This window comes from Scedosporium apiospermum (assembly GCF_000732125.1).
Source record: "Scedosporium apiospermum strain IHEM 14462 chromosome Unknown SEQ_SAPIO_0143, whole genome shotgun sequence".
Lineage (NCBI taxonomy): Eukaryota > Fungi > Ascomycota > Sordariomycetes > Microascales > Microascaceae > Scedosporium > Scedosporium apiospermum.
The window spans coordinates 55,870-286,024 of record NW_015971844.1 but is presented as its reverse complement, the minus strand read 5'-3'; the positions used below and the strand labels follow the sequence as shown (position 1 = coordinate 286,024).

Genomic DNA, 230,155 nt, shown 5'->3' with positions numbered 1-230,155 from the left:
AACTATAAATATTTTACTATATTATATTATTCCTCCTAAAGAAAATTTTCTTCCTATATATATCCTCTTCTTTTATTCTATAATAATAACTATTTCCCTTTTAAGATATTATATATTCCTATCTCTAATCCTTTAATAATATCCTCCTATTAAAATTAACTAACTTATTATAAAATATCTATAGTCCTATTTTTAATTAAGATTATTTCTTAGCTTTACCTTATTAAGAATAACTTACCTATTACCTATAACTCTAAAATCAAGTAGCTTATAAGCTTTAAAGTAAAGCCCTATTTTTACTATATTATTAATTACTATTAATTCCCCTAGAGCCTTTATTTCCTTATAGATACTAGTTAAATCTACTTACTTTACTTTACTAATAAGAAAGTATATTATAAGGTTTAAATCTCTATTTTTTTACTAACTAAGCTATACTAACCCTCTATTTCTTAGATTTCTAAAAAGCTCCTTAAAGCTTATTAGTAAATTTTAATATTTTAATTAAATATTATAGCTTAATAGGCTACTAGAAATTATTATAAGCTTAAAGTAAAGGTACTTACTAATTAAAACCTTTTAAAGTAAATCTATTCCTTCTTATAAAATTTTATAAATAATATTATTTAAACTATATTTTTAAAAAAACCTAATTAATAAATAAGTATATTTTTTACTACCTAATTATAGCTTTATTTTAATATTATTACTACTATATAAAATCTAATATATATCTTACTCCTTTTTACTTTTTCCCTTTACTTTTATTCTTTAATCTAACTTTACTTTACTTCTTAAATTTAAAATAATAATCCCTATAAAATCTAGTATTATCTTACTATCTTTAAATATATTAATTTTAAAAAAGTTTATTATAAAACCTCTAAAAAAATTTAGAAAACTATTACTTTTATTAATATTAATACTTATCCCCTTAATATTTATAACCTCCTTAACTTTCTCTAAGTCCCTATTTTATATATTTAAAACTTTATTACTTTTACTAATTAACTAAATAAATTATTTTATATTTATAATTTCTTCCCTAAAATTAATTATAGTAAATCTAATTCTACTAAAAATAAATTATAAACTAAATAGTACTATATCTAGTAAATAGACTTTAATATCATTTCCTTAAATTATAATTACTTTTCTACTAATAAAGCTAAAGTTATATATAATATCTTTTATATCTTTAGTTTACTTTCTACTTAAAATATAAACCCTTACTATTACTATTATATCCTCTATAAGCTTACTCCTATTTAATTAGCTAATTAATACTAAATTTACACTACCTACCTTTATATTAATACTTAGATCTAGCTCTATAAAAGTATTAATAAAAATAAAAAAGATAATATTAATATTAATAATATTAATAAAAATAATAAAGGTAATAATAGTAATAATAATAATAATAGTAATAGTAGTCCTAATATTCCTACTCTTTATATTCTTATTCTAAAGTATTATAAAGCTAGTAATAATAATTTTATATATAAATATCCTACCCTTTATAAATATTTTATTAATTATATTACTAATTTTAATAGTAAACTTAAAAGTTAAAATAAAGGAGAAGGTAATAGTACTACTATATCTTAAATATTATTATAATCTAGTTACTTCCTATAAATTATTAATAGTAGTTTTTATATTAGTTTCTTAAGTTATATTAATAGCTATCTATATCTATTTCTTTTTATATTTACTTTTTAGTTTATTATTTATTCTTAAATATTTAGATTACTTAGTTTAAGTTTTATTTTTAATAAGTTAGCGCCTTATTATCTTCTTTTATTATATAAATTTAATCTTTTATTTCTATTAGTCGTCCTACTTATAGTAAGACTTTAATTTCTTCTTCTAATATCTTTATACAGCCTCCTATATATTTTCTAAATACTCTTCTAGCTCCTATATATTATATTTTATAAACTAGTTTTCCTACTTTATAAGATATTACTTCTTATCTTTAACTTATTAATATATAATTACTTCTTTTAGAGCTTATTCCTCTAATTCCTCTAGATTAGGAAGTATATCTTCTCTATATTCTTTCTCTACCCTATTATACTAAAGCTTTAATAAAGATATATAAAAGATATTATATACTTAGCTATATTATTTTAGTAATTTTACCTAATATACCTATATCTTTATCTTTTTAACTATAATTACTTAAAAGTAAATTAATATAATTTTCTTTTTACTTATTTTAAAATAGAAATTTTCTATTAATATTTTTATAACCTAATTAATATTAAAGCTTATTAAAGTATATTTTTAATTATATATATATATATATTTAATATTTACTTTTTATTAATAAAATTTTACTATTTTCTTTATTACTATTAAGTAAATTAGATATTTTTTAACTTCTTAGACCTTTTTTAATTAGTTTATAATATATTTAATATAATATAAATAATAACTATATAAAGTTTTAAATAAAGATATTCTTAAAGTTATATTTACTATATTATTTATAATAAATTCTATTTTTTTAGTCTTCCTTAACTAATAATAAAGAAGTTAATTAGTATATATCTTTAGATATTTTATAATTATAAAATAAAAATATTTATTAACTTTATCTATTTAGAAATACTAAACTATTAAAAGTTACTTTTTTATATTTAAAGCTAAATAAAGCTTTAACTAGAAAGTATTTATAAATAAGCTATCCTAATTACTAATAATACCTTTAAAGATATTAAAATAATATTTAACTTCTTAATATAATAATATTATTAACTTTATAATTATTATCATTTTCTTTATAGAAATTAAAATTATTATCTAAGTAAATTAATATAATATTATAAATATTAAATTATATAATTTTCTATTTTAATAGATATTATTTAAAAATCTTATAATAAAATTAAAATTAATTTTTTAAAAAAAATATTTAGGAATTAATAAAGATTAAAGAATATTATATTTTTTATAATATAATTTATTTATATTTTAATATTAATTTAAATATATATATAATCTTAAATATCTAGATATATATTAGCTTAATAGAATTTATATTTTAGTAAATCTAATATCTAATTTATATTTATATAACTTATTTATAAATTATTATAATATTTATATAATAACTTTACTTTTAAAAAGCTCTTTTTAAAAATTACTAAATAACTTTTATAAAATAAAATCCTATTTAAAATTAAATAATATCTACTTTTTATTCTAATATCTTATAAACTATTAATAAGTTCCTTATAATTAAAGTCTAACTATTATAATTAATATATAATCTTCTAAAACTTAATATTAATTATTAAAAAAATACTATTTTATTTTTTATAATCTCTTTTATAATTAAATATAAGATCTATTAATTATAAGCTAATATTTTAATTTTAATTAATAATTTTAAACTATTACTATCTAATTAATAAATAATTTTTATAGCTTTTCTTAACTATCCCCTTAAACTAAAAGTTTTAACTTATTTTTTTATAATTACTATTATCTACTAGCTAGCTTCTATTCTTAATTAATATATATTATATTTATATTTTCCTATATAGCTTATTAATACTACTTAATCTTTAAAAATAATTATTTATATTAAATAATTAAAATTTCTATTAGCTATAAGATCTTAAATAATATTTATATATTTCCTATATTTTCTTTTAATATAAATTTTTTTTATTTTTACTTTTAATAAAACTTTATATATTTAATATTTTAAAGTATTTAATAACTTCCTTATAAAGTAAACTTTCTAATTTATAATTAAGATAAAGTTTATTAGATATATTCCTAACCTTCCTTTTATTTTAAAGCCTTTTTCTAGCTTAAACTTAATTATAAATTCTTTAATAACTTTTTAATATTTAAGCTCCCCTAATATATAATTAGATTACTTTAATAATAAATCTATAAGATTTATTTTCCTAAATCTATATTTAATCTTAAAGTTAAATATTAATAATTAATAAATTTATTAAACTAGTTATTTTCTTAAATTATATATTAATATTTATATAATACCTTTTAATATTTAGTAATTAATAAAAACTTTAAATAAATTCTCTTCTTCTAAAAATTATCTTTAATATTTAAAACTTTCTATAATAGCTAATAGTTTTTAATATTTTATAGTTTATTAATATTTAATATTAATTAACTTTTTTAATTAGAAAACTATTAAATATTATTTCCTATTTACTAATTAAAATAAAATATTTAAAATAATATATATTAATATATCTATTTCTATATATATAAGCCTTCTCTAATCTTAATAATTTAAAATAAAAACTTTATTAAAAATATCTTTTAAAATAATAAAAATATTTTATACCTTTTATAGCTATTTAAAAAAGCCTTTCTTAATACTTTTTTTATTTTCTTTTAATAATATAATTATTAATATAATTATTTTTAAATATTTTATAATAAACTTATAATAGAAGTTTATAAACTTAAAAAATATTTATATATTTTTAAAGTTTATAAGCTCTAACTATTTTTATATAATTTATATTTACTTAAAGTTTATAAAGATCTTATTTTAATTAATTTAAAACTTTAAAAATTTTACTTTATCTTAATAAAATTAGTATTTAGATATTTTAAAGTAAAGCTAGGCTATTTTTAATTATTTTATAATAACTAAGAGGTTATATATATATTCTTTTCTAATCTTTAAAAAAATAAGAATATTATCTAAATAGACTATATAATAGATATCTACTAGTCCTATTAAAGCTTTATAGATATAGGTTTAGAAAGTAGCTAGGGTATTTATAAGCTTAAATAATATTACTATATATTAGAAATATTTATATTTAATATAAAATACTATTTTCTACTAATTAAAATCTTTAATTTTAATTTTATAATAGGTATCTTATATATTTAACTTTAAAAACTATTTTCTACTAGATAATTATAAAAGTAGTTTTTTAATTAAAAGTAAAAAGTATTAATTTTTAATTATAATATAGTTTAACTTTTAATAGTTAATATATAAATATAGTTTCCTATCCTTTTTTAATATAAATAAAATAAATATTCTTATTAAGTTTATAAAGTAAGTAATTTAACTACTTTCTAGCTTTTTTTAAATATATTATTTAAGCTTTTTACTTTATTTTAAAATAAAGAAATAAATTAGTTTATATAATAGCTCCTTTCTATTAATAATATTAATTATATATTTTATATTTATAAATATAAATAATTTTTTTACTATTTATTTTAAAAAAATAATTTTAAATTTATTTAATTTTAATAAGAAGTTAACTTTAAAATCTTTTTTAGTTAGCTTTCTATTACTATTTAGTTATTTATCTTTTCTTTTTAAAATAATAATTATATATATAATATAAAGTTTATTTTCTTTTTAAAAAAATATCTTTATAAACTAGATAGCATTTTTATTTATTATAATATTAAACTACTAACTATAAAAGTTCTATAAAGTAGTACTACTTAATAGAAGCCTATATATAAGAAGGTTTTAATAAAAAGAAAAAGAAAAAAGGAATCTAATTAGAAAGGGGTTAAAATAGATATTCCTATTAGTACTATTACTATAATTATATTATTTAGGGTGCTAGCTGGCCTATACCTCTAAACTGTCTCTATAATACTAATATAATAGTATCTTAGCTTAAGCTTATATTAAAGCTATATATATAATATAGCTTATTATATTATCTCCCTCCTCCCCCCTTTATATAGGTCCTTCTCTATAGTAGCTAGTTAAAGCTTAGTAGCTTATAATATTTTTTATAATAGTTTAATACTACTATATTTATTACTTCTTTTAATAGTTTTTAAATAAAATTAATATATCTAGCTTATTTAACTTTTACTTACTATTACCTATATTACTTATATACCTCTAATATCTCTTCTATATACTATTCTTCTTCCCTATTAATAATTATTAAAAGTATTATATTATCCTAATACTGGCTTGGAAATAGGTTAAAAGTAGCTTACTATATAAAGCTAATATAAAATACTAAATTCTTTACTTTTAGGGATATATTTAGCTTTATAGTATATATACTAATAACTTTAATAATAGTATATTTTCTATTTATTTAATTAAATTTCTTTATTAGCTATTCTATTATAAAGTTTTTTATATATAACTAGACTTTATTTTTTATTTAGAACTAGTTTATAGGCTATCTCTATACATTTATATAGTATTTTTATTTTTCTTAGGCTATAGCTATAATAGCTTAAATAACCTCCTAGGTATATTTCTAATAAGTAACTAGAGCTTCTCCTTATATTCTTATAAATAGTCTATTTTATCTTATTATATCTTTAAAATAGATATTAATTAATAATATATTATAACTATAGATTATAAAAAAGGGGCTTATCTTAATTAATATTATAGGTTAGTTATTAACTACTAATATAGCTATAGGGAAGAGGCTACTTTAATTATCCTAGAAGTAAGTAGTATATATTTAAAAATAGTTTTCTAATACTTAGTTTATCTATTTTATAATATTATTAATTTCTAGGTAGTATATTATTAATAGATATTAGATAATATATAAAAGTTAGTAAGCTTATTTTTATATTTTATTATAAACTAGGTTTTTTAATTTAATACTATTATATATAGGGGGCTATAATAGTAGATAAAGTACTATATTAGTATTTTTATAGTTATTTCTATAATTATCTTATATATTAATTTAAAGATAATATTCTTACTTAGCTAATTAATAATTACTAAGATCCTTATTACTCTATATAGTCTACTTAAAAATAGGTTTATAATAAAGTTTATTAATATTTTAGTTTAAAGGTAATTAGATATTAGGAAGGGCTTAAAAACTCTTTTCTATATATTTTACTATACTACTCTCTATTTATAGGACTTATAATTTCTTATAAACTACTATATAGTATTACTAAGGCCCAGCTATATATAGTTCTTTACTAGTATTATCTATATTACTTTTTAGTTTAAGTAGCTTATAATTAAAAAGTTATAGAAGTCCTATATTAGTTTAGTTTATAAAAGCTTATAATTAGAAATCTAAACTTACTTTCTTTATTTTAACTTATCTACTTTATCTACTAAGTATTCTAATATTAAAAGTAATACTTTAAAATTAATAAAAAAATATTTAAGACTTTATATTATATACTTTCTAATTAGTTAATACTAGTTATTTTCTTATAAAACTATTTCTTATAAGATTATAAGTTTATTATTATAAAAGGAGGAGGTAGGTAGGCTAGTTTTAGCTACTACTATATCTTTTATATAGTTTATATTATATCTTAACTCTTAGATTACCTATATATCTATAAAAGAAGTCCCTTTAGAACCTTTTTAGAGGCCCTATATAATAATAAAAAGAAAGGAGACTTAGATAACCTTTTTATCTTTCTATAATATCTATATAGTTTACTTTTATAGTTAGTTATTATTAGTATTTTTAGGTATATCTTATCTTCTATATAATAGGGTATCTAGTACTAAAGAGGCCTTCTCTGGCCTATATACTATTTTAAAGTTATACTAGCTTATTATCTCTTATTATTATATTTATCTTTTAGAGAGCTACTAGTAAGTAGTAAAGTATATAAGGTTCTTATAGTTAATTAAAATAGTAAAGTGCTTTATAGATCTTAGTTTACTTTACTACTACTCTAAGTACTATATTATTATTAATAGCTCTTTATTATAGATAAAGTAATTTACTTTAGTAAAAAGTATTTTCTTTAATATATAAATAACTAATTAAAGCTTATTCTTCTTATTTTTTTATATTAGGGTTTTTCTTATAATATATTTTAAGGAGTCTATTTTTATTACTATCTCTTTATTAGAATTAAAATATACTAAGATAGGAGCTCTAATAAGTTTTAATTTTAATTTATTAAATACCTACTAGTAAGCTAAAGACTATATAAATATCTAGTCCTTTTTTATTAAGTTATTTAATAGTTAAATAATTATAAAGAAGTTAAAAATAAATTCTTTATAGTAGTTTATAAACCCTAAAAAGTTTCTAATTCCTTAGACTATAATTAGTATTTCCTATTAAGTAACTATAGCTATCTTTTCTAGATCTATATAGATACCTTTCCTAGCTTCTATAATAAACCCTAAGTACTTAACTTCCTTAATCTTAAACTTATATTTATTAATATTAATATATAACCCTACTTTTTATAACTTAGTAAAGACCTTCTATACCTTTTCCTTATAATCTATAAGTATCCCTCTAAAGTAGATTAAAATATTATTAATAAAAATATATATAAAGTTATCTAGAAACTTTCTTAATATTAAATTAATATATTACTAAAATATTACTAGGGCTCTAGTAAAACTAAAGAGTATAATAAGCTATTTATAAAATCTATAGTATATTTAAAATACTATTTTTTATTTATTACTCTTCTTAATTCTTATCTTATAGAAAATAGCTAAAATATTAAGTTTAATAAACTACTTAATATTAGAAAGCTATTAGAAAGTTTTTATAATTAAAAAAAGTAAGTAGTAGTCCTTTTTAGAAATAGTATTTAAGCTCTAGTAATTAATATAAAATTATAATTTACTATCTAGTTTCTATAAGATAATTATAAGGAAGTAACAATTAGCACAATAGACCAAAAGATCCACTAGTTCCAACACCACATATTAGAACTGCTCCCTTACATCTACTTAAGAACCCTCTCAATCATAGCACAACTAGCTACTTCTAGGTATTCTATTACAATTCTTCCTCCTCTAAGTAGGCTTATCCCAAGCCTCAAATAGAGCTAGCTAAGATATAATTAGTAGATATAAACCCCCAAGAACACACCTTATAAGCCCAACAAAGGATTAATGCAGCTATATACCTAGGTATACCTCTCGCAACACCTGCTACATCATACCCTACAATAGTTATATAGGAAACTTCTAGGCCTCTTATATAGAAAAACCTCTATACTGCACAGGAAAAATACCTCTATACTAACTAGGTTTTAAACTAGCGATTACACATACCTAGCCTAAATTACCTAATCTAGTAGACCTATATAGTATTAAAATAATTATAAGATAATTGCAAGGGAGTAATAATTAGTATAATAGACTAAAAGATCTACTAGTTCTAATACTATATATTAAAACTACTCCCTTACATCTACTTAAAAACCCTCTTAATTATAGCATAACTAGCTACTTCTAAGTATTCTATTATAATTTCTATATAAATAATACTAGTATAGTAGCTAGTAAGTTACTTATATATATAAAGTTCTTTTTAAATAGTTTATTAAAGTTCTTCTATAAAATTAAAAATTCCTTTTAAGATATACTATATAGAGGGCCTTATAAAATAATTTTCTCTTTTCCTTTTAAGTCCCTTTTAATTTTAATAGTATAATCTATTTCTAGCTAATAAAGTAATAGCTAGTTAGTATTAGACTTCTAAAATAATTTTAAGAAATTATAATATTATAGTAAAAACTTAGTTTTTAGATTAGTAACTACTTTATAAGTAAGTACTTTTTTAATATTAGCTATTAAAATAGAAAATATATAAGCCCTAATCTTAGGTTTTCTAGTTAATACTCCTTTTCTTCTCTAATACCTTTCTTCTTTCTATAGATAGTATATTTAAATAGTAAATATAGTAACTAATATCTAAAAAGATCTTTATTTTTAGTTTTCTTTATTTTTATTTTAAATCTTTATTTAAAACTATTAATCTAAGATTAGCTTATTTTCTTCTATATTAATAACTACTCTCTATAACTTTATTTATTATAGTTTTAAAATAATATTATCTACTTAACTAAAAACTATATAGAAGAAAACTTATTTCTACTTATATCTATCTATATTAAAGCTACTATATATAATCTAGTTTATAATAATATTACCTATAGTAACTTTTTAAAAAAGTTAGGGAAAAATATTAATATATTTTATCTCTACTTAGTTTATAAAGGCTTTACTAATAGTATTATAAATTAAATATTTTATATTAATAAAAGCTTATATATAATATAAATTATTTATTTTAAAATTAATATAAAATAATTCTATATTAAACTCTAGTTTTAGTTCCTTTAGCTCTTCTTATAAAAACTTCTACTTTTATTAGTAACTATTAATAAAAGCTATTTTTTTCTTAATACCTTTAAATTACTATTCTAGTTACTTTATAAGTTCTTATTTTTTTTAATATTAGCTTAATAAACTTTAGCCTACTTAGCTTTATTTATATATACTTAGTTTAGATTTTTAATAAGCTTTAGAAAATAGATTTTAATTTAGTATTATTATCTCCTATATCTATAATAGTAGTTTTTCTATTATTAATATTTATATTTTTCTAAGCTTATCTATTTTACTCTCTTCTCTCTAAATATATTATCTTCTTTTTTTAAATACTATTACTAGGGCTACCTTCTTAATAGCTTATTAATAGGTAATTAATAATAAGATATAGTAATAATAATAAATATAGATTCCTATTCTATTTTATTAGTTACTAGCTTTAATAGTTATAAAAAATATTATTAATATTTTTATTTTATATAAAAGCCTTCTAACTAAAAACTAAGCTTTTAAAGAGCTCTAATATAATTATTATATCTATTTAATATTATAATCTAGTTAATAATTACTTTTTATAATTAATTATTAAAAGCTAGTTTTAAGTCTACCTTTTTTACCTAATTAATCTATATTACCTTTCCTATATTAACTAATACTATCTTAAACTTTAAATAAAAGTAAATAAAAAATTAATTATTCTCTTACTTAAACTTTTTAAACTTATTTAGAACTTTCTTTTTTTTATCTAAATTTTTATAATATATATAGAAATATATTAGAAAGTTAATTAGAAACTTACCTAAGCTATTAAACTTAATATAAGTAATATATATCTACTAGAAGACTATATCTAAATAAAAATATATATAGCTAAATTAAATACTTTTATTACTAATAATATTAATATTAATAAAAAACTTATTTTTTATTTTTAATATTTATATATAGAATTAGTTTCTTTATTTATTAAATTTAAAAAAATTAGATAAAGTAGGCTATAGTCTCTATATACTCTATAGTAAAATAGTACTCTTAGTATTAAAGATATTACTATTATTATTATTATTATATTTAAAGTTAGATATATAAATTATAAAAGTAGTAATTTAAAAAATTAATTAAGCTATATTTTTTTATAATATTTTAATCTATACTTTATATATTTCCTTTTACTTTACTTATTTTTTAGTAATCTATTAAAGTTAGTTTATAATTATTATAAGGGGGTCTATCTTTTAAAATATATTCCCTATTATAACTATATTAGCTTCTATTATTATTATTAGTTATTTAATAATATTATATTATTAGTTACTTAGTAATATCTTCTTCTATAGTTTTTAAAGTAAAACTTTAATTTATTATTATTATTATTATTTAGTAAAATCTTTATTATTATTAGTTAATTAATAATATTCTTCTTTCTAAATTATTTAAAGAATAGGGCTCTATTTATAATATTAGAGATTAAAACCTAATATAAGGGTTCTATAAAGTAATACTACTTAATAGAAGCTTATATATAAGAAGGTTTTAATAGGAAAAAAAAGAAAAAAGAAATCTAATTAAAAAGAAGTTAAAATAGATATTCTTATTAATACTATTACTATAATTATATTATTTAGGGCGCTAGCTAGCCTGTGTCTCCGAACTATTTCTATAGTACTAGTATAGCAGCATCTTAGCTTAAGCTTATACTAAAGCTATATATATAGTATAGCCTATTATATTAGTAATCTATTACTATTATTACTATAATTTTTAAATCTTATATACTTAAGTAGTTAATTAGAATATTAAAAGTATTTACTTTTTTTTTTAATCTAAAATAAAAGACTATAATATCTTTTAATTCTCCTTTATAATTAGTTAATTCTATTTAAATTTTATATACCCTTTAAATTCTAAACTATCTCCTATTAATATTTAATAGCTTTAGATTATTAAATTTTTATATATATTTAAATATATATTATTATATAAAATCTATTAATATAATATTTTATAAAAATATATTATATATAACTTAAAAAAAGGCTAGTATTACTTAAAATCATATTTAACTAAAAATCAATTAAATATATAAACTTTAACTTACTTCCTAGATTCCTTATATACTATATAAGCCCCCTTTTCTCCAACTACACTCTAACTAAGCTCTACAGCTAAGTCATCCTAATAGCAAGTCTTATAATATAGTATATTCTTACTTATACCTTACAATTATCCCCCTAAAACTATTTATTAGTCTCTATAGATAGGCCTTAATTTTAGTTCTAATAGTACTATACTCTTTATCCCTCTAGTTATTTCCTTATATATTAGGGTATTATAATAGTAGTATTATTCTACTTTATTAATATATAATTATATTAACTTTTATTAGCTATTATTAAGATAATTATTATATTAAAAATTTTTATCTCTTTATTTACTATTCTATCCTTTTATAACCTCTAATTAGTTTCTAATTAAATAATATATATATTCTCTATTATTTAGATTAGCTCTTTATTATAGAGCTTAATTAAATTACCTATTAACTATAAATATTTTACTATATTATATTATTCCTCCTAAAGAAAATTTTCTCCCTATATATATCCTCTTCTTTTATTTTATAATAATAACTATTTCCTTTCTAAGATATTATATATTCCTATTTTTAATCCTTTAATAATATCCTCCTATTAAAACTAACTAACTTATTATAAGATATCTATAATCCTATTTTTAGCTAAGATTACCTTTTAGTTTTACTTTATTAAAAATAACTTACCTATTACTTATAATTTTAAGATTAAGTAGCCTATAAGCTTTAAAATAAAGTTTTATTTTTATTATATTATTAATTACTATTAATTTCCCTAAAGTCTTTATCTTTTTATAGATATTAGTTAAGTTTATTTACTTTACTTTACTAATAGGAAAATATATTATAAAATTTAAATCTTATTCCTTTACTAACTAAACTATACTAATTTTCTACTTATTAGATTTTTAAAGAGCTCCTTAGAGCTTACTAGTAAGTTTTAATATTTTAATTAGATATTATAGCTTAATAAACTACTAGAGATTATTATAAGTTTAAAATAAAAATACTTACTAATTAAAACTTTCTAAAGTAAATCTATTCCCTCTTATAAAATTTTATAGATAATATTATTTAAACTATACCTTTAAAAAAACCTAATTAATAAGTAAATATATTCTTTACTACCTAATTATAGCTTTATTTTAATACTATTACTATTATATAAAATCTAGTATATATTTTACTTTCTCTTACTTATTACCCCTATTCTTATTTTTTAATCTAATTCTATTTTACTTTTTAAATTTAAAATAATAATCTTTATAAAATCTAATATTATCTTATTATCTTTAGATATATTAGTTTTAAAAAAGTTTATTATAAAACCTTTAAAGAAATTTAGAAAGCTATTACCTTTATTAATACTAATACTTATTTTCTTAATATTTATAACCTCCTTAACTTCCTCTAGATCCCTACTTTATATATTTAGAGTTTTACTATTTTTACTAATTAACTAAATAAATTATTCTATACTTATAGTTTCTTCTCTAAAGTTAATTATAATAAATCTAATTCTACTAAAAATAAGTTATAGACTAGATAATACTATATCTAGTAAATAGATTCTAATATTATTTCCTTAAATTATAGTTACTTTTCTACTAATAAAGCTAGAGCTATATATAATATCCTTTATATCTTCAGTTTACTTTCTACTTAGGATATAAACCCTTACTATTACTATTACATCCTCTATAAGCTTATTTCTACTTAGTTAGCTAATTAATACTAAATTTATATTACCTATCTTTATATTAGTACTTAGATCTAGCTTTATAAAAATATTAATAAAGATAAAGAAGATAATATTAATATTAGTAATATTAATAAAAATAATAAAGATAATAATAATAATAATAGTAATAGTAATAATAGTAGTCTTAGTACTCCTACTTCCTATACTCCTACTCCAAAATATTATAAAGCTAGTAATAGTAATTTTATATATAAATATCCTACCCCTTATAAGTATTTTACTAATTATATTACTAATTTTAATAGTAAGCTTAAAAGTTAAAATAAAAGAGAAAGTAATAGTACTACTATATCTTAGATATTACTATAATCTAATTACTTCCTATAAGCTATTAATAGTAATTATTATATTAGTTTTTTAAATTATATTAGTAGCTATCTATATCTATTTCTTTCTATATTTACTTTTAGTTTATTATTTACCTATAAGTATTTAAATTACTTAGTTTTAGTTTTATTTCTAATAAGTTAGTATCTTATTACCTTCTTTTATTATATAAATTTAGTTTTTTTTTTTATTTCTATTAGTTATCTTATTTATAATAGGACTTTAGTTTCTTCTTCTAGTATCTTTATATAGCTTCCTATATATTCTCTAAATACTCTTCTAGCTCCTATATATTATACTTTATAAGCCAGCCTTCCTACTTTATAAGATACTACTTCTTATCTCTAACTTATTAATATATAATTATTTTTTTTAAAACCTATTCCTCTAGTTCCTCTAAATTAGGGAATATATCTTCTCTATATCCTTCCTCTACCCTATTATACTAAAACTCTAGTAAAGATATATAAAAGACATTATATACTTAGCTATATTATTCTAATAGTTCTACTTAATATACCTATATCCCTATCTTCTTAACTATAATCACTTAGAAGTAAATTAATATAATTTTCTTCTTACCTACTTTAAAATAGAAATTTTCTATTAATAGTTTTATAACCTAGCTAATATTAAAGCTTATTAGAATATACTTTTAATTATATATATATACATATTTAATACTTACTCTCTACTAATAACACTTTACTACTTTCTTTATTACTACTAAGCAAGTTAGACATTCCTTAACTCCTTAGACCTTCTCTAATTAGTCTACAATATATTTAACATAATATAAATAATAACTATATAGAGCTTTAAATAGAAATATTTTTAATATCACATTTACTATATTATTTATAGTAAATTTTATCTCCCTAGTCTTCTTTAACTAGTAATAAAGAAGTTAATTAATATATATCTTTAAATACTTTATAATTATAAAATAGAAGTATTTATTAGCTCTATCTATTTAAAGATACTAAGCTATTAAAAATTACCTCTTTATACTTAAAACTAAATAGAGCTCTAATTAGAAAGTATTTATAAATAGACTATCTTAATTACTAGTAATACCTTTAAGGGTACTAAAGTAGTACTTAACTTCCTAGTATAATAATATTATTAGTTTTATAACTATTATCATTTTCTTTATAGAGATTAAAATTATTATCTAAGTAAATTAATATAATATTATAAATATTAAATTATATAGTTCTCTATCCTAATAAATACTATCTAAAAGTCCTATAATAAAATCAAAACTAATTTCTTAAAAAAAGTACTTAGAAATTAATAGAAATTAGAAAATACTATACTTCTTATAATACAGTCTACTTATACTCTAATACTAGTTACAAATATATATATAGTCCTAAACATCTAAATATATATTAGCCTAGTAAAATTTACATTTTAGTAAGTCTAGTATCTAGTTTATACCTATATAACCTATCTATAAATTATTATAATATTTATATAACAGCTCTACCCTTAAGAAGCCCTCTTTAGAGATTACTAGATAATTCTTATAAAATAAAGTCCTATCTAAAGCTAAATAATATCTATTCTTTATTTAAATATCCTATAAACTATTAATAAATTCCTTATAATTAAAGTCTAGCTATTATAATTAGTATATAGTCTTCTAGAACTTAATACTAGTTATTAAGGAAAGTACTATTTTATTCTTTACAATCTCCCTTATAATTAAATATAAAATCTATTAATTATAAACTAATATCCTAACTCCAACTAATAGCTCTAGACTATTACTATCTAATTAGTAAATAGTTTTTATAGCTTTTCTTAGCCATCTCCCTAAGCTAGAAGTCTTAGCTTACCCCCTTATAATTATTACTATCTACTAACTAGCTTCTACTCTTAGCTAGTATATATTATATTTACACTCTCCTATATAGCTTATTAATACTACCTAACCCTTAAAGATAGCTACTTATACTAAATAGCTAGGGTTTCTATTAGTTATAAAATCCTAAATAGTACTTATATACCTCCTATACTCTCTCCTAATATAAGTCTCTCTTACCTTTACTTTTAATAAAGCTTTATATACCTAGCATTTTAAAACACTCAGCAGCTCCCCTATAAAGTAGACTTTCTAGTTTACAATTAAGATAAAGTCTATTAAATATACCCCTAACCCTCCTTCTACTCTAAGGCCCTTCCCTAGCTTAAGCTTAATTACAAGCTTTTTAGTAACCCCTTAGTATTTAAGCTCCCCTAATATATAATCAGGTTACCTTAATAATAAGTCCACAGGATTTATTTTCCTAGGTCTATATTTAATCTTAAAGTCAAACACTAATAGTTAGTAGACCTATCAAGCTAACTATCCTCTTAGATCATACACTAATACCTATACAATACCTCTTAGTACCTAATAGTTAGTAAGGACCTTAAATAAGTCCCCTCCTTCTAGAAATTATCTCTAATATTTAAAGCTTTCTATAATAGCTAATAGCTCCTAATACTTTATAGCTTATTAGTATTTAATATTAGTTAGCTTTCTTAACTAAAAAGCTATTAAATACTATTTCCTATTTACTAATTAAAATAAAATACCTAAAATAGTATATATTAATACATCTATCTCTATACATATAAGCCTTCCCCAGTCCTAGTAGCTTAAGATAAGAGCTCTACTAAAAATATCTTTTAAAATAATAAAGGCATTTTATACTTCCTACAACTATTTAAAAAAGCCTTTTTTAATACCCTTCTTACTTCCCTTTAATAGTATAGTTATCAATATAATTATTCCTAAATATTTTATAATAAACTTATAATAAAAGTTTACAAACCTAAGGAATATTTATATATCCTTAAAGCTTATAAGCTCTAGCTATTCTTATATAGCCTATACCTACTCAGAGTCTATAGAGATCCTATTCTAATTAATCTAAAACCTTAGAAATTCTACCTTATCCTAATAGAATTAGCATTTAAATACTTTAAAATAAAGCTAGGCTACTTTTAGTTATTCTATAATAACTAGGAAGTTATATATATATTCCTCTCTAATCTTTAAAAAAATAAAAATATCATCTAAATAAACTATATAATAAATATCTACTAATCCTACTAGAACCTTATAGATATAAGCCTAAAAAATAACTAAAATATTTATAAACCTAAATAATATTATTATATACTAGAAATACCTATACTTAATATAAAATACTATCTTCTACTAATTAAAGTCCTTAATCTTAATCTTATAGTAGATATCTTATATATCTAACTTTAAAAACTATTTTCTACTAGATAGCTATAAAAATAGTTCTCTAATTAGAGGTAGAAAATACTAATTCTTAACTATAATATAATTCAACCCTTAGTAATCAATATATAAATATAATCCCCTATCCTTCTTCAATATAAACAAGATAAATATTCCTACTAAGCTTATAAAGTAAGCAATCTAACTACTCTCTAACCCTTCTTAAATATATTACCTAAACTTTTTACTCTATTCTAAAATAAAAAGGTAGATTAGCTTATATAATAACTCCTTTCTATTAATAATATTAATTATATATTCTATATTTATAAATATAAGTAATTCCTTTACTATTTATTCTAAAAAAACAATTTTAAATTTGTCTAGTTCTAGTAAGAAGTCAACTTCAAAGTCTTCCTCAATCAGCTCCCTATCACTATTTAGTTATTTATCTTTTCTTCCTAAGATAATAATTATATATATAATATAAAGTTTACCCTCTTCCTAGAAAAATATCTTCATAAACTAAGCAGCATTTTCATTTATTATAGCATTAAACTACTAATAATCTATTACTACTACTACTATAATTCCTAAATCCCATATACCTAAGTAGCCAATCAAGATATCAGAAGCATTCACCCCTCTCTCTAATCCAAAACAGAAAACTACAACATCTCTCAATTCCCCTCTACAATTAATTAATTCTACCCAGATCCTATACACCCCTTAAACTCTAAGCTATCTCCTATTAATACTTAACAGCTCTAGATTATTAAATTTTTATATATACTTAAATATATATTACTATACAAAATCTATTAATATAATATTTATTATAGCCCTAATATCTAAATCTACTTTAATTTTAACCTATTTCTTCTTACCTTTCCCTTAGAGTCTTATTTTAGTTAATATAACTATATAAAGGGACTTCCTAAATAGGTTTAATTAGGGTAGTTTTTCTACTATAATAAACTAAGTTAGGTATCCTACTATATAGATTTATTTCCTAACTTATTTATACTAAAGTCCTATAAGTATTCTAACTAGTTATTAAAGTTAAATATACCTATTATACCTTTTATAGCTAGTTCTTTATAATTATATTTATAATAGCTCTTTTTATTATAATTAAAATAGGTAATATAGTTAGCATTTAGTCTCCTTATACTTTATATATATCATCCCCTAATACCTCTATTTTAAAAGTCTTATAACTTCCCTCTACTAATTTAGCTTAAGGCCTCTTCTTAATCTCTTACTTATTTATAAAATAGCTAGCCAGAGTCTAATTACTCTTAGTAAGGGTGTTAAAGGTTACTATAAGTTAAGTTAGCTCTATCTTACTTTACACTCCTCTTCTATTTTTCTACCCATTTAATATAATATTACTCTACCCTTAGCTACTATATACAAGCTTCTAATAGGACTTCCTTATAGTTAGCAACTATCTTAAGGAAGATCTTAATTACATTACCTAAGGGTTTATTAAAGTATTTCCATAAGTCAAATACATCCATATTATCTCCTTTCTTCAAAAGTTCTCTAACTATACTACAAAGCCTCTACTATTCAATAGCAAATTTAATTAGATATCTACTTAACTATTATAGTTCTTCTAGCTTAAGTTAAACTTTAAATATATACTATTTAAAATCATAGTATAACCCTTCTATAAAGGTAAACAGGTCTTCTAGAATAACTTTCTCTACACCTAACTAATCAGCATAAGTTCTCTATTCTAAACAGAGGTTATTACTAACCTTTTATAAAGCCTATTAGATATAAGTTTACTAATTAACCTTCTTCTTAATAATTTAATTACTTTCTTAGATAGTAAGTTTCTAGTCCTAAACCTTTATAGTAGTAAATTTCTATATAAATAGTTTTATAATATATACTAGGCCCCTTAGGGCTATATACAACATTTTATTTAAGTTAAGCTTAGATTTAACTAATTTTTGAAGGAGGTCTTCTCTACCTTATATTTATTCAATTTCCCTTTACAGCTCCTAGTTTTTAGCTTATAATTTATCCTTTATAAGTAAGTATATATATTCTATCCCTTCTATAGAGAATGCTTGCTATATAGTTAGTAATTAGTTGCTATGTTTATTTAGATTATCTATTTTCTATACTTCTAAGAGTTTAGAACTTTTAGATAGAGTCTATTCTTTAGGAATAGCTTTTTAGGCTAGGATATATCTAGTAATTCTTAGTAATATAGTCTTAGTTTAAGCTTAGTATAGCTATAGAAGTTAAAGAATTATAAGGATATACTATATATAGCTTAAGGAAAGGCTAGTATTACTTAGAATTATATTTAACTAAAAGTCAATTAAATATATAAACTTTAACTTACTTCCTGGATTCCTTGTGTGCTATATAAGCCCCCTTTTCTCTAACCATGCTCTGACTAAGCTCCGCAGCTGAGTCATCCTAGCAGCAAGTCCTATAATACAGTGTACTCTCGCTTATACCTTACATATTTATTATAGTTTTAATATCTAAATCTATTTTAATTTTAATTTATTTCTTTTTACTTTTCTTTTAAAGTTTTATTTTAGCTAATATAACTATATAAAGAAATTTCCTAAATAAGCTTAACTAAAATAATTTTTCTATTATAATAAACTAAATTAAATATCTTATTATATAAATTTATTTTTTAATTTATCTATATTAAAATCTTATAAATATTTTAACTAGTTATTAAAGTTAAATATATTTACTATATTTTTTATAATTAGTTTTTTATAATTATATTTATAATAATTCTTTTTATTATAATTAAAGTAAATAATATAATTAATATTTAATCTTTTTATACTTTATATATATTATCTTCTAATACCTTTATTTTAAAAATCTTATAACTTCCCTCTATTAGTTTAACTTAAAGCTTTATTTTAATCTTTTACTTATTTATAAAATAGCTAGCTAAAATCTAATTACTTTTAATAAAAATATTAAAAATTACTATAAGTTAAATTAACTTTATTTTACTTTATATTCCTCTTCTATTTTTCTATTTATTTAATATAATATTACTTTATTCTTAGCTATTATATATAAACTTCTAATAAAATTTTTTTATAGTTAGTAATTATTTTAAAGAAGGTTTTAATTATATTATCTAAAAGTTTATTAAAGTATTTTTATAAATTAAATATATTTATATTATTTTTTTTAAAGGTTTTCTAATTATATTATAAAGTTTCTACTATTTAATAGTAAATTTAATTAAATATCTATTTAACTATTATAATTTTTTTAATTTAAATTAAACTTTAAATATATATTATTTAAAGTTATAATATAACCTTTTTATAAAAGTAAATAAGTCTTTTAAAGTAATCTTTTTTATATTTAATTAGTTAATATAAGTTTTCTATTCTAAATAGAAATTATTATTAATTTTTTATAGAGCTTATTAAATATAGATTTACTAATTAATTTTCTTCTTAATAATTTAATTACTTTCCTAAATAATAAGCTTTTAATTTTAAACTTTTATAATAATAAGTTTCTATATAAGTAGTTTTATAGTATATATTAAATCTTTTAAAGCTATATATAATATTTTATTTAAGTTAAATTTAGATTTAATTAATTTTTAAAGGAAGTCTTTTTTATTTTATATTTATTTAATTTCCTTTTAAAGTTTTTAGTTTTTAGTTTATAATTTATTTTTTATAAGTAAATATATATATTCTATTTCTTCTATAGAAAGTACTTACTATATAGTTAGTAATTAATTATTATATTTATTTAGATTATTTATTTTCTATATCTTTAAAAGTTTAGAGTTTTTAGATAGTATCTATTTTTTAAAAGTAATTTCTTAAGCTAGGATATATTTAATAATTTTTAGTAGTATAGTCTTAGTTTAAGCTTAGTATAATTATAGAAGTTAAAGAATTATAAGGATATATTATATATAGCTTAAGGAAAGGCTAGTATTACTAAGAATTATATTTTTAAAAATCAATTAATAATATAAACTTTAACTTGCTTTTTAGATTTCCTTGTGTGCTGTAAGAACTTCTTTTTTCTCTAATTATGGTCTGACTAGGCTCTACAGCTAAGTTATCCTAGTAGTAAGTCCTATACTATAGTGTCCTCTTACTTATACTTTATATCTAAAATATAAACTCTATATATTTTTTAAATTATAAGTAAATTATAATTACTTTATATTACTTTATAGATATTTACTATATATAGTAATTATTTTTTTAAATAAAAAGGAGAACTAATATTTTATTAATCTAAATAATATATTTTTAATCTTTAAAAATTTAGTTTTTCTATTTTAGATATTATTTTAACTATATTTTCTTTATTACTAGTATTAATTTAAGCTTTATTATTAGTTTTACTTTATAAAACCTTATAAATTTAAAAATTATATAAATTATTAATATAAAAATATTATATTCTAATTTTCTAAAGAAGCTAGAGAAGTTAATATAAAAAAGAATATAATTATTTTTAGAAGATTATATTTTTTAAAGTAGTTAATTAATAACTTTATCTATTTTTTTTAAGTAGTTAGAATATAGGGTATTTATAAGATATTTATTTTTAATAACTAAAAGTTTTTAGTTTAGATTAAATCTATATTTAATAGCTTGTATATAGATATTATTTATTGTTTATATTAAAATTCCTAGTTAGGATGTAATTTAGGTAGTAGTTTTACTTCTAAAGGGGGTTTTTAATATGATAATAAGGGCTTGTATAGCTAGATCTGTATTTAAGCTGTGTGGTAGTATCTTTGAAAAAGTGAAAATAGTTAATATTATTTTTTTTAAAAAAGTTAAAAAAAAGTATATATATATATTTTAATTTTTATAATAGGAATAAATTTAAAAATATATTATTTAATTATATAGAATTGTATATATAATTATAAAGAAATATATATTTATAGGGGGAGGGGTTTTTGGTAATGACTTTTTGTAGTGACCTTTGTATTTCGTGATATATAATACAGAGTTTGTGATCTTGTGTAACCATGCAACCATGCTCATCCTCATCATGCCTAGACCCATCCCGGTCATCTAAAGCGGGTATAATCGGTCTACTGTAGTGTACATTGCTCCTGTAAGTCCTGTCATCCCTCCCCTTGGCCCATGTTCCATGTTCCAAATGCCAAATCCAGCAATTTAGCATTTGTAATGGTTCGGCTCCCCGAAATTGGTACGCTCCGTTCGACGCTCTTGCGTCACTTCTGGCTCCGTCAGCATCATGTCGCCATTTTCTCCTGTGTTCTGGCCTGTTCTTCCCGCTTCTCAATCTCCGCGAGGGCCTCTTCCTCCCGGATCAGTTGAACCATTGCTTTCGCCTTGGCGAGATTGTCGATCTTGATCTTATTCAGCTTGGATATAAGCTCACCCCGCACTTCTCTCAAGTTCTGGACGTACGTGGCCCTGCCGTCCCCGAGCAAGAGGTCCATCTCGGGGCCGGACAGTTTCCTCCGTTTGCTCTCCTCCCGAGCCAAGGCACCCATCATCCTCTCCCACCTATCCTCGGTGTATACGTCCGGTATCAGGACATTTGGGATCTTTGATATCAGTTCCGCATAGAGCTGTATTTTTTTATTGAAACTTTGTATTTTGCCGGACAACCTCGGCGGTTGCTTTCCCTTAGTTATGCGGAGAAACGGCACGCCAAAAGACGAAGCGGCAAGATAGGGGATCTTTCGGTCCCCCTTGAGAGCCGACTTTGGAAGCGGCCGTACCGTAGCCTTGTATACTGGTCGCTCCCTGGGATTATTCGTCACGGGTGGCAGGCGGGTAAGGAGAGGAATGGATGGCCGTTTTGGAGGTTCGACCCGCGGCGGTCGACTGTTGTAAGCGTGCACTCGGTCTTTGACCTCATTAAGAATAGATTCGTATTCAGGCGACGTGGTAACCTTTGCCTTGCCAAAGAGCGCGAGAAACTAGTCGGCGGGGGTAACATGAAGTCAGTCTTCTTTGAAAGATTCCGTGGTCTTGTCACAAGATTCCCTCCCGATTTTTTTTTTCCTACCTTGTACCCTGCGCTCAGTCCCGCGTACACTAAGCGCGGACTAGTATCTGCTCTGTTCTTGCGGAACTGCCTCCTAAGGGCGGCCCGGATCGGGTGCTTGCCGTTGAAGGTGAGCTCCGGGGGGAGAGGGATCTCTCGGGCGGAGCGCAAGAGCGCCCGGTAGAGGGCGAGGCAAGCGAAGCGGTGCTGCGAGTTTTTGGCGGGAATAAGGATCGGCATAGTCGTTGGGTTTCCTCGCAGGATCAGGCGCTTCCGGTAAATGGGAGCGAGTAAGAGCACCGGTCGCTTGCTGCCTGAGGGAGGGCCTCATTAAGTGTTTTATTCTCCCAACATCGCCGGGACGAGAATGCGTGAAGCTGGTGAATCCACACGCACGCGATGGTTGGATTTTCGATGGGGGTGTAGGGTGACTAAGCATGCGACTCAATTTCGACGACACTGAACCCTTCTAACTTCCCCAGAATTTATTTTTCTTTCATCTTTTTACTGATAAATTAACCTCTTGAAGCTTCAAAAGAAATCGGGGAAATTTTTGAAATAAGAGCTAATCGTCTCTACGTCGATAAGAGCCTGAGTTCCGAAGATTAGGACGAGCGGAAAGGAATTGAAGAAAGAGGAAAGGCTCGCTCGTTTTGCTCCCCCGATGAAATCGATTCATCCCCACAAGCCCCCCCCCCCCTCCCCCGCCCGAAACTCTATCCCAACATCTCCACCCAAGCTGGGGTCGTAAATTTGGTCGTCTTTTTCGCAGAGAAGCTCTCTGACAGTGGACTTCCCTCGGTTTAGTCAAGATCACAGGACTGACGGGGAGACTGAATTTATCTAGCTTCTTTGCCGAGTCGCATATCCCCGACCACTTGCATGCCACGCCACAGTTTAAAAATGGACCTGTCTCACTCGATTCGCCCAGCTCCCCCAACAAATGTCTCAGGCCCCGAGAGGGAGGGGACCAATAGCCACCTGTGGCTGGTTGGTCTTGTTCAGGTATGTTGGACGACAACTCAGGCGGTCACCTAGGATGGTTTTCAACCCAATCAGCTCGTGGTGGTGACATGCCTCGACGAGATGTAATCAAATTCGACCCTCTTTTCTGTCAAGGCGGCGTCTTGGCGAGTCTTCATACCAAAGTGCTGTCATGAGCACTCACGGAACCTGGCCTGATTTTGCAACTGACAAAAAATGCTGCTGATGGGGAAATATACTTGCCGGGAATCAAAAAAATTACATGGAGAAGAGGAACTGGAAACCGTCCCACTGGGGGGTTGCGAATAGTGTCCTAAAGAGGCAAGGCATCACGACCCCTCCGAGACTACTTCGGAGATCAGATGATTGAATCTTCGTCTTCATTTTCATCTTCATCCGGGACCGAGGGCGCAACCCACCTCTACGGGCATGCCCCGAAATCTTGGGTCATAAATTTACTCTAGCCCATCTGCATCAAGAGTAATGTCCTGCAAATGAACGGCAAGATGTCCTACATCAGGGCACCCTTATTTCAGCCCTACTGACCTGGCAGGCGACCGCGCCACCATAAACACTTGCACCGCCTACTTCGTAGTTGCCCCAAACACCTGAAAAAGTCATGTTCTCTCCGTCTCATTGGGCAGGCCTCGACTCTTCTCCGGCTCTGTGACTCTATAACGCGTAGACTAGGCTAAAGCCATTGCTGCATCCCCATCGTGTAGTGTCTGGGCATGTCACTACCTTGGCTTCCTGCCCAGGCAGTCAAAATGGCTGGGATCCCTGCCACAATCCCCTCGAAGCATGTCCATCGTCTTGATTTTCTTCTCTTTTCCTTTCCCGCTTCATATTAGTATCTGAAACGAGTTTGTAGTATTAGCGTCGACCTTTTTTTCTTTTCTTCTTTCTATTGTTACAACTCATGCATTCATAACCAATAATACTTCCTACCCAATATGTGGCGACCGTCATCGACGAAGCCCCGGGGCATCTCGGCGTACGAGTACAACACTCGGTATAACCTCCAGCCCACGGAAGATCAAGAAGAAGCCAGAGATGTCGCGGAGCGCAAGGGGTACTCAACGGCGTTCAAGAAGAGGCCCGACTACAAGCCGACGGCTCTACGATGGTACTTTATAGTTCTCCAGATCATCCTGCTCTGTGTGATGATTGCCATCGTTGCATATTGCCGCGCTAAGATGCCAGACTCGGACAATACTGCCACAATAGAGGAGAGGTCCCTAAATCTCGACTGGGAGGCTAAAGGAGGTCTGGGTATGGGGGTGTTCAAGCGTCATGAGGAACCGGCGCAAATGACAGGTGTGGACGGTCTTGTCATTCCACCGCATGGAGTAAGAGCTTTTGCTGGGCCAACTCCCGTCCTAGCAGCAAGGGAAACCTCACCGACAGTTGCACCGACGGCTGCACCCTCTGCTACGCCCTCCTACAGCCCTAGTTTCTTCATTGCCGACATCATCACCATCATGAAACCGTCGTACATTCAATCTCTCATCGAAGATTCTAGCACACTTGTGTCGCAAGCCGAGCAAGAAAAGAATGGCATCGAAATCGACACCGAGATCCCCCTGGTTCCCTGTGGCACATCGACCGTCTGTACCACGACCATCACAAGAAAAGTTATCACCACTCTCATCATCCCAGCAACGACCGAGGTCTTCACAATCACGATGGGAGCGACAACCATCTATCACATAACAGAGGTGGAGGAAACCGTTACCCAGCCAGACGTCGTCTTCACTACGGATGTTGTTACCGAAATCGAAGATGTGAGCGAGGTCGTGGAGACTACCGTTTTCACACTAGGAAAGCCACCGCTTCCGGGAGATGGATCGTTCCCGGGCAACTCCACTCGGCCTCCGGCCCCACCGCAGCTGACTACGCAGACAAGGACGAGTTCCCAAACGATCACACAGACAGTTACGACGCCCTCTGTTGGAACATCCGCTGGCACCACCGGCGTCATCACTAAGACCCTCACCGAGACGGAGGTGATCCCCAAAGAGGCTCTAGCCACAAGAACCGGGGAAGAGCAAACGTACTTCCAGCTTGGAGAGACGACTATCGAAGTTACATACACACCTCCACCCCAGGAGAGAGTTGCTGGCGTTGCGGAGCCCCCAGTTACACAGATAATTACCACGGTAGACCCTGGAAAGACGGTGGTAGACGTGGTTCAGGACCAGCCGTTCCAGGTCGTAGTTAACGACAACAATGAAGTGAAGACGGTCGTGGTTGGCGCGCAAGTTGATCAGGTGGTCCAGCAGGTAGGGGGCGACGTGACCAATATGGTGGTTGTCGTCACACCGGTACCGGTTGGGGTTGGTCGTGCTGGTTCTAACGGCAAGAGTGGGTCCAATAATCCGGGGCAGGCCGGTCAGTTTGGCAATCCTGGAGACGGATCTGGGAATGTCCAGAATTTCGGAGATCCGGATCGAGGAGGCTCCAACTCTGGGCAAGGCAATTCCAATTCTGGACAAGGAAATTCCAATTCTGGACAAGGAAATTCCAATTCTGGGCAGGGAAATTCAAACTCCGAGCAGGGACATTCAAACTCTGGGCAAGGAAATTCCAATTCTGGCCAAGGAAACTCTAACTCTGGGCAAGGAGGGTCACGGCCGGGTCTATCAGGTTCGGTCGCAGGTCAAGGAGGATCTGATAATTCCGGGCAGGACGGTTCCAGACTCGGCCAGGGAGGTTCAGATAATCTAGGACAGGGAGGCTCTAGACCTGGACAAAGCGGTTCTGGCAATTCTGGCCAAGGAGGCTCTAGTGCTGGACAGGGAGGATCGGATAACCTAGGTCAGGGTAACTCAGGTCAGGGTAACTCGGGTCAGGGTAACTCGGGTCAGGGAGGCTCTAGACCCGGACAAGGAGGGGCAAGGCCCGGACAAGACGGATCTGGATCTGACCAGCAAGACTTTGGTGACGACTCTGGCTTTGATGGAGGATTCGCCCCTATATCCTTGACAGTGGTATCCCATGTCGGTGGGCAACTTACAGTTTTCACGACCCAAGACTCACCACAGACTATCGTGACAACGAACCCGGACGGGTCTCCAACGACGATCATCACGACGCCGCCGCCGAGAGTCGCCACGTCGACGATAGGCGGATCTCTTACGACGTTCGAAATTGTGACAACACCAACAGCTTCGGATTTGCTCTCCTTTACTGTTGTCAGTACCATTGGTGGCACCCTAAGCACGATACTCACGACCAAAGAGCCGACTACTTATGTCACTACCCTCTCTGGGACCCCGACGACCATTACTTCCACGCCGTCCGCCCGCACAGTGACCTCAACTATGAAGGCGACCACCAGGACGATAGTATCGGTAACTACGCCGACCCCGACGGATGAGCCGCCACAAACAGAAACAAAAGTGTACAATGTCGATGCAGCCAAATACTTCCTGGGAAAGTTCCTCCCTGCGCTTCTCGCCATCATCCTGGCTATTCCGTTGAGAATCATCGATTTAAACGCCAAATTATATCAGCCATTCTACACTTTGAACCAGGAGCGTGGTGCACTGGGACCGGATTCGATGACGCTTCATTTTAACGGTTTCAAGGCTTTGACCAAGCCGTTTGAGATGCTCTTCCAAGGCCACCCTATGACATTCCTCACCTCTATTATATTATGGGGATCTTCCCTCATGGTGCCCCTTGCAACCGAAGCCATAGGACTTAAGATCCATGGCAAATGCACGATCAACAGCATTGTAGGATGTGGCCTCGAACTCGGAGTATCCCCCGGCCCAACCCACGCGCTTCTGGCCCTGTTGGCCCTAATAGTCACCTTCCTCCTCGTTCTCCTCTTTATCACCCGGAATTACGAAAGCGGGCTTTTCGCGAACCCGTGGAATCTGGCAGGCATCGCATCTTTGGCAAGATGCCGCGATGTCCGAATCCATAGCTCGAAGAAGGAAACTATTAGAAAGGAAATTACCGAAAGACGCTATGGGTTCGGATTCTTCCGAAACGGCGAAAACAGAGACGAGTACGGCATCGTGCTGCTCGATGATTCGGGCCAAAACCTTAGACAGGATAGGGACAATGACGCGACCATTGATAACCATTCCGATTCTGAGGAAGACGACCACGTGTACGATGCTCCTGCTGGTCCCGCGAGACGTCGGAGCAGCTCGCTCTCGACGGAGAATCAGCGGACCTCGGTCCCTTTTCTGGCGTTGACCTACCCCTGGAGGATTATTTTCATCTTGTTTCTATTGGGACTTTTTATCGTCATTTTGTATTACCACGTCAAGGTCATGGACCAATCGGACCCCGGGCTCCGGAGCTTCATGAACAGTCGCAAGTTTGGCGCTCGGTTCCTCTTTGCCGGCTTCGGTGTCATCATAACCTTGGCGTGGTTTGCCTTCTTCGTCAGTAAGTGTGCAATCTACCCCTCCCCTTCCACTCGGAGGTCTCGGAAGGGATTTTTTTTAAATTATTTCAATGGAAAGTTGGAAACTAACCCTGTTGGCTCCATCAGGTGTCGCCATCATAACGCCATATCAGCTAATGGCAGAAAGTCCCCAGCCCCCCGAACGCAGCATCCTGCTATCGAGACCGTCGCATGGGATTTACGGGATCTACGCCGCGATCAAAGAGACCAATATATTCCTCGTATTGGTGTCCTTTATAGCTATTCTCGTCGAGTTCCTTCCGCTGCTCCTGGCAAACGTTCCTTTCAACTTGACGCAGACGAAGCTCACGCATGACATATGCGCGCGGCTCTCGCTTGTAATATTAGCAATTATGATAGGGACGCTGGTGGCTTCTTTCTTCATCAAGTGGCCCAAGATGCCGGTTGACCCCAGGAGCCTGGCTGGGGCGATGTACTACGTCTCGGGCTCGGATATCCTGTTGAGTAGGGTTGAAGGGGGGGCGAAGATGGATGGGGAAGAGAGGGAACGAAGAGTTAAGGAGTACGGAGGGCGGTATTATTATGGAAATATCGGTGCGAAGGGTAGGGTTGGAGTCGAGGCAGACGAAGGGGCAGGGATCGGGGATGACGTTGAGACAGCTTACCATGGACATCGCATTTAGATGTTGGGTTTCGGTGTTGGAGATCTGGGATCTCACATCTTTGATTTCATCAAGGCTCATTGCATTTCTTGGGTTTAGATTGGGTATTTAAGGTATTTAACTGCTGTATTTTTGATTCTGTGTTTTTCGAGATAGAAGCGGGCATGGAGGGTTTCTTTGTTTGGTTGGAACGCTGTTTACGATCCCGAGGCATGATGACGACGATACCACTCTTCAGACAGCAAGCTGAAATAGATATAGGGTCTTTCATTTCATAATCGGTCATGGAAATTCATGTGTTATTTGGAAGTCTTCCCAAAAAATTTTAAACAAAAATAAGAATAATAAAAAAAAAGATAGACAGACATACAACACTGGGGATTCGCTAGTCGTCACCGACCTAGCTACTAATCCAGCCCTCTCCGGCTTATTTTCTCGAGAGCAGACGGGATCGGATGTTTCCCGGAGGGTATGATCGTATGTAATAGTTCTCGTTTCGAATAAGTCTTTTGAATGATTTCATAGGGTCTTTTCTGGTTGAAGATGTTCGTATATCCCGATACTAAGACCACCAGTCACGACTCCATCGCGACACTCAAGATTTTGTTCAGCCTCCCACAATGCCCATTCGAACCTTCTGTTAAAGTCAAAGACCTGACGTAGTATGACTCAATATCCGCATGTGAACAAGGCCCCAATAGCAGGAGCCTCCAAGGACAACGTTGACATTGGAGCGGGTGGCTGCTTCCTTCCTGTCGAGTCATCCGCCAAGGCACAATGGGAAGTCATCTTTGCACCTCCTTTCTTGGAAACTGGCCACTTGAGAGTGAGATGGGTACATGTAGTTTGTTTCAGAGAGACAGAACATCAAGGAAGAAATCCGGTGTCGTCCAGAGGTTTAGGATGTGACGTTTTCACCGTCAAGACCTGGGTTCGAACCCCAGCACCGGAGTGATCTCACCTTTTTTTTCTTCCTCCTCTAGTACCATTTTTTTTGTCCCGATTCTCTCTTCATTCCATATTTCTTATACCGATTCTCCTAATAGGTATTTGGGGATTTAAACTCGGTCCTTTCGCTATGATTTGCGCCGTATCAAGCCGCTCGGGATGAATCCTTTTCATTAGGTTTATGAAGGCCTTATAGATCTTTTTTTTCCCTTCTTCTTCTTTGCATTGATCAGAAGTTGAATCACTCTATCACTGGAAGGTCTTCGCAAAGTGTGCAAAGAAATTTCAGGCTTTCTTCGCGATTCTTGTCTCCGGTGCTTTGGGCCAGATCCTCATTAACGCCATCGCCAGCTCTCCAAACATGTGGGATACTGGTCACAGATGACGGAATAATCCCTTCTGAAGCGGTTTTCTTGACCTCAGCGCCAGTCCTACTTCGACTAAACCGCCAAGGCTCGATGCTGGGTGGATAGATGTTGATTGAGACTTGAGAAAGGAAGAAAGCAACCGTCAGAGTAGACGTAGGCATTTACTCATATTACTGTCGCTCCAAGGACAACAATTGTTTTAATACCCCGTGTTAGTATACTCTCGACACGCAGTTTACTTCGGGCAGCCCTGGATTTTAATATCATGTTCTTTCATTTCGTGGGTATCATACAGATTGAGCTTATTCCCAAGTCCGGATTAATTTTCAACACACTCTCGGTAGGCAAGAGAGGTCGCTGTCCGCAGGGGAAACCTCCTAGCATTTAGACTAGGGAAGCAACCTCTTTGATCTTCCTTTGCGGCTTCCGCAGCTGCTCGTGCCTCGCCCATCAAGGTGACATACTCCAAGAGGGCCAAAAGCTTTGAACCGAGCAGCTAAAGTATTGCAGAGTGAGCGGAGATTGACATCTCTGGACTGCTCAATGGTTCTATTGGAAAACCCGCGGTTTTTCGTGGCATCGGGAAACGATGTTGGACGCCTGGAATGAGCCTTTTTCACCAATTTCCATTGTCAACCATCAATTATCATCATTGGCACGCATCGATTCCAGCTTAATCGATCGACGTGATCGCCCGGATCTCGCAGTCGTGGGTTCTCTCGGCTCTTCTTTGACACTGCCTCCGCCGGCTTCCTCCATCCTAGAATCCTCATCCTCATCCTCATCCTCGTCCAACTCTGGACCCCGGCGCTCCCTTTGCGCCCTGCGAATTCGCGCAAACATGGCCTGATCAGGGATGAGGTCGGCTCGAGAAAACGACTGTAAGGCCAAAAAAGACCACCGTTAGCATCGGCATCGAGATCCCAACGGGGCGGGGGGGGGGGATAGGGGCTTGAAAATAACGAGAGCAGAAAATCAACACTTACCGCGCTGCACCCTGCTTGTGGACATTGTACCCTTCGCGCATCACCAAAGAACTCCAGAATTGCAGACCTCTCAAAAGTGTGCTTGCACACAGTGTTCGTATAAGGCTCTTTCATCTCCTGCAGCGACAGCGGACACCTCGTGCTGACCTTCTCCCTCTCAATGACGAGTTCTTCATCTTCGACCGCCATCTCCTCGTCTTCCTCGCCCCCACCGTTCCTGGGAGCATGATCTCCGCTGTGACCGTAGTTGAACACCGGTTGGCCCTCCCGGCTGAACCACCGCTTGGCATCGGGAACAACGGCATCAGCGCCATATAGACCCATGTGCCACTGCCTCTTGAACTCAATGTAGTCGTTGTTCACGCTGTACCGTTGATACATGGACATGTTCTCGTACTCGTCCGATTTCTGCTCTCTCAGCTCCTTGATCAATTGTGTTGAGGCGTCGAACTGGGGTTCAACCAAGGCATCCCTAACATCCTCTACCGGCTCCCCGAGTTCCATTTGCCTTTGCTCCCTTAACCTCCTCTCCTGCTGACGGGTCCTAGCAATATGCGACGTAGCGTCGTGCGTCGCTTTGATGGATTCGCGCTCGTCAGCCACGTTCGCCTTGATATCAATCAGCATTCTCACGGATCTATCCGCCTCCACCGTGAGTTCCTCTGCTAAACCCTCGAGCTTCGTAACTTTCTTTTTCATCCTCGCCCTCTCCTCTTCTTTCCCTTCGCCTAAACTCTCGAGATTGGCCCGTGCGCTCTGAAGCGTCTCATTCAAGTCGAAAGTCGCCCGGCCAATGAGCCCAAGGGACTCACGGACATGTTCGTCGAGCTTCTCGGTCTTGAGGTTCTGGCTTAGGAGAAAGAGCGACTGTACGGCTTCGTCGTCGAGAGCGCATGCTTGCTCTTTGTATGGAGGCAGTTCAGCTGGTGCGACGGTCGATGGGGCTGCGGTGCGTGGGGTTGCGGTGCGTGAGGCTGCGGTGGAGGGTGGGCCGCCGCTGCGACGGCCTTGCTGGAGACGGCGTCTTCCAGGGAGCATGGTTGGTAGGGAATACCAGCTGAGGTTGTGGTTATTGAAAATGAGAATAATGAGTGAGCTGGTTGATTGATTGAATTTGGGAGAACGCGTTCGTTGTCGCGTTGAATTATTGGAGGGGCAAACGCTAAATTGGCACCTGGAATCCGGAAATGACAAGTGCCAGCAGCTGGAATATCAACGTGTGACAACTCCAGCACTGTCTCAACGACATGCACTTGTCTACAGTACCCTTCACATCGCCGACATCCCCTACAATGACTCTCCAGATACTCTCAGATCTCCATCTGGAGTTCCCCAAGGCCTACGACATTTTTGAGATCGTACCAAGAGCGCCGTACTTAGCACTCCTTGGCGATATTGGTAACACATCACACAAGGATGATTTCCTTGGCTTTCTCACTCGACAACTCAAGCAGTTCCGCGCTGTGCTCTTGGTGCCCGGGAATCATGAACCGTTTCCGTCCAGTTGGACGGAATCGCTCGGCATACTCCGAGCATTCGAACAGGATATCCGGAAGGACCCATCATTAGGAGAATTCGTCCTGCTCGACCGCGCGGCCTTTCGTCTACTAGATACCAACATCACTATCCTCGGGTGCAGCCTTTTTTCTGACGTTCCCCCCGAGAGTGAAATGGCTGTCAGTTTCGGCCTCAATGACTTTTTCCAAATCCGCGACTGGGATGTCGGTGCGCACAACGGGGCGCACAAACGGGACCTTGCCTGGCTTAATGCGCAGGTCGCGGACCTCAAGCAATCTGATGATATTATCATCTTTTCACATTGGAGTCCGTCGAGAGATGCTCGTGCGGTCGATCCAAGACATGCGAACAGTCCGATTACCAGCGCTTTCTCGACTGTCCTCTCTGGAGAGGAATGCTTTAGGAGTGACAAGGTAAAGCTTTGGGCGTTTGGCCATACCCATTATAACTGCGACTTCATCGTTAAGCGAGACGGGGCTTCGCCTTTGAGACTACTTGCAAATCAGAGAGGCTACTACTTCGCCCAAGCTGAGGGATACGATGGGGAGAAGACGGTTTACTTGTAAAAACAGTCGTGGGCTTGGCTCCTCGAGCTGCCCAAGCTCTTGGAGCTATATTAGCTGTGACTGCGATATTCTAAGTGCTTCTAACGCCCACTGGCGAACTGGCTTCTTTCCCTCCCTTAACTCTCTATAAAACCTCCTAAGTACGTCGCTGTCGAAGTCCTCCTCGATACATGAGACCCGAGAGCGACAAAATTGATCGCCGTGGCGTAGGTCCCCTAAAGGATATAGGGAAGTTGGGCCGATTTGAGGCAGAGCGTGTACGGGACAAATGATTCGACAATGTTTTCCTAGCTGGCTTCTATTTTGGGTCTGAATATATTTCCAGGTAGATGGCAGTGGTGTTCGTCGTTTGCCAGAGATAATATTGATATATACCTCAGAGAGTCATGTAATGCGCTCTGTCAAGTAAATATTTCCGTTTAAGGGAAACTACCACTCTGCAATCCTTGTTAGCGAGGGAGGTCTTAATGAGGTAGCAGAGTGGCTGGCCGCTTCCATCCGATCCCTTGATCCTTTCATCCCAACCCACAATCACAATCTTGTTGACGAGGCAAGACAGCCGTTCAAACGAATCTCAAAATGACAACCTTTACTTGCTTCGGCGTACTGCCTCTAGAACTACGAGTCCAGATTTGGAAGGAAGCCCTCTCCACGCCGGCTGTCCTAGCTGTGACTCTCACTCGAACCTTAGAATACGTCACCTCCACTTACACGTCTAAACTCTCTTTCAACATGGCCTACATTGGACCGAAGCCGTATTTAGCAGGCCTCTCCTGCAAGGAAGCCCGGCGCATGCTGGAACAATCCTGCGGCAGCCCCATTCGCGGACTTCGCGGACCGGAGGCCAACCCCAAGAGCACTCCTGGCCTTTGCTGGGTCGATTTCGACTCGACGGTCATCTACCTAGGCCCCGACAAGGACGCAGAGGTACTACTTGAGAAATTCGAATCGTTTTGTTGGAGGAGGATTTTGGTGATCTCGTGCCCTGCTCTTCGCACCATTATTCTTCGAGCGCCTTGGAGCGCCGGTCCCATTCCGGAACCAATGGACCCGGGGGCGACAGCCCTTTACATTTCTATTGCTGAGTCGGGTTTAGACCTAAGGGATGGGATGGGTTCGTCAATCCGTACTTCCCAAAGCTTCTCCGGGAGCATTATGGTGATTCACCGCCCATAATTTGCGAAGTGAACTATGTCAGAATCAGAATGGGGTGCTAATCGACGTGGCTTCACGATGGGACTGTTCTTTTCTTATTCGAGTACCGCCGCGATCAACTTCGACCCTGTTCAAATTCAGATCTCAAGATTATTCGGCATTGGGCCAGAACTCGTTGAAATCTACCCCACGTGACATTTAACACACGCCTCTAGGCAACCCATGTGCAAACAAGAAACATCAACCGACTCATCCAGCCATGCGTTCTGCCAAATTCGAATCAAGACGTCCAACTACTCTGTAACTAGCCCCTCCAGTCATGGAATCAATCGCTTCTGCACTGAGTCCTCTCCCAGCCATTGCCTGGGGCGAGATCGCTTTGGGATACCTTGGGGTTGGGACCGTCATAAATGTTCGTCCACGCTCACATCTCATCCCCCGCAAATTAGCTCTGGACTAACACACAACATTTGCAAGACCTACATGCTTGTTATTGGCGACGGTGATTTTGATGCCGCGGTTGAATCATTGCGCAATGCAGGCTTTCGGGATGCTCCTTGGTCATATTATTCTGTAGTGGACCCTCAATCTTTGGAGGACGAGGAGATGAAAGGAATGCACCAGGATGGTGGCCTCCAGTACCGCAATCTCGACGAAAACTCTATGCGTTTCCAGTTTCCTTTGGAAAGTAAGGTCAAGATAAGAGCTGTTCTACTGAGATCGTCGTATACCCACCTTAGTCTTCTTGATACGCCGGATCACAGGTTTGCCAAGACTGGGAACATATATTATCCTGACAAGGACCTCCTTGTTGAGAGCTTTGCTAAGACAGCAGTAAGGGAGCCTTCGATGAATATGTGGACGGGCGACCTTGAGGCGTGGGCGATATCATACGCCTACGGCTGGCTTGAGATCAACGACACGGCGCTGGATTCGATCTCTGACGAGGCGGCTAAAGCGTGGTTTAACGAACGAATCTTAAGGGATAAAGGGGGGCTCGACAGAACTACAGTCACGAAGAGGGTCGGAAAGAAATACAATACATCCGGAGAGGTAAATATGTCCTGAAATCGCCTTCCACGGCCGGTTTCTCCGTTCCCATTCCCAGGGGAAGTGCTCTTGACATCATCAAGTGTCCGCTTCCACTCCTCCCCCCCGATCTGTCAGACCCTCGAAGATACTTCCTTCTCAAGTCACTTCGGGCCATTAGGCCGCTTATCAGGGTCGACTCTTGCCGAGAAAAGGGTTCTTTCCTCTGATCCCGTCTGTGGAAAGGAGTGGCTTATCATGTGACTGCTGCCTGGCTCTGATCAGGGATTCCTTCTCGGCCCCTGCTGTCTGTCACACTGCATTTTAGGCAGGAAGGAAACAACCACGGACAACGATACCTCAGGAGGCGAGTCACAGCTTTCGGGAAGGAACGGCTCGTGTCTGATTCTCATTCACCGACGAAAGGCCCAACTCTCTGAATTGGATGCAGACCTGCCCAATAGCCTCACTTAACATTACCAGAGAAGGTCCTCCCGCACATGTCGAGGGCCAACAGGGGGCACATGGGCCTCAATATAAGAAGGGGGGATAAACCCTTCCACGAGAAAGTGGTGGAGCACACCGATGCCCCTTCTGCATCACATTAGTCCCAATTCCGCACCTTTTCATAGTATACACTTCAAGTTCCACGCCGTCTTCGACTCTGCCCAGTTGCAGTCCATTCCCTATGGCTCCAAGACTCAGCCCCGACGAACTCGCCAAGGCTGCAGTAATCCTTACACGCCATCTCGAGCATTGTGGGACGGACTTCAGCATCAATGGCGGAACCGCTGTTTCCCTACTTCGATTCAAGTATCAGGTTGTTGCACGTGTCACGGATGATATCGACTTGGTAATCCAGCCCAAAGAGGAAATCGACGCCGAGTCTGTCTCAAAATGGATGTGCGATACGTACCCTGAAGTCTTCGGCGAAAAGAAAATTTACGGTTTCACGATCCCGGTGGTCAAGTTTACCCGAAACAACGGTTCTAAGATCGAAATCGAACTCGAGCTATTTGACGTTCGCGCCTGGCCTCAAAGGCCACAGTACGACCTGACCAGCCCTGAAAATGAGAGAATCACAGTTTCCGTTGACGGAGTTGATATCCCCATCTTTGGCCCACGCTGGCTACTGCGGGAGAAGATTGTAACCGCATACGATCGTCGGGGCAGCCAAAAGGAGATCACTGACCTCGCCGACATCACCCAGCTCCTTATGATCCCCGGCCTTAGTCCGGTAGATCTCAGCCACCACCCCGAATCGGTCAGCCATGTGCTGTCCCAGCGTCCCGGCTTAGAGCCATTCCTGAAGCGGGGAGTATACTGCCCTACTGTATTGGGCAACTGAGTGAGGTATTAGCTTTGGAAGGCACTGGGATGAGCTTTCATATGAACTTCCGCTTTGGAGGAGATGGGACACGGAAGTTTGGCGAGGGCGCTTGCTTCATGGATCGTACCGAGCATCCGATGAATGATTCCTAGTATATTGAGGGAAGGGTATCTGTCGCGGCACCTTCCTTCACCCTTGGAAGGAAGTGCCTACCCTTGTCAAAACCCTCGTCAAAACGGCAGGAGGTTTTCATGGATTCGAATCCGAATCGGATTCAGATCGAAAACGACATCGGATTATAAACGGCAAGGGCGGCTATACATTTAATATATGGTATATGAGGGCAATATATTGACCGTGCCTGATCTTATTGACAAGCGCCTGGATAGAAGCATGTGAATGAATGCCACGAGAGATACTCGGTGAGATTGTGTGGGCGTGTGAGGTGGCACGGGAAATGAAGCGAGAAGTCCGCCTTCCTGATTTCTTTCTTGATCCTCCAATTAACCTAGTTAATGAGGACAGGTCGATGCCCTGGGTACTGTGAATACCGCTACTATACCAATGCCTCAGTATCTGGTGCAGAGCTAACATCGGCCCCTAAATCTTCCTTCGGGCAAGAACTGGCTCACTGTTAAGCATCAATTCAGTTTTGTCAAACTTGTTTATTCTCAATGCATAGACGAAAGGTTATGATGTCCTAGAAACCGACGAGGAACCGCGAAAAACGGTATTGCCCATGTGGTGTTTCACTGGGGAGGTTGAATCAATGATCGATATTCCTGGAGTAATGGATCCTGTCGTAGTAATTTCGATCTAGCAAGCGCGTCACAGGGCCTAAGCGTCATCACACCAGCCCTGGCAGACATCGTTGGGCCATCATTGAACAGCCGTCTACCTTCGTCTCGTGATGCTTCTTTTCGAGAAAGCCTAAAGATTCCATCCTCAATGTTTTCTGTAAGGCGTATCCCCTCTGTCTCGCTGACACGGGTTTTCACTCAAAATTCCAATGCCATCCAAAGGCGCTCGTTTGCCGCGTCATCTAGATGTCCTCGCCCATCATCTTTTACCAATGCCGTAGTCTTCCATCCAAGGTCAGAGCGGCGACATGCCGTAGCCTCCAAGACTACTCGACGAAGCATATCATCAACGTTCACGCCCCCGCCATCTGCGCAGTCTGTTCTTCGGGAGGTACTTCATGCCGACCGCCACGATAAATGGGGATGGGTCATCTACCGCTGTACCTACGACGACGACGAAGCCTGGTCCCGGTTCAAGCAGATCGTCACCGATAGGTCTCGAGAAGAGCTCATGAAATCAGATGCACCGGAACTACTTGATTCGCTCGAGTGGACTTTCGTCGAGGATCGTGAGACCCTCGAGGGCGCTACCAAAGCTGAGCTTCGCCCGCGCTTCCTCGCATGGGCCAAAGATGCCTACAAGCTCGAACAACCACGCGCTCACGACACTGGTAATTGCTTATTAGATTTTCCTCGGTACAACTATTTCATCCACATGGACGAGCCTGCTTTGCGAAGCGTGGTTTATGGGCATCCCGATGATTATTGGGAAGAGGGATGGGTTAACCTTGTCAGGGCTTGTTGGAAGCCCCAGGGCCCGCCGGTATATACTGAGGAGGAAATCGCTGCCCTCGAGGCCCCGGGCGGGGTTCATGACGAAGACGATGTGCATGATCCCATTGAGGGCTGCACGGAGGAGGATGTTGGATGGATGAGGATGGTATCAGGGATGATGCATAGCGAGTTCTACGAGGCGATATACGGCTTTGATAGCTGGTATCCTTTTTATCAGCGTCCGCCGGAAATAGTGAGCTGGTAATAGTCAAATTCCCATCGCGGACTACTTCGTAGACTTAAAAACATTGGTCTTTGCATCTTGAGATTACAAGGACTGCAGGATGGATCAATTAATCCATGACCGCCTGCAAGCTGAAAGCACTAGCCAGGGGGTTGAGCCCATCTTCGCCGGTACGTACCGTCGATGTTAAACCACTAATAAAACCCTGCACTGCCTTATGAGGCTCTCTTCCTGCGCCTGTCACGATCCAGACCCTTTTCTTTCTTTCAAACTCAGGCGAGCAAAGTCGAGGAGGCATTGCGCCTTCAAATACAATTTTTCCAGGTGGTGCCCACTCCCCCAAGACCGCCGCCGCTGCCGCCACCACCACCATGGACCGCGACAATGACCCACACGCCACGGCCTCCGACATCATCACCTACATCGGTGTGCCCCTCGCCGTGCTCGGTGTGCTCCCCATCCTCTACAACACCGTCGTGACGCTCGCCGCACTCTCCAAAATCAAGCGCATGCTCCGCCACAGCGAACTCAAGGCCCTCACGCGTAGCGACGTAGTCAACCGCGTCATCGAGGTCGAGCTCCCCCGCTACGCAGTCACGCCCCTCGATAGGTTAGAGCAGCGCGACGAGTACTGGACGCTGAGCCGACACCCGAGCAACATCCCCGGCGGCTCGTGGACGACTTTTAACTGGAGGACGAACGCCATCGGAATTAAGACGCAGAGGGTCGAATATGCTGATCAGTTGCGGCAGCCGCAGGTTGATGTTGATTTTGGCGAGTTGGTTTCGTACTTGCTGGATTTGGGCGCCGTTCCGGATCCGTATGGTTGGAGGCTTTTGAAGACGACGGGGTTGTGGACGCCTGTTGGGTGTGCGCTTATGATGTCGCCGGATGGGAATCATAAGGCGTTGACGGTTGCGCCGTTGGATGATTCGGATGGGAACCTTTCTTTGGCGGTCCATTGGTCTAGTTACTGGACGACGAGGAGTCATAGTTCTTTACCTCCTTACTGGGTTAGGATTCCCGCCCCACAGATTGTGGCTCCTGAGCCTTCGGAAGGCGGCCAAGGATCGTCGTCTGCGACGCTCTTGGAGCAGGAACAGGAACCCGCATCCCCTTCCAAATCGGTGAAAACCGGTGCTAAATCCGTCAACGGCTCACTATCCGACTCCCTCCAACAGGAAGCTGACGCCAACACACGCCGGGCCATCTCCTGCCACATCTCCACCCATGGCCTCATCACCGCCCTGCCCACCGACGAATCGGGCAGCATCATCTCTGACGGTCTCTACATCGACCACCTCCGCATCACGCAGCTTTCGACCAATGGCGTCTGGTTCGCCAGTGCCGTGACGGCCTTTGGCACCTCGGGACAGACGATCCTCTGGAACTACAAGATCCCTGACGAGATCCTTTCCTTTTCACGCAAGGATAGTGTTCCCTGCGGGGTCATGGAGATGCTTGGTGTGGTTACTGATGATGACACGCCGGAGTGGGCTACTAAGTATGATGACTCGAGTGTAAGGCTCGAGATGCAATGGAGGAAGGCCCAGGAGCGAATGAGGCAGATTACGGCGGAGAATGCTATGCCCCCCGCGCAACGGGCGCAAGCGATGAGGGAAAGGGTACAAAAGGAGGGTATGGACCAGCTGAACGAGAGTAAGTCTTACGATCTGAGCTGTTCAACGCCGAAAGGCCGGGCTCGATGCGAAAAGAAACTAACACGACGACTAGTGCGTGACCGGATGCGGCTAGAAAAGCAACGACAAGAAACCCGCATGGCCGAAGCATTCCAGTCCCCCAAGTGGAACGCGACGCTAGTAGCTGAGCACAACCTCCGCTGGCTCAAGTCCAAGGGACACGTCAACGAGTTCCTCAGCATCAAGGAGGCGGCCGGCACGATACTCCACCGGATGATACTCGACGGGCAGTTCGCCAACTCGATATGCCGCATCCTCGACATGTGGAAGACGTGGACGGATAACGCCGGCATGCGGAATTCAGATTTCGAGGCGCTCAAGGAGGAGCAGGTGGTGTTTGCTCAGGCGACTTTGCTGGTTTCGGTGATTAGGGAGACGGGTAAGGGGGAGACGCAGGTGTCGGTGGCGCTGGACTTGCAAGAGTGTTTGAGGTTATGGAAGAAGGTGAGGTTGGGTTAGAGTGACGGGGATGTGTGGATAGTCTATTCCATTGTAGTTGTGTCTTAGTGTACAATACCCGGTCTCTGATGACCCCGTTGATCTACGTAAATTATACTAGTACATCCAATGCGATATTTGAACAGCGCCGTCGATAGTGGGACATTGGGTATCAAGGACCATCTCGCCGTATAGCAAAGAAGTAGTTGCCAACCTTCTCGCTCCCCTGAACCTCCTTCCACCCAAGCCCAGGAACATACACAACACCCGTACACCTTGGGTTATTCCAACCACCCATGTTGTGGAAATACGCCCTCAGCTCCTCCTCGTTGATATACTTGTCCCAATTATGCGTTCCCTTGGGCACAATCTTAAGAATATCCTCGGCCACCAAGTTTGTCGTAAACCAGCTCACCCATGTCCTTGCAATCGTGCTCAAGACAAGCCAACCGCCCGGCTTCACGAACGGCTTACACCTCTCGAGGAACTTTCCCGGCGCATCAACGTGCTCGACGACCTCGAACACGGACACCACGTCGTACTGCTCCTCAACCTTCGTCGGCACCTCAAGCTCCTCGATGGATCCCCATTTGTACGTAAGTTTGTTCCTCAGCCCCGGATCTCGGCGCGCATGCGCTTTTGCAATGGCGAGCACTTCCTCGGACGCGTCCACGGCCGTGACGTGACTAGTCGTGGGGAGCCGGGCGGCGCTTTCGGCGAAGATGCCGCCGCCGCACCCGATGTCGAGGTAGCGCAGGGAAGACGGGGTGTTCGGGAGAGGATCGGGCTGGGAGGCGTGGCAGGCGCGGATGAAGTCGTGGCGGGCGGGGTTCATGAGGTGGAGGAGGCGAGAGGGGCCGTGGGCGTCCCACCAGGAGGAGGCGAGGGCGTTGAAGTGGGATATCTCGGATGGGTCGACGGAGGAGTAGTTGGGAGATGAGGGCGAGGACGAGGATTGTTGGCGCGATTGGAGGAGTACTGGTGAGATGCGGGTCGCGACTGGCCTCGCTGACCGCCGGAGGGAGGCGGCCAGATGCCGCGACGCTCGATTGACGAGCATTGTGCACTGGAGGTAGGAGGTAGGTGGTAGGAGTTAGCTGGTGCTGGGTGTTCCTCGCCAACTGCTTCAGGCACAAAATCGATGCTCGAAGCTGCTTGTGACGGAGCTAACCCGACTTGACTGGGAAGTACATGGGTACCCACCCGAGGGATTACCTAATCCGGACCGCGAAGTGCAATTGTACCGATAGTACGAAGTACGTACCTTTGTACACAGGTACTGGGATCTTCAATCGACCGGGTCAATCACCCCACAGTCGCAGTTTTAGGATCGGGAATCCGCCTGGTTCTGGTTGCAGCAGGAAAGAGCCGGTTATCGCCGCCCTATCCAAGTTGCCAGAATACTAATCACATGCCTCTGTAATACTGGCTCTTGCGGCTGCAATCCTCCGCCTTCACGACTCGCACCATCAGGTCTTTTCTTGGCTTATTTTCAATATCCCGCAGACATTTCACCTATCTCCGCGCAGGGTACGGGTACCCCATTTTCAGGAAATCCCCTGCAGCTGTCGGCAGGTGAGGTAGTGTGCCGGTCTTCATGCACCAACATGACGCCATCAGATCGAATCCGAGATTCGGAAGGACCCTGATGAAAGAACGACAGGTGATGGGGAGGGAATACATACACAGGTATTAGTGATGAATCTGCGACTCCAGTGCGGTCTGCTTGGTCGCAGGATCAGGACTACTTCGTACTGAAAAGGCTTGGATTACTACCATGCCCGTTCCTGCTGACAATTATTGTGTGCCACCATCACTAAGCCGAGGAGAATAAAACGGGGCGGAAGCAGGCTTCGGACGGGGATAGCGTAACTTTTACAAATGACCGCCCATTGTTCTATCCCTCTCCCCACTTCGGCTTTTCCTTGAGCAATGAACGGTTGTGGACGAAGTGTAGCCACTGCTGTGTCGTGTGGTATATTAGACTGTAGTGTACTTCGTAGAGAGGACATAAAAGTACAAGAGTACTTTCTTGACTCGACTTGGACTTTGCCTTCTATTTTGATCAATTGATTTTTTTTTTCCTTCTTTGCTGTTAGACTAAAAATCGTCAGTTTTACTTTGTACTTCGGGCACTAGTTCTGACCTTCTGTACGAGTCAATTGACCGCCGTGCTGTTTCCAATTGCCTTCTCCATTCCCGCTAAAAAAACGGCCACTCCGCCCTCGGCTTCAGGTATCGCCGCCTGTTTCTCTCCACCCCCCTTTCTTCGATTTCCCATTCTTTTTTATCCACTCGCTGGTTAAATCGTGTCTTTATCTCCGTTCTTCTATTCCCAAGTTAACATCGTTTTAAGCGCTTTGCACGTCTAGATCGACAAAGAAACCCGTTTGGATACCCCTTTCACCGAAGAACGGACGACGAACAACACCCCACCATAAAATTTCCCCGGTGCTTGTGCCCCTCAATTCTTATACCGCGGTTCCGCATTTGGCGCATGACGCATATGCGACGGTAGAAGAACAATTCATTCTCTCGAATTGAAACCTCCAATTCCCAACGACACTTCTCTCTTTCCACAAACCTTCCATTCGCAAGACTCAAGAACCTTTCCCCGAAACCAAGGCCAACCCCCCAATCCCAATTCGCAACCATGCCTTCCGCCATGCTCGACAAGTCCCTTTTCGACACCATTCCGGATTCCATAGCCGCTTTCAGTATGTACCCTCGAGAAGGAAGGCGAAGGAAAGAAGAAGAGAAACAGAAGATGATACTAACGTAGTGCCCCCAGGGAATGGTGAATTCCTCCTCGTCCTAGACGACCCCGGCCGCGAAAACGAAGCCGATCTCATCCTCCCCGCCCAAGACGCCACAACCGAAAAGCTCGCCTTCATGATCCGCTACTCCTCCGGCCTCGTGTGCGCCCCCATCCTCCCCTCCCGCACCGAAGCCCTCGAACTCCCCCAGATGGTCTCGCAAAGCCAAGACCCCCGCGGCACCGCCTACACCCTCACCGTCGACGCCAACCACCCCACCATCACCACCGGCATCTCCGCCTACGACCGCGCCCTCACGTGCCGCACCCTCGCCGACCCCGCAGCCACCCCGGATTCTCTGCGTCGTCCCGGTCACGTCCTGCCCCTCAAGGCTAGGGAGGGCGGTGTTCGCGAGCGGCCCGGGCATACCGAGGCTGCTGTGGACTTTTGCAAGCTCGCGGGTAAGTTCCCGGCTGCTGTGATTTGCGAGGTCGTCGATGATGGTGCGGAGGTCGAGGGGCAGGCTTTGAGGTTGGAGCCGGGCATGTTGAGGGGGGAGAAGTGTGTTGAGTTTGCCAGGAGGTGGGGGATTAAGGTCTGCACTATTGCGGATTTGGTCGCTTATCTTGAGAAGACTGAGGGGAAGCTTGCTGCCGTCAATGGTACGTCTTGAGGGAGGAAGGGGCCGTTTGCCGTCGGGGGCGAAAGGGTTGGCTTGGGTTTTGTTTGGTTCTTTGCTTGCATCAGTGAGGGCCGGCGGGTGTGAGGAGAGGGGGTCTCGGTGGGTGCTGTTGCCCGTGATATATACGCATCTTCCCATCTTACCTTGTATGTTTTTGCTTGGTTTATTTTTGGATTTCATTTTGTCCTCTTTTTTTTTCGGCTTTTAGAGGGACGAAGGCTCGGTTGTTCTATTGTTTGATAGACCGTCTACTGTTACCAAAGAGAAGCGTCAATGTCTAGAGACTCGACGGGGCATATATACATCTCCATTCTATCTTTGCTTCTAGGCATCATCGGTACCTGCCACCTTACAGGAGCGATCGTAGAAACTTCACGGACTTCGCGGAGGAGGCGAGTGTGTTAACGAAATTCCGGCTTTCAATCAAACTGTCCTACCTCCGAAATCAACTTTATTCATCAATACGTCGCCATCATAACCTGTCTCTAATGACTTGGTATAGGAACCACCGTCCTGTCTACAGTTCCCATTCCCTCCCAAGTATCCATCCGTCTAAGAACCATAATCTCATGAGAAATTAGGAACAAAAATAAAAGGAAGTAAAGAGGAATGAAGAATGTATGAAGAAACGAAAGCGGCAGTAGCCGAGCCGTTTTCTTGCCGTGAACCCATCTAACCACCGCGCTCGTAGCGGTAGTAGTAGTTCTTTTGCTTGTTGAGTTTCGTGCTATACGCCATATCCCTCTTGGCACCCTGAACCTGCTCGATCTTCCGGCTTTGGTGGATGTCCCGCGCAAGTTGTCCCTTCGCCTGGTCCGTAACGCCCATGATTCCTTGCTGAGTTCTAGGGATGACAGCGCGGTTGCGGTTCGCCTCGTTAGGACCGCCTTCGCCATCTGGCTGCTCATCACCGTTCGCCTCGCCGTTCTCGATGGCGAGCCTCTCGCGTTCGGCCCTCTCCTCCGCAGTAGGATAGTTGTGGAGGTTCTGGCGGTAGTAGCGGTTGAGCGAGCGATGGCCGACCGATTTGCCCGATGGCAGATGAAGCTCGTAGTCGTCGTGGAAGACGGAGCGGGCATTATGCTTGTGAGCATGTGAGTGCCATCCGTCCGCGAGGTGATGTTGCCTAGGATCTTCGTGAGAATGATGATGACTCTTGTTGAGGCGTTCATACTGGTTTTGGCGGTCGTCTGCAGGGACGGCCGTAAGTTCCTCCGAGTCAAAGGAAGATGCCGAGCTATCCGTCTCCCAGCCATCTTCCTCGACAGATATCTTCTCTCCATTCTCGTCGGTAGCACTCTCAGATCGCTTCGCTCCAAGCTTAGTGCCATCGATCTTCAAAGGCTCATAGCCGGATTCTTCCTCCTCTCCCTCGTCCTCCTCGTCGTCCGAGTAGGTGCTCCGGAAGTCATAGAAGTCTCCAATCTCTAGTTGCTCCTCTTCCGTCGTGTAAGGAATGGTGCAGTGGCCGACATCCCGCATGTGAGTCTGCGCGGCGAAAGCGTTGGATTTCGCCTTGCCGCAGGTGAGGCACTCGAAATCTTCGTAGATCTTGGAAGCTAGGTATTTAATCAACCCATCGAGATCGACCAAATATTCTTTCTCGGGAATAACCATGCCGTGGAAACGTTCCATGTGGTGGGCATTGAGGTTGACCGTAGGAGACATATATCGGCAGAAGAGGCACTGCTGCAGCAGAGTGGAAGGATCCGGCTGTGAAGGTGTGGGTGTTGCAGACCCCGAGTCTCTCCCGTTGCTCTCTCTTGATTCCGAATCTTTCCGCGCGGTGGTAGCCTGGGGATTTGAAGGCCTCTTGACGGGCGACGGCCGGGTGTCGGAGACAGTTGTCTTCTGTAGTCCCTCGACAACTTTGTTGAACTCGGCTTCTGCGGAAGCGGACTCTAGCTCGTCCTCCTCATCATCGTCGTCGTCATCGTGGTGTCCCTTTACTGGTTCTCCCAACGAGAACGTCGAGCTCATAACCGAACTGGTCTCATCGGGGATGGCAGCCGAAGGCCGAATGCCTCTCGCCTCCCTAGCGCGGTGCTTTTGGCTGGACAGATGATTCTGGAACGAGTTCTCGCTATAATATGTCTTTTCGCAGACCTGACATGTCTTCTCGAAGAAAGCCTTGTCGGCCTCGGCGGTGGTCTGGGCACGAGCTTGAAGGACCTTCTCGGTAAAGGCCTCGGCGGATATGGGGGGCAAGGAGGCGACTCTTCGCTTGAGGTTGTAGCGGCTGTGGTGGGAGAGGATGGTTAGCGACTGCAGACTCGAAAACAACTGAGCCAAGATCAAGATCAAGACAAAGAGACAAGAGCAGGTAGTCGCTTAAGGAGGATGGATATACTTACTGCCAGTCACTCTTCATGTGGCCCTTTTGCAACTCCGCATTGCGATAGGCAACCTGGCATGTGTTGCATGTGAAGGGGTGGGAGGCAGTAGCCCCAGTGGCTTGTAGAGTCGACATCACGACCAGGTCGCAGGAGGAAGAGAGCAAGGTCGATCAAAATGGGATTTGATATTGTAATTCCTCCCCAATGCGGCCGAAATGCAAAGATAAAATAGACCGACTGTCTAGTTTTGAGTATTAATGTGAAGAGTGTGCTTTGTGTGTTTGTGTGCGGATGCAGGTGCGTCTGTGTGTGACGGCAACTTTGAGTTGGTTGGAGGAGGGGCAATCCCAAAAAGCAGAGAATTATTTTTATCAAACTATTTTTTTGAGGCTTATCAGGGCGGGGTTGCGACTTGCTGGGGCCTGGTTGAGACTTGGACTTTCTGGGAAAAGAGCGCCAATCTGAATTTTTTTTTTTTTTTTTTTTTTTTTTTTTTTTTCTCTCTTCTTTCGCTTTTTCTTCTTCCCACCTTACAAAGCAGGTCCCGGGTCCCACTGTTGTTCGAACAATAAGCGACAAAGAGTACACGAAGGTATTTCCCTTGATTAATAATGGGAGACTGGAATGGAACATCTTCATTATGGTGCCTCAACACCGATCTCAAGTTACTGAGAATGGCAATGGCATCAACTCGGCAATCTTGGTCTCTAAGAAGAGTACCCAAGTGCACATGAGCTTGGTACGTGGTGGGAAAAGACTCATGGCGGTTGAGGCGAATTATTGCAGCCTGGCATCAAAGATGAAGATCGATGGACTTGGGTTTAAGGGCCTTCCACGGCCTTCTGTAGAAGCATGGCTAAATTGGGTCATCACTGGCCAGTGTACGTACGTACTTCGTACAGCGTTGTATAGTTTGGGGGGCAAAAAGAGTCGGTCAGAACTGAACACTCACTCACCAAACGCCACAATACTCTGGATCTCTGAGGCAAGACGGAAGTTCCCGTCTTAGCAACAACCCGACCCGAGACCGACGTGGAGGGGACGATGGGTTGTAAAATATGGGTTTCAGGAATCAAAGAAATATAAAATCAGGAACACAATTTGTAGCTACGCATGTCTCGAACTTCGTCGGTATTTCTCATCCTCTCGAGGCCTTGCGAAAAATTCTCTTGGTGACGCCATCAGTGTCGAGTGCAGACTCGAAATTGAGTCTCAAAGGTTAGACGCCACTAGTTTTCCTAGGCTGGTCAGTGCGCCGTGATCGCAGCTTTCCCCGCTGAAATTGTGCCGGTTACCTCAGCCCACTGCAACTCAGCAAGTCAGCACCCACACGCAGCCCAGCCTTGCCTTCCATTTGATTGATGTCCCCGTGCTACCCTGTTGGTTGGTTAAGCAGGTGCCCCCAATCCCCAATCCCCGATCCCCAGTCTCACGCCTCAAATCTGGAATCCCTAACTACAATCCAACCTACACTGCTCATGGCGACCAACTCTTGACAACCGAAACCACATGCACTCCTGCATCTAGCTGCGCTTTAGGATACCGCGATATTTTAGTTCTATCGTCTATCTCGAACATTCCAACCACGAGCACCCACCTAACCATATCCGGCGTCTTAGGCACTGACTGGAACAGCGGTCCCAACTCCACTCCTTCGCACCTCCAGAACAAGCAGCGTCTGTTGAGGCAGCTCGAATACCAATCTCGTTACCTCAACTATCCTCAGCCGTCTCTTTCTTCATCAATTTCGAAGCTCATCTCCCCCAGAAATCGATACGCCGAATGTCATGACGAGGGAATCGACTCGCCCTTCCCCTGGCGGGCGCATAGATGCCGACATTGATCTGCTGGCACTCCTATGGGAAGAGGCTCCTTTCCCAAAACTCCCTCGCGACGCACCGCCCGAGCTCAAAGAGTTCGTCCAGACCATCGAGAATCCTCGTCATGTCTATACTATCCACTGTGCGGCCCGTCGCCACAACTTCCAGACCTTAGTTGAAAAGTGCGTCAACATATATATCCCATCACTCTAGGCTCGGCCGCCTTACTCATTTGTCGTCTCTGCTACTCTATGTGCTAATGCCCAAATCTAGATTCATCGTTCAGCTTCGATATGGTTGCGATAATTCTTCCTGCGCCACCCCGTCATGCCTCTCTTGCCGGAAACGCGTCGCCGGAAAGACTCCCATCCGGCGTTACAACCCGACGAGTGCGAGAACCCTAGCCGTCTACATGGCTAGCCAAGACAATCCCGAACGAACACTCTGCCCCTATATCCGAATCGCGAAAGACACTCCCGTGTCAGGATTGAATTCTCTCGTCATCTCCCCTGTTCATTCCTCACAGCATCATGGCGATTCCCCTAGGAAGGGGAGACGGTCATCAGACACCTCCAGGGACCATGTCAACAGTCGAGATGCGAACCACGGCCCTAAGTCCCCCGAACGTGATGTTAAGGAAAGAAATCGGAGCCTGAGTCCCGGCAGTAACTCTTACGACCGCCTGCCTAGGCGACAACGAAGCGCAACTTTCGAGCTGTCCGAGCAGCCTACCAGATATGATCACCGCTCCTTTGCTGCAAACATGTTTGGGACGGTAGCATTCAAGATGTTGGAGTGGCTGACACCTCATGGGCTTGATAATTTGACGAAGAAAGTACAAGCGTTGTCTACAACAGCAGACGGAGAGCAATCATCCGACCCGGGGCAACCGGCACCGTCCCGTTCACCTTCGGGCGGCGCCAACGGTTCTGTGTCTACCGACTCATCACATCAGAAGGATAAGCTCCATGCCAAGACGGACGATCGCCCCTCGGAAAACCCCTCAGAGAAAGCAGGAACTAGGTCATCCTCATCTTCGAAACTCAACGGTACCAGGCGGAATTCCAACGCGAAGGTCCGAGCCACATCGACGAAACCGATACGGAGGTTGTCGACGGACCCTTTCGTTCCGACGGCACAGCCAGAGGATGCGCCCACACTAGTGTCCCCGCGTATCACAGGAATGCATCCCGAGAAGCTACCACGACCGCCCAAAACTCCTCAAGCAGCAACGCGAGAGATCCCAATCGCCCCTCCTTCCCCAGGGGGGTCTTCGGACGACGCCAGAAGCGAAGAGCCTGCCCAGGATGACCAGGATCAAGCCGATGATAATATAACATCGCCGGAAGATTCTGCGGAGGAGGACGTTGACGATACCCTCGAAGGCGAAGAGGAGCCCGAAGGCGACAAGCTGCGGAAGCACGCAGAGCTGGTCAAGAGCTCCAAGGACGAATCGTCTATAATAGAAGACCCTGATAGCGAAGGCCTAGAAGATGATGCGGAGTCTTCCATTATACATGCTGCCCTGCTTCCCCAGTCTCTCAACAAACTCAACTTTGAGATCGTCGAATTTCTATTCAGTGTCCTGCGCGAGGACAGCACTTTTGAATCGCCAATGACCCTTCCGCGAGGTAGCTCGTGGCAAGTACAGACGGGAAGGCTAAAGCGACTGCCGGCGACGCCTCGCCCCTACCCGATACCGATGAAGATCGAATGGAAGCGCTTCGTTGAGCAGAGCGTTTTCTATGTCATGAGCGACCCGCACGCCCTCGTTCGGTCATTCACTAGGAATGGCAAACTCATTGACTCGCGCAATCTCTGGCGATGCATGGTACGCCTAACTGATGCGGTGCCTAGCCTCGTTTTCCACAGCCTTTGGCTCGCGTCGTCGAGTTTATTCACCCTACCTAAGCCCTTCCAATCCACAGGTGTGAAGTCATTCCCACGATCACACAAGTCACTTTCCAACGCAGAGGCCGCCTATCTCGTGTCTATATGTCTTCACGCCCTGGCCGCTGCAGCCCCCGAGGTATCCAGTCGCACTGCGCTCCTTGATATGTCTCGGTTGCGATCGGGTGGTGTTGCATTGTCTGGAAATGGTGGTCCTAGGCTTCCAGCCAGCTTGTGCCTGCAGTACGACGACGCTTTTTCCAACGACCTTACTTTGCGGCTAGCGAAGCGGCTGTTCACCGCTCTAGTTGCGAGAAAACACTTTGCGACACTGGCCGAGTTGGACGATGACGACCAGGACAAGACCGAAAATCTCAACGTCTTGGCGCCTCTCCTAAGCCAGATGGACTTCCTCAATTCAGATGCAGAGATTGGCCAAGGCTCATCTCCGATGCCGCAAGCGTTGCCCATTCTCCTCCTTGATTGGGCTCGGGCGGTGGTTATGCAGGAATGGGACGGCCAGCCCATCTTCAACCCCGACAGCGCCTTTGGGGGCGCGATGCTGTTCATCGAAACAATGTGTAAGAGCCCCTACTTCTATGTCCCGTCTCACCATCTCTCGCGGCGCAATATACTAACACAATCGCTAGATGAACGAAGGCAGGAACTTCTCTTGGCCGATGTCAACTTTAGGCTTGACTACGTGGCTGACCGCCTCGACTCTGCCTGTGTGCCAGTGGACTGGCTCTCTTTTAAATCGTCTCCCAAACGACAGCATCTGCTTGACCGCCCATTCATATTCAACCCATCACACCTTGTATCATACTTCCGCGCGATCAATTTAGCACGGATGAGTCGAAGCTATGAGGAGCCTAGCTCCGTGTACGAGAGAGTGCGACGACTTGTTAGTGATGGTCTTGTTACACACACTCACCGCAAGCTACTCCAAGACATGCTGAGGAGAACAACGTCGAAGTATCTCATCCTGAATGTTAGTCGCAAGACGCCCGTTCGAGATGCCTTTGACCAGTTGTGGCAGCGCGAAGAGCGGGAATTGTTGCGGCCGCTAAAGGTTCATCTTGGAGAGGATAACGGAGAGGAAGGATTTGACCTTGGCGGCGTCCAACAGGAATTCTTCAAACTGGCATTTGCCGAAATTTTCGACCCCAGATACGGAGCCTTCCAGGTGGACGATCGCACTAGGATGGCGTGGTTCGCGCCCGGTTCTCTTGTTGAGCCATGGAAGTTTGAACTCATCGGCGTGCTCTTCTCCCTCGCCATCTACAACGGTCTTACTCTCCCCGTCACCCTTCCCAAGGCTCTCTATCGAAAGCTTCTCGGCGAGCCCGTCAACGAGCTCCACCACATTGAAGATGGTTGGCCTGATCTCGCCAATGGTTTAACCACTCTGCTTGAATGGGACGAGAAGGATGGATCTGTCGAGGACGTCTTTGCGCGCACGTACGAGTTCTCGGTTCAAGTGTTCGATATGCCGATCTCGCGGAACATGCAAGGCCCGCCCATGTCGTGGCCTCGTGCCGCTGTCCCCGCAGAATCCGATACGCCCGCTGCTTTCGAAGAGAACCCTGAAGATGCCCCCATGGTTACGTATGATAACCGCAATGCCTATGTCAGCGATTACATCGAGTATCTGACCCACGTATCCGTCCTCCCGCAATACACCGCCTTTGAGCGCGGTTTCAAGGCCTGCCTCAACCCCGACTCCCTCAATATCTTGAACCCCACAATCCTGCAGTCCATTGTCGAGGGCACCCAGGAGATCGACCTCGCGGAGCTTAGACGTTACACACGCTATAACGGATGGGACGCCTCGCATCAGACTATTCGCGACTTCTGGAGCATAGTTAAGCGCTACGATGAGCCCATGAAGCGTCGCCTCCTCGAATTCGTCACGGCATCTGATCGGGTCCCCGTCGGTGGTATGCAGAATATTCAGTTCGTCATCCAGCGCAATGGTGAGGAGGGGCCTCTCGGTCGTTTGCCCACGGCGTATACCTGCTACGGCACGCTGCTGCTCCCTGAGTATCAGGATAAGGAGGTTCTCAGGGAGCGTCTCGGCATGGCTTTAGAGAACGCGCAGGGCTTCGGCTTTGGTTGAGCTAACGATGTTTTCTTCCAACCCCGGCGAGCCTTGTTTTGTTGTGTTTTTATTATAACTTGTTCGGCTGTTCTGGCGGGAGTTATTTTGGGCCTTTCTTTCCCTTGCTTGTTTTTGTTTCTTGTTTTTGGGGTCTGTTTTCCCCCCTCCGACGCTGTCACTATTCTCTTGTCTGATATTCCTCCCATGATTGATAAGTCGTCCCCGTTTTGTGTTTCTCATTATGCCTTGAGCAAAGGAGGGAAAGCAAGACATGAGAGGGTAGAGATATACATGTATGCGTTGCAATCGCAAACTGTTTTGTAATAGATGTTGTTATTATATTGGGCGTCCCAAGCAGGAACCAAACGAAGTGGAAGCCATGGCTATGGTCTTCAGGATCTGTGACTTTTTTAGCATTTGCATCAATATATACAGTCGCAAGTGATCATCCACTCTTCCTACTCAACAATCTAGCAGCCTTTACTTTTTTGGATTCCCCCTTCCAGCCTTGTCTCAATGCCACGGTCCCATGTTCAGGGGATGGTGAGGATGTAAGTAGCGCTTCATATGATATCGCTCTAACTCGTTAACTGGTTTCTTGCTCCGATAGTCGGATAGTCTGAGGGTATGCCAGAAACGTAAAATTTCGACAAGTTCGGCGATACATTGCTTTCTATCTAACTCAGAGTTCTACGTACATTTTTGTTCACGGCCGGACACACAGACACGAATACTCGAACAGAGAACGCCGCTCATAGGGTTGAAGAAGGGAAGAAGGGTTGAGAAGATGAAGAGAGAGAAAGAAAAGCATCCAAGGAAAAAAGGGGGGAAGAGAAGAGAAGAGAAAAGGAAGAAAATAAAATGGAGAGATGACATGTCCTAACAATATGACGTGACTCTCAGCACCCACGCACATATCACATAGCTAGTTCCTGTACCCTTTGACAGACGCCCCGGCATTCTATCAATCAAGAAGCATCAGTTCAAGAGAGAGAGAAAGAGACGGAGAAGGAAGAAGAGAGGAGAAACACACAACACGAGACAGCGATAAACGTCGGAAAAACGTGTTTTTAGACGGGAAACATCTGCCATATCTCTTTCTTGTTCACATCAAAACATTATGCCAACTCCTCTGCTGAATTATGCTAGCTGGCCGTGCCTTTCCAACACAAAACGAGGTTCCTTTCCACCAACGGGGACCCCGATCCAAGCCTCAGATGCTTGCCAAAAAGCCACCCGGCTGGCTGGTATCATCTGCTTCTCACCGCTGCCTGCAATGCTGTATACGAACAGGGAAATCTCAAAATTGTACAAGTCGAATAATGAGAGACATAAAAGAAAACAACAGAAATAAAAAGATAAAATGGAGGTACTGGGAGCATCGGAGGCGTAACAAAAAAAGAGAAAGAAAAAAAAAAAAAAAAAAAAAAAAAAAAAAGAAATAAAAAATTAAACCAAAAATTAACAAAAAAACGTATACATAAAAATTTCTCAATCCATATCCATGTCTTGATTGCTCGCTCCACACAAGTGCTGGGTGGTATATATATATTCCGCTCGAGCGCTGAACGGTTCTCACGCGAGGAATGCGTATCGCGGCTGGACTGTTCTTCAGCGTAGCCCGAATCGGGCTTCATTCGTTCCCAAAATCGAGCTTGGAGCGCTTGTAATATCGAGGCTCATGAGTCGGTGGTGGTTCAGTCGTAGGCGGGTATCTAACCCAACGGAACTGCCTCCGCTTCTGGTCGAAATTGGCGGGATGCCTGGCATTCTTGACCGAATTTCTCAGTTCAATGGATCCACGCCATAGTGCCTCGTTCTTGATCGTTCTGATACGAAAAGTAGGTGTGCCAATGGATTCCGTCTTCCAGCAGCATCTAACCGATTACGACACGCGCACCCTCTTTGCCCAATACGCCTCGTTCCTTCGGCTTCGGGCTGTTGGATCTTCCCTTCTTCCTGCTGAGGAAACCGAACACTCCTCCGTTAGTTTCTTGCTTCATGTTATCGACGCAGTTGGCATCCGTGGGTAATGTCGCATCTTGCCTCGCAAGATCAGACCAGCTGCCCTTGCCGTCTAGAGTAACCTGGACACCGCCGGTTGGGCTGGTTACACGCTTGATATGGGCCGACGAGGGCTGGAGATCTTTCATGGGCCCTGCGAGCGGCGGTGGGCGGAGAGGCAGGCCGGGAGGTGGGGACATCCTCTGGTGATGATCTCCGTTCGGCTTCACTACCGTCACGGAAGTGGCCTTGTCTGTGGTAAGTGCCATAGGTTCGCCTTGGTTAACAAGAACGGCTGCATCCTCATTCGTCTGTTCGTCTGGAGATTGCGACGTCATCCTGTAAGAGTATAAGTGTCAGCAAGAAACGAGCGAGAAAACCAAGGAGCGAGGAATAGGGGCACGTACTTCTTATACGCCGCTACTGTGTAATCAAAGTTTTTGAAGTCTGTCTCGATCATGCGATAAAGCTCGTCCTCGCGAATCTCCTTGTCAGTCGCATCCTCCTTTAGACGCTCACGGGGCTTCTGGCGGCGGGCTCTCGCTTCCAGAGGCGCCTCTTCCAACAGTAACTCCTCCAGGTCGTATGTAGCGTCGAAGTTGGTTTTCTCGGATGACGGAACAAATACTGGCTCCACCTTCTTATTTTCTAGATCCTCGAAGTCTATGAGCCTGAAGAATTCATGTTCGGTGAAGCTTTCCCATGTCGCGCCAAGCCGCTTATCTCGATCGTGTTCCAGGGCGGCGGTCATAGCAAACAGACAGGGAACGGAGACTGGCGGTTGTGTAACTGGGAATTTCGGCTTTCCGGCGAGGATTTGTGCACTGAGAGTCGATTCAGAATTGCCATCGAACGGACGCTAGGAGATGGAACCGAGTCAGCAAAATTAAAACAGCAAACGTAGTCGCAATCCGGGTGGGCTTAAAAGGGTAGAGAAAGTAGGCCTACCTTGTTATATATGCATTCGTAGAACAAAACTCCCAAGGACCACCAGTCTGCCCGAATATCATAGCCCTTCCCGGCATAGACTTCCGGCGCGAGGTATGCGAGGGTGCCGGACTTGCTAGTCAAGGTCCGTCCTGGAACAACGTCGGAGGCAACGTTCTAAGCAGAGCGTTAGTGCTGGTTACACCGGGGTGCCGGAGCAAGTAGATGTGACTTACAAAGTCTGTCAGATGTACATGGCCATCGGCGTCTAGGAGAACATTGTCGGGCTTCACATCTCGGTGGATAATGCCTTGGCCATGGACATATCGTAGGGCACATCCTAATTCTGCGATCCAGAACCTTACGGCTTCCTCTGTGAATGTCTTGCGTGATATGTGGAACCGTAGATCTCCACCGCTCATTAAGTCGACCACCAGATACCTAAGGGGCACCGGGAGGAAGTATTAGGACAGGTCCCTAGCCATGAAAATGGGTGGGGAGGGGGCAAGAGGGGTCCCATGGGAAGCCGCTTACATGTACTCTATATCCTGAAAACTATATCGCAAGTTGCAAATGAAGGGATGGTTTACATGCTCGAGCATGCGTCGCTCACGAATGATATTGCGCACACTTTCGGAACGTACGACTATGAAAGAAACACAAGGCAGGTTAGTCAAGAACTTGTCAAGCAGGTATTCGGTCGGAGAAGTTCCGAGGGCCGACTTGAGTAACTATGTGTCGCAGTCGTTCAACAACCTACCGTCATCTTTGCGAATGTATTTTAGAGCAAACGACAACCCCGTGTCTTTCCGTTCGACAATCCGTACTTTGCCAAAGGCACCACGACCGACTACCCTAAGCAGCCGGAAATGATTCAGGTTTACTATGGTCCGGAGTTAATAAGCTTCAGGCCCTTGCATGAAGGTCAAGGGGCGAGCGGTCACGCTTCGAACTGCGGGCGGCACCGTACCTTCGCCATCGAGGTCGATGGGTTTCCCCTGGCTGTTTCCCATCTGGAAAAGGAGCGATGCTTAATACTCGCCACGGAGGGGTAGTTTGTTTCCAAATAGCCTGGTCAACCGCTATATCATCCTCTTCTACGAACCCTAAGAACACCTCGGCGGAGATGGTATTAGTAGAGTGGGCGATGCTTCGTTACACGGAAAGCAAGGAGGGTCAACGGCGAGTGAGTCGGTGTGTGGGTGGGATCAGGCTGGTAGAGACTTCGGAGGGGAATTCGACGTTCAAGATCTTGTTATTCTTCTCGAGCCGAGTCGACGCTACAGCTAAGTCTCGAATCGGGAGCGAATGATTACGGGTCGATCAAGTCGATCTCGACCGGGGGTTATGAAAGGATGCGCAGGATGAACGTTCGGACGGCCGACGTGGATTGTGAGTACGGGAGTGGTCCTAAGTCGGTTCGAAGGCGTCTTAAGATTGGTTGTCGAGCTCAGAGGAAGCGAGGAGATATCGGTGTCTGGTAAAAGGAGGCAAGGAAACGTGAGCGTGAGCAGATGAATGATGAAGAGCGGAAGAATATGGTGCTTGGGAGGTCACAGAACGCGGTCGGTTGGCACCGGGGGAGGAGGGGATGCGACGACAGGGTATCTATCTTACACACAAGATCGACTTCAGGACGAGCAAGGGGAGAGGGTACGAAACAACTGCGCAAGGAGAGAGAAGGTTACAAGAGGACTGAGGTAAAGCACGATTGATCTGGTTGGCAAAAGATTGAGAATCTAAGCTGCTGCCCGCACTGTAAGAATCGAGTGCTGTGCGGCGAAAGAGTACATGAAAGTGGTCTTGGTGTATTGTCGGCTTTGGGTGGGGATCAGGCTGACTTTTTACCTTTTCCTCGTTGAAATACTTCGGGTTTCCGCAATATGCTCGCTCGGTTGATGTATCCATTCAACCCCTTCAATGTTCTCGTAGAAGTGGGGATCCTCGAAGCTGAGAGCATTGAAGCAAGCCCATGACGGGAACGGAATTGGTGGAGGTGGTATTAGTGGATTGAAGTGTCGTAAGCACCACTGAAGGAGAATTATACAGCATATGAGGTACTTGATAGTTGGGGTTGCCAGCCTGGCGGCGGTGGTCAATGTACGTGTAGCCTACTAATTTCTGCTCTACATTTATGAAGTACAAGTACTTGTACGAGGACATAAAAAGACCAGGGTAGGGTAAGAGGTAGATGTACTAACCCCCCAATGAGCCAATGTACAGCAACTTACGCTACTTGTACAAATTGCGCCTTGAAGACCAGGGTTGACAGAGCATAAGTACGGAGTACACTACTCGGTCCTCGCCAGAAGGAGGGTTACTGCCTGTGCCATGCAGGAAGGGTGCGTGCGGATGGACATGGACTGGAAGGGATATCAGAATTAATACCTTCATCAAGCAGAGCAAGGAGTGGGTCTCTTCCTAGTCGGAAATGATTAGCTTGGTCAAGCACCATTGCTCCTTAGTGGATGCGAATAGTGAGAAATAGTGTGGATTGCCCCAATTGAGCGTCTTGTCGGGGCTTCCCTGATTTGTTTTAGGACATCCCGAAAAGTGTGGTCTAGAAGACGTTACCGCGAATTTCCTCCACACTCCAGGCGAATATAGAGCCCACACAAGAGTATTGAAGAAAGAGGAAGGAAGGGCTTAATTGAAGGGACCGGACTAATATGCAACGGAGGCTTCTTGGTCATGTGCGTGGCTTTTCTACTTCGTAGTGGTGTGCATTTCTGTGTGCATTTTTGCTTTTCCGCTTCTTCTCTGCTCCTTCTCTCAAGCTTCTCCCGCCTCGAAAAGGGGCTTCGTGTCTAGCTTCCTCGTCGAATATAGTGGGTGTCGCGGCAGGGGGCACACGTGATCGCACATGGCGAGATTCTTGCCATGTGCGCCGGCGGCCGGGGGATGCAGCTTCCACGAGAGCTGGATGCAGGTATCATGTATGTTCGGGAAGGATGTCGCTGCACACCGTACCAGGTACCACAATTATTTTGACAGGCTCCAATGTTCCTTCTGTTACAGGTCTCAGACTTGAATTGATGTTCGCTCCGTAAAATGTCACGCCGGGAGGATCGATCAATGTACTTGCGGCGGGCTTAAGTCCGGGTCACTTCAAATACTACGATGTAATATCAATGGCTTTGCACTCTTTCTGAAGTTCATCTCAACTCGGGTTTAGTATGAGGCGCTATCACAAGCCCACGAAGAGCAATCATACTTCGTAATGTAATCATGTACCATAGGGTAAGCCAACAGTGCATCGCCTCGTATCGTACGAACTACGAAGAAAAGGGAAAGAATGAGTTCAACTGGAAACTTCCTTTTCCAAAATAGCGCCCTGAAGAGAGTCGGTCCAGGCTTCCTCGGCTCCAGGATTCTGGAGATCCATCCAATTAGCCAGTGTTCGTTAGCGCAGCAAGCACTTGGCATCTGAATATTGACTGGCCCAGGCAGGAGTGTCTTGCACTTGGATTGAGTAGTGCATTTAGAATTGACAGGGATCCATGATGGCTATTTCCTTTCTCCTAGTTGGACTGGTCAGCAGCCCAGTCCTGTTTTGGACTTGCTTGATAGTGAAACTGCGACAGAGGTACTTCGTGATGTACTTGCTTCTCGACACGGAGAAACGAAGATACATAATTGATGTATCAAGAGAAGGTACCAAGACAGCTTGGCTGCTGGACGGGAAGGCCGAACCAATCTGGTGAAGTGACGTCCACCACACTGGAGACTGGCAAATTGCGCCTTCCATAATTCCACGTCCTCGAGATATCGAAAGATCGCTCCGTACCTTTTGGTCAGTTTGGATCAGGGGCGAGCAAGAAGATTGCTATCAATTAAAGTTGTTGCCAGATAAAACCAGTTTCAGGGGCCTGTCAGCGAAGAATATCAATCCCAACACCGATCCGGGCCTATCGCCGATCTCTATTAATTCTGGTGCTATATCAATCTCTTCTTTCGTGCTGCCATCTCCAAAGCCACATCCTTGACCAATCTGCTCTGACGCTGAAGGTCAGTATTATGTACTTCGTCCTATAAGTCGGCGGTCAATGTGTGCCAAGGTCCAGACCATTCATTGTCACAGTTCACGGTGCCAGATCAGTCATCCTTGCAGAGGGAGGGTTACAGTACGATGTGGAGGATGACCTCACCTGCCATTTTGTTCAGTCACAAACTGATGTTTAAGGCGGTGTGTCAATGCTCGAAGGCTGGGGATTGAAGCGGCGTTGAAGCTTCAATTCAAGTACCGACCGATGCTGCCTCAACGTCCTGCTGCTCCTGCTGCAACCTCTCCATCCCTTCGCTACTGAGCTCTCACCAGCGGCAACAAGGGATAACAAATTCCCCGCTTGAGAACCTGAGATATTGACTGCCTGGCAATAGTCAAGCCTATTGATCCCTGCGGCCCACGTGCCTGGTTGCGGTGGGTCTCGTTTCGTCTTTCTCCTGCACCTCGACTTTTCCAGGCGTAGCATTCTTGAGCTCTGAAGATGAAAAGATGAAGTGGAATTGATGGGTCAAACAGGATCGTGGAGGTGAGTATCGTTGTTGTATTACACTATTATCACATTGCCATGGAATGTTACCATATCGAACTTCACAGCCTGTATAATTCTAATATTGAGAGAGAGAGAGAGAGAGAGAGAGAGAGAGAGGAGGAATGCGGGATCCCCGGGATTCCCTCGCTCCTTTTACCAAGTCGTATACTAGCCAGTCGCTGGGGTTCAAGCCGTGTAGTGCACTGTTCAGCATTGATGCCTCAAGCGTGCTCTCCACTCTCCAAGGCCATCATCACCAATAGTGAAGCGTTTCGCACAAAGGTGTGCGCGTGGGGGCCAAGAGGAGGGTTTCTCCTCAAATTGCGGCTAGTCGGTTTGGACCACGGCGCCATGGTGATCCCTTACTCAATCCGACCATTTCTCCGGCCCTCATCAAGCCCGCTTTTTTCATCCAGGAAGCGCTACCATCCTCTTTCGGGCCAGGTCCTTCGCTGGAATGCGGCGCATTGACGACAAGATCTAGAAGTTTGCGTGACGAGTGACTGCTGCACGGTTACCGCCCAGGCTTGAAGGGTGACCAGGGGTCGCATTACACAGGGCGCAAGATTTCGAGCCACTTGAAGTTTGTCCAATGCCCAATCACAATCGCCAGAGGCCAAAAGCCTCGATAAAGTATTATTTGATCTACACTGCTGTGCTTGTCGGGGTTCCCCCCTGTGAAGGCGTTCGTCCCAGTATTAGAAGACCTGCGTTAACTCTATCTCACATAGTATACAGTCTTGTCCAAGTGAGCAAGTTATCTTCGCGTTCGCTGTATCGTCGACGCAACCAGTTGACGGGTGGCATTGTAAGTGTGGCGAGCAGAGGGCAGGCTATTGGCGCCACCACATGTCGATAATCTCCTCCGCAGATAATCAGCGATTGCGCATTCAAAGCAAGCACTTTTGTCCTTTTTCTTGTGCATAGTGTGGTGAGGCGTCCGTATCTAACCAATCCTGACGAACAACAGGGTCTCGGATCCCTCACTCCACCGCCCTTTCGCATCACAAAGGAAATATTCTAGAATGTTTCCAGTTGCGGCTCTTCATTCGCTCACGTTTTCTCGACGATAGGCTCCATTCCTGTAGCGAAGGGCAGCTGGTTTGGCTTAGCCGGGTCTGGCCTGGCCATAGTCTGTCTGCGTTCGGTGGCTGTTGAACATTCACCGAGAGGAAACTGAACCCTGAGATCCGGCGCTGTGGTTCAGCCCAGCAAGATCATAGGCTCCTATCCTCGAGTACAAGTACATTGCATCACGTTCACTCGCCGGTCTGAACTCACAACCTCCAGCTTTTTTCTCCGTGGTTTCATCCCCTTTGCCTCGTACATAAGACCCACTTGGAAAGCGACCTGCTACAAGGAAACCGATAAGGCCAAATGCCGAGAGTTCCTAGTGTTGTTGATGTTACTGGTAATAGACCAAATGTCGTCAGGATCTCCACTGTGGCGCACGAAGGATGGGCTCAGAGAGAATAATGGCCGAGGCATCTCCCTGCGCGGTGGAATGCCCCCAGCATGTGGAAGAAACGAGCTCTTGATCCATGGAAGACGTCATGCTGGTGATGGTTTGTTGGGCAATTCAGGAAGCAAAAGGAGACAGCTTCCAACTACTTGACGCATCTATTGCATCTGTTGCATGCAATCTACCTGTAATGTCCCAGAATTTGGCAGCATCTGGTTCTCTTCTTGGGCACCCTCCGGGTTGCTTCGTACACTTGGCGACCATAATTTTTCTTCTCTCTTTTCTTTCTCTTGGGAGCAGCAAACACCAGGCCATGCCAAATAGGATTAAGAGGGCGGCAACGAAAACACCCCTATATCGCTAATCCATCCACGGTCTCGCGATGATGAAGGGGGTGTCCTTGCATCTTTGAAGTTTGCTTCAAGTTCGAAGTATCCATGCACTGTGGCTACATCGCTACGGAGTACACTAATTCCGCCTCCAAAGATTCTCGATAAACTAGCATCGAGAGGCTATTTCACCAAGTGGCAATGCCTTTCGGTGTTTGCTACTCCAGGCCCTGTTAATAACCGCTCCCAAGGTCTTGGGTCGTGGTCCCCGTTCCAGGGTGTTGGAGTCGGGTTTCCTCGCAGTACAGATCTTTGGGTCCGCCCCCAGCCCCAACCTCAACCCCAACCTCCTCGACCATCAAAGCTACATCAAAGCTACATTGAATCATACCACAACCATGAAATAGCTGTCAATTGACGCTGTCAAACAGGCAGGAGAAAGGGGAGGGCGTGTTTCACGGCCGCGACCTCCAGGGCTGAACTGCACTCCGGTCTGCCCGCCAGTCGGAAGGAGAACGAACCAATAAAAGTTGTGACCCAACTGCTGTACCTGCGCATCTAAGGGTTGTGACGCAGGGGATGGTGGCAGCGCGTGTGCTCTTCCTCACACGAATCCCGCCTCGCCTGGCAGTTCGCCACCACCAACCGCGAAATATGAGCTCTCACGCGAACGTTGGAACTAACGCCGCTGGAGTGGTGTCGTGGAGGGGATCTACGTGCGTACGATGGGTCTAACTTCCTACCATGCGACAGCCCTCGTGGCGTGCAAGCCACCAACATGGGGCCAAGTTACGGCGAGCTTACGATGTGCGCACAGTCTATGTATGGTTATGAGGTTCTGTTGATAACAGAACTGTCCAGCCCCTCTTCAGCTTGATCCCTTTCGAAGAGAGTTTTGGTGCTTGCGCCAGAGACCATCCTTGGTTAGCCAGCCCTCCCCCACCCCCTCCGGCGGGACTCTGGGCACCGCCAGGATAAGGCGAAGGTTCAGAAAAGATGCAGGAGTGGTTCAGAACGATCCAAAAGCTGCGGCTGGGCTGGACTTCTATTAAGCGAGCCGCCTTCAATATCAGGATGTGAAAGGAGGGTCTAGACACATCGTTGATGGTCAGCAAACATTTATTGGTGGTGGTGATGGGCGAGGTACTGTGGACATCGAGGGTGGTTGATACAGATGTCACGGTACGAAGGATTCAGACAAGAGCGCTTGTGCATCGTTTGGTTTCTTTCTTGGGGCTGTTGGCGTCAATATGCTGCTTCATTGACACGACTCAATAGGAGCAGGGGGCAACATCAATTGAGCTTCAACCGCGGCTCGCAGCACTCACGCAGCCAGACAGTCAGACCATTGTCCAAAAAAAAAAAAAAATTAAGCTTGGACGAACCCCCCAGATCAAAAAAAAAAAAAAAAAAAAAAAAAAAAAAAAATGACAAGTTGCACAATCGACATTACGTCTAATTTTAGAGTTTTTGCTGTTAATCTCGAGACGCCCTCATCCCCAATCGCCAGGAATGCAGGGAGGAACAGGGAGAATATTCGACAAGGGATGCCCAACTTTAGAGATATTCGAGATTTTCCAGGATCAACATCAGCCGATCAGCCTCCAAATGGAGGGTAGAAGTCGGGAACGCCATTGTCAGCCGAGAGAGATGGAACAATCCAGGATCTCGTCGTGCATGAGCGCAGACGAAGATTTCTGCTTCCGGCGAAGTGCGTCCGAAATGGCCAGGCTCTCGAACCCGTTTGTTGGGGGCGCTGGTTTGCGCTTTTAATATTCCTGCGAGTCGCCTTTGCAGTTATTAGCTGTCAGCCGTCTTTCTTCCCTCAGTCTCAATTGATCAATTGATGTTTGCTGCTTAAATTGATCTTATATTGCGGATCGCTCCGATGCCTGCTTTGGCCGGCTCATTCCGCGTGGTCCAAAGTCCCAGGAACCAAAACCCCTGGGATTCTGGTTTTTGTGTTTCGGATCATTCTGGACATGCTTGATTCTTAAATGGCGTCTTATAGCTCGCCGTGGACCGGAGAAGAGTCTCCTTTTTTTTTTTCGACGATCCTTCTCATTGCCGTCACCTGGCCTCCTCATTTTTCAGTAGCCGATGGGGTCTCTCCACTTGGCTGCGCCATTTGATCTTGGCGGACGCTGCACCGCTGCACCGCTGCACGACTTGCACTACGAAGCACGTATGCGGACGAAGACGAGGTGCGTGTAGGTTCGAGCGAGAGCGAGGGAGCCCGTCAATCAGGGACGGCGATAGCTGTTAATAACACGCCATTAAGATCCCCAGAGCGGCACTAGGTCGCCGAACCCCAGATTCACACGGAAGCACGTACGATCGATTTGTGTGGAGGGAAATTGCCCCGTCGACTGAGCCAAGACATTTCCCCAGGATTTTCGTATCTTCCGCATTCGGGATCTCGGTGGGGAATTTCGTGCTAGTTTCCATCGCGCGAGCTTTGCCAAATTGCGGTTCCGGTTGCCAGTCCTGTCGTAGTCCGTAATTTGTAATTTGTACTTTGAGAGCTTCCCCGCAGTTTCGCTCTGGCGGAGTCGGATCTGAAAGCCGGGCTTGGAGCCTCGGATCGGTAATGCTTTTGAGGGGGGAAGGCGGGGTGACGTGAGCCGTGAGCCGTGAGTGGTGATTGACGATGCGCCTGGCAACAAGAGCCGCTCCTACCCCTTTCGGCCTCACGAGCTCAACGGATTTGATCGTTCTCATCTTCACACACTGAGAAGACATCGTGGACAAGAATTGTACAAGTTGTTGTTAGCGAAAATACCAATTCGCTGTCTCATCCATCACTATCTTATACAACAAAGTCTAAACCTAAGACGTCACAGCTTTCGGACACCGCAAAACCTTGAATTGGCGGTGTTGACGCAGGGCAATTGAGAGCACACTTGTGGACACGGAAACGCAGCAAGCATCTGCCGAAACAGGACGAAGCAACTCGTCGTGCTGTGATTGAAGGAAGAGAAAACAATGGCTCCTCTCACTCCTCTCACCAGAGTTCTGCCTAGTGTACGTGTGTCCAGATCATGGCAATTCAATTTGCTATCGATTCCCCCATTCCTAGAGAGTTCTCTCATCTCACTCATCCCCATCATCTAGGCGGCATCGCGGGCCACCAGCCTCCTCCGAACTATCCAGTTCACTCATCCTCCAAGCTGTCCCTGCCACTCCAATCCCAACTATCACAAGACTCCGACGAGTCTTACGCAGCGGAACTATGAGAAGAACAGGCAGTATGCCACTCCTGTAGACGGTGCGTTGGCCAAGGAGTATGCCTTTGAGATGGCGGCTTCTTCCATCCGGTTCGGACCCGGCGTCACGCAGGAGGTCGGCATGGACCTGAAGCACCTCGGCACCAAGAAGGTCTGTGTCGTCACGGATCCTACAATTGACAAGCTGTTCCCGATGCAGCAGGTTAGGGAGAGTCTGGCCAGGGAGGGAGTCAACTATGTTGTGTATAACAACGTCTCCATTGAGCCTAAAGACACCTCGTACGTATTCAATTTCGCGCCTCAAAGGAGAAAGGAAATACATAATCATGCTAACTAAGAGCCTCAAAGTGTAAAGGAGGCAATTGCATGGGCCAAAGCCCAAAACGTCGACTCCTTCCTCGCAGTCGGCGGCGGTTCCGTCATTGACACTGCCAAGCTCATGAACCTCTACACCACCTACGCCGACGCGCCCTTCCTCGACTTCGTCAATGCACCTCTCGGCAACGGCCGCCCCGTGGACCGACCTCTCAAGCCGCTCATCGCCGTGCCCACCACCGCCGGAACGGGTTCCGAAACCACCGGCACCGCCATCTTCGACCTCACCACCCACCACGCCAAGACCGGCGTCGCCCACCGCAACCTCAAGCCGCTCCTCGGCATCTGCGACCCCCTCAACATGCGCACCATGCCCAGCGCCGTCAAGGCCAGTTCCGGTCTAGACGTCCTCTGCCACGCGCTCGAGTCCTGGACTGCCATTCCTTACACGGAGAGGAAGCCGAGGCCGGCGCATCCGCTTCAGAGGCCAGCGTATCAGGGTGCGAACCCCATTAGTGATGTGTTTTCGCTGCATGCGTTGAAGAGGACGGTGAAGTATTTGCCAAGGGCGGTGCATAATCCGGATGATTTGGAGGCGCAGAGCGAGATGTTGCTTGCTGCTACGTTGGCGGGTATTGGGTTTGGTAACGCCGGTGTCCATCTCTGCCACGGTATGGCTATCCCTCTTTTCCCTTCTTTCTTCTTGCCGGTCTTTTCTTTCGTCTTCGCTTGGCTGGAGTTATTTTGCTTCGTCACTAACAAACACATTGCAGGCATGTCCTACCCCATCTCCGGAAGAAACCCAGGCTACCACCACAAGGGCTACGAGGTCAACAAGCCTCTAATCCCCCACGGTGTCTCCGTCGCCGTCACAGCCCCCTCCGTCTTCCGCTTCACCGCGCCTTCCAACCCCGAGCGCCACCTTGCCGCGGCCGAGGCGTTCGGTGTCGACATCACCAACGCTAAGCGCGAGGATGCCGGCGAGATCCTCTCGGACGCCATTTCGCGCTTCCTCGAGGAGCTAGGCGACCAGCCTAAGGGCCTCAAGCCTCTGGGCTTCACCTCGAGCGATATCGATGCGTTGGTGGAGGGAACGCTTCCTCAGCGTAGGGTAATCGTTTTGGCGCCTGGTATTGAGGGTGGAGAGAATGATAGGGAGGTTCTAACTCGGTTGTTTGAGCATGCATTGGAGAGGAAGTAGGAGGTATATAGCAGGACGGGTATATAATCTTGCTGTAGTAGGTTCCTCGCTGTAGTAGGTTCCTCGCTGTTTAGTCACATCCAATTCTCTCTGTGGAAGCTATTACAATCCTGCGCCCGTTGTAGCGTTTATGTGCTAGGACGCGAACCGTGACTCTTCTACGGTGATTCCCAGCTTTCCTTATAGAGATGGATGAAGTCTACGCTCGTCATGTTCTCCTTCATGGGAAGGGTTCTTCCTATGAGAGAAACAGATGGGGAACGGTGGAACACCGAACCCGAGACAAGAAGGAATTTTGCAGGGCTACTGCTAAAGTTCTCACGTTAACTTGATCTTCTTTGCTATAATTTGTGACCATCATCTCACCTCGTCGTCAGCACTGCCGATGACAACACTTCCAGCCATGAGACCGCATATTATCTATTGCCCTTCTTTTGCGTAATCGTAATGAAAGACGCCACTGGAAACAATCCAGCTTGCTTCTCCTCCGACTCGTTGGCGTATAAATGTTGTGTTTTGGTCGGCGGGCACCTAATTTAGTGGATCTGGGCGCTGTGGTAGAAGCTAAAGACCGCCCTGCCTGGCTCCCTGTTTGGGTGCCGTTGGAGTCGCCTTGATCATGGTGCTTCGTTCACGAGAATAATTGATTGGACATAGATATATACGCCCTCGCCAGAACCTCGAAAAGAGGGCAAGAAATTTTGCAAGAAATTTTCCTAAAACTGTTACTGGAGAGAGTGGTATTTGACCTGCAAAGGGATGATCGGGAACAGCCTCTGTTGTGCGGCGGGAAAAGAGATCGGAAGACGAACTTGGGCTTAGCCCGAACCGGAGGCGGTTCTCCAAGTCAGCTCACATCCCATACCCGCCAGTCGCAGCGCTGACCTCCAAGTTGGAGACATGGCTGCGGGGTGTCAGATTCCCGAGGGATATTTTGAAGTGTATTTGATCGGCGAACATTTCTCAGCGATATTAGAAGATGTAGGTTAATTATTCCAACAGCAACAACATCAGACATAGTCTTTACAATGGCATCTAATCCGCCGGGAGCGTGCTGTACCACCGGCTTCAAACACGAGTAAGCAGTCTCCGACGTTTCTCTCACTCTCCCTCCTATGCTCCACCTTCATAATTCTCGCACCCCTCTGTCGTCTGTGTCACTGAGCATAGCCATGCCTGTTGCTCCTCATACTAACTCACGCTCTCCCTGCCTGTTCCCAGAGGTAATCCTCGAGGGACGGCCATCAAGATCGCCGGGAAATGGGACGCCTACGTCACTAAGCCGCAGGATGGCAAGCCTAGCCGCAAGGACGTTGCGGTTCTGATCATCCCCGACGCGATAGGTCTCGGTTGGGATAACGTGAGACTCCTGGCCGACATCGTCGCTGAAAGTGGCTACACCACTCTCGTTCCCGACATCTTCAACGGAGATCCCATCAAGCCCAACGAAATGAACACGGTGGATATACCTAAGTGGATCACCGAGGGTTCGGACGGGCGCAATCCGCACACGCCGGATGCCATCGATCCTATCGTCGAGGCAGCCATCGACACGCTGAAGAAGGACTACGGAGCGCAGAGGATCGGCGCCATGGGTTACTGTCTCGGTGCCAAGGTAAGTTACGGATCTCCCTCTGTTTGATGTTTCTTAGAGTAGAGGCAATTCTGAACAACTCCGTGCATTAGTACGTCGTCAGGCATTTCAAATCCGGCGTCAACGTCGGGTTCCTCGCCCATCCGACCATGGTTACCGATGACGAACTCGCGGCCATCACTGGCCCGCTCTCCATCGCCGCTGCTGAGACCGACCCGATCTTCCCGGCTGAGAACAGGCACCGATCAGAGGGCATCTTGCAGAAGACCGGGCAGCCCTACCACATCTCTCTCTTCTCGGGTGTGGCGCATGGGTTCGGGCTGCGGGCTGACCTGTCTAAGAAGGACCAGCGGTTCGCACAGAAGCAAGCGATCTCGCAGGCGCTCGCTTGGTTTAGTCAGTACCTCTGAGGATGAAGGAGGGATTCGAAGTAGTATACATGGGAGTGAGCGGGGAGTGGTGAGGTCCAGTTTGAGTGGGTGCCGTTGGGACGCATCCTACATTTTACAAGCTTAGAAACATTTTTGGGATATAGGAAGATAGAGATAAATCTGACGAGTCTGGCGATCTTTGATCTCCATTTTGGATGGGCAACTGAATATCGCAACTCCTGCATATGAATTTGTGATCTTGCCTATTCTCGTGTGGAAACTAAAGGCAAATAAAATGAGGGCATGAAGGCAAAAGAGGCCACGGGCGATTCTGATGTCCACCCGCCAAATGGGCCTGCAGATTAATGCAGCCCGTTACAATGTGGCTGATAGCCTGGCTAAATGGGCTAGGCGCAGAGAACTACTAGCTCAGAAACTCAACTATCGCAACTGACTAGAGGTTCTTAAGGTCATCGCCTGACCCTGGTTCATCTTCATGACCCTTGACATTTGTCAAGTCAAGGACATATTTACTCACTCATTATCTCTCTCAAGCTTAGCCGACGGCGAATTAAAAAATAATCAGAATAAAGACTATAGGAATTAATATGTCAAATTGCCCTCTCTCTTCCAAACTCTTCACCTACCCTCCTAGCCTATCCTTGTCACTCGGCGACAATCTTAGAGGAGCCATACATTCTCGTTCCATCCATTCAATCAAACCCGTCGAATATTGTAATCAAACATCGCATTCGAGGGCGCCGAGTTCCTGTCTCGGAGCTTCTTCGCCGTATCAATCCCCGCCACGGGGACGCGGTACTCCACCGACCCTCCCGCGCTGGCGCCCTCCTTTCCAGCTTCTGACGATATCGGGTAAGGGAAGGGGAGATACTCGGGCATCAGGCCGAGCTGCCGCAGGACCGTGCCTTGATCCCACGTAATATGTTCATGGTAGAGCCGGTCCCCGCGGATGTTCACCACGGCGGTGAAAGGGATTTCAGCCTTGAGGTTGGTGGCAGGTACGCCGGGGATGCTGGGACGTTTATGTGTTAAGGACAGGGCACACGACGGTTTGGTCATGATGAGAGTTTGCTTACAGCCAGTCAATCACGCGGTCGTGCGTAAACTTGAAAATAAACTCGTCAATGATGCGGTCGATGGCGATTGACCGGCTGACGAGCTCCAGCTCCGTGTCGGCCGAGTTAAGGAAGATGAAGTTGTCTCGGTAGAACTGCGTGAGCGATGCACGGCCGACGCCACCCGTCATCTACAATGAATGATAACATCAGACTTGAACTTGCTCATCTCTTCGTACAAATAAACACTTACTGTCGGCACATGGTTCACGTATGGCTCCTGGACCATGGTGCTCATGGTGTGCTCGACGGAGCGATCGGCAAACTCGTAATAAGTGTGCTCATCCCAAATGGTCTCCAGATCAAAGTACGGCCCACCCATGATGGGCTTGAGGTGCTGTAGGCTCCTCGTGTGGGACCGCGCCTCAGTCGTGTAGTGGAAAGAGGGCTGGAAGGGCGTGGAGAATTTGTACGTCTTCATATCAGGGTAGTAGTAAGCCAGAGCCGTCCCGTTCTCCCGCTTATACCGACCTTCCTCACCCGCGACCTGCGACTTGCCAGCGAGGTGGTGGACCACGGGGACCGGGCTGGCAGCGAGGTTGGCCTCATCGGAGGCATCGGCGTAGTTGATGGCCGCTACGATAGATGAGTCCTTCAAGGCCGGAGCAATCTTGTTCCATAGGCTGGGGCCGTACGCTGTGTTTGGGAGAATTTAGAAGAGTTATTAGACTTCATCTTCCCCGTTTAATAAACGCACGACCTGGGAGAACCTACAGACCAGTCCCACCTTTCCCTTGGGCTCGCACTTGTCGCATTGGGATAACGCCTCGGTGGCCTGCTTGAGAGCAGCTTCACCAAGTGCGCGCTCCTCGACCTGCACGACGGCATAACCCTCCTCGGCCCATTTTATCAGGGGCGACGGGACACCCTCGGCGATGTTCAAGTGCTCCGTCGTGTCGGGCACAAGCAGCACGAGGCCGGGCCCATGACCGCGGCGTGATAGCGGGAGTAGCAATCCCACGCCGGGTGAGAGCTCCGTAAATTGGATGCTGGGAAGCGGCGGCGGGGGCTTTGAGATGTCGTTGTACATGGTGGGCAAGATGAGATGAGGGAGATGTTGATCAATCCAATTGATTTGCTTATTCTTTTCTCTGGGCTCTCTAGAGGCTTTCTCTGTATCAATTGATGTCTTCTTCCACAGAGATGTTAATTCTTGTTCACAGGATGGAATGGATGGAATAGAATAGCTGAATTAATGCGCTAAGGTTTGCTTGTCAATTGAGGTGATCGGATTGCATGATTATAGTTCACCGTCCAACCTTCCCGCTCCTCCATTACAACATCGAACATTAGCACACGCTCCCTTATCGTCTAGCTCGTCTAGTGTAAGATTGATCCAAGGGCATGACGCCCTGTGCCGATGCAGGATGCAGGTTGTCGGAAGTGTTCTATGTTCTGGACCATCCCACTAACACCTCCGCCTTTGCCTTTTTACCGCGGCACGCACCCCAGATTAGATTCTCCTCACTCCTCACGCCCCATTCCTGTTGCCCCTCATCCTCAACCCCTCCTCCCCTCATCCCCCTGAGCAACATCTCCGGTGACGCATCAACGCCTCTCCCCCGCATCTAGCTCCGTTAGAGCCCTGTCTTATCGGGAACTTCTGTACCTCGTGATAGCTTCGGCTGCAGTGCTAGTGTAGATAGATTGGGTGCTGCAGCCGCCGCTAACGTCGCGCCAGAAGCTCGGCTCGATTACAAGGTCGTAGGCACTAGGGTTGTTAGTTCATGTTAGCTGGCCATCCACCCTTCAATCGTAAGAAGCAGAAGTCGGGGCTCTCTCGGACAGGGTTTCTTAGGAATCACCGCTTCTTGTTCTTCTGGATAGCTTTCTTATCACGCCAGGCGAGCTTGCCAGTTTTCTATCCTCAAGCTCTTGATCCCTGTTAGCGATCCAAAATTAAACATTGATCTTTTCATTTCATTTTATTTTATTTCTAAAAGGTGAAGAAGAAAAAAATGGCCGACAAGCTCGACGACGTCCGCCCCATGTTCGAGCTGCGCAACCGCAACTTCATCGTGACCGGAGGCGCCCAGGGCATCGGTTTCGCCGCAACTCGCGCCATCTGCGAGATGGGCGGCAATGTTGCCGTTCTCGACATCCAGGACAAGCCAGTCGAAGAGTTCAACACCCTCGCAGAAAAATTCGGCAGCAAGACAGTATACATCAAGACCGATGTGACGGTGGAAGCTAGCCTGAACGAGGCCTTCGCCAAAGCTCTCGCCGAGCTCGGTACCATCGATGGGCTTGTGCCGGCGGCGGGCATTGCGATTGACAAGCCTTTTGTCGACCAGACCTGGGACGAGTTTACGCGCATTCAGGAAATCAATGTGAGATTGCTTTACATACCTTATATCCTCCCTTTTTATTTTATTTTATTTTTTTTTTTAAACCCTCTAGTCAATTGTCATACATGAGATGATGGGAGAAAGATCCGAGGGCTGACGTTTATAATTTCCTTGTGCAATAGGTCCGCGGAACCTTCTTCATCGCCCAGCTAGTGACCAAGCAAATCATCAAGCAAGGCACCGGCGGCAGCATGGTCCTCATCGCCTCTCAATCGGCCCACATCGCCCTCCCCGGCTACCGCATGGCCGCTTACAACGCCTCTAAGGGCGGAATCCTGATGCTCGCCAGGGCACTGGCCGTCGAGCTGGCGCCTCACGGCATCCGCGTCAACACCATCTCGCCGGGCTACGTGGACTCGGAGATGACGCGCTCGGTGCGTGCCATCAAGAGCAAGCGCGAGGGTGACCAGATGTGGCTGTCGCCGCCGTTGAAGCGCCTGAGCACTCAGAATGACCTCACGGGTGCTATTATCTACCTCTTGAGCGATGCTGCTCGGCATACTACGGCGACGGATATTCAGATCACTGGAGGTTTGCATGCGGGAACGATCGATGGTGTTATTACCTGGGAGTAAGAGAAGGACGGAGGACCTGGATATTGGGGTTAAAATATATATAGATCAATGAAAAAGTGGATGAACTTGCCCTACGATTTCTCTGCAATTTTATATCCGTAAGGCTGCTGTTATCGTGAGAGGCGAAAGCCCACTGCTGTACGTGCTCTACTCGCGACTAACACAGTAATGACGAGGGACTTGGAGAGTTGGTGCTAAGCAGAGAACATAAGATCACTGGAACTTACATCAATATCAATTGATCAATTTTTCGCGTGTCATTGGGAGCCTCCCCCTGTCGATTAAGATTAGTTTTGTGTTCTTGGGGCACATTGACTTTCGAGATGGGCAGGACACTTTAAAGTCTAGCAATAAATCGTGTTGTTATTGGACATTAAATTCACTAGAATCATCAACTCACGCCAAAACATATTCAAAGAAAACATATTTTCCGCGGCAGACTTCCCCCGACATACAATCTTAAAATCAAGCTAGGATTCAGTTAAAAGGAAACAAAGGGAAACAAGATGAATAAATAGAGAAAACGGAGATACGTCAAAGAAGCTAGCGGATGGGGTATTCTCCTTTGCATACGCCCTTTCCATCATTTCTTAGCCTGCAAAGCGAGCCACTCCTGTGTAATGCCCTTGTAGTCCCGGGGCTTGTATGGTTCCAGCAATTCGTTAATCTGGGTGTCCTTGCGACGACACGGGAGCCCGAGGTCGTTCATGAGCAAGTCTACGTAGGGCAGCGAGTCGAAGGCAAAGTCGGGAAGGTTCGCGCCATATCCACAAGGATACCGCCACTTGCCGAACTGAGTGTGAAGCATGACCTCGTCGAGCACCTCGGCGTCGTTCTTGGGGGCCCGCGTCAGCTTCCCGTCGAGGAAAGCCGAGATCCAGAGGCCCTGGATGCTGGCGAACATGGCGGTGCACACCGTCGACACCATGCCCGCGTAGGCGATGTTGCGGTCAAACACGGCACCCGACGGCACGATGAAGCGGTAGTTCCGCATCGGCTCGGACGCGCCGTTCCCGTTCTTGGCGTTGGTGCCGTTGGCGACCCCGTTGGTTTCAGCGGTTGCCGACGACGACGACACGGGGGCCTTGGAGATAACGGGCTGGTCCTTGAGGGTGGGGAAGAGGTCGCGCACACGTTTGTCTGCCTCTTGCGCGAGGCGCTGGCACTCTTCAGGAGACTTCTGGAGCCCCACGTCGAAGTTCTGGAGCTTGATGCCCGATTCCTTCTTCCATCCCGTCGCGCAGATGATCACATCCGAATCCACAACTTGGCCGTCGCTGAGGTACACCTTGTTGTCGGCGTCGAGCCGCTCGATCTCGGCGAGATGCGGGCGGACCTTGCCCTCGCGCACGAGGTCGAAAAAGTTGGTAGGGTAGTTGTGGATGCTCACGCCACTACCAGTCCACTGCGGACTATGCCAAGGCTTCATCTTAAACACCTCCGGGTGCTCGTTGTAGCCGTGCGCCTGAACCACATCGGCCTTGATAAAGTTCCAGAAGTTGCCGACGAGGATCTGGCCCAGCGCCGAGTTGTGAAGGAAGCTCCGCACGATGCCGAAGCCGTCCTCGCCGCCCCAGGGGCACGGGCTGAACCACGTCAGGGCGCGCGTGCTCAGCAGTTCCTCCAACATGCGCTTTAGCGGCGTGACCCAAGGCGGGCTGATCCAGACGGGGCCAGCGCCAGTGGGACGCATGACGAGGTCGACGGTGGCGCCGGCTTCGGCAGCGAATACGTAGGCGCAGTCGAGCGCCGATTTGCCGGCGCCGACGACGACGACCTTCTTGCAGTCTTTGACGGCGTCCCTTTGTCGATGGAAGTCCTTGGCGTGGAAGAACGGTGCCGTGTACTTCTCTTGACCAGGGTAGGTGGGAAGGTTGGGGTTTGTTGTTAGGCCGGTGGCGACGATGAGCTTCTGGGTGTGTAACACCTCAATCTCCGCATCCTTCTGCTGGCCCTTACTTGGTCGAACGTGCACCTTCCAGCTATTATCGCCGGGCACGGCCTCGATTGCATCTACGGCCGTATCGAAGCGCGTGCGCTCGAAGACGCCAAAGTGTTTGGCGAAATCGGTGAGGTACCGGTGCATCGTGGCAGCGGGAACGTGCTCGCCATACTTGACGCCATAGACCTCCTCGACCATGGGGAAGTCAGGGTGCTCGTATGAGCCCCAGAGGTTGTTGGACTTGAGGCCCGGGTAAAGCCGGTCCCGGGACCAGGTACCACCGCATGTGCTCTCAGCCTCGATGACGAGGATCTTTTCATCTGGGTGAAGCTCGATGTACGACTTTGCAGCCGAGAGGCCGTACCACCCTATAAGCTCGTCAGGACCCGTGCCACGATATCGTGTAAAAGCAGGCAAAAAGAGGGACAAAACAGAGAAGCAAAGGAAAATGGCTCAAGCAGGGGAGTGGACAAAGCAAGGAGAAAGACAACGTGAGGTTTCGGTGAGAGTGCGAGTAACAACGCAAAGGAAACAACTTACCGGCGCCGATGACGATTACGTTGTAAGTTGGGGCCATTATTCACTGCTTTTTTCCTAAGTTTTCTTTTTTATCTATCTTGTCCTTTTCTCTGCGGCTCTCTCCACACAATCGAGAGTCCAACAACGAACGGGTGATATAGGAATTATCTCTGTCTCGCAACCCCATGCTGCCCCCATGCTTCCATGTATATTTAGTTCCATTTACGACTCTAGCATACGAAGTACTTAGCGGATGTGACACCGCACTCCAAAGATGTACGAAGTAGGGAATGAACAGGGATCGGGTGCGGGTGCCTGGAGAGGAAACAAAAGCCGCAAAGAAGAAGAAAAAGAAGAAAAAAGAAGAATAGGAAGCGCTCCTGCAAGCATAGTATGAAAACCGGCGGATTCTAGGGCCTACCGGGAAATGCTCGAGAAAGATAAGGTGTACCATATCCGAAATGATGATGGGTGATTGTTGGGTGCCATCGGGCGAACCTTGAGAAGCCTCGTAACCCCAAAAGAGACGGAACTAGCAACAACTACAGGGCCACCAACACACCGATGGTCTGGGCCTAACCGAAGAGCTTATCACTCGAGAATGCGGGGGAATTGTGGGGAGAATGCACCATCACCAATCCCCCGCCGTAGGATTCCCTCGTCTTTGCTCGTTTTGGCATCCAATTTCGACTTAGCTTATGAATTTCCATGCTCCGCCAAGCCCGCCCTGACCTTCTATCTCACATCCCACAGATACGCCGCCTCGAAGTCCACCCTCCAGAAGGTCCTCTCCCCAACCTCCCTGGATACTCCTCTATCGGGTGGGGGCAGTCTGGGATGATCTTGCCGCCTCCGACTCCTGAAACGGTCGGAGGCATCCAGCTAGTGTTGGCTGGTTCCATCCACGCGGCCGACCTTCTCCGATTCGTTGTCCTGCGGTTTGGCGGCGTTGGTCAACATGCTCTAGAGGCCCTATCTCTCATCCTTGATATTGTTGGAGAGAGCCATCTTGCCATTGAGCTTGCAGACCCGCTTAAAGATGGGGACTCGGAGCAGTAATCGGCGCAATGGAGGTGTTCACATGTAGGCGGGGAAAACAAACGAGAGCGACGATGCTGCGAGATGTAGGTTGTCAGAAGCTGCACTGCCAAGAGCGGTATAAGTGGCGCCAGCAGCGTAGGTTTCTTCCACTCTTGGAGGCTCCTCGAACAATATGCGAGCAGCCCAAACAGGGTCTTCCGGATGACCGACGATATAGAGCCAAGCCACCGTCAACCTGTGGGGAAGCGGAATGCGAACACAGTGATGCCAATTCGCGACATGAAGGCGGGCGGCTTTGACTAAGTTGATGGTGATGGCAGCTGGTTAGACCATGGATATCCCCTGATTGTACTTCGTAATACTTCGTATGTGTTTTCTGATTCCCCTCGGTTGTACGAAGTATTGCGCGGGATATTAATAGAACATCCACAGAAGAGAATGGGCAAAGGTGTCAAATCCTAATTCCTATTTATTATAAAAAGGAAAAAAAAATTAATAAAATAAAATAAAACGACTAACGACTGAAAACGAGAGGCTGAATACTAGAAGACTGACTGAACTGATTCACTTCACTTGTGAACCAGCAAGTAAAGAAGAGGGACAACAGGAGAAGAAAACTGCCACCTCAAACCAGGAACAATGTATTCCCGTTCCATGGCTTTCTGTTCTGTTTCGCAACCGCCGACATTCGCCAGGTCCACGACGCGACGGGCACGACCAACCCATCATACTAGGTTTAGATATGGGAATATGCTACTATTAATATCTAGAGCGGAGAGAGAGCACCTACTGAGAAAGAGGATTGCTCTTAAGGGCAGATCAGATAATGTTTAGGTTTGCTCGACCCTGTCTCCGAGAGAGATTTCAATTTGCAAGGAGCGTAAGGCAACTAACGAGCCTTGCCGCCGCCAAAACGGACCCTTGCCAACCCTTCGAAGAGGAGCGACTCCCCTGGTACGACCCGGATCAATTCTATCCGGTTCGAATTGGAGAAATTCTCGACTCCGAATACAAAGTCCTGGGAAAGCTTGGGTACGGCTCATATTCAACAACCTGGCTCTGTCGAAATATCAGGTACTCTTCGTGTTACATCAAGTTGTTCTTGCTCAGAGGCTAACGCAATCATAGAGACGCCGGGTTTGTCGCCGTAAAGGTCTGCACTCGAGATAGTGGCCAATCTGACCGTACTCGCCGGGAGCTGCAGTTCTATGAGCACGCCAGTTCACTCAACTCGCAGCACCATGGCCAATCCTTCATTCGCGATCTATACGGAACATTTGAAATCGCCGGCCCTGTCGGACAGCACCTGTGCTTGGTTCATCCCCCGATGCACATGACTATCCAAGAGCTCCAGTACAAGAATCCATCACACCGACTGAATGAAACCCTTTTGAAGTGGACGTTGTCCAACCTACTTAACGCGCTTTCCTTTCTACACGATGAGGCCAATACGGTACATACTGGCAAGGGCTTAGAGGTCTGTAATAACGTTCTTAGCTAATAAATAAATTAGACATTAGTCCTTCGAATATCATGTTAACCCTCGAGGATGAATCTATACTTCATGATTTTGAAAAAGCCGAAGCGGACGAACCGTCGCCGACAAAAGCCATCGACGATACCCGCATCATTTATGGCTCGCGTGAGTTTAGGCTTCCCAAGGGTTCTCTGTGGGGTCAACCAGTCCTCTGTGACTTTGGAGAAGCTCGAATTGGAAGCTCGCACAGAGGTTTCATTCAGCCCGAACTATACCGTGCCCCGGAGGTGTTGTTCGGCATGGAGTGGAATTTCGCCGCTGATATTTGGAACGCTGCCGTTCTGGTGAGTATATATATATCCACGACCAAACACTCGCTTGTTACTGAAATTATTGATGTGATAGATCTGGGATCTGTTTGAGAATCGACCTTTGTTCAGAGCGATGGATGAGAATATGGAATCCTCAGAAACAGCCTACGTTGCTGAAATGGTTGCATATCTTGGGTTACCTCCTCTCGAGTACATCCAAAGAAGCGAGATGACGAGGAAAGTTTTTGACGACCAAGGTTCGCAAAGAGACTTCAACCTCATCACGTTAAGCAACTAACTCGAGATTTTCAGGATGCTGGAAGGGGGCTGGAGGTATAGCGATCCCGCGACTTTCACTTGGGGATTCAGTCTCGGCCCTCGATGGTGAAGCGAAAGCAGAGTTTCTCAATTTCATAAAATCAATGTTAAAATGGTTTCCGGAGGAGAGAAAGCGAGCATCCGAACTCCTTGAAGATCCGTGGATGGCCGAAGCGAAAACATATTAGAAGAAATCGGGCGCATGGTTTAGTGGTATAATTCCTCTTTAGCATAGAGGCGGTCCCCGGTTCGATTCCGGGTGCGTCCAAGGACTTTTCCTTTTGGCCTTTTTGGCCCCTTTTTTACTTACCTTTTTCATAATGCAATTTTTCAAGAGAAGAGAAACCGAAATCCGATATTCATATAAAATCTAAGAGAGCTTCTTCCCTCGTTACTTCATAATATCGGGGTAGAGGTGATACGCCCATCTCAAATTAAGTGCGGCCACTGGATATGTCTAACATGAAATTTTTCGCACAGAATATCCACGCAAAGACGCAGTGGATTTTAGTCCATCGCATTGATGAGTCTATGTAGGGCATTCCGTATAGGCCGCAGTCAAGCAGAGCCATCTATTGATTATTACTTCGTAGTTCTAAATCACCTTAGCCTCGCTATCCTTGTACTGTCCAAGCTTAAACAGCGCCTTCGCATTCTCCCTGCCAATCTTAGCCCGGTCCCTCGTGCTCATCTCGGCGTTGTCGAACCAGTCGCACGCGTCGTTGAAGTGCTCAAACGGATAATCCACCGAGAAGAGGATCCGATCGGAGCTCACTTCGTTGATGCAAAAGTTCAGCGTCGTCGACGAGAAGTGGCCCGACGTTGTGATCCAGATGTTCTCGTTAAAGTACTCCCGGATCGTCTTCTTGCAATCAAGACCCAACAGCTTCTTGCGGTCCTCGAACCAGTGGTTGATGCGCCACAGGTCGAAGGGGATGTGCTCGCCGAGGTGGCCCAGGATGACTTGGAGCTTGGGGTTGCGGTCGAACACGCCGTTGGTTACCATGCCTAGCACGTGCAGGCTCACGCCCTGGGCGAAGGATAGGGGAGGGCCGATGAGCCATTGGCGGTCCTTCCAGAGCTTCTCGAACACAATGCCCGTGGGGTTACGGGGGTGGAGGTAGAAGGGGACGTCGAGCTCGACACACGTCTGCCAGAAGACGTCCCACTCGGGAGAGTCGTAGAAGATGAGCGTTTCGCCGTCCGCGCCAGCGCGCTGTGTGTCGTTGACAAGGGCGCCCTTGAAACCGTACTGGGTCACGGTACGGCGTAGTTCCGCCGCAGCCTCAGCCGGGTCGTGCATAGAGAGTGTTCTGTTGGGATCAAATTTAGTGGACGATTAAAAATGTTTTGGTGGAACTAGTCTACTCACGCAAATGCACCCAACCGGTCGGGAAACCCCTTGATCTGCTCCGCCACATAGTCGTTGATCTCGACGGCCAAGGCTTGCGCCTCCTTTGGGTCGAAAATGTCCTGCACGCCAGGCGCCGTGTATGACAGGATGGTGTATCCAACACCGTGTTTGTCTGCATGCTTGAGCCGTATGTCTGTGAGGTCCTGGATTTCCTTCACGTGGGTCTCGGGTTCGGTACTGAAGAGGCCAGCCCACCAGCGTGTCTTCTCCTCTAGCCTGGGGAGCGCGAAGGCTTCCTCGAGGATCACCTTTCCAAGCATTCTGAAGGTCTATGAGATATGTATGAGGTACCTGGAGGGAAACGTATTTTCCTTTTTGGGAATAATGAAGATAAGACGATTAACAGAGATAGAGATAGAGAATACAGAATAGATGTCCAATGGCTTTATCTGCTACACCGGTTGCAGGTTTGAAGATATCATGTACCATAGTAGCTTTCACGGACAGACGTTTTATAGAGCACCAACATTTGCTAACCCCTCTCCCCCCGCGAATACATGGATGCATAAGCACCGACCTCTACACTCCACGGATCAACGAGTCGGTTGGCGAAAGTGACGACATTGGAGGAGTTCGGTAGTTGCGTGGGACATTGGCGAAGCTTCTCCCGCTCTCCCCGCTGTGCAAATCAAGGGCGGCGGAAGCAATACCAGCTTCCATCTCTTGGCATCCGAGCCGGGGTGCGGCCCGACACCCTCGATCCGCCAGAGCGGATGGTGGAAGGAGACTTTAATGCCCGTAGTAGATACGGGACATTATCTTCCATATTCCGTATGCTGCACGGTTCCTGACTGGACTAGGGCGCCGCTGACCTTTGGAACCTGTAATTCATGATTAATCTACGAAGGGTGACGCTCGAAATTCGGGAATGCTTATCTGGGCCCACTAGCGCCTTCCTAAATTTAGAGATCGTCATCGTCAGCACAATCGCATCTTCACACAACATCGTACTTCTATTGGATGAATCGTCTTAAGAGATAAAACTTCAATGGTTTTTCCCGATGCTCCTTTTGGATAGGAATAGACTGACTAGTTATCTGGAAGGAAAATTGGGGAAGATCGAATGGCACGAATGTTACACATCCCAGCCGCAGACATCACTTCGCATCGAAGAGATCTGGGGGATGCTAGGGATTCTTTCCCCTTTTCTGTTTACGTTCTTTTCTTTTTATCTAGTTTCTTATATCTTTTTAATTCATACCTTTTATATATATGTGTGTACATGATTTTGCTTCTTCTTGATATGTTATTTTTCTAAATGTTATTTTCTCGATATGGGCTTTCTCGAAATGCTGTTTTCTCTCTTTCCTCTCTTTCTTCCTTTCTTCCGTCTTCGTCTCTCGGGAACTCGAGAATCTACCCTACTGGATGTAGTTTGCTAGTTTGGTCTCTCGGAGAATCTTAGCATAATATATGATTTTGTTTATTTTTCTATTCGGATATATGAGTCATTCTCCCCCGTGTCAGGGACCAAAAAGAATACGAAGAAAAAGATAGAAAAAAAAAAAGACGAAGAAAACAAGCGCCATCCTTTCTTCACGCGCTGACCGTGGTCCCATTCGAAAGCTTCAGTCCGATCGGCAAGCCACAGATGAACTTGTCAGTAAACGGCACATTCTTCTTCTCGGCCAGCTTTTCCTCGATATCCTTGTACATGTCATATCTATCAGGAATTAGTATAATGACTACCAAGTGTGATGCTAAAGAGGGCAGTAGAGCTGCAGTGGCCGGAATAATGGAAGGAAGGTCTTACCCGTTCATTTCCTCGATGGTCAGCTTGATCTTCTCGTCCTCGACCTTGTAGTTCGGGATGTTGGTGTTGCTCGAGAAGCCTATTTTTCTCCAGGTCAGCACCGAGTCCTGTGGGCCATAGTAGGGGATTTGTTGATTTGCTTACCGATGCGCTCATTGATGTTATAAGCGGCCTTCGCGGACGCACCCTGAACCTTGGTGGCGCGAGGCAGGCGAACCTCCTGGTAGACTTGGAGGGTATCGGCGACGTCACCGCCGAAGTAAGCTGGGCTGAAGAGGATTCCCAAAGCTGCAGCATCTTCGATGGCCATGCAAGCGCCTTGGCTTTGATGGGGCATCATCTAACGTCATGTTCAGTAAATTTATGCTTCCTCTGGAGGGCGAAGCTTGGTGAGACTTACGGGATGGCCAGCATCTCCCAATAGACAAACACGGCCCTTGACAATGTAGGGGTAGGGTTGGCTACAGTAAGAGAAGAGGAAGAAGGTTTAGCATGCCGAATTTCCAGAGAATCGGGAGAAGAAAATACGTACTGCACCCACAAACGCCACGGGCGGATCTCGATACCGATAGCCAGATGCGCCTTCACCTGCGCGTCCAACTCCGGGTACGGCGCCAACAACTCCTCCACGGGCCTGTCTTCGCCGCCCCATGAGTGATTGACATAGTCTCCCTTTTCGCGCGGGAAGAAGCAATAGTACGACAACAGCTTGCCACCGTTGCAAGGAGACAGCACGATCTTGTCCCACTTGCCTTCCTGACCGCCCCAATACTCGAGGGCGCTGTGCTTGGAGTAGTCGACGAGGCCGAGCTTCACGGCGTCCTCGGTGTTCACGTTGGCGTGCAGGCAGCTGGAGTCAGCGGGCCGCTTCTCCGGTCGCAGACCGATGATGCCGCGGACGGCGGAGCCGATGCCGTCAGAGCCGACGATGAGGTCGTGTTGGGCAGTTACGCCGTTGTCGAATGTGATGACACCAGTGTCAAGGTTGATGTCTTTGCACTGAAGGCGGAAAGAGGTGAAGAGAAGAAGTATTAGAGATTAATAGGCCTTGAAAGAGGGAAACAGTAGGAGGTGATAACTTCTCTGCCGACAATACTTGTCTAGATAGAAGAGAATCAAAAAGGAGGGGGGGGATTATGCGGGACAGTAGAGAAGGGGGGGAGAGGGGAGAAGATAGAAGATAGAAGATTGAAGAGAGATAAGAGAGACAGGTCAAAGTACTCACCGCATGGTTGACGAGCAGCTTCACCGGAGTGCCAGCGCCTTCCTCCTGAAGGGCACAGTCCTTGAGCATGCGGTGCATGTATTGGCGGTGGAACATGTTGTATACATAGCCCCAACGCTCCTCATAGTCGCCAAGCTCATACACACTCACAGGTTCGCCGGTCTTCCAGTCACGGTTGATGAGTGATCGGAGGATGACCGGGTCACCCTTCTCGATGTCGACTCCCCATTCGTGTAGCCACCGAGTGCCGTTGGCGGCACACGACACCGAAGCACCGACCTCTCCGGCGAAGTCATTGCGCTCGTAGATAGTTACGTCGTGTCCGGCGCGCCGGAGTGAGATGGCCACGGACATACCACCGATACCGCCACCCACAACGCCGACGCTAAGACGCCTCCACGCGGATTCGGCGTTGGAACCCATTATCAAAGGAGTACGAGACGAAAGGTTTTGGTTCCGGGGAGAACCAGAAGTAAAGCCTTGCAGGATTGGGGGTCCGTGGGCAATGCAGTGAACCGGGCAGTCTAGTAGTGGGGGGATGTTTAGAAGGCTTCCTTCTCGAGATGTATGAGATGTAAGAGATATGAGAGATATGAAAGATATGGGAGATGTGAGAGATGTGAGAGACCAGTAGAAATATCAACTGTCCAATATAGTACTTGGGTTCAACCTTGCGATTCAAGTTCTTGGTGGCAGCCTTGTTTATGCAGAAGAAGATATCTTGACAACATCCACTTACAAGCGCCTTCCAAAATCGCGACTATAAACCCATCCCAGGCTCCTCCTTCCTGCTGCCCAAAAGAGCACCGGAAAGAAAAAAAAAACTCTCCGTTACCTTCAAGCCTCATTTCCCGCTTCAACCTCCGCTATCCGCGCATTCTCATGATGTTTGTCGGATCAATTGAGGTGTATCTCGTCGATATCTTGTCTCTTATCCGACGCTCCTTCTCCCTTATCCGCTCATCCGCCGCTTGTTATCACGAAGTACCATTGTACTTCGTCGCGGAGGACCCGGATCAACTGGGACCCACTCCATCAGCAGGGGTTATCCATGTTACCCCAGATTATGACTAACCCTCTTCGGACCCGGATTCCGAATGCCGACCCCACTTCCTTATCGCCCGTTACCCGATGACGGGCCCCTTCGCCGTCTATAAGACACCCCAAGGGACGGAATCCGCCCTTCCCCCCACGCCCCCCTTCAAGATGGCTCTACGCGGATATTCCCCTGCCTCAACTCTCACTCTATCCCATTTCCGCCAGCGGTCCAGCTCTCGTCCCGCAAGGCTTCACTGTTCCCTTAGACTCTTGCAGCTTACATTCGCCTAGCTATCGATTGGCGAATACAGCCTCCTCCGCTCAGGCTACCTACCCACTTTGCACCACTCACCCCCTAAGCCCCACAAGCGTTCCCCTTCTCTCTGGGTCGTCTCCCATACACCCAGGCTCCCCAGACTTCTCCCGATATGCCCCGTCCCAAGGTGAAGCCGCAGGACCGAGTTCGGTCAGTCCGGGCCTGCGATGCCTGCAAAATCTCCAAGAAGCGCTGCGATGGGGCTCTTCCCTGCATTCTTTGTTCGAGGAAAGGCCTTGCCCGAACCTGCGCCTACACTGCACCGCGGCGGCGACGTCTGCTGTCTCCCCAGAGCGTACCCGAAAGGGAGGCCATGTCGGTGGAGGTGAACCTCTCACCGATACTCACCACTAGCAGCGGCGGCAATTGCCCGTCAATTGATGTGCTAATGGCGCTAGATGAGACACCCGGACAACCGCAGCCGTCACTCCAGACCGACCTGCGTCACTCGGAGAGCATGACCACGGCGGTTGCGGACGGTCCCGGCCAACACCCGGTCATGCACTCCAACCCCCGCTCCCAGGCTCCCTCAACACCAGCCCAGAAGCCCGTCATGCTCTCATGTTCCACCGGTGAGAAAGGTATGTTTATTCAATTCTCATTTTCTCTCCCTTTTCGCGTGTAATGAAAAATGGACTTGGGAAGTTTGTCCTTCTTTCCGACGCGGTCCCCAAAAGAAAGCCCATACCACATGCTGAACATAGGCACTGTACGTTTGCGGAACCAGTAATCATCGGCACTCCGGCTGCCATCTCGTTCCTGCGGTTCCTACAGACGACGTTGAAGGATTGTGTTGGCCCATCGGGCTTTACCGACGACCCAGTTAGCCGCAGACTATTCGAGGTTGCCACGCCCGATGACGTTGATACAGCCAGCTTTGATGATGATATACCCGACGAAGAGAGAGGGGCGTTAATACAATGCTTCCTAGATGTGGTGAGTTTACTTTTTTCCCTTGAAAACAAAGTCCATCAGAATATCTGGACAATAAATCTCTCTCTGTTTTTATATTTGATTTTATTTGATTCTCTTTTATTTTTACAAATATACTGCATATCTTGGAATAATATACATAATATAAGAGGCGCTTGTTTTCTTCGAATCCTCCTTCCAAGCATCAACGAGCCTTCCTTGCCGCTTAGACATCCTGCTTTAGCTGCCCCTTGTTCTTGTCTTCAGTATTGAGTCTTTTAAATTCACCCCTGACTCCCCAATATAATTTTATATTTCGAATTTCACTCGAAGTTTTTTTTCCCTCTCTGGCCCAATTCCTCTATGCCTTCTTTTCCCTCTCGCTTCATGACAAAAACTCATCCCTTCACCAGTCTAGTGGGTTCCTGGATCTCTTCACGCCAGAAGAAATCGCTCGAATCGTAGAACGACCCCGAGCACACGGATCCCAAACTCCAGGGCGCAGAATCCCTCCTCGGGGGATCGAGAGAACGGACCTCGCATCGCTATATCTCATGATCGCCATCGGTGCTCAATGCCGCGGCGAGCTTGGATCGGGCGCCGACGGGATTACCGATTCCACGCGTGTCAGGGCCGGGAGGTACTTCTCTGTGGCGCGCAAAATTGTCTTTGAGGGGATGCTCGAGGATCCGACCGTCCACTTAGTCCGCATTTTCTTGCTTATGGCCTTTTACATGCTCGGAGCGTGTCGACGAAATTCGGCCTTTATGTATATTGGCGTGGCATCTAAGTCGGCAGATATTCTCGGACTGCATGCGGCGGCAAATGTCAGACACTTGCCGCTAGTTGAGCGGGAGACAAGGTAAGTCAGTCTACTGTGGCATTGATTCACGGCTTCTCTCCCCCCCATCCCCTTGCCCTTGCCGTTCTATCTGGCGGATCTCCCTTGATTTCTTTCTCTCCATCTTAGTATTGTTCTTGCACTACCTAAACAATACTAACTAGGTTGGGAAACCGGAAAAGACTGCGAGTAGCTAAGAGTCTCCGGGTCTTCGATATTATCTGCAGCTCCATTCTCGGCCGCCAGAGTAGCTCTTTAACCCTCCGCTCCGATGGGCTACAACTGCCACCTGGCGGACCGTTATCGTCAAATGGAAGTAACAGCTATTCCTCCCTAGCCGTGTCTGCGGCCTACGAGCTATCTTTGATCTTGGACGACATCGTCCGCTTCTGCACTCTCGCCGATGACGGCCGATTGGATGACCGTACTGCTGAGACCTTCTTTCGGACTCTCCGAGCATGGAGCCAGGCCCTCCCAGCTGAGCTCCGGCAGCGGCCGCGGAATTCACGCAGCAAAGATGCCTCCGTTGACTCCGATCCTAATCATCGACAAGTAATGATTGGGAACGTTCATCTAGCTGGGATGTACTACTTTAGTGTTATTCTCGTAACGCGCCCGTCCCTGGTTCAACACGTCATACCGTACTTGCGGGGTGAGCAGCTGCCGCCCCGGCCGGGGACAATGGGATTCCAATCTGATCAAGGAGAGAGCTCGAAGGCCACAGAGCTCTCGCAGGCGTGCATTGAGGCCGCCACCTATATGATACAGATGTGCCGTGATGCCATGGAGGCCCGAATATTGTGGGGAAATATGTGCATCTTGAAGTATGGTAGTCTCTTATTTGTCTTGCTTCTGCTGTCACAGTCTTTCAATCATGAGGCTAACAATCTTCTCTGACAGGGCCTGGATTTTTGCTGCTGGTCTCGTTCTCGGCTTTCCACTCCTCGTCGATTCCGGCGCCACCATCGAGACCATCGACGCATTCCACACCTCGCGCCACCTCCTACGCGATCTCGGCCGCCTCAGTCCACAGGCAGCGCAGTACCAGCAGATCCTCGGCGCGTTCTCAGATGCCATTACCTCGTACCGAGATCACACGAAGCGCGAGCGGCGCAAGTCACGGTCTCTTTTTGTGGAGCCCGTCTTGTCATTTGAAGGCTTGTCGGGGGAGGAGAGCGGTGGCGGCGGCGGCGGCGGCGGTCGAAGTGGGACAGCGACCAATGCCGGAGGGACACAATTGCCGACGCCCGAGTTTACAGCGTGCGACGATGAGCCCGGGGAGGAAGAGGACGTCGGACATCAGCGTGGAGATGATCCGTTAGCGTATCTATCCGACTTCTTGGGAGTGCAAGGAAATCAGGGCCCGGGAATGGCTCCGGCCGATGATGACTTGTTGCTCCGGCTTTTTTGGGATGGGTTTACTGTGGACTTCATGGATCCAATCCCACAGGGCGATCAGGGTGAGGATGGTCTGGGTTGAGGATCTTATAGATCCTGCGAGCGAAGCTTTACGAGTGAGTAATGAATAATGGCAATGGAGAAGTGTCGGTATGGACGAGAGGTCACTTAAAAGTAGCAGTTGAAGAAACTGATCAACTTTACTTTCCAGATTGCCGATGGGTTGCGTCCTGGGGAACAGATCAAGATCGAGAACGATATAAATCGTGCTTCGTTCTGAGTATCCCAAGGAGAGCCACTGTCCCCCCTATGCTAGGCGAGGTTGGTTTCATCTTCATTTTCGTTGCTTTCCCAAGTGTGGAGGTAAAAGAACAACATGGCTCTTTTGCCCCTTTTGCCCGAAATCTCGTCTTCTTACGGTTACGGGCCAAGGATGAGCTTCTCAATGGCTCTGGCAGAGAAGCGCTGTCGGTGAACCCACCTCTATAGAGCACGAACACGAGCCACTTCACTGGTCGAAAGCAGTGGTACAGGCGATCGGCAAGAACTGCAGCGGTATTCTGGTGCTTTCGGGTAAGGGATCAAGATGCATCGGATATCAGGTGCCAGAACGGGTATAGTTGAGATTCCCCGCACTGAGCTAGCAAGCTACTGTACTGATTGGGATTGACTTGCATGATGTGGTGTAAACGCGAAATGGAAAGGGGGCATGATGGACAATGCAACACTGAGAGACGAGGCAGTAATTTGTGTTGAAAGTGGCGTATATAGACATTGACTTGATGTACGAAGTACAATGACGGATTTCAATGACAGCCAACCTGACAAACAGGACTCTGAAGCCTGGGCTCTCGATTCGGCACTACCGTGGAAATAGGACAACGTTCATATCATCACCAAGCGGAAGGCTTGGTATAGGATGTCACAGCTAACTTCGGGGGGATTATAGACATGTCGTCGTACAGATCTTGGAGAATTATCAAGAAGATAAGAAGACTATAACCGCAGACAACTATCAGTTCGTAACACACAGATCAATTTGCAATTTACCCATCATCCGATCTCCATCCCACGAAGTAGTCGAAAGGGATTGCCTCGTCGAGTCCAAACCCTCAAGTTGGTTCACAATGCTTCGGATTCTCTGCAGGTGACAATCGAAAAACGACAAGCGAGGAAGGAGCAGCGAGCAACGAGCAAGGAAGGAGCCTTGACGCGCATCGCGCCTTCCCATCTTCCCAACTCCATCTTGAAGGCCAGAATAAGCCTTAAATACCAAATCTGGAGTCAGGATTTCCAACACCAGCAGGGAAGCGCGGCGGTCTTGGGAGTCACTCATCAATGGAATGCTTGAACTCCTGGGTCCCCAGAAAGTACCTGTCTGGGTTCGAAACGCAGCGCGCGCGGAATAGGACACCTTTTTTTTGCTCCTTTTTTTTTTTCTCTTTCTTCCATCATCTCCCATCTTTTTCTTTTCTTTCGTCCTTCACTGCAGTCTAATTTCTTTTCGATGCTGGTGCTGGAATCATTGAACCTCCATGAAATGTTCTGTGCCTAGTGTTCAGTTGTCTCTTCTTGGCATTGCCGACGAAGAGGAGGGTGGGCTACGAGAAGACTCACGCCCTACAATTTATAGTACTGCTACGGTATCGGTATGGTTTGGTTTGGCTGCCTCATCAAGGCGGAATAAGTTTTTGAGGTCCTCATCATACTGATGGGACGCTTCCGCCTTGCTCTCGACTACCCTAGGAGCGCCTTCAGACCGGATCTGGACAAAAAAGCCTTCCGCCTTAAACGAGATAAGAGGTGTAAACCTGAGAGATATATGCCGAGTAAAAAGACGCCCCATAGCGTTTGTAGACCAGATACCACGCCAGAACTACACGTCGTCTAACTTTCAAGTTTTATACATAATTTAGGTTAGCGAGAGAGCTTCGATCTTCATCCTCGAAGATACCCATAAACTCTTCCTGGACCTTCTCAAACTTGACGAGGTCTCCACTGGTAGAGAACACATCCATTCCAAATCTACAGGACCGGTCATGTTCTCCTTCGGGCCAAAAAAGATGTCACTTACATGAATATCAGTAAGTTGGAGGAGGAACTGTCCATTCCGTCAGTCCTGTTGTATGTATTGGTGAGCAGGCCCATGGGGGGGGACCTTCGCAACGATATTAGCACGGCAATGTCTATCGTCAGATCTGGCGTTATGGTGACTGATCAAATGCTGGTCGCAGAAAGGGAAGAGGTCTGCAGCAAAAGGGTCCGTACATAACTATGTGTCGTGCTTCTCAACAGTCCTCCGCACACCATCTTTTTCGAAGAGCATAATAGCACAACACAGAGGCATATTTTCTAGCATAATAGGGCGGTAATCGTTGAAGCGAAGGAATGCGAACCGTGGTTGGGGGGATGCGGCAGCTTCAATGTATGCATACCTATCGAGGTGCGATCACCCAGGCTCGCGCCAGAAGCTCATTCTACAGTGTGCCATGCCCCGCTAGATTTCCGAAGCTACGTGCCCGAGAACCGACTTGTGAGGTAGGAACGAATCTACGGACGCTGGAGGAATACCTACATATCCCAATCCCACGTCTGTCTGGCTCCGGCTTCTCGGATCACTGTCATCATGTTAGTGTGGCTCAACGTTACTCCATGTATTTCTCGGTCCTCGCCATGGCCGTTAGTTCACACACGAGGCATAGCGGCCCTGATACATCTACATGATATATCATCCACAGCCCCTATTCTGCGGGGTTGCCAGATGTCGAGACCTCATATCGCACTACACAACTCACCTAACCATCCATGACCTCACCACGGGTTACATGTTACTTGAATCCTTGATTCAGACAAGAGCCAGATGCTCCCCAACACCTGGAACAAGCTGATTGGGGTTCTGACCGGAGGGAGACGTATTCCGCCTCATACATTAAATTACTATCCGTGTTGACAGGTGATTCGGATGTGATCGGGGCGTGGTCAAGCGGGCGTAGTGTGGGCATGGTGACCTCGACCGATGTGCCCCGTACAGCAGACGCGGCTTCCGTCACGATTGTCTCGTCTCTATATCGCTCGATGAAATGGGGAGCCGGCATGAGAGACAAAAAGAAACCCGATGAGCTCCGGCAATTGGGGGTTATCAAGGCACGAGTTGCCGAACTTGGCTTCGACCCCACTGACGTCCTGCCGAGACGTCACGCCGTTCGCTGGTATCTCTCGGTATGCATTGAAGACTCTGTGTGAACGGGCAGTTAGGATCAGCTCCAGGTACACGAGAGATCAATGTCTGTCGTCGAGGCCACCATGTTGGCGAACAGGACGCGTTTCGTGGCCTTTTATCTGTGCGGGATGTGTATTGCGGATATGCATTTGCGGATGTGCGGATGTTGTTCTTGTTAGCTTCTTAACCACTTTGGGAAGGAAAGATGGAGTCCACTCGTAGTGTATCCACAACACCGACGTTCTCCCCCTCATCATCTCCGGAGGTGTAGACTTTACACCAGTGGACCAAGTATCGGAGGCTTGTTCTCAGAGCTTCCTTCTACGTGTGCATCCACAAAGATGTGTAGAGTCGTCGCCTTCCCAACTTCACGTCGGGTTTGGCCTGGACGGAAGATATACCACGCTCATTTGGGACCGTTCGTCCAAAGGCACAGGGTGTTCCGTTTCTCATTACGGAACTCGCAAGTACTTCACAAGGGCGGTGTGGGTATTAGCGTCATCGCTGCAGGCGAGCTCGGTTCGTTCGGACCATGCTCGGGGAGATCAGAAATCCGGGTTGCGTCGGGGGAAGGACCCACAATTAACCGAAGTCGAGAAGAGTCCGGGCCGGCTGGATCCGCGCGGAAAGAGTTTGGAAAACCCGGCAAGGTGGACAGTGTGAGAGCGATTGTACTCCAAACTGATTTCATTGGCATGATACGATTTTAATATCTTGAATACAATAAATAAAAATGGTCATTCTATGTCATTAGTTGCTAGTCTATCATTACTCTAGTCGCCCTGTGTCCGCTGTTTCATCTCTCGCCTGCTTCAAGAATGGCATCAGAAGTGTTCCTCCCGTACCTGTTAGGACTTTAGTTGCCGATGATGAGCTGGCCAGGTTCTGTCTTGCAGCCCCCTTCCACGGTTGCTTCGACGGTAGAACAATGTACCGCGTTACAATCTTGATGTGCTTGTTGCGGAAGTCACTAAGTGCCTCCGTTGCCGCTACGTAGGCCGCTTGCAGGCGCCGTTGCTCATCAGTCTCCGGCGGAAGGAGAGCTAATTCTCTGATGCTTCCCATGCTCGTGACATGCTGGAGGAACTTCCGATGGGGCCCGGGCATGTATTCCCGAACCTCTTGGTGGTAGCTCTTCTCGACGACGGCCGAGGGCGAAGTGGCATTACCTTTGTGGTCCACGCCCAAGACGAGGTCGAAGAACTGGATGAGGGAGCTCTGCCCATTGCTTCCGCCGCAAAGCTCTCGCCACTGCCCCTTTCCGTCGCCTTCGTCATAGAACACTCCTCTTGGCAACCCTGAAGAAGCCATGTTCTTGCTGCCCGCTAGGAAAGGGCGGATTTGGTGGTAGAAGACCATCGGCTCGCATCGCTCAAACATTCTCTCCAGCAAGATACCAACGTCCAAGATGCACTCTCGGAGCTCCTCTAGGGCCCAGATAATGGTCTCATAGTCTCGACTGGGGATGGCGGCGATGGCCTCCATCATAGTATCAATGATGCCTGCTCCTCTGCCTTCCATGGCCACGCTGATGAGCAGGAACCACGACTCCGACTCGGTTCCAGTAAAAGAACAAAGTACCTTTAGATCTTCCGGGTGGATGAAGTCGTTGCCGGAACCAGCAAAGTTCCAGAGATTGGCAGCAGCGTAGGTGAGCACAGGAGGAAGGTCAAAGTGGGCCGAGACAAGGAGGAACGGGACCGTTATTTGCGGTGGCAGAACCTGTAGCGTTCGTTGTTAGCATAAGTGGATGGGCACATAATGTTCTTGGAAGACGCGAGCCTACCTCTGCTGGTTTGTCTCCTCCCCATATATACGCCTGTGCCATGAAGCCTAGCATGACATAGGCTCTTTGCCACTCGGCTTCCGATATGAGGCGACTCGTTTCTAGGACTGGGAGCTGGGCCACAACATCTCGTATGCTGCCATTATCGATCAGCTCAGGTAGGTGCTTCACGATGTGTTCCCAAGGCTCATAGTATGAGTCTGAAAGGAGCTCCAAAGGGCTCTCCGCAGGAAGGAAGGCGTTGCGAGTGACGCCAAACGCGTTTAGGTCTATTGATGGCTTCATCGATGGCTTTTTAGCCGACTCGATGGACTCAACGAAGTGAGGCATTGTAATGTGTAGCTTTGATAGATGATGGAGTAGAGAAAAGGGTTGGGTATATGAGATTGTGATTGACAAACAACGCGAGAACGAGACCGCAAGAGGGATTGGGAAAGAGATGAAGATATAGGCATAATGAAGAACATCTAGGATCATGGAAGCATCCTCATTTCCACTGTTTCTTCTGCTAGAGCTGAACCAAGACTCTCTCATCTCATGTCGATGTCGTCTGACTCGGTTGGCAACGGAAGGACGGAAAGACGGCAAGACGGAAGAGTGCTGATAGCACTGTCTCCACTGTGGAGATTCGGCGACCTCGACGCTGAAACCTGCGTTGGCAGGAAGAGACCGACGAGTGTATAAAGTGATTTCATCGACCCGATCCTGGAAGACCTGCATAAACTCGTCATCAGAGTCTACCAGAGTCACAATCCATCCCATAAGTGCCTCATACCTGCCCCGTCCGATTCCACCATGGAGATGTCAGCATTCACCGACCGCCTTCGTAGCGGCAAGGCGCCAGAATTCCCCTCTGACGCTAACACGCTCTCCTTTGCCCAGAAGTTGGACTCTCAAGACTCGCTTCGCCATCTGCGGGATGAATTCCTCATTCCGACCAAGACGTCGTTCAAGAAGAAGGCACTCGATGGCACTATTCCTGGTATGTTTTGTCCCCTCGTCTCTCCTACTGTCCGAGGGTGCGCGACTTGGGACAAGTCATGATGACAGTGCAAGACTGACTCGTCCTCCCACACACACACACAGGAACAGTGCCTTTACCAAACGGCACCGCCAACGGCACCCATCAATCCAATGGCTCGCCCACGGCAGATGACTCGGAGAAGGTCATTTATTTCGTCGGGAACTCCCTCGGCGCGCAACCCAAGGCTGTCCGCAGGTATATCGACGCCCAGCTCGAAACCTGGGCATCCATTGGCGTTAACGGCCACTTCACGGACATGGGAGACTCGCCCCTAGTCGCATGGCAGGATATGGCTGAGGACTGCGCCGTGAAGTCTGCCGACCTCGTCGGAGCGTCGCCCCACGAGATTGTCATCATGAACACTCTCACCGCGAACCTCCACATGATGATGGCAAGCTTCTACAAGCCCACCGAGAAGCGCCATAAGGTCATCCTCGAGTGGAAGCCTTTCCCTAGCGACCACTACGCCATCGAGAGCCAGATCGCTTGGCACGGACTTGACCCGGCCAAGAGCATGGTTAAGATTGAGCCGGATGAGAATTGTCTCATTCCCACCCAGAAGATCCTCGATACTATCGATGAGCACGGTGACGAGACTGCGTTGATCCTGTTACCCGGAATTCAGTACTACTCCGGTCAGTACTTTGACATGCCGCGCATCACAGCCTACGCAAAGGCCAAGGGCATCGTCGTGGGATGGGACCTCGCGCATGCCGCCGGTAACGTGGAACTTAGGCTGCACGATTGGGACGTCGACTTTGCCTGCTGGTGTACGTACAAGTACATCAACGCCGGACCTGGCAGCATTGCTGGAGCATTTGTCCACGAGCGCCATGGCCGCGTTGAGTGGGCCGATGATGCTGGTATTGATGGTACGGGGCGCCCTTCGTACCGCCCACGCCTCATGGGCTGGTATGGTGGCGACAAGAGAGTGCGGTTCAACATGGACAACAAGTTTGTGCCAACTCCCGGCGCAGCTGGCTACCAGCTGTCCAACCCGTCGATTATTGACCTAGCCTCGCTGTCTGGAGCGCTCAGCGTGTTTGGCAAGACATCGATGCACGATCTTCGGAGCAAGGCTCTGGTTCTCACAGCGTATGCCGAATATCTGATGGACGAGATGCAGGCTTCTTCTCCTTCGGACAGCGAACCACCCTTCCGCATAATCACACCTCGAGACCCGGCGCAGCGGGGCACCCAGCTAAGCGTTGTCTTCGCTAACTCGGAGCTTCACGACGCTGTGAGCGCGTCGCTTGAGGAAAACGGCGTCATGTGCGATAAGCGGAAACCCAATGTCATCCGTGTGGCACCTGTGCCGCTGTACTCGCGATTTGAGGATGTGTGGAGGTTTATGCAGATTCTCAGGGAAGCGGTAAGGCTGGACAAGGCATGATTGGGGAGGAAGAGAGAATGATGAGTTACGACTAGGGAATATTCAACAAACTAAATGATAGGATACGGTAATGCATACTGGCGACTCTTGTAGGCCTTTGTTTGATGCTCTCCTGTGACTGTCAGATCGAGTTTTCTCTCTGAATTGGCAAGATGGGGTAAGTTGAGATTGGTGGGGATTGGGCGATCAATGATACCTTCCCGAAAGATGCGGCATTACTTCGTAGGAATTAAGAAATCAAACAACGACAATCACATCGTTCTTCATATCTCCTGCCGGCTCCTGCCATCTTCTATGGGGACATCGGAAGGAGCCACGGAATCCATTGGTGACCCACTCCACTAGAGGAAGGAACACATTGAAGATTGAAGAGCCGAACCTCCGCGGGTCACACGGAAGTAGATTTCTTACGAAGTAAGAAACGGATCTCTGTTTTGAACCCTTTCCTAATCCACGTCGGTTTTCAGTTCCCACACAAAACGGTGCATTTCAACGGTGCGACACAAAATCTGATTCCAATGCCACAAAATTTTTACAGTAGCGTTTTGGGAGTTTTAGATACACCTCAGAAGAAAGAATAATTATATATATGGAGAAACGGATTCCCGTCTCCGAACTCAGCTCGAACCCTTTTTAATCCGTGTTTTATTCCGGGCTCATCCATCCGTTCCGACAGCACGTTACTTCATAATTTTGCATCTGTCGGTTTCAATTCGATATGGATCATACAAACACGGCACCGGCTTCACCGGCCGCGGCTTCACCCCCGGCGACGACTAAGATTATTCGCCGCCGCATCGCTAATGCATGCGATGGCTGCAAGGCGCGCAAAGTCAAATGCGACGGTCGCCAACCGTGCAGTTATTGTGTGCGGCGCCAACGACAGCATGCGTGCCATTATGCGCAGCCGCGCCGTCCTCGTCAACGACCCCCTTCTGTTGCCTCCTCGGAAGGTCCCTCGTTACCACCGTTGCCACAGTCGCCTCCTCAGTCGACTGTGAGCTTGAGAGCTTCAGCTTCTTCCACCACCAGGGATACATCACAACTTGATGATGGCAGTAGTGGTCGTAGAGTCGGATCGCCTGCCTTACAGCAGCAGTCTGATAAAATAGAATCAGCCGAAGATGACACCGAAGTGCCCAGAGAAGCCCGATTGCTCTTTGATCCCCAAGGACAACTCATCTTCATCGGTGACTGCGCACCTTTATCTCTCTTCCAGTCGGTTCGCCAGCTCGTCACTAGCCGTATCAGCCCGAACGCCTTTGCCCCAGAAACAAGTCGCTACTCCGTACTTGAAAATGCTGCTGCATTAGCTTCGTCGTCTCAATCCGAGAGCCATGGACCTCCAGACGTAAGGCCAATTGACGTTGCGTCCGTCGTATCGAGTTATGTCTCGGTGACTACAGGGCTGGTGGACCTATTCGACGAGTCGAGTTTAGCAGACGACCTGCTTTTATGGGTAAATGTCAACAAAAAGCCCCAGAATCTTACCTCCGTGATCAACTATCTCATCCTTGCCATTGGGGGCCTAAAAGATGACGAGATGTCGTCTCAAGTTTACTTTGACTATGCCAGAAACCAAGCCTTTGCCACTCTTAGTGGCAATCTTGGCGTCGGCACCGTTCAGGCATTCATCCTCATGACGGTTTACATGCTCTGTTCGTGTCAAATTAACAGCGCGTTTCTCGTGTTTGGCGTGGCTGCTCGTGCGGCTTATTCCATTGGACTTCATCGAACCGAGGTCAACGCCCGTTTTGGGCCGGAAATGCATCGGCAGAGGGATAGGCTTTGGAAAAGCTTGCGGGTCGTGGATCTGTTTCTGAGCACTTCAATGGGTCGCCCACCGGCAACGTCAGACGTCGACTGCACTGTACCGTATCGGTCGCTTGGGGAAGGCGGTAACGAGACGTTTGACCTCCTCAACGCGTCCGTGCAGATCCTTCTCATTACGGAAGGCATAGTCACCAAGATTTATTCGCGCAAGAAGATCTCGCTCCTTCTTACGGAAGGCGTCTCCCTCCAGCTGAGGGAATGGTCTGCGAGGTGGCTTCGGCGACTGAAGGAAGTTGTGGCCCGGCCGTCAGATCACAGCCAATCTGAAGTTAGTGGCGCCTGTCAGGTGCTGTCGTCCTACTACTACGCCGTCATACTAGTGTCACGGCCGTTTCTCATGTACGAACTCTTCAGGCGTCTCAGTGATGGACCGGACTCGGACGCACCTTCCGTAACGCCCCCGGTGCTGACTTCTGGTAAGTCCAAGTTGGCTGACGCATGTATCGATGCGGCAAGCTTAATGGTGGAGCCAATTCTGGACCTGGTTGAGCAACGGCTCTTAAGTAGCCGCATGCCACTTCTTGTGTAAGTGCATGTGAATACGCCTCCTCCAATCATGTGAAATTCCCCATTCGGAAGGCACTACAGTCCATTTATCCTGGTGCTTTGGTTGATATTGTCTAGGCAATCTAATCTAGTTGATATTTATCGGCACTGCACGCATCCGGAGTATCTATTACAACGCGATTAACGCTCATCCCACGTGAACAAGGCAAGGCTCCGAGCTGCTAACATGTACATCATTAGGTCCTGGCTCTTTGCCTCATCTCTAGTCCTAGGCGTCGGCTTACTCGGAGGCTTCGGTCGTATCCTTGAGAAGCACACGCGCATGTCCATCCAGGCCCTAGATTACTTCGCCAAATCCGACACGCACGCCAGGCAATACTCTCTCATCGCCCAGTCCCTTCTAACCACGGCGCTAGCCCACCTTGAGAAACGGGAGCTCCAAGAGCGCCTCCGGCGTACGGAAAGTTCCAGCCAGCTTTTTGGGTTCATTCCACATGATGACGGCCACCTTAGAAGGAACGATGCTTCTCCCTCCGACCAACCGAGAAGAATGAATGATGCATCTTCCCCCGACCAGTTTAGTGCACAGACGGCTATGAGCCCCGCGGCTTCTGTTTCCAGGAGACATGACCCGCCAGAGAGGTCATATCCGCAACAGCGGCCATTTTCCATGAGCTCACCACGTGCCGGGGATGTAGACTTTTTTGGTTTGGGTGATGCTCTGATGGGACAAGATGGGAATTTTTGGAATACGTACCAGGATGACGGGGACCCGGGGTTGACTCTGAACTTATTTCCGTTGTTGGAGGCAAGTGGGGGGATAGACCTGGCGCACTACCTGTGATCTTGTTAAACCGTACTCGGCTGCCCCAAGTGATTCGGGTCCTCGTTTGTAGTAACTCCCCACAAGGAATCCCCGACCCTCTTCAAAAGGGACATCCGAACAAGTCTATTTCTATAATGCAGTATTCCGTCAAATAGTAGTAGTACTTTAGGAAGATATACGATCCACGCCTCATCACCCAAGAGGTCAGATCCCTGGCAGGCACGACTCTGGTACAATTGCCTAAGTTTTTGGATTCAGAACGTCGGAGCTGACTAGTTGGCGCCGGTGTTTGGCAACACCCATAGCGAATATGGCCTCCAAGGCATACAATTGGCAAATGAGCGGGAACGGGCTGTCGAAGGATATCACCAGTGATCGTGTCTATCCTGTGCTTGGTGGTGCGGACTCTTTAGACGAAGTTTACAGATGTTTTATAAAGGCGGGAATCACCAAGGTTAATATCAACGGGTGAACGAATAAGGGTTACGCCCTCAATGCTGATAGAAGTAAAAGGGATGCCTGTGACGAGCATTATAGAGGCAGCTAGAGAAGCAAAACACTGCCGAGGCTTACATGAAGTTAGCTGGTTTGGAAGTACTGGAACCAAGATCTGATAATCATCTAGACACGCTTGAGGAGTATTGTCTGACGTGCCAGCCCTAATTCGACGGTACAACCTTTATCTAAACGGAGATGGGATTAGCTGGCCAAGTTGTCTTGTGATTGCAATATTGGGTCGCCGCCATTGAGAGGTCTGATACATGTTCATCCATGCCGTAAAACGGAACCGCTCAAGGGACTATTATCTATATAAGCTGTTAACGGTCCTTTTTCATGATTCGCTTCTGTATCTACACAGTACTCTGCAGATCTAACCCCCCTTTCAGATGAAAGAGAAGAGGCTGGAGAAGAAGGCGGCCAGATGGAACTAAGAGGCTTTTGTATCCACGTGTTTATACTGCCTGCTTGCCCCAATAAAACTGCTCGAGCTCCAACCTTCTAGGTTTGATCCCGAGTCTTATGATCTCGGAGCGGAGGTTAGCATACCGGCCGATTCGCGGTGGGATTCTCGGCTCGGTTCGGAGTTCGGAGCTGGGTCCAGCCAGGGGAGCACCCGAACTGGCAATCATGATTCCAAATTCTGGTCTCCACCACCCACCGCCTCCACAAATTCGATGGCTTAAACTAATACATCAAGGAGCTCCGAAGCAGACTCATAGTGGAGGACACGTATAGCGCATCCTAATTATTATTATTATTATTATTTTTTTTTTACAGGTTGTAGTAAACCTGCAATGTCTTGGCTTTCATTTCTTACTTTCTTAAATCAGGATATGGCAATTGTACCTCACCATTACGAAGAGCCAATGTCGATTTTCTGGAGTGGATTCAGGGACCCTCTCCCTAGTCAAGGAAAGCATCGTCTTGATGGGGTCAATGATGGACCAGCACATGCTCTGCCCCTCATCTAGGGCAGGGCGTGGGGGACGCTCTTTCCAGCCTAGCGGGGCAGAGATCAAGGCTGGTCTATAAAATATCCTGAGGTACTTCGTACAGCCGGCAAGTTAATTTCAGAGAGAAGTTGAAGCCGGGCGGAACAAACTAAAGTTTAACATGCTGTGTCTCTCTTACATTTGGGACATGGTCCTTTTGACGTTAGAGTTGTGAAGCTCGTGTTTGAGGAGTGGGGCCTCCTCCCGCTTCTATCAAGTCAGGCCCTGTTAGTTGGTGTAGACGACTGCAGCCTGGTTGACAATGAGGAGCAGAGACAGCGGGTGATCGATCCGGGGAATGAGGCCCAGATCCTCCCGAGTGGGAAACCAACCTGGCTCCGCAGGGTTGGAGTATTATCGTGTTTAGTAAGAGCCCGACCATACCAAGACCCTGGGTCTAGCGCAGGAACAACAACTGTCGACCTGCTTCGTAGCTAAGCTTCTGGGGCGGAAATTCAAATGCCGGTCAGCAAGACAATAGGACATCTTCCGTCGATGCAACATGCAATGATGATGAATGCCGTCAGCCTGGACGTAGTCATGGGAACCTAGACGCCAGGCAGTCCTTTCTTTGAAGCAGAGAAAGAAATGCACGATGACATACTAGCCACCCATCTTTTGTTGAAGGTGTCGCCAATATCTACCTCCGTACTAATGCGGGAGATGTTGCATCAACTCGGCTGACCCGCCCACTGTCTATTATGATGTACGAAGTACATATTCAACGGATTAAGTCATGGTCCCTTGCTAGAAAGTCTGGCGACAATTTAACATTCATGTAGACTTTCCGAGGCGGACCCGGCGCATCCGGAGGGCTTTTCGGGAGAAACTAAGATAGGAGTTTACGAAGGCCGTATATCCAGGGGGTTTGACCCCCTGGAACACAGGAATCGCCACCCAAAACCCCAGCGAGCAGGCTTGTGGTGTGGGAGGAGGATGGCGCAAAAGCACCTGATTTCGGACTTAAGCACAGTGTTTCCTTCCAGCTTCGGACGATGGTATGGGTTCTAGAACCGCAGGGGAAGCTTCGTGGTGTGTGGGTGGTGCGGCGGAGCCCTTCGGTTGGATTAAATGTCCGTCCCATCTGAAGAATGAACAAGCAACGAAGCCCACCCAAGAGATGTCAGCAATAGGATGGGAAGCGAAGAAAAAGAGGGGGAAGGTTGCAACAGATGGCTGGGCTAGTTGGTATCAGCATAAAAGCTAAATCGGCCAAGAGCGGCACAAATAACGCAGGTATCGCCGACTTCGCCCAGCGAGGTTTATCTCCGCGCACGCCCACGTTTAGGACGCCATGCGCCTGCGGGCTGGGTCAGTCCAGGAGGTGAGAGCAGCCGTTGTGGGAAGGAGCAGGCTTTTGAACCAGGACGACGTGCGGTCTGCCCCTCGTGCATGCAGGTAGAGGTACTTTGGCGTCGAAGCCCACGAGGCCGCACCGTGCTCAACTACGTGGGAGGGCACTATGGTCCTCGAACTCGACAGTTTTCCTGCTGTGGAGAAGTATGTACTGCTACCGTGAGATGCTATTTGATGGCTTATGGTCTTGGTGCTGAATCCGCCCCACTCTCGGCGCTTTTCCCGATTGTCCCCTGCCCTTTCCCCGACCCATGACGCCTGCTGACAAATTGACATTCCTCACGCCCTTCATCTTCTTCCCCTCTCTATCAGATTCCTTCCAGCCCACACTCGGTCAAACAAACACCATCTCACCGTTCGATTCCTGCAATTTGCGCCTGGGACACAACGCTTTGCCCAGGAGAACGTCCCCAATTCGCCGGGTGACTCAGGCAGCAGCTTTTTTTCTTCGCGTATCCACCAAGCATTGACCCTCGTCTCTGCCCGGACTGGCCCCGCCTCCCACCCACCTTCTACATCCTGTCGCTGTACGTCAACCAGCCCTTGGACGAGTCTGTGCCGCTCCCAAGGTCACAACAAAGCCAGCCATTCTGCAGAGGGGAAGGCGGGTTAATCAATCAATCTGTTCTTTTTGCTCCTGCGCATTCCATCCACCTCCATTGCCTTCAGTGCCGATCGCACCTTGACTGGACTGCATTCTCTGCCGGCCCCGTTCCTGGTTCGACTATCCTAGCCACATTATCAAATCCCTAGCATAGACTCCTCTGAACAAGGGCATTTTTCCCTTTCTCAACTCTGGCCAAGGGAAAAAGAGATCTTCTTTGTAGCTGCTTCGTTAACAAGCCTTTGTCAATTCCAATACGCTGCCCGAGTTGAAGGCAGCAGGCCAGGCGGCCAAGTCATATCATCTGCTCGAAGATCGCTCAGCGTCTTTCAAACTATTACCCATCCCGCAATAGCCCGGTGTTGAAGAGACGCCAACATGGCATCGACTGAATCCCAGTCTCAGAGACCTTCCCTTCCTTTCTATCTTACCCCTCAGCAACAGCAAGTATTACTCCAGGCGCTAGCCGGTGATCAACAGCAAGGACAATCCTCTATTACCCCGCTCACCTCCGCCGCCCTCTCCTCCCATCAGAACAACTCGTTTCCCGCCTCCATGGATGACCACGCTGGAGATCTTAGCGCCTTCCAGGACAGTTCGTTCCTCGATAGCTACGACGTTAGCTTTAACCCCGATTCCAGCTTTGATTTTGACATCTCGCACGCCTCCATGCCTCAGACCGCAAACGGCGACACCTCTGAGACGGCAAAGTCGGAGAACTCGGCGGATAACGATACACCGGAGAAGCGCCCGCTTGAGGAAGACGAGACAAGTCCGGGAGCCAAGGGAAACGATGCCAAGAGGAGGGATGGTCCCGAGAAGGTGCCAAAGAAACCCGGTCGCAAGCCGTTGACGTCAGAGCCAACTTCGGTAGGTGAAAGATGAATATCCATTGCCAATACGCGGACTCCCCGCCGTGGAACGTTTTACTAATCATTTTTATCATTGTCCCTTCCACAGAAGAGAAAGGCCCAAAACCGCGCGGCGCAGAGAGCGTTCCGCGAACGAAAGGAAAAGCATCTGAAGGACCTCGAGAACAAGGTGGCAGATTTGGAAAAGAAGTCGGAAACTGCGACTACCGAAAACACCGCCTTGCGAAAGCAACTTCGGAGTGTAATGGCCGAGCTGGATGAATATAAGCGCAAGGTTCAATTGTTGGGTAACCCGCGCCCGCCCGCTCGCGATCGTCTATCGGGCCATGGGTTTGGCTCGCCCGCCATCAATAATTTGAACGACGTCCACTTCCAGTTTGAGTTCCCCAAGTTCGGGTTCCTTCCCGGACCCCCCATCAATTCGAAGCCCACCAATGGACAGAATCGCTCTTCAGCCTCCCCGCAAGTCCAGACTGCATCCAACCTAGCCAGTCCGAACGGCAGTCACGCTTCTAACAAACAGCATTCACCTATCAGCGTATCGGCCGCGACGCCCAACTTGGCAGGAAGCACGCTCCAAAACTCACCAAACCCACAACGGGATGCTCTCAACGGCCTAAACGGCGCGAGGAATAGTTTGGATTCTGGCCATTACAGCCTTGGGAGTGGGTCAACAAGCTCTCCCTCCGGCTCTTACAACTCCGTAGGGGGGCCCAGCTCCTCATGTGGTACATCGCCGGAGCCATTTAACCAGTCCCCCATGGGATTCAAGCCTCTTGACACCATGACAACTATTGGCGAGGAGCAGCCTACCCTACAACATAACAATATGCAAGTGCCGACAAATTTTGGTGACCTCTCCGCAGATCTGAATTTCGACTGGCTTGCACAACAGAACGGGGGCCAGTTCGATCCCCAATTGTTTGGTGATTACCGTGAGCCGCAGAACAACATTCTTGCCGGGAACAACTTCGACGACAGTTTCTTTAATGATGCTCTCGATGCAGACTTCTTCACTCCCTTCAATGTGCCGCCAGTCGCGCTGCCGCCTAAGAACACTGCATCTGTCGACGCAGTTCCACAACAGGAGCCGTCTAAGGCTGCCAGTGACCCATTGGGCCTGGTGAAGGGTAATGATCTCATAGACTGTAACAAGGTTTGGTACGTATTGCACTGTTTCCGACCTGATCCTCTTCTGTGCCCAATTTTGGTTGCTAACCACCCCCGGACCTACAGGGAGAAAATACAAAGTTGCGAGAAGGTACAGGCGGGTGATTTCGATCTTGATGGTCTTTGCTCTGAGCTACAGAAAAAAGCGAAGTGCTCTGGTAAAGGCCCAACTGTTAAAGAGCAAGATTTCGAGGCTGTCCTCAACAAATACCTTGGGCCGGACTTTTTCGACAGATGCGGCAGGGGCTTGCCTCCCCAGAAGCCCCAGGTGGAGTCATAAAGGAGGGGTAATGAAACAACGACAGCACCTCTGTGGTTTACTCGGTTCACGACTTTCACTATAACTTGCGCTTCTCTTTTACTCTTTCTCTGCTTTCCCTAACGTTACACGCACGGGAACAAGTTCCGCTCACTTCTTCTGTACAACGGACATGGGAGGTTTAAAAAGCACTAAATGGGAACATGGGAATTTTTTCTTTTTCTTTTCTTCGTTTTTCGACCAGGATAGTAGCAGGAGGCAACGATTTTTATGGCGTTTGATACGAGTGGGAACGAAATGCGAGTCTTACGCCTGCTGCATATGGTCAAGGCGGAGGCTCTCTCTCGAAGGAAGCTTGGGTTTCGATCTATACATTACAGGGCAGGATGGGAAACTGGAGTTTATTGTCGAGTTTAGTTTCGTTTTCTCTTTTACGAGGTTGATGCGTCGGGATCAGGGTTGTGATGACGGTGTAATAGGATGGAATGAAGGTTGGCATTCCAGGTTCAATATGAGGTCGAGATGGACGCATTGATTGGACGTGTACAGTTCAGTAAACAGTCAACTACGTTATGGAGTGCTTTTCCTATTTTTAGGCCAACTATTGTTATGATGCTGTTTGCGAGGCTGAAGTGAAAGACAAGCTCAGCTCAAAAAGAACATTGACGTAGAGTGACGTCAGTGGCCGTGACTGGTTCTAGAGGGTTCAGAGAAGATGTCCTAAGAGATTGGTGGTATGCTGTAGCTCTTGAGATCGACAGAAGAGATTGGCGTATACTTCCGGAGTGGAACATAACAAGATACCTACCGCTTCCTCTTGACTGACGATTATCAATATCATTCATCTAAGTTGGAAGAGCTACTACCGAGGCACTTCTCTGGGCACCTCATCAGCGATTTCAGGTGATTCCTGGTCAAGCAGCAATTTATCAACACCTACTTCGTATCCTAGGGGGAATAAGAGCCAAAGGCGACAGGTAGTCACGACAAATAGGAGACGGGGCTGGCAGAGTCCCATAATGCCATCGTCCATAACCAGCAAACTCAAAAATATTTCATACTCTTGAAGAGTGAAGAGGTCGGAATAATGAAGTTATGTTAATTCTTTAGGACGATGACTAATCACGACTGAGAGCTGTTCGCAGCTGTACCCCCCCTTTTCTTGGCGTTGATCCCCCGCAACCAGGAAGACCAAGTCGGTGGCCTCCAAGAGTTCAATGTCAACACAGGCATGGTCTGACCGACTCCTGTTTGATTCGAACGACCCTAAACCCCCTGCAACCTTGTGAAACAATTCATACCACGACCGACCACGAAAGCAGCTGATCCAGAGGCGCAGCCCTTTATCCCATCATATTTACCCTCAGAAAACAGGACTATTTCCAACTAGGCAGTATATTACTCGGCTGGCCCAACCCATCTGGGGTCCTCAAGGCACAAGATGGATATCGCATACGACCATATCCAAGAGAGCTCATTCCCTAAGGTGGAAGAGGAGGACAAGAAGGACTCGAAGCAGGAACCACCACCGCAGCCGACGCTGAACGAGGATATACAGGAGGCATACAAGGCGATTTCGTCGAGTACTTGGGGTTCGAGGATTGGTGGGTTTATCGGGAGTGTTGTCAAGCAGGTTTGTAAAACACCCGGATGGTCTCTCCTCTGAAGAGGCCACCCCTTTTTTGCTCTTTCCCGGCGGCTTTCGTCGGGAGGAAGAGCTTTGTGAGAGTGTTGCTAATTCCTAAGAATCTAGGGCGAGCAAGTCTACAGTCATGCCCAACAGGAGCTTAGCGCCGTTGGCGGTGAGGCCACGCGTGGCTTCTCAGACCTCCGGGAAGCTGTGATCAGCCGAACGCGATCCCTTTCCCTAACGACGGCGGTACCAGCACAATCTAGCTCTACGGACCAGACGACAAGAGATGCGAATCAGGGCGAGGACAGGGCAGCGACGCCCACGAATAACGGAGCGGGCGATACGATGCTCGGGAGGTTCAAATCCGAGGCAGCGAAACGTCTACACGACCTCCAGCGAGCTGAAGATGCTGCTGACGAGGCGCTCCTCAAGTTCGGAACCAACATGCGTGACTTCTTGAAGAGCGCCATTACGATTGCGCCACCGGCCGAGGGTGAGGGCCAGGGCAGCACGGTCATGTTCGAGAGCAAAGACGCCCAAGGCAAGAGGGTTATCCACACGTCTCGGTTCGATGCTCAACTTCATGTTATCCACACCTCGGTGGATAGCTTCACCAAGGATCCCGAGAGTGAGGAGTTTACGACCTGGGCGAAGGACTTTGATGTGGAGAAGAAGACGGCGGATATCAGCAGTGATCTCTCCAAATATCCCGAGCTCCGGTCGACGATGGAGAAGCTTGTGCCGGATCAGATTCCGTACGCGGATTTCTGGAAGCGCTACTATTTCGTGAGGCATAGTATCGAGACGGCTGAAGCTAGGAGGCGTGATCTTCTCAAAGGTATTATATTATATTCCTACCTCTTTTTTATTCTTTGTCATGTTTCTTCCAAATCTTCTTCTTGGTCCTTTATATATTCTAACGTTGCTTTTCTCCCAGCTGCCTCCGCTGAGGACGAAGTCGGATGGGGTGACGATTCCGATGATGAGACCGACGACAACAACACCCAGAAAGACAAGCGCCCGGGATCCACCGAATCCTCGACGACTATCCACCCTCCCGCCCCTGTCCCCGCCGCCGTATCCTCGCTTAAGCCCAGAAAATCAAACGACGAGAAGTCCCAACCCGACAGTGAAGCCAGCTACGACGTGGTGGGAGCGCAGTCGGGAGTTCCCAGCCAGGCGCCGAACAGCCCCAAGGACTCGAAGAAAGATGACGACAGCGATGACGATTGGGAGTAGGCTCCTCGATAGTTGTGGTTTTGGGGGTGTTCGAACTTTTTTTTTTGCTTTTATTCCTTTAGAGAAATACCGTGATTATGGCGCTGGTCGGAAATTATTGGGTGTCTTTCTTTTCTTTTTGTTTCTCGTTCGTTGGGAACTGTACTGTTCAACTGTGGTAAAGCGGTTTGCTGTTGAAGTTTCCTGGTGCAAGCGAGAGCACAAGGGTTAATCATATTCCCCCATTTTCAAGCGACGGTCCTCCTCCCTTCATCCACACGGGCGCTGCATCGTGTTTTTTTCGCTGCGTGTGTCTGTGACCCCGTCCGGTCCCTTTCCATTCGCGAAATTAGCAAAATTACCACTTCTTTCTCGTGACTTTCGTGAAGCCGTCCTCATCGACCTCGGGCTCAGGCTTCTCCCGTCTCGTCTGCACAAGAGGCGGCGCATCCCCCATATCCTCATCATCATCATCATCATCATCCTCGTCGTCCTCATCCCAATCCGTATCCTGATTCGGATCCTCCCCCTTCTTATACAACCCGTCGATCTTCTTCCCCTTCCCCTCCTGCCACCTCACCCTCAAAACATCCACATTCTCGAACCTCCCCTCCGCGCAGTCCCTCCTTATCCTGACAATCTGTTCAGCGACTTTCCAAAGCGACGGATCCCCTTCCTCGATGATGACCTCGAACTCGTCCTCCATGACCTGCTGCAGGAACTCTTGGATGTATATATTATCGACGTCGTCAGCCTTTGTGGAGGAGAAGGAGGGAAAAAGGTCGGAGAGGGCGCCGGCGAGCCAGTCGCGCTTGTCGGCGGAGTCGGGGCCGCCGAGGTTTTCGCGGACGGCGAGGGTGAGGTCGGGCCAGAGGTGGAGGGCGTAGGCTATGCCTTGCTCGAAGTTGGTTTGGCGGATTTCTGGAGCGCGGGGGATGGTTAATTTGGAGAGGAGTTGAGGGATGACCGGGGGGCAAGCTTTTGCGTGTAAGTACTTACCCACCGAGGGGAGACTTGTGGGATCGCTGGAGGCCATGGTTGTGGTGTTGGGGGGCTTGGAAACGTTGTCGCTCCTCGTGGGCGTCGCGTCTGAGGTCCAAATATTTCTTTTTTTCTCTTTTTTGATCGCAAAATTTCTGGTGTTCATGGAGGGGTAATACAGTAATAGTAATCTTTGAATACGCACCGTGCATCCATTACCTATTTCGGGGTTAATTTAGCGCTCCGGAGATACTTCGTCCTTCGTAATTTAGTCACTTTTTTAGAGTGCTCACCTGCCGGCAATGCCCAAGACAAGGTCGCACTGGCTTCCGCAGGGACCGCGTGCGCCAGCTTCAATCTTCATCCTTCTCCTGTTCTGCTCAGGTTCTTCTCGTCAAATTATTGATTAATTTTGTCCATATGGACATCCTAATGTAATTCCAACCTCTGCGCCTCGAACCCGTTCGGGGCGCTCTATCAAGCACTTTAGAATACCTCCCCTCCTCCCCCCTTCAGAGAGAGCCATTGAGCCATGTCCGGATGCTTTGGACTAGGCCTCGTCGAAGTCAATTCCCATGCATGGCAGGCTGCGAACCGGATATCGCGCTCTCGTCAAAGCAATCACTATGAATAAACTCTCGACGACCTCCGTCTCCTTGGCTGTCATGCCGACGGTGATTGGGACCTTCTTTTCACATGTAAGCGCAATCCCCCAAACAGGGGCTCGTCAAGAGGTTTTCAGTTCGACATTCCCCTTCTTTTAATCCCTGCGCAACCACTCGAGCATCTCCAATTCCTGAGAGCCAGCTATAGTTGACGCGATAAAGCTAATACTTCCGCGAAAAACCATATAGTATCTCAATCGTGAACCCTTACATCAAAAACCCACGGCGCACCTTTCCTACCACGAGGGCCTCCGCTTAATCAAGGCCTTCCTCGAATTCGCGTCCCACCACACTGTCGAAGAACTTCAGGCATTCACCGCTCGGTGGGTTCCCCATCCACAATGGGTCAAGGTCAAAGATGTCACCATCCCGGAGGAGCCGCTCATGCGCGCAGCTTCCCTCCTCCAAGACCAGCTCGGCGAAGACGGCATCCGAAAAGTCGGCGGTCGCCAGTGGTGGCAATGGAGGAAGCCCGACACGCCGTTCAAAGCGGAGTGGGTAGAAATGCGCGAGGACTACAACGCGCGCAAAGAAAACGGCGATCCGGGAAGCCGGGTGATGTTGTACGTTCACGGCGGCGCGTATTACTTTGGCAGCGTGGACGAGCACCGTTACCAGATGCAGAGACACGCGCGGAAGCTTAAAGCTAGGATTTTTGCTCCTGAGTATCGGCTTGCGCCGCAGTTTCCTTTCCCTTGCGGGTTGCAGGATTGTCTGGCGGCGTACTTGTACCTACTTGAGAAGCAGGATCCGAGCACGATTGTTCTGGCGGGGGACTCGGCTGGTGGCGGGATGGTGATGTCTATGCTGGTGACTTTGAGGGATAGGGGAATTCCCCTGCCTGCTGGCGCTGTGCTCATCAGTCCCTGGGTCGATTTGACGCATTCTTTCCCAAGCATCAACGGCGATAGTTCTCTGGATTATATCCCGCCTTGTGGGTTCCATCACAAGCCGTCGATGGTGTGGCCACCGCCTAATGGTACCGAGATGGATTTAATCGAGAAGCAGGCCAAGGAGAGGAGGACGAGGCTATCTTGCTCGATAACACGGCAGAACGACGAAACTATAGAGGCCGCTTCTTCTGAGTCTGCCGGCGATAACCAAGCCAGTGCGAAGGCAGACCACGACCGTCAAAGGCTCGCTCTCGAGCGAATGCTCACTATTGACATTGACGGCAAGAATATGCAACTTGATGACCAGATTCAGGTAGGTTTGACTTCCAAATTTGCCTTCCTTTCCTGACTAACTTGGGGATATCAAGATGTATACAACCAACGAACTTCTTTCCCACCCCCTCGTGAGCCCGGTCCTTCAGCCCTCCCTTGGTGGACTACCCCCACTCCTTATCATGGTCGGAGGTGCCGAGGTCCTCCGCGATGAACAAGTCTTCCTCGCCCATAAATGCGCCAAACCAAAGAAGTACGGCCTCCCACCTGATTCTCTCACAGACGCAGGAAGGAAACAGTTAGAAAAGTACCCTCCGACACCTGTACAACTCCAGGTTTGGGACGATTTATGTCACGTTGCACCCACATTAAGCTTTACGCGACCGGCCAAATTCATGTATCGATCCGTCGCGCAGTTCAGCGCCTGGGCGCTCGCACGGGCGCAGAACTGTTCTATTCCTATTCTTTACGACGACGATATCTCCGTAATTTCGTCTTCCGAATCCGACGACACGGAAGAAGAAACACCAGCTACTTCCTCTGAGAAACAGGACACTACACCATCTACAGACCCGCCAAACCGGGGAAATACGTCGCAAGAAGTTGTAGTTGGGAGGGCAGGCGATCCTTTGCCGCCCTTTAAAGACCACATGATCCGTCAGCGCGTCACAAGACACGGTGACATTCTCCCATTAGAGCCCGAGACCGAACTACCAGGCTGCACCCTGAAACCAAGCGACGTGGGCGTCATCAAAGAAGGCCCCGTTCGCAAGTGGCTCGCCGCTAGAGAACTCTGGGACAAGAAGTACGCCCGCACCAAAGCCAGGGTCCACAGGCACCTCGTCAAGGAAATGGCGGACGGATACCTAGACTTCGGGGACGGCGAGACCCCCCCGCCTAGCGCCATAGTCGGACGTAGGAGGGCGGCCAGCACGTGGGGAGATTGGGGCCACAAGAAGACGAAGAGCATGGGCCTTGCGCTGTGGTCTTTGTGGGGATCGAAGCATGATGAGATGACGGTGGTGCGTGAATCCAAGGCCGGGAAGGAGGCTGCGGCGTCGAGCCAAAATGTGGAGGCCCAAGAAACTGTCGTTCCTGACCGGCTGGTTGTCCCTGCTACTCACACTCATGAACGCGTGCTCAGCAGGTCTGGCTCTCGGCAGATGGTTGTTGTGGACCAAAACCAGACCGGCGAGCAGAACGCTGACCTTCTTCGTGGAGAGACTCTCGTCGAGGATCTCCTTCGCTCGAGGAGGGAGAAGGAGGCCGAGAGACGGGAAGAACTCGGTCCCGACTACGTCCCTGAGACCGGTGTTGCTGGGAAGCGGCCTATGGTGGACGGTATCGCGGTTCCATTTAGTCTGAACAAGGACGCAACTACTTCGAGCATGGTTACCCTTCACTCGGATGACGAGGCTCCTGCGACGGCCGTCAAAGAGCTTGGGGAGGGTCGTGCGATGTCGCCGGAGACGGAGAAGGTTGATACGGCCCACAACAATGTAACGGGTCGAAATCACCGCGGTCCCATCGCGAATGAGTAAAGAGAGGGATATTTGAATTTGAATTTTTTTCTTTTCCTTTGGATGTACAAAGACAGGTTTAATAAGGACAACCATCAAGGTTTCGATACCATCCCATTTGTTTTGTGGAATAATAGTATACCGGAGGATATGAACATTTTAATAGTAGTAAAAACACACACACACACACATATATATATATATACATATACAAACACCGATACAATTGTCATGTCATCCTCCTCACTCTTACCTGTATGCCATGCCACCTTCAACAGAAAGACGAATAAGGGTTACGAGCAAAATCAAGTTGTCTGGGAATTGGTACATTATTGTACAGATCTATAGGGGATATCCAGCCAGTTCACAAACAGCCCCTCCATCATGACTGGCAGTTCAAGCAGGGGGGAATGTCGAACGTGCATCAACGCTCTTCCCATGCTCGTGTTCCAGTCCACTGCTCCTCTCAGGTCCCTCTGTATTTCTCGATTTTCCAATGTTGTACATATAGTCTTCCTCACATACGCTCTTCCTCCTCGCCCCAGATATTCAGACCTCCTTTAGTCAACACCGTTCTCGGCCTTCCACCGCTCGAGGTAAACCTCAGGATCCCTGGGTCCCTTGGGGTTTCCTTCGTAAAGACCGAAGAGGGGCTTCACCGTCTTGCTCACGAAAGGAGAAAGCTGTTCACAACCAAGGCAGTTAGCAACGTCATTCGGGGCCAGATACCAAGTAGATACCAAGTATCAACCAGCTTATTTCACCGAAACCGTTCTTCCTTGCTAAGGCACGCCGAAAGTCCTCCAATGTCCATCTCCAAATAGCAGCAATCAACGAAGAACTTACCGTAAACCCTTCGAGAGGCGGCACCGGATACGTCCGCACCTTATTCCACTCGATAATGTATCCTCCGTACTTCGTATGCCGGCCCATCGCTCCCGTCCTGTTACCCTTGTAGAAACCCTTTTTGATATCCTTCGTGGTAAGCCTGAGCTTCCGGAACTTAATGCCGAGCGATAGCGTCGGCCTCATCTCGTCCGATTTTCTTCGTTTCGGTAATTTCGTTCGTTATTCGGGTCTTCCGTCTCGACGGGGGAGGGGAGAGTAGCTATCGCTGAGCTCTCTTGATCGCAGGAGGGATTTACCCCTTCAACTAGCTCGGCACTTTCGATGGACGTTCCTCCGAAACCAAGAATGGGACCAATTGAGTCTATCTCCCTTGCGATGTCAAGGAGTAGCCCACCTCTTTTTTCTCGGTAGCCCAGCGTTCGTTGACAAAGGTCTAAAGCTTCACGAGAAGTGACGTTCTCACGCGACGCCAGGTTCAATCCATCCATTTTTTTTCTACCAAAGGACAGCGCTGCTGACTCATCTTTTCCTACGTGCGGAAATGAATCTAAAACTGTGCATTCGCACCTTCATATGGACCAAGAACTCATTCAGTCACGTGAATAGATGTATATCATGTGACACTTCCAATCAGTGTGGGGCACTCTGATTTCAATCCCCACTTAAAACCCATCTTGCTGACTCATTCATGTTATACAGTGTGGAAAACTTCAAAGATATTTATTCACACCTTCATATGAGCCAGGAAAACTTCATTCCACGTGATGATATATCATGTGACTTTGGACGCATTCGGCCGAGTCCCGAGCCTGGCCCCGTGTCTGACCTAAATTGAGACCCGAGACAAAGAAGCCTTCAAGATTGACCAAAGTCATCACAGAAATACGAAGGGGGCCACAGAACGCCCACGTCCCATTTTCGTTTTCCACCTCGCGTTGTGCAAGATCTTCCCTTGCCCTCCCTCCCCCTTTCGGGCGCCCTGCAAGATACCCATGTCCCTCCCCCCTCTCTAAAATAACTCTAAAAAAGTGTCCGAGATGCGTCCCTAGGGCTCCATCCCGTCTAAATCCCGAGTGTTTCAGTGCTGTGTCAGGGGGGCTCGGGATTCCCGCGTAGCTGGGCCTGTCGCAGCGCGACGCCCGGCTTTGGTGGGCACTTTTTTTTTCTCCTTTGATGAGATTATCGGCCTACGGTCGAGCGCACTGCACATGGCTGCCATGTGCACACAAGCGGTACGACTTGATGCTATTCTGGTTGGCTCGGTGTTTCGTCCCCTTTCATCGGGCGTATGCAATGCAAAGTGGAAGCAGTGGTACACGCATCGTGATTTGCATTTTTTTTGGTTATTCGAGTATACTAGTACAAAACGCCAGACTATGAAAAACGACGACCATCACACCTCTTCTATCACCAAACGCCCGATCCAACCGTGCTATACCCCCACTCTCGCCCTGCCAGCTCGAGCCCGAGCGCTTCACCTTGCGTCCGAAACCAGAAGATATATCCCCCCATTTTAGCAGTTGTGGATGGTGGCTGTTGACAAAGGATGCAGGAGAGGGGTTCCCTTGCATCGGCCCATTTTCAACGGCCCGGGATCGGGCGCGTGGGTTAAGTGTAAACATGCGGGGAATGAAATCGAAACAACTCCTTCGTTCTCCTTTTAGCTCGTCTTATCCCCTATGGCCGCCTCCTCGCCCTTCTTCCTCGCGCCTAGCAGCCTCTCCTTGAGGCTTACTTTGGCCTTGTCCTGCTTCTTTTCGTATAACGGCTTGTGTTCCTCGTGGATGTCGTGCTCATGTTCATAATCGACGTGAACAAATGCCCTCTCTACATCAGCAAGGCCTGGAGTTCTCTCGTCAGTGTCCATTCTTCAACGAAAAGGTTTCAATCCCCCAGGTAAAAAAACCAACCTTCAATCTTCCTCTGGAGGCCCTGGGCGACATCGTGAGTAATCCTCAGAGGAGCAGATTCATCCATGACGACATCAACCTCGACATAGTATTTTTGGCCAGCGTGGTACGCACGACACTAATGAGAAGAGCGTTAGAAACCTGACAGTCTTAATGTTGTGCCAAGAGATCCTTTGATTATACGTACGGTGTCAACTTTCAAAATCTGCTCATCATGAGTCATGGAAATGTACACCAGTTTGTTGATGAAGTCACGAGGAGCGGCTTTGCCAACCAAAAGCCAGACTTGCTCGAACGCATTGGAGGTCCAGGAGAAGAGAATGATGAGAGCGATGCAGATGGCACCGATGGGATCGAGATACCAAACGAACCTATCGCCAGTAATGGACATGATGAGACCAAAGAGATTAACGGCAATATCGTTTCGATGGTCGACCTAAGATGTCCATTGTCAATACTCCATCAGGCGCAGACAGGAAAACAAGGAGGTCACTTACAAAGAACACATGAACCGACGGGTACTTTCGGTAGAAGAAGCAGTAGACCATCAATGTGCCCTTGGCAAAAACTGCGGCCCGTTATCATCTTATAGCTCCCAGTCATGCTGGAAAGGTACCTTCGACTTACTTGCAACGCTCACGAAAATGATGGGGACTATGTGCAACTTTTCTGCCTCTTGCTCTCCGTCGCCTAGCGCACGGCCGGACTCAATCTAAAAAATCCGAGGTGAGTTTCGATCGCCCAAGAACCAGAAGCCGAGACTTAATTGAATTGCTAATTCTCGACAAAATGGAGAACGAAAAAAAAAAAAAAGGGGGGGGGAGGAAAGCTTACCAAGAGCTGGATGGCAACAGTCGTCATCAAGGCACAGAAGAGGATGACACCAATCGTCTCAATTCTCGTCCGGCCCTAAAACATACGTGTTAGAATGAGGGGGTTTCCAATAGGTAAGATGCGAACAAAGGTAAGTCAAGCGGTGTGACTTACAACTGGGTACTTATACACACTCGGCCTCGCAGCCATCCTGGAGGTTACGAGCATAACGAAAGAGGAAACGAGATCCATCTAGTATATCAATCTAAGTCAGTAATGAATTCTCTTACGTAGGTAAGTGCTAGATTTTCGAGATTGGTTTACTAACAAAGGCATCGGCGGCGGTTGCGAAGAGCTAGCTCAAAAGTTAGCAAAGAATGCAGAAATGGATAGTAAGTAGACCATAGTCCTGGTGATTCGTACGGAGAGAGATCCAGTAGATATGGCGGCATAAAGCTGGATGACGAAAAGACAAAAGTTGACGGTGAAGGACGCGTTGACGGCAAACTTGATCTTGGGTCCCATGCGGGCATCCTCTTCTACGGCGAGGCGCTCTTCGTCATCGGCGCCGAGAAATTGGTCAATGAGCCGGTTTTGGCGAGTATAGAACTTTTTCAGTTTCTTCTCATTGCCATTTGGATGGTCCTGTTTAAGCTGGCGTCGAGTGACATTTTCTCGACGATGACGGCCAAAGTCTAGCGGGTCTGCAGGGTTGAAAACATGGACACCTTGCACGGTTGTCTCGACTCCAGTAGCCTCTGCGGTGTCCTTGGAGGAGGCCTTTTCCTCAGAGTAGGATGCAGTACGATCAGACGGCGGCACCGCCTTCCCTTCTATGACTGGCAATATGGCGTCTGAACTTGCTGCGCCTGCATCTGCACGGGGACTTGACGAGGCTATAATCGGTATTGTCAGTACTAACTAAAAGCCCTAGAAAGTAGATAACTGCTCAAGCATCGCCGCAATAGAAGTTACGTAGCCGAACTTTGTACGTAAGTTGCAACAAAGCTCATAACAAAGACGGGAAACGGCACAGGGTTTGCCGCGTACAGGGCTTAAATCAGGCGCTCTTGAAGATCGCGACGGGCCCTGATCAGTTGCCTGCGACAGATAATCATAACGCCCCTCGAATGTGATAAATTGATCTCCGGGCAACTTGATCTTCTTGGTTCTGCTCTCGCCCACTCATTTTTTGGCATTTGGGGCTAATCCACGTCTTGGCTTTGCTTGGCTTTCTGGGGAAGAGGGGAAAGACCAGCCGAACGCGTCAATCAAATTCAAGAGATATCTATCACCAAAAAAAGAAAAGAGGAATGGAACATACCAGGATTGGGATCATCTCGTATTTGGGAGGCGTCAGTGTCCGACGCCATCTTGTTCTTCAATTCGACCAATTGATGGAATAATGAATAGAATCAGATTGATGCTTGAATATTTCAAGTTCAAGGTCTGACGCGAAAAGGAAGAATCAAGTAAAATGTGCAGTTAGGAAGAAAAATTCATCAGGAAATCAAGAGACCACGAGAAGACTGGAGCATTGGAACATTGAAAGAGGTCGGACAGGAAGTGAAGCTCCGTTCGCTTATTCTTGCCATCTCCAAGCGAGTGGCAATATCCGTCAACCAATTCATCCAGGGGAGCACAAGATCCTGGCTCATGATGGGGTTGTGAATAGCGGGGAGGAAGGTGCGTGCAGAGCCCGGCTGACCAAAAACAGGCCTGTAATAGGCTGGAAGGTACACGGATGTTTGCAATTCCATACCGCTTCCTACTTTGCAGCGTGTGCTGCTGCACGACTGCATGCATATTGCTACTTATATCCCTGGTTATACGAAGTATGTAGTGCACACCAATGGTGTTACCCGCTTGGAGCTTGTAGGGGTTATTTGACATGAGCCATGATACTGGGCAACAATAACCGCTGGCAAGGAATTTTTGTGTGGAGCCAGTCCAAGATCAATGTTCTTTAGCCTGGCTCCGCGAGACGCTAGCACAGAGCGAGCGATAGCTCGAATTGACTGGACAGACAGCGGACGCTACAATGAGAAGAATAGAGAGTAGATTAGGCTCGTTCCAACAAAGCAACGTCATTCAGGCCACCCTACAGAGACTCCATCAACTCTTAATGCGTGAAATGAAGCAGTGCAGTGCAGGATCTCTAGTGGGAGTCTCGTGGGAACGGGACCAAGTGCCGTCTGCTAGTACCAGGAACTGGCGCTCAAGTGCTTACAACTTTAAAACCACCGCATCTACGAGACCAAACAATCGAGGAGCAGCGTAATAAGGTTGGTTTTTCTCCGAGGTGTTTCTATTGATATGCGTCTGTCGCCGTGATACCCGGATGAGATGAGTATTTGTCTTCTCCCTTCGTATGGGCGACCCAAGTCGCGGACCTTAATACGCTCTGATATAGCCTCGATCCCCCGTCATCACTTGACAACTGGCCGTTTGGACGCCCGGAGTCAGTGCGCCTGGAAAGCCTGTATCCGAGAAGGACACTATGCCCGATGTAGCAAAGGGCTGCAGGTATGCAGTGCGACCTAGCCGAAAAGGCAACACTGCGCTATCCGGCACTGAAACTCGATGCAAGTGTGGCTGGAAGCCCCCCGCGAAGCTGGTGGTGCTTGTTTTTGGCGTGACAAATCAGTTCGGGGCAAGAGTCCCGAACACGAGCAGGGAAGGAACCTATGGCCTGCTAGTTTTTAAATAGGCGCGACATGTACGGTTAGATAAGGGGCTCGCTGGCTGCTCTTCCGCTGCAGGCGTAAAGATGAGATCGATCTAAGTCTAACTCAGCTGGCAAGGCGTGCTGCAGGGAGGTATTGTAGGATGGGATCGTGCCTTCCAGTGTTTCCCCGACGCCATGCCCATGTTTATGGACTGATACCGTGAAGGAAACCTCTTTCCAGCTTGAGTTTTGCATATGAAAGGAAGACAGTCAACTTGCCAAGGAAGTTGCAATTCAATCCACACGTCGCAGGTTTACACGAAGTATTCATCGGGGCATGCGTAATCGAAACATTTAGTGGCGTGAGGGCAATGATACAACCGGGGCCCAGAATCAATACATTGGCTTCATATGTTTCCACGACGTCGGCGGACATATGTCAGAGGAGGCACGACCGAGCTCTTTCAGATGGCCTGGCGGGGAACTCGCGGACAGCAATGGGGACATTGTGTCCTTCTCGCATCGATCGAGGAAGGAATGGCCACCGTGCTACCGAGGGAACCCTCGATCCGTGCTCCCTTCCTCACTTAACTGTTGGCCAGAATGGGCAAAAAATGCTCGACGATTACGAGTGTTCTCTTCTCCAAGAAACAGAAAGCAAGACCATGCGAGACGCTTGAGAAATCCTCCCAGTGTACAGGTTGATCGATTGTACATCTTACCCAAATCTACCAGCTCAGTGGAGATTGATTCTCTATTGCCATCCTTCATCCTTGTGTATAATACCCATCCAAATGCCCAAAGGTTCCAATATTTCGTGGTCAATTTGGAGAGCTGAAACTCTCTCCATTGTCCATCATCCCCTCACCCGAAGATGCGGCAAGATCAGCCGAGTCAACGCTCTCTCGCCGGTAATGAAGCCCGAGCATCTTTTTCATTTCTCAAAATATCTCAGCCGGGCGTATTTCAGGTTTCTCTGATGGGTATTTCATCGAATACGAAGCAGTGTTAGCTGATGATAATAGATCCAGATCGCGGCGAACAAGCTGAGGCTTCCAGCCTTGCGTTAGTTAGACTCGAAACGGCCCCCTGAAAAAAATTATCCGAATCCAACCCCCCTCAATCGGAAACTCTATCTTTTGCATTCGAGCCACGAAACACTCGCCCGTCTCAGCGCCAAGGATTTTTAACTCCAGCTTTGCGTCAAACCGAGGGCGTTGGACCTTCTCGAAGGTAGAAGTCACGAGGGCTAAGTACCACCACAGTCAAAAAGGGAAGAAATGTACACCTCTAATAATATCCCGAAACGCACTCTCCGGGCAACTTGCTATCGCTCGACCGACCACTGGCCTGTTTCATACTCTCCAGTCCCTACGTTACGGCCCTTTCCTTCGCCCTCTTCCCCCCACCCCGGCCCAGGACAAACGTAATGTCGATCCGATGTAAGATCGTACCTCAACCTGGCCAAGCCAAAACAGGGTGCTTCAGCAAGAGACTGGGGCCTTGACTGTAGCCACCGTCACCCACGCCTAGACGCAAACGGACCTGACTTGCTCTTGACCCTCGGTGGGACGGCTCCACATGAGTCCTCGCGCCGTGTCTTTCGCTTGCGAAAACCTTCTGGCTTGCCTATCCTCAAGTTGCCCAGCGCTGATCGTATCTTGATATTCCTATTATCGCCCGTGATATATTGTACCTCGTCGTCTAATCTTTCCTCGAAGCCTTGTCTAGTAGGCCGTGCATAATACCATCGAACGGCTTTCCGATCCCCATGGATCGTTATTGATCTTCTTACTTAGTCCCCGCCCTCCTTCCTCTCTCCTCTTCCCTCTTCCTTCTTTTTCTCTTGCCAAGCTTGACTTAAAGTCTCCGATGACTTCAATGTCTTGCTAGTTTTGTTGTGTTTCTTTTTTATTTTCTCTTCGCTTTTCATTTCTTTCGACGTTTGGGCAAGTGGCCCCTCACGTCTGTTCCCCCTTGGAGGCTGCTGCGCAGTCTCGTTTTTTCCTAGGCTCTCTTCTTGATCCAGAACGAAAAAAAAGAAAAAAAAAATCCATAAAAAAATCTGTTTCCCCTCTTGTTGTTTCTCTTTTTGTTACAAGTTATAGAATATGTCGAGTCCTCTGGAGGACGCCAAGCCCGCCTGTGGTGGCGGTACGATTGTTGGTGATTATGATGTTGGCATCCACGTTCTTGGACTGTGTAAGTGTTGATTCACACGATCTTGGCATCGCGAGGAACACCTCTGCTAACCTCGGATTCTTTGTGATTATTAGTCCTTGTCCTTGCGGCGTCAGCCTTCGGTGAGCAGTCGCCAAACCCACAGCTTGGAGTAAAGCCTACTAACACCTTTTCCCCAGGATGCGGCTTCCCAGTGATGGCGAAGAAGATCAAATGGCTCAAGATCCCTCCGCCGGTATTCTTCGCAGCTAAGCACTTTGGTACTGGCGTTCTTATAGCAACGGCGTTTGTGCATGTTAGTGAATACAGATAACAACAATTAAACAGAAACAGACCTACTAACACTTGGGGTAGCTTCTTCCGACTGCGTTTGCAAGCTTGAATGATCCCTGTCTACCCGATCTCTTCACGGTCCAATACCCGGCGATGCCCGGTGTCATCATGATGGGCTCTCTGTTCTGCCTGTTCATCATCGAGATGTACATGAATGCTAAGACTGGTGGACACTCCCATGGCGGCCCCACAGGCGAAGCTCCAGTGCCCATGAACATGGGTTCTCCCCCAAGGCCTCCTCGACCCAGCAACGTCGGCGGCTATCCCGATGACAAGAAGGAGATCCAGAGAATGTACGATGACGAATATGGTCGAAACATGCAAGACAACCCTTTTATGACGAACGACGAGAAGGCACAGTCCGACATGCCTGCTTGGTTCATCGTCTTTTATGAGCAATATGTTCGCCAACGCCTCGAGTTGGTCAAGATGATTCAAAACGCTGCCCCGAGCTACAACTACTCAACCTCCCAGGATCAGCAAATCTCCCGTGCCGCCGAGAGTTTCGATACCGAGAACCAGACCGTCGATCCCTCCGTGTACAAGAAGCTGTCGGCCCAGATCACCATTCTCGAAGGTGGTATCCTCTTCCACTCGGTCTTCGTCGGCATCACTGTGTCTCTTACCGTCGATGGTTATATCGTCTTGCTCGTTGCTATCCTTTTCCACCAAATGTTCGAGGGTCTCGGTCTCGGCTCCCGAATTGCTGAGGTTCCTTATCCCAAGAAGAGCATCAGGCCGTGGGTTCTCGTCTTCGCTTTCGGAACCACTGCTCCCATTGGCCAGGCTATCGGTATCCTCGCTCGAGACTCATACGACCCCAACAGCGCCTTCGGTCTGATTATCGTCGGCGTGTTCAATGCAATGTGAGTCCCGTCTCTTCCGCTATTTGCCCAAAAGCCGGGGCCGAAAGTATTAACCTTTTGTTTAGTTCATCGGGTCTCTTGATCTACGCTGCCCTTGTAGATCTCTTGTACGAAGACTTCCTCTCCGAACACGCCCAACATGTCATGAACAAGGCTACTAAAATCAAGGCTTTCTGCTATCTTCTTGCTGGCGGTGAGTATTCTGGGGAGATACACTGGCCTTTGCATAGTAGTAAATGTGCTAACGCTGTGAGAAAAGCTGCGGGAATGTCCATTGTCGGTGCGTTCGCTTAAGCAAGTTGTAGAGCTTGTGCCACGGCAACCGAGAGTCGAAAGCAGGAGAGCGACGAGCGAGTGGGATGAAAAGGAGGTGGGAGTAGTGAGAAGCGGAGTGGAAATAGAAAAAGAAAGAAAAAAAATTTCAACAAAAAAGCAAAATGGGAGGAGGAGAGGCGACCGGTTCATTCCTTTTACGGGGCTGCTTCGCGTCCAAGGGAATACGAGGCATGCCAGCTTTACCCAGGTTCTGGAGGGGAAGGAAGAGCAAAAAAGGCGTCGAAAAGAAACAATTTCACGCACACGCGCACACGCACAACCGTCAATCAATGTTTCGCATTTCTTCTTCTCCCGCAACCAGAAGGAGGCGCTAGATTCCCGCGTCTCTCTTACTGTTTAGCCCCGTGCCAATGTCTCTGTGTCTTCTTTGCCCATGCCTTCTTGACTAGTACGGGGAACCGCTGGTCTAAGGAGTATGGGGCAAAAAATGAGAAAACCAAGGACGCACACATGTTGGCTTGAAGGGCTGACCGCAAAGTTGGAGGAATCTTACGATTCGAGGGTAGTTCATGGATCTGAATGTTAGTGGCTATGAGGATTCTAGGGCTTGAAGAAGGTGGGCTATATGGTATTTAATGAATTTAGACGTGGACGGGAACTGAATGGAAGGGGTATGTATGGGCGTGTATCAAAATCTAGATCGATAGCATTGTATGGTTTATGGTTTGTATTTCTGAGTGACGCGAAATATAGGAGCTTCTTGTTTAGAGTAAGGCCCCGTCTAACGTGGAACGGTTGGGGTACTGATCGTAAGTGGGACAAGAGAGATCGTCTGTAAAAAGGAATATCTGGGTATAGTAAAGTACACAAGAGAGATCGCAGAACCAGACAAGATTGGTGAACTAGATAATTGGCCCTTTTCAGCTTGCACACAAGACTTTAACGAGAAAAAAGACCGCCAACGCCTCAATCCTCCCTGCCCACCGAGCCGCTGAACCATACCGAAAACTTTTTCAACACCCTCCAATGCACTCGTTCCCTATAAAAACTGACACAAGGACTTCCCCAAAAATTCTCGTGGACCGAAAGACGTCGCAAATGAAAACTCAGGCCATGAAATCCTCCTCCATCTGTGTAAGCCCACCGCCACCCTGGATACCACCTCTCGGCTCCTCTACCTCATGAGCCTCAGACCTAGCCCGCACCGGAACATCCCCCTGAACCCCATCAACTCTAACCCTTCGCACAGGTTCCGTCGAAGGACCAGCCGCCGACGCAGGCCTCTGCTGCTGCTGAGCACCAACAGCCGCAAGAGCCGAAGCGGCGGCGGCAGCCTCAGTATGCTTGAATAATTCCTTGAACCAATCGGCAGCATCCTTGTTGCCCTCGACGAGCCACTTGAGACAGAGGGTGACGCGCTCCCTCGAGAGGGGCTGGTACCCGTCGTAGGATACGCAGTTGAGCAGGGCGACGAGCCCGTTGTTCTGGAGGACTTGGCGTTGGACGTCTGCGTTACCGGGGGTGCCGCGACCGGGGCGGGGTTGGAGGAGGGTGGCGATTATGGTGAAGATGGGGGCTTTGACGCCGGCCCAGGCATATTTGCTTCCTTGCTCGCGGGAGGTGCTCCCGGAGTGTTCTGAAGTCATGTCCATGGGGCCCGTGGAGTCGAAGGACTCGTTATCCGAATCCGGGTCAAAATCGGAATGGGCGTCGTGGTAGTCGTGGCTGTGATGATGGTGATGATGGTGGTGGTGAGAGTGGTGGTGATGGTGATGGTGATGGTGGTGAGGGTCCTTGGGAGACGATGAACCCCCCGAGCTGCCTGGTTGACGGACGGCCTTGGGCTGGCCGTTACTCATATCGACGAGCGGCAGCTTGGGAACCGCAGCTTCGAGCGCCGTCAGCAAAACGATGAGGTCGTAGACGGCTTCCCACTTGATCAAGAGCTCTCTCGTCTCACGGATTTCGGCCACCAGCTCGATGAACTCGAGGTACTGGATCAAGGCCGCCTTCGCTCTTTGCATCTCCCAGTAATCCATGCGGAAATCAGAGGGCTCCATTTTACCCTCGCGGATCTGGGATTGGACGTGCATAATCGCCGCGTATTCGGGTACGATAAACGAGCGGAAGAAGGTGTAGAAGAAATGGATCAGCTTGAAGAGCTTGGACTTCTCCTGCTGGGAGACGTCATCCATGTGGGCGGTTGTTGAACAAAAGATATCGCCGACGAGTCGTAGAAGGACGGACTGGGCGGGAGACAGAATAAAGTTCCGGTACGAGCTAACCCTGTTCCACGCGGCAGGGATGAGTGAGTTGTGGTGGAGGGCGAGAACAATATCTCGCATGACTTGATATACGAGCGCCGTATCATCGAGAACCCAGATACCAACGTAAACGAGCATCTCCTTAAAAAGACTCCTGCCAGAGTTAAGGGCCAGGAACATCTTGCAGCGCGTTTTCTGAAGATTCTCACCACAGGGCGTAAGCCCATCGCCATGGCTATCCAGGATGCAAGTCTTGATGATCATGTAGAGTGCCTCAATCTGCCTGGGATCAAGGATGTTAGGAATCTCGGTAAGAATCCCGGACGACATGACCTCGTCGTCGTTATGGAGCCTCGAGCTATAGGTGGTAGGGCTGGACGGATCGGTGGCACTAGAGGCTTGCTCCTCAGCCCAGCGCTGAAGAAGAGCCTTGCGAGCCGAGCCGAGTTCTTCTTTGGCTGCGTCTACGGATTGCATTGCCGTTACATCCTCAAAGTTGGCACCCACTACCTCAGTCCACCATGAGTCGATCTCATGAGACGTTCGCAGGTAAAGTCGGTCGCGGTCCCACTTTGACTTGGTGTTCGGGTCCCAAACGGGAGTCACGTTGCTATCGTCTTGGACGTGGATCTCATAAGGCACTTTTGGCAGCCAGTTCCAAGCTAGAGGTGACACCGAGTCTAGAGGACTGGGCTGGTCCTTAGCATGGTGCGCCATGTACTCCTTCAGGAGGGCTGTGGCAGAGGGGCCGAGTTTAGAGTTGCGGGCCAACCAGTTATTCACTTCGGTTCGGGCTACCTCCATGTTGGGCTCGGTCCATCTCAGCTCGGCGGGCACGGGCGACGCCAGGACGGGCTCGCCCTCGGCGTCATCAAAGAGCACGTCCAAGAACAGCTGCATCTTGTTCCAATGGTGGCCCACGACCCAATTGTGGGCTTGTTGCAAAGTCGTCACCAAGAGACGTTTGACTATTTGGTAGGTAAGGTCAGCAGTGTATTCTTTGGTATCCAACAAAACCAAAAGGAGACAAAAGGGGCAAGTCTTCATACAAAGGTCATGAATTTCAAGGACTTTTTCAAAGAAGTCTGTGGTCCCCTCAACATCACTACCAGGACTCTTGCTGTTATTCGTCACATAGGCACAGAGGACAATGGTCTTGTAGGCCATTTTATCAAAGGTGGCAGCAGCACATAGGTCCTGTGGCACAGGGCGGGAATCGCTGACTAGAATATTTCTAGCAATCTGCATCAAGATGTCAAGAATCTGAACATCCTCCTTGATGGTAGCATAGTTCTTGACAATAAGGGTTGAGCTCTGAGGATAGGAAGCAGCGACATCTGGCCCTTCAAGAGGCCCAAGGGCACGGTTGGCAAGATTTGGAATGGCTGATTGAAAAATCTTTCTCAGATACACCCAAATCTCAATATTTGGGCCAAACTTTCTTGTGCTGTGAGGGGAGGTTAGCCAAGGCTCCATAACAAGTTCCACTGATAGTATTCAAAACAAAGCAACAAAGGGGAAGAGGAAGAAATGAGGCTGGGTGTCCGAGGAGTTGTGCGGAGGATAAAGGAAATAATCAGTATAAGATATAACAATCCACTGACACTCACCGAACATCTTCATCCTGAGTCTTCTCCAGAGACTTGGACAACATAGAGATAGCCTGGCGAGTAGACTTGGGTCCCAGGACAGGCCTGCCAGTGAAGTGGCATTCGATAGTAATGAGGCTCGCAAGTAGACACTTCTCCTCGATCGACTCTCCGAGACTAGGCGGAGCTGTTGGCTGAGGAGCCGAGACCGCCGGCTGGGCCGAAGACGACTCGGCTACCGACATGGCTCGTGCTCGATCGAGTGTGACGCTATCGCGGGGCGCTTGGAGAAGGAAAAGAGGATGAAACGAAGTAAGATCTGGTCTTTGTTCGGACTCGAACTCCCAGAAGGAAAAAATGTTTATGGGTGGCGGGGCAGAGAGAAGCTGGATGGCGATGAATTTTATGGGAGAAACTGTGGGAGCCCAGGGTTGACTAGTTTCTTTTTTTCTTCCACCTTTCAAAACAGATGAATTAGGGAAGGCTGCTGGCTCAGATCGGCGCGTGTATATGATGCACCAAACTTGAGTCCTAAATATACTTAGGAGGTTTAAAGATGCGTCGGTGAGAAGATGGCGAGTGTAGAAGATGAAGGTCTCTCTTGAGCGTCGTTGACCGAGATCGAACTTTGATTCTGAAGTGGGGCAACGAGAGGACGTTGGGATCTTCCAAATCCTGAATGTCACTAGTACCTGAATATAATTAGTAATTCTCCAGTATTTAAACTTCATTTATCCCACAATACAAGTACAAGATACATCCACAACCACAGCTCATCAAGAAGCCCTCGACATGAAGAGAGCATCGATATCTTCCGGCAGGTCAGTGAGGGCTGAATATAGCACGACTTCCTATAGAGAGGCTGATATTAACTGGAGTATGACTTCCAAGTATCAATATGTTCAAGCACTACAGTAGTAACCTGCCAAAGGTATCTAGTTCCAAGCTGCCTCCTCTCGCGATATCTTCACCCGGAGCTGCCTTCGAGCAGTGACTGGTCCCCTTTGCCATTCTACCTCTCTGCCATCTCTAGATCCCTCGAAACTACTGCGCCTTCTTGTAGACCAAACCAACCTCATTGCCAAACACTCCGGAGTAGCCAACACGGACAGGGGACGGGAAACTGCCTATATTCTGCATCATGGTCGTGATTCTATACCCCTTTATTCAATACTTCAACCATGTAGTAGGAACTACCACCGTATATCAATGCAATCAGACGAAGAAAGTAAGAAAAAAGAAAAGCTCCCAAAAATTCAGGCGCCATGGTATACTCAAAGTCTCAACACCGCAGCCGGACAAAAGAGAAGAACACAACTCATCGCGCCAAGACATATAAAAACCCAAAACATTCCGAAATCCCTTCAAAACTCTCCCCTCACATCAACAAGTACAATGCCCTAACAGCCTTCTCAGCAGCCGCAACATGCCAAGGCCTCACGTCCCCCTCCCTATCCGCCACGCCCCTAACCCTCGCCAACGTCCCCAACGCCCTAAAATGCCCCAACATCTCGCGCAGTAAACCCTCGTGCTGCCTCGGGTTCCCGCCCTCGCTGTACACGACATTGACCTCCATGACCACGGGTGGGTCCTCGATCTTCGTGCCTCCGCGCTTGATGAGGTAGCCGCTGAAGAGGGACGGGTTGATCTCTGTCGGGGATGTGGTGTTGTTGAGCTTGTGGCTGAGCACGCAGCCCCACGACTGGTCCATGACATCGACGAGGATGCCGTCCGCCGCGGCGCCGTCGGCTGCTGCTGCGTTGGTGTCGCCGCCAGGCGTGGGTGCGTTGGCGGGCGTGGGGGGGTTGCCGCTCTGCTCGGGGGAGAGGATGCTGGCCTGCGGCGTGGAGGCTGGCGTGGTGTAAAAAGTCGCCGATACGGATGGGTTGAGCCGGACGGCGGGCGGGATCAGCTGGAGCGACGGGCTCGTGTCCACCGTCATCAGGACCAAGCTGACCCTGGCTTTGGATTCCGTTTGGGCGAGACCGGTCCAGAAGTCCATCTCATCTGCCTCCATCGGCCCGCACTTCGTGATGACGACTCTCCAATGGACCTTCCACATCGATATGAGGTCGTGCGTCGTTTCCCAAATCTCGTGAGCAACGTCCGTGAACGGTGTCGCGAGGGGCCGGCCCTTTCGTCCAAGACAATATGAAGCCGTCATCTGCTGGCTGCCTCGACTATCCGTCCACGCCGCCGTAACCCATCGTCCGTTGACGCTGCGTGCATAGGACACGTGAATGCACGAATTCTCATGCATAACCGATGCGGACGGCGTCGCCGCGAGGCTAAAGTCTATAAAGCGCGGTGCCACCTGCTCGAGCATGATGGCTGGCGCCGGCGCTGGCCCGTTGAATAAGGTACACCGGTCGTATATCTCGAGGCAGAGCTTAAGCATGTCCGCAGGAGGCTGAATAACGACGGACGACGTCCCGCAGACGAAATCGGACGGAACGAGCTGGAGGACTAGCTCGTTTGACGGTACGGCACTATTCTTGCCTGTTAACAGGCTCTTGTAAGCTTCCGAGAGCTGCTGGAATGATGTACACGCCTCCACGATCGAGCTCGGATTGGCAGGCGAATATATGAAGAACACAACAAAGTTCTTCGACGACTCCGTGGATCCTCTAAGGGCCTGGCATAAAAGCTCTACTCGCTCCGCAAGAGCTGAACTGATACGCGGGAAAACGGTTCCCGGCGTGACCGAGATTTTATCCACGTCGTACCGGACCAGCCCATTGGAGATGCTCTCTGTCGACGCAAGACGGCCAAAGCTTCCAAGTTTCATAGACTCGTAAACACTTCTCGCACGGTCCATGAATAAGTCGACGCTATCGGCCATACCATCCCATCCTGGAAAGACGCATACGGCGTGCACGTCCTTCGGGCCTAGCGATGGCCCAAGCCCGAGACTTTCCCAGAACGACACGGCGGATGGAAGGACAGAAAGCCTTGTCTCCGCCCGCTTCAGCTCGAGGTGTGGGGGCGGAATCTGATATACAGTCGGAGGCATGGGTATTGACGAATCCCGACCGGGGACGGGACGCGGCTGGAGAAGCGGGCGGCTGGGGGGACCGAGCGATGGGGTCCCGTCCTGAATCTCCGAGAAGGCTCGGAGCTGACACTCCACAGCTCCCGCTAGGCTCGCCGGAATAGATTCACGCAATCCTTGCAATGCCTGTCGCGACAGCGAAGCTAGCTGACGGCGCTTGACGGGGGAGGGCACGGGCGGCTTGCGCAAGGTGACGTCGCTGAGTATCTCCAACGAGCCGAGCGCTGCCTGCTCCGTCAAGATCTGCGCGATGGCCACCATGTCTTCATCGGGGAGCGACAACTGGAGAGCGAGCGGTTCCGGATCGGCGAATAACTTCGCCACCGGCATCTCCGAGGCTCCCGCTCGGCCAAGACGAGGTAGTTCCAGGACGAAGCTTGGATCAGAGTCATCGGGAACTTCGACGTCCCGTAGTGATGTTGCGTGCGAGATCAAATCATCTTCGTTATTCGTTCGTCTTGGCACCGCAGACTTGATGGGCGAGAATGCCTCCTCGCTCGACACGCTCGTGTCGTCCTGGTCGGAAATTGTACTGCCATCATCGCATTCCACGTCTGCGAGGACATCGATTTTCGTAGGGCTAGCATGAATAGAGCTAGACTCCAGACCAGTCGTTATCCGCGCGATCATGGCTCCGTGGTTTTCGGGAAGCGCCTTTAGATTCTTGCTGTTCTTCCCGTGGCGTCTGAGATAATCGGTTGTTGGCGGCGCTTTATGGTTCAAATCTTCTTTGGTAGGCGACCATGTAAAGGCATATTTGCCTCCGTTTACGTATTTGCTAGTGACCGGGGGCAGGGTCACGTCGAATTCAACCTTGTCGTAGACACTCCTTCGTCTTATCAGCGGCGCGGAGGTCGGAGGGCGTTTGGGTCTATAGACCGCTGTTCGGACCCGCTTGAAGACAGTATCTGGATCAAAGGGGCTGTGTTCTCTCTTTATAGTACTACCAGGCCTCGTCTTGGACACGGCTTTGGTCTCATCTCCGAGGGCACTCCTGGCATGCCTGAGCTCCGGCTTTGCAAAAACTGGCGACTCCTTCTTGATTGAAGAGTCTTGGACCGCGGATTGATCAGAGACAGACGTATTGTTGCCCCCGGACGGGAAGGGTGGTGGCGGAGGTAATATGTCTGCTAATTGGCGGGGGTTGGATTCAGGGATTGACGTTTGAGGGTCCGGGTTCGCAATATCCGCGGTTAGCATGTCCACATCCAGATCCACGGCGTTGCTGACGGGCTGATCATCAAAGAAGTTAAAGTCTGCATCTGTAAGCTCTCCATCCGGGAACATGTCTCCGCCTAGGTCACCAAATAAGTGATCGGCGTCTGTGAGGTAGGGAGCCTCGTTTCTATCACGCTCCGCATACGCATCACCATCACCGAGCGGGGCCGCACTAGACATGACCACATCCGTATCAACGATGGCAAGGCTAGGGGGCTGAGCGTGAGGGCTAATTACAGCGCCATCGAGACTCGGTGTTGGGGCACTCGGGTTCTGGATAGCATCAGGAGGCGTAGGGTACATCACGCCGGCCGCCAGGGCTGCCGCGTTGCCTGCACGCTGCAAAGCCAACGGTGAGTTCCCATTCACCTGTTGACGGGAACGGTTTTCTGCGTCTACGGCTTCTCGGGGTGTTTCGCGCTCCTTTTTCCGTTTCGCTATTGCCTCGTTCCGTTCCGCCGCCTCCTGGAACCAACTCTTAGCACGCTCTAACGGATCGTATGATTCGTCGCGGCCAACGAGTGTGTTCCCTCCGAGTCGACTCACTGGTGGTAAGCTCGCATTGTGTCGCCGGAAGCAGAGGCAAGCCGGCCAGGAGATGGCAGTCGACGTGGTTATGATGGAAGGCGGCATGCCGTCCGCCCTCTGATCAAAGAGTTTCTGTCGCGGAACTCGAATGGCTATCCAAGGACAGGAATCTAATACCTGAGAGGGTATTCCTTTGAGCTGAAGCAATCTCGAACAAATTTGCCGCCAGCGCGACGATCGCGTATCGTGAAAGCGGCTGATTTGTGTATCAGGCGTCTGGGCGACGCCAGTATCGAGATGCGATAATCCAAGATCCAGGGCCCCTTGCGAGAAAGCCCGTACGCCAAAAGGGGCAACGAGTATCGGTGTCTCCGTATATGGCGAAGAGAAAAGAGACACTTGAGGTTTATTCAGAGACAATAGTCCTTCTCCCGCATGAAGGGCAATATTGATTATGAGAGTTCCTGTAGGCGTAAGATAGAGACGGAACGACGCCGTTGCAGATAGGCCAGATATCGTAGCATCTTGGCTCTCCCCAAGCGGCTGACTAGGGCAGAGAAGAACCGTACGGTTGTCCAGGGGCGTAGCGCCCGTCCGCTTCACGAAGTCTGCAAGGATCGTGCCTAGCAGTGCAAGGATAAAATTATCGTAGGCATCATTAACTGTGATTGCGCCCAGGGACGCAGCCTTTAGATCAATCCCAGACATCGACAGAGATTTCGCATCCTGCTCGACGACACCCCACGAAGAGCTGGAAGCCGGGCTGAAAGAGGCAGCCGACTTAACCTGGAGCCCAGCGTCTAGCAATGACGATCCGGGAAGGGAACCGGTAGGGGTATTGTTCCCTTGTGGTCCTGGAAGTCGCGGCCTCGATAGGCTCATCGGCTCGAAGGAGCCATCGTCAACGGGTGATAGTGTGACTCCTGGGATGTCGAGGTTCTCGGGAAGGGCAGGACCAATCGAGAATGAGGAGATTGCATTTTCCCTCGTGGTGACGCCGAAGTGCCATATTATTCGGCGCGTGGTATCAAAATGCGCGATGCACCCTTGATTCCTGAACAGGCTTTCGACATCTTGGATAACGGTGGGATTTGGTTGCGACTGGTACTGATCGGTGGCAGAGAGCTCGTAGGTTCGGTATGCGATTGAGGAGATATTATTCTGTGTTTTAGAAGCAATCAGTTAGCGACACAGGTTTACGGACAAGACATAGGCTTGATCAGTATGGAACCAACAAGTATTAAAGTATTGGTCGTATATTCTCCGGCCTCCATGTCGCTGGCTGTCGCAAGCCAGGCGATGGCTGGCAGAGAAAGCCGTGGGTCTGACACCCACGGAGAGGATGAAAGCAAGGAATGCGCCCGAGTATCAACGTTACGCAGAGGGTTTCTGTCGACAGTTTAACAGGAGGGTTTCGGGGGAGGATGGGGAGCAAGTATCGTCGGCAGATGAAGTCTCGCGTAAGCGGACCTCCATCTCAGAGAAGAGGTCTGCTGGTTTCGTCGTGAGAGGTGATGGGCAATGTGCGTCGATGAGGTTGCAAGCAGCTCGAGGTTGCGGAGAGTTGGAAGCGGGATATGTCGGAGAGTTTCTATGATTTGTATCCCAATTCAGTCGGATGGTAATAGCGAAATGTCGAAAGCAAGCTGGCGACCGAGCTCCGGATGATGATGATGGTGTTGGGATCGAGGTTGATGGGTTGATACTCGAACTTGGTCAAGGTTGAACCTGGTGGGCTCGCGGCTCTGGGCCTGGTTTGGTAATATTAGCCGCTGGCTGCCAAAAGGGTCTGGTCCGATCGGGCATGCCACAACGCCCCACGCCACCCTAACCCGCCTGTAAATCCCCACCTCACCCACTGGCGCAACCCCCAGGCCCACTAAAAGTCGGGGTCAAGTTGCCAACCATGCCACCTCGAGATTCTCGCAGAAATGCAAGATCAAATCAGGATGGCGGAATGGGTCCTTCCATGCTAGAGTCTCTGCTCGTGTTTCTTTTACAAGATACCACATCCAACCTATGGCACGCTTCCTCATACGGTTCCCAAGGACGGGCCGATTCATCGAACTCCCAGCAAACTTGATCCAACTAACAATAAGGGTGTGGCACGAACGCATGATGGGCACGACCGGGTCTCAGAACCCAGAAAAGCAATGATTTGGGACATGTCTAGGCTTCCGACTCGGAGTCTCCCTGTCGGCGGAGAGGAATCCCCCATCTATAGCCTCCGCGTTAGATTCGTCGACACATGATGATATCCATCCGGTCGCACGACATATCGCTTTCTACCTGACTAACTTCGCAAACGGGCAGTATGCGGACCACTTTTTACTGATTCTAGGCATCGTCAACCAGCATATATTAGAAGCGGTCCCCCAGGCTCGGCGAAAACATTCGAGTCGACACCAAAGGAAACTGTAAATCGATCGGCCTGCCCTCTTTTTAAGCTTATCCAGCGCTAGGTAAAAGCTACTATTGACACGAACCCTTCCAAAAACCCTCACCCGGTAGTTGATACCTATCCTTAAAATCGACGCCCGCGAGCTGTTGAACCGGCTATGCGATTATCAAGGTCGGAAATGCCTCCAAAACTCCATTCTTCTCAGCTAGCCCTCCTTCATAAACTCGGGGAAGAGGTACTGGACCCGCGCCCACGCCTCGGGGTTCCTCCCTTCGGGCTTGGTGATGCCAGCTACCGCGCCAACTGACATACCCTCGAGGTGCTTAGCCAACACCACGCTGCTGTGCTCCTGCTTGGTAAGCTGGTCAAGGACAGCACCAACAAGGCGCTTGGCGTTCCTGCCGTTGTGCTCCATGTTCTTCATAACCATGGCAACGTCGACATCCTCGGTCGAGTGCCAACAGTCATAATCTGTGGCCATGCAGATCATCTGGTAGGCAATCTCAGCCTCACGAGCTAGCTTCGCCTCAGGCAAAGCAGACATGTTGATCACGGAGCCTCCCCAGGTACGGTAAAGGTTGGACTCGGCCCTAGTCGAGAACTGAGGACCCTCTGTTTTTCGGGTTAGCTGGAGTTTAGCGAAAAGGTGTAGCAAAACATCACCGGATCTTACCCATGACAACAACGGTGCCTTCCTCGTGAAGTATAACACCGTTTCCCTCCATGTGGTGCGCACACTTCTTGACGATCTCGGCAAGGTTGTGGTCGAAGGGGTCCGCGAATCCAACATGGCCGACAAGACCACCCTCGAAGAAAGTGAACGGACGGACGCCCTTGGTCCTATCAATGATCTGGTCCGGGACGACGAAATCCATAGGCTTGATCTCCTCCCTCAGCGAGCCGACAGCAGAAAAGGCGATGATGCTGCGAACACCAATATGTCGTAGTGCGGCAATGTTGGCGCGCGACGGTACCTCGTGGGGAGCATATTGGTGGTTGTGGCCATGTCGAGCAAGGAACGCTACGGGGACCCCATTGTGACGCGAAATGAGGATCGGAGAGGAAGGATATCCCCAGGGAGTTATGGGGTTGATGCTGGCCACGGGCTCAAATCCCTCGATGTGGCTGAGGCCAGTACCGCCAATAACGGCGATATGGACGGGCTCTGGGAATACCAGTATCTTGTTAGATCCTTAGCTCTATGAATTCGTTCGTTCGAGATCGTGTTTACCGTCAAAGCTGACAACGAGAGCCATTGCGGGGCTGTGTACGCGCAACGAGGGGACAGGGGGTGAGGGGGAGAGAACCGAGACGCGGTATGGTTTACACGGTTCGCAAAGCCGAAATTGCAAAGGCTGCCAGAGAATTAAATTCTTCTACGAGTATCGTGAAGAGAGGAAACAGATCTGAAAAATGCTCATTTGATCCCACCTTGTATTATCAATGCCTCCAACCTATGATTACTACGATCCGGAAGGCGTGCTCGCGGCGGATATTTTTGGGGGGAGGGGCTGCTGCCCCACTAAGTCCGCCTTGTTATCTTATCGCCGCCTGGCAGAAATTTTTTTTATTTTTTCTTTTTCAAGCAGCAGCTTCAATCCAGGCCAATTCAGGATCCACACCGATTCATTCGTCCATCAACACTCAGCCTTGCTTCACCACCCGCACACTGAATACCTTCCACGGCGACGGAAAATTCGAGTCCAAATCTAATACGGAATCTCGGAGGATCACTGTCGAACCGATATGAAGCTTTCTAATCCGGACGCTGTGTCCGTGTACACAGTCTCCGGAGGGGCTGGCAAAACCCTACCAGACTGGCTGGCGAGGCGGAGGAAAAGAAATTTGAAGGATGACCTTGAATACCAAAACAGAGTCGAACTTCTCCAGGACTTTGAATTCGAGAGCGCATCCATGCGCATTAGGATTTCGGAGGATGGCAACTGGGTCATGTCCACCGGAACGTAAGTCTTGGTCGCCACCCTCTCTACTCCCAACCCTGCTTTCGCGCTCTCTGACCGCTGACCTCGCTGGCAGTTACAAGCCTCAAATCCACGTCCATAACCTCCCAGAATTATCCCTCTCCTTTGCGCGACATACAACCTCCCTCAACCAATCCTTCCAGATCCTCTCCAACGACTACACAAAGTCTATCCACCTTCAGAACGATCGCAAAATCGAGTTCCACACCCCCATGGGATGCCACTTCGAAACTAGGGTTCCGAGATACGGTCGTGATATTTTATACGATAGACATTCGACAGAAGCGCTTATTCCGGCAGTTGGATACGATGCAGACGGCAACGGCGAGGTATTCCGCATGAACTTGGAGCAGGGGAGATTCATGAGGAGCTACCACGTCGATCTCGGCGAGCCAGACGTTGGAGAGGGGCTACAAGGCGGCATCAATGCCGCAAGTGTGAATGTTGGTGCGATAGCAGAGACAACTCATAACCTCCTTGCCTTCGGCACCTCGATAGGGACGGTCGAGTTCTGGGACCCTCGATCCAAGGCCAGGGTTGCGCGCCTCGCAGGCCACGATGGCGGCGTGACAGCCTTGAATTTTAACCCCAATGGCCTGTCTTTGGCCACTGGCTCCTCCAACGGCATAATACAAATTTTCGATCTGCGACGACCGGTCCCGCTTCTCAGGAAGGACCAAGGATACGGATTTGCGGTGCACAAGCTTATCCACATGACCACCGCCTCTCAAGAAAGGAAGATTTTGTCTGCCGACAAGAAGATTATCAAGATTTGGGACGAAGCGACCGGAGAACCCTGGACGTCTGCTGAACCTACAGTCGACCTGAATGACGTCGCTTGGTGCAAGGACAGCGGACTTATCCTTACAGCGAATGAGGGCTCCGCTCAGCACGCGTTCTTTATACCCCAACTCGGCCCGGCACCTAAATGGTGCTCATTCTTGGACAACCTCGTTGAGGAGCTCGCCGAGGAAGCCCGCCCAGAGACGTACGAGAACTACAAGTTCTTGACGATACCCGAACTCAAGTCGCTCAGCCTTGCCCATCTTATCGGAAAGACCAACCTTCTCCGACCATACATGCATGGTTTCTTCGTTGCCTCGAAACTCTACGACCAGGCGCGACTTATTGCCAACCCTTACGTCTGGGAAGAGGAACGTGCTAAGAGAGTCAAGGATAAGATTGAGAAGGAGCGTGAATCGAGGATACGTGGGAAGAAGAAGGTCAAGGTCAACCAGAAACTCGTTGATAGGCTGCTCAAGAAGCAAGAGAATAGGGAGACGGTGGATGTCACTGCTGGTATCCTTGGCGAGGACCGTTTCGGAAAGATGTTCGAAGATGAGGAGTTTAAGGTGGACGAGACTAGCTGGGAATACCGGCTGATTAACCCCAGTGCCGCCGCTGCGACTTCCCTGGCCGCTTCTAGCGCGAATAACGGAGCGGGTTCGAAGCGGTCTGGAAAGCGGGATTCAGATGACGAGAGTTCCGATGAAGAGGTGCCTATAAAACGACGGGAAAAGGCCTCGACGAAGACGAAGGCAAAGGACGAAGTTGTGATGAAGGTATCATCTTCTCAGAGGCGAGGCAGTGCGCGGGATTCCGCCTTAGGCTCGCGAATTAGCCAGTCGGGCAGGGTCACGAAACCACGCGCCGAGAACGTCGTCGGCGAGCAATCGATGAGTTTCGTACCAGAATCCAAGAAGGCGAAGAAGCAGGAGCAGCAACAGCTGCTCCCGACGAGGACAAAGCGGTCGGATGCTCGGCGAAGCGCGAGCGGGAATACATTTAGACGTATGTAAGGGGTCAAGGGATGTCGAAGCTTGGGGTTTCTTTGTTTGCTTCCTTGCTTCCCTGGTAGTGGTTTCCGGGTGGTGCGCCATGAGCACTCGTGCTCTTTTGGGTATCTCTTATTATATGTAAAATTAGCATCTTGACAACGGAAAAGTGATTGCGGATTTATTCGCTCGAGTTTTAATGATATTCATGATGAAAAAGGTGTTTCGTTTACCGTCTATATTTGGGTGGCGATCATCAAACCCTCGGCGTTTGCATTGGTCAAGGTAGCAAGCACGCTCGACGTCGCTCGACGTCGGGTGCTCACGCACCATTGCAGAACTTCCCAGGAGGTGAATCTCATTTATACAGAAAAACATAAGAGCAATCATGAACAGCACCAGATCCTCCACCGTTTCTTTACACACAAATTTCGGAAACAAGTTGGTATCCTAAACAATCCGATATTAAAAAAAAGAACATAAACACCCAGCAACACCAAAAACAAAATATATCTTCAACCATTCTTGTAGTGGGGTAATTTCCTCTTCCTTTTCGAGCACCCCCTCTCACAATTTCCTCCCACCGCTCTACCTCCCCCATCGAGCTTGCTTGTTCTTAGCTGCGTTGAGGCCCTTTTCGAGATCCTCAGGTCGAATGCGGGGAGTCGGCGGGACATCATCCATTCTCTCGCGTCTTCTTGAGTTGGGGCTAGCATTCTTGACGTCTCGTGGGAACTCGGTGCGTCGGGGTGTAAGCGCCGTGACAACTTTTCTTGCAGATCGTCGGAGGCCTTCGCGGACCTTCCATTCTCGTTTCTTCGCGACGTAAAACAACGTAGCCGTGGTTACTAAAAGTCCATCGTTAGAAAAAATCATCCAACACCATTGACAACTCGAAATATATAAGGGAGTCGGAGCAAAAGCTGACTTACCCCCAATCACAGTGAACGCAACAACGACGACGATGATGGCAATCATTCCACCACGGGATATTTGGACGGCGCCGGAGGTCTTTCCAGAAGCACCTTGTTCGGTTCCAAGATCGGATCCATCTTTAGGGTAGGCGATGCCGACATCGTCGCCAGTGTAGACTTCTTGAGGATAAGGAGCCATTTCTGATAAGGTTTTGCGTCTCACTTCCTTCGCTTAGGTTGAATCGGGACCTCGAGTAGAACACAAATGTCGTGATGGTTTGTTGAAGTGTAGCTTATAAGACTAGAAGACAGTAGCCGGCCTGTCGTAGAAGATGAAGAGAAGTTGGATGGAAATTAACCTCGATCTGTTGTGGGTGAGGCAGTCTCCGAAATAAAGATGTACACAGGAAGAACATCAAAAGAGGCGGCACATTCAGCAGGCACAAGAGTATATAGATGGATTCACTCTCTTCAGTTTCCTATAATACTTCGGCTAAGCCATGTGTGATGAGAGGATAGGGGCGTGCCATTACACTCGGCATGCATATGCAGCCCGCCCTCAAGCCCTTCACTTCAATCTCATGCCGCAAAAGGTGGACCATTCCAGACCTCCATCACCATCGATAGTGCTCTTGAAGAAACACTCAAAAGTCGACGACGGGCGAATCGCAGGTGACAGGTGAGGGGGTGGAGAGAAATGTGACGGCAGTCTATCTTTGGCAACTGTGCCTGAGATCTTCCGGCCCCTCATTGGCCGTGGTAGCGCCCTCGGCGAGCCGCTCGAAATCCTGACTGGGGTCCAGACTCACGATGCAGCCAATAGAATGGGCCGGCGATCAGCGGGGTGAAGTGCCCGAATGTGGGAAGCAGTGAGCACTTCCTATAATAAACATTTTTTGCTTCTTGGCTCTGGTCAGAAAGTGCTGCTCTTTCTTGGCAGCATCCAACCCCCCCTTTGCGCCCATTCGTAGCATTCGTCCTTGTACGATCTCCGGATCCTTGGCGAAAAGAGGGTCCGATTGCAAACCTCAGAGGTGAAATCTGGTCGATAGAGCTGGTTTTCGGGGAGAAAGTGCTGCTCGGAGAGAAAGCCAGTTTCCACATCCGATTTTAAGCTTGTTCAGAGATTTGGGATCGGCGTCTTACATCTTCACGAGATGCGCACAATCCTCCCCCGGCGCTCTGATATCAACCAATCTTTGGTCCGTTGTGCTCGAAAACGTCGATCACATTCTCGATTCGGATCGTGATGAAAAATCCCCCTTTTTTTTTTTTTTTTTTTTTTTTTAAAGAGTTTCACTCAGTTCGGATGCCTTCCAGAGGATGGAGCCCACCAACTGGGCCAGTGAGGGCCAGTGAGGACCAGTGGGGAGCCGCCCACTCCATCATCTCATGCAATTTGATGCCTAAGCCTCACTCCTTCGACTCAAATTCTTCACGAATTATTTGACCAGAAAACTTCCAAAACTGAAGGGCGCTAGATGGTGCGCATAACCCTCGAGATGAGGTGTCTTGAAACCCATTGAGGGGCATGCAAGAAAAATGAATGAGCCACCGTTCCACCCCGAGGCGCCTACAGTGCACACGACCGTGACCTGCCAGGCGTGTCTACCCTACGTATCTCTCCTGGACAAGAGTTGGAGGTGTTGGGGAACTCGCGAAGGAAGGCGTCGGACTTGACTACCGTTAGCGCGGGCGAGCGATGTCAAAGTCATACTAAGAAGTCGACGTCTTGTCATCATCGCTACTCACGATCACTGGTCGCTTCATCATGCTCCAACAACCTCAGCAGCTACATCCACCCAGATCTGTGAGGTGGCGTTGAGTGTACTTTCCTCCTGCGTCAGTCACATGTTGTCTACGCGACTAATGACGTCTTCAGCAACTTGTGACTCGACTTACATGAAGAAACGCTCTTTCCAATCCTGTTTCGTGTACCTTCGGAAGCAACAAAATGTATCGAGCCTTCCTCTCCTTCTCCCTTGTCCTGATAAGCATGGGCAGGTTTTCCATCGAAAACAAGGAAGAGGAAAGAATAAACTATGCTCATGCCAAGCTTGGAAAGGACGTCAACGACATGCCTCACAGGGCTGGGTCTTTTCTCCCTGGCGCTTTCCTAGGTTTGTCCCCAAGGTCAGCTACTTGCTGTCCATCGACGTGGGACCGCTTCTTCTCCGCACATTGGTGCTATGATGCTATCGACGTAGGAGTTGTCCATCCAATGTAGCGTCAAGTCTAGATCTGAGCTCAATCAAAGATGTTAGCCTTGAGGCCCTTTGCTTCAAGTCGAACTGACGGTGCTTGTCTTTGATCTTGTTGGGTTGTTATTGTCCACTCTGTCAGATTTCACTATTTCCAGGGTTCTTATTCGAACTCTTGCTTCACCAGACCATTTCTACTCTCGTTTGGCTAAGAGCCGGCCATTGTAGCTTCTGGCTCCCTGCTTCAGACTCTATTATTTACTTCTATAATGGCACCCATGGACGGTTCTCCGTCGTCGAGCAGCAGTGCTCGCCGTTTCAATGGGCCTCCCAAGAGTTTCAGTTATTCTTCTTTATCACCAGATCCAATCCAGCTGGTGGAGGCTACGACTTCCCAGACTTCAATATCAACCGGCACGGATCGACATGTTAGAAAGCTTCCCCTTGGCCGCTTCCCGACACGCCGCCCAAGTATAGAGCTAGAATCGCCTGGGTCTTATAGCTGTGGCCAGCCGCCCCATCTCCACTCTAGGTTTTCTGGATGTCAGCCGACCAGGCAGAGGGTTCATGGACCCGAGAAGTCTACCGTTCCCACAACACGAGACATGGCCGTATCGCCTTTCCAGAAAATCCAGGGTCACCCGGTCCATAGTCCCCCGCCGAGGGTGTTACCCACCACCCCTGATGCTGTGACACACTTGCCTGAGCTCTCCCCAGTGCACCATTCCTCTGATTTAGGCTTCAAGGGAGACGGCTTTGTGCCAAATGACGGAATGCCCCAGTGGAGACGATTACCAACGTCAGACCAACAGTCGCCAAAACAGCGCCCATCCCCTTTGGTGAGGCACATGGGGCCACCGGATGTCCCTCACCAGCATATCGTTCGAAGGTTGCCTAGCGCCTCTAGGGACCTGGGCCTTCCTTTGAAAGGCGCTTCATTGAACCCCGTTTATGTGTCTCGTGGAAGAATCGACGGCAAGCAAGTTAACCGGCCTGCCATCTCCGGACCTCCTCCAGACCAGTCTGCATCAGTCTTGAGACCAGCGTCACAGAACTCCAACATCTCTAGGAGGCGTATGACCCCAGTTCGATTGTCCCTCCCATTTCAAGGTGACGAGATGGTTGACCTTGAGAAATTCGGATCTGCTTGGAACAACTATCTTCAGAACCACGCTCGCCGAAGTGAAAGCCTTGCTCATCGAATATCAGAGTTGGAGAAGCTGATTGCTGATCAAAAGAAGACCACCCATGAATACGCAGACAGACTTAAGCAGCAGTCATCGACAATCTCCACCCTCGAGGACCGAGTTTCTGAGCTATCAGACCAGAACACTATCTTGACGAGGACCAACACAGAAGTTCGAGACGAGCTGGAGCAGAACGATGCCAGAAGAAAGGAGATGCAAGCTAAGGTCAAGTCATACCGCGCCAAGTTAAATGAAGCAATTGTCGAGCAGCAGGAACTGTATAAGCGCTGCAAGACATTGTGCGACGGGGCCGTCGACAGCATCCGGAAGGCAAAAGAGGAATCAAAATCGAAACAGCAAGCGGCACTGGAGCAATTTGAAACAGGAATGAATAAGGCTACCGCTGCACGGGATGCGATGAGGTCATTGTTGGAAGAGGAACTTCGGGTATCTCAGGCATACTGCGAAAAGGGTAAATGAATAAGTGCCCAATGGTCTATTGTTTTTGTTCCGCCTGAGCTCTAACCAATTACCAGTTGGCGAGGAAAATACATCCTTAAAAGAGCAGGTATCCCACCTGACAGACGAATTGAAGGAAGAAAAGGGGAAGACTCAGAGACTGGCTGAGAAGATCGAGCATGAACAAGCGACGCAAGACCGCCTGCAATGCCTCGAGTCGAAGTCGAACGAGATTCTTGCACAGCTTCAAGAAGCGAGCTCACTAATTCCATTCGATGAGGCTACATGCACTGTGATTTCTTCAAAGTAAGTTGGTCCTCGTTACGACAAGTTGAGAAATGGGATGTTTCTAACATTCTTCTAGACTTGATGCGCTTCTTGAGCATGCCACCACCACCGCAACGAATATTCCTAGCATCCCTGAGATGAGGAAGGGCCTTGTTGACTTGTTCTCGATGCTCGAGAATACAAGCACACGGTAGGCTATCCTTCCCTGAAGATTTCCTCCCCTATACTAATGATGATGACAGGCTCCAAGAAGATGTCTCGACCGTCTTGTCTGGCCAAGATTCCATGCGCTCTACCTCCTTAAGTCTCGAAGCTACAATTAGGGACCAATTGTCATTGGTCAACGATCTGATAAAGAGCCAGGATGAACGCTTACTTACGAAGCTCAGTGAGAAGCACGATATATGCGAAGAATTATCCGTCCGTCTAGCTGAGAAGGATGGTGAGCTTCAGCTTGCTTCAACGAGGGTTAACGAGGCTGCGTCTGTAGCCGCGGAGAAGAGCCGTCTAATCCAGGAGCTTGATAGCAAAATTAAGGCGCTTGAAGCAGTCTCTGATGAGAAGTGCAAGCTCAATCAAGAAAATGCGTCTCTGATAAAACAGCTGTGCAACAAGGAGGCGACTACCGCTGAGTTGCAGCTACAACTCGAGTGCGCTCTCGCACAGAATGAGTCGAAAAGCTTGGAGCTGCAAAATTGCCTTCAGGAGATCTCGGAGCATATGAAGGCCAACAAAGGAGACTCGAACGACGTCTCTGCCATGTGGGAAAAGATGACTCTTGAGCTCGAATCGGAGAAGCTCAAACTCCGGGACACAGAGAGGGCCATCCAAAAATACGAGGGCCAGAAATTGACTCTAGAAAGAGACTTGAACGAAATAACGGCAGAAAAATCGAAGCTCTCGAAGGAACTGGCAGATATGATGGCCTCACGGGATGATGAGAATGCCACTCTTGAGAGGACAAGAAAGTCCCTAGCTGACGCCGAGCAAAGAATTGTCAATTTGAAGGGCAGATTGAAGAAATCCGAATTTGGCAAACGCGATATCCGTGAAATGTTGAACCGTTGGGCGGGTTCTGCAGACGGCCTCGGTGAAATTCAGGGAGACATCCTCGCCCTCGATCTTGACGCGTTGCGGACTGTGGTTCGCGGGATGGTGGCGGCACACCAAGAGTCGACGGCGGCTCGGAATTGTCTCGTTGCGCTTATCGACAAACCTCCATCGCCATCTGCGCACCTGGAAATCCCAACTCGAGACTCAATAATCGTTGCCACAGAAAATCCGTCTGGCGCGACGAACTTGCAGACGGAAGGAAATGGACTGATTTCTCGGCGGGAGTTCGGTACATCTGATTTGCTGATGCAATCCTCTCGAGACGATGCCGGGCTAGTTGAGAACGGCATCATGAGTCCTGAGGTGGAGGCGGCTAACGAACCCGTACGGCGGATCGTTGTTAGGAGCCCATTCGATGAAACTGCTGGCATTGCTCCACCATCCGTGGAGCAGGAACGGATATTCCGCAGGCAGACTCCACGCCCCTTATCGATTCTCAAGCCTGCGCAGGGCACCCAAGAGAATAACGCCATGACTCCAGCGACAACGCGAGGCCGCAAGGAAAGGATCACAGCATCTTCGAAGCCCCGTGGAAGGTCGATGCCGCCTCTTCGTTCCCGCAACCGCAAGATTGAGAGCTGTGTAGCAGACAAGGAAGGAGATTCTCAAATGGACGACCTGATGAGCGGCATCAGACTGGGCCTTTCGCTGCAGCAAGGCCAAGGTGGAGCAACTAAACTGAAGAGAACGACAACGCCAGTCCCAGAGGGTGAGAGACCGGCGAAGCTACAGAAAACCAGCCGAGGCATCTTTGGGACGCTTGAATTGGAAGTAGGCGATCTAAAATCGTCTTACTTTCCGATGCGTCCTCAAAGCCGCCCTGGACTGGCGGATGGTATTGCGAGCAATGGGCCGTCGATGGTTCCCATCACGAAGGCCAAGCCGATGCCGCGTTATAGTGCGGGAAAAATTACCCGACAGCCAAGCGCCAAGGGAAGAAGCAGGAATATTACCAAGACATATTCTAAGAAGCCGCAGGAGACCGAGACGACTGTCGGCAAGTAATATTGAAAGTGCGGAAAACGAAGGCGAGTGGCAATCTTATGGGTGATGATGTGACATGACTGGTATACATTTTGAGAGAATGGCGGAAAGGCATGTCTTGTAACCCGGGCCCTGCATAGTTTTGAGCTGCGTATCTGATGGGCCTTGTTCAACACTCGGGCCTGCGAAACTATGAATGCATATTTCTATTAGAGATAGATTAGACACACTGAAAAAGGAAAAGAAAATCTAGAGTTATTCATATAAAGAGGTGGCGAAGTCCGCTGAGGTGATTGAGCTGGTCGTGCCGAAAGTATGTGCAAACGCTGAGGAGTCAACACTGAGGAGGATATGTAGCGAGAAATATTGTTATATTCCTAGTCGTGCCCAACCATTCCGGCTTGTCTATATTATGCAACAGAGTCGTAACGTGACAAATAATGTACAAGATGCCTCTGGGACTGACAGCTTCTGAGGGCTCTTGAGATCCCGGCTAGTGGTACAGTGAATCGCAACCCGCATCATCTCGTTCCCAAGAACCGAGGCCGCAGTCTCATGAGAGACCTTTTTGATTTCGAGTAGTAAAGATTCGGTTCGAGGTTGCTTATTTACCGCCCTTTCGTTTCTGCTCGAGGAAGAGGACGTGTTTCCGAACTATAGGTCGTGTTAGAAAGAAGACGCATATGGCACTCGGGAGCAGGGCAGAGATGTGCAACGCGTGATCGGGATCGGGGAAGGGCGAAAGTGCCGATAAAGCTAACGAGGTGAGAGCGACTCGGGAGGAGAGAACATACCGATGGGGTCGTATTTTAGCATGCTCATGGGCGGGGCTGTGCGCTTCCGGCGGAAGGTGTAGAAGAAGCCGGTCGCCGCCATGCTGAGCAGGCGGACGATTATAACACGGGATTTTCCTGCAATGGGAGTGGTCTGGAGTCAGTCATCTTGAGAGCCAATGTTATAGTGTAATATTTCGGTCGTTGAGGGGTTATAGGCAAGGTGGATGCATACCTTTCTTCGCCATTTGGAAGGCATTGGCGGGTTGTCTGATGGTTTGGTGGTGATGGATGGTGCAACAGATTGAAGCTTAGGTGAGTGGTTGTGAAGATTTTGGGAGGGTTGGTGTTTGATTGGCTGGTTCTCGGTGAGCGGGGAAATTGTTAATCCGACCCGATAAAAAAAGGCACACCGAAGTGACAAGGTGACAAAAGTCTCCAGCCTCCATCAAGGTTCGGTCGTCAGGGTCCTGTGATACCTGGGGATGGCACATCTTGTTCTCAATTGGCCAATATTGGACCGACCGGCGACGCCAACTCGGTTGCCTTTTTCCTACGAAGCACAGTAGCACGTGTATTTTACGTGCATTCAAGGAGAGCCTACATGTCCCGAATGCTATCAAGCCTGTGTCCATTACCTAACAGGAACGCTATCCGAGGCGCGAAGCAGAAAAAGAGTCGGCATCAGTGGATCACTTGCAGATGGCGAAGGAACGAACCGGCCGAGTTCAAGCGTGCGGAGGGGTATTGGCGGGCGCGGCATGCGGACCTCCTCCTCGTGTCGTCCCCCCCTCCTCCCTCCTTGCATGGCCGAGAAGGGCGGTCAGCTCTGGCCGTTGGAAGCGGGCCAACCGTGGAGATTGGATTAGGTCTATCGATATGCGGGTCGGATGTGACTAGCTTCTGCCTCGCCGGTTTCGGGAGGGGATGTAAGTGGAGGATATCGTAATAGTTTGGAGGTGTTCTTGATAAACTGCGGTCTGCTGGGCCTGTAATGGATGGTGCGAATATTATGTAGAGTCGAGAGATATGCATCCTATACAGCAATACGAAGTAGTGGGACGGTGGTTGTTCCCAGCCCGTCTTTCAATTTCATTTCCAAATCGACATGTACGAGGGGAAAGGGACGGTTGTTGATGGCAACGCTCGTTAGCTTTGCCGAGCTTGATTGGAGCTGGTACAAATCTGGGGACAGACAGGATCGACAGTTCCTTATCCGCTTCCCAAAAGTCTACTTCAGACGTTGTAACACTCAATGTTGGCAGTAATACTTCGAAGAAGCTCTCGAACAGAAGCTCTCGAACAGCGACTCGAGCGGCAGTTACTTGACGCATTCGGATTTCTCAACTCCGTATCAATGACGCGGCTGACTGTTCCGCTCTCCCGTTCCAGTTCTTCGTGGAAAATTGAGATGCGTCGCCCGGTAAGATGGTAAGATGAGCAGATGAGCAACTCACAGGCCAGGCCGCCTTATTTCGGCTTGCTTTTTTATCCCCCGTGGTCTAGCGTCTGGCTCCCTCAAGATAAACTCGAGAGGAACCCCCCCTTGTTCTTTCTTCCTTTACTCTTTTTTATTAATAAACCTTGAGAGTCCTTGTCGTTTTCAAGAGTACTCATACGAAGTAGACTGAGGTTGTTCTTGTCATCAAATTGATATCTGCTTGTATCAATCAGAAGACTGTGCGCTCGCTCGGCGTAAATCACTCAGCACATCGTGAAGCCTCAAAAAGGGAAACCATCCCTGTACACAATTTTTTCTATCTCTCCTTTTCCCACCCACCCCCATCCCAAGTCTTTCCCCCCCAAAAAATTGGAGTTTTTATCATCAACTGCCCATCCAATCTTGATAACAGGGGAGCCGAGAGAAACCGCAATTAGCAGCGTCGCCCTATTCCCCCAAAAACCACGCCACCAGCTCTGCCCAGCTCACCACCAGTCATATCCCGCAGGGCACAAAGCCACCGAGGAAGTACGGATATTAAAATAGCACCGACAGATTCTATTGAACAGCGTCGAAGGGGGGAAAACATATCGAAAGAACTTGCATATTGCTTGACAGGTAATAGCCGCAAGCTCCGGAGTACCCGATACCTCGTCCACACACCGCGTCGCGTCCCTCGTCGCCCCTCAAGCAATCGCCTTGGCGACCGAGTCGGCTGTACCCGGTACCTCGTGCGATTTCCTGAAACTGAAAGTCGTTCCTGGACCTTCCGATCAGAAGTGAAAGCTCGGGACATTTTCCAGCATTTGCAACCGGTCTCGTCTCGGCTTGCTTCCAACGCCCACGTCGCTGCCGCGAGAGGGTGTTCCGATTCTGTCCCCATCAATTGATCCGACCGCCCTGCATCCCACGCTGCCACGCGCTATTTGCTGTTGCTACCCCACTATTAGATTCATTGGCATTTTCAGGATGAGCATGAGGTCGTCGATATTAAGGCGGGCTAAGCCTGCTAGGCCTATGTCTAGTATTATGGCTCGTCTGCCTAGGCTGTCCTGTCCCAGTAGTGCCAGTCCCCTTGTGCCCCTCGTGCTGTCGTCGCAGCTGCCAAAATTGCCCCACCATTCCCAGGCCCGTCATCTCCACATAGATCAACCCTCCCCCACCATCCCCAGAACTACTCTTGTCGCAAACCTTTATACTTCTCGTACATCCTCTTTGCGCGCAACCAGAGGCTCTTGTAATCGGTTACTACCCTCCTCCTCTTCGTACTCTTCTGCTTATTCTTCTGCTTATCCTTCTTCTCCTCCTTCCCTCGTCCAACTCCACCAACGCACCAACATGTCGACGACAACCTCCTCCCCCTCCGCCCCGCGGTTAAACATCAACAACATCAACCCCCACGTCGTCAAGGCCCAGTACGCCGTGAGGGGCGAGCTCGCCGTCAAGTCCGAGCTCTACCGCGCCAAAATCGCCTCTGGCGACGCCGCCGACCTCCCCTTTAAGGAGGTTATCTCCGCCAACATCGGCAACCCCCAGCAGCTCGACCAGAAGCCCATCACCTTCTTCCGCCAGGTCGCCAGCTTGCTCGAGAACCCCAAGCTCCTCGAGCACCCGGACGTGCTTGTCGATACCCTCGGCTACAAGACCGACGTCATTGAGCGCGCCAAGTGGCTTTTGAGCCAGTGCCAGTCTGTTGGTGCTTATAGCGCCAGTGCTGGTGTTCCTGCGATAAAGAAGAGCGTTGCTGATTTCCTTGAGAGTGAGTTCTTTCTCTTACAAACGGAGAATCCGAAAATTTCCCTTGTCTGCCCCTCCTCCTCCCCCTCCTGGCCCCTCTCTCTGTTGAGGCATTTGTCCGCTTTGGTCCCCTCCCCTTCCTCTTCCCCTCCCCTCAAGTTTGCGTCTTCCTGTCCCCCCTAGTGTCAGGGATGAGGTATCGTCTCACAATGCGCAAAGGCTTGTGTGAGATGAGTGTTGTTTTGTTTATGACCGCTGTGTCCCCTCCAAGCGTCGTGTAGGGGTGACACGAGTAATAAGGAGGGGAGTAGAAAAAAAAGAGAATCTTCTGACTCATGACCAACTTCTTGCAATATAGGGCGAGATGGCTTCCCCGCCGACCCGGCTCACATCTATCTCTCGGCCGGTGCCTCGGCCGGTGTAAACACCCTCCTCCACATCATCTGCGCCGACCAGAACAGCGGCGTCCTCGTCCCCATCCCCCAGTACCCCCTCTACACCGCCTCCTTGGCCGTCCTCAACGCCGTCTGCGTCCCTTACAACCTCGACGAGTCCAAGGCATGGGGCACCGACCTCGAGACCATCAAGGCGTCCTACGCCAAGGCCAAGGCCGAGGGCGTCGACACCCGCGCCATCGTCATCATCAACCCCGGTAACCCCACGGGCGCCTCCCTCTCCGAGGCCGACATCCGCTCCGTCATCGACTTCGCCCGTCAGGAGAACCTCGTCCTTATCGCCGACGAGGTCTACCAGACCAACGTCTTCGTCGGTGAATTCCACTCCTTCAAGGCCGTCCTCCGCCGCATGCAGCAGGAGCAGCCGGGCGTCTACGATCACCTCGAGCTCGCCTCCCTGCACTCCATCTCCAAGGGTATGGTAGGCGAGTGCGGCCACCGCGGCGGCTACTTCGAGCTCGTGGGTTTCGACCCTAAGGTCGAGGCCGAGATCTACAAATTCGTCTCCATCACCCTCTGCGCCCCCGTCCTCGGCCAGTGCCTCGTCGAGGTCATGGTCAACCCCCCCAAGCAAGGCGACCCCTCCTTCGAGCTCTACGACAAGGAGTACAACGCCATCTTCAACGGCCTCAAGGAGCGCGCCTACGCCCTCCACGCCGCCTTCTCCCAGATGGAGGGCGTCGAGTGCGGTGAGCCCCAGGGCTCCATGTACATCTTCCCCACTATCAAGTTGCCCGCCAAGGCTGCCGAGGCTGCTGCCGCCGAGGGCCGTACGCCCGATGAGTTTTATTGTATGAGGTTGCTCGAGGCCACGGGTATTTGCGTCGTGCCTGGCTCTGGCTTCGGTCAGAAGGAGGGGACTCTCCACTTCAGGACGACCTTCTTGGCTCCTGGTACTGAGTGGGTTGGTAGCATTGTTAAGTTCCACAAGGAGTTCATGGATAAGTATCGATGAATGGAGAAAAGGCCTTGATAAGGGTGTAGGGAGGGTCGTGGTTTGCTGTTGTTTGCATGAACATCAAAGCAAGGAGTTGGATTCTATAAAAAAGTCAGGGGGTGTAGAGGAAAACATGCATACACACACCCCAAAAAAAAGCAATTCATAGAAGAGATGTAGCGTATGAGACGGCAGTGTACATGCGATGCATGATGCATACAAAAAAAGCGTGCGACATTCAAAAATAGAACGTGAGAAGGCCTATTTTGGTCTTCTCAAGCTAATAGTTTTGCGGAATACTCCAACGTTGACTCCGGTGACTCCATCTAAACTTGTTGGAATCAACCCACAAATCAACAACCTCGGCATGTGAGACAAACAATCTAATCCACCAAGAGGAGGCAGAATCATAGTTGGGAACTCGTTCGTCTTTTGTTCTATCTAGAAACACCCCCCCCAAGAAGGGCGAATGGAAGAACTATGATGATACACTTGGCAAAATCTCCCGCAAAACCAACCACTACACCACGCCCACCGCAGTAAGAAGCAAGAATAATAACATCAAACCTTCTTCCTGTCACCCCTTCCCTCACTCGTCGCTTTACGCCCTCTCGCTTCCTCGTAGTCGGACAGCCTGGCCGTACTTCTGCAACTTCGTGATGAGCTGGTCACCTTGGCGCACGAGGTCCTGGTACTGCTTGTTCTTGTCGTCGGGCCGGTTGGTCTCGATTATGCCGCCCTTTCCGGAGACGCGATCGATGGTGCAGGGGATACGGCCGGCGGCGATGAACTTGGCGAGATCCCTAAAGGGAAGAAGAGTTAGCGTGTGAATTAGAAATGAGAACGAGGGGAATATTGCGAGAGATCATACCTGTCAAGGAAGTCGACGGTGACACCAAAGTCGTTGGCCATGCTCTCGAGACCGACGACGCGGTAGCTCTGGAGAAGTTGCTGATAGGCACGTAGGCGCATCTCACGGATGAACCAGTTCTTGTGCTCGTGCAGGTATCGGTCCTGGGTGAGGAACTGCTCTTCAACCTGGGCAAGAGCCTGGAAGAAGGCCTTGTATCGACCATTATAGAGACTAGTGACGAGCTGGGAGAGGGGCGAGAAGTCAATAGCGAGCTCAGCCTCGGGCTGGTCGGTGCCAGTGCCCAGCGTCGTGAGGTTGACGGCAGTGGTCTTAGTCGCAGTCGCAGCTTGGGGTTCCTGCTCCACGTCCATGGAATCGTCGGCGCTAGGCCCAGCGGAGATGACGCCGGTGAGGGCTAGAAGCTTGTCCTCGCCATCGCCGAGAATGGCCTTGATTTCGGGAGCATCAACAACCTTGGACTTGAAATCGAGCCTCTTGAGCGAAACAGAACCGGTCAGGACAGAGTATACGACGAGGGAGGAGTACGTGCAGAGCTCGTAGCTGGTGAAGGTCGATAGACTGTCGAGCAGCAGAGGCGCGGCAAGGTTGTATGATCGGACGGTGAGGAGATGAAGGCCTTCGTAGGCCTTGAGGCGATTCCTTCGGTCCCAGTCACCGCCGGTTTCGACGAGAGTCTTCGCTCGCTCAACGTGCTTCTGGACGAGGGGTTTATCGCCGTAGAAGAGGCCCATTCTTATTATCGCGAGGACAATATCGATCCTGGAACCGATAACTCCAGTCTTCTCGAACACATCTTCGTATGCGCTGATGGCTCGGTCCTAAAACGGCGGTGATTAGCCGTCAGCAAGTAGCTCGAAAGGATTCGAACAGAGATCTTGAAGGTGGCAAATAGCAGGTATCTCTCCTTACCTTGTCACCCACGCGAGCCCAGAAATCGGCCCTCTTTCCTCGAGCAGCCAAGATTTCTGTGTCACCAGCATTCTCAACGGCCTCATCCTCCTCCTTCTGGAACCCCTCGAGCTCCTTATCATTATCGGCCTTTAGCTTCTCGTAGAGCGCCTCATCCCAAGGCAGCGTAACCGTAGTAACGGGGCTCTTCGTCGCAATGATGCCGACCAAGCTCGACTTCCGACTCAAGGGTTTTCCCGGACCGCCGGGAGTCTTGCCCTCGCCGACAGAGTTCAGGATGCCCTCGACGGGGTGCGCTAGGTATCGGTAGAAGGGCGCCATCTTGTGCTCGTCGATGGCATCTTGGAGAGCTTTGACGGCGGATTCTTGGCTCGACCGCGAGGCGTAGGGGTTTGTGAGGGTGAAGACATGCTGGCTGAGGGGAAGAAGGGGCCATTTGGCGTACTGAGGATCGGAACCCATGGCGGCGGTTGTCGAGCGAACTGGGCACGAGTTCCTGAGGACAGGTCCAGAGATGGCAAGGAAATATTAGGACGGCTCTAATTGACAAGGAAAGGCGGGGTGAGTGAATCCCCGATACGAATAAAACAATCTGATAGCACCGGCGATGTTGACGGGAGCTATACGGGATGTGTTGGGATGGCAAAAATAGGTTGGATGGTTGCTGATTTGTGATGTTGACGAAAGGCTGCTTTGAGAGCTGGGCTGCTCTGCTGTTCTTGCTTGCTGGCGACTGGTGGTCCGAGCGTCAAGGCAAGGCTGCAGTGGGAATACGCACCCCCCAAATTCTCGGTCCACCACCTTCCCTGCCCATTGGCATTCTTCAACACCATCCAGAAACAGAAAACACAGCAAACAAACTTTATCGCAAAAGTTAATCGACGCATTTTGCCGTTGTCGGTGGTGATTTCGGCACCAATTGCACATTGAAACTAACGTTATTGGCATCCGCCCTTTATTTTCTTTCTCTCCATCGTTCCCCTTCCCTGATCGCCTCGACGTCAATTATCACCTTTCCCCCCTCTCGGACCTCACGCCATCTTCCCATCGCCCGACATGGGTACCGAAAGCGAAACTCGCAGTTCCCCATACGACGGCCATCAAAACTACAAGCGTAAACGCTCCTCCTCTCCTCCAACCGGAGACTCTCCCTCCCACTCCCGCCGCCGCAACGATGAAGTCGACGAGCTCCCCCAGCCCTACAATGCACGATCTCTCCAGCCCGCGAAGCGCCGCGCCGTCTCCCCCTCAGAACAACCGCGCAAGCTAAAACGCCCGGGAAAGCGCGCCCAGATCTCCGCTAGCGAGCGCGAGGCCATCCGAAAACGCCAGATGGAACGCGAGCGCGAGCAAGCCGCCGCGGAAGCCGCCGAGGCAGAGAGGCAGCGACACCGCGGCATCAACGACGTGGTGAGGGAACACTATAACAGCGTTCCCGAGCGAGGTCGCGACTGGCGCAGGACGGATAGTAAGATCAAGGGTCTGCGCTCGTTTAACAATTGGGTGAAGAGCTGTATCATCCAGCGGTTTTCGCCCGATGAGGACCATACGCCCGGCGCGAGGGAGCACGGCGTCTCTAGTGGGAAGAAGCTGTTGGTGCTCGATATTGGATGCGGGAAGGGCGGTGACTTGGGCAAGTGGCAGCAGGCGCCGCAACCTGTCGAGCTCTACGTCGGACTAGATCCCGCAGATGTCAGTATCGAACAGGCCATTGACCGTTACAGGAGCATGTCGAACCGAGGAGGCCGCGGTGGGAGGGGCGGATACAACTCAAGGAGGCCATCTCGTCTCTTCGACGCGCGCTTCCTCGTCAAGGACTGCTACGGTGAATCAATCGAAGACGTCGACATCGTGAGGCAGGTCGGATTTGACCCTTCGCCCATGAACCGCCGCGGCTTCGACGTCGTCACGATGATGTTCTGCATGCACTACGCTTTCGAAAGTGAGGAAAAGGCTCGCAGGATGCTCCGCAATGTCGCCGGCGCACTCACAAAGGGCGGTCGCTTCATTGGCTGCATTCCCAATTCCGACGTCCTCAGCGAACGCGTCCGCCAATTCAACGCCCAACAGGCTAAGAAAAAGCAGGAAAGCGAGGCGGGTAAGACTGCTTCTTCCAGCCCCGCCGCCAAGTCTACCACCCCTCCCCCTCAACCCAAGCCCGAAGCCGACGCCGAAGCTGAAGACGGCGAAGTCGAAGAAGGCGAAGCCGAAGCCGGTGCCGAATGGGGCAACTCCATCTACCGCGTCCGCTTCCCCGGCCCAACTCCCGAAGACGGCATCTTCCGCCCCGCCTTCGGCTGGAAGTACAACTACTTCCTCCACGAGGCCGTCGAGGAGGTCCCCGAGTACGTCGTACCCTGGGAGGCCTTCCGCGCCCTCGCCGAGGACTACAACCTCGAGCTGCAGTACCACAAGACCTTCACGGACGTCTGGGAGGCCGAGAAGGATGATGAGGTTTTGGGGCCCTTGAGCGAGAGGATGGGGGTTAGGGAGAGGGGGAGGGGTCCGCTTTTGGTGGAGAAGGAGGAGATGGAGGCGGCGGCTTTTTATGTTGCCTTTTGCTTTTATAAGGTGTAGAGAGAAATCCCACTCCCCACTTCTTATTTTTCTCTTTTTCCACCCTTTTTTTTTTTTTTTTTTTTTTTTTTTTTTTTTTTCTTTTCTGCTTTAGGTTATGGAGATTCGGAGCATTGGCATTAAGTAGCATGGCCAGCTATGGTTTTGAGACAGGGGACATAAGAGTCCGGTGAGAAAAGTGGGAAATACTTCAAGTTGAACTCCAGCAACAGGCAAAGCGTATGCGTAGGAATGTAGTTTTGATATGGACCGTATCTCAGTAGATCTCAATAAAAGAATAAAAAATTCCTCGTAATATCACTGGGGCTTTCCCCTCATCTCTAGGGACTTGTTTGCAATCTTGTGTATTACATTAGCTACTACTAATGAGGCTACCTCGTGCTGATAATATTGATATTTTGATAAATGAGTAGGGTATCATGGCAAGAAAAATGCCCATCCGCAGAAAAAAAAAATATGGAAATAAAAATGCTTCATGCTTTCCAGAAAAGAGGAGAGTAAGTCAAATCTTGACCCAAAACAAGCGGTTGGCATAAGGAAAAACCAAAAAAGGAGGCAAAAATAGCAAGCGCTCAAGTTGGGATGTCCATTATTCCCAAAAGAATCCCACAGGGTCCCTCCTAGTTCCCCGTGCTCGACCGTTTCCAGATCATGGCGGCAGCCACACCAACACAAGCCACTGCTGTGACGGCAATGTACAAATTCGTCCTATCAGGAGATGGCTCCTCGACCTTGGGGAACGCCGAGCTCGGATGCGTCGCCGCCTCAGCAAGGGCGACGAACAGCTCGCTTATGCTGCTCCACTTCACGCTGACGTGCAAGGGGGCGCTAACGTTAAGCTCCGCTGTGTAAGCGTCGGGCTGCAGCTCGGTGCGTTGAGTGGCCTTGTCGCGGTCTGCCTTGAGCGCCGTGTAGACGGCAGGGAGCTCGTCGAGCTGGGGATATTTGGCGCGCAGCTCGACGATGTGGGAAAAGGAGTCCGGGTCGGACGAGTCGTAGGCGTAGCAGATAAGGTCGCAGGCGTCGAGCTTGGCCTGGTTCTCGAGGATGGCGTGCTCGTGCAGAGCGAGCTCTTCGAGGATGAGGTAGCATTGCTTGCCACCGGGGAGCTCGACGCTGTCGACGGCCCGGCGAGGCTGGATTGTTGGTCGGTGGAGACCGTCGAAGGGGATCTTGAGGAAGGCGTCGAGGAGGGAGGACTTGCCGGCACCGGGGGCGCCGACGACGTAGCAGTGCACGACAGTTCTCTCCACCTTGTCGAGGCGCCGACGGCGCTTCCGAGGCTTTGTAATCTTGAGCGCGGAGATTGTCGAGTCCTTGGGGTTGGAGGGCTCGAAACCTAGATATGCTAGGTATTCTAACGTCGTCTTGGGGTCGAGGAAGGTAGTCATGCTCCACTGGGCTAGCCACCCTTGGAGGGTAATGTAGCCGGCTTCATTCCTAACCGTTGAGGTTGGGAACGACGCCTCTATCCACGGCTTCGGCAGGCCAGGTGTAGGGGCGAAGAGCTCCTCAAGCTCGTCCCTATCGAGCACACCGTCCTTATTCCTGTCGAAGAGGAGGAACAGGTCCACAAAGAACTCGTAGCCCGCGGGACTCAGCTCGGCCGAAGAGTATTGGGGCACGTCGAACTTGGGCCGTAGGAGGCTATCTTCTAGACTCAGACTGTCGGTGTACCTATGCTTCCGTAGAATTTTCCAGATGTTGCCATGGTTCCCTCCCTCGGCGTATAGCTTATTCATTTGTAAGAATGCGTGCAGGTCGATACCGGTTTCGAGATCGGCGTCGGGCATAGACTTGTTGATCGCCTTCTTGATACTCGATATCTCTTCGTCTGTGGAAGCCTTGCCGGAGACTTTTACTTCGAGGGTTCGTAGCTCCTCGTCATTGAGAAAGCCGTCGTGATCTTTGTCGCAGAGGTAAAAGACGCGGCGCAGAGCATCCACACAAGCGGGCTTCAGCCGCCCTTCCTTGTAGTCGAACAACGGCGCAAGAGGGTAGGCGACAGCATTCTGGCAGAGTAGGATAGCCTCGACAACGTTGATGTTGAGTTTGGCACTCGTCCGTATACACGTGTCGATTTCTCGGAACTCGGCCATGACAGGCTTCATTTCCTCCTCGGCCACCTGGGAGAAACTTCCCTCGGACGTAAGGTCCGACTTGTTGGAGCATACGACCACGGGTAGGTTAACTCCCAGCGATCGGAAGTATGGCATCCAAAATAGCGCGACCCTTTCATAGCTGTAGTGGTCTGAGTAGACGAGCAGAATGACGTTGGATTTTCTTATCTCTTTACGAAGGGTGGTTCGGTCTTGGGGTCGGGCGGAGGTATCGACGATGGTAGTGGTCCCTGCATTGCCGATATTCGGGGGTAGGGTCACGGCGGGAAGGACAGGTTGGATCTTGCCGGGCGTGAAGACGCCTTTGACAAAGGTTGCGATGAGGCTCGACTTGCCGGTGCTCTCATCTCCGCACACGCATATTCTCACTACACAGACAATAGAACCATTAATAACCAATTCTTGCCGGGTGTTCGGAAGACCGAGGCTATTTGGAGGTCTCGGGAAGGGCGGAGAGGCGAATCGAGAGAGATCGAACCTGATGTCATGGCAGCTTAAATTCTTAATTCCCGCGGAGCTCTAGGAATGGATCCCGCATTCGCAGGTTCAGGTCGTGGAGGGGCGAAGAGCAGATGTCTGGAAAGTGAAAACGCCGGGCTAGGATGGATTTTGAAGTGGGTGGTCTAGAGTTCAGAAGTCAAAATATAATTCTGAGAGACCATGGGATGGCCGGATGTGGTGAGGGAAAAGATGAGCTGAGCTCTGGAAGACGAGGGTCGAAGCCGCGGAAGTGGGCCATGAAGCCACCTGAGTCCAAAAAAAGAAGGAATCAGAAGGAATCAAAATAATTTGATGGGGAACAGCTGCGGCGGGCGCGATGCGGGTAATGGTGACGGTGTATTAGGTACCTAAACTATTGCGATAGCACAACATTTCTACCATTTCTACAGGGCAATCTCCGCACATTCGAGGTACTGGATACCCATTGTCTAGCTTCCACCAACCACTGGAAAGCCCGGCGTTAAGAACGTGGGGAGCTGAGGACCCCGACGTCTCAATACGACACTGCCAGACCGCACTACGAATGACATTGATATGCATTGAGGATCCATCCATGATGCTCGATTAGTGGATGAATTCTTTACCTTATTATTTATTCTAAAAATTTGAAGCCTCAACTCTTACAATTCAAACAAAGCAGAAGTGTTTTGTTCAATAAGAAATGATAATAGCCGCGAGCCCTAGTCGAGTCGCTCTCAACATCCTGCCGTTTTCCACCATCCGCTATCCTCCTCTGGGTCGGTGTATTATTGTCCAGAGGACGAAGAATGGGTGAAGTCTCGACACTGCTTGTGACGCGCTAGTTCCTTGGACCACGACATTGAGGGATAAATAGTCTTGCGTGCATTGAGGAATTGTATGTTCATCCATAATAATGTGTATCTGCATGTGCACTTCTCTCATCGTCCGGGCTTGGCCGTGGCCCTCAAACGATACTTGAAAGGTGTTACATCTTTTCAAGCCCCCGAGAGATGTGACCCGATACTCCCCATCAATGACGGCTTGAGTACCTTTGAAGTGTGCTGTGTGTGAGAGAGCCGCTATTCGATCTGCATGAACCTCTGCAACCATCACTGGAACCAGTTGCGCCTTAATCGACGTCGATCTTCAGATGTTACAATTACCCTCTGCGAGATGCGAATTCTCGAGCCTGAATGGGGAGTTGAAGACGACAAGAAGACTAGTGTTTAGTTACTGAGAGAAAACTGGCAAGTCGTTGACATCAATGCAACTTATAATATCGATCCAATATTACCCGGTCGTTGCGGTTGCGCTGGGTCCCTGTCGCCAACTTGCCCCGCCCTTTAGAGTGGTTTGGTCCCAGCAATCTGGACAACCAACGACATCGACCGGAAACGTCAACTCGACTTCACTTGAACCCTCATTATCGCCAACGCCGAAAGCCCGCTCGCGCCAGTTTCGTGCTCCCCGGAGCAGTAATCTTAATACCGAGCTGACCTCTCGATACCGACTGTAGCGACAAGTCCAACCATTCAGTAGCGAATCCGCGACATACTCCACTTCCACCACGCACTGCTGTGACCACCTTACGCAGCAGCCGCATCCTTCGCCTCGCCGCCTCGTTGCCGCCTCGACCGTAAATAATTGTCGCTCGGGTTAGCACAGGGCCCACGCATACTCAGCCCAGCTTCGGAGGAACAGTAGAGGCCAGATACCCCGCCATGTTGTAGGTCGAGCTCCCCTCACCCGCGCACACCGTCCTTTGTGCCCTTGGCATGCAACGATCCTCGTCCTCCTCCGGCTGTTCCCGACTTGGAACCATGCACTCCCTTCCTGCCCTACAAGATCCCGCCCCGAGAACGTCTAGCTGAAGTTCTATGCACTAATCTTTTTCGTAACCCCTAATCTTTGCAGTGTCCTACCTCCGCCTCCTCGATACCCCTCGCAAGCGAGCTACGGTCTCGCCAACGCCGGTCTCTTTCCGCTCATCGAGACGAATAATATACTTACGAACCCGACGGGACCCGAGTATCAGTTTCTAGTCGGAGAAGGTGGATATACTCCTTGGCGGCTCTCTACTTCGCGGCTTCTGTTCTAAGGGCTACACCCCAACCGATCACACATACTAACCACGACATCTGGATAGGCACCTATGTGCTCAAGGAGGACCTCCTCCTAGCTACTCCCCCAGCGCATCCCTCCGAAATTCCAAACGCGAATCCAAACCCCCTCGCGACTACCCCCCAGCCCGCCACATCCGGGTGTAGGCCAACGCTCGTGAGCCTCGACGTGCGCCACGCACCACGATTCTTCCTCGGGTCCTCGAACACGACACTCTCACTGAACGGCGCCCCTGAGAGCATTCAAGAGCATCCGAACGAGAGCCGATATTCCAATGAGCTCGGTGCACTTAGCAGCGACGAGGGACGGGGGACTTCTACGAGCGACGCTCCGCCCACGACGGTGACGCTGGGGTCTAGCACGCCGGCGTTTGGCGAGGGAAATGCGCTTTTAACACCTAACGTAAACCCCAAAGATGCGAACAAGAAGAGGAAGCCGAAGAGCAATATGAGCAAGAGCAACTCGTCGTTTATATCGCGGGTTATTGGGAATGATATGCTCTCGAAGAGGTTGCAGGATCGGCCCTCTGACGGCATCTTTGCCTTTGCGAACGTCAACCGCTCGTTTCAATGGCTCGACTTGTCGTCTCCTACTAAGGTATGGACCATGGACGATGTCATCCTTCTCCGACAGCTACCCGTCGGCCTCGGGACCGTCGCACTCCAGGCTTCTTCCTACTTTTCGATCTTCGCTGACCGTTCCTTGTTTTTCTGATGCAGAATGAATATCTCACCAAGATTCTCTTCACAAAAGCCCATTGCATATGTCACGATGTGAATCATGTCACAAAGGCTCCCAACCATATAGATATGATCATGGGATTCTCAAGTGGTGATATTATATGGTGGGAGCCAATCTCCCAGCGATACACAAGGGTGAATAAAAATGTATGAATCTGACATGCCTCTCACTTTTGCAACAAGGACAAACTTACAACATTTTTTAGGGTGTTATCAATGCCACGCCCGTTTCCGAGATCAAGTGGATCCCGGGATCTGAAAACCTGTTCCTCGCCGCGCATATGGACGGCTCCCTAATAGTCTACGACAAAGAAAAGGAGGACGCGGCTTTCAACGCTAGCGAAGAGAGCGCGTCCTCCAGCGGCGAGGTAGCTGCTCAGCCTAGTAGCGGCAAACGAGTAAACTACTCGAAGCAGATCGAGGTGAACAAATCCGTCTACTCCAAGAACCAAAAGTCCAACCCGGTAGCTCTGTGGAAGGTTTCGAACCAGCGAATTAACGCGTTCGCGTTCTCGCCTGACAACCGCCACTTGGCTGTTGTTTCTGAAGATGGAACGCTTAGAATTATCGACTACTTAAAGGAGAGGTATGCAAAGCAGATATATTGAAGTGCAATCCTGCCCAAGGAATGCTCTTTAGCTCTCTCAATGCTAACCACTAATCTTCCAACCTATACAGGCTGCTTGATCTCTTCTACTCTTACTACGGCGGTCTGACGTGCGTATGCTGGTCTCCGGACGGCAAATATGTCTTGACCGGAGGCCAAGATGATCTCATCTCGATCTGGTCCGTTGCCGAGTCGGCCATCGTCGCCAGATGTCAGGGACACCAGTCGTGGGTAACCGCGGTTGCGTTTGATCCGTGGAGGTGCGACGACAGGAACTACCGTTTCGGGAGCGTTGGCGAAGACTGCAGGCTGTGCTTGTGGGATTTCAACGTCGGGATGATCCATCGTCCAAAGGCGGTGAGTTTCTTTCCTTCATTTCCTTTTTCTCAGCTTGCCCATTGTATGAAGCGGTCCAACTAACACCCAACTCACTCGCTAGGTCTCCGTGTTGCATCGCGCCTCGATATCATCGAAGCTCACTAACCCCCAACAGCGTCTCGAGACGACAAACACCAAGTCTTCTAACCGAGGGAGAGCCGGTTCCAATGCTTCGGCTGACGGGGAAGAAGACATTAGCGAGAGCGTCAGCCATCCCGTCGAGCCACGGTCTCGGACAGCAATGCTACCGCCCGTTTCGGTATGGCTTCCGCCCTCCTTTTTTTGTTCACGAGGTGTTTCTACGCCACTTCGAGAAGGGGTAATTTTTTTTACTAACTGGTGAAATACCATGTTTCTAGACGCAGGTAGTTGATACACACCCCATCGCCTGGTTGGAGTTTACCGAAGACTCTGTCATGACTAGCTGCAAGTCGGGTAAGCAAAACTAGTTTTCCCCCCTTCGTAATGGTGTGAGACAATCCAAGGTGAACGGATTGCCGAGGTCTGTTGTTCGGTATGTCTAACACGATTTTAACCAGGCCATATTCGGACTTGGAGTCGTCCGACCGATTTGGTCGCTTGACCGCGTTGCCGTGGCATTTATTGGGCATAGAGAGGCGACCGTATGGTTTTGGGCTGTTCAAACTCATCCAGTCAAGCTCTCTCTGGGTCTCTCTGTGTTTACTTGTTTTGAGTTGAGAATTCAATTGTACATACTCCGTACTTCGTACTTCGTAGCGAAAGGGTGGCATTTGCACTGAATTGGGCATGTTAATCATTTCCATTTCATACAAATTTTTCCAAACTAATCAATCCCAGTCCGGTTTGAGCAGGTGAGAGGGTCCATGTATCCTCACGCCATTCATGCCGGTACTTCGTACGTCGTACGTCGTCGCTCCTCGTCCCTTGTCTTCACAAAAAAATTGATCCCGGATCCGATCAAAATCTACCCAGTGCCGGCAACCTCCGAAAGGCAAGACGGGCGAGCTAACACTCAGCGACAAGGTACAAGTCAGGAGTAGTTTAGCGTAGTTTACTTCGTCCAAGTAAAACTAATCAATCCCGCGCCTCAAGGATGTTCGTACCATTGCCGCGAGAATGACGCCTTCTTGTTTAGTCTCGACCGCCTTTTTATCCCACTCCCGCTCATAGCGGATCGCGGCGTGTTCGATTCATTCTCTCGTTCGGTTCTTCCGTTTGAGGCCCACTTGGCCGTTGGAAAACGACACGGTAAATCAATGCTGAACAGTCTCAAAGAGAGGGTCCTCCGCTGGTGCTTCTTTTTCTTTCTACGCCGTGAGGGGTGTGGTCTGATCAAAGTCCTGCATCTAGAAGATTACTAGCTCGGAAACTAAAAACTGGATCCCAGTGGAATGTTTCGGGATCAGTAAATACCACGCTACGACGTAATTTACGCCCGGCTAATGATTCTTGTCCCTGTCGCCTTGTGTCATCGTGCGCTAAGAACGGATGGTCCTCCCACTACCTTTTTTTCCTCGATGTTACGTATGGGTCGGTGTATTGGATGAACAAAGATTTTCAAGGTGAACTGAGGTCGGATCTCAGCCGATGGCAGCACGTGCGGGAGATGACGGGATCGTGTCGGTGAGGTCATTTGGGGGGTTACGTCGCACCTCCCCGTGGCATTTTCCTTTTTTTTAAACCAATCTTTGGTTGAGGCAGCATTTGAAGCTGTTGGGCGGTTCATGCGCTCCCTTCCCCCCCACGCTTGTGGAGGTCAGGCTGCGAGGTGAAGGAGTCGTAGCATAAACTTTCGTTGTTTGGGGGCCACATGATCGTTCTGCCCTGCTTTTTTTTCGACTTTTTCGTCTTTAACGAAGTACGAAGTGTATGAAGTAGACTTTGTCCAAGCTGGCGCGGGTACCGCGAAGTACGCGGCGTATGTACAAGTACTCGATAGTCGATACCGTCGCAGGGAAGGATTCACTCAAATCAGGATAGGGCTGATGGTTCCCTCGTGCTACTTTTAGCCAGTGAGGGAATGGAACGCGACCATCAATTGAGAAACTAGATTTGGTCGGTGGGGCGCAGGGCCCCTTGGTCGGCTTGGTCGATGATGAGAAAGGGGAGGAACGTGGACAGGTTCCTTGGACGAACGTGGAGCTCAAGTAAGGCCGTGTCAATCCATTTGGTAATTCCATCAAGCTACCATACGAAGGCCCTCTTTCTTTCTTGACCTTACTCGAAAAAGAAAACTAGTCATGGAAGGATGGCCTCCTCAAGATGAACCAGGGCCCTGACGACAACCGCTCGTGCTCCAGATCGGTGCCTCACATCAATCCCATTGTCCATCACTCTCCCAGATGCTGCGGGTGTCCTTGTAAGTTTAGAAACACGAGAGGAGTGTGGATATAGAGTGAGTGGGGGTGCCGGTCCGTATCTGAGCGGTTTGCAACGTTGTAACAGGCTGCTGTTGTTGCCAGCTCTTCGACTCGGCAGAGTTTTTCTATTATATGCTTAAATGGCTAGAAAGTAAATGTGTACAGTATTCTTCCTTGGTAGTCATTCACTTCCAAGGACCAAGGACTACTCCTGCATGATACCAGGGGTGCGAATCATCCCCGGCAGCAGCACGTGGTGAAGAGCGAGATGACAGATTGTAAGTTTACGACGGCTCGGTTAGTATCAATAAATGAGAAGAGACCAATATCGCGGCTGCTTCCCGACGAACCAGCTCCCTAGATTGGGAAATGGGGAGGAAGTTTGCCGAGGGTTGGTGTGGTTTCCAGGAAAGGGATTACGGCCCTAGTAAATCTCATCAGCCCTGCCCTTCATGACGTCCGTCTTTGACGTATTCCCATCTACGAGGACATTCATGATAATGTGGAGCGCTAGTTATTAGGCGAAGCGATTCTTTGAGAACACAAGGACCTTGAATGGCTGGGTATAGTTCGAGTCGGGCCGGCAGCCCGATGCTGTGTAAAAGATGGACAGTTCAACGGCCATGCGAGGAAGGGCCGTGTCATCATCGACATCGCAAATCCTCACAGGTTCATATGAGGTATAAACTGGCTCCGGCCGGACTCGACCATCTATAAACAATACATCTCCTGGGACAATCGAATTGGAGTATCCCTCTGTATTCTCGTAGAAATCACCTCGAGGGCTTCCTCCGTAAGTTATAAGTCAAAGATCAGCACCTGTGTTTCGTCGATCGGCAGGAACGGAGTACATGTATTTTTAGAAGTCACAGTGTGACCAAGATGCTCTCTCTCCATTGACGCGCGGCAAGATCCAAAATGTAGCCAAGTCTCTCAAGGTCTCGGGCTCTCCCGACGCCGTCGCCCGTGCAATGCCGCATGCGGCACATAAATCCGAGCCACCACCACAGGCCCACAAATACGAAGTAGAGATGAATCCGATGAATGATGTAGGAAGTTTAATCCTCGGTATTCCACCGGAGAACACAAAAAAAGGAACGAGCCAGGTGTCTCGTCCGACCTCTCTGGGGCTTACGGACAGTTGTTGATCATCCCGTCCAAGCGCATTCACGTATCATTGGGAGCACGCTTCAGCTAGAGTGACACTTCATCAGGGCGACGCATTCGGGAGCAATTGGAGTGGCTCTCGGGGTGCCTAAGCATTCGGCGCATCATGGCGTCTGTCTTAAAGCTGCGGAAGCATAGTGTCAACAAACCCAACGGGCCTGCGCACAAGTTTCATCTCACACGCTACTTCCGGCATTTGTTAGCCACAACGATTAGGTTCAGTAGCATCGGCACTTCTAGAGTGTACGCTATGCGTAGGGAAGGGCAACTACGCCGATCACGGGGGTTCGGCGATAGTGTACTTCACATATCGAATGTGGCTTTCCCTCCGTGAAGTGGGGAGCAAAAGTTGGCTTGAGAGGTTGTGGTGTAGAAAATGGTATGCTGGGTGGGTGACGAAGGTATTCCGGGTTGGCATCGTAACATCGGAATCTCCACGGCACCGAATCTTCGATCAGAACGTGCCTAGATTTGGCGCGATCTTAACTCGTGCGAAGTACTCCACTGCCTAACTACGAAGCAGTGTGAGGCGAAACCTGAGGTTTACTTCGTAAGTTTACTCTGCCCCTGGGAGGCTGGTGTCGATCTTTGGCATTCAGCGCACCGGGCAGAACTCGGAGTCGTTTCGGCGATTGAGAAAAAAGATATTCCGAAAGTGGAGCATCGAGGAAAGCCCCTGAAGATGACGACAGTGGTTGCATGAAATGGCGAACCAAGGAGCAAAAATCAACATTGAATTTTTGAAGTTGAATCCTTCTCACACTTGTGTCTGTCCAATCGCCGGAGCAGTTGGCGATAGAAAAATTTTCCATTAATGGGACCCATTCTTTCACTACCGGGATCTCTAATCCACTCGCTTACGCTAGCTGCACAGCATTTCATTTTTTTTTTCTTTCTCCCCCCTGGCAGTTGACTTTGAGTGATCGCAAGCTAAAAGCTTAACACCGAACACCGACCCACGACCTCGCGAGCCACCGCCGGTCAAGGCAGTTTAAGTGATGACCCACTGGGCCAGGGGAGGGGTGCGTTGATAAGATCAATGCTACTTCGCAGGTCCCATCAGGTTCGACATCCATGGAAGAATCTTTTTTTACGCGCCAACGAGTGGATAAGGTGGGTACGGGAAGAAGCGGAAAGCCTGTCGCCGCACAGAAAATGGGGCTTCTTCCCTCATGAACGAAGACCTCATCAATTAATTGTTCCAAGATCAGGCCAGGCCTTCGTTCTAGCACATCGTCAAGCCGGTGGAAGAAGTGGGGATTCCAGTGAGTCATCGACGTTGTTTCTGACAATGCGACTGCAATGATTCCGGGATTGCCCCCATGCCGAGATCTTCATCGAAGCCTAGATATCGGAGTGGTAGCTTACTTCGACCTTCGAGCACTGGAACTGTGAGCAGATGGAACAACAATGGAATGCAGGTCCCATTAGACAATGTACCGTGGGAAAAAGCAGCAGTGCTGAATTATGGAACTTCGAGTTCTTGTATCATGCCTAATCTCACAATCGGACGTTCTCAGAGAACGTCGAGATACATGCTTCTGAGGATAACAACTTGAATCGCGTCGTTCCTCGTATCATGGAGACGATCTAGAAGGAGTACGAGATCTTGTAGTTTAAACTAGGTACCAGGGCAACGGACAAAGTGACGTCCCACAACGCAAGGCACCGGACACGATGCCCCACGCAGTGATGTCTGACCCTCGCCTCCGAAACAAGACATTGTATCCAACACTTGAATCCCGAACCACCACGGATTTGCCAGATTTATACCGGGCAGCATTGTCGGGCTGGGGTGAAGTAGACTCAATTCCTAGCTGTCGATTAAACGCAGATAATTAGGAATAAATCGGATTGAAACGGGGATAATGTTTATTCGAAAGAACGTCTTCTCTCTGCAGTAAAGAGGAAAACCGATGTTCCATAGCTCTGCCTGCCAGTTTCGAACTCTTTGCATTGAGGCCTGATGCTTAACACGTCAAGAAGACTGCGAGTGAAGACTGTGAGTGAAGAAACGGGGCTGGACTGGGTAGCCAAGCCGAGCCAAGACACCCTCTCGCAGGGATGGCAGTGCCATGATGTGTTGATACAATAATTACAATTACAATTGTATCAGGACGAGTGATGATGCATTTGAGCACAATATCATAGGCCTAAGATTGTAAATATACACCTTCACCCACAACTTTTATCTCTCTCCAAGGAAACGAGCCTGTCTTTGGACACAAATGAACCCAACGCTCGTGTAAGAAGCCAAGGCACGGTATATTGATATTGTGCATCGCTTATAATAAGAGGGGAACCAAGGACAAGGAAGCGAGAAACGGGTGGCTAAATATAATCCTGAAGAGCCCGCCGTACTCGTCTCACCCAGAGCCACACTCGTATTCGGCCTACAGTCTGCCCTTCAAAACTGAGAGCGTGGTGACAGATTTAACACAGCGATGCTGGATAAGAACTTCCAGCATCGTACTTTCTTAGGGAGAAGTTCCACGGCTTGGGCATCGCCAACAGCAAGGGATGGAAGATTCCACCGCCCAAGTTCTCTCAACCCAAATCGCTAAAATGTCTTGGCTCATGACCCACTGAGGGGGGAGAGATGAATTAATTTTTTTTTTTTTTTTTTTTTTTTTAAAAAAAAAAAAAAAAAAAAAAAAAAAAAAAAGGAAAGAACAAAATATGAAGGAAGAAAATGGGGAAAATAACTTCAGACTTCAGACTAAACCTAGACTGGCTATTTCCAGATTGCTTCCATTTCGCAGCGTCATCTCTCCAAATAATATCCTCAATGACACCTTGGGAAAAGAGAGCACTTAAGGAGCATGATTATTTGCGAGGGCTGCATCTGGGACATCAAGAGCGCAACAATTTGGGCCGCGTGGCTTATTGGTCACGCCTGCCCACTATCAAAGTGTGTAAGTGTGTGTACGGAGTAAGTGTGTGTCTTAAGGGGTGCCAACCATCAGGATAACCTACTGCTTCAGGAAGTCGTATTGAGTCTGAGGCCTATGGACCCGTGCAAGAAGAGAAAAAGAGCAGGTGCAGCCTCTCTATTACCTGAATGATACAATTGTCGGAATGAGAAGGTGGGGGGCAGAACCAGTCGCAAGGAGGGGTGAACTTAGGTACGAAGTACATGTCAGGCATTGCCAGGCAGGCCAGGCAAAACCCGTTCCTTCGTACCATACGTGAAGGCGGTGATCAATGGCATCAAATTGGGGTGTAAAATAGAATTGATCCTGGAGAAGCTCTACGTAGTATGTTCTTCGGGATTCCCGTCTGGTCGTTTACCTCGCACAGCTTTCTCAGGCGCTCGAATCCATTGGCATACCCTAAAGTATTGATGTTATATTGTCGATGCATCGTTAATGGATAGCCCTGACGGTGTCCGCTGTTCGGATAGATTCGTCGATCCCTTTTCCGCCCACCGAGAATAACCAGCCTCAGAAGTTGTACCATCCAAACTGCAGGAGGGTAACCTTGCGTACCTGAGCGGCGCGGGACAATACGACCAAGCCTAGTGAGCCACTTGAAGTTTTTACCCGAGAGCTGCTAGAGCTATTTTGAATCATTTGGGTAGCAGCGAACCGAGCTTAACGAGTCACGAAAAAGTCGGGAACTGAACTCCTACCACAAAGGAGCTTCAAAGGAAGGCAAAGTGTGGTAGGAGACGATATTATTTCGGGTCTGAAACATAGTTGATGTTCATGTGAGCGTTGAGTTAGCTTGACAGGATTGCAGCTTGCAGCATCTGGGGGAGGCATTTTCAAGACTCGCAGCGGGAGGTGAATTTCTCGGAAGCAAGCTTGGGCCTGGAGGTCTCGACCTTGGGCTCGGGCCAGCGCAGAGGCATCGCGGAGGCTGGGCGAGATCTCGACCAGCATCGTTGAGAGATAAATGCAAACAAGACGAAGCACAGATATCCCGCTGGTTTGAGCAAGAAAAAAAACTAGCCAACTGCAAAGGAAAAATTCATCGTTGCCCCTGAGCAAGTATCGCGAATGCGCACTAAGAGTTCTCATTACCTAACTTGAGCCACCCCTACATGCACGATACAGACATGAGAGGAAGAAAAAACCCGCTACCGCGCTTCTGACCTCCTTATTATCGTGTTGATGACTTTTCTCCCCTCATGATCCTAGTACCAATATCAGATATGCATCCCCAGAAGGAGATGCAGACGCCAAGTCCGGGGAACAGTGAGCGGAGCTTGATTGTTGGGAGACGTGCATCTAGATCCCAACGCCAAACCAACCACAGGACTCGACTGACCAAATGGCCTGTGTGCGAGCTAGTCTGGCGTCATACAAACACCCCATGCGATCAAGTTTTGTGGTGGTGTTAACGAGGATCAAGAGACAGACTCTCCCAAGGGATTGGCTCTCCCTTCCGCAGGGCTACCAGTACACGATAATATCTGCGTTATTATTTTCTCCTCGCTTGACCACCGTGCCGCGTTCAGCTGAGCTGCGGGCGTGCGAGTACGAAGCACGACAGCAATCCACTCACGAAACGCCGTGGTGGTCTCGGTGTTAAGATTTGGACAGGCATGCCCAGGGTTCGAATGCGGGTGGTCAGGCAGACCAGCTTCATGCACGAAGTACGAAAGAATACGAAATAAGTGGTGATGGCAGAGCCTCGTCTGTCTCGACGAATTGAGCTGGCGCGATGTCATCTCGTACTCCAAGCTTGCATCATGTTTTAGCCTTCAGTCTTTCAGTTGGAATAGACACGTGAAATCCGGCTCAGTGCCACGCTCCGTTAAAAGAATGCGCCTAATGAGTTTCGTTGAAGTTTAGTTTATAGATCTTTCCAGCCTCGAGGGTTCATAGTCATATGCCATGATGTTGAAACCCTGGGTGGAAGGGCAAAAGGTTTTGGTGGCTAGCGTGAGTTTGTCCGCATCCTCAGACCAACGAAAAGGGAGGCTTGAAGAAGCTAAGCCGACAGGCCATCACCTTGCAGGAGGTACATAATAGCGATGTTGATGATGCAGCCTCTGGGCTGTGCTTCCTGGTTGAATTTTCGTCTAAGTCGCGAGGGGGCAGAAAAATGCTGGCTTGGAGGCGTTAATATCCGCCAAGGAGCAAGACGGCGGGACACTTTGGGTATTGCTTGGCAGCGGTGAAGGGAGGAGAAAGCTGCGAATGATGCGCGCCGCATACCTAGCTTCACACCTTGCGTCTTCCTCCTTTTCCCGCAAGTGCTTGTCTTACAATTTCCTTTTTCTTGCGGCGGGCGCAAATCTCCAATTCTGAAGTTGCCTTCAATTCCTGTACCCCGCCTACGAAAGTGGTTTATGAAACAAACAAATTTGACTTCAGCCACATATCGAGATATCACGATACAGGCAGATGCCCGGTTCCATAGTTGTAAGCCAATAAACTGTTACCCAAAGGTGGATCAGGACGTTGAAGGTCGTTGACCGAAAAGCAAAATGTACTTCGGGTGTAAGAGTATCAAGAAGAGGCGGTTTTAACCAAAATTGAAGGCCGAACTATCCGCTCGCCTTCCTCCCCCGGCCACCCAGAAGCCGCGCACGCTAATGTGCCATGACTCTTTCCCCTGCACTCGGGGCTACGCTTACCATTGGAGGCTTAATCACCTGAGGGAGGGGGAGGAGATCTGGGGTCCTTGGAGTCGAATTAGCCAGGCCAAGTCTGTACATGAAAGCGAGGATGCAGGTGCTACGTGTCGGATCGTGTCGGATTAGACTGCGCTGGGCTCACTCAACGGTCTATGTCTCCTGCCTGCGATATGCAGGACCACCTGTCCTGGCTCAACGACGAGGGTGAATTGTTGGAGAAAAAAAAAATGAAGAAAGAAAAAAGGTCTGGACAAGAGCAGGGGTTGCGTTGTGGCTGTTGACTCACTTACCTGAAAGTCGAGGGTCGACTTGCAGATGTCAGATAATCGCAGCGTTATCCTTATCAGCTGTTGATGATGTCGATGTGGCTGAAGACCTTCTACCAAACATAGCGCCCGGCGATCTGCGCGCACTCCTACTTCGCCCTGATGGTGGTGATCGTAATAATTGCATCGTTGTGGTGGACCCATCGAGGCGCAACGTTGAGAATTAATAATTCTGTCGGATTTCAAAGCTGTCGGTCCTCGATAGTTCGGTCGCAGGAATAGGAGCAATTGATTCTTTGTATCCCTTTTCAGGCTGCCAGCTGAACCTCCCCAATCGGTAGTCTAATGCAGAGCCAGCGGTTCGTATCATTCGGAAATATTGTACACTACTCCATAAGGCTTCGTGCCGTCCAGTTGTTCATGTTATCTTGACCTATCGCACTTCTCGGCCGTTGCCATTGGAGAATATCAAGGCATTGAGCCTATATCAATGACAGAACAAACGTATTAGTGCCATGGAACAGCAATAGTTGGCGCCCTCACCAACCACCTCCGTGCCTCCCGATTTGCTTATTCTGAATCCCGCCCCCTGCCAGAAAACGTTGTCGAGTATGTTGTGGCTTTTAAGTACGAAGTACTGGTATTATCATTGAATTAAAGGTGGATGGTGTCAAGAATACAGGATCTCTTGGCAGAAACAAAGATAAAAAACAGATCTCAGTTACACTTGCGCCACCGTCCTGGTATACCTGATCTCCTCTGCGGGCTGATCATAGAGTTATCTCTTCTCCCTAGTCTGAGCCTCGAGGCCCCCCAATCTCGTGACAGCGGTGTGCCAGAGCAGCCGGCGATTGCCATTGCCAGGCCAGGGCAAAAATCAAACTCGAACGCTTTACCTTTTCTTAGCTTGCCCCTCCGTCCATCCCCGCCTCAAACTTTCATATTCAGGGTCTCATTAGCTTCTACTTGTTCCTACCCCCTTGTGTCGTACAAGCTTTGCCCCGCTGATCGAGCCTTGTAGGCTTGGACACCGCTCACGAGGACACGACGAGTCTTTCTGAGGCCAAGTCGGTGTCAGCAGGGATTCGGTAGGCTGCCATTCCAAAGTTTATGTGGCAGCAATCACTGATGAGTGTGGGGGAGAAAAACAGCACGGGTGGGCAATGAGGCATCAAGTCCATTCCATCTGCCATCCTCCTTAATTGCGTTCCTTTCCTCTGGTGGGTCATCATCTTTCGTACCAACTTCCGTCTTTGATCTGGGATTCGGGATTGTTGGTAAAACGCGAGAAGCGAAAATCCACGCTAGTCTAGGACTAGGGAAAGCAGCACTGGAAGAGAACGCACACCACTGCACGCTCTGGATATCGTACCACACAACCAGACCGCCTGGGAAGGTACGAAGTGTGGTGTATTAGTGTACTTGCAGTGCCTCGTCGTGTCGTCAGGATCTCGGAGCAGGAACACGGCGGGCAGGTACGCACTAAAAAAGATCGACATGACGCACCCCCCCTCGTCAGTCTATCTTTTGCAAGGCTTTTCTTAAGTTTCTTAAGTTTCCTAAGGCGACCCCTCTCTCCTGTCGTCACAATGCCCCCACTTTCAACACCCGACCACCCCTCCCTACACCACCAGACTAGAGAGGTACTTCGTACTTGGAACTTGGGCGACCTTGGGCTGTACCCCCTGACGACCTACCACTCACGTCAACCCTCCTTCTTTTCTGGCCCGTTTCTTCACCTTCGGGTTTGTTAGCAATCTCGTACCCGCTTCCCATCAATCGGTACTGCAGACGCCGGATGGGGACTTCCCAAGCTATCACCGGCGTCCGCGCGACCCACTTGGCTGCTAGTGGACAACAATTGAACAGGGATACGGTCGCTTGCCCGCCGTGCAGCACATCGAAATGTATCCCGTAGTATACATGTATCGATTATTTACAATAATACCGCCTTCCTCTGATCGGAGGCCGGAGAGGGTGTGTGGTGACTGGTCTGGGGGTTGTAAGCCAGATACTGGAAACAAATATGAAGGGTCGCCCTCCCTCCCTCTCTCCTTCTACTTCGATATGTTGCCCTTGGCTTCTGAATTGTTGTTTAGATTCTTTCTCCTCGACCTTATTTACATGAAATCACCACTTGGAAGATATCCTCATGAGCCCCATACATGTTGACAACATGTGGCCCCTAACATCTTTATCACGGATAAGCGGGCGGAGCGCAGTGACATTATTCGAGATTCGGTGAGTGTCCAACGCCGAACTATTTTTTTTTCTTTTTTTCTTCTACCTGCACCGCAATCTTTCCCCGATGCGCGCACAGCAACAACACCACGGTTTGCAAACTTTAGCATTGCTAACCACCTGAATCCTCTCAATCAACACAGACTCGACAACGATTTTATAGTATTTCGTGGCAATGGCCATGAGTCCGCAGGCCAGGCCTTGAAGGGACAGGTCGTGCTCTGCCTCTCGGCACCACTGAAACTGGACGAACTACATTTGCGCCTAACAGGAACATTGAGGTTATCGTAAGTCTCACAACATACCATTGCACTCCTTTCTCGCAACCTACACCCGTAGATGCTGAATCCGCCATGGTCGCGTGGCACATCGTTACCTCAAACCCGCCGTTTCCTCTCCGTCTGTGTGGCGCTGGGTACACTAACACGAGCTTCGAATAGATGGACGCAAGCTAAGATGACCGCAACGGGAATATCACAACAGAAAGTCGACAAGACGATTCCGATCCTACAACACCGATGGGCGCCGTTCGTCGGCGGCGCGGGGAAGAGCGTGACGTTGCAACCAGGCAATTACGAGTTCCCCTTCGAGTATATGCTAGCCGGAGACACATCGGAATCCCTAGAAGGCATCCCCGAAGCATCCATCTCATACAGGTTAAAAGCACGTATCGTGAGGCGCAGGCTCGCCAGCGACATCCACACTTACAAACACCTCCGCGTCATTCGGACCCTCGAACCATCCGCCCTCGAGTTCCTCCACGCTATGAGCGTGGAGAATATCTGGCCGAACAAGGTGGACTACTCACTCGTCATCCCGCAGAAGGCCGTCGTATTCGGTGGGTCAGTCGGCATCGAGATGCGATTCACTCCGCTACTCAAAGGTCTGGAAATGGGAGCAGTCACGGCGAAGTTGATGGAGTGCCGGGAATGTGTTGCCCAGGGGTCCAACCTTGCAAAACTTAAGGAATTCAAGACAGAGCGAGAGGTGGGCCACTGGAAGTTCGACGTTGTGACCGAGGACTGGCACGACACCATCGACGGCACCGGCCAGGAGGGATGGGTACTGGAGAAGAAGCTGGACCTGCCCAAGAAGCTACGGCAATGCGTGCAGGACATAAACGAACATGGCATCAAGATTCGGCATAAGCTGAGGTTGATAGTCTCACTCAAGAACCCAGATGGTCATGTCTCTGAGGTATGAATTTCATGACTCTCTGTGTCCTAGTTTACAGAGGCGCTTTTTACTAACAGCCTACGAATAGCTTCGCGCGACTCTACCCGTCGCGATTTTCATCTCCCCTAACATCCCGCTGGACGAGGAGGGTAACCTGGTCATGCAGTCACCCGACGAACCTGTGCCTCCGCTTAGTGACCCCGAGACAATTGCGCCCCCGGGCTATGGCGAGCATGTTCTGGATCGACTCTACGACGATGTCCTCTTCGGCGGCTTCCAGACGCCGGAGAACCAATCCGGCACCAACAGTCCTTATTACCACCCATCAGCAACCGCTTCTTCCGAAAGCCTAGCTCACGCAGCAGAGACCGGAGCCAGAACCAGAACTGACCCTGCCATTGTAGAGGCGTTGGCATCCCGCCTACAAACTATGTCCGCCAGTCGATCACGACGCAATTCGGTACATTCTATGAATAGCGGACCGCCTGACGAAATGTCCAGGCGGCCTAGCCACGAGAATTCTCCTTCTGGTCGGGTGTCTCCCGAGCACGCCGACGAAACTATCCTTGAAGAGCTCAACAAAGTACCGAGCTACGCAACGGCAGTTAGGACCCCTGCTAGGCCGCGATCGTATATCGGCCTACCTTCCATGTTACCAATGTATGAAGACATCGAACCCGATGTCCCAAGCTCCCCAGCTATCCCTGACGATAGTGCCACGAGATCTGAGCCGGAGAGGACGGAATCCACCGAATACGACTCGGGCGATATCCAGGAATCTTCTCCGGCTGAGCAACTCTCCGATTTCAGTTCCACGCGATCCGAGTCCCTGAGTAGTCAAGGGAGCCAGAGGTCTCAGAGGCCTCAGACCGCTATTGACGCTTCCCAGCCTCGAACCGTGCGCCCCCGGCCCCTCTCGGGCTTCTCAGACGCTCTCTTACAACGGCTGTCCAACCATGCCTATGGTCACTATGGACACGGCCTCGACCCTCGTCCCTATCAAGGAATGCGTCCCACTATGCAATGCATGTAGCTGCGTTGCATCACAGCCATACCGGCTTTTCATTACCTCACAATATCCGCCTTTCCCACTCCGACGCCTGGAATGGCTCCCTTTATCCCTAAGCTTTCTACAACCCCGACTTAGCTTTTTCTTTTGTCCCCATTTGCATATCAGGAGGTCATGGCATTTGCAGACCGGCGGCGTTTACAACTTTCTTTTTTTCTATGGAACATTTGTGGCATCACTCTAGACTTCTGCCTGTTTCATTTCTTCATTCCTTAGGAGTCTCCCAAGAGACCTAAGGTCTTCACGGAGGATGGACTTCCTCCCCCCAAACCTTCCTTTTCCACCTTTTTCTCCATTGCACATTGATGTATGAGGATAGACATTAGGCGTGTTGTTTACTTTTGGGTTTGAGTGATTGCGGGTTGGAAAATGCTTTGCTATATACCCCAGGATGACCAGAGCAGCAGGGCCGTTCCCAGGATGGATGGCGCCCGCGAAGGAGATGCTCTGTAGTAGTAGTAAGTAGTATACGTTGGATTCAATACGAATACCGAATGTAATACACTTAGAGAATAGGAACTGTACCTGATACTCGTTGATCGTCGAGGACATTCACAAAGTGAACTACTCCGTACTTGTAGATACATTTGATGCGACACGGCATGGGCCGGCTTAACATCCGTATGATGCAGGAGAGTCCTTTCCCCACGCCACGAGCTCACGGGGACCTCTTAGCCCTGCAGATCAATATCCAGGCTGGGACAATGTCATAAGGTGAAGAGGCATCGAGGTGCACCAGGGAGTACGGAAAAGTACTCTCAATGCCTTCATTTAACCCACTTCTCGAAAGAGCATTTGTAAGGAAGCGCTCTTTCTTGTACTCCCCAGTGCCTTCTTTCGGTTACCCTCGTGCAGTACAATTACGGGATCCGAGCAAGGGAGGGACATCAGCCGGATCGGCTACGTTTGTTTCTTTTGAGGGGGTTCAGAGTAGCAATGCATACGAAGTACACCACGCCCTTCCGAACACCCTTCCGGCTTCGCAATTGCAATACCTCGGAGAACTCGCGCTCGGGTTTACGGGCCCAAGTTCGCACCCAGAGTCCGGATCTGAGCGTTTCAGTGTATGTGATTGGAATTGGCTGGCGGTGATATGATTACTCATGGATGCTATTCCTCCAAGGCGTCCTTGCAAATGTTCCCCTCTCCCCTCTTCCCCTCTTTTTTTTCGTCTGGCGGCAGAAAGATCGTGAAGGAGGGGAAACACTGGCGGAAAATCATTTGCTTGGATGGTTATTCAAGGGTAGGAGCGATGGGTGTGACGCTAGACCAGTTGACGTCATGGAGAGCCGAGGATTTGCCATCTTTCTTCCGGCAGGTGTGGGTGGGTGGGTCGTACTTTGCAGGCGGGAGGGGAATCTCGAAGGGGGATGGAATTGTTTGAGCACAAAATCAGTTGGCTAAGAACGTGCTTGTGCTGTATCGTACGTCAATTCTGTTCAAGTGAGCTGTTGCTGTCAATTCACCTGCTGAAGCTCTGCGCTAATTCATGGTTGACAGCCATAAGTGCTTGACGGAGGCGGCGAATCGATCGACTTGTTCGATATCCGTGGTCGTTGGTGCCATTGGTGCCTCAGATGCCCAATTCGTTTCGTGGCAAATCGCAAAGTCATTTGGATCAATTATACCAACTCGTGCTTATCAAGTCGATAACAGATAATATTGGGGGGAAAGAAGGATTCAAGGGGATAATGTCATAATGTACGACGTTTGTCTGACCCATCACAGAGGCTCGTTGTGGGTGGTTGCATTACTCTTCACGGGCGATGCCGTTCCTCCGACCGTGATCGCCACAGGGATTTAAATGCCTCCAGATGGACAGACATGGGACGACTAGAATGGGTGTGCAAGGGAAGCTGAACCGGAAGCTTTGCTGCCCACAATTCTTGATGCCCTCACACAAGTGCTTGGGGAGGGGGAAACTAAATTGCGACACTAAACCGACTCGAGGCAATTACAGCTGAGCACGGCAAAACTGGACACTGTGGGGTGATTGATTGAGAGCTTGAGATTAGGGTAATTGGGCTTCCACTCCCCCTCCTGAGCTATGGACCCTAATCATCCTTCGGTGTTGTTTTAGGAAGAGAGCTCGACGTCATTATTCGCAAGGTTTCTAGCAAGGGAGGAGCTACGACGGTCTTTCTCGCCATCAACAGCTTCGACACTTGAGCGTCTTCTTATTGAGCGAGCCAAAAGAAGAAAAAAGAAAAAGAAAAGAAAGGGTTGTTATCATTACAGCCGCCATCTTCCTCTCCCCTCTTCTCATCCGAGGTCTGAAAACTGCGGGGCACCTTGAAGCTCGAAGCGCCGAACCAACATTTCCCCCCGATTCACCGCTCTCCCGATCTTACATTCGCGAATCTCGTATATCTCGCGATAGTTTACACCGAGCTCGTAGCCAGATTACACGAGCCGTCGACTACAGGAAGAACAAAAATTAATAGATCAGATCACTCGCAATCGTAATCATCATCAACCATGAGCGTACCTTCCTCAGAGCTCCCCTCACGGGCTACCACAGGTATCAGCACCTTCAGCGATGAGGCCATCCCCGAGTTTGATCCCTCCACGGTACGCTGACAATCATCCATTTACACTTCACCCAATCTGCGCGAAACAGCGCAAGGAGTCCCTATCCTGCCTTTTCATTCCTTCTCAAGATTAAAACCCTGCCACGAACTGCATTTCACGGCGTCCCCGATTTGTGCTGCTAACCTCACCGTATCAGACCGCTGGGCTCCTCTCCGAGCGACTGCAAGCATGGAAACATGCAGTCGGGTACCTAGAGGACTACGTGAGCGCCGTGGAGAAAATCCACAAGGCTCACGCAAAGGAATATGAAAGGGCTCTCAAGGCAAGTTGTTCGACCGCCGACGCATACGCCCCCTCCCTCATGGCATCACCGTCGAAAACGAGGGAGTCCAAGCGAGAGAAGGCAAAAAGGGATGGCATGGCATATGGTAAGGCGTACTAACCGCTTTTTTGTTTCGATAGACCATATCGAATCCTCTGAGAGAGGGTCATCACTTTGATCAGAGCCTAGGTGGGATTGCCGGTTTCTTCGAGAACCTGCGCCACAACACGCAAGCAATCATCAACACCAACCTCGAGACCGAGAAGGCTCTCAAGGGGAATGTGCTTCCCGTCCTCGAGCGCCTTCACAAGGAGATCAAGCACAAGGCGAAGGAGCTTGCCAGCGGTGCCGCGAAGGGTGCCAAGGAGGTCGAGAAAGCCCGAAACACGACGCAGAAGCACATTGAGCTTCTCGGCCAGCAGACCGCTTCTTTCGAGTCAGCCGGAGGCAAGATCAATGGTGGCCACGAAGATCCCTACGTGATCCGAAGGGGCGTTCTTCACCGCCTGCACAAGCAGGTCCTCGAGGAAAACGCCCACCGGGGCGATCTTATTGCCGTGCAGAACAACTTTCAAGAGTTCGAGGCTCATACCATCCACACCTTGCAGCAGGCTATGGATGCCTTCACGCAGCTTGCCGGGGGCCAGGGCGAGAAGATTCGGGCGCTGCATTCGGACATGTTGGGCGCCATCCAGAGGGTGCCCCCCGAGTATGAGTGGAAGTCCTTTGTCGCGCGTAGTGGTGACCTCCTCGTCGACCCCAACGAGCCGCCACGTGTCGTGGATGCCATCACGTTCCCTAACATGGACCACACATCCACTAAGCCACTGATCGAGGGTACCCTCGAGAGGAAGTCGCGGAACAAGCTGTCTTGGGGATACCAGACGGGATACTACGTGATAACCCCGTCCAAGTTCCTACACGAGTTCAAGGACTCCGATAATACTCGCCACGACCCCAAGCCCGAGCTCAGCGTCTATCTCCCCGGCGCCCTTATCGGAAATCCAGTCGGGGACAAATTCAGCGTCAAGGGCAAAGATACGAGCAAGACGCTGAGCAGCAAGTTGTCCGGATCATCAGAGCTTTCTTTCAAGGCGCACACGGCTGCTGACGCAGAAAAATGGTTCCGCATCATCAAGGAGGCCGCAGATTCGGCCGCCGCTCCGTTGTCACCCACCTCTCCGACTTCACCACTTTCGCCCCCAACTCCTGTCGATGCGGCAGCATCTGCTGCGCCCACCGCATCTAGCGCAGCTGCTGCCTCTGGGGAGAAACTAGAGATGAATGAAGCAAAGGTAGTCACGCCCGAGGGAGAGCATCCTCCTCAGGAAAGCGGTGTGTCGGGTGGTTCTGCTGGTCCTGCCAAGGTGGCCCCGGCGGACACGAAGGGAACATCTGCAGCTGCGTAAATGACGAATGATTGTTGTGGAGGTATGAGCCGCATGAACAAATCTCTTTTTTTCTTTTAGTTTTCTTTTCGAATCCGATGGCTTCTTGCCAAGGGAACAGAATAGGAGAGCGATGGGTTGGCCGGCCGCAGGGTTGCGGAGCAAATCAGAAGGGGACATGAAAGAAAGTGCTGGCCACCGGGGCCGGCCTGATTTTGACACCTGGCTACCAAACCCGCCGCTCACCAATCGATGTTGGTCGCTTCAAAGTTATAATATTATCTATCTGCTTTTAAAAAAAAAATCTTGGTTGCTTCCGCATTCAGGTTTAATTCGAGAGCCTTGCCTTGCCAGGTTTTGCTTCTCTTAACCGGATTCCCGGGATTTTGAGGCAGGGACTGGCGGTGAAGAACGGCTTTATCTTTTGGTTGGGCGACGGTTTTGCCAATGCGAGGCGGACCTGCTGTGTGACTGGACGCGCATCTGGATCTCTGCCCAGTGCCAGCTCACGTACGAAGTATCAGTGGATTCGAGTGAGTGCGCTGTACGAAGTAGCCGCATCTCAGTTGCTTCGCGCCCGTTTTCCCCCCTCCTTCATCTCTTTCTAGGCACAATCTGTCGTCTCGAGCTAGTGTTAGTCCAAATCGATTTGCAGACATTTTGATTCTTGGAATATCCTCTATCCTGTCAATTCGTCCTTTGGAAGTAACTGTCTGACGAAAGAAAAAAAAATTGTTCAATTGGAACTCTGTCGAAGCCACTAAGTTTCATTCGCGGCTTTTTTTGGAATCTTGCTTTCATATGACCCTAAACTGTTGATCTTGTGATATCGTGAAGCGAGCCCATTGACGTCCTTGATGTTCTTGTTTCCGGGGGCCAATGTACTGCAAGTCAGGCAGAAATGCGGCTCGCGCACTGGGCAGCCAGAAGAAGGTCGTGGAGGGTAGAAGTAACACAACGGAAGAACGTTGCGGGTAAGGCTCAGTGCCGGTGTTCGGTTTGGCTTGATTTGGCCCTACGACAATGCATACCGAGTTTTGTATTGTCGAGCTGGTGAGAGGTCAGCTCGACCCTTGGCTCTGAACGCCACAGCCGCGCATCATTCTCCTTGAGGGTGAGGGGGGACGCCCGGTATGGTTGGCTAAGGCACGGCGAGTGTTCCCGGACAGAGAGGACAGCACTTACTTGATGCCACATGCGATTTATCCCATGCCACTTACATCGGCACGAGGATTGGGTTTCAACCGTCCTTGAGCCGCAAACAAATCCTAGTTTGTTTGGGAGACTCCTCGCAGATTTCACATATCACGACATGAATGATCCATGTCCGTGTTCGGATTCGGTAAAAACTTCCACGTCGACGCCAAGGGCCAGCATCGAAAGCAATGAATTGAGACCGATTGTTCGACGGCTTAGGCCCAACCGTCCGATCGATGAAAGTTCGGACGGTGTGACCGCTGCTCTGCAGCACTTCAGGGATCTCTCTGCATAACGCGCATCATCGGCTTCTCCATAGAATGCATCGCTCCCTGCATTCTTCCCTTGAACCGAACCCCAGAAGGTTCAAGCGTCTCCTTCTCAGAGATCGCGATATGCGGTGAATGCGCTACAGGGAAGTTGTCCCTTTCATAGTTCGGGGCGAGGGCCATTATTCGCAGTGATCAACAGTACAGCAACACCTCCCAAGAGCCAATCGAAAAGATGAGGGCGCCTGCAGACCCATGCATCTCCCATCACCAAGCACTAGATGAGGAAGCACGAGAAACCAACCAACCTTAATGCGCCTTCTGTCCGCACCCCCTTTCCAATACCCTTCCTATTGTAGACACACCTCTTCTTCACTTACTTCTAAGCCACCTTCTCTCCGCTTTCTTTTTCTCCCCCCCCCCCCCCCCCCCCCCCCCCCCCAAGGTTGCCCGCGGCCAACTTGTATCGCAGCCCAAGAAATTAGGGAGTGGATTTGAGGCTCTTAAGGATGCCAACCCTTTTCGGTTTCTGATGGGACAAGAAGCAAGAGGCCAATAAAGTACCCTGGCTACGAGAACGGCATAGTAAAGGTACACAATCTAGAAGGTCGCCTTGTTACTTCAGCCAGTCTCAACCGTCTGGATGCCTTCTCCTGTCCGCCTTCTTCGACCCCGCGCGTGTCTTGTTCATAAAAACGGAGGCTACCCACAACGGAAACGAGAAGTTGATTATTTCTTTTATCATATTTCTTCTGAGACGGCTTCTTCCTATCTGGGATGATGAAGTTATAGCCTTTATACCACGCCGTCTGCCACAATTGCTTCTTCTACTTCCTTCGATTCGTACACTCCTTCTTATACATTGTTCAACCCGCTCTTACACACCGAAACTCTCCTTTTCTCAACCCACCCCTCTCTATACCGTCCTACTCCAGATCCTCATATTTTCTTCCAAGTACAACACGATGCCTGACGACTGGCAACAGTACCAGGGCACTATCGTCAACCTATACCAGGGCCAGAACAAGACCTGTGACGAGGTCCGCAAACACATGAAAAACAACTACGGCTTCGTGAAATCGTGAGTCTTCTTCTATGCATGTTTTATGAGGGGAAGAAAATGAGCCCCTTGTCCTCACCTATTTCGATCCCATCTCCCCGTGGCGGATGTGTTGCGTGTCCTTTCCCGACGAATAGCGGCAACTTGAATGCTGACCGCCGCCGGCCGCGGGTAGTGTCCGAAGCTACAGGTCTCACTTGAAACGATGGGGGATTAGGAAATACCAAAGGCACAGGAGACGAAGCACGCCAGGACCCTCGAGCCCTTACGGGGACGGTCTGAGCCCAAACCGACCGGCTCCTTCTCCCTTGAATTCCAACATGGACACGGACGAGCCACCTTCCTCCCTTATCGCCAACGTCTCCGGCGGCCTCCCCGGCCCGATCCCTTCGGACGCTGAGAACTTTTTCCACTATTTCGATGACGGGACTACGGGATCTTTCAGCGCCTACTCCCCCGGGGGTCAGTACCTCACTCCACCCGATTAGTTAGTCGATCCCCCCCTTTTCCCCTTGTTGTTCACCTTGTCTCTCGCCAAGAGTCTGTTCACTAATCTTCCTTTTCCTTTTCCCCTCTCTTCTCATTCCAGTCCTAGATATTCTCCTATGCAGGATCAAAACAGGCCCGAATTTTTACTCGTTCATGGTTCCCCCCTCCAAGGTCAAAATAGCGCCGATTTTCCACTCGCTCCTGGCTCTCCTCTCCGGGGTCCAAATAGCCACAGCCCCGGCTATCCACTCGTTCCTGGTCCTACCAGCCCGGAGCCTTGGGCGCCCTTCCAGCGAGGCGACTTCTCCCTCGCCGGCGCCTCCGAATCCGCCAACTTCGAGGGCACTCAGCTCTCCATTCAAACGGCTCTTAATCCCTACACTGGACCTCCGGAAATCAACATAACGCCTGCGGAGGAGCTGGTTCAAGATAGCCAGGATTTGGGTTTCCCTGGTCCGGATCGGACGCCGGATTATCTCTACGGTTACAACAATGCTCGGCCGCCCCGGTCCGGAGGCAGGGGGCGGTAAACTGGCTTGTGTTTACACACACGCCTAGAAGAGAAAAAGAAAAAGGAAAAAAGAAAAAAGAAAAAAGAAAAAAAGAAAAAAAAAAAAAAGTTAAAAAGTTTTTTTGTAAAAAAGAAGAGGTTAAAAAAGAGGAAAAAGAAAAAAAGAGAACCCCCCCCCAAAAAAAAGGAAAAGACGAGACAGACTCTTCGGGCAACTTTACCCCGGACCGCGGCGGGGCTTGATTCTTAGACGACGGACGTGGACGAATCGTCCGCCTGCCTCTCACTTAATACTTGATGAGGCGACCTCAGCCAACAGCTCGCGGGGTACGGATCCGGGGCAAGAGGGGTCTTCTTTTATAGCGGGCTGGGACATGGGGAAAGTAGGGTTGGAACAGAAAGAACCATTGCGAATCTCCTTTGTAACTGATTTATGACATGATGAATGGGGATGAGCTCACGATGCCGAGGAGGCAAGATGGGATGAAGCGTTTGACTTATTAGAGTTACGATTTCTTTTATTTTTCTCTTTTTATGACTCTTTTTATTTTGTTTTTCCTTTCTTCTCTTTCTTATACTTTTCTTTCTTTCTTTCTTTTTTTTTTTCTTTTTTTCTTCGTTTGGTTCTTCTTTTTCTATTACCTTACTGTTATGACCAGTCTGCCAGCGCCAGACATGTAAATAGCCTCGTCTTTTTTGATAGCAGCAAACGAGACTAGGTCGCACGATATATATATTACATAGCATAGCTTGCATGTCCATCAACCATGTCGTTACATTGATTAGTGGCTTGGTGAAAAACTCGCGGTTGGTCTATCAGCGTATGAAGCGAGCAAATAATAAAGTGCGAGCCCTCGTCCAAGCTCCTGCCGAGATCCAGGCGGAAAGAAGAAAAGACGCGCCTTTATGTATGAAACCAGGCATTAAATCCACTTTAGGCTCAGGCGTCCCTACGAATCTGCTAACTTGGCAAAGTGTTTCGACCAGAGCCATCCGACTTGTTCGGATGGGTCGTCCTCGTTGAAGGCGAGCCAGAGTTCGCCTTTCTCCGCGATCACGTCGAATATCTGGGAAGTCTCATGTTAACCAGATTGTACATAATCCTGCCCGCATTTTTAAAGAAGAAACGCACCTCGCCAGCTTGATATGTCAAGAACGGATATCCAGCTTCATATTTAGTTCGTGACATGTTGAACGAATACAGCGAAGCGCCTAGCCACAAAACCTTGTATCCATTCTTGATATAAATCCTTTCGGGTTCATCTTCATCTCCGACACTTGAGGATGAAGGGAGGTCGAGAGCTGAACGGAAAAGACCCGAGAATCGTCGGGGGGCCTCCTGAGAAACGTTAGCACCGGGTTGGTTGCCCACAGGAAACTCCAGAACGCATGAAAATATCATCTCTTACCGGGCTGGCGTTTCCCTCTGCCCGACAATGATGGCATGCCGTGCCCCCATCATCCTGATACCAGCGAATGTGGCAGGTTGGGCATTGAACTGTCCTGGAAGACTCGGAGAGACTTTCCGAATCACTTTCACCCTCGGACTCTTCCACATCAGTCTCCTCTTCGGGAAGGTTTATCTCAAGGCCTTCAATCGATAAGGGCAGAGATTCGAGCGCCAGGAGTTGTAGATGTCTTGCCAGGTGCCGGTAATAATGCCTTGATGGGCTCCCCTGGTCTATTAACGAGTCGGGCGGTTCCCATTCATCGCAAAGAGGACAAGAAAGGAGCTTGCTGTGCCGGACCGGCCGCTTGAAGGCGTCTAGGATCGTCTGCATCTGACTTTCCGCGACCATGCCGGGGTGGCGGGTTTGAAGGTGGCGCACCATGTCTTCTTCGGTACCAGTGTCGAATGCTTCTCTGCCGCCAGCAATGCATAAATTACATGACCATCGACATTGATGGACTTTTAGCTCGTGATCTATCCATTCGCGGCGAGTAGGAAACAAGGTCGACGGCGAAGAACACTCCTCAAACGTGCAGACATAGGGTTGGAGATCCGCGAAAACATGGCTTCTGGTAGATTAGAGATGAACTCCTTGTCAGCGAATCGTCAACCATCTCACGAGGCTCATTTTTAACCGCTAGCAGGAAATAGCTTTGTGGCGGCTAACCACATACTTCCACTCAAAACGGGTCCCCATGGTTTGGATAGTGCGGCAGTAAGGGCATTCGAATGCTTTATCGTATTCCGCTTGAACCCCCTCCATCACCATCTCTGTGAGATCCGGAATTCGTCTTCCAATCGCTTGGCCCTCGCTGTCAGTCATGAAAGAAGTAGCGAAAGTACAAACAGACAACCGATTGAGCGCCGCATCGGAGCTCTGGCCAGGATGAGACGACTTGAGATCCTCGACATATGTCGTGGCGAGCGTGGATATGTCATCTATAACTCCTCCCAAGTGGGCGTTCGCCAGCTTTTGTCGATGTTCCTGCCTGTGCTGGATAAACTGCCTTCGTAAGGTTATCGCATTCCCCAGACGCTTCGAAAGCCATGGAGTACGCTTGGTCTTGGGATACTTATCAGAGACGCCGCTGATATCTGGAGATGCCTCAAGATGGGTAAAAGAATCAAGGGGAGGGAAGCGACCTCTCGGACGATGTCTGCGTATTATTATCGATAGAGCAAAAAGGTGGCTAACGGACGACTGGATGCCCAGTACCAGCTCTCTCAGTGGCTCCCAAATTGGGTCTGACGCTGGACGAGCTGTCGAGTATGCACCTACATCATCCGTTTCCAAATCCGAAAGGAAGTTGAAAGCTGTGGACATTGGCGTTTCTCGTCAACTCTATTACGCAAAACTGTTGCTACCACGCCCAGCTACTCAATCAAACCGGCGAAGTGAAGTTTTGCTCATGCTGCTCACCTCTCCTAGCCAAGTTTTCCAACCTTTCAAGACCGGTTAGGACTCCCGTCCGTATATATGCTGCGCTTCTCAGCCGGTAATCGAGCGACTTAGTAGACTTGGGAAGTTGGAGGGCTCCGAGATTCCCGATCCAAACCCGAAAACGCCCACCATTATCCTCGGAGATGTCCTTCAAGTCACCCAGAGCGGGATAATTCCGGAGGCGATTCGAAAGACCGTCTAGAGACACGACGCACAAGGAAGTCAAAGAGTATAACGAGAGAGAAGAGGTGGCCTCCGAGTCCATGTTAATGGTGTATTGTGGTGCATTGGGAAATCTTTCAGATGAATTGTTCTCTCATCCACAGGATTTGATACTCTCTTTTGCTCATAGCCGTGAACACACTGAACCATCTCCACGTGACTGCGACTGCGACTGCGCAGAGCTCATAATGGGTTGATATGATGATTGGATTCGATGATTGGATAATTGGGTTCTGGGTCTATTGAGAGAAGCACAGCTGTGCATGAGAATGAGGGGTTTCTCTCATGGGGTTCGGCTGCACTAGTCCAGCGTTGCGTCTCTCGGCAACGACGATACCGAGATGGGCTCGGCTTCCCTCTCTTCTCTTCGAATTATCTCCACCCCGTGGACAAGGGGTGAATAAGATTCAAATATAATGTCAGGTTTCGAGATCGCCGGGCTGGTCCTTGGAGCGTTCCCCCTCTTGCTCGAGGCGGCGAAAGAGCTCCGGGGCGTCTTCCGAGATGTGAGGACGTGGTGGAAATTCGAGAGGGAATTCGAGGATCTCATATCGTCTATTGAGAGGGAGCAAATTGCCTTTTCCCTGAACCTCGACGTCCTCTTGGCACCGTTGGACATCAGCGAAGAAGAACGAGAGGCAATGCAGTTTGACCCAAATTCGGTTCTCTGGCACAGTCCCAAGATTCAAGCCGAGCTCAAAAGACGAATCCAAGCTCGGTACTTCCCTTGGTTCATGAGGGAGCTTAAAGATATCGAGGATTCTTTGGAGGAGTTGTGCGATATACTGGCAATTGGGAAGGTGAGAGGGAATCTACGCTTTTGACGTGAGCGATATAAGAACGAAACTCATGAGTGTTGTTCTTAGCTAGATAAAATGAGCAACGATAGGTTAGAACACGAAATGTTCAAGCTGAAAACCAGTTTCTTCCACAGGAAAGACCAATTGCTTTCCAGAATAAGAGACAAGAATGACGCACTCTGGAGGTTCCTCGACAAGGCCTCTAACAGGATCCAGTTAACTCCATCTCCAAAACAAGGATCTGGTGCAACCTCGTTCACGGCAGTCCAGGAACACGCACAAGCTCTGTACCAATGCTTGCAACTGCAGTGGTTTTGCACCTGTACTCAAAACCATCCGTGTGGTATCAAAGTCCAGCCAAGCGAGGGTAGAAAGGATGACGAGAAGGCATATCTTCAAGTTCTCTTCGATGACAATTCCTGCCGCACTCAGTTGAAAGTGATGGTGGAATCACCTGCGATCGAGAGGCCACGGACGGTAGAGCGGTACAGACCGGACGACATTTCCGAATTATCCCAGAAGATGTCGATCAAAAACCGGCTCAAGGAGCGTTTCGGATTGAAAGGGTCAAAAGCAGTTCCATTGTTGGCAGTCTCTAGTGTCCTGACAGCGAACAATATTCACCCTGCAGATTTTGCTCTGGACGAAGAGCCTAAAAAAAGCCGCGGAAAACTCTCGAGACTCTCAATACCGGGTTACTCGAGAGAGAGGAGATCTGCTTCACCGACTAGCACCATAAGGAGCTCTACATCTAGAGGCAGCGCTTCAGAAATGTGAGTTCTCATCTGCCGAAGTACTGAATTCCAATCTAGTGTTAAGAAGCTGGAGTTATTGACAAATCAAAACAGTCAACGGGCTCCATCCCCGACCGCGGCCCCGGCCCCGGCCGCGGCTCCTCCTAATCCTCGGCGGGTGCGTTTTGCCAATGACCAACCCGAAAACTCTACCCACCTTGAGCGTAAGAATGCCAAGGTTATCACCGACCTCTGCTCTACAATTCGGTGCCAAGACATGGACTGCTGCTTAGGCTTCCTTCAGCCAGACCGAGGAAACAGACTCTTCATCTATTTAGATCCCCCAGACCAGTCCGAACTTCAGGACTGCAGGTTAGAATCCGTAGAAAGCTTCCTCAGCAATACGCCCCGGAGGGAGACGCGTATTCGCCTTGGGCTATCGTTGGCCCTTAGCCTTCTTTACTTGGGCCCAACGCCATGGGTTCCGCCGTCGTGGACCAAGACGGAGCTCCTTGTCCTAAGAGGAAGCGGTACGAGCACTGAGAAACCACAGCCATACTTCTCCCATGCCTCGCTTCCCAGAACACTGAAAAAACGGCCGGCCCAGGCCGGGACCGCAGCAGCACTAGCACGGGAGAGCCTCTTCAAACTGGGCGTCGTCCTCTTGGAACTCGTGTTCCGCGACACCTTAGAAAACCAACACTTTAGGGCCGACTACCTCGACAAAATAGGCCAGCCCAACGACCTGACCGACCTTTGCACAGCATTGAGGTGGCAAACTCGTGCAGAGGAAGAGTTTGGCTTTGGGCTGGCGGATGCAATCCGGAAGTGCATTCTGTGCGCGTTCGATCCGACGCCGGACTTGGGGAATTCGGCATTCTTGCAGGCTGTGAGGCAGGGTGTTATAAGTCCTCTTACCACGTTTTTGAATATGTGGAGTTCGGGAGGATTCTGAGATCATTGATGCCAGTCCTTTGCATCCGTGCAATCTCTAGATTCTGGTGTGATAAAGGAGCCGAATGATAATCATCGCAGGTTGAGCTTGGCGCTGGTCGACGGAAAGGAGATGCAGCGAGCTTTGTCGATAAGCGATTAATACGGCAATTTACGATACTGAGGGCTTAGCTGAAGGAGAGGTGTAGGATAATGAGAAGTTCTAGCACTAGATGAGGTAGTTGCGAAAACTACATGGGAAATATAGTTGATTATTTCAAAGTATAGTGAGAACTTAGGAAAGGTCTTATAAGTTATGTTTCTTTTCGGTCAAACAGATAGACAAAAACCTTGAGCATAAATATCCGTATTCCACAAACAAGACACAAAGAAGAAGGCCGAGGAGCCTATGGTGAAATAAACCCGGGATCGTACAATGAATTTCCTCGTATAATCATCCACAGAGCTACTTTTCGCGGAAACAAGCTCGTCAAGTTTCCCCCGACATGTCATGGCGAGCTAGTCGAGAGACATGTCATTAGAAGGCTTAGGACGCTCTCGGTGGAGGACTGGCACAGCGCCGTTTATAGGTAGTCGCAGGTGCGATGCCTTCAATCAGTCCTAGCAACACACTGAAAGGGGCCCCTGGGAGGGAAGTTATTCGATGTCGGAAATGGAAGTAAAGGGCATGAGCGAAGACGTCGCGCCCTCTCCTACACTTACTTCGCCTTTTTGTCTCTCCACGATCCATCAGTTAAAGCGTTGGTGACTCCTTATATATTCGTCAGGTATTCGGTCCAAGAAGACAACCTCGTTCTCCATGTACCGTCGGATCGACAACCCAAGATACTCCCTCAAGCCGCGTAGCCTCCGGAACTCAACCAGAGGGTGTTGGCGTCTTTTAGGAATCCAGATCTCGTGGATCACCACTTTTCTTCTACCCTCTCGCACCCGGAAGTCTGCAAGGGCCTCGGCGGCCTTGAGGCTCTCCTCGTAGGCGGATATTAGGGAAGTGGGCGTCATGTTGGATAGCGAACCATGGTTCCGAACGGCGTCGCGAGTATCATAGAATTCGGGTGTATTGCGAAAGGGGGAGAGGGTTATGGGGCCATTTTTCCGAGGTTGTGCGACGATGCCTCGGCCCCGCTCATAGCGGTCTCGAGAGGAGGAGTCCTCCACACGGTGGAAGATGATAAAGCCGTCTCTGTAATCGATCATTCTTGATAAAAGATGGGATAGAAGGATTTGGATATTACGCCGGTAATGCAAGTTCGGTAATAGACAGAGAAAGATGGATGGAATAGAAAGGAGGGCTACTAACTAGAGGGTGCGGAAAGACAAATATATAAACTAGAAGGAGATGTAGGCATGTTTTATTCTTCCCATCCGTCGAGTCCCGTGAGCATGTAAGAACTATCCCGCCAGCCATCGGCGGAACATGCGCTTATTGAGCATCATCAGAGCTCCAACCCGGAAAAGACCATACGGATGTGACGGAAGCAGAAAGACCTTTCACTTAACGAATCGCGTTCTGCCACGTCAACTGTAGCTGCAAAATGACGGCGGATTAGGAATCTTCCACGGGATTTTGGGGAAGAGGGGTAAGGCGTGTTGGAAGTAGACGCCGCGTTCCGAGTTTGTGTAACAGGAGGGCTGACAAAAATCTGGAATCAGTCTCAAGTCTTCACGTGTGCGCTGCTGGCCCTTCATGTGATAGTTTGACGGCGAGAAATGGATTGGGAGGAATAGGGAGCGGGCGTTAATGAGTACAGGACAATAATGAGTGATGATAACTCTAGTCCCATTTCCAAACTTGACTGGTCTCGCATCATCGTTGGGTATCAGCCGATGCCGGCTTCCTGGGCGGCAGAAGCTGAAGTGGTCCTGTGGAGGATGAGCAGAGGGTGAGGTTTTGGAGAAAGGCTTGAGAGACGCGGATGGTGCGTCGGCCAGACTACTAGCGGGCAGAAGACCCGATCTGTCAACTGAGTCTACGGCCTCTCTTTCTTCGGTTAACAGTAGCTGTAGAAACGAGGCAGCGTTTTGGACCAACTATTGTTTTCGGGGAAGGATGATGTGGACTACGAATCTCAGCAGATTCCACTAAACTTGTTAGGAATATCAACCGACAGTATGCTCCGGGGCCAAAGCGGTGGGTGACCCATCACTGGCTCTGCCTTTCCCACACATCGGCCACACACTCTTCTGGTGACCCACCGCCGAACCATCTCGTGAGGTTACGCTCGTACGAACCCCGGCGAACGGAAGATGGCGCTGACCCACTAACTGAGTGGATCCTGAGATACGGGATTCGGAGAGCTGGAGATAGAAGGACGATGACCCTTTAAATTGTGGATGACCATCTGCGATGGAAGGATTCGAGAAACCTAGACTACTCATATTAATCTCGAGCAGCAAGACATGCAAGATGGAGCCTACCATGAGGTGCTTGGAAGGTCTTCTTTTCAAAACACATTGCGACAATTGGAACGGCCGAAAAGATGGAGAGCAATGAGAGTGCAAAGTTTTAAATTTTCATTTTTCTTTTCTTCCTTGTCAAGGCTTATGGCCTGTGGTAATGAATAATATAATATATCTGTGCTGGGTTAGGTGGGTTAGTAAATCAGCCGTTATCCTTTGTGAGAGCGCTCTGCGCTTGTATCGCGAGTAATATGCTGCTTTACCCAATTCTGTTCACTGTTCCACTTCTTCTTCACACCTCTACTAGACCGCCGAACCAAATAACCCGTGAGCTTTGGTCCGTCTACAGCAACGTGTTTCAGTTATCCTTTCCTTTGCTTACCTTACGCAGGCACAGCCACGCGGAGGTTAGACTTCTCTGGACGACAATAGTCGAGCTTTCGAGACTTTTCCTACGAGTCAAGCACGAGACGGGAAGCTGGCTCCTCGTCTAGTCCAGCGACAGGATATAGCAAGGGGTTTCAGGCACAAGCAAACTAAATCACCTGTTAGCGACTAGCTGTAACAGTAGCAAGTAGATTATGAGGTTGCAGTGAAGGGCACATGTCAGGAATAAATGCCTTGTCAAGGGCGATGTCATCAATGCGTATGGCTAAGTTGACCGTCGTGATAATATTGAGTCATCATATAGTGCAGAGGGTAAGGTAAAAAGGGTAAACATGTCTGAAGAGATGACAAACCTTTATGATACGATACGCATATGGTCTCTCACTGTGTCTGTTCCAGAAAGATAGAAGAGGAATTAGGCCCAGCTGCGTCGAGTAATCCACAGCGAGTGTGAAATAATACACACACTATCAGGGGCAACTGTTAGTCTCACCAACCCTTACAACCCAGGGCTCAGGCAGAGAAGAAAGGTGAAGGGCTTGTTCAGGAATGTCGAAAAGATATCTTCGTCGCCTTGAAGGCTCGGACATATGCTTGTCATTGTGTATGGCTCATCATTGAAACTGAGGTCAAGGCAAAAAAAAGAGACTCGTGACGACATACGTTGTTGCTTTTGTTTCATACAGTTCCTGACTCCTGGTTAGCACGAGTCATTCCGCATTGTGAGCTTGTGAATAGAGAAAATAGAAAACGATATCAGGAAGCATGAATGGAATTAAAAATGAGTATCAGCATCGGGAAGCCCGAGTAAGACTCGTCATCTGAAATCATCATATCGTAGAGGACTCGGAATAACTAGAAGACGGGGTTACAAACCTTTAATTTACTGGGATTTTAGTATCAAGGCAATATATGTGATAGCAACTGTGCCAAGTCAGCCATACCATCCCAAAGGATACCCGGTTGTCAAAACAAATATCGAGGGTGGCCAAGGTGAGTCAGTGGGCGAGGTTTTCTAGGCCTGCCACAGAAGGCGTTGTCTGCTCATGTATACATGTCGGAGCCCAGTGCCGCGATTCATCATTCAATGGCGAGAGAAAAAAAGACCGAGGGTATTGTGGTAGTAACGGGAATATGTACCTTTTAAATGAGCGTGCAACTATGACTGCAGCAGTGTTAGCCATAGCCAGATTAGACAAGCAAACACAATAACAGCGAAGGATCGAGTGATGGGTATCAGAAACAGCCAATTTGATATCGTCAAAGCAGATGCTCAGCCGGTAATTTCCAGCGTGCAATCGCACGAATGATCATCATGAACACGAGGGGAAAGGAAAGCGTCAAAAACAAGTGGGCTATACATACAAGTTGCACTCGAGGAATAGCTTGTTCAGGTGGTCAGGCAATCTGCGGCTCAAATGAAAGCCATCGCATCAGCTTGTCCTGAACCTGGCATCTATCTTCGCGTTAGATCACATTCTGTCACTGAAATGAAAACACAGAAATATCCAGCAGCTGGTCAATCAGACTGACGTGAAAAAGAAGTTTCATGTCGTCCCTGTGGGAGATCAAAGACTCTAGTTTGCGGTTTATCAAATCATCATACCAGCTGCGGTAGGGAACGGGATTGGATGCGAACGAAGACGAAGGCATAAACATGAACTTACCAATAGCAAAGACCCTGAAGAGGGCCGGACCAGGCCTCTTCGAGGTGAGGACTCGAATTCTGCTTTCAAGAAGCAGGAATCGAAGAGCTTGAAAGAAATTCAAAATGGAGAAAGAAAATTATTTATCCTGAGGCTTTGGATGTGGGGCTTGCCAGCTTTTGCGAAATTGAAGCGGCTACGGCTGACTCAGAAAGTGGTACGTACCAAGGTCAGCTGATCTCGTGTGGAAGTCGCGATCCTCGAAGTGTCGAGCTCTCAAAATATTCTCAGACCATCAAATTCTGGCCGGATTCATGATACAGACGCCTTACACGGGTCACACGGATCCTACGATGGGTGATAGACTAAGGAATATACCACTCCATGGTCACTTCCATGAGTTCACTCCATCTCCTAATCTAGAGGCCTCTTGATACCGGATTCCAATTTCTGGAGATACTGCTCTGCCCCGGGCTAGTAAGCCGGAACATAACCGCACTAATTCGTAGCTGAGGTCTTTTTCCATGAAGGATGCCCATCTGTTCAGACGATCTCAAAATACTGGATACTCTCCGAGCTGGAATTCCAGTAACTGAGACGCGGAGTGGTGAGCCCTTTCCCTCAAGTGCTACCTCAACCTCTTCAAACTTCTGATGATACAGAGTTCTCGCCGCCACCTGCCGCGATACGATACGATGGGCGATGTGTTTAGGGTCCTGGGGAATCTCCCTCTCCCTGACTCATTTGTCGGACAGAGCCTGCGGGAAGGACATTAAGCAAGGATTGACTGCCTCCAGCGTCGAGCGAGAGAGTTCTAACTAATTACAGAACATTGAAGTGATCATAGACAAACACTATGTTGCATCCCCATAGTGACGTGGCTGGAATGAAAAGGTCCTCGGTCTCTAAAGATTTTAGTCTCATTTTTGATGAAGAAGCAGCCGTCAGGTTTGGCAAACTCAAAACAGCGCCGATATTCGAGCGAAGCCCAGCACTCACCAGGCCTCTCTCTCTTGGGCACCTCCCTGCCGGACCTGTTATTCCCCAGGCTCTTTTTGGGGGGGAGGCGAAAAAAATCTCGTCCTCTGCTTGAAATTTGCCACGAGGATCAAAAACGACAGAGGGTGGCTTAGACTGTAGTTTTGGAAAAAGGTCAACTTCATCAGGGCCGCATGGGCCCCTGAGACATACCACGGCCAACCTGCGACCGCATCCCCAGCCACAGGCATTCTTGTCGTAAGTGGAATAATAATTCGACCTCTTCATCTGAGAGGGCCACATCTAGGCATGCAAACATGCCCCTAATCTAAGATCAATATCGACCCTTCCCGAGATAGCACGAAAAAAGCCCGGGGCACCTGAGCCGCGAGATGATGTGACTTGGCTGTCCTAACAGTCCTTGTAGTCGAATGCAAAAATAAAGTTAAGTACGAAGTAGACAGGAGGAATATTTCACATATTATTGCTGGAAAAGTTTTGATTGGAATATAATCAATACATCTTTATTTACAGCTCTCCATCGTCACCGCTGCTTTTCTTCGAAAGGAAAGATTACGTCGATGGCCGAAACGTGGCGTAGCAAGCGACTGGGGCAATTAGGCTTCCAAGCGTTTACATCAAATTCACCTCTGTTAACCCAAACCCATAGAGCCAGTCTTAGGGGACTACTTTCCCACAGTATCGTCTTCGACAAGGACAGGCGAAAACGGTTGGTAGATACGGAGGATCTCCAAACCTTGCGTTGTAGAATACAAGCGACTTCTGATCTTCTCGTCTCCTCCCACCTCATTCTGCCATCTACGTGTGCCGAGTTGTAATTCCAGCTAGATCCCCCCTCCCGGTCGATCATTTTGTCTTCCTTAAGCTTATCCCCTCCATACCACTTCATCGAGGTACCTAATTTACTAGCAGTAACACCGCCAAATCGAAGTATTTTTGTGAAAACTCTTCAGATGAAAAAGTATTTTTCCCTTCCATTTCATTAGATAAAATTACGCGAGTTATTCAAACTGGTTTTGGTTATCTGAACTTGCATGCGCCACTGGGAGCAGCAACAGGGGATCAATTTGGTGGCAAGGGAAGGGCGCGACCGGGGTTAGTAAGAGTGACCAGCATCGACAATATCAAATGACTCCGCGTGTCCCGAACCACGATCTTTCATTCACGCGTTCCTTCACCGAACGAACCTTCGCCTCCTCCAAGTTAACTCATTCAAAATGCCCGAGATAGCTGAAGGTAACCCGAAAATCTCAATTGCCTGAATTATGGCCGCACTCCGTGGTTTCCATGGGTTGTACGCAATATTTGGTTGCTAATGTTTTCCCGTAGTTGCGAGAATCGTCCACTTCCTCCGCCTTCACCTTGTCGGCAAGACCATTTCCAAGGTGACTGCCGTTGAAGATGCCATCGTCTTTGGCAAGGCCGGCACGAGCGGCCCTGAGATAGAGACCTCACTGAAGGGAAAGAAGGTAACTTCTCGACTCCCATAACTGAGGCCCGGGCTTGGCCATTAATCAACCGAATCTACCCCTAGGTCATATCTGCAGGCAGCCAGGGGAAATACTTTTGGTATGCTTTCTCAATTCCGAATAGAATAGAAAGTTCGTGTCTAACTTTAACTTGTCTAGGATCGCTTTTGACAAACCTCCGCATGTTGTGATGCACTTTGGGATGACAGGTAATACCCAGAGTCTTGATCCACTAATGATGAATACCATGATATCGCGGGACTAACAACGCTTTCGCTCCAGGCTGGATCCATATCAAGGATGAGAAAACGGCATATACAAATTACTACAATAAGCTGAAAAAAGGCGAGGGAGAGCAATGGCCACCAAAGTTCTGGAAGTTCCAGCTGGAGACCAACTCGAAACCCCCCGTGAAGTTAGCCTTTACCGACCCTCGCCGCCTAGGGCGAGTTCGCCTAGTTGACTGCCCGGCCAGCGAGATTCGGAAGAACTCGCCGCTCGTTGAGAACGGCCCAGATCCGGTTGTCGACAAGGACATCTTCACCGAAGAATTTCTGCGGAAAAAGATTAAATCGCGCAAGGTGCCCATCAAAGCCCTTCTCCTCGATCAGAAGTTTATCAGTGGAATAGGGAATTGGGTTGGCGACGAGGTTTTATACCACGCACGCCTCCACCCCGAGCAGTACAGCGACGAGTTCGGCGATGACCACATCAAGAGGCTGTACGACTCGATCATTGATGTTTGTCAAACTGCTTGCGACAAGCTTGGAGATTCGGAACAGTTCCCAGAGCATTGGCTTTTCAACCATAGATGGTCCAAGGGGAAGAAGGCATCCACTTTGAAGCTACCTAATGGTCACAAGCTGGCATTCCTTACTGTTGGCGGCCGAACCAGTTGTTACGCGCCCAGCTTGCAGAAGAAAATCGGAAGTACAGATGTCAAAGTCGAGGAGGAAGAGGAGGAGGAGGATGCGGAGACTGTCCCCGCCACGAAGGCCACAAAGAAGAGAACCAAGGTGACCACCGTCGAGACCGTCGAGAATACCGGTTCTACACCTGCGAAGAAGCCGGCTAGAAAATCCGTGGTCACCAAAGTTGAGATAGAAGAAGAAGTAGAGACTAAATCCAAGTCGAAGAGGACAAGGGTCTCTGTATCGAAGGAGGAAGTCACTTCATCTCCTGCACCGAAGAGGCAAAGGAAGTCCGCCGCGGCGACGACTAAAAGTGCTACTTCGGAAAATGTCGATGTCAAGGCTGAGGACTCTGGACGACGTCGGTCCGGCCGATTAAGGAAAGTTTGATGTGTCCTCGTACATCTCACACGTACAGCTTGGCATAGCACTTTGGTTATCCCCCGCGAAGATGTATCATAGGGCTCGGATTTCTTCACGATTTTGGATGTCGGACGCACAAACGCACAAACTTGGCCAAGCCCGGCTCTAAATTCGACACCTTGGCATTCAAACCTCGTTCCTGGATGTGATGAGCTTGGCAGCGGAGGGAAAGATGAAGAACGAGACCTGGTAGCTCCACGCGGCCTCCCGCCTTGGCAGGTGCTCGAGAAGTGTCGAAATGCAGAAGTTCAACGTGAATTCGGGATCGGCCCTGGCATCATGACGCTCCGGGTTGCTGGGCTTATGTCGATGACCGATCACCAGAGCACACATTCACTCATCCTACTTCTTGAGAGTCAGCTACAGAGTAATTCCTACTCAGCCAAGACGGGACAACTTTTTCTTCTTCTTCTTTTTCTTTTTTTTTCCTTTTCCCTATTCTCGAGAATCACTTTGGCCCCGACCCAGGCACCACCGCATAATGAAATTCGGAACGCGGAACGCATTTCCCAATTAGCAGTGAAATTTACCGGCGCCAGCTCTGCCGTCTTCTCTAAATATCCCCTTCCCCTATCAGCCGCCTTCACGATCCCGCGCTACTGCCAGTTCTTTTCCCCCATGTCGAGCGGAATCTGTAAAATAGCACTCAATATATAGAACAAAGCAGACCCCGAATGTTCGCTTCCAAGCATGCCGCTTATCCGTCTCCGCCAAGAGACTTTCGTAAAATCTCCTTCCGATGTACCGCGACGACGTTTAACTGGCTTGGCTAACTTGGCTTCTCGGTCAAGGAGGAGATTGGGTGTAGAGTCACTTGGCAAGTCTTGGGATGCTATCCTGTCCCTGGGGAGGTTGTAATTGCGAATTAGTCGAAAGAGCCTCATGAGGCTCAAACTGGTCTTCCAAGTATCAGCCCTATTTCAACTTCCTGTATCCCGCCAACTTGTTTCATCGACCTCACCCCAATCTTCCACGCAGAATCCAGTCAATTTTCAAAGTTTTATACTCCTTTTTCTTTCCCCATTTGAACACGGCAGCAACACGGCTCCCGTCTCCATAGTCGACACAATGCCCCAGCTCGGTCATCTTGAAAGAGCTCCGCAAACAAATTCCCTCAAAATGGCCCAGTTCCTGCACGCAAAGAAACATGGGCCAAGTCTTTAGCCGAGACCCCTCATGGCTAGACGTGGATCATAGGGTCCACATCGCCATCAAGTTTATACAGCCTACTCGAGCAAGCCCATCTGAGTTGTGGAGATGGGGACGGCTGGTGAGAATCTGGCCCCTTCTTGCCGCCTTGTACGCCCGCCCGCTTGGAATGCCCACTCAACCCTATCCTGCAACGACGGCAGGACTCTGGCCGGCAATGAGTTGAACTTGCCAGGAACCACTTTACTTGGCTCGCACTCGAGCTCGAAGGAGAAATTCCGTACCTTGCAAGCCCGTTCTTTTATGGCGCATGGGGGCCCATCACTTGCAATCGCCCCGGCCGCCTGACCCTCTTGCCGCTGCTAATATTTACAACTGGCCGAGTGATGCCACTGCAAAGCACACCTAGCCAGTGACAGTCGCCCATATCGCGAAGTGGGTACACTTCTTCGATGGACGGTACGGATGCCCCATCAGCCGTATTTGAAAACTAAGGACTTAGTGTGGCGGAGTGAGTGGTGCCTTTTTGGACTCTCTCACTCTTCCTCAACTACTGCGAGCTCTGGCTAGCAATTCAGGCTACCTTCAACTCGGGTATATTCAAAGACACTATTCAATTCGGCCGCTCAAGACCAGGCCACATATCGACCGCTACAAGGAGTCCTTTACGGCAACTCTCTGGTCCAGTCTGGCTCGGATTTTCTTTCCCACCAGACTACATAATCAGGGCGTGCCACACTTTCACCCAGGAGGGATATCCCATTACAGCCAGCTTTATGTCCCCAGAGTTCATGCAGATCTGTTGGAATAGATTTTCTGCGGCTCTGAATTGAGATACAAACAAGTCATGTGAGGGAGGTATTTTGATGACGCCCCTCCGAACCAGAGACTTCACTCCCCTTTCACTTCCCGTTGCCACTTAAGAGAATTCTCCACAATCTCATTCGAAAAAGCTATGCTCAGCTGGATCAGGCACGCGGAAAGCATGTCGTCCAATGGACACTAAATGGGAGCGGGTCGCACTTATCGGGCTCAATTCATTTACTCGAACGGCACCACATTGTTCGCCGCATCGTGATGCCTCGACTTATATCACTACGGCGGCTTAAAGCCCATCATACCGTTCCGGAGAACGCTGCCGTTGCTATACCCCGGAGCCTCTCATTTCGGATACCACGTGTAGAAGACGGAAAAGAAGACGAGATAGATTGTGGAGACTCGAGATGTGTGCTAGGGATGTAGTATAAAAGGGTTCATGTCGACTCAATTCGTTCCCTCGTTCCAGATCCTCACTCTCATCACCATCATCCACTTTCCCGCCTTCTCCATCTTTTCCCTCCTGCACTGACCTCCCTTCCTTAACAGTTAGTGACACCCTTGAACCTTCAACATGCGTCGCGCAGCCGTTCTATCCGCTCTCCTTGCGGCCGCCACGGCCCAGCAAGTCGGTACCGAAACCGCCGAGACCCACCCCAAGATGTCTTGGTCAAAGTGCTCTTCTGGAGGCAGCTGTACCAAGGTCAACGGCGAGCTGGTGCTCGATGCCAACTGGCGATGGCTTCATGAGGTCGATGGATACGAGAATTGCTATGACGGCAACATCTGGACCGACAAGTGCAGCAGCCCCGAGGAGTGTGGTACTAAGTGCGCTGTGGATGGTGCTGATTATACCGGAACTGTAAGTATCTATTATCAACCTTTTTACCCTCCGGACGATCGCTTGCAGTGGTTAACACCTCAATTGCAGTATGGTGCTTCTGCGAGCGGTGATGCCCTTACCCTCAAGTTCGTCACTAAGCACGAGTATGGTGCCAATGTTGGCTCGCGTCTCTATCTCATGGAGAACACCGACAGGTATCAGATGTTCACTCTCCTCGGCAACGAGTTCACCTTCGATGTCGACATGTCTAAGCTCGGATGTGGTCTAAACGGCGCCCTTTACTTTGTCTCTGTAAGTTTTCTACCCCTAAGTTCCCGGCACAAGCATCTAGGCGCTAGTGAGGTTTCAAAAATTCTAATGGCTCCCGCCTGCAGATGGACGCCGATGGTGGCAAGGCCAAGTACTCCAGCAACAAGGCAGGTGCAAAGTACGGAACCGGTTACTGTGACGCCCAATGCCCCCGCGACCTCAAGTTCATCAACGGCAAGGGCAACATCAACGGCTGGAACCCCTCCGACAACGACCAGAACGCAGGCGTCGGTGAGATGGGATCATGCTGTTCCGAGATGGACATCTGGGAGGCCAACTCCATCTCCACAGCCTACACGCCGCACCCGTGCACGACCGTCGGCCAGCACATGTGTACCGGCGATTCCTGCGGCGGAACGTATTCCGACGACCGCTACGGTGGTACCTGCGATCCTGATGGTTGCGATTTCAACTCTTACCGTCAAGGTGATCGCGAATTCTACGGCCCCGGCATGACCGTCGATACGAACAAGGTCTTCACGGTCGTGACACAGTTCATCGAGGAGGGCGGCCAGCTCTCGGCCATTCGCCGGTTCTACGTTCAGGACGGCAAGGTCATTCCCAACAGCGAATCCCTCATCGAAGGGAATCCCGGAAACGAGATCAACGAGGAGTTCTGCAAGTCGCAAAAGGTGGCCTTTGGTGATGAGGACATTTTCAACCAGAAGGGCGGTCTTGGGCAGTTCACGGAGGCTGTCGCCGGAGAGATGGTCCTCGTCATGTCGCTCTGGGATGACCACTACGCCAATATGTTGTGGCTCGACTCTACCTTCCCGACCGATGCTTCTCCTGATAGCCCTGGTAAGGGCCGTGGTTCTTGCCCTACTAGCTCGGGTGTTCCTGAGGAGGTTGAGGAGGCCCAGGGTAATGACCAGGTTATCTTCTCGTACGTTTTTCTTTTTTTCTTTTTATTCCCGAAAATATTCTTTCCCTCGTTCGGCATGGCAGAGTAACTAACAAAATGGCACAGAAACATCAAGTTCGGTCCCATCGGCTCGACTTTCGACCAGCCATAGAGTGCTAGATGATTGAAGCTAGGGGATATATTAAGAAGAGATCAGACGGTGATAGGGGATATTGTGCATGACCCATGGTTCGTCGGGATAGACAGGATTACTCTCTGCATGTAATACCTCTGTATTCATTTCAAATAGATTTCTTAGAAAATACTCTCCAGAGGCTTTCTACTGATATATATCTTCATTTCTTTGCCTACCGTTTTTCTCACAGCTAGAAATGTGTGGTTACAATTCGGAAACTGGATAGCAAGAGGTGCGAGGTCCTCTTGTCGAGCCGAAATCCGCCGTATCGATGTCATAAGAACGTCTTTATTCCAACGTTTGAAGACAAACTCTGCGCCTCAGACAACCTGGTAGCCGTTCTTTTCTTTTCCTTTTTTTCCCCATCGCGTCTAGATGCTAGAGTATACGGTACAGAGATAATCTATCATATGATATACACGGAGGGCATGAAAGCCCCCCGAACTCATCCAAACAAGTGGTAAACTGGTGGTACATTTCGCGATCTTCGCTTCGATTCCGCGGTTAGAGTTCACACTCAGGCGGCGCCCTTCACAGGTATCGAGTCCCAAGATACTGTCTTCCCAACCCACGGCTCAGGAGCTGGCTCCTTTTTCTTCTTCTCCGCCTCTTCACCCAAAAGTCCAGCCAGCTTCAAGACAGCGATCCTCGCACCACCCATCCCTGCTTCTTCTCTCGCAGGCGTCTTTTTCAACTTCCCCCTCTTAACGAACCCTCCGTCAGCCATCCCCGCCGCCGTAACACAAAAATCCGGAGTCCAGTCTCCCTTCGGCCAGCTCTTCCTCGGCGGCTCCTCGAGTAATTCCCTCACCTGCTCGCACCTCTCCACACACGTCTTCAGCCACTTGTCCTCCCCACACCTATCGGCCCTCGTCAAGAAAATCGCCGTTTTCTTCCCGTGATGCGCGAGGAACTCCAATACCTCGACGTCCCATTTCGTAAGCGGAATATCGCTCCTCAAGAGCAAGACCACGCCTTTTAGCATCGTCCGCCTCTCGAGATACTCCTCAATCTGTTTCCCCCATTCCTTGACGCTGTTGAATCCGTAACCCGGCGTATCCATGAGCACAAGACTCCGTAATAAATCCATCTTATTCGTCGTCTTGGCATTCTTATTCTTGATCACCTTCCTCTTAACGATGGGTCCCGTAGCATACGCATTCATCTCCCGCGTGCTTCCCGGGCGAGAGCTACTCCTCGCGAGGTTCATGCCCAGCAAAGCGTTGATAAACGTCGACTTGCCCGCGTTCGAGCAGCCTAGGACGCATATCTCGGGGACATAGTAGTTGACCTGGTGGCTGCGCCAGTCTACGGCGGAGTATATGAAGTTCGGCTTCTGCTTGAGGAAGAAGTCGGAAGCGGTTCGGAGATCTGCGGGGACAGCATCGAAGGTGGGCGTCGGGAGGGCGAAGGGATTGGGGGGTGGCGCGAGGTTGATGCTTGGAGAAGCCCAGAGGCCGAGGAGGGATTCGCGCGCTGGAGGCGGCGCTGTTGAGTAGCTGCGTGTGTGACACGGTGGTGAGAGGAGGCGCGTTATGAGGAGGGAGCGGAGAGAGTGTGGGATCGCGAGGAGGTCGCGCGGCTGTCGGAGAGACATTTTGTTGGTGTTGAATTATCGCGCATAGTTGGAGTTGAGCAATACTGATCTCGAGAGCTCCGAGGAAGCGGATTTGGCGAGCTTGGAGAAAAGTTGATGCTGGTGAAGCACAGTGTGAATATTATCTTCTCACACCTCTCGATTAGAACACGCAGGAAGAATCTCGGCAAATCGGAGGAGGGAATACCTTCTTATTGCCGAATATCAAGCAACCCATTCATCAAATCGCGAAAGATCTTCCTTGGTCTAGTGGTCAGGATACCTGCTTGTCATAGAACAATTCGCAGGTGGCCGGGGTTCGATTCCCCGAGGGAGAGTTCTTTTATTCTTTTTTGCTACTTTTTGTCTCACATCCGACCAGTTTTATCCCATCTTTTTGTCGCCCTCGTTTCGTGGATTACTACCGACATTACTACCTCGTCCTTTGGATATGATTCTCCTCGTGTCTTCGTCGTATGCGATTCATCCCGAGAAATGGGTTGGGCCTACAATTTTGCTGTGCTGTCGGGTGGTAATGGCTGGCTGCGGGATGTCCCCACATTCCAACAATGTCACGTTAAGGGGAAGCGGCGGGCAACCCGATTTCATAAAAAGCAACTGCTCGTAGAAACGATCTATTCCAGCAGATATATACTGAAGAAGAAAAAGATGGCTACTTGAATGTCATTTGAATATTCCAAACTTTTAATAGATGGCTTGCACACATTAAACCTCCCAACAATCTCCACTTAGTACACCTCGAGGACATATCGTCCCTCCTCCTTCAACTTCTCAATCTCCTTCCTAGAATCAACCTTGCGACCCCTCGCCTTCGCCTCCTCACGAATAGCCTCCTCCAGCACCTCCGTCACGTCAGGCACAGGCCAAGTAGGACCGCAGAGATAGAAAGATCCGCTCTCGGTGATGTAAGCCTTGACGATATCCCGCATGGTCTGGCGCATACGGTCCTGGATGTAAATCTTCTGCGGCTGGTCTCGCGAGAATGCCGCGCCGAGGAGCGTGATGACGCCCGCATCGAGGTAAGCCTCCCACTCCTCTCCGTAGAGGTACTCCTCGCGCTGGTGACGCGAACCGAGGTACAGGAGGATGGAGCCGATCTCCTTGCCCTGCGCCTTTTGCATGGCGCGGTACTGCACGAAGGCGCGGAAGGGAGCAAGACCGGTACCGAGACCCGCCATGATGAGGGGTGCGGTGTCGTCCGTGGGGAGCTTCATGACCGAAGGCTTCACGGACACGGTGACCTTGGCACCCGGTCGGAGGCGGTGGAGGTAACGCGTGGCCTGTCCGAGGCGCTTGCGACCCTGGGGATCGACCCAGTCGACGACAACGATCATGAGGGTGACGCTGTTAGGAGTGACGGCCTGCGCCGAGGCAATAGAGTACTCGCGCCTCTGGAGAGGGGCGACGATGCTGATGAGATCGTGGAAACTAGGGTGAGCAGACTTGAACTCCTTGAGGATGTCGACATAGGTGACGGTATCGGTCTCGGAGCGTGTCTTGAATTCCTCGGCGCCCTCCTTGCCACCGAGAGCAGCAAGCTTGGCCTTCTCCGTCTCGTCGGTGGCGAACTCCGCGAGCGCCTCGTAGAAGCGCTTGGGCACCTTTCCGAGAATGTCGACGTTCTGGATGAGAGACTGGTACACGGTACGAGTCTCATAGACGGTGGGATCCTCGCGGCTGGGCACCTGGACGAGCTCGTCGGGGTTGAGGCCGTAGAAGTTGATGAAGTCTTCGACGTCCTCCTTGTCGTTCTCGGCGTGGATGCCGAGAGCCTCTCCGATCTTGTAGGTGACGCCCGAATCGCCGAGATCGAACTCAATATGGAAGATGTTTCGGTCGTAGGCGGAGGGAGTAAGACGGCGGTTCTCCTTGACAGTGACGGTTGAGGTCTTGACGGGAAGATCGGGTCGCAGGCTGATCTTGGTGCCGTAGGCCTCCTTGAAGACGAAGCCCTTGGCAGCGGCCTGCCAGTCGTTCAAGGCAGGCTCCTCCGCCGGCTCCTCCTTCTCGAAAGCAACAAAGCTGAACGGCTTGGCGGCCTCAAGGAGGCGGGGCGCCGCGGTGCCATCCGGAACCTCACTCCAGGCCTCGGCAACCTCGATCTTACGGAGAGCAGCGTTCACGGTGCTAACCCAGTCTTGGAGAGAAGACTGGCTACCCTCGGCGATGATGAGCTTAGCGATCTCCTCGGGAGAAATATCGGGACGAGCGACCTTGATGAATGCAAGCTCGAGAAGAAGCCTGCTGCCCACGGCATCATTCTCGAGTTCAGGAGCAAGGGCTGTGTCAAGAGCATACAGATCGATGTTCTTGTCGTGGACTTCCTTGCGGAAGTGAACGGGGAGGCGCTTCTCAGCATCCTCCTCCTTGAAGTTGGCGAGCTTAATGATGATGTTTCCATCCTGCTTCACGCTCTTCGAAATAGCAACATCCTTGAGGAGCTTCTCATCTCCAATGACGGCGACGTCAGCCTCGGTTACCTGGTAGGGAGCCTCAATGGTCTTCTTAGAGCTGCGGATGTCCGTGCGCGCAACTCCTCCCTGGACGAGACTGTCATAAGTCTCGTGAACATAGATGTTATCAGTCGACTCCCGGGAGAAGACATTGGCAAGAACAGTGGGGGTGCTGATGACAGCGGAGTCATCAAGGTCCCAGAAGGTATACTGGTGGGCCTGGAGAGAGGGGGTGATGTCGTCCTCAACAGAGATATCGGTAGTCTTACGAACGACCTCGGTGAAGAAGGCGGGGGTAAGGAGCGTAGAAGCCGAGTACTTGAACTCTGTCACCTTGGGCTCGGCAGCGAACTTTCCGGAGAAAGTGACCGCCGCGAGAACGTCACCGTAAAGCGACGACTGGACGGCGACGTCGTTCACAGCGAAATCAGAGGCAACCTGTCCCACCACAACAATGTTCTTGGTGGACTCGGGAAGGACCTTGAGGAACTCCTCCTCGACGAACGGGCGGTAGACTCGGACCTTGACAACGCCGATCTTGGCACCGCTAGAGGCCAGGCTACCGACGATCTGAGTGGCCAACTGCGCCTCGGTGCTGCCGAAGACAACGAGGACCTGCTCTGCTTCCTTGTGCCCCGTGTACTCGAAGAGGTCGTAAGCAGTGCCGAGCTCATCGTTGAACTTGCGGAAGAGCTCAACAACCTTGCCAGAGATGTCGAGCCTCTTGTTGAGAGACGCAACCTCCTTCGAGATCTTGGAGTACACGTCCGCAATACCACCCTCACTCAAGGCGTCCACCACGCGGAGAGTCTCGCGGGGCAGGCGAACACCATCATAGACATGGAGGGTAGGGACAAGGCTCGCGAGCAAGGTGGCCAAGATGGAAATATGCTGAGTCTCATACGCGGAGAAGCTAGAGACGAGGCCGAGGCCAAGGTCCTCAGCAATCCTGAGGGCGCTGCCATACTCGGTAGTGAGGCCATCGTTCGACGAGAAGTCGGCCGCCGCGACGTGCGCAACAAGGGGGCTAGAGACTCCGTAGAGCAGGGAGACCTGATCAAGAGCTCCGCGGAGGTGACGAAGGCTTCCGGAGGTGGCGAGGAGAGTCTGGGGGATATGGCGCTTGCTCAGGTCGAAGTCAGGAGAGAAGATGTAGCCGAGAGCAAAGGCGCCGGCACCAGTCCTCGTCTGGAGGGGGAGTACGGTGGTGGGGTAGCCGTGGATGTTCTTCTCCTCCTTCGAGGCCCAGTCCTTGGCGGCGACATCAAGGTCGAAGGTATCGGGAGAGTAGGAGAAGATCTTGTCAGAAAGCTTGTAGGCGATCTGCTGGATCAGGAGCTGGGCTGTCACATAAGTCGGGCCGGAGATGTGGGACAAGGGGACTGCTTGGCCAAAGGGGAGAGTCGAGGAAACGGACTTGAAGGTTGCGGACTGGGCGTTAACCTGGACGCCGCCGGCGTCCTCCTGAAGCTTGAAATGCATCTTTAGGTTGGTCTGCGCCGAACTGTGTGTAAGGGGGGATGTGCTGAAGTGGAGGGAAAAGGCTCAGAGGGAGACCTGGAACCGAGCACAAAACAAGTCAGACTAGACGACTGAAGCAAACCCCCTACCAAAGCAAGCACTGCCGAAGTATGGAGTAGTCAAGAGAAAGGGGAATGAACAATGGTCAGTTTAGAGGAAAGTAAGAGAAGGAAATGAATGTGATTCCGAGGTATTATTATAAGCTGGCAAAAGACAACGAAACGAAGCACAACCGTTACAAGCTCAACGACGTACACCCGAGACCCGGCCACAATCCGTCTCCGACTCCCGTCCCGACTTCCTTCTTCATGCTGAGAAACTTTTCTTTTGCTCTGAAATCACCGCAAATCCAGGTTAGAATTGCTTCGGAGTCCGCTTGAGACGAGATCACGCAATCGGGCGCTAAACCTAATTGGGGAATTTCGAGGAAGGGACCCTGACAGCCAAAAGTGGCAATTAAATACTGCGTCTGATTGGCTAAAATATGTATGAGTAATCATTTTGATTATCAACCTCCGAGCACGCAATCGCGTTGTGGGGGAACATCACCGTTGGCGCGGGATTGTGGATGAGTACGAGTGACTTCGTACTTCTTAAGGAGAAGGAGTGCGCGACACAGCAGCATGAATGGCGCGGTGGGAATCAGCAGTGATGTTTCGGAGAGTTGAGGCATGTGCTTTCCTTTCCGCCCACGTACTGGACTAAATCATAAATCATATCTCTATATTTGGAGGGCCATTGAGCCCTGTGTTCGATGAACCGACTCTCTATCCAACTCATCAATCTTTCATCTGCCTCACGTTGAGATTTATCCTCTTATTCTGGATCCAGCCCTTCCATCCTTCACACTTTCCATCCTCCGCCGGCCAGTCAGCCAGGAAGTCTGGGCACGTCCCTTTTAGCACCTTCGGCACCCCATGCCACGCATATCTGGACTCTTGTGTCATGTAAATCGCATCTCCGGATCGGATTCGTAGAATCAAGTAGTCCAACCCTTCCTTTGCATCCCAATCCGACCCGTCCTCTTTCTTGGGCGGTTCCTTCATATCATTAGGCGTAATCATGAAGAGCCCGTCACACCCCATGCTGAGACTAATCAACCCCTTGTCCGTCCTCTCACTCACGTCACGGTGCAGCATCATCGTATCTCCTGGCGTGTAAAAGTTCACAATCGCAGCCTGCGCGACCGTTTCTGGGAATAAATCTTCCAGGAATCCTGCGAGATCGAGAGGGAAGGACGGCGGCTCTTCGCCTGGATAAACACGATTCGTCCAATCGTACTGGCCGCCGAGGGTCACCCAGTGGAGACGACGTTCCATAACTTGCTTTATGGACAGAGGTTTATGGACCGTGGGGTCCTTAGGTTTAAAGCGGATGGACGAGTCTGGGGGATAGGTGAAGAAGGACCTCGCTTCTGGGGATGATGATTCGTCTTGAGGATAAGGAAGATCATAATGAAGATGAAGGTTAGTTTGGTGCTTGGGGTTACTGAGATCTCTATGGATCAGCCGAGAAAGAAGAGTTTGCTGCACTTCAGGGCTGAGGAGATTGGGAATGATGAGGAGACCTGCTATTCGTTTCAGCGACGTGAATTTGATAACGAGCCGAGGAGGCCAGCCACACTGACCTGGAAGCAAAGGGTGATAGTATATTGGCGCATCTGCCAGTTCTTCTGACTCTGTCGAGTGGCCCAGGTGAGAGTAGGCCTTGGATAATTGAGTACTTGCTATTGCGCCGGCCTGCCGGAGGCGGGGTAGATGGTCGGACGACCTCGGATCCGTGATCATAGGATTCGACAAGAGTTCCTTCTGTTCCGCTCTAGAGATGCCTTTCCATATAGACCTCGACCAGTCGGCTGGCTGCTCATGGGCATCCAGCTCTGTGAGATCCAGCGTCATGGTGGGGTTGTGGGGATTGCGACTTGAAGAACCCCGGCCGATGCCGCCCAGGGCCCTGGACTCCTCGTATGGAGGTCACTTGAAGAATGAAGGAGCTGAAATTGCAGGATAGCCCAGGGACTTACAAAGAGTCACAGTTGTGGGCTTGAAGATATAAAGCTGCTTTGTCCGAAATGCTAGTGTTGCAACTGAAGGCACAAATTTCATGGGCCCATACTCTGTGACCTTGGCTCGCTCCTGCCCCAAACTGTGCCTGGATTCTTCTACACACCCCCTGTCAACCTATCAACAATTCCTTATCGATAAGATGAACCCCGCGCCACACACACACACGAGACGCGGTCCGTTGCTCAGCTGCGGTGGTGCACACGCTTTAATTGTTTTTATCAACATTAAATCGAGGCTCAGTGCTGTCATAGGCCACAGCAGCCTCTGATTCCAGCAGTTCTAGTGGGTACAAAGTAAACAAAATCACTGGGCTGAAATTTCCATGAAGGCCAACCCTGGCTCCTCTGCATCCTCGAAACCTCACCTGCATTCTCCCACTAACTTCCCAACCAGGTGGTTCACAAGAGACAGGATTGAGGCTCTGCATGAAGCTAGCACTTATTTCTCTTTGAAGATAATAATTGCTATCTTCTCTTTTCTTCCTCCCCACCTCTTGTCTCTCCCTTCTTGAGTGTCACGTCTACCCTTTGACGACCACGGTTCCGACCACGACCACAGCCACGACCGCAATTCTGCCCCTCATTTCGACCACAGAATCACCCTTGCATCCACTGGAGCAGCACGACAGCTCCAGGTGCTTGCATTCGAGTCGCTCTCCGAATTCGAGTCTCGTGTCCCTCGTTGAGCCACTGGACATACCGGATCAGTGTCCCCAAACGTCTTTGGTTTCAGTTACCTCTCAATTCGAACAGTGAAATATAACAGAGCGAAAAAAGCTCATCCCGACCGAAAGCATGGCTGCTACTGCAATGGAAAACTATCAGAAGCTCGAGAAGATAGGCGAAGGTAAGTGTCGCCCATATAGAGATCGCGGGGCCTACTCCGACCGTTAAGAGCCTAAAACTTACTCACTTCTGATAGGTACTTATGGTGTCGTCTATCGCGCCCGAGATCTCTCCGCCGGCGGCCGTGTCGTCGCCCTGAAGAAGATCCGTCTCGAAGCCGAAGATGAGGGTGTCCCCTCCACCGCCATCCGAGAGATCTCGCTTCTCAAGGAAATGCGCGACCCGACCATTGTCCGTCTCCTGAATATCGTCCACGCCGATGGTCATAAGCTGTACCTCGTGTTCGAATTTCTCGATCTGGACCTCAAGAAGTTTATGGAGTCCCTTCCCGTCAGCGAGGGTGGACGCGCTAAGCCGCTCCCCGACGGAAGCTCCGCCTACTTGACCCGCATGGGAATGGGCCCCGCCGTCGTTCAGAAGTTCATGATGCAGCTCTGTCGTGGCGTCCGATACTGCCACTCGCATCGCATTCTTCACCGCGATCTGAAGCCCCAGAACCTGCTCATTGACGCCGAGGGCAACCTCAAGCTGGCCGACTTCGGTCTCGCCCGCGCTTTTGGCGTTCCCCTTCGAACCTACACTCACGAGGTAGTTACCCTCTGGTATCGTGCACCTGAGATTCTTCTCGGCGGTCGTCAGTACTCGACCGGCGTTGATATGTGGTCTGTCGGTTGCATCTTTGCCGAGATGTGTACTCGCAAGCCACTTTTCCCAGGTGATTCGGAGATTGACGAGATCTTCAAGATCTTCCGGTAAGAAAACTCTCGGCCCAAGCCCTTTTAGGGGGTTCTAAACACCCTTCGCTAGTTTGACTTCTGGTCCTAATATTTCTTCATCTAGCGTACTTGGCACTCCCACCGAGGAGGTCTGGCCCGGCGTTACTTCATACCCCGACTTCAAGTCCTCCTTCCCTAAGTGGACTCGTAGCCTCTCGAAGCCGTTGTGTGGTAACCTGAACGAGCGTGGCCTTGAGCTTCTCGAGATGATGCTCGTCTTCGACCCTGCTGGCCGCATCTCCGCCAAGCAGTCTTGCAATCACCCCTACTTCGAGGAGTACCACGCGCAGCAAGACGCAGCTGCGACCACCACTTACCGTGGTAACGGCTACTACCGATAATCACGCAATGCCCCCACGGTTCTGCCGCCTGACGTTCATGTTCGGGAGTTCACGAAGCATCTTCCGTGTTCACTCTCAACGAGGAAGTTATGGCATCTATTAAATCCCAGTATCCTCGGCATTCAGGATACACTAGGAACCCATCCTTATGCGGAACAAATGGCACGATTATCACCCACCTTACATCTTTATACTGATACCCCCGAGATGCTTGATCCGGCAAGCATGATTTTCGACCCTCCTTCCTTCGACTCGACTTTTTAGGGGTCTTTTGTGAGCACTCGTCAGAACGCCCATCTTTGCGGCGTTTCCTTAGACTTAGTCTTGTTTTTCATCTGGCCTTTTCCTACTTCCATTCGATGTTTTTATCGTCCCGCTGGTTCTGTTGGGCTGGTATTCCCCACTCTGTGCATAACAGCCGTTGTTCAGCTGTTGGCCCACAGGGCATACGTTTTCATTTTTGTCACTCATGGATTTCTTAAGGCTACACTCTCACACACCCTCGATAGAAGGAAGGACGTCTGTTTCCGGTTATAATTTCCTTTGTCTCTTTTCCTCATGTTCATGTGCTCTCGGTAGGCTCGGCAACGGTACACAAATGCATTTTCTGACGTCTTGAATTTCCTTTTCCTTCCAACCCACCACGTCGAGTAATCGCTGCCTCTCTTGTGGATTCAATCAGTGACAGGGGAAGACCATGTTCTGTGATACCTTTATGTGTGACTGTGACCAGCCTCCACTCGGATGATAATTGAATGGGGATGCCGAGAAGTCGTGGCTTCTACGTCGCAATGATAGGAACACTAGATGCTCACCCATGCTCACCCATGCTCGACCAACCTGACTCCCCCGGACGAGTCTCGTCTCTAGCTACCCAGGAGCTTATGTGTAGGTTGTATTTGCGACGGGTCTAATCCCAATGACAAGGCAAATCACCGCTACACCGAGATACGATGGAGGCGTGGAGATGACAGGAGTAGCCGCAATGTCTTTCCCCAGGTCTTGTACCTTTTGCTTCGGACCTCAGCTGAAACTGTATCCCGGGGACCGGCTGGTGTGACAATACTTTTGCGGAAATGGATGCACCTTGCGAGCGTCCGATGAGTCGAACTGGGATGGAGGACCGGAGATATTAGATTGTAGTTGCAGTGAATCACGAGATAAGATCTGACCTTGGATGCTTGAATGATGTATTCTGGTTTTATTAGAGAATCCCTAATAGTGAGAGAACTCATCTAATACGATATTTGCCCAGGTTGAATACTGCGACCAGGCTATGGTGTTGTGGCGGAAAAGTGTAAACTGGGGAGCGCAACGGCCCACAGATATCGCGAACGAGAGCAGATTCATAGATTTCCCGCGAGTGACCAATGATCTTATTTTCCCCACGATATTCTCCTCTCTTCACCCTACGAATCACTTCTTGCAACGTGCAACTCTACGGCCGGGAACCTCGTTGTACAGAAGTTCCAAATCCACAACCCCCCCGTCTTCCGCTCTCAACGCAAATAACGGGCGAGCAGACTCAGAAAGCGGCGACCAGTATGAAAAATACCACAACTTGGCATCTGGAGAAGCCACCACGAGGGATCAAAGGCAAGAGTAGACTAGAGTAGACTCGGTTGCTCCCTCCGAGAGCAAGCACAAGTGAGTGGCTCAAACACACCCATAGAGGCCTACGGACCACCCTACCCTCCGGCCCCCAGAGCATCAGGAATTCAGACCCCATCACAGCTAAGCCGTCTCTACTGTGGCACAAGTATTTCCTCCTGAGACCAGCACTGCCCTGAGCTCGTGCCCGTAGATGGCGATTGAATTTCTTGGCTATATTAACAAACATTGCAATGTTATACTAGATTCTAGTTATTCTCTAGGCTGTAAATAAGGCCTATTGAGCTAGCCATGGGTCGAAGATTAATTGCAAATTGATACTGCGACGAGAACCATTGACCTTGGCATAGGGACACACTTTAGTCGATAGCATGGAGGGCGCAGGCGAACTCAAAAACAAAAGGGGGCCGAAAGGTGGGAAATCGTCTCATAGTGAAGCCATCACAAAAGGGCACACCAGTTCCACGGATGTAATGCTTCTATCTAACCGGCATCTGGAAACAACAGTTTCCGAGCTATTTTTGTTCGGTGACATAATGCCACCCACTCTCCTGTGCAGGGACTACCGGCACGCAGGGACAGACACGTTGTCTCGCTCCTAGAAATCAGCTCCCCTGGCAACAGAGACCAGGGTACAACCGCGAAGCGCTGTTTCTCAGCGATAATGCTTGTATCTTTGCCGCCCTATGCACCTCGATGGATCTCCCTGGGAATCGACGCAAGCGCCCTGCCCCAATTTTCCGGGAGACGGCGGTTTTAAGCTCTCAATTCAACATGAATCGATCCCAGCCCCAAAAACAAGCAGGAGAGGTGCATGCATGTTACAGAACAAGACAAAAAGACTGCATCGGAAGCACGCCTCTGCTCGAGTCCGTCTTAATTTCAGTTGCAATTTGGCCCCGACGGTTGACCGCAGCCATCCATCCCGTTATCGTAGCATTGCAGGGCCGGAAATGAGAAAGTTGCTAATTGTGGTGGGCGAAGATGCGAGGGAGGCAGCGGCTTCCGTCCACGCTGCGGCTAGGAGGACCAATCATAACGGGCCGGGAGCTCCAGACGAAACGGAGGCGGGTGGCGATGCAAGCGGTTCGCTGGGGATCCGGACCCTTGTCTGCTTCGACCCTTCCATGGGGGCCAAATAGACGCCAGGAATGAGCACGGAAAAGGGAAATGGGCCAAGGGGAGCATTGAGAGAGAGCATGGGGTCCACAATATCCACATGGGAGGATGGAAGCAAGAATGGAGGAGGGAGGGGCCGCTATTTTGGGCCTCTCCCGTTCGTCTGCAGCCGTCTGTCTGCGGACTGGACGAACTAAACGCTCATGCGTGGTGTGGAATCCATCGTTTCGGGATGGCGTGGATTCCAATGGGTCAAACGCGCCAAAAACAAAATGAAAGGAAAGGGGCTTCGGAATGGGGGCTCAGGTGTGTGCAAAAGAGGGCCGATTTGTGGCTCTCTGCGAATGCTTCTGCGCTTGCTGAAACTCGCCAACTTGGGGTCGCCCCGTAAACAGTTTCAATGCTGCAATACCGGCGCCTCGTCATTCAAACCATCGAACCAGTGTCCATACAGCATCTGATATCCCAAGAAACATGTAAGAAAGGAATAATTCAGGGAGCCACCATCACGATGTATCTCGAAGTGCCTTTGGGGGTGTTAACGTAGTAGAGGAGTAGACGAGCATATCCCAGGAGAGGGTTATTCAATCGCCTGTCATCAATTGGAAGCGTGAAAGACGAAGTTTGACTGCATGCGTCATTCGAGATAAATTTTTTTCATCCTGGGCTGGTCCAAGTGTCGCCATCCTCCGAACCCCCAAAATGATGATGGTGCAGCAGAATCATGCTTGCTAAAAATTTTCATAGGGCGCCCCCTTGCCCGATGGGAACCATGAAGCGAGCGTTGGGTTCGGTCGGTCGGAGGTAGCCGACTCATTGGCCTCCATCCAAGCCCGGTGAGGTCATTGATCCTCTCAATTTTTATCCCTCTCGCTCCCACTGGAAACCGCCGGACGATGCCAGCTGAGAGATCACACCAGTAGGAATCGCCGGCACGGCTCTTCCAGCACTCTCTGGCGGGCACCGAGCAAAGTCCGAGGTGTGGGCGGGAGTCGGGACTTACCGTCATTTTGGGTTAAGTTGCTGCCAAGTGTCAACGCCTCTCACCGGAGACTACCTAAAACACGTGACTAGAGGTGTTTTTGGGCGCCCGGCTTTCGTGTTCATGTTCAGGCCATCAGGTGTGGCTGGTGCGGCCTCCATACCTTTGGCTACTATTTACGGTGTCTTCCCCGCTCAATGCCCCTGTTCAGGCAATGGGCTTGGATCACCCGTGAATGTCACTTGATCGCCGCCTATTTAACCGAAACTGGTAAGCTCACGATCTGCTACCAGGGGGCGGGTACACCCTGCGCTCAGGGACTCTTCCAGAGTACGAAGTAACTACGCTTACAACGTTATCAATAATAGGCCTGGTCCTTGCTGAAAATACCACTATTGCGGACGGCCGCCGACACTAAAGTTACCCCCTCCAGCTCTCCAACAGCACTTGATCCTATTATACACCAAACGTTCAAGTTTCTCGTCGTCGTCATGTGGCACGGACGGACTTTTAACTTGTAACCCCCAAGTTTTCACATGGGATGGGTCTGGCTATGCCACAGCATGCGTGCGTGATCTGGTGTTCGGTTCGTGGAGAAGAGAGGAGGAAGGTTGTATCTGAATCCACTCGTGAGCAAAAGCCAGCGATATTGATAGGAAAGGAGGGGCTCACGAAAACCCAACACTTGGAGTCGTGGCTACTATCAGGTGGCTCAGGCCCCTCTTTTTTTCCGAGACCGATGAGGGTGGAAACGAATATGCGTCTTACGTGTGCATCTACTGGTCCATACGTATCCTCCACCGGGCGTCCTCCACTGTCGAGCTGTCCAGTAAAAGTAGTTCTAAACTGCATACAACGCTTAGATGTATAGTCTATCATCTCTCGCCTGTAAGTCAGGTCCGTCAACCCCGTGATCGCGATCGTGATGCTCATCGATTGGCCAACACCACCCGACTGGGCTTCTGACGTTTCGTTTCAAGATGGCGTCTAGCGAATCACATCAGTAGGAGCCCAGACTCCCACATGTACCCTCGCCCCTTTGGACCCAACAAAGACGGATCGGACGGATGGGCCACTAGGGACACGAGTTATGGTTTTATGGCAGCAAGGTTTACACCATCACAGTCCTTGGGCAATGCGCTGGGCCTAGATAATCCCCAACGCTGGCTAAGAACAGGCGATATCCATCCATTCCTAAGCGGATGGGAAGAAGGGCGTGCGCACCCAACACCGCATTTTTGAGTGTTTGGAGGGGGGGAATAGATAGGGATGTGCCCATGGACGGAATATGCCATGATTTTGGGATTTCAGGCTGATGGCGGAGATATATTTCTTGTTGGGTTGGTGGGATCGAGCGGCGATCTTTGCATTTCTCGCATGACTCTTAGGCTGCGCAGGTACCGGATTTACGATTGAAGATCGAATGTAAGAAGAGGCCTATGAATCCCGCGATGAAAGGGGCTAAATACCCGGCGACAATCCACGGTACGAAGTGCGAATCCGAGAGAAAATGGATTGCCAGGAACCCAAAGCCCCAAAGGTAAGGGACGAGAGTCTGGAATTAGTCCCTGCTGCGCCGCAGCGTCGTCGTCCCTGTCCTCCACTGAAGCCGAAAAGTACGCCATGGCGCCGCCCCCCTGACGAATACCTCAACTTTGCCTCCTTGGTTCATCTGGAATGATATACATTGAAGTTTTGATTGATCCATTAGATGCATTGATTCCCCTGAAAATGTGGGGTGAACCGAACCCTCACAGACGCATTCCCACATGGTACAAGTATATTTTGCCCCCAAGAAAGAAGGGGCTTTCGAGAAGACGAATCAAAATCCGTCTGAGACCCGTTCATTCTTGTATTTCGCGTTTTATTCAAGTTTTTTCTTTTTTTTTTTCTTTTGTTTCTTTTTCCTCAGGTGATACGAAACTTGGAACTCCACTAGGGCCGAATTGGAAGTAGGGTTCGTAATGTGTTCGCCTCCTCGCTTTCCTGCAATGCACCTCCTTTGTAAGATCCGCTATGCATCTATCCGTAGATGCGGCCATCCAATATCGATTGATACGTCTAAGTCCCTGAAAGAGCAAACTATCGAATCCGAGTCCAATTGAGCAGAACATGCATAAGCCTTTTCTCCAGGAACGGAAAGCCACCTCGTACTTTGGAGACTTGCCCTATACTTGGTAATATTTTGTAGATCAATATTGAATATTTCACGCCGCGATGTAAGGGGGCGGGGTAGAAGCTGGATCTGGGGTGCACTGGGTCTTAGTGTCCTCGACTTGACTCCGAACGCAGGGGGACCAGGTGAGGCTGTTGGTGTCGAGACGATGCAACGCCATTATGCGCTTTCGACAGACTAATATTCGCTGGCTTAAACCCTCAACTTCGTATCGAACAGGAACTGACGATGGTTGGCCTTGGCTGGGCTTTTTTTTTGCGCCAGAGTTTTGATGTACACCACACCACATTAGAGGATAAGTGTTGGGTTCTCCCGTCCTGCCCGTCTCTTTTCAACTAAGCAAGACTATAATAGCGTCGGTGGAGGTGAATTGCTTGACCGACCTACCAGCTGCAGTGGTGTGTTCGATATCCAGGTGGGTGGTCATTCCCGAAGAAGGACCAGCCACTGGCGAAGTCCCTAAAAGGGCTGGACTTTCTCTATCAATACACGCCACCATCAATTGGTTTCACTCATGCGATCGGGCCGCGAGCTGCTAACTAATAACAGTACACCACTTAGATTGATGTCAGTCGTATCAACATTTTGGAATGCCTGCCATTTTGCCCGTTACTCGGTGCTATGCTAGTCTTGTCTGTATTGATGATCTCTGAGAAAATCACCGAAACAGACATCCAGCTCTCCAAGACAGGAAAAAATTTATCGACAGCTGAAAAGCAAGGAAATCTCAATATTACCATCAGCCCATACGTAGCCCCCATTCCAATGCTGTCAATATGTATCACCTCGAGCGCAACCCAAGCGGCAGGTTGAGCTATGCGCTGTCCGGCAGCTTCCCGGACGCCACAAGAAACATTGTCCTCACGTATTACTGCTTCCGCGGGATTAAATGAGGAGGAGGAGTGCCAGCCCATCGACTTCGTATCTGCACCAAATGTGAGACCTAGGAGAATTCCGTCTGGGACAAAGCCGTCAATAGGATAGCGATCAGCGCCACTGCGCATACACCATTCGGCCTTGGTGGGAGAAGGGCAATAACGCTCTACTTGGACGGCATAGTTGGTTAAAGGGACTGCAGCTGCATAACGGGATCTTGGTTGAATATTTCAATGTACGGGATAGTTCCTGGAAGATAAACTTTGGTTGGGATTGGCGCAGATTGGCGCAGCGCAGAGATGGACGGCATGAATCAAGGTCGATCCACAGGCCCAACTCCCCAGGTTTTGGTGCGGGCACTTGGCGCCAGACGGTTATTATTCACTTGGCATAAAGAGTTTGATGCAGGTGCAATCTCAGGACAAGTATGGGGGATTCGATGGATTCGAGGAGGATCTTCGGTGACCTTGCGAGACCCAGTCGATCTGTGCTCATTTAACAATCTAATCCTCTCGTTGTGAAGGTAGGGATGCTGCTGAAAGCTCGATTAAATTCAGGAACAACCGAGATGATCGACGGCTAGTGTTGGATGTTCAACCCAAGCCACGCTGATACTGCGTAGTGATGAGGACGGTTTATGGACCCCAAACTAGGAAAATATGCGAATCCGTGGTGGTGATTTCGATGGAGGCTCTGGATGAGGCACTTGGCGACCAACGAAGTTGAAAGTTGTGCCTTTTTCCCCGTTGCGTGCTAACCTGGTGCGTCTGTGTGCTCGACCAACATCAACATCCACGATCCTCCCGCTTCAATGCCAAGTTGCCTGGAGGCTAGGGGTGTCATTATCTTGGGACCTTTTGAAGCATCAACATGTAAGCGCCTCCAGCCGTTTGTTTTTCAATGCCTTTTCGCTCGTTGATCACCGAAGCCTCATGAAGGTCCGGCCAGTTGTTAAGCCAAAATAAAAAGGAAAATAGTAACTGCCGATTGTTCCAGCGAATATGCATGTGTAAGCCTCCAATCAATCCAACCCCCAAATGTGTCACTGGCGATGTCTAAACCCGAGTTTTGGTATCGGCCAACTAAATTAGCGTCATGCCGTTCCTCACGATTCTGGGGGTTGGCAGGCTCAGCAGCATCCACGATGGTGCAAGAGGACATGCGAGAGGACATGCGACGGCACTCAGGCTGTCTAAGAAATCTACTTCATAACCGTGGACTAGCATCGCAAGACCAAAAAGAGAAATTCAAAAGCAACCATGGTCTGACTTGACAGCGGCCCACCTTGCCTCATTGAGTGATACAGGTTTCGGGGCAGATGGCATTACGAAGTATGAAGTTAGGTGGGACCCAGCCATCATTCGTTCCACAGGACCGATTCAACCCTCCGTGGCAGCCGACGATGTTATGGATGGCTTCGGCCGCTCTTGTTTTGTTGTTTGTTATTTGTTGATGGCCGATGGATGAGGCTTGGATGTGGACAATGGGATAACAGATCGCGGCGATCTAAGTGGTTTGGGTAAAATAGTCAGGGCGGAAGGTGAAAAACAGAACAACACATAGGAAGGAAGGTCGCTAATGAGGAGGCCAACAACATTGGATGGCTGAGAAGCCGACCACGTCTTACCAATAAGAGACCGAAACCATTAAACCGTTAAATCGGGTTGAGGAGACATTTTGATTCAAAGTACCGGAAGTTATTTACTCCTGCGGCTGGCCATTTTGATGATGGAGTCCGCATTTTCGAGGCTAAGGGTGCTTTAGTTCCCGACCAGTCAGGGAGATGAATACGAATTATCGGGTCCATTTCCTCTTTCCGATTGATATCGCACTTGGGAAAAGAGATGGCTAACAAGGCTGGTAAAGTGGTCTTGGGCCTTGATTCACTGGATGACAGGTCTTTAGCTAGCCGTGTCTTGAAGATTGATTGGCTGTTTCGGATAGGCATTGATGCCAGTGGTTGGGCAGTCGGAAGTAATTTTCTTCTTGTGATTTCTTCTGCTGCCTAGAGACAACACAAGGAGAATGCACAGCGCCAGCAGCGGTGAGACCAAGGGAGAGAATGACAGCCAAGCAAGCAAGGGGATCGATCGCATGTGGCTCACCGCCCCGGTTACTTTTCCCATCAAGATGGATGGGATCGACGGGCTGGGAAGGGAGGGGGGATCCCTAGCCTGAGATCTCGGGAAGAGGTGGAAATAGAAATGGCGTAGATTATTAAGGCATCAGTCCACTGTCCGATCCATGCCAATGCCAATGCCAATGCGAGAGAGTCTAAGGAGCAATGATGCCTAGTCAAATCGAAGACACAGTCGAGATGCGATACTAAAGTTACATTGCAGTCAACCCCGAACACCCAAAACAACTGCAACCTGTATGGATGAGCGATTATCCTCATTCAATCTTTGGTCATTTTTTGGAGACCTTTCCTGATTCTCCTCGATGCAATCGCGGCGAGTTAAAAGATGTCTGCCATCCCCTGTTGGGAGGTCGTCTGTTTCAAATTTTAGGCGGTGGCCACGCCCGTCCACCAATAGGAGCGCATGAACGCGAAGGGATGGTCGAAATCCACCAGTTCATCCGGAAGGCGATTCGACGTGTGTTGCTCGTGGCGCACCGTGACTTTGGGTTGTGAGCGCGGCGTGGTTGGATTTGATGTCGTGAAATGCGCGATATCAGCCAGTCAGAAGACGCCGGGCCGCCAGCTCATTGGTACCAAGCCCGCCCAAGCTGCATCAATCTGATCCTTGTCGCTCGACAAGCCCCGTGTCTTTTCGTGTCTAGTCACCAGTCGCCAGTTGCCCGTCGCCTTTTCATTCCGCGTGGGTCGCTCCCGTGTAAGGCGACGAGGCACGACTTATGGCAATGATGGGTCTCGAGCCCCCCAAACGGGAACATTTGATACATTTGAAGATGCTGCGGGTGGTTAGATTTCGGGCCTGTCAGCAACAAACGAGTGGCTCTCGAACATCGACGGCAAATCGGGTGAGCAAGTGTTCCCTCCAGCCAAAACTCGCCTTGCGCGTTCGTTTCCTGTCCTTCCACAGGGACCCATTGATCCTGGGAGCGTCTTTTGAGACAAAGTCGCTGCAGACCTGAACTAAAAAGAATAATGAATGCTACCTGTCTCATGGCGAAAGGATAGGGGAAGACATGACGGGTCTCGAGATCCCCACATTTACCCCATTTGAGCGAGAGGCGCCGACAGCACAGCAAAATGGAGCAAGGAAACGCTGTACCTATGGCGAGGTGCATCTTTTCGAGATACGCAATGAAGGAACCGCCGCCAAAGAAGCCAGGAATCCTGAGAAGCTAAATATACCAGCTTCCTCCCTTCATTTCGAGGAGTAAGAAATCATAATATCTCATCATCTCCATCAATTCAAGCCACTTTTTATCTATCTATCACCGAGTCATCGTTGCGGAATAATACCAAGCCCGTCATCAATCCATCCTTCGGAAGTCTGTTCGGCCGGCTCTATCTGCGACAAGAGGCAACAAAGCAATCGCTGTTTCTTATTCCGTCGTGGCTTTTCGCCCTTTGGCCCCCATAATTGTCGTCTCATTATCCGCCCGTACAATTATATCTCTCGTTTGATAAACTGCAGTCGTCATTCATTTTTTTGGTTCTGTGCTGGTCACAGACTTTCTTAGAGATAAAACAGCCCCGCCATCCATCCACCATATTAAGATCACTAGCATCAATCCTTGGGACAAAGAGGATCCATTTTGATATTCTCCCTCTATTCCCGCCTCCAGCTCAACCACTTTTCTCCACCCGACCGGCCTTCTTTGCAAACAAAGAACATTGAAATTCTTCGTCTCAAAGAACAAAAGAGCTTGCTCAGCACCTTGCATATAAGAGCTTGCTCATCCTTTTGCCGGTTGTTTTACTCCCTTTGGTTTGCTGTCTTTGCAGACGAGAATTTCTCGGATTTCTATTCGACACCTAAACCTGTCAACCTCGTATCTGCCAGCTGCTCTCCCGTATTGAACGAACACGACAAATTATTGACCTTCCCAACGGAGCCGAAACTTGCCACTCAACGACGACTTTAGTGCCACAACAATCGAAAAGAGACGAATACAAGACGAATTCAAGACGCCATCGAGAATTGAATTTTTTTCTTCGTCTTTTTCCCCTTTGGTCGGACATAAGGTTCAACGTCGGTCCAAAGTTTGAGTTTTCGCAAAATTCTCGAGATCTCGCCTTTTCTCGATCTCACCTTCATTGATTGATACGCCTTGAGAAGAACGGGCTGCTGCAATCCATCCTTCTTTTTTTATTTTACTTCTTCCTTTCCCTGCATTTTACCCTGCAGCTCACTCTATCCTCCAGAGTTGATTTTCTCTCGGCTGTATAACAGTTGCCCCTGTTGTGTGAGATTTCGGTGTAATCTCATACCCTCTTTGCTTATTTCTGTCACTCGCCCACGCTCTCTCTCGGCATCTTCCCTATTTCCGACAACTCTTTTCGAGACCACGAAATCTCGGAGAGGCTCAGGTCACTTCGTTGTAAGCCACATTACGACGACTGCTTCGTACTCGAAAGAGAGAACTAGGACCCAGCCCGACCGGACCAATCGCTGAACAGTGGGATCGCTGAACCCCATCAGCTCGCTTGCGACCACTAACGCCGATTATCGACCCGTTAGTGCGCCTCTCTTAGACCTTTCCCGCTGGAATCCACGCTGTTCAGGGTCCCTCCCCAGCGCCACAGCAAGCTTTTCCCCCCCTTGTCGGGCATCCCGTTAAAGTCATAACCTCGCCGGACCCGGAAAAGTACGTATCTCAGAGATACAAAGTACTTCCATACTTGGCCTGCCCTCCGCTGCCTCCTTGCTTGACTCTTTTCCCTGCCCCCGCGGTCTGCAGGCATTTTTACCACGCCGCCTGCTCCTTCGCCACACCCCCCCCTCTTTAGCGATTAAAGCACACCCCTTCCCACCTCTCGCACCCCCTTTCAGGCTTAGTGTATCCAAGTACCCTTGGTACCCAGCACCCACCCCTCCACCCACCCTTGTACTGCTGTGCCCCTGTCTGGACAGGTGGAACTGACAACCCAACTCAGCCTCGTGCCCAGCGACCCGCATTCCCTTAAACAAGTAGCTCAGATCCGTCATCCGCTCGGGAACACATGAGCCACTCCTTCCGAGGCATTTGATATATATCGAACTAGCCTCCCACCTCCCCAACATCACCTCCTCTATTTCTTGCACCTCATCTCTCAAGTCGACTCCACCTTCCGCCACCCCACCCCTCCCTTTCAATCCTTTAACCCTCAGCAAGTATCCCACTTATATACACAACCTCACTTCCGACTTCCACACTTACAATCTCTTCCATCCAACCTCTTCACCTCTCATACCGCCCACATACTCAAATCAACCTCAACAACATACAAAACAATGCAGTCCACCAGGTTACTCACGAGAACTGAACTCAAGGAGGCTGCTCTCCATGACCTCATCAGCAGCAGAGTGGACTCGAAGATCATCAGCCACCTCGCCAAGGCTGCCGACAATGTCATCCCCTGCGACAAGAATATGATGCCCGCTCAAGTCCGGAAGCACGCCCCCGCCAGCCTTCCGACGCCGCCCACTACTCCCGAGCTCCGTGCCGTGTCACCGGAAGACTCCGCCCTCCCGACCGTCGAACAGTTCATCCGCCAACTCGTCCGGTCAAGCAACGTCCAAACCGCCACTCTCATGCCCGCTCTGATCTACCTCCAGAGGTTAAAGAACAAGCTTCAGCCCATGTCGAGGGGTCTCAGGTGTACCTCGCACCGCATTTTCCTCGCCTGCCTCATCCTCGCCGCGAAATACGTTAACGATATCTCCCCCAAGAACAAGCATTGGGCCAGGTATACTAACATGGAGGGACCTGGTTACAACTTCGGCTTCTGCACCTCCGAAGTCAATCTTATGGAGAAGCAACTCCTCCAGCTCCTCGACTTCGATCTTCGATTCACTGAGGAAGACCTCTACAACACCTGGCATGATTACCTCGAGCCTATGCGCCAGAAGCTCGAGGATGACAACCGGAGGATGTACTTTGCCTGGCACGAGGAGCTTATGCGCTCCACTCCCCAGCAGTACTCGCCTCGGTACTACTCCCAGTCCGACCGGTACACTCGGGCCTCATCTGGCTCGGTCAGCCCCCCGCCCCTCAGCTACGCCAGCTCTTCGGCCTCCTCTACCAGCAGCCGACCCAGCTCGCGGGCTACCACACCCACTAGCGTCGAGTCCCTCGAGTACACTGCCGTGTACACACCCTCGCACTACGCGGGATACGAGTACCCAACGACTACTTCTAGCAAGGGCCACAGGAAACGGCTTCTTCCTTACGAGATTACGCCCGAGCAGGCCATGGCCCACAACGTTGAGAACAGGACAACCAAGATTCCTCGCGCGAGTCGGGGAGTATTCAGCAGAGTTTTCGGCAGTGCGATGATGGCGCGATAGATCATCATGATACCCGAGCAGAGCAACTTGGCATTTTATGGCGTTATTTCGGTCTCTTTTTTTTTTCTTCTTCTTCTTTTTAGCGCGATTTCCCATCTATTATATATACAACCTTATTTCGAAAAGCGTGGAGTCGGCAATTCATTCGCTTATCAGCATCGGTCTTTTATCATACATACAGGTTCCGGAGGGACGACAGATACAGCGGGATACGGGATTCCGGGGTGCACCCTCGGAAAAGAACGGGGGAGCACGGAACACTGGGCATATTTACTACAGGGAGAGGTGTTCTTTTTCTGTTTTCTTTTTTTGTTCCCTTTTGGAATACTCGGCACATTTTGGGTAGGCATGCATCTTGGGACGAGATTGGATATATTGGAGCCTACTACATCTTACTGAGTGGGCCGGTGTTCTACAATTTTATGTGGCTTTACGGATCAAGATATCAAACCATTTGACATGGTCGCATATCGAATATCTTTTCTCTTCAATAATATTACGAGATCGGGAAGGGTGCTCTTCGGAGTACTCGATTCCCTTTCTCCGGTTTTCAAACAAAGCAAATATCTCCCCTCCTCGCCTGTGAAAGTGAAACCACTCTTGGTCACCTTAGAAATCTGGATGTTGGATACTGAGGCATTTTCACTTTAATAGATCTAGTACGTGAAATACAACGCGAAAGAATCACAAGACTTGGCACAAGCCATCTGGTGAGAACACATGCAAACACAAGACCCCGTCTCCCCCAGTGGAACCAACATCAAATACCTGCCTCGATACATTTCATACATTTCTTATCGCATCCTAAAGTATGAAAAGGTAGAACGTAAATAAACAAGAAATGCACCCGGTCCTTCGACTCGTCCAACACAAAACAAAAACAAGAAAAAAAGAGAGATGACAAGCGGTTCTTTCGAGGCCCCTTCGAGGCAGACCATGCGTGTCATCTCGGCCGTTGTTGATAGGGCCTGGCCTTCCTTGCCGGGGTTCAGAAATAGGCCCTTTTTCTTGGGGTGGTTTCGGCTCACACGTTTTGTAGCCCCGTGTCCCGCACACATGGTTTCTTCTACTTCTTTGTACGGTTGCAGCGGTCATGTCATTGAAATATCAAATGTGCTACAGATCCGGGGAAAATATTGGTTGGCAAAAGATGCACTTGACCCTGCATTTTTTGGAAACCTGCTTGTTGTACAAGACAAGGGTTAAGTCTCAATGACTTTTGGACATTTTGTTTTGTCTTGGATGAATCTCAGGTAGGTCTGGATTTGGAAGCATTGAAACAATTTTCAACTGGAGGGTGTGGGCAGGAGTGCGCCATGAGGTAGGAGGCAGGGGAAAGGGATGAGGGGGTGTGTGTGTGGAAGGATCAGCGGAGATGTCGGACGATCACGAGGTACGAACGAGTTCTTGTTTTTTTTTGGGGAGCCAAGAGAGTAAGACAGGTGGAGAAGCTAAGTTCTTGGGATGGGTCTAGTTTTGATATCGGGTGAGGATTTTACGACTTGGAATTCTCCCTCTTCTTTTCTTCCATCCGAGGTGGTGAAAGAAAGGGAGATCAAAATTCCGTTTAAACTAATATCTTTGGATCTTCGCTTGGTTTCGTTCTTTGGTATGCATCCCTGGTCTTACGGACATGGGTAGACGAACTCGATGCTGGGTGTAGATGTAGAGGAGCAGGGGTTGGAAAAGTCAGCCCCAGCCTTCTGGGAAAAGAGGGGGCTCAACTGGAGCTGTTGACTGGCGGGGTTCGATAAAACTAGATCCAACAGAAGCAGCCTATCGCGACCGATCCTTCGGCTACCTCTTCACAACAAACGAGCAAAGCTAACCTTGAACGCCTTTCCACATCCTTTGGGAGCCTAGGCTCTTCACCTGAAGGGCGGGGAAAGGGGAGGTAGAGGGTGGGGAAGATCAAATCTAAAAAGCTCTTGGAATTTGGCGGTGACAGGAAGTAGTGTAAGATAGCTTCACTTGACCGCCTGTTTCGCGAGCCTTTTATTCCCATGGTTGGCGACTTGCCCTTTTTGGGCTTATTCTTGATTTCTGAGATGGTGTGGTCGTTGTAGTTGCGGCCGACACTTTGGAGCCGTTCATGGGAACAAAGGAATCCCCCATACACACGTATGTCGGGTCAAACGGTTGATAAACTCCATAGTGCCGGGTCACGGGTTCGGTATCGTGCTTTGTGAGCCGCGGTTGGTGGCTGATGGCTGATGGGGGACATGGATCGGGTCTTGAGCTTGTTTTTGTTGATTATCAGCGATCCTTGACGACCCTTGTCATATGAGGCCTAGATGCGTTGGGGGTTCGCCGTGCTGCCTGGTCATCCTGGCGGGTAGGATGAGGGCAAGGGTTAACGGCTACAAGGTCCGATCATATCACGAGGCAGTGATGACGAATATTGATGGATCAATTGATCTTTACGAAGTGCAGAATTCCGACGGCCAGCATAGTAGAGAAAACAAAGCTGGCCCATTTAACGAGCATCTAGTCCAGATGCAAGGTGGCTATGAGTACGAAGTAGGTCTGTGGGGAAGGCCACGGTGACTCGAACAACAGCGATCCGAAAGGCTGGAATCGCCTAGGAGGCTGCCTTTCAAGGTCTCGGACTCGTTTTTAGTGGTGCCCAGACACCACTGCTACTTGTGCTTCGCATAAACGGTTTTCAGCCTTTCCAGCTCCCACCAAAAAAAAGAACGAAATATTCCCTCGAACTCCCCCATTCCACCGAAAATAGCTGGCGAGGGCTGAGGGGGTGGATCGGGGATTTGATGCACTGCCATCATGTAAGTCCCTGCGGTGACATTCCATCCCCGGAAACGCGATGATCACGCTCTCGTTCAGCCTTCAGATATTATCGGTGTTGGCACGGTAAAGCTGTGTACTTGAAAATAACGTTAAGTAGCATCGGGCGATTGAATGCGGTTCGATGTTGCGACTCGAAGATGCCTGTTGGCGTTGGGAGAGAAGCGTCTTCGAGCCATCCGCACAGAGAGTCATATTCGTAATCCTTGCATTCTGTGCCTGTCATCAACACACGATATCGCCCATTTGAGGATAGCACGAGGTAACGCTATGCATTTAGCACTGGAAACTTTACAGATATCCTTAATATAGGCCATCAGCATTCGGCATCGATGAGGACCCTCATCTTAAGCCTTCAAGACTGCGGGGCTTACGCACGAAGCTTACCTGTCGAGTGCCTCAATTGGAGACTCCTATTGTTTAGCTATTTCTTTACTACAATCATCGGTGGGCCATGTCGGTTATTAGCAGCCAGGAGAAGAAAAAAATGTTATGCAAAAGGATCATCTGCCTCAATGATCCCTTGCACACGCACTTTGCGTGTCAAAGTAGGTCCATTACCCACATCACCCATTCTTGGAAGAAGATTCCCCTGTTCGAGATGATCGCTGGAACCTTCTTCTTTTTCTCCGACAGACTGTAAAAGGGAGCAAAGCCGATTGCTATGAAGGCCGGGGTGCGATTGCGATTGCACTGGCTTCTCTTGGATATCGTCATCCGAGTAAGCAACGGAACAAGGGATGTTTCAAAATCAGCGCCGCTACCACGTCCGACCGGCGACATTCGTAAGTAAGACGAAACATTTCGTCGCCCGACCACGTAATAATCCTCGAAATCGCGCTCGAAATGCTCCAAGTCCCAAAAGAGACCGAAGTAAGCAAACACCCAAAACCCGAGGGCTTGGAAACGAGCCCCTCGAGGTGGATCTTGGCCGCTTCCAAAAATAAGAACCGAGGGGATGCTTTTGGGGGCCTTTTTTCCCTTTTCCCTTTTCTTAGCATCATTTTTGGTTAATTGCACAAGAAGGCGATGCTGGCCAATATGAGAGATCAATTTAGATTCGTACGAAAGGCGGCCCATGTGGTTGAAGGGATTCTGTTGGCACATTGAGCAATATTGATCAATGGGGTGAGTCTAGATGTGTTCAATCTTGGAGCTTTAAGGAATCAGCCTCGGGGATAAACCTAATATTTCACCGAGATTTCTGCGTTTCGTCGGCGAAATTGTCTCGATATTCTGCTCAATTCAAACAGTCTGCCTTGATAACACCTGAGAGATCTCTTTAGGAAGGAGTGGGAATTTACATATTGATATCAAAGCGGAAGTGGGGGATGCGCAGGCGGCGCAGTTGATTGAACTGGAATTTTATCTTCCTAAATGCAATGCTGTATTACCTCAAGAGCTGCAACCTTGTCTTGTGGCGTGCCGGCCGTTGCCTTGCGCCTCCGGGATGTTTAGGAAACTCCACTCCCATGTGGAAGTGATTGATGCCTTCGATGTCGGACAGACATGCACCTCCATTGTTCTACTTTATCTCCCGCTTTCCTGAATCGCCGCCGCCACACTCCTAAAGGGGGGCGTGTACCGCTCATTTGCGATACATCGATTTGATCGAATCGTACAGACAAGTTACAATATCTCCAACAGCTTACGAATTTCCTTTTTACTCCCCTTGTGGACCGCGACTATCCGGGCAGGCTACCATGGGCGATAAAACGGGCGCTGCGCCTCAGCCACGTAAAGGGGAAGGAATGTGCTGAAAGCCTCGCCTCAACGAAAGGCAAAAAAGGGAAGGAAAGATCTCTAAGACCCACGTAAGACGAGCCTAGGCTCATCGACGCGGCTATTGGGGGAAACGGAATCAATAGTGGTAAAAGTTCCCGTCTGTCTGCCCGAAGAATGAAACCTACCTGCCGGACCAGGCTGGTGGGCAGACCATTTCCGTCGAGTCGTGAGGACTTTGAGGCCCTGGTGGAAAAGATCATGTAACCACCTTCATGCACAAATGGGGGAAGGTGTTCGGAGCCTGGTGCATTCCTTTTCTTCTATCCCGGGCACCTGCTTGCTTCGGTGCGCGGGGTGAGGAAAATGTCCGGAATTTTTCGTGGGACGAACCGGGGGTGGGGGAAGACGAGAGGTGTGGGTGTGTGTGTCCATCGGCCGAAATGCCTTCTTGGGGGCATGGCGATAGATTCCTCCGTGAGGTCCTTCTGAAAGGTTGTATTAACGACTCATCTGCGAATGTCATTTTACGAGGAATAAGGAGGGGAGACATCGTGAACGCTGCCGAGCTGGAAAATCTTCAAAGACATGCAGATAGGTAGAGAGCCAATGTGCGGTCGTAATGCTGTCAGCATTTTGTCCGAGTGTGTGGCTTGGTGGGTTGCGGAGATTGTGTATGACCGTCCGTCCGTGTCCGAGACAGGCATCGTTCAAGGGAACCAACGGCGAAATGAGCTCGTCCAGACGCCCGGACCCTTCGAAGAGGGAATATTGCGTGGCATGTTGCTATGAATAGCGAGCACATGGCAGCTGACGGGAGAGGAGGATCGTCAAGAAAATTTAAACTACGGTCGAGGCACAGCGATGACGACGAGACACCCCCTTCAAGAGGTCAACTTACGCTGAAGGGATAGATGGACAGAGTTTAAACAGCCTCCGAGCTGCTTCCATCGAGCTTCTAAGCCCCTCTGAGTGCATCACGTGGCGCAGAAAGCTCCGCTTTACATTCTAATGCCCGCCAGTGACGCGAACTCGGGGGCTCCTAAAAACCCGGGGACAGGATGGATCACTTGGGGGGCAACATTGGGTTCTCGGCTCCGAAGTGTAGGAAACTTGCGCTTCTCGTCCGTCTCGTCCGTCTCGCCCGACATAAGGCCATAAAGTCCGAATAGCTCATCCGCAAACGGAAGTAGTCTAGAGTGAAAGTCATATCGGATGGTTCGTTTCCAGACTAAATCTAGATGATTGAGACCCCATCGGCGGGAAAAATGGGAGAGGGGCATCAAGCCGTCTCTCCCGCGCGGGTCTATGCTTGAAGCATTTTCCATCTCGGCTAGCCTGGGACGGTTAGAAATGGGGTTAGACATCAGAGGGGAAGTCTTGGGTCAATATCTTGATGGTCTGGCTAATATTGCCATGGGTTTGTCCCCGACGCTCTATTGCTCTGACAAGCTGGTGGTAATATCACGAGTATGATCATTTGCTTCGTATATTTCAAATGGACCATGCCAAGGCATTGTAATTGTCTCTTTTACATTTAACAGCCCGTTTGAAGACTAGGCAAATTGAATAGACAAGATGGGACCAAAAAAAAAAAAAAAAAAACATTCACAGTTCCTTATCTCCCCTCTTTTCTTTTTCGTTTCCGGGGCATCTCGAGCCGTATACGTCGAGTATCCACGTTCGAAGCGATGATTAATCCCGAGACCCCATGATCGGAAACGAGCATGGCGGAGCAGACCACGTTTTCTTGACGTGCTAGTTGTCATCCCGATCAGATGCCGGAAATCTGAGAGGTAAAGGTTCCGTGCTGACCAGCAGCTTACTCCGTACATTGTGGGGAAGCTCGAAGAATGGAATGGAGCCTTCCCGAATAAGATATCAAGATGATTTGGCTTCGCAAAATAGTCGCAGCTTCGTTGGTGCAGGTACCCCTTTTCTCGACTGTATTTCTCAGCGAAGGGCACAACATCTCAAGGGGTAGAGGGTGGACTGGCCCTGTTCAAACTTCGTACGAGCGGGAGTCCCCGAAGCATCGGAGCCGGTCCACGCACGGCCTGGCTAGCCATGACGTCAGCCACACCAAGGCTACTCAGACGACTTGTAAGATTAAGACGCTGGCTTTTGCATCAAGTTGTCTCGCTATAATTACCAATACTGTGCGAGAGAAGTTCAGACCTAAGAACAGAATATCAATTCGATCGAATCAATCTGCCACTCTTTCCGCCTTTCAATGCCCATGCACCATATGCGAAAGAGGGGACCGTAATTGATGAAGTGTTAATGGTAAGAGTAGAAACGGATGGAACAGCAATATTGGTGTGACTGTGTTCCTTGGTGCATGCTTGAAGAGTTTTGATTGCTTTTAATATATGGCCTGTTAATCCGAAAGAGATCGGCCAGACCTGACGAGTGGCGACGTTTCCGAGCATCCATTAAGTGCCATCAAGATTATCAGCTCCGTCCAAGATTAATCCAAGTGTCTCTAGGTCTTCTTCAATAGTCCCAACAATTGTCAGCAATCTACGACGTGTACGAAGCAAATGCTGAAGGAGCGCAACACATGCACTGGCTGCCCAACCTGGGGGATTTGATGAGATGAGTGTACTGTGAAGAAGAACGAAATTCGAGATGGATCAGCTCCCTTTGCCTTGTGCAAAATCACCTAGGATGAAGAAAACCCATCTCCCATCTATGGGACTGAGGGAGGAGGTCTGGTTAATGTTTAGAGTTGCAGTGGGACTGAGCCTCTGATTGGCGGGCGCACGATGTCCTCGAAGCTAGTGGAGAAGGAGGACCTTGTGACGCCAAGACGTGGGAATCCTCGTCATCACAGTTTTCATTGCTAATCTTGGCTTGAGGAGACTCGGGGAGTCCAGCCGAAGGACTTACAAAGTACTAGAGTGTGAGGGTTGAAAGAGACTCTGATCTCGGCAGTATTATCCAGTTCATGTATTGTTTGTTTTCTTGCATTCTAGGAACTGGTCACCGACAAGAGTCTGAGCAATCGCATCTTGAGGTGCACAGTGTAGATGATTGCTTCGCACCAGATTGAGAAAAGCACACAATTGCAACCAGTCATCTGCGGTGATTCTGCGCTCCCCCTGGCACTAATCGAGCTAATATGGTCTAACACGGTCACTAATACCGATGTGGCGTCCACCGCTAGCGTCCCTTGTTGCGCAGTTTGTGCGGGCTGCAGCTGCGTTATTTGTGCGGTGCCTGCCATCATGCATCATGGTCTCATACAACCAAGGCGAAAATGATGGAACTTCAAATCTGTCATCAGGAATGGATCTATTTTCTAAGTATAAGAACGAGACGGGACCGAGACAGTGGCCGAGATGGAGAGTCAAGATCAGAGTCAAAAATCAGAACCAAGTATCAACAACGTCGATCGATCCTTACATCGGGAAGGAACAGCTTGTACATTCCAGAAGAGAGTGCCTCTTTCCGTATTAGACGCCCTCTCGACCACCACATAGACGACTTCCTTCAACTTGAGAAAATAGGATAGCGAAGCATCATCCACGCTCGGCCTAAATATCTTTTTTGATACCCACACTCGAAGCCCTCGAGCTGCATATTGCGGTACCGCCAAAAAAGTTGATTGAACTTCTCCACTACCTTCATTCCTCCACGGATAATTCTCGCCGTTCCCCAGGTTTTCCACGGCCCTTCTCACTCTGGAGATCGGCACGCACGAATCAGGACCCCCCCTCAAAGCGGAACATACAGAAGCGACGCAGCAGCGCAATACCGAGTTTCCAGGCCAAGCGACCAGCAGCTTTCACTGAAGCTGGGCCCCCTCCACCCCCCATCGCCTTCAGCCTGATATCGACCGTCCCTTCAAAAGGTCAGCTAACCCACACTTACACCCACACGGGCCGTCTTCCTAGGTAACTGAGCTTGTCCCGTCTGTTAGTGAGTGACTCGCTTGACGGCGGAGTGCTTGTTCCCAAAGAAGCATCGAAAGACACCGTCCGATTTACAAGAGCAGAAACACACTTCAAGTGTTGCATGATCTCTCATTTTCGAGGAAAGGGCTAACGCGATATCGATCTCTTAGGAAGCGAAGAGTGCAAGAGCCTTGTGCCACGACTCTTGATTTCTTTCATAATTTCTTCCTTTTTTCGAAGGGGAATATCCG

The 230,155-nt window shown here is 48.5% G+C and overlaps 48 protein-coding genes and 8 pseudogenes across 48 annotated transcripts; 31 read left to right on the top strand and 25 right to left on the bottom strand.

Annotated features, from left to right (window-relative positions):
* Nucleotides 1–22,766: 22,766 nt before the first annotated feature.
* Nucleotides 22,767–23,770, bottom strand: SAPIO_CDS9376 (uncharacterized protein; the record flags this gene model as incomplete). Its single annotated transcript, XM_016790796.1, has 2 exons — nt 22,767–23,462; nt 23,552–23,770. 2 exons carry the CDS (start codon nt 23,768–23,770, stop codon nt 22,767–22,769), a joined length of 915 nt encoding a protein of 304 aa, XP_016639306.1.
* Nucleotides 23,771–25,467: 1,697 nt separating this feature from the next.
* SAPIO_CDS9375 (uncharacterized protein) lies at nt 25,468–29,584 on the top strand (the record flags this gene model as incomplete). The annotated part of the gene is made up of 2 exons (XM_016790795.1): nt 25,468–28,921; nt 29,028–29,584. The coding sequence occupies 2 exons, from the start codon at nt 25,468–25,470 to the stop codon at nt 29,582–29,584; spliced, it is 4,011 nt and encodes a 1,336-aa protein (XP_016639305.1).
* Nucleotides 29,585–31,518: 1,934 nt separating this feature from the next.
* On the bottom strand, nt 31,519–32,903 carry SAPIO_CDS9374 (uncharacterized protein; the record flags this gene model as incomplete). The annotated part of the gene is made up of 2 exons (XM_016790794.1): nt 31,519–31,758; nt 31,866–32,903. 2 exons carry the CDS (start codon nt 32,901–32,903, stop codon nt 31,519–31,521), a joined length of 1,278 nt encoding a protein of 425 aa, XP_016639304.1.
* A 254-nt stretch (nt 32,904–33,157) lies between these two features.
* SAPIO_CDS9373 lies at nt 33,158–33,949 on the top strand (annotated as a pseudogene; the record flags this gene model as incomplete).
* Nucleotides 33,950–34,528: 579 nt separating this feature from the next.
* Nucleotides 34,529–36,172, top strand: SAPIO_CDS9372 (uncharacterized protein; the record flags this gene model as incomplete). The annotated part of the gene is made up of 2 exons (XM_016790793.1): nt 34,529–34,876; nt 35,582–36,172. The coding sequence occupies 2 exons, from the start codon at nt 34,529–34,531 to the stop codon at nt 36,170–36,172; spliced, it is 939 nt and encodes a 312-aa protein (XP_016639303.1).
* Nucleotides 36,173–36,821: 649 nt separating this feature from the next.
* On the top strand, nt 36,822–37,481 carry SAPIO_CDS9371 (annotated as a pseudogene; the record flags this gene model as incomplete).
* Nucleotides 37,482–38,411: 930 nt separating this feature from the next.
* SAPIO_CDS9370 (uncharacterized protein) lies at nt 38,412–41,440 on the top strand (the record flags this gene model as incomplete). Its single annotated transcript, XM_016790792.1, has 4 exons — nt 38,412–39,290; nt 39,430–39,451; nt 39,558–40,940; nt 41,016–41,440. 4 exons carry the CDS (start codon nt 38,412–38,414, stop codon nt 41,438–41,440), a joined length of 2,709 nt encoding a protein of 902 aa, XP_016639302.1.
* Nucleotides 41,441–41,591: 151 nt separating this feature from the next.
* On the bottom strand, nt 41,592–42,479 carry SAPIO_CDS9369 (annotated as a pseudogene; the record flags this gene model as incomplete).
* A 1,593-nt stretch (nt 42,480–44,072) lies between these two features.
* SAPIO_CDS9368 (3,4-dihydroxy-2-butanone 4-phosphate synthase) lies at nt 44,073–44,848 on the top strand (the record flags this gene model as incomplete). Its single annotated transcript, XM_016790791.1, has 2 exons — nt 44,073–44,136; nt 44,211–44,848. The coding sequence occupies 2 exons, from the start codon at nt 44,073–44,075 to the stop codon at nt 44,846–44,848; spliced, it is 702 nt and encodes a 233-aa protein (XP_016639301.1).
* Nucleotides 44,849–45,529: 681 nt separating this feature from the next.
* On the bottom strand, nt 45,530–47,327 carry SAPIO_CDS9367 (Uncharacterized protein; the record flags this gene model as incomplete). Its single annotated transcript, XM_016790790.1, has 2 exons — nt 45,530–47,096; nt 47,212–47,327. The coding sequence occupies 2 exons, from the start codon at nt 47,325–47,327 to the stop codon at nt 45,530–45,532; spliced, it is 1,683 nt and encodes a 560-aa protein (XP_016639300.1).
* A 506-nt stretch (nt 47,328–47,833) lies between these two features.
* On the top strand, nt 47,834–53,022 carry SAPIO_CDS9366 (uncharacterized protein; the record flags this gene model as incomplete). Its single annotated transcript, XM_016790789.1, has 6 exons — nt 47,834–48,074; nt 48,813–48,899; nt 48,961–49,195; nt 49,287–51,484; nt 51,554–51,631; nt 51,749–53,022. The coding sequence occupies 6 exons, from the start codon at nt 47,834–47,836 to the stop codon at nt 53,020–53,022; spliced, it is 4,113 nt and encodes a 1,370-aa protein (XP_016639299.1).
* Nucleotides 53,023–54,881: 1,859 nt separating this feature from the next.
* Nucleotides 54,882–56,948, bottom strand: SAPIO_CDS9365 (uncharacterized protein; the record flags this gene model as incomplete). Its single annotated transcript, XM_016790788.1, has 7 exons — nt 54,882–55,347; nt 55,416–55,867; nt 55,957–56,112; nt 56,172–56,376; nt 56,470–56,581; nt 56,696–56,818; nt 56,906–56,948. The coding sequence occupies 7 exons, from the start codon at nt 56,946–56,948 to the stop codon at nt 54,882–54,884; spliced, it is 1,557 nt and encodes a 518-aa protein (XP_016639298.1).
* Nucleotides 56,949–65,246: 8,298 nt separating this feature from the next.
* SAPIO_CDS9364 (Hydroxyacid-oxoacid transhydrogenase, mitochondrial) lies at nt 65,247–67,004 on the top strand (the record flags this gene model as incomplete). Its single annotated transcript, XM_016790787.1, has 4 exons — nt 65,247–65,285; nt 65,376–65,767; nt 65,837–66,474; nt 66,577–67,004. 4 exons carry the CDS (start codon nt 65,247–65,249, stop codon nt 67,002–67,004), a joined length of 1,497 nt encoding a protein of 498 aa, XP_016639297.1.
* Nucleotides 67,005–68,032: 1,028 nt separating this feature from the next.
* Nucleotides 68,033–69,008, top strand: SAPIO_CDS9363 (uncharacterized protein; the record flags this gene model as incomplete). Its single annotated transcript, XM_016790786.1, has 3 exons — nt 68,033–68,082; nt 68,226–68,619; nt 68,691–69,008. 3 exons carry the CDS (start codon nt 68,033–68,035, stop codon nt 69,006–69,008), a joined length of 762 nt encoding a protein of 253 aa, XP_016639296.1.
* A 678-nt stretch (nt 69,009–69,686) lies between these two features.
* SAPIO_CDS9362 (uncharacterized protein) lies at nt 69,687–71,135 on the bottom strand (the record flags this gene model as incomplete). Its single annotated transcript, XM_016790785.1, has 4 exons — nt 69,687–70,002; nt 70,067–70,236; nt 70,299–70,741; nt 70,820–71,135. 4 exons carry the CDS (start codon nt 71,133–71,135, stop codon nt 69,687–69,689), a joined length of 1,245 nt encoding a protein of 414 aa, XP_016639295.1.
* Nucleotides 71,136–72,063: 928 nt separating this feature from the next.
* SAPIO_CDS9361 (Uncharacterized protein) lies at nt 72,064–73,028 on the top strand (the record flags this gene model as incomplete). The annotated part of the gene is made up of 2 exons (XM_016790784.1): nt 72,064–72,435; nt 72,576–73,028. 2 exons carry the CDS (start codon nt 72,064–72,066, stop codon nt 73,026–73,028), a joined length of 825 nt encoding a protein of 274 aa, XP_016639294.1.
* A 583-nt stretch (nt 73,029–73,611) lies between these two features.
* On the bottom strand, nt 73,612–75,547 carry SAPIO_CDS9360 (putative Dimethylaniline monooxygenase; the record flags this gene model as incomplete). The annotated part of the gene is made up of 2 exons (XM_016790783.1): nt 73,612–75,338; nt 75,511–75,547. 2 exons carry the CDS (start codon nt 75,545–75,547, stop codon nt 73,612–73,614), a joined length of 1,764 nt encoding a protein of 587 aa, XP_016639293.1.
* Nucleotides 75,548–78,063: 2,516 nt separating this feature from the next.
* SAPIO_CDS9359 (uncharacterized protein) lies at nt 78,064–78,616 on the top strand (the record flags this gene model as incomplete). Its single annotated transcript, XM_016790782.1, has 2 exons — nt 78,064–78,351; nt 78,413–78,616. The coding sequence occupies 2 exons, from the start codon at nt 78,064–78,066 to the stop codon at nt 78,614–78,616; spliced, it is 492 nt and encodes a 163-aa protein (XP_016639292.1).
* A 615-nt stretch (nt 78,617–79,231) lies between these two features.
* SAPIO_CDS9358 (2,3-dihydroxybenzoate decarboxylase) lies at nt 79,232–80,310 on the bottom strand (the record flags this gene model as incomplete). The annotated part of the gene is made up of 2 exons (XM_016790781.1): nt 79,232–79,949; nt 80,009–80,310. 2 exons carry the CDS (start codon nt 80,308–80,310, stop codon nt 79,232–79,234), a joined length of 1,020 nt encoding a protein of 339 aa, XP_016639291.1.
* A 1,276-nt stretch (nt 80,311–81,586) lies between these two features.
* Nucleotides 81,587–83,451, bottom strand: SAPIO_CDS9357 (Glutamate synthase (NADPH); the record flags this gene model as incomplete). The annotated part of the gene is made up of 6 exons (XM_016790780.1): nt 81,587–81,713; nt 81,804–81,882; nt 81,948–82,143; nt 82,204–82,264; nt 82,336–82,802; nt 83,029–83,451. 6 exons carry the CDS (start codon nt 83,449–83,451, stop codon nt 81,587–81,589), a joined length of 1,353 nt encoding a protein of 450 aa, XP_016639290.1.
* A 1,043-nt stretch (nt 83,452–84,494) lies between these two features.
* On the top strand, nt 84,495–87,615 carry SAPIO_CDS9356 (uncharacterized protein; the record flags this gene model as incomplete). The annotated part of the gene is made up of 5 exons (XM_016790779.1): nt 84,495–84,963; nt 85,110–85,318; nt 85,708–86,156; nt 86,363–86,959; nt 87,036–87,615. The coding sequence occupies 5 exons, from the start codon at nt 84,495–84,497 to the stop codon at nt 87,613–87,615; spliced, it is 2,304 nt and encodes a 767-aa protein (XP_016639289.1).
* A 3,906-nt stretch (nt 87,616–91,521) lies between these two features.
* On the bottom strand, nt 91,522–92,869 carry SAPIO_CDS9355 (Indoleamine 2,3-dioxygenase pyrrole 2,3-dioxygenase; the record flags this gene model as incomplete). The annotated part of the gene is made up of 2 exons (XM_016790778.1): nt 91,522–92,475; nt 92,540–92,869. 2 exons carry the CDS (start codon nt 92,867–92,869, stop codon nt 91,522–91,524), a joined length of 1,284 nt encoding a protein of 427 aa, XP_016639288.1.
* Nucleotides 92,870–93,334: 465 nt separating this feature from the next.
* Nucleotides 93,335–94,956, top strand: SAPIO_CDS9354 (Kynureninase 2; the record flags this gene model as incomplete). Its single annotated transcript, XM_016790777.1, has 2 exons — nt 93,335–93,521; nt 93,626–94,956. The coding sequence occupies 2 exons, from the start codon at nt 93,335–93,337 to the stop codon at nt 94,954–94,956; spliced, it is 1,518 nt and encodes a 505-aa protein (XP_016639287.1).
* A 718-nt stretch (nt 94,957–95,674) lies between these two features.
* On the top strand, nt 95,675–98,140 carry SAPIO_CDS9353 (uncharacterized protein; the record flags this gene model as incomplete). The annotated part of the gene is made up of 2 exons (XM_016790776.1): nt 95,675–97,314; nt 97,537–98,140. 2 exons carry the CDS (start codon nt 95,675–95,677, stop codon nt 98,138–98,140), a joined length of 2,244 nt encoding a protein of 747 aa, XP_016639286.1.
* A 3,813-nt stretch (nt 98,141–101,953) lies between these two features.
* Nucleotides 101,954–103,897, top strand: SAPIO_CDS9352 (Transcription factor PAP1; the record flags this gene model as incomplete). The annotated part of the gene is made up of 3 exons (XM_016790775.1): nt 101,954–102,445; nt 102,536–103,608; nt 103,684–103,897. The coding sequence occupies 3 exons, from the start codon at nt 101,954–101,956 to the stop codon at nt 103,895–103,897; spliced, it is 1,779 nt and encodes a 592-aa protein (XP_016639285.1).
* A 1,420-nt stretch (nt 103,898–105,317) lies between these two features.
* On the top strand, nt 105,318–106,748 carry SAPIO_CDS9351 (BSD domain protein; the record flags this gene model as incomplete). The annotated part of the gene is made up of 3 exons (XM_016790774.1): nt 105,318–105,509; nt 105,630–106,347; nt 106,447–106,748. The coding sequence occupies 3 exons, from the start codon at nt 105,318–105,320 to the stop codon at nt 106,746–106,748; spliced, it is 1,212 nt and encodes a 403-aa protein (XP_016639284.1).
* Nucleotides 106,749–107,085: 337 nt separating this feature from the next.
* Nucleotides 107,086–107,763, bottom strand: SAPIO_CDS9350 (Uncharacterized protein; the record flags this gene model as incomplete). Its single annotated transcript, XM_016790773.1, has 2 exons — nt 107,086–107,648; nt 107,727–107,763. The coding sequence occupies 2 exons, from the start codon at nt 107,761–107,763 to the stop codon at nt 107,086–107,088; spliced, it is 600 nt and encodes a 199-aa protein (XP_016639283.1).
* A 571-nt stretch (nt 107,764–108,334) lies between these two features.
* Nucleotides 108,335–111,080, top strand: SAPIO_CDS9349 (Uncharacterized protein; the record flags this gene model as incomplete). The annotated part of the gene is made up of 3 exons (XM_016790772.1): nt 108,335–108,406; nt 108,563–109,579; nt 109,635–111,080. The coding sequence occupies 3 exons, from the start codon at nt 108,335–108,337 to the stop codon at nt 111,078–111,080; spliced, it is 2,535 nt and encodes an 844-aa protein (XP_016639282.1).
* Nucleotides 111,081–111,619: 539 nt separating this feature from the next.
* On the bottom strand, nt 111,620–112,091 carry SAPIO_CDS9348 (uncharacterized protein; the record flags this gene model as incomplete). The annotated part of the gene is made up of 2 exons (XM_016790771.1): nt 111,620–111,742; nt 111,906–112,091. The coding sequence occupies 2 exons, from the start codon at nt 112,089–112,091 to the stop codon at nt 111,620–111,622; spliced, it is 309 nt and encodes a 102-aa protein (XP_016639281.1).
* A 1,477-nt stretch (nt 112,092–113,568) lies between these two features.
* SAPIO_CDS9347 (uncharacterized protein) lies at nt 113,569–116,004 on the bottom strand (the record flags this gene model as incomplete). Its single annotated transcript, XM_016790770.1, has 10 exons — nt 113,569–113,750; nt 113,819–113,936; nt 114,006–114,254; nt 114,316–114,386; nt 114,446–114,530; nt 114,653–114,727; nt 114,806–114,883; nt 114,960–114,986; nt 115,055–115,527; nt 115,956–116,004. 10 exons carry the CDS (start codon nt 116,002–116,004, stop codon nt 113,569–113,571), a joined length of 1,407 nt encoding a protein of 468 aa, XP_016639280.1.
* Nucleotides 116,005–119,410: 3,406 nt separating this feature from the next.
* On the top strand, nt 119,411–120,973 carry SAPIO_CDS9346 (uncharacterized protein; the record flags this gene model as incomplete). Its single annotated transcript, XM_016790769.1, has 6 exons — nt 119,411–119,501; nt 119,576–119,602; nt 119,660–119,775; nt 119,835–120,679; nt 120,745–120,872; nt 120,939–120,973. The coding sequence occupies 6 exons, from the start codon at nt 119,411–119,413 to the stop codon at nt 120,971–120,973; spliced, it is 1,242 nt and encodes a 413-aa protein (XP_016639279.1).
* Nucleotides 120,974–122,061: 1,088 nt separating this feature from the next.
* SAPIO_CDS9345 (uncharacterized protein) lies at nt 122,062–125,053 on the bottom strand (the record flags this gene model as incomplete). The annotated part of the gene is made up of 3 exons (XM_016790768.1): nt 122,062–124,187; nt 124,269–124,666; nt 124,830–125,053. 3 exons carry the CDS (start codon nt 125,051–125,053, stop codon nt 122,062–122,064), a joined length of 2,748 nt encoding a protein of 915 aa, XP_016639278.1.
* Nucleotides 125,054–126,186: 1,133 nt separating this feature from the next.
* SAPIO_CDS9344 (uncharacterized protein) lies at nt 126,187–130,880 on the bottom strand (the record flags this gene model as incomplete). Its single annotated transcript, XM_016790767.1, has 2 exons — nt 126,187–130,767; nt 130,842–130,880. 2 exons carry the CDS (start codon nt 130,878–130,880, stop codon nt 126,187–126,189), a joined length of 4,620 nt encoding a protein of 1,539 aa, XP_016639277.1.
* Nucleotides 130,881–132,212: 1,332 nt separating this feature from the next.
* Nucleotides 132,213–133,263, bottom strand: SAPIO_CDS9343 (S-methyl-5'-thioadenosine phosphorylase; the record flags this gene model as incomplete). The annotated part of the gene is made up of 3 exons (XM_016790766.1): nt 132,213–132,619; nt 132,681–133,172; nt 133,239–133,263. The coding sequence occupies 3 exons, from the start codon at nt 133,261–133,263 to the stop codon at nt 132,213–132,215; spliced, it is 924 nt and encodes a 307-aa protein (XP_016639276.1).
* Nucleotides 133,264–133,753: 490 nt separating this feature from the next.
* Nucleotides 133,754–135,788, top strand: SAPIO_CDS9342 (Ribosome biogenesis protein enp2-like protein; the record flags this gene model as incomplete). Its single annotated transcript, XM_016790765.1, has 2 exons — nt 133,754–133,971; nt 134,045–135,788. The coding sequence occupies 2 exons, from the start codon at nt 133,754–133,756 to the stop codon at nt 135,786–135,788; spliced, it is 1,962 nt and encodes a 653-aa protein (XP_016639275.1).
* A 564-nt stretch (nt 135,789–136,352) lies between these two features.
* Nucleotides 136,353–136,877, bottom strand: SAPIO_CDS9341 (Uncharacterized protein; the record flags this gene model as incomplete). The annotated part of the gene is made up of 2 exons (XM_016790764.1): nt 136,353–136,612; nt 136,697–136,877. The coding sequence occupies 2 exons, from the start codon at nt 136,875–136,877 to the stop codon at nt 136,353–136,355; spliced, it is 441 nt and encodes a 146-aa protein (XP_016639274.1).
* Nucleotides 136,878–139,484: 2,607 nt separating this feature from the next.
* Nucleotides 139,485–142,931, top strand: SAPIO_CDS9340 (uncharacterized protein; the record flags this gene model as incomplete). Its single annotated transcript, XM_016790763.1, has 4 exons — nt 139,485–140,538; nt 140,603–140,831; nt 140,890–141,003; nt 141,056–142,931. The coding sequence occupies 4 exons, from the start codon at nt 139,485–139,487 to the stop codon at nt 142,929–142,931; spliced, it is 3,273 nt and encodes a 1,090-aa protein (XP_016639273.1).
* Nucleotides 142,932–143,514: 583 nt separating this feature from the next.
* Nucleotides 143,515–144,491, bottom strand: SAPIO_CDS9339 (uncharacterized protein; the record flags this gene model as incomplete). Its single annotated transcript, XM_016790762.1, has 4 exons — nt 143,515–143,564; nt 143,705–143,821; nt 143,919–143,953; nt 144,403–144,491. 4 exons carry the CDS (start codon nt 144,489–144,491, stop codon nt 143,515–143,517), a joined length of 291 nt encoding a protein of 96 aa, XP_016639272.1.
* Nucleotides 144,492–146,462: 1,971 nt separating this feature from the next.
* Nucleotides 146,463–148,271, top strand: SAPIO_CDS9338 (putative alanine aminotransferase, mitochondrial; the record flags this gene model as incomplete). The annotated part of the gene is made up of 2 exons (XM_016790761.1): nt 146,463–146,883; nt 147,220–148,271. 2 exons carry the CDS (start codon nt 146,463–146,465, stop codon nt 148,269–148,271), a joined length of 1,473 nt encoding a protein of 490 aa, XP_016639271.1.
* A 583-nt stretch (nt 148,272–148,854) lies between these two features.
* On the bottom strand, nt 148,855–150,498 carry SAPIO_CDS9337 (Proteasome regulatory particle, non-ATPase-like protein; the record flags this gene model as incomplete). Its single annotated transcript, XM_016790760.1, has 3 exons — nt 148,855–149,056; nt 149,125–149,945; nt 150,037–150,498. 3 exons carry the CDS (start codon nt 150,496–150,498, stop codon nt 148,855–148,857), a joined length of 1,485 nt encoding a protein of 494 aa, XP_016639270.1.
* A 594-nt stretch (nt 150,499–151,092) lies between these two features.
* Nucleotides 151,093–152,613, top strand: SAPIO_CDS9336 (annotated as a pseudogene; the record flags this gene model as incomplete).
* A 620-nt stretch (nt 152,614–153,233) lies between these two features.
* Nucleotides 153,234–155,221, bottom strand: SAPIO_CDS9335 (Mitochondrial Rho GTPase 1; the record flags this gene model as incomplete). The annotated part of the gene is made up of 2 exons (XM_016790759.1): nt 153,234–155,101; nt 155,212–155,221. The coding sequence occupies 2 exons, from the start codon at nt 155,219–155,221 to the stop codon at nt 153,234–153,236; spliced, it is 1,878 nt and encodes a 625-aa protein (XP_016639269.1).
* Nucleotides 155,222–156,916: 1,695 nt separating this feature from the next.
* Nucleotides 156,917–159,490, top strand: SAPIO_CDS9334 (uncharacterized protein; the record flags this gene model as incomplete). The annotated part of the gene is made up of 7 exons (XM_016790758.1): nt 156,917–156,921; nt 157,110–157,246; nt 157,342–157,913; nt 158,263–158,642; nt 158,735–159,020; nt 159,103–159,300; nt 159,401–159,490. 7 exons carry the CDS (start codon nt 156,917–156,919, stop codon nt 159,488–159,490), a joined length of 1,668 nt encoding a protein of 555 aa, XP_016639268.1.
* Nucleotides 159,491–170,579: 11,089 nt separating this feature from the next.
* SAPIO_CDS9333 (uncharacterized protein) lies at nt 170,580–172,853 on the top strand (the record flags this gene model as incomplete). The annotated part of the gene is made up of 4 exons (XM_016790757.1): nt 170,580–170,644; nt 170,788–170,931; nt 171,085–171,841; nt 171,909–172,853. The coding sequence occupies 4 exons, from the start codon at nt 170,580–170,582 to the stop codon at nt 172,851–172,853; spliced, it is 1,911 nt and encodes a 636-aa protein (XP_016639267.1).
* A 2,514-nt stretch (nt 172,854–175,367) lies between these two features.
* On the top strand, nt 175,368–177,152 carry SAPIO_CDS9332 (Ph domain protein; the record flags this gene model as incomplete). Its single annotated transcript, XM_016790756.1, has 3 exons — nt 175,368–175,460; nt 175,618–175,849; nt 175,933–177,152. 3 exons carry the CDS (start codon nt 175,368–175,370, stop codon nt 177,150–177,152), a joined length of 1,545 nt encoding a protein of 514 aa, XP_016639266.1.
* A 2,410-nt stretch (nt 177,153–179,562) lies between these two features.
* On the top strand, nt 179,563–180,676 carry SAPIO_CDS9331 (uncharacterized protein; the record flags this gene model as incomplete). The annotated part of the gene is made up of 3 exons (XM_016790755.1): nt 179,563–179,678; nt 179,893–180,144; nt 180,328–180,676. The coding sequence occupies 3 exons, from the start codon at nt 179,563–179,565 to the stop codon at nt 180,674–180,676; spliced, it is 717 nt and encodes a 238-aa protein (XP_016639265.1).
* Nucleotides 180,677–181,607: 931 nt separating this feature from the next.
* Nucleotides 181,608–182,489, bottom strand: SAPIO_CDS9330 (uncharacterized protein; the record flags this gene model as incomplete). The annotated part of the gene is made up of 3 exons (XM_016790754.1): nt 181,608–181,724; nt 181,790–181,996; nt 182,067–182,489. The coding sequence occupies 3 exons, from the start codon at nt 182,487–182,489 to the stop codon at nt 181,608–181,610; spliced, it is 747 nt and encodes a 248-aa protein (XP_016639264.1).
* A 1,697-nt stretch (nt 182,490–184,186) lies between these two features.
* On the top strand, nt 184,187–186,259 carry SAPIO_CDS9329 (uncharacterized protein; the record flags this gene model as incomplete). The annotated part of the gene is made up of 3 exons (XM_016790753.1): nt 184,187–184,545; nt 184,705–185,343; nt 185,419–186,259. The coding sequence occupies 3 exons, from the start codon at nt 184,187–184,189 to the stop codon at nt 186,257–186,259; spliced, it is 1,839 nt and encodes a 612-aa protein (XP_016639263.1).
* A 728-nt stretch (nt 186,260–186,987) lies between these two features.
* SAPIO_CDS9328 lies at nt 186,988–187,455 on the bottom strand (annotated as a pseudogene; the record flags this gene model as incomplete).
* A 5,452-nt stretch (nt 187,456–192,907) lies between these two features.
* Nucleotides 192,908–194,460, top strand: SAPIO_CDS9327 (Uncharacterized protein; the record flags this gene model as incomplete). The annotated part of the gene is made up of 5 exons (XM_016790752.1): nt 192,908–192,926; nt 193,020–193,159; nt 193,225–193,259; nt 193,319–193,368; nt 193,442–194,460. 5 exons carry the CDS (start codon nt 192,908–192,910, stop codon nt 194,458–194,460), a joined length of 1,263 nt encoding a protein of 420 aa, XP_016639262.1.
* Nucleotides 194,461–197,032: 2,572 nt separating this feature from the next.
* Nucleotides 197,033–198,627, top strand: SAPIO_CDS9326 (putative 1,4-beta-D-glucan cellobiohydrolase A; the record flags this gene model as incomplete). The annotated part of the gene is made up of 4 exons (XM_016790751.1): nt 197,033–197,320; nt 197,390–197,593; nt 197,677–198,497; nt 198,582–198,627. The coding sequence occupies 4 exons, from the start codon at nt 197,033–197,035 to the stop codon at nt 198,625–198,627; spliced, it is 1,359 nt and encodes a 452-aa protein (XP_016639261.1).
* Nucleotides 198,628–199,168: 541 nt separating this feature from the next.
* Nucleotides 199,169–200,248, bottom strand: SAPIO_CDS9325 (annotated as a pseudogene; the record flags this gene model as incomplete).
* Nucleotides 200,249–200,976: 728 nt separating this feature from the next.
* On the bottom strand, nt 200,977–204,183 carry SAPIO_CDS9324 (annotated as a pseudogene; the record flags this gene model as incomplete).
* An 818-nt stretch (nt 204,184–205,001) lies between these two features.
* SAPIO_CDS9323 (Alkylated DNA repair protein AlkB) lies at nt 205,002–206,120 on the bottom strand (the record flags this gene model as incomplete). Its single annotated transcript, XM_016790750.1, has 2 exons — nt 205,002–205,792; nt 205,850–206,120. 2 exons carry the CDS (start codon nt 206,118–206,120, stop codon nt 205,002–205,004), a joined length of 1,062 nt encoding a protein of 353 aa, XP_016639260.1.
* Nucleotides 206,121–207,097: 977 nt separating this feature from the next.
* Nucleotides 207,098–208,250, top strand: SAPIO_CDS9322 (Cyclin-dependent kinase 1; the record flags this gene model as incomplete). The annotated part of the gene is made up of 3 exons (XM_016790749.1): nt 207,098–207,134; nt 207,210–207,885; nt 207,974–208,250. 3 exons carry the CDS (start codon nt 207,098–207,100, stop codon nt 208,248–208,250), a joined length of 990 nt encoding a protein of 329 aa, XP_016639259.1.
* A 12,172-nt stretch (nt 208,251–220,422) lies between these two features.
* On the top strand, nt 220,423–221,478 carry SAPIO_CDS9321 (annotated as a pseudogene; the record flags this gene model as incomplete).
* Nucleotides 221,479–230,155: the final 8,677 nt, after the last annotated feature.